General features: G+C 35.0%; 57 protein-coding genes, 1 long non-coding RNA gene and 1 pseudogene across 81 annotated transcripts in view; 29 read left to right on the top strand and 30 right to left on the bottom strand.

The window, feature by feature from the left end:
• Positions 1–1371, top strand: part of LOC9300874 (F-box protein At5g62510) — a 1389-nt gene extending 18 nt beyond the window's left edge. Inside the window, exon 1 of the mRNA XM_021016175.1 lies at positions 1–1371. This exon is cut by the window's left edge and continues 18 nt beyond it. Coding sequence (XP_020871834.1) covers positions 139–789 — 651 coding nt within the window. The 5' untranslated portion in view covers positions 1–138 and the 3' untranslated portion in view covers positions 790–1371.
• A 602-nt stretch (positions 1372–1973) lies between these two features.
• On the bottom strand, positions 1974–4514 carry LOC9300873 (microtubule-associated protein RP/EB family member 1B). The gene is made up of 8 exons (XM_021016174.1): positions 4084–4514; positions 3443–3511; positions 3277–3363; positions 3058–3164; positions 2831–2964; positions 2665–2741; positions 2451–2564; positions 1974–2347 (listed from the first exon to the last, which is right to left on the bottom strand). The coding sequence occupies exons 1-8, from the start codon at positions 4189–4191 to the stop codon at positions 2177–2179; spliced, it is 867 nt and encodes a 288-aa protein (XP_020871833.1). The 5' UTR covers positions 4192–4514; the 3' UTR covers positions 1974–2176.
• A 1394-nt stretch (positions 4515–5908) lies between these two features.
• LOC9302568 (HVA22-like protein b) lies at positions 5909–7483 on the bottom strand. The gene is made up of 5 exons (XM_002864751.2): positions 7135–7483; positions 7021–7047; positions 6821–6943; positions 6236–6467; positions 5909–6142 (listed from the first exon to the last, which is right to left on the bottom strand). The coding sequence occupies exons 1-5, from the start codon at positions 7194–7196 to the stop codon at positions 6083–6085; spliced, it is 504 nt and encodes a 167-aa protein (XP_002864797.1). The 5' UTR covers positions 7197–7483; the 3' UTR covers positions 5909–6082.
• Positions 7484–7862: 379 nt separating this feature from the next.
• Positions 7863–9103, top strand: LOC9302567 (glutathione S-transferase U9). Its single transcript, XM_021013857.1, has 2 exons — positions 7863–8474; positions 8559–9103. The coding sequence occupies exons 1-2, from the start codon at positions 8109–8111 to the stop codon at positions 8934–8936; spliced, it is 744 nt and encodes a 247-aa protein (XP_020869516.1). The 5' UTR covers positions 7863–8108; the 3' UTR covers positions 8937–9103.
• An 8518-nt stretch (positions 9104–17621) lies between these two features.
• On the top strand, positions 17622–19574 carry LOC9300872 (myb-related protein 306). Its single transcript, XM_021015523.1, has 3 exons — positions 17622–17990; positions 18233–18362; positions 18465–19574. The coding sequence occupies exons 1-3, from the start codon at positions 17858–17860 to the stop codon at positions 19252–19254; spliced, it is 1053 nt and encodes a 350-aa protein (XP_020871182.1). The 5' UTR covers positions 17622–17857; the 3' UTR covers positions 19255–19574.
• Positions 19575–21406: 1832 nt separating this feature from the next.
• On the bottom strand, positions 21407–23827 carry LOC9302566. The gene is made up of 8 exons (XM_021015449.1): positions 23674–23827; positions 22907–23231; positions 22735–22806; positions 22581–22645; positions 22254–22407; positions 22086–22175; positions 21893–21982; positions 21407–21801 (listed from the first exon to the last, which is right to left on the bottom strand). Exons 2-8 carry the CDS (start codon positions 23192–23194, stop codon positions 21655–21657), a joined length of 906 nt encoding a protein of 301 aa, XP_020871108.1. The 5' UTR covers positions 23195–23231; positions 23674–23827; the 3' UTR covers positions 21407–21654.
• A 2523-nt stretch (positions 23828–26350) lies between these two features.
• On the top strand, positions 26351–28023 carry LOC9302563. The gene is made up of 2 exons (XM_021016221.1): positions 26351–26801; positions 27552–28023. Exons 1-2 carry the CDS (start codon positions 26505–26507, stop codon positions 27864–27866), a joined length of 612 nt encoding a protein of 203 aa, XP_020871880.1. The 5' UTR covers positions 26351–26504; the 3' UTR covers positions 27867–28023.
• Positions 28024–30734: 2711 nt separating this feature from the next.
• On the top strand, positions 30735–32562 carry LOC9300871 (cyclic dof factor 1). The gene is made up of 2 exons (XM_002866444.2): positions 30735–30943; positions 31555–32562. Exons 1-2 carry the CDS (start codon positions 30884–30886, stop codon positions 32353–32355), a joined length of 861 nt encoding a protein of 286 aa, XP_002866490.1. The 5' UTR covers positions 30735–30883; the 3' UTR covers positions 32356–32562.
• Positions 32563–37142: 4580 nt separating this feature from the next.
• LOC9300870 (NADPH-dependent aldo-keto reductase, chloroplastic) lies at positions 37143–38866 on the bottom strand. The gene is made up of 5 exons (XM_002864749.2): positions 38552–38866; positions 38266–38441; positions 37937–38183; positions 37680–37859; positions 37143–37597 (listed from the first exon to the last, which is right to left on the bottom strand). The coding sequence occupies exons 1-5, from the start codon at positions 38669–38671 to the stop codon at positions 37370–37372; spliced, it is 951 nt and encodes a 316-aa protein (XP_002864795.1). The 5' UTR covers positions 38672–38866; the 3' UTR covers positions 37143–37369.
• A 17677-nt stretch (positions 38867–56543) lies between these two features.
• On the top strand, positions 56544–59155 carry LOC9300866. Of its 4 annotated transcripts, none has more exons than XR_002329862.1 (9): positions 56544–56736; positions 57097–57156; positions 57332–57415; positions 57906–58015; positions 58137–58230; positions 58322–58411; positions 58530–58602; positions 58725–58820; positions 58906–59155. It is a non-coding gene; the product is annotated as an uncharacterized LOC9300866 (long non-coding RNA). The 4 variants fall into 4 exon arrangements; XR_002329863.1 differs by having other exon boundaries at positions 57097–57187; positions 58730–58820; XR_002329860.1 differs by having other exon boundaries at positions 57097–57187.
• A 423-nt stretch (positions 59156–59578) lies between these two features.
• Positions 59579–66185, bottom strand: LOC9302560 (structural maintenance of chromosomes protein 2-1). The gene is made up of 20 exons (XM_021015415.1): positions 65636–66185; positions 64847–65527; positions 64613–64756; positions 64234–64524; positions 63973–64158; positions 63728–63892; positions 63584–63643; positions 63356–63418; positions 62986–63077; positions 62781–62877; positions 62455–62571; positions 62118–62336; positions 61825–61965; positions 61577–61744; positions 61001–61185; positions 60786–60879; positions 60600–60688; positions 60255–60480; positions 60024–60098; positions 59579–59931 (listed from the first exon to the last, which is right to left on the bottom strand). The coding sequence occupies exons 1-20, from the start codon at positions 65951–65953 to the stop codon at positions 59815–59817; spliced, it is 3528 nt and encodes a 1175-aa protein (XP_020871074.1). The 5' UTR covers positions 65954–66185; the 3' UTR covers positions 59579–59814.
• A 758-nt stretch (positions 66186–66943) lies between these two features.
• LOC9302559 lies at positions 66944–67796 on the top strand. The gene has a single exon (XM_021033862.1). The coding sequence runs from the start codon at positions 67100–67102 to the stop codon at positions 67673–67675; it is 576 nt and encodes a 191-aa protein (XP_020889521.1). The 5' UTR covers positions 66944–67099; the 3' UTR covers positions 67676–67796.
• Positions 67797–68724: 928 nt separating this feature from the next.
• LOC9300865 (BAG family molecular chaperone regulator 7) lies at positions 68725–71159 on the top strand. The gene is made up of 3 exons (XM_002866440.2): positions 68725–69858; positions 70152–70442; positions 70663–71159. Exons 1-3 carry the CDS (start codon positions 69010–69012, stop codon positions 70864–70866), a joined length of 1344 nt encoding a protein of 447 aa, XP_002866486.1. The 5' UTR covers positions 68725–69009; the 3' UTR covers positions 70867–71159.
• A 30-nt stretch (positions 71160–71189) lies between these two features.
• On the bottom strand, positions 71190–73389 carry LOC9302558 (NAC domain-containing protein 101). Its single transcript, XM_002864743.2, has 3 exons — positions 72913–73389; positions 72377–72559; positions 71190–72244 (listed from the first exon to the last, which is right to left on the bottom strand). The coding sequence occupies exons 2-3, from the start codon at positions 72534–72536 to the stop codon at positions 71355–71357; spliced, it is 1050 nt and encodes a 349-aa protein (XP_002864789.1). The 5' UTR covers positions 72537–72559; positions 72913–73389; the 3' UTR covers positions 71190–71354.
• Positions 73390–77903: 4514 nt separating this feature from the next.
• LOC9300864 (pentatricopeptide repeat-containing protein At5g62370) lies at positions 77904–81164 on the top strand. Its single transcript, XM_002866439.2, has one exon. The coding sequence runs from the start codon at positions 78203–78205 to the stop codon at positions 81152–81154; it is 2952 nt and encodes a 983-aa protein (XP_002866485.1). The 5' UTR covers positions 77904–78202; the 3' UTR covers positions 81155–81164.
• Positions 81165–81553: 389 nt separating this feature from the next.
• LOC9300863 (21 kDa protein) lies at positions 81554–82441 on the bottom strand. The gene has a single exon (XM_002864742.2). The coding sequence runs from the start codon at positions 82275–82277 to the stop codon at positions 81687–81689; it is 591 nt and encodes a 196-aa protein (XP_002864788.1). The 5' UTR covers positions 82278–82441; the 3' UTR covers positions 81554–81686.
• Positions 82442–84577: 2136 nt separating this feature from the next.
• LOC9300861 (pectinesterase inhibitor 11) lies at positions 84578–85440 on the bottom strand. Its single transcript, XM_002864740.2, has one exon. The coding sequence runs from the start codon at positions 85363–85365 to the stop codon at positions 84757–84759; it is 609 nt and encodes a 202-aa protein (XP_002864786.1). The 5' UTR covers positions 85366–85440; the 3' UTR covers positions 84578–84756.
• A 5627-nt stretch (positions 85441–91067) lies between these two features.
• On the bottom strand, positions 91068–92056 carry LOC9300860 (pectinesterase inhibitor 11). Its single transcript, XM_002864739.2, has one exon. The coding sequence runs from the start codon at positions 91773–91775 to the stop codon at positions 91152–91154; it is 624 nt and encodes a 207-aa protein (XP_002864785.1). The 5' UTR covers positions 91776–92056; the 3' UTR covers positions 91068–91151.
• Positions 92057–92709: 653 nt separating this feature from the next.
• Positions 92710–93416, bottom strand: LOC9302557 (pectinesterase inhibitor 11). The gene has a single exon (XM_002864738.2). The coding sequence runs from the start codon at positions 93354–93356 to the stop codon at positions 92739–92741; it is 618 nt and encodes a 205-aa protein (XP_002864784.1). The 5' UTR covers positions 93357–93416; the 3' UTR covers positions 92710–92738.
• A 505-nt stretch (positions 93417–93921) lies between these two features.
• On the top strand, positions 93922–96555 carry LOC110225807. The gene is given in 4 exon segments (XM_021015819.1): positions 93922–93956; positions 94013–94804; positions 94806–95383; positions 96108–96555. Coding segments are annotated over 4 exon segments (1719 nt in total). The 3' UTR covers positions 96422–96555.
• Positions 96556–97216: 661 nt separating this feature from the next.
• Positions 97217–98466, top strand: LOC9300859 (protein ODORANT1). Its single transcript, XM_002866438.2, has 2 exons — positions 97217–97682; positions 97855–98466. The coding sequence occupies exons 1-2, from the start codon at positions 97396–97398 to the stop codon at positions 98303–98305; spliced, it is 738 nt and encodes a 245-aa protein (XP_002866484.1). The 5' UTR covers positions 97217–97395; the 3' UTR covers positions 98306–98466.
• Positions 98467–98563: 97 nt separating this feature from the next.
• On the bottom strand, positions 98564–103984 carry LOC9302556 (probable serine/threonine protein kinase IRE). Its single transcript, XM_002864737.2, has 17 exons — positions 103340–103984; positions 103153–103220; positions 102892–103068; positions 101554–102810; positions 101269–101441; positions 100929–101178; positions 100749–100841; positions 100519–100659; positions 100326–100418; positions 100046–100250; positions 99880–99965; positions 99711–99799; positions 99505–99556; positions 99373–99429; positions 99136–99291; positions 98939–99022; positions 98564–98846 (listed from the first exon to the last, which is right to left on the bottom strand). Exons 1-17 carry the CDS (start codon positions 103755–103757, stop codon positions 98745–98747), a joined length of 3501 nt encoding a protein of 1166 aa, XP_002864783.1. The 5' UTR covers positions 103758–103984; the 3' UTR covers positions 98564–98744.
• A 923-nt stretch (positions 103985–104907) lies between these two features.
• Positions 104908–106122, top strand: LOC9302555 (40S ribosomal protein S20-1). The gene is made up of 4 exons (XM_002866437.2): positions 104908–104926; positions 105024–105158; positions 105409–105522; positions 105779–106122. The coding sequence occupies exons 2-4, from the start codon at positions 105041–105043 to the stop codon at positions 105919–105921; spliced, it is 375 nt and encodes a 124-aa protein (XP_002866483.1). The 5' UTR covers positions 104908–104926; positions 105024–105040; the 3' UTR covers positions 105922–106122.
• LOC9300858 (40S ribosomal protein S20-1) lies at positions 104908–108182 on the top strand. 2 transcript variants are annotated; one of them, XM_021030592.1, is made up of 4 exons: positions 104908–104926; positions 107278–107407; positions 107665–107778; positions 107872–108182. In XM_021030592.1, the coding sequence occupies exons 2-4, from the start codon at positions 107293–107295 to the stop codon at positions 108012–108014; spliced, it is 372 nt and encodes a 123-aa protein (XP_020886251.1). In that variant the 5' UTR covers positions 104908–104926; positions 107278–107292; the 3' UTR covers positions 108015–108182. The 2 variants fall into 2 exon arrangements, with proteins under 2 accessions (XP_020886251.1, XP_020886247.1); XM_021030588.1 differs by lacking the exon at positions 104908–104926 and adding an exon at positions 107065–107172.
• Positions 108183–108332: 150 nt separating this feature from the next.
• Positions 108333–110047, bottom strand: LOC9300857 (chloride conductance regulatory protein ICln). Of its 2 annotated transcripts, none has more exons than XM_021030573.1 (7): positions 109611–110047; positions 109411–109534; positions 109101–109212; positions 108953–109012; positions 108796–108861; positions 108599–108693; positions 108333–108518 (listed from the first exon to the last, which is right to left on the bottom strand). In XM_021030573.1, exons 1-7 carry the CDS (start codon positions 109775–109777, stop codon positions 108447–108449), a joined length of 696 nt encoding a protein of 231 aa, XP_020886232.1. In that variant the 5' UTR covers positions 109778–110047; the 3' UTR covers positions 108333–108446. The 2 variants fall into 2 exon arrangements, with proteins under 2 accessions (XP_020886232.1, XP_020886237.1); XM_021030578.1 differs by having other exon boundaries at positions 108599–108690; positions 109611–110045.
• A 1120-nt stretch (positions 110048–111167) lies between these two features.
• On the bottom strand, positions 111168–112562 carry LOC9300856. Its single transcript, XM_002864735.2, has 2 exons — positions 112206–112562; positions 111168–112060 (listed from the first exon to the last, which is right to left on the bottom strand). Exons 1-2 carry the CDS (start codon positions 112260–112262, stop codon positions 111410–111412), a joined length of 708 nt encoding a protein of 235 aa, XP_002864781.1. The 5' UTR covers positions 112263–112562; the 3' UTR covers positions 111168–111409.
• Positions 112563–114766: 2204 nt separating this feature from the next.
• On the bottom strand, positions 114767–117598 carry LOC110230989. 2 transcript variants are annotated; one of them, XM_021035495.1, is made up of 5 exons: positions 117399–117598; positions 116556–117315; positions 116071–116260; positions 115441–115642; positions 114767–115087 (listed from the first exon to the last, which is right to left on the bottom strand). In XM_021035495.1, the coding sequence occupies exons 2-5, from the start codon at positions 117308–117310 to the stop codon at positions 114966–114968; spliced, it is 1269 nt and encodes a 422-aa protein (XP_020891154.1). In that variant the 5' UTR covers positions 117311–117315; positions 117399–117598; the 3' UTR covers positions 114767–114965. The 2 variants fall into 2 exon arrangements, with proteins under 2 accessions (XP_020891154.1, XP_020891149.1); XM_021035490.1 differs by having other exon boundaries at positions 116556–117321; positions 117399–117595.
• Positions 117599–117885: 287 nt separating this feature from the next.
• Positions 117886–120698, bottom strand: LOC9300855 (AT-hook motif nuclear-localized protein 6). 2 transcript variants are annotated; one of them, XM_021035514.1, is made up of 6 exons: positions 120445–120698; positions 119771–120265; positions 119147–119229; positions 118893–119024; positions 118645–118806; positions 117886–118543 (listed from the first exon to the last, which is right to left on the bottom strand). In XM_021035514.1, exons 2-6 carry the CDS (start codon positions 120198–120200, stop codon positions 118151–118153), a joined length of 1200 nt encoding a protein of 399 aa, XP_020891173.1. In that variant the 5' UTR covers positions 120201–120265; positions 120445–120698; the 3' UTR covers positions 117886–118150. The 2 variants fall into 2 exon arrangements, with proteins under 2 accessions (XP_020891173.1, XP_020891165.1); XM_021035506.1 differs by having other exon boundaries at positions 119771–120248; positions 120445–120633.
• Positions 120699–121075: 377 nt separating this feature from the next.
• Positions 121076–124366, bottom strand: LOC9302554 (65-kDa microtubule-associated protein 9). Of its 2 annotated transcripts, XR_002331782.1 has the most exons (10): positions 123749–124366; positions 123185–123658; positions 122880–123089; positions 122651–122806; positions 122249–122566; positions 122091–122178; positions 121940–122013; positions 121766–121840; positions 121425–121669; positions 121076–121347 (listed from the first exon to the last, which is right to left on the bottom strand). XR_002331782.1 is itself a non-coding variant. In XM_002864732.2 (9 exons), exons 1-9 carry the CDS (start codon positions 123800–123802, stop codon positions 121475–121477), a joined length of 1644 nt encoding a protein of 547 aa, XP_002864778.1. In that variant the 5' UTR covers positions 123803–124366; the 3' UTR covers positions 121076–121474. The 2 variants fall into 2 exon arrangements, 1 of the variants encoding a protein (XP_002864778.1); XM_002864732.2 differs by having other exon boundaries at positions 121076–121669.
• A 91-nt stretch (positions 124367–124457) lies between these two features.
• On the top strand, positions 124458–126997 carry LOC9300854. Of its 2 annotated transcripts, none has more exons than XM_021015882.1 (12): positions 124458–124960; positions 125050–125187; positions 125302–125458; positions 125547–125646; positions 125732–125814; positions 125888–125957; positions 126037–126102; positions 126181–126228; positions 126313–126359; positions 126435–126540; positions 126608–126687; positions 126766–126838. In XM_021015882.1, exons 1-12 carry the CDS (start codon positions 124789–124791, stop codon positions 126773–126775), a joined length of 1077 nt encoding a protein of 358 aa, XP_020871541.1. In that variant the 5' UTR covers positions 124458–124788; the 3' UTR covers positions 126776–126838. The 2 variants fall into 2 exon arrangements, with proteins under 2 accessions (XP_020871541.1, XP_020871540.1); XM_021015881.1 differs by having other exon boundaries at positions 124461–124960; positions 126793–126997.
• An 11-nt stretch (positions 126998–127008) lies between these two features.
• On the bottom strand, positions 127009–133352 carry LOC9302553 (LRR receptor-like serine/threonine-protein kinase ERL1). The gene is made up of 27 exons (XM_021015880.1): positions 132822–133352; positions 132138–132276; positions 131982–132053; positions 131824–131895; positions 131664–131735; positions 131479–131550; positions 131314–131385; positions 131158–131229; positions 130990–131061; positions 130846–130914; positions 130690–130761; positions 130534–130605; positions 130378–130449; positions 130219–130290; positions 130048–130119; positions 129891–129962; positions 129735–129806; positions 129577–129648; positions 129418–129489; positions 129273–129344; positions 129127–129198; positions 128954–129025; positions 128794–128864; positions 128569–128697; positions 128151–128489; positions 127687–128057; positions 127009–127603 (listed from the first exon to the last, which is right to left on the bottom strand). The coding sequence occupies exons 1-27, from the start codon at positions 132907–132909 to the stop codon at positions 127277–127279; spliced, it is 2901 nt and encodes a 966-aa protein (XP_020871539.1). The 5' UTR covers positions 132910–133352; the 3' UTR covers positions 127009–127276.
• A 5313-nt stretch (positions 133353–138665) lies between these two features.
• Positions 138666–140739, top strand: LOC9302552 (xyloglucan galactosyltransferase XLT2). Its single transcript, XM_002866434.2, has one exon. The coding sequence runs from the start codon at positions 138971–138973 to the stop codon at positions 140510–140512; it is 1542 nt and encodes a 513-aa protein (XP_002866480.1). The 5' UTR covers positions 138666–138970; the 3' UTR covers positions 140513–140739.
• Positions 140740–141507: 768 nt separating this feature from the next.
• LOC9302551 (embryo-specific protein ATS3) lies at positions 141508–142785 on the top strand. The gene is made up of 2 exons (XM_002866433.2): positions 141508–141767; positions 142193–142785. Exons 1-2 carry the CDS (start codon positions 141549–141551, stop codon positions 142649–142651), a joined length of 678 nt encoding a protein of 225 aa, XP_002866479.1. The 5' UTR covers positions 141508–141548; the 3' UTR covers positions 142652–142785.
• A 625-nt stretch (positions 142786–143410) lies between these two features.
• Positions 143411–144823, top strand: LOC9302550 (embryo-specific protein ATS3B). The gene is made up of 3 exons (XM_021024899.1): positions 143411–143586; positions 143698–143808; positions 144351–144823. Exons 1-3 carry the CDS (start codon positions 143467–143469, stop codon positions 144684–144686), a joined length of 567 nt encoding a protein of 188 aa, XP_020880558.1. The 5' UTR covers positions 143411–143466; the 3' UTR covers positions 144687–144823.
• A 340-nt stretch (positions 144824–145163) lies between these two features.
• LOC9302549 (DEAD-box ATP-dependent RNA helicase 7) lies at positions 145164–148906 on the top strand. The gene is made up of 13 exons (XM_002866431.2): positions 145164–145766; positions 146008–146142; positions 146233–146373; positions 146483–146594; positions 146677–146747; positions 146859–147013; positions 147119–147230; positions 147367–147468; positions 147555–147615; positions 147712–147880; positions 147972–148068; positions 148159–148253; positions 148338–148906. The coding sequence occupies exons 1-13, from the start codon at positions 145335–145337 to the stop codon at positions 148663–148665; spliced, it is 2010 nt and encodes a 669-aa protein (XP_002866477.1). The 5' UTR covers positions 145164–145334; the 3' UTR covers positions 148666–148906.
• Positions 148907–149062: 156 nt separating this feature from the next.
• On the top strand, positions 149063–150658 carry LOC9300853 (probable carboxylesterase 120). The gene is made up of 2 exons (XM_002866430.2): positions 149063–149238; positions 149500–150658. Exon 2 carries the CDS (start codon positions 149552–149554, stop codon positions 150533–150535), a length of 984 nt encoding a protein of 327 aa, XP_002866476.1. The 5' UTR covers positions 149063–149238; positions 149500–149551; the 3' UTR covers positions 150536–150658.
• Positions 150659–152689: 2031 nt separating this feature from the next.
• On the bottom strand, positions 152690–153349 carry LOC9302548 (annotated as a pseudogene).
• Positions 153350–158207: 4858 nt separating this feature from the next.
• On the top strand, positions 158208–161054 carry LOC9300852. Its single transcript, XM_002866429.2, has 4 exons — positions 158208–158715; positions 158789–158886; positions 158984–160054; positions 160133–161054. The coding sequence occupies exons 1-4, from the start codon at positions 158499–158501 to the stop codon at positions 160871–160873; spliced, it is 2127 nt and encodes a 708-aa protein (XP_002866475.1). The 5' UTR covers positions 158208–158498; the 3' UTR covers positions 160874–161054.
• A 4716-nt stretch (positions 161055–165770) lies between these two features.
• Positions 165771–170201, bottom strand: LOC110227551 (MADS-box protein AGL42). 4 transcript variants are annotated; one of them, XM_021022086.1, is made up of 8 exons: positions 169699–170193; positions 169414–169624; positions 168013–168094; positions 167687–167748; positions 166908–167007; positions 166605–166646; positions 166469–166510; positions 165771–165972 (listed from the first exon to the last, which is right to left on the bottom strand). In XM_021022086.1, the coding sequence occupies exons 2-8, from the start codon at positions 169593–169595 to the stop codon at positions 165853–165855; spliced, it is 630 nt and encodes a 209-aa protein (XP_020877745.1). In that variant the 5' UTR covers positions 169596–169624; positions 169699–170193; the 3' UTR covers positions 165771–165852. The 4 variants fall into 4 exon arrangements, 3 of the variants coding, with proteins under 3 accessions (XP_020877745.1, XP_020877748.1, XP_020877752.1); XM_021022089.1 differs by having other exon boundaries at positions 169414–169612; XR_002331264.1 differs by lacking the exons at positions 165771–165972; positions 167687–167748 and having other exon boundaries at positions 169699–170201.
• A 6787-nt stretch (positions 170202–176988) lies between these two features.
• Positions 176989–179571, bottom strand: LOC9300850 (probable zinc transporter 12). The gene is made up of 3 exons (XM_002864728.2): positions 177745–179571; positions 177443–177592; positions 176989–177364 (listed from the first exon to the last, which is right to left on the bottom strand). The coding sequence occupies exons 1-3, from the start codon at positions 178357–178359 to the stop codon at positions 177059–177061; spliced, it is 1071 nt and encodes a 356-aa protein (XP_002864774.1). The 5' UTR covers positions 178360–179571; the 3' UTR covers positions 176989–177058.
• A 546-nt stretch (positions 179572–180117) lies between these two features.
• LOC9302547 lies at positions 180118–180646 on the bottom strand. Its single transcript, XM_002864727.2, has one exon. It carries the CDS (start codon positions 180643–180645, stop codon positions 180262–180264), a length of 384 nt encoding a protein of 127 aa, XP_002864773.2. The 5' UTR covers position 180646; the 3' UTR covers positions 180118–180261.
• Positions 180647–184993: 4347 nt separating this feature from the next.
• Positions 184994–186172, top strand: LOC9302546. The gene is made up of 2 exons (XM_002866428.2): positions 184994–185552; positions 185668–186172. The coding sequence occupies exons 1-2, from the start codon at positions 185118–185120 to the stop codon at positions 185947–185949; spliced, it is 717 nt and encodes a 238-aa protein (XP_002866474.1). The 5' UTR covers positions 184994–185117; the 3' UTR covers positions 185950–186172.
• Positions 186173–187860: 1688 nt separating this feature from the next.
• LOC9302545 (post-GPI attachment to proteins factor 3) lies at positions 187861–190957 on the top strand. 2 transcript variants are annotated; one of them, XM_021015644.1, is made up of 5 exons: positions 187861–188368; positions 189356–189617; positions 189721–189917; positions 190096–190193; positions 190294–190957. In XM_021015644.1, the coding sequence occupies exons 1-5, from the start codon at positions 188271–188273 to the stop codon at positions 190578–190580; spliced, it is 942 nt and encodes a 313-aa protein (XP_020871303.1). In that variant the 5' UTR covers positions 187861–188270; the 3' UTR covers positions 190581–190957. The 2 variants fall into 2 exon arrangements, with proteins under 2 accessions (XP_020871303.1, XP_002866473.1); XM_002866427.2 differs by having other exon boundaries at positions 187865–188368; positions 190006–190193.
• A 1102-nt stretch (positions 190958–192059) lies between these two features.
• On the top strand, positions 192060–200415 carry LOC9300849. Of its 4 annotated transcripts, XM_021025767.1 has the most exons (20): positions 192060–193079; positions 193194–193358; positions 194456–194532; positions 194652–195785; positions 195889–196005; positions 196116–196208; positions 196307–196426; positions 196518–196607; positions 196688–196738; positions 196947–196997; positions 197196–197246; positions 197596–197685; positions 197766–197816; positions 198026–198076; positions 198274–198324; positions 198664–198753; positions 198834–198884; positions 199092–199142; positions 199336–199386; positions 199901–200414. In XM_021025767.1, exons 1-20 carry the CDS (start codon positions 192917–192919, stop codon positions 199955–199957), a joined length of 2655 nt encoding a protein of 884 aa, XP_020881426.1. In that variant the 5' UTR covers positions 192060–192916; the 3' UTR covers positions 199958–200414. The 4 variants fall into 4 exon arrangements, with proteins under 4 accessions (XP_020881426.1, XP_020881436.1, XP_020881442.1 ...); XM_021025777.1 differs by lacking the exons at positions 196688–196738; positions 196947–196997; positions 197196–197246; positions 197596–197685 and adding an exon at positions 199595–199636 and having other exon boundaries at positions 199901–200415; XM_021025783.1 differs by lacking the exons at positions 197196–197246; positions 197596–197685; positions 197766–197816; positions 198026–198076; positions 198274–198324 and adding an exon at positions 199595–199636 and having other exon boundaries at positions 199901–200415.
• A 221-nt stretch (positions 200416–200636) lies between these two features.
• LOC9302543 (BAG family molecular chaperone regulator 2) lies at positions 200637–202252 on the bottom strand. Of its 2 annotated transcripts, none has more exons than XM_021016235.1 (4): positions 201879–202241; positions 201526–201782; positions 201286–201432; positions 200637–201189 (listed from the first exon to the last, which is right to left on the bottom strand). In XM_021016235.1, the coding sequence occupies exons 1-4, from the start codon at positions 202063–202065 to the stop codon at positions 200923–200925; spliced, it is 858 nt and encodes a 285-aa protein (XP_020871894.1). In that variant the 5' UTR covers positions 202066–202241; the 3' UTR covers positions 200637–200922. The 2 variants fall into 2 exon arrangements, with proteins under 2 accessions (XP_020871894.1, XP_020871895.1); XM_021016236.1 differs by having other exon boundaries at positions 201025–201181; positions 201879–202252.
• A 2290-nt stretch (positions 202253–204542) lies between these two features.
• On the top strand, positions 204543–208856 carry LOC9302542 (probable transcriptional regulator SLK2). Its single transcript, XM_002866424.2, has 10 exons — positions 204543–204847; positions 205162–206152; positions 206241–206372; positions 206511–206559; positions 206668–206882; positions 206963–207031; positions 207128–207228; positions 207417–207510; positions 207618–207687; positions 207797–208856. The coding sequence occupies exons 2-10, from the start codon at positions 205232–205234 to the stop codon at positions 208591–208593; spliced, it is 2448 nt and encodes an 815-aa protein (XP_002866470.1). The 5' UTR covers positions 204543–204847; positions 205162–205231; the 3' UTR covers positions 208594–208856.
• Positions 208857–209255: 399 nt separating this feature from the next.
• Positions 209256–210324, top strand: LOC9302541 (tapetum-specific protein A9). Its single transcript, XM_021026097.1, has 2 exons — positions 209256–209603; positions 210096–210324. Exons 1-2 carry the CDS (start codon positions 209339–209341, stop codon positions 210107–210109), a joined length of 279 nt encoding a protein of 92 aa, XP_020881756.1. The 5' UTR covers positions 209256–209338; the 3' UTR covers positions 210110–210324.
• Positions 210325–211235: 911 nt separating this feature from the next.
• Positions 211236–214005, top strand: LOC9300848 (protein IQ-DOMAIN 14). The gene is made up of 2 exons (XM_021027758.1): positions 211236–211843; positions 213064–214005. Exons 1-2 carry the CDS (start codon positions 211466–211468, stop codon positions 213874–213876), a joined length of 1191 nt encoding a protein of 396 aa, XP_020883417.1. The 5' UTR covers positions 211236–211465; the 3' UTR covers positions 213877–214005.
• A 107-nt stretch (positions 214006–214112) lies between these two features.
• On the bottom strand, positions 214113–214858 carry LOC9300847 (putative non-specific lipid-transfer protein 14). Its single transcript, XM_002864725.2, has 2 exons — positions 214388–214858; positions 214113–214304 (listed from the first exon to the last, which is right to left on the bottom strand). The coding sequence occupies exons 1-2, from the start codon at positions 214738–214740 to the stop codon at positions 214295–214297; spliced, it is 363 nt and encodes a 120-aa protein (XP_002864771.1). The 5' UTR covers positions 214741–214858; the 3' UTR covers positions 214113–214294.
• A 251-nt stretch (positions 214859–215109) lies between these two features.
• Positions 215110–216215, bottom strand: LOC9302540 (putative F-box protein At5g62060). Its single transcript, XM_021015818.1, is given in 6 exon segments — positions 215110–215275; positions 215277–215344; positions 215347–215447; positions 215535–215693; positions 215696–215797; positions 215888–216215. Coding segments are annotated over 6 exon segments (723 nt in total). The 5' UTR covers positions 216015–216215.
• Positions 216216–216295: 80 nt separating this feature from the next.
• Positions 216296–219876, top strand: LOC9300846 (mitochondrial inner membrane protein OXA1). Of its 4 annotated transcripts, none has more exons than XM_021027752.1 (11): positions 216331–216399; positions 216430–216448; positions 216838–217312; positions 217461–217551; positions 218015–218062; positions 218234–218292; positions 218595–218670; positions 218759–218890; positions 218983–219090; positions 219165–219219; positions 219312–219765. In XM_021027752.1, exons 3-11 carry the CDS (start codon positions 216858–216860, stop codon positions 219575–219577), a joined length of 1290 nt encoding a protein of 429 aa, XP_020883411.1. In that variant the 5' UTR covers positions 216331–216399; positions 216430–216448; positions 216838–216857; the 3' UTR covers positions 219578–219765. The 4 variants fall into 4 exon arrangements, with proteins under 4 accessions (XP_020883401.1, XP_020883397.1, XP_020883411.1 ...); XM_021027748.1 differs by having other exon boundaries at positions 216833–217312; XM_021027742.1 differs by lacking the exon at positions 216430–216448 and having other exon boundaries at positions 216296–216412; positions 219312–219876.
• Positions 219842–220884, bottom strand: LOC9300845 (protein BROTHER of FT and TFL 1). The gene is made up of 4 exons (XM_002864723.2): positions 220618–220884; positions 220452–220513; positions 220323–220363; positions 219842–220170 (listed from the first exon to the last, which is right to left on the bottom strand). Exons 1-4 carry the CDS (start codon positions 220816–220818, stop codon positions 219941–219943), a joined length of 534 nt encoding a protein of 177 aa, XP_002864769.1. The 5' UTR covers positions 220819–220884; the 3' UTR covers positions 219842–219940.
• Positions 220885–224390: 3506 nt separating this feature from the next.
• Positions 224391–226600, bottom strand: LOC9300842 (2-(3-amino-3-carboxypropyl)histidine synthase subunit 1). Its single transcript, XM_021010203.1, has 2 exons — positions 226430–226600; positions 224391–226251 (listed from the first exon to the last, which is right to left on the bottom strand). Exon 2 carries the CDS (start codon positions 226241–226243, stop codon positions 224882–224884), a length of 1362 nt encoding a protein of 453 aa, XP_020865862.1. The 5' UTR covers positions 226244–226251; positions 226430–226600; the 3' UTR covers positions 224391–224881.
• Positions 226601–228367: 1767 nt separating this feature from the next.
• LOC9300841 (heat stress transcription factor B-2a) lies at positions 228368–229683 on the bottom strand. The gene is made up of 2 exons (XM_002864719.2): positions 229275–229683; positions 228368–229200 (listed from the first exon to the last, which is right to left on the bottom strand). The coding sequence occupies exons 1-2, from the start codon at positions 229518–229520 to the stop codon at positions 228547–228549; spliced, it is 900 nt and encodes a 299-aa protein (XP_002864765.1). The 5' UTR covers positions 229521–229683; the 3' UTR covers positions 228368–228546.
• An 862-nt stretch (positions 229684–230545) lies between these two features.
• On the bottom strand, positions 230546–235421 carry LOC9302539 (auxin response factor 2). Its single transcript, XM_002864718.2, is given in 17 exon segments — positions 230546–230943; positions 231019–231068; positions 231071–231230; positions 231326–231516; positions 231609–232543; positions 232641–232812; positions 232886–232961; positions 233057–233176; positions 233315–233479; positions 233561–233651; positions 233763–233847; positions 233950–234105; positions 234200–234256; positions 234349–234444; positions 234562–234677; positions 234768–235055; positions 235159–235421. Coding segments are annotated over 16 exon segments (2658 nt in total). The 5' UTR covers positions 234910–235055; positions 235159–235421; the 3' UTR covers positions 230546–230897.
• A 2006-nt stretch (positions 235422–237427) lies between these two features.
• LOC9302538 lies at positions 237428–238050 on the top strand. The gene has a single exon (XM_021025181.1). The coding sequence runs from the start codon at positions 237715–237717 to the stop codon at positions 237880–237882; it is 168 nt and encodes a 55-aa protein (XP_020880840.1). The 5' UTR covers positions 237428–237714; the 3' UTR covers positions 237883–238050.
• Positions 238051–250063: 12013 nt separating this feature from the next.
• On the top strand, positions 250064–254405 carry LOC9300840 (pentatricopeptide repeat-containing protein At5g61990, mitochondrial). The gene is made up of 2 exons (XM_021016178.1): positions 250064–253948; positions 254057–254405. The coding sequence occupies exon 1, from the start codon at positions 250832–250834 to the stop codon at positions 253805–253807; it is 2976 nt and encodes a 991-aa protein (XP_020871837.1). The 5' UTR covers positions 250064–250831; the 3' UTR covers positions 253808–253948; positions 254057–254405.
• A 179-nt stretch (positions 254406–254584) lies between these two features.
• On the bottom strand, positions 254585–260150 carry LOC9300839 (ADP-ribosylation factor GTPase-activating protein AGD1). Of its 4 annotated transcripts, none has more exons than XM_021016179.1 (20): positions 260069–260150; positions 259727–259946; positions 259304–259380; positions 259125–259225; positions 258938–259008; positions 258611–258673; positions 258446–258490; positions 258278–258343; positions 258139–258186; positions 257953–258048; positions 257741–257782; positions 257423–257626; positions 257188–257319; positions 256847–257074; positions 256609–256704; positions 256186–256518; positions 255919–256064; positions 255738–255831; positions 255162–255655; positions 254585–255067 (listed from the first exon to the last, which is right to left on the bottom strand). In XM_021016179.1, the coding sequence occupies exons 2-20, from the start codon at positions 259769–259771 to the stop codon at positions 254953–254955; spliced, it is 2496 nt and encodes an 831-aa protein (XP_020871838.1). In that variant the 5' UTR covers positions 259772–259946; positions 260069–260150; the 3' UTR covers positions 254585–254952. The 4 variants fall into 4 exon arrangements, with proteins under 4 accessions (XP_020871838.1, XP_020871841.1, XP_020871840.1 ...); XM_021016182.1 differs by having other exon boundaries at positions 259727–259878; positions 260069–260141; XM_021016181.1 differs by having other exon boundaries at positions 259727–259901; positions 260069–260139.
• Positions 260151–260906: 756 nt separating this feature from the next.
• LOC9302537 (signal recognition particle subunit SRP68) lies at positions 260907–265557 on the bottom strand. The gene is made up of 14 exons (XM_021016183.1): positions 265382–265557; positions 265134–265256; positions 264810–264876; positions 264608–264718; positions 264218–264413; positions 263953–264038; positions 263684–263879; positions 263261–263372; positions 262974–263101; positions 262588–262794; positions 262390–262499; positions 261969–262098; positions 261663–261812; positions 260907–261327 (listed from the first exon to the last, which is right to left on the bottom strand). Exons 2-14 carry the CDS (start codon positions 265225–265227, stop codon positions 261088–261090), a joined length of 1827 nt encoding a protein of 608 aa, XP_020871842.1. The 5' UTR covers positions 265228–265256; positions 265382–265557; the 3' UTR covers positions 260907–261087.
• Positions 265558–265922: the final 365 nt, after the last annotated feature.

The following is a 265922-nucleotide window of genomic DNA, read 5'->3' as shown; positions in this document are numbered from 1 at the left end:
ATTAAGGAGTAGGAAATAATTTTGATATATTAAAGATTGTGGAGGTTCGTGAATTAGACGTAGTAGGCTAGTAGCTATGCGTATGTCTCTAGCTTTGATTTCATCTCTTTTCAATGGAAGAAGAGGTCTTCAAAGGCGATGATGAGAAGAGGAAGAAAAAGAAGAAGACAAAGAGGAGGCGATTTGGTAGCGCCGGAGATTACTTTGGATCTCCAGATCGAGATTCTGACTAGATTGCCTGCTAAATCGCTGATGAGGTTCAAGTGCGTCTCAAAGCTATGTTCTTCTCTTATCCTTTCCCGATATTTTAGCAACTGTTATCTTACGGTCGCATCTCCACTGCGACCACCACCTCGCCTATACATGAGTTTGGTGGACCACGAGTGTAGTTCAACGAAGGTCTGCCACAACCCCCGCGAGTCTGTACTGCTATCATTATCATCATCTTCTAGTTTCGACCAAGATTTGACGACCATGCAAGGGATGGGAGGACGCAACATGGTGATTCTTCGTGGCTTGATTTTATACATTGTTTGCGGAAAAGCGTGTATCTATAATCCCACCACCAGACAGAGCGTAACCTTACCCGCCATCAAATTCAACATCTTTATTCAAGGAAATGACCATTGTGTACTCTACTTCTTGGGACACGATCCTGTTCTTGATCAATACAAAGTAGTTTGTAATTTTGTGTCATCATCTTCACAAGATTTGGACATGATAAACTTGGAGCATTGGGTCTTTGTACTAGAAGTTGGAGATTCTTGGAAAAGAATAGAGTTTGATTAACCTCATATATCTACAAGACCTGGACTGTGCATCGGTGGAGTTATATATTATCTTGCTTTCACTAGTATGTTTGAGGATATCGTTGTCAGCTTTGACGTTAGATCTGAAGAATTTAACATAATCCAAGCGCCTCTTGTGGTGTCTGCATATGTTGGCTCTCTGGGTTTTATAGAGTATGGTGGGAAACCAGCTATTTTTTATCATACTAGTCTTAAAGAAAACGGTTTGGTGGACTTATGGGTCTTGGAAAATGCTGGAAACTGGTCGATGAGATCTTTGAGTTTGCAGCCTTCTCAGTTGCATTTAGTCGATAACGACATTGATTTGACGGTGGAAGGTACATCTCGAAACGGCGAGGTTATCTTGGTACCAAGTGAGTTGTGTTCCCCTTTTTACATTCTCTATTATGATATACAGAAGAATGATTTGAGGAAGTACCAGAAGACAACGGGTTTAATAGCTAGCACCACTTTTCTTTCAAGCTTATGGATAAGAATGAAAGTATCATCCACTTGGAAACTTGAATGCCATTACTTGTTTTTTTTCTCCCCCAATCTAAGATTAACAACAATTCACTGTTTTTTCCTTTAAATAACAATGAATCTATTTATTTTATAATTTAGTTTTTACTTATGTTAAGCCGTTTACTTAAGGTTCTTTGCACCCAAATATATGTTTTCGATTCAGAAGCCCATAACTCAACCAATGGTAATATGTTGTCATTGGGACACACATAACAGCAGCCATTACTACAGTATGACTTAATGTTAATTTTTTTGTAGAAAACATTTTCATTGCATATTGTGGTGTCACTATCGTACATGAAAACTCTTACATCTATACATAGGAGTCGACAGCAACTGGGAAACGTGAATCTCCTGTTTTGCTTGTTGGAGAAACAATCTCTTCAAAATAGATGTAAGAGTTTTCATGTACATTCTCTATTAGGACCTGCAAAAGAATGATTTGAGGAAGGTTGAAATCAGAGGAACATCGGACCACGAGTTTAGTAACTGGTACATGTATCTCAGGTTGATGGATAAGAGTGAAAGCATTATGCACTTGGAAACTTAAATGCCATTACTTGTCTTTTTTTCTCCTTCCAAGCTAAGATTATCATTATACTTTCATAATACAATGGAACTATTTATTTTGTAATTTTAAATTTTACTTTTTGGGGCACATTTAATAGAATCGTTGTGATACAGTGAAAACCCATCATATAATCTTTCAAATTTAGGAAGGAGCAAATTCGGTTCAGTTTACTTTAAAACCAAAAAACCGGTTAGGGTAAATTGAATATTGTGCAAACACCCTCTCCAAGTGATCTATCTTCTAATACAAGGCAATGAACCATCGTTGTCCTCTACTTTTATTTGTCACAACTTTAAGTTTGGGTCTCTGCTGCTGCTTCTTCTTCTTCTTCTTCTTCCTCTTCTTTTCCTTCTTCTTCATCAACCTCAAGCCCTAGAGACTGGTTTAGGCACTCTTGAGCTTCTTCTAGCACAGATTCATCTGCATCGGTTGCGTATAATACCTTCTTAACCGCTACCACTATCTGCACATATTGTGGTTTCAACAAAACATATATGATTTGAGTTCAAACTAAGAAAAAAACAAAGACAACAACAAAAAAAAAGAAGCATTGCTATGACATTTACCGGAAGATCATCAAGTTCAGGAGTCTGACATAGTATCTCTATATCCCGGAGCTTAGAGAAGTAAAAATCTCTTTCTTTTTCCAAGAGATCAACCGAGACCTTGAGATCTGCTACCTGGTATTGTGAAAGAAAGTTACATTACAAGTCTATCTTCATTATCAAGAAGAAAAGAATGAAACCGAATGGTTAAGAGTGATGATTAGATGTTGATTACCTCTTTTGACAGAGCTTGCACTTCGGCTGATGTATTGCTCCCACCTCCAATTGCATGTGATTTTGCTTGCTTGGGACCTAGGAGTTATAATTTTCAATGACGTTGAGAAACTTCTAAATTGGATAGGCAAGCAATAGGATAAGAGAAGCTAATTCAAATGGCAAACCAGCTGGTTTGTTGGAAGTAGTGACTGGAGGATGATGCATATTGTTTGTTTGCAATGACTTTGAGATCTTACTAGATCCCTTTACGCTTTTCTCTCTGCCACCTCTTGATCTTCGTTCTACTGGATTATAATTCCTACAATGATGCAACCATTGGGTTGATGGTAAGAAGACTTTTAGTTATTAATCAAGAAAAAAATGTAGACAAGGAAGGTAGAAACGTCCATACTCGTTCATAATGCCACCATTTATGGAATCACAAAATCGTTTCAGCCATTGTAGAAACTCCAAATTGTCTAGTGGTCGGCCTTTGACAAGCCTGTTGACTTCCAATGGCTAAGACAATAGCATTGTGAGTAATATATATAATTGAAGGCATTAGCACACAGTACATCTTTATCCCAAGCAAATGTAGCAAAAAAAAATAATATACACGAAAAAGAATTACCTTTGTAATTTTCAATTTGGTGAAGACTTCTTGCATAACCTTGTAGTTTTGTATCATTTCATACTCGTTCTTTGCTTCAAAGTTAACCTAAAAAGTGGGAGATTTATAAACTGCTCTGTGAAAGAAGCAAACAAGATATGTTGATAAAATGTGAATATAAAATCACCTTGTGCATTGGCACAACTCCTGGAAAGGTCATGTCCAACATTTGACATTGCACAGCACCAGATGCAGCCTAGCAAAACCCAACCACAAGCCACTTAGTTAAACAATATCACAAGCAAGACGAACTACAACAGCATGACCATTTCAATATCAAAGCTGAAAAATGTAGCTAAGCATTGAATCATCAATTACACACAGAGCAAGAACCATAAGAGAATCAATGTAATTGCATCTCAACACACCCAAAAATACTTTCAACTATCAGACAGAACCAAAGGTAAACCATTTTTCCCCAATACACTTGTAAAGATCAGCAAATCTCATTTCAAGAAATCGAGTGAGAGCAACAACAACAACAACAACAACACCGACAAATCTGTTAAATCATGACAACAAATCAAATTCCAAAAACCCTATTCCCCCAAATCACCCAACAAAATTGCACCAGATCAACACTACATTTCTCAAAATCAATCCTCTTAAGCCACCGACATTACCAAAAACAAAACCCTTTAAACCAAAAGGCACGTCCTTTATTAATCAATTCATTAACAATGCTACACAATGAAGAAATCTATCATTGGAAACACACATGCAGAGATTACAAAATCCAACAAAAAATTGATAAAAAAAAAAAAAAACCTCTTCGATACGAGAGAGATTGAGATGAAGGCGGTCATTGATCCAACTGAGAATCTCGTTCCTTCCAACAAAGTAAGCACTATCCATCATCCCAATGTTCGTCGCCATTTTTTTGAATCCGTCTCCAAAACAAAAAGAAGAGTCTTTTTTTTGTTTGTTGTTGTTTCTATTGAAAACCCAGATGCAGCAATGTGATAAAAGGTAAGAGAATCAATTTGGTTAGGTGAAAGAAACCCAAATTAAAAAAAAAAAAAAAAAAAGGAATTTTCTTTTTAAGTTTCTTTAAGGAAAAAAATGGATTCGATCTGTTTTGGGGGTTTTGCTTGTTAGGAAGAGAAAACTGAAGAGCAGAGAAAAGGACGGAGAATCGAAGGTTAGAGAGTGATTGAGAGATTTATTTAATTTAAAACTTATTTTAGTCGTTACGACGTCTCTCGCGTGGACCCTGCATTTTTTTTTTTTAAAGAACGAAAATTTGAAGATTTATACCTCAAGAAAACTGTATGTGTACTATAAATTATTAGACACGGATGCAAAATAATACATACGGCCACTACAGAGAACAAATGACACAAATATTCTTATTAGATTGAGCATTGGTTTAGCTAATCTTTGCAACATTTTATTTCTTTTTAAATCAAAGAAAGAAAGAAACAGTTTTCTTTATTTTAACTTCTTCATGGTTCGTTTCGGTAACAGCTAATGTGTGATGAGAATAAATAACGATGCTGATTTGGACTGTGTAATATGTAACGCCTTCCCACGTGTTTTTAGCAAACATATCATTTTCAGTTTTATTTTTTTCCCAGTTGAAAACCATTTTTGTTGCAATTCTCTTTTTCTTTTCTTTTTTTTGTTACACAATACATATTGAATTGCTTTTTTCTTTTTTTTGCTAAAGATGTAAACTTTACAAAAGTAATACTACACAAGAGTACTCATATCAAAATAAAAATAAAACAAGACTACAATAGAGTTAAAAGAATATATAGTAAACTACAGGATCCAAAGGAACATCAGCTTGTGCCACTGTTTTGTGTGACGACGCAAAATGATGATGTTGTGAATCTCGCGGTCGACGATCTTGAAAACAATTTGCGGTTTTACTTTTCAATTGTTCTGCATTCTGTAACGTTTTTTCAGGTTTCTCATTTTAGACATTTTTTTTTAGCAAATTTTAGATCAAGACATTAAAATTAGTTGTCTATTTTACGAACAAAATATGTAAGGTAGAAAATCAATTTCTATTGTTAACAATAAAGTAGAAAATCATTTAAGAATGACAACATCAAATTAAACATATTTTCGATGAAAAGAAACATATTTATTTCCGTGACAGACTTCACATGATCTATGTAAATGCTATATGTGTATATAAAATTAATTAGCTATGGTTCTTTTGTTTTTTTTTTTGGGCGAAAAAATTAGATATGGTTCAAACACACAAATGTTTGGTAACGTGGTAAGAAAACGAATATATTGGCCAGTACACCTACTCATTCTTCTTCTCTTTACAGCTAGAAGCTTTTGGCTTTTACCATTTCTTTAGGATCGATCGATTGTTTTTTGATACTGCTTGTTTAAAGTCGACAAATATTGGAAGGAAATATATCTAATCCGAGCCCGTGAGCTGCGCTATCAAAACCTCGTTGACTGAACTCTCTGATCATTGGTCGAGAATGAAAGCAATCAACATACGATACTAAATTGGTCATCAAATTAATAACTAACTCGTGAAGCTTGTACTAGCTACTCTAGACTCTTACCATTTTAGTTCACTATTATATTTGTGCTCTGATCTTATTACATAACAAAAAATCACTTATTACATAACAATAAATCACTCACTCATTAACTTTTATTTTGATATTGAAATTTCTTAGCAGTGACAACAAACTTCATAAAACCCGAAAACAAAAAAAGAAAAAGAAAAAAACAAGTATACGATACACTAAGATCGGTAAACGATATTCAGCTACAACCAGCATGTAGTAGTTTACTAGTAGCTATAGGTGTCATCGAAAGCAGAGTGACCAACATATTTGGCTGATGTATCCACCTGAAAATAGAAACGTTCAAGAAACTGATGAGTCTCATAGTTCAAACATTTAGGTCACAAATAGGGGTTTTAGAGAGAGTTAAGAGGTCATACCGAGCTCACAATCTTTTCCTGAGGCGCACCGGAATCATTTACCGGAGTAAATTTGCCAGCGGCTGCTCCTAAATCGTCATCCTTCTTGGCTGGCACGTACCATACGTTAACAGTATGTGGGCTTAAAAGGAATGAACGCACATAGTGCTCGTAGAGATAAGCAGCGCCGCTCATGCCCGGTAAGACCAACCAACTAGTTAGGGCTAGCTTGGCGTATGGATATAATGGGATCCTGACCATACCATAGCATAAAACTCGAAACTTTAGTCTATAGAATTGAATCTACGAACCACTGTTACATACAGCACAGTTTCTCTCACGACTCCTCAAAAACCTAAAGCACCTTACTTGGACTTCAAGAAAGTTAAAGATAGGTAATTAGGGATCGGACTCATCTCCAAAACAACTTCTAAGCATTTTTCACATAACAAAATTTGTCGGTGAAATCCAAGACACTGATCTATCATAATTTCTAAGATCCAATGCTATACAGTGATTAGAAACAAACGTATATACAACCTTACTCTGTTTGCACAAGTAGAAGCTTGCGTATCAAGAAAGCTTTAGATTGTGTGTGAAATTTACCATTCAATGAGTCCGTAGAAAGTGAGCTCAAAGAGTTTGATAAGTGAGTAGAGAGCCCAATACGTCAACCATTGTTTGTCGTCCCCATGACTCCTCGACTCTATTGCCCTCACTGATGCATATCTGTATAAACCAAAATCTTAATTAAAAAAAAAGGCTCAGGCGAACAAATTTGACAGAGAAAGTTATACAGAACTTACAGAGGATAAACCAAGCTAATCACAGGTCTGCACATTAAAAACGATCTAATTAATGGAAAAAGTTAAAAAGGAGAAAAAAATTATAATTAGGTTACATAGTACGTCTTAAATTACCCAGCGATGACATCGAAGTTCTTAAAGATGACTTTCGCTAAACTTCCGATACCGGAACTCATTTTTGCAGTTGAATTGTTTTTTTAATCACACTCTCACCACCGCCTTTTGAGTTTTTCTTAGCTTTCTCTGTTTGTGTTTTGGACAAGACTAGTATATGAATTAAGTAGAGGTTGGGAACACGTGTCCGTGAATATGAGAGGAGTCAAGATGTAATTTAGCCACGTGGCTTGATCTGGAAGCTGAATAAGTAAAGCTGGCAGTAGTTTTCTGACCGTTCGATTTCATCAATCTCACATTTCTCTATTTCTCAGTCATGTGTTCTACAATAAAAGTGAATCGATTTAAACTGTTGAAAATTCAATTTGGAAACGGGAAACAAAGAAGCCAGTGCCGGCTCAGAATATGGGGCGGGCCGTGCGACGGCTAGGGATCCAATCTCGTGTTCTAATAATTAATGGGCCCATTTTTTAAAATATTTTTACAAAAGTATTAAAAAAAATAGATTACAACATAAAAATAAAATTATAAAGGCCCAAAAAAATTTTATTTACTGTTTTTAAGTTTTAATAATTAAATTTTTATTAAAAATATTATAAAAAAAAATTATAACACAAAAACACTAAAAGAAAAAAAATTTTAAAGGCCCAAAATTTTTTTTGCCCTAGAGCCCATCAAAATATTGAGCCGGCACTGAAAGAAGCCTTTAATTTAGATCAAAATTATTTTTTGGTCGTAATCCAATGCATTACGTGCCACTAAGCTCGGTGGATAATGACACGGCAGCAATATATTGGGGTTTTGTGACGATTGTCGAGTTTGAATAACAAAATCCAAATGATTACACACGTCATAAAGACTCTTCTCCAAGCAACTATGAGATTGATGAACAAGGTTATTTGACCAAACTATATAACAAATTTTCATTTTATCTCCACTTGTGGTCTGTATGCATATAATAAATAATTAAGTCCATGTTTCAAGCAATACTCAATTCCAAAGAAGAAGAAAAAATGGATGAAGAAATTGAGAACAAAGTGATTCTCCATGGATCATACGCGAGTCCTTACAGCAAAAGGATTGAGTTAGCACTCAAGCTTAAATCCATACCTTACCAATTCGTGCAAGAAGATCTCCAGAGCAAGAGCCAAACCCTTCTCCGGTACAATCCGGTTCACAAGAAGATCCCGGTTCTCGTCCACAACGGTAAACCCATATCTGAATCCTTATTTATCATTGAGTACATCGACGAAACGTGGAGAAACGGACCACATCTTTTGCCAGAAGACCCTTATAGAAGATCTAAAGTCCGGTTTTGGGCTAACTACATCCAATTACACGTAAGTAAATCTGGTAAACCCTAACTTTTAATTCAAGTTTTGAACTTAATTTACTGAATTTTTATAGAATAAACTTTTCTGCAGCTTTACGATGTGGTGATAAAAGTGGTGAAAAGCGAAGGAGAAGAGCAAGAGAGAGCTCTCACAGAGGTGAAGGAGAAGCTGAGAGTTATAGAGAAAGAAGGGCTTAAGGAGATTTTCTCTGACACTGATGGTGAACCGACCGTGACAAACGAGACCATGAGCCTCGTAGACATTGTGATGTGCACTTTGCTTAGCCCTTACAAGGCACACGAAGAAGTTTTGGGTCTGAAGATTATAGACCCAGAGATAGTTCCTGGTGTCTACGGTTGGATCAATGCTATTAACGAAACCAGAGTGGTCAAAGATCTAAGTCTTCCTTATGAACAAGTCCTAGAGATTCTTAGGGTTTTCAGACAGATGTCTCTCTCCCGTTCCTGAAACTTATCAGTCTTAAGTTTTGGATTGCTTGATGCAAAGTTTTAAAATTATGTCTCTGTTTTTATATGTTACTAATACTCTCTGTTTTTGAGACCTTTCCAGTGGTCTTGCCTCTACAGACAACATTCAGATTAAATTTTCTTCTAATAGGAAGACTTTGTTTAATCTTTTAGAGATGATGATTTATAATACTTTTGTTGCACAAACAGCTTCTATTGGGATACTTAAAAGAAGGATTGTTATCATTACTATCAACCCTTGTTTTAAAAATCGCTAGGCGCTAGTCGGGCGCTCGGCATGGGCCTAGCGATTAATCGGAAAATCGGATTAAAATCGGGGATTAATCGGGGATTAGTTTTAGGGTTATTTTAATATTTTTAAAATATATTAATCCAATATTGTAAAAATTTATGATTTTTATTACAAATTTATGATTTTTATTAAAATTTGAACACAAGTTATTGTAAAACATCACAAACTCTCCATTCAAATGATTGAATAACAAAAATAAAAAGTTTTTTTATACTTGCAATCTAAAAAATAATAGGGATATATAAGATTAGGCGGAAAGTAATCGGATTAGGCGGAGAATAATCGGGTTACTGATTTTTTAGGAGATTAGTCATTAATCGAGGCGGATAGGATGGGCCTAGCGATTAAGCGGGAAGTAATCGGGGCTAGGCGGGGATTTTTAGAACAGGGCTATCAACGGATTCAACCGAGTGAGACCCAATACCTACAAGTTTAATAGAGGCCTAAATTTTAGAAACTATTTCTGCCATCAGGCCCAAGCCCATTGTTGAAATTGTCGCTGGTGATAAACAACAACTTGGTTTCTTCAACACTTTCACAAGATAAACATAAAATACTTTGTGAGTTAAAAAAAAAAAAAAACATAAAATACTGTCGCTTAAAATAAATAAACGCGACTAAGGAAGTCTCAAAAAACCTAAATTCAATGATAGACACGAAAGAAAGAAAAAACAGAGACGAAACATTAATATAATAAGTTAATAACACAACACATTAGTTTTTGATTAATATACTCCACATACAAAGATAATATATCTCTAAATTCGAAGTTGAGCAAACATTCTAATTAGATAATTTACCACAACCTTCCGAATATTTCAAATGATTACTTACACGCTCTCTAATTTTAATGAATGGTAAGTGTCGAATATATTCAACTTCTAAAAATTATTTTATAGTTGAATCTTTAACTTATAAGGTATGTTGTTAGGGGGTTTTATGAAGCCAAAAACTAATTTATCCTAACTATTAAGACAAACTTTTAGTTTGTTTGTTTTTATTGCTATAGGTGTACAAAACAATAATTTCCATATTTCAAAGAAAAAAAAAGTAGGTAATTAATTTATATATTATTTTCCAGTATTAAATTTAGCTTAACAAGTTCAGTTGTTTGAAGATCAACATAAAGTAAATTAATTACTCGAAATCAACAAATCACTATTGCGCCACACTGATAAAAACCATCTCCCTACTTTACATCGACGAAATATAAAACATATTCAAGCTATAAAAATCGTAGGTGTATGTATGTCAATGGAATTGAAATAAACCATAAATGCAATCAAATTAATAAAATTTCGTTTTCGGAACTTGGAAATCCAGGCTCTATTTTCTCAATAATGTGAACAAATTCAAATGAGAATTGACTTATACTCATCGAGCTCATAACTGCAAAAATAGTCAACTATGAAACCCCTCTAAGATCATGCCACGTTCAAAATTCTATCACGTATGACATACGTCGATACTCTATACGGTCCCATACGAAATGCCTCCCCATAATGATTATAATATGATTCAACCGCCAATAATTTGTATATTTTCAGAAAAATGCATATACTATATGAAACTAAATCTGAAACTACAATTAAATAATACACCGCCCATTATGTATCGAGTAAATTTGAATTGAAAGATTTCGTACCTTAGAGATTATTGTTGTGATCTTCAATAGCTGGTCAACACGTGTTAACATTCACGAACTTTGTACAAGGAGTGGAGAAGCGTAAGTGTTCGCAAATCAAATCGTTTGAGCACCAAGATGACGACGTGTGGCAAATGTCTAATTATAAGAGGAGACCACAAGTTCTAATACGATAAAATATTGCTTTTGAGGTGGGACCTACGACATACCTAATTCCTTTTGAGTATTTTCTTCTGTCGTCTTGTGTGCTTTGACATGCCTTGTCCTAGATCCTCGCTTTCTATATCCGGAGAAAGATAGGTGGTTTGATCTCTACCGTACACGTGTTCATTCTTCCATTGCCAGTAAATTGCGTGGCAATTGAAGTGTTGCATCGCTGTATAAATCTGGTGGGAATGATTTCGAAGTTTTAAGAAAATGATTGAAGAATGTATTCTTTATTTGTATTCGTTATCGTTTTTTTTTGTATGATTGTATCATATCATGTGTTCGAATACTAGCAGCTTTGATGATGGATATTGTGCTAAAAAGAATTCATCACAATTTAATTTGAAGACAATTTAAAAAGAATCCTTTAAACCAAACAGTTGACAGACACAAGAAATCGTTGTTTCAAAAAAAAAAAAAAAAAGACATAAGAAATCGAATTTTAGAGAGTTACTATAAATCTTTTACAGTGGATCAATCAATTCAATATTTGTTAATGTACTGTTTTGTTCAAGGGGAGAAAGTGTCAAAATCAATTCATGAAAGTAATATGGAAGGATTAGTGTAGCACTAAGCAATGATAGACACGAATGTAATATTCTAGGATTAGTCCGATGTTTTCCCCAACCAAACATCTAATGCTAACAACAAAATATCAATATATATGAGTTTAATTAAGGTAAATAGATTGATTTAACCAATATTACTATAAATGTCCCACGAATGTAAGTGTTGGTAGTTTTTCATCATACAAAAATTGTTTTATAAACAGTTCCTTTTTCATAATTAGTATCTGCACCATTTTTATTGTATTTTTGAAAAAGGGTTGATAACATTTGTTGGAATAGAAAGACTAATCTAACATTTGTTGGAATAGAAAGACTAATCTATTTGATATGGACCACTAGGAAATAAGTGTTAATAGTAGTATGTCATTTTCGAACCGCTAAACTTTAATATGAGAGGTGACTTGATTTATTTGTCTTGCTGAATTCGAAGTACTGTCAAATTGCTTGATTTTATTGATAAGAAATGGTAATTCAAACGAATATATACCAGGAAGATGTCGTTTTTCCAATAATAACCTAGATAATTGTATGGTTATAAATATTTTACCCTATTCATATTCATATAGTTTGAAACCTTATTTATAATCTAACCAACCAATCTGCATCGTTGCATAGATTCTTCCTTAAAATGCGTACGCACCAATAATTTTCTTATCATTTTTTTGAGGTTATTTAAATCAACATCTTACTATTGACGTGGTCAATCTTCATGAACCGACATTAAAACTTGAAAGTGATGGTTCTAAAATACCCTACGGAAAAGGACAACATATGCCATAAAGAGATAGTTTAGACACGCTAAGTCAAAATGTTTAGGTTGATTAAGATTTAGAAGATCAGACTACGATTCGTTGAGTTATTTTAAATGAATAAGTTTTTGTTGGCATAGGCTTAGTGGCTTAGCTATACCCAATAGTTAGAAACCCATGTGTATAGATTCATATTCTTACATACTCACAATCAAATATCTTACTAAAAATTATAGTGGGATACCATATATGTATAAGGTATGAAATTTGAGATCTAAAACCAAAATTAGGATATGTATATTATGATTAACATACATTTTTATTAAAACATATATAAGTTTTCGTTGCTTTGTAATTTTTTTTTTAAATAGAGAAACCAAGTAAAATCCAAAATAATATGCAATGGCCGGCCAAAACCACTATATTAAGATTTGGGTCCAGTAAAATCAAACACTATGCATATTATATATGCAATTGACCGCAAACATCAGATATCCCGGAAGAAATTAGTTGGACGTCTCCAATCACAATGTACTAACCTCTTGTCGGAGTTAATATATTTACCTAACTTTAACCTGGAATTTGAAAGTCTTTATAATAGAAATACGTATAACTTAAAATATCGAACCTAGCTATATGTATATTAGTTTCAGCAGATTTAGTCCAAATTGCCAAAATTATCAAGCTTTAAATGTTTGACTTATGCAATCTTAAAACAGGAGATCCGTGACTTTTAAAAATCAGAGGATGCAGCAAGTTGGTTCGGAAAGTTTCATACTTTCATAGGATAGTAATTGTCTTACACTTTGAATCGGTCAAATATTTATCGTTATGTACTAATGACGATTAGTTAGAGCAAATTTTCTAGCTCACATGCGATTAATGGGCGGTAGAAAAATGATTTTTCAAGAAAATGTTCATGGGTCAGTCTGATATCTTAATTTTACCGTCAATACAAAATAATATATAACATCAATGTTTCTCATCGTTTGATTGAGCATCTTATATAATACTGTAAATAATTGAAGACAAATTTCATTATATATCCAAAATTAATATTGAATATATAATCTATATATCGCATGGGCAACTTTCTAATTATTTATACAATAAAGATATAGTGGTTGTTTTCGATATTTGGATAGTTTCAAACCAAAATTCATACATCTTTTCGAATGGGAGATCAAAACATGATAAATGTAGTCCCTACTCCCTTCCCCGCATACGGTATTCGAACCCAACACTTGGACCAACTTTTCCTAAATGTGTCTCTGGGTTCAACCGTTTAAGGTACGGATCTTCTGGATTAAACATAAAATTAAATTATTGTAGTCACTCTCACTCATTGAAAATGGGTAGTACACTGTTACTATGCTGCCATTCTTAATTGCTTATGCTTATGTAAGAGTTGTTGATCTCTTATTGGCCAGTAAATTGGTGGTTGCTTTGGTAAATTTATTTTCGTTTTATGTGAAATGTTAATGTTAAATAATTTTATAACGTTTTAATGTTGGACAGTCTAACATTTAATGTGACAAAAAAATTGCAACCTTACATCAGCAATATCACAGTAAAAGCAGTTTTAAGGGGAGCTCTCTTGCGAACTTCTCTTGTAAAAAATGATTAAAATAAAATAAAAAAATTGAATTATGGGAAGAGCTGGTTCTTTAAAGAAAGATTTGAAAATCTAAAGAGAGTTGGTTCTCTCAAAATTTATATTAAATAATTAGAGAAAACCTATGACGAGCTCTCACCATTGAAGATGCTCTTAAGTTCCCTATTAAATTAAACCAAAAAAAAAAACTCCTCTAATTATACGTCAATCATCGCATGCATCATTAGACGATGGGTACAATAATCTATGCTATTGTTTCTTTTTTTTTAGAAGCTTTCTCAGTTTTCCATTTTGGATGCTGGCACGTGTCGCTACAGTCACTTTAAACCGTTAATTTTTGGGGATTAAAATACTAAACCCTAAGTTTTGTTATTGATATTATAATTAAACCCTAGGTTAGCCTACCAATTATTTAATCAGATAGCGTATACAATAAGATATGACCCAAGTTCGTCTACATCCAAAAGACGACCATAGTCGTTGACTTGTTTCATCCCATATTAATCTTCTGGAAACTATAGGAAGCATCGTAGGAACTTTCAAATTGATTGTAGAAAAAAACAAAGAACTTTAGAGCTCGAAGATGCAGTTAGTAATATATTACTATTAGACCGATTAAGCATAAACTAAAGTTGGGTCGATATAAAATAATGTCACCATAAATAATTATAACTTTATCATTTTGGTCTCCCGGTACTGTTTTTACGTTATATTGATAGTTTCAAAATATTTCAATGCTTTCTAAAGCATTTTCCTCGAAAAGCAACTAGTATATGTTTTGAGTTTTGAGTTAAATTTTAATTGATACTCCTAAATAAATAAAACAGTGAAAAAGTAGGTTTAGTTTCCTCAATCTCGCGTGTAAATTAGGATATTGTGGCAGTAAATTAAACCCTTGTTTTAACTTCGGAAAATAATATGTTCCATTAGTTGAGCTTAATAAAAGAAAACATGAAAACATGTGCATTTATAAATTAGTACAGTTCTATCAAATACTTAATATATATTTTAAATAAAGTACTATAAGTAGGTATCTATGGCCAAAGTAAAGTTAATATGTGACCCGGTTGATGAGTAAATAGAAGTATGGGCGATGTATACCAAAGGACGTGGTATACAGTTTCAACCGATTTTTTTTTTCATGAAATTTTAACTAGTCGTGGAAGATCGTAATTTATATCCATTATGATATAGTATTAGTGTACATATACAACATATACATGTTATTTTAAATTCATTTTAGAAGCTCAATGCACGTCGGAAGAATAATAATTTTAGAAGCTCAATGCACACAGCCAAAAACCCACGACGTGCTTCGCAACATTCCTCTTGTTTCTTGTACAAGTTTAGATTTTTCAAAATATTTAGAAAATACAATTTTCAAACAATTGGTAAATATGATACATCTATAAATTTAGTTTTTAGCTTATTATGTAGCAAAAAAAAGTATTCCATAATAGTCGTTTTCTCGACAAAGTTAGAAAACACGTTACTCTTTTTTGCCGTGAATTTTCCAATTGGTAATAGTGAAAAAAAGTTGTAAAGTTTGGAGAAAACTTTTTCATCTAAAAGAATAGTTTGGTAAAAAAAATTAAATATTGTTCTCGGGAAAAAAAATTCGCAACGAAAAATACAAAAGTAATAGTCGTTTTTCTATTTGTGATGATGCTTCAATAAATAATAAGACCTTACTATTTAAAATCCCAATAATCCGCATGTTAGTGTAAAATAAACGAATAAAAAGATACTACTACTGATGCAATTGAAAGGTTCATTGCGTAATGTGTCCGTGAAAGATTTACCGTAATACTGTAGACTAGAGTATAAGCCGAAAATGTGCTAGTAATTAATTATTTCTGCGAATCATATTCATTCCTCAAGTTGGTTTAAATTTAGAGAGGAAGTGCACTAATTACGTAAAACTCTACTGTGAGAGTTAATACGAGCCTAGCTATGACCATAAAAAGTCAAATAAGGAAGAGTAAATCTTATTGGTCGGTAAATTGAGAGTCTTAAGGATTCAGTTACAGTAGTTTATAAATAATTTCTATAAAATAATTTGATTTTGAGGTATGCTCCAGTAATTTAGATTTGCTAGTGGGCATTCAATAAAGGGACATAATTATAAAACTAAGTAATAAATAATCATGCTCCATATTAACCCCATAAGTTATGGAATTTTGAGGGGTCGACAATTCAATGGATGTATTCACGAAAATGGAGGTGACATTAAATTAGGCCTGCGTGGTGTAAGTTGCTAAAATTTGGAAATCCATGAATTTATTATATAGTATTTTGTTCTATCAGAATAATTATTTATATATGTATACATCAGTTCGGTATATGGACTCTCTTATGCTGGTTACAAAGATCTTGTCGATGCAGTTCATATAGTTAAAGATAAAACTCTTTGGGCAGTATTTATTTTCTTAGTCAATGCAGTAGTCAAGTGCAAAGTAAAATTCGAAAGTAATAACTGTGTCAGGCATCCAAAAAACAAATATATATTTATTTAAGTGATAAATGATATGTCATCAAAGTTTTCTTTAGTAATTTACTTGTAGTATCGAAAGAATACTTATTTAATTTAGATGGAATACTTCACTTATGTAAATCAAATACTTATCTATATTGATAAATCGGAAGAGAATATTTTGGGCAGACGCAGCATAAATGGGTTCAGCATTACTCAGAACATATTTTCTCTTAGATAAAAGAGCTTCTAAAAAAGCACATTTTCTATTATAAGGTATTTATCTGATAAAGTAATAAATACAAGAAAAATCGAAATAATAGCCCTTCTTTTCTCTCCTTTTAATTTTGTCTTCTTTCGGTGCCACCTCCTTAATTTCTGTCACACATTTTGCATTAATCAGCACCACACGGTTTTGAATGTCCAAACTGAGATTTATTCATATACATGCATATCTAATACATGTATATTCTGTCAAAACTCCGCATATTCGCTGTAAAATATGGGTACTTAATTCTGTAAATGATTTTAAACTCGATGGGTTTACCAAAATAATCAAACATATTTATATATACTTTTTTAATAAAATATGAATATATTCATAAGAAATTTTTTTACACAATCTTGAGATTGATGATAGAGGTGTCAACAAGTATATGAGTTGAAGCCTGTTATAAGTTATTATGAATCCGATTATTATTATTGTTTCTGTGTGTTTAATGTTTGCCTTTCACATGTGTAAAAAGACTAATACTTACTAGTATAACTACAATCTAATAATGTGTACTAATAATATCCATTGATGTGTGTGAATTGATAGTAAAATAGAGACAAAAACGCAAAGTACATAACAGGAAGGACCGAAGGAGGTTTACTATTTGCTTGTATGTTTGTTACTTATAAATAAAAACACCAAAAATATCAATTTGATATTTTTTTTATTACTAAACGCAAACGTCCAAAAAAATATTTGTGTTTGAAACCGTGTAGTAATCCAAAGAAGGAGAGAGATAGAAGAAGAAGGCTGAGTGGCTGACTTTGGATAGTAAATGCATTTTGCTGTCCATGTTGACTCTTTGAAAGCTAGCCTCTTCATTATTGTTGCTTCTCATTCCATTATTTTATTAATGACTTACTAATTAACTCTTCTTTTCCTCTCTCACATTATCAATCGTACTCACTTTTTTCTATAAATATAACCAACATCTCTCATCCACTTCTTCAGACAAAACCAAACCCATTTGGACTTTCTTTGTCTTAACCCTAAGATTTCCAAAGGTTTTTCAACAAACCCGCAACGATTAGCTTTTGTTCTAATATCTCATCAAAACCCTTTCAATAGGTGAAAAAAATGGGAAGACCACCTTGCTGTGAAAAGATTGGAGTGAAGAAAGGACCATGGACACCAGAGGAAGACATCATCTTGGTTTCTTACATCCAAGAACATGGTCCTGGAAACTGGAGATCTGTCCCAACTAACACAGGTTTGTCTTTGTTTCTTGATCAAATTAACTAGTTAATTAGACCCTTTTATGTATTTATCTTGAAATTGTACTAGGGGTTGTGATTTATTCTCCTTTTTTTGTTCTCTGGCTTGGTTGGTTTGATCATTTAATATAAGTGTAATAAATAGCTAATAAGTTATGTCACCGACTCTTTCGTCCACACATCTCTAATTACCATTTAGTCTCTTGAGTTAATTTTTTGTGTCAATATGGTGGTTTAGGTCTGAGGAGATGTAGCAAGAGCTGCAGATTGAGATGGACTAATTATCTTCGACCCGGTATTAAGCGCGGAAATTTTACTGAGCATGAAGAGAAGACTATTGTTCATCTTCAAGCCCTTTTAGGCAACAGGTATATTTTAATGCACATGATCCATAGTTGTCCAAAAAGTTACCTTTCTTGGGTTTATATATGTATATAATAAGATCTATATATGTTTTTATTTGTGTATAGATGGGCAGCCATAGCATCATACCTTCCAGAAAGGACAGACAATGATATAAAGAACTATTGGAACACTCACTTGAAGAAGAAGCTCAAGAAGATTAATGAATCTGGTGAAGAAGATAATGATGGTGTCTCCTCATCAAACACTAGTTCACAAAAGAACCATCAAAGCACTAACAAAGGTCAATGGGAAAGAAGACTTCAGACAGATATTAACATGGCAAAACAAGCTCTTTGTGAGGCCTTGTCTTTAGACAAACCATCATCATCATCATCGTTGCCGACACCAGTAATCGCGCAACAAAACATCCATAGCTTCTCATCAGCTTTGCTAGACCGTTGTTATGATCCATCCTCTTCTTCTTCCTCTACAACCACAACTACGACTACAAGCAACACTACCAATCCACACCCATCAGGTGTATATGCGTCAAGTGCTGAGAACATCGCTCGGTTGCTTCAAAATTTCATGAAAGACACACCAAAGGCTTTAACTTTATCATCTTCATCTCCGGTTTCAGAGACCGGACCACTCGCTGCTGCAGTCTCGGAAGAAGGTGGAGAAGGGTTTGAACAATCTTTCTTCAGCTTCAATTCAATGGAAGAAACTCAAAACTTGACTCAGGCGACAAGCTTCTTCCATGATCAAGAGATCAAACCGGAAATAATAATGGACCAAGATCATGGTTTAATATCACAAGGGTCTCTGTCTTTGTTGGAGAAATGGTTATTTGATGAGCAAAGCCACGAGATGGTTGGTATGGTGGCACTAGAAGGACAAGAAGGGATGTTCTAGTTCTAGAAGACTAGAACTAAACAAAATGGGATCTTTTTAAATTGAGGGCTTCATTAGTTATGAGTTATAACAAATAATATAGAGTTATAACCTATATGCTTATTATTGCATTAGGGTTTTAGAGTCTTTAGTAGCTAGCTTTTAGCTCTACAACACTCTTTTTCCCTTTTGGTGATATAAATATCTCTCTTTTTTTCTATATTTTTAAAAAATGTATGTAGCAGAACGTAACGCAAAGGGTTCATTATCTTCATAAATGTAATGTGTTGCACTTGGCTGATATGGTTATGCAAATTAATGTCTTTTGATGTTTTTGATTATTTAAATCTTATATATCCTTAACACACAAATTCGTCCTTGTATAGTTAGTTTGATTTTCCAAGTTCTACCTTTAAGTAACTACTTAAAGATGATTAACAGCATTCTCTTACACTTGCGGTTTTAATTATAACTTATTTATATGACATTGTTCTCCCGAATTTTTTGTTTAGCTTGGGTTCATTTTTCTGATATAAAAGTTAATCTTAGTTCAGAACAAGGTTTGTTTGGTTTAGATCCAATATTGGTTTCTCAATATTGAAAACGGGACAGTTAAACATTTTCACTAATGATATAGTATGTATCTTTTGTCCTATCAAATCAATCATACTCCCGGAAGAAAAAATGCCATTAAAGAGTCCACCTACTGAGTTAATTCCAACATTAATACATTTAATTATTTTATTTATTTATTATTAATTATGATGAGGCCGTACGTAATAATGTGGATTTGCAATTGACATAAATATTAGTATTATTATATTTTGTGAGTTGTCAAAATCCTATATCTTATCTTTTTTTTTCTAAACAAATTCAGACTTTCATTTTTTTCCAAAGGTATTTTTGAATTGTCTGAATGGTTATGAATATGTCTAAAAACCAAACATAAAAATAGACATTTTAACATCTTTTTACCAACTAGATATATTATATTTATACGGGTTTAAATGCAAATGATAGAATTAGTAGACACTATCTTTATACATGTCATGACATTATGTTGTTGGCGTATCTCTAAACAAAAGATAAGCCATATAATCCATAATCCAACAAACAATATCAAAATAAATGTGTGAATAGGATAAGTAATGAAGAGGAACAATGCAGGCGCAGACATATCTATACGTATACGATACACACATAGGCGTACAATAAATCAAGGAGGCAAAATCTAGTGGTGGAAACGAATTTGAAAAATATACAAAATAAAGAATAATATTTAAGCAAAAATAAAAAAAGTATTAAATGCTAACATGTGAAGGGCTTGACTTGTTCCTGTGAAACACAGTGAGCTATGTTATGCCACCGAAAACTCCTTTTCGATTCTTATTAATTTCACACTCTCAAGACTTTATAGTTATATATATCTCAATCGTTGACTTGTTTGTTTTATTATTTCGGCTGTTGACTTCGTTGGATCAAAACTGGACTCATTCTTCAGGATATGTCAGTTATTTTTCGGTGCAATTTCTCTGTGTAAGACTGAGGAACATCGAATCTTCAAAGTGTTCAAAGTCATGGCTTATTTCATCATTTTTTAAGAGTTTCCCACTGAATCTCTCTAGATTGATTTTCTTTCCCTCCTATGCTAAGTAATATGTCTGAGAAAATCTCATATAAATTTATGAATTGAACAAATGGTTCTCAAACAATACAATACGTATGAATCTACATAATTTGGTCAAATAGATATGTTACCTTATCGACATTAAACCAAAAGAAAATCTCGTAGTTATTATGATAATTTCCAACTCATACAAAGAGAATTGCGTGTTGGATTATGGAAGAAGACGACTTTTTTTTGGTCTGATCTCAAAATCCTCTCTGCTGGCATAAAGGAGTTCGACGACTCTTCTCTGCTTGCTTGGTGGGATGAAATAGAGTAAGAAGACTATGTCAAAAGAAAAATAAAAAAAAAAAAGAGAAGAATTAAGACTTTTAAAACCGGCTTCATCACATTTGGGCCTCCACAAGGGTCCACTTGGTCGATACCAAAGCAAAATGGGGCATAGCCCATCGTATAAGAGACTATTTTTGTCTAATTGAGCCACAATTTGATTTCTACCTTATTTACCATTTTGCCATTTTCTTATGTAAAACAGTACAAGTAATATTAGCGAGAAATACAAGTAATATAAAAGCATAAACATAAATTCAATAGGTGAACAATCTTTCTTTTCTCGTCTGTAAGAAGATAGACAAAGAAACTTGCCGTGTTTTATAATCTCAGTTTTGTGTGTTTGATGGAAGCAACACGGTAACACAAACACACAAGCTACTTCACAGAGAAAGAGAGAGAGAGAAACAAACGTTTCGGATGATGATTGATTTCTCTTTACTGGTGATCTCGGAATATTATCATTACGGTGAAGCTTCAGGTTGGTGGTGTGGATTAGATATAAGCTCGGGTGGTACAGTAAAGTGCAAACCTCCTCTGCGTTGTCCTCCCCCGCCCCCGCCGCTATGTAACATAAACGCTACTTCTGCAGCTGCCAGAGCAGCAGCTTCCTGATTTTCACAAAAACACAAGAATATCAGTCTACCTACACATGAGTTTAAATTTTATGTGGTTTTTGTTTCTCCAAAGATTATTATATACCTGTCTTTGTCTGCGACGTTGTAATATACTAATAGCCCATGCCATGATGTAACACGGGAGTAGAAAACCCGCGGCACGAAGCATGAAAAGCTGGCGAAAACCGAAGGAAGACAAAAGAAAACGAAAAAAGTTATAACAAGAAAGTAAGAGGAAGAGTTCTGAAACGAACTGTGATTAATAGAGATGTACGTACAAAGAAGAAAGCTGATGGATCGTCTTCTTCGTCATCTGAGTTGTTGTTTGTAAGGTTCAGAGCGTGCCGTAACAGTAAAAGCGCCATTAACTGCCATTTTCATTGTCAATAAGTTTCTATTTCAAAGTAAGAAGTTAGTAATAAAAAAACAAACAAACGTGGACTTACTATAAGAGCAGCGGAGCGACAGAATGCAGCTCCGCTCGAGTTAGAATCCGCATATTCATCATAGTCAGCATCAAAGAAATGGCGTTCTGCAGCCGCCATTGCCAAAATGCGTGGATCATTCAAATCTAAGGGAACACCATTGGCCCAATCTTCACTGCATATAACACACCCAACAACAACAAAACAGTAGCATGAGTAATGTGCTCGATTACATATAATGAAATTTAGCTATGTTGTTTCCCACAATAGATAATCAATATGAAAAGGAAGAATTTTCAATTTTTTTAGTGCAGCTACATAAAAACATAGGATTAAGAAAAACTTTACCCGATATCAATTATGGTATCATCAGCAGGAGGAGGAGGAGGAGCGGTGTATCCAGGTTGATAAGACTGTTTCCATAAGGAAGAAAAAACAGTTATAAACTTGCATTCGGTGTAACCAAAAGATTATACAAAATGCTGTTAGTGATTTGATTTACCTTGTGGCATATTTCACAGGTTGTGTCGCCTTTCTCATTACACCAACGTTGAACACACTTCCGATGTGCATACTAGACACAAATACCAAATTGATGAGAACTTCTTCGAACGAAAGATACACAGAAAAACAAATAAAACAATGAGATATGAGATTCATTAATGAAATATCACCTTCAAACTGCCACTACAAGAACAAGGGGACTCGAGGTTCTTAACGGAATCCTCCTCTTGGCATATCCGACATTCAACCGATTGGATAAGCGGTTCCTCTTCCTCAGCAACATCGCGTTGTTCTGTTGCCTCATCTTCCTCAGTTTTACCATCCATAGACAGGCTTGTGGAACCTTGAGCTTTAGAACTCTGTCCAGAAGATTCAATCGATTGATTGGATCCTCTCTCTGAATTTAAACTTTCAGGTGTTACGAGACGGTCAGTACTTGAACTCAGATCATCAGCCATCTCTTTTTTAGCCTCAATGCGTAAAAAAAACGTTGACCTGTTAAAAACCAAGAAAAGCTCCAAAGATTCAAAAGAAAAAATCTCATAATCAACGAAGCAAAATGACACAAATGTTCCATCATCAACACAAAAATCTCCATTTCTTTGAAACGAAACATCATAATTGAGCTCAGAAAATCAATTTCATTTCATTAAAACGGAACAATTCTGGGAAAATGTCTTAATGGAAAAGATTAGGATCTGAGTTAAAAATAAGTCTCTGTCTCAAAATTCCCCCAAATTTTCAACACAAAAACCTAATCAGAAAATCCCCAAATTTCAGAATCCCATCTCAACCATGAAAACAAGAGGAAGATACCATTCGATTCGATCACAATTCAGGAATGAAACCTTAAATTCCCAAATCGCAGAATCAAACAACCGTAACCCTAAAAGAAAAATGAAAAGATTAAAAGACAAGAAGATCAAATTGTGATTACCTATAGAAGAATTATTCTGAATCGCAGAAAATGGGAAAAGAAGCTCTCTTTCAATTTCTTGAAGGGGACACACAGCTTTCAGATGAAATTCGGACAAATGTGTTTTCTTGTTTGATGTTCGGTCAGAAAAAAACTCAGATAAGTAAATCAAAATTTCGAAGCGCGTGTAAACAGATAAATAGATATATAATTAAATACACAAACCGGAGCTATATGGAGGTTGACGGTTTGACACGGTAACGTGATAATCCGATTTTCACAAAAAATTTATTTTTACTTTGTTGTACCTATCTATCTTGGTTCTTGTTAGATTTTAGATAATACTAGTACAACAATAGCTCTTACCAAAATACGATAAAATAATTCATTATTTTTAAAATTTCAAGATTGAGGTGTTTGACTGTTGATAATATGGTAAGAATGACTAGATGCACCATTATGATCTCTTTTTTACTTTCGAGAAGCAATCCAATTATGTCAAATTACGGAATATTAAGAAGTTCCATTAATTTCAAGAGATGTAAATAATTTCAAAAGATGATAGTTTGACTTTGACATTTTCCTGAATGGCAAATATTGCGCTTGAACAACAAGTTAGGACGTCCAAGTCTCCAAAGTACCCCGACAGCTTTAAACACCTCAAAACGTTCTCTTTAAAATATAGGGTAAACGATCTGTGTCCCCTTCGCAAGTTTCATATAACACCAGAACTACACAGAATTCGAACCTCGATTTCGGTCCACACAAATAGGAAGTTCCAGTCCACTTTCCCCATAATTTGAAAGTTCCAATTTAGTTTCTCCCTAATTTCAAATTTCAAAACCCACAAACACATAATCATGGTTTACAATTGGATTACTGTTGCACATATAACCGTTAACCATATAACAATAAAACTAAACCGGATTAAACCAAAAATCACAATCAAACCGAGAGAAATTCATCACTGTAGGGTTCATCGCTCCGTCTCCGATCAGAATTTCAGGTTTGTCGTCGACCTCCAATTTTGTTTTTCGTTCGTAGTTTCGACTCTCTTAGTTCAGTCCCAAGTTGGAAGTTTACTTTGACTGTTGATCTGTTCTATAAGCTTAGAATCTCTGATTTAGATCGATTGTACTTGTGTTTCCATTCTTGAAGCTAATCTCGTCAAGGATACTAGAAGAAGTATACAACCTTTGAACGACTTTAGGAAGGTGACACACACAAACAAACACATAAAAATTGTAACTTTTCAATTTCAAAATCTGATCTTTTTTTTCGAAATTGATTCTTTGGTGAAGATGGGTTCAAAGATGAAACCAACATTGTTCAACGAGAGAGTAGCAACAACATTAAAGAGTTGGCATCACACATCAATGAAACAGATCAATTATGAAACATGGAAGAACTTCAGAATCAAACCTTTCTCTAGCCGACCAACAACACCAACACATGGTTCTTCTCCGATTCATCTCCTTCACAATGTCCCTCACAAACGAAGCAGAAGCATCGATGATAGCTTCGTGATTCGATGTCTCCGAGAAGAAACTCTGATTTCGATTCATGGGATCATGAATCTCAACACGAAACTGCTGAGACTTCGAATTCAAATCATCGTTAACGATGGAGGAGGAGCAAACTCTGATTACGATTGATTCTGACCCGATTTTTGAAACTGAACCGGGTTCAAGCTCTGGATTGAGGTCGGAACAATATTAATGGTGATTATCATTCTCCAGATGCCGAAAACTTGTATTTCACCAAAAGCTCCATCGAAACCTCATACGCACTTCCCTAGATCCAACTACGATTCATCGCCTCGCCAGCATCTTCCTCTCCCCAAGAAGAACGCTCGAAGCTGGTCCTCTAAAGCTTGGAAATGGTGTCTCTCCTCCTTCTCCGATTACTTCCTCCGATTTTCCGATCTCGAATTCATCCAAAATCACAACAAAGCTCTATGTCTCTCCGCCGGCGCAGGTTACCCTCCGATGGTCCTTTTTCAGATCGGATTAGCTTACGTCACCGCCGTTTAAATTGGTTGATTCGCTTCCTCTTGTTAAAAGAGCAGGTCCTCATAACCTTCCGTTTTTTGACCGGTTTTACTTCGGTTTGGTATGATTTAGTGGTTTGGTATCAGGTTTAGGTCATAAACCGATAAAACCAACAACCGTGTGGAACCACGTTTCGATCTTTCAAATTAGGGGGAAAGTGGACTGGAACTTCCTATTTATGTAGACCGAAATCGAGGTTCGAATTCTGTGTAGTTCTGGTGCTATATGAAACTTCCGAGGGGGACACAGATCGTTTACCCTAAAATATACGAAGTATGTCTTTTGCGATTCCAAAATTATTCTTGTCGCTTTTTTAAATCTGTATATAAATTAGAGTATTTTTTAATAACATTGAATATATATTTAATTAAACTATGGTGGTCTAATGGTTAATATATATTTATTTTGTAAATCAAAAAAATTATAATATCATTTATTTTGTAAATTATAATAATAACAAAATTTGAGTTTTTCTTCTATGATTTTAATAATCCAAATTTTATAAAACAGTGAAAGTAATTTGTAGACATTAAAATGAAAGTATTAAGATTCGTAAAAAAAAAAAAGTGGACATGTCAATGACAAACATGTTACTACAGTGAAAATTCCGGTTTTTATGTATGCCGTCGAGCCAAAAAACTCAATGGACCGAACCGGTTCGGTTCAATCGGAAAACCGAGACCATATATAAAAATACCGCTTAGCCGATTTCAGTAAGAGTCACTCGCCCTAAAGCTTAAACCCTAGAAATCGTGCAAGGAGAAAGAGGAGGAACAAGGCGAAAGCTTGACTAGTTTATCAATGGCGGAGCAACAAGAGATCCTCGATTCCGTGTCAGCTCAAGTGAACCCAGACCAGAAAGTTGACATGGAGGTCGAAGGCGTGGCCCCCAAAGCCGAGACCGGCGATGAGAAACGTGAGAGAGAGGAGACAGAGGAAGAAGAGAACGGAGGTGAATCGAAGAAGCAGAAGGTGGCAGAGGAAGAGAAGTCAGGTCCGGTTAAACTTGGTCCGAAGGAGTTTGTTACCTCTGTGGCGATGTTCGATTACTTTGTCAAGTTTTTGCACTTTTGGCCAACTGATCTCGATGTTAATAAGGTAAGACATATTTGGGTTACTCTTCTTATTTTTCTTTTGGCTTTTTTTAATTGTAAAGTTTGAATCTTTAAAAGTATATTCCTTTGCTCGAGATTTATATGGGTTGATCTGAGAGCTCTGATTGTGGTTATTAAGTTCTGTGATGTGTTTAGGAAGAGGTTTTATCAATGAATCTGATGATGATCGTGCTTTGTAGTAAAACTGAGACAAATTGAGAATTTGGTTCGCCTTTGCATCTGTTAATTTGACTACTGCTCTAAATTCTTTGCCAAGGTCTTATTTGTTATATAATTTGATTTTGGGTTTAGTGTTTGGAGTTAAGAACTTTTTTTGTGTCTCAAATTATTGATTGTCTACAATGATTGTAGATATTTGATTATGCAATGTGTTTAGGGAGAGGATTAATCGAGGAATATGTACGAAATTATCTTTCATTGTTAAGTCGGAACAGATTGTGAATTGGGTTCCCTATTACTAGTTTACTACTCAAAAGTTCTTGGCAAATGTATCGTGTTCTTATTGATTATATGATTGTGGATTGTGTTTGAATTAGAAACTTTTCTCAGGTCTTGATGTCATTTAGTGGTTGGAAGAATGAAACTATATCAAATTTTGAGGGCACAAGCATAAAAGATAAAACATTGCATAGTCATCATAATAGTCATCATAATATATGACAGTTGTTGCAGTTTCTTTCGAGCTTCCAACTAACTCGTTGCACTGAACTTGGTTCTCGATTGTACATTTCAGTATGAGCACATGGTGTTGCTAGATCTGATCAAGAAGGGCCACTCTGAGCCTGAAAAGAAGATTGGAGGAGGAATCAAAACCTTCCAAGTCAGAACCCACCCAATGTGGAAAAGCCGATGCTTCTTTCTGGTTAGGGAAGACGACACTGCAGACGATTTCAGCTTCAGGAAGTGTGTTGATCACATCCTTCCATTGCCTGAAAACATGAAGAGTCCTGGAGCTAATGGCAATGGACATGGCGGTGGTGGTCGTGGTGGCGGTGGTGGAAGAAGAGGTGGCCGTGGTGGTGGTAGAGGCGGGAGATTCAGAAGATGAATTTGCTGACACTTGATACCTTATTTCAAAAGAAAATTTTGAAAACTTCAGATTTTAGTTTTTGTTGTTGAAAACTTAAAAGTTGTGATCTTCTCGAATGCTACTGTATTTTGTCAGTTTATATGACCTATTATTGCTGAAAAGGAAGAATGATCTCGTCTCTATCTTCAAAACTTCAGAGGTTACACAAGACAGCTTCAATAGATTTAAAATCTGACATATTTCAATAGATTTACTCAGAACTGATCAAATTCTGAAAGCATATCAAACCAATCTAATGCTAGATTAAAGTTTGATTTTGTTTATCTGTTTTAAACCAATAATCTAGAGTAAGAGAAAGACAAGGCTCAAACTAAAGAAACAGCTTGTAAAATATGATCATCCTAAAATATCACATACACACAGACGCACACAAACTGTCTTTGAAAGAAACGAAAATTCTTTTTTTGGTAAGCCTTCTTAGATTTAGGACGCTTCTAACTTAATATAGTGCATGCAATTACTGTAGTTTGTAAAATCTATGATCTGACGAAAGTGTGCAGGTGAATAAGGGACCCGTAGAAGCTGACGTGGGAAAAGGCAGAGTTTGATTTAGACCCTCAAATCTCTCTCTCTGGTAAAGAGTTCCGTAATCATAAAAATGTGGCAGAGACTTCAAAAGAACTTTTTAATAACAGCCAACGAGAGAGTGACACTTCATATCTTTTACCGTTCACACTTCACTAATGAAAATTCTACATGTTAGAATATGGTTGTGAATTGACTTTTTATTTGACTTTTTTTTTTAATGATAATTGATTTGGCTATGCTAGAGCCAATATATATATATATATATATATATATATATATATAGTTTTGCAAAAGAATATTATTGACAATTTTTTTGGATGATATTACATAAAGACGTACATGTCTATATATATATATTGTTCAGTAAGTGTAGAAATTTGGATTGAATAACCAAATGATTCGAAAATGTTTAAATCCTCGTTGCATTTGTATTCCTACTTAAAAAACAAAGGTTCGTGGCTTCAAATTATCTGTGATCAAATCTACCAACTAACAAAAGAAGGGTATATTTTTCTCCATGCCAAAAATTGTGGATCGTTTTCAAATGAAGGATTTTATCCTTGCACCAACCAATTAAGAAATTGCACGTAACAAGACAGCTCTCGTGTGAGCTGCAACAAAGCCATCCCCGCGATGCTGACATTTACCTACCCAAAAGTTTGTAAACAGTTTACATGATTGTTTTTTTTTTTTTTTCCAATTCAAACCAATAGGTACATAATTGTTTAAGATATGTTATAAATCTTATATCAGTATAGAATAAAGCGTTTTTATTAATCACTATTTCTAAAAACTTGATTGCATCCTCGTAGCGCGCACTTCGTTTGTTTGTTCAAACTTAATATGCATTTGTTCCAAGTATATAAGAACACGATTATTGGTAGTATCTTAGAAATACTTCTTAGCAATATTTAAGTAATGAGTATATTTGTAAAAGTGATAGTTAAGAGATAGTTTTTTTTGTGTTAAGATTTTTGTATGATTAATGGTAGACTCTTAACATGTGGTTCTTAGAAAAAAAAATATTAATATAAAAATAAAATTTATAATTATAGAAAACTTAATAATTGTTGCAAATTAAAAAAATTAAAACATACATGAGATACAATTTATAACATAAATAACATAAAACACAAATATTTTAAACTTAATTTATGGAATATTTTGTTCATATATGCTCGACCAAATCGGCGTCTAAGACCATCTCCAACCATGGGGTATTAATTTAGGGCTCTTATGAATTATTTAATATTGATTTTGAAAAATGACAGGACACCAGCTCTTATGGGGCTCTTTAGCTTCTTAATACAGACTCTGGTTCTTCAATAAATAGCTCATTTTGATTTATTTTTGATCCATAAAGTTTGTAGAGCCCCACGTAAGAAGCCCCATTGTGGATGCTCTAAATAGATTAGAAGGAAAAGTTGGATTTTCTGCGAAATAGTCGTTTCATAATTGGATGTGTCATTCTTTTGTTTTTTTTTTTTAACCAATCAAAATGTGACACCTTGCAATATCTTAAATTAAGAAAAACATCTTAACTTAGATACAAATCTTAGCTTTAAGATGTTAGTTTGATTATTTTTAATCAACTTTAATCCTAAAATTTGTCTAAGATACTCAACATTTCTAAGTGCCTAAGAGCATGATTAACAATGGTATCTTAAAAATGGTTCTTAGAAGTATTAAAGTTAAGAACTCTTAGTTTTGGATCTTAGCTAAGCCACTTTTCTTAGTTTTGGGTCTTAGCTAAGCCACATTTCTTATTTAAGAACACTTTAAGATACCCTTGTTAATGGTGGTCTAAGAGCACCATTATTGGTGGTTTCTTATATGGTTCTTAACTTTTTTATCTTAGAATTAAACATTGAAAAATAAATCAAAACAAATTAAAATGCTAAGATTTGACTCTTAGCTAAGAGCTTTTGGGAGTGTTAAGAGCTAAGATTTGACTCTTAACTTACAAAAACCAAAATTTTAATATTAAACAATGTTAAGAGATAAAGTTAAGAACCTCTTGTTAATGATGGTCTAAGAGCTTTTTGATCTGTTTGTTTAACAGAAAGTTTAGTGAAAATCTTAAACAAAAAAAAAATTATATTCTTCGAATAGTTTTGATAAAGGTTTTTTAAAAAATAACAAAAGATTATATGCTATGGTTTTAATGGGGTTTGGGAGAAAAATAAAATATCGGAGGCCACATAAACTTGTGGTCGAGAATCAAACCAAAATGCTGACCTGGCATCCACTTCACTTTTTAAAACGTATCAAAATCCCAAATCTCAAAATTTCCAAACCAAAAAAATTCTTCCAATATACCCAAACCCCAAAAAAACATCTTCGAAGAGAAACAAACAAAAAAAGCTGAAGAGAAAGAAAGAAAGACAGAGAGAGTTAGAAACTTACGAGAAAAAAGAGCACATCTGAGGAAAATTAAGCTCTTTGGTATGAAAATTCCTTTCCCGACTGTTTTAGAGGTTACTACTGATGAAGAAGAAGAAGAAAAGGTACTGATTCTGTTTGTGTTAGAGACAAGTATCGAGAAAATTAGTTTTGGTGTTTTGAAAAGTGGTTTTTTTTTTTTAATTTAATCTTTTACCCCAAAGAAAAAAAAAAGTGGTTTTTTGAGTTTTTGTTCATTTGTCCATTAAAGGCAAAAGCTCAACTGTTTTTGTTGGTATCCTTTTCTAATCATAGTTTGATGAATTGGTAAACTTTTTTGAGATGTCTTAAGCATATACAATAAAACCGACCTCTGTTTAAAACTCTACACTGTTATCTGTTCTGAGTTTTGGTGAACCAGAGGTTGCAATTTGGTCTGTTGACTTTTCATGAAACGAAAAAGCAAATTCGTTTCTCCATAAAATAATCATATTTTAGTAAAAAAAAAAAGATTGCTTTTTAGTGCACTCAAAATTCAATAAAGGTGAGAGAGAATTTAGACTTCTACTAAAGCAAAAGACTTTTTCCTCCACCAATATTTTATCTAGAACCTTCTTGAGAATCATAAACATGATAATATAAAATTTAAATTCATTTCTTTTTAACATGGTTCAAAAATATTATTCTTTCTTTATTCATCCGTCCCTAATAATCCGATTTCATTGTCTTGCATCAGAACCAAAACGAGACGTTAACTGATCAATCGGACAAAGACAAAACCCTAAAGAAACCAACCAAGATTCTTCCATGTCCAAGATGCAACAGCATGGAGACAAAATTCTGTTACTACAACAACTACAACGTAAACCAACCTCGCCATTTTTGTAAAGCCTGTCAGAGATATTGGACCTCTGGTGGGACCATGAGAAGTGTTCCCATCGGAGCAGGACGACGCAAGAACAAGAACAACTCATCGTCATCAACTTCACATTACCGCCACGTGACTATCTCCGAAACAAAAGGTCCGGTCCTTAGTTTCAGCCTCGGAGATGATCAAAAGGTCTCGAGTAATAGGTTCGGTAATCCAAAGCTAATGGCTAGGATAGAGAACAATGACGAGCGCTCAAATAACAACACGTCGAACTGCTTTCCAGGGGTTTCGTGGCCGTACACGTGGAATCCTGCGTTTTACCCGGTTTACCCTTACTGGAACATTCCAATGTTGTCTTCTCCGGTTAATTCAAGTCCTACTTCTACTCTTGGTAAGCATTCGAGGGACGAAGACGAAACGGTGAAGCAAAAACAGAGGAACGTATCTGTATTGGTTCCTAAGACTTTAAGAATTGATGATCCTAATGAAGCTGCAAAGAGTTCTATATGGACAACACTTGGTATCAAGAACGAAGTTATGTTCAATGGGTTTGCTTCGAAGAAAGAGGTTAAGATTAATAACAAAGAAGAAACAGAGACTTCTCTTGTTCTTTGTGCAAACCCTGCTGCGTTATCAAGATCAATCAATTTTCATGAGCAGATGTGATTGTATACATATGATATATACGTGTATGTATGTATAGATGTGGTGGAAGATTGAGTTAGATAAATCAAGATCTGTCTTTTTCTTCTTTCGTCGTGGCTTACATAAAGCTTAATTATAGCTTTTGTACCATACACTTTTTAGTCTTTCATGTTTGATTTTTGATGTAAGATTAAATAACGATGAAAGAAAAGTTCGTTTTAACCGTTACTTTAGGGTATTTAGAGTAAAAAGAACTGTTGTGAGTATTTGAGATAGACATCTTATTTACTTTAAACACGAGTGGATAAGTAAAGTAAGATAAGATAATGTAAAAGTTTCTTGAATTTGACCTCTTTTATGCGATAACTAACAGTTGTATTCTGGTGCGGGTGGGCACGATAAAACAGCACAAAACATGATAATGTTGAATATGGAAAACAAAGCAAACAGTAACCAAAAAAAAAAACTTTAATGAATATTAGGGTTATCAAATTTTGCCAGAATTTTTCAAATTATCGTTAATTAACCTCTTTACTTTATTTTCTGCGACTTTCTCTGCAACTAAAGTCCCTTTTAGTGGAGTGTTGTAATTTAAATCATTTTCGTATTATGTTTTTTTTTGGTAAAGTACATAAGCATCTTTGGATAATTTGTTGACCAACCATATCAAACTAATGTACTTTATCGAATATTTCTCAACCTGGTTTAAGATTTTTTAAGATTAAAACGAATAACAATATTGAAAAAGTAGACCGCCCCTTCACTCGTCGAGACAGTCTAAATCTGAATATAATCAATTGTTTACTTATTTTTATTTTTCTTGTTTTTTTTTGAATTTAATGTTAAATTATATTCAAAAGAAAATAAACGTTTTTACATATGAAATGCTAACTTTTCTGAAACATTTATAAATAGAGCTACTATCTGTTTTCTATTGCCTTGATTCAAACCATGTTTGGATTCCACCTCTATTGCCTTGATTCAAACCATGCTTAGATTCCACCTGCAGATTTCAAACAGCCACCTTTGAGTGTGCTCAAGCGATTTCGCATATTCTTATCTATCATTTTCACGAGTAGTTCCGACGGTAAGGGTTGTTCCTCGTGCCTCCTTCTGTTCCGTTCACTCCAAATCGAGTGGATGGAGTTCTGGAATACGTAACAACGTGATGCTGAAAAAGATGGATCACGTTGTGTTCCGAAATTCATTTATTTTTATCATTTTATGAACTTTGGTCTGTGTGTCTGATAGCTTAACTTAGATATTTTGGACAGCTTAACTTAGATAGTAGCCACAAATGTAATTATCCTGAACCATTTTTTATTCCATCCTTTTAAATTCTTAATAATGTGGGACAGAGTATTTTTCATTGCTGAAAGTGAAGAGCAGGGACACGTAGCTTTTTTCCTTTATACAGTATAGTATTATCTTTGCGACCCAAAAATATTAAGTATCATAAATTTGGAACTTCTTAGTAGATGACCATGAATTCTCTAATTGTTAATTCAATATTGTTCTTTTCTGTCCTCTACATATGGTATGGAATAGAATAAGAATGCATATATGAGCATTTCTAACCCCACTCTATTTTTTTCCTCTAAATTTTAATATAGAGTAAAATTCTCTCCAACTCTACTCTATATTCTACTCTAAAATAGAGTAAAAGTGAAGATTGCTCTATATATAGAGCAACTCTATAATTTTCCTCTATTTTTTACACGACTTCTATTTTAGAGCAAAGAATAGAGTAACACATTGGAGAGAATTCTATTCCATTATAGAGTTACTCTATTTTAGAGCAAAAATATAAAACTTTACATTGGAGATGGTCTATGAACAGTATTTACCGTCGATCACTTTTAACTCGTAGTTAACCCTCCACTATAATTCAAAATATTCTTTACCATTTATTTCACTATTTTGCATTTAATAAGAAGAAGAGTACTTTTAACCCAATAGTTTTAATGTAGCCTTCTAGAGCCGATTTGAATCAGACAGCTTTTTAACCACGTTAGACCATTTTTCTTGGTAATACAGATATCTCAGTGTCACTGAATTTGTGTCTTTAAACAATTCCTGCAAAACAACAAAAACTCGAGTGTGTTTGACACAAAACACATCATAAATAGAGAAATAGGTATTGATTTATTATTAAAAAAAAAAAAGTGACATGAAATTGGAAGAAAAGTAGACAAAGTTGAAAAAGGCAAAGTACACTTAGGGCATCCTCAATGGGGAATCACATTTGGGTGTTTTTAGAGTAAAAATATTGTTAAAATAATGTAAGATCAGTAATTTAGATCTTTTGTTAAAAAGTTGGTTATTGGGAGAACATGTTTAAGATCATAAGATTTAATAATATAATAATCAAAAACTTTTTAAACATATTACATTTATAAAAACTTATAAAAATTACATTTAAGTTGCAAACTTAAAAAACTTATACTAAAATTCAAAATATAATACCAAATATTTAAGAAAAAAAAATGAACCAAAAAAAATTAAATCGAATCTGTTGTTTCCTTTCCCAATTTTTTTTATACTAAAATTCAAAATACAATACCAAAGAACCGGACTTAAACCGAAAAAAGTAAACTTGTGAATAATGATAAAAAAAATTAGTCATTTTATGAACAAATAAAAAAAAAGGAAGTTTCCTAGAATGTAAAGATAAGCGGTGAAACAAATACTATATTTCTCTTTTTGAAATAAAGTTACTATAATAGAAAGAAAAATACAAAGTCATTTATTAATCTTTAACGAACAACACTCTTTTTATTAACTGACAAAAGGACAAAAAAAAATCTCAAAATATGAATCTGTTGTTTCCTTTCCTAATTTTTCCAACCAATCCCGAAATGACACGTCACCCCGCAACACCCACAAGAACAGATCCAGGACTAGAGTCCAGTTCCTGATCTTAAGTCCATTAGCCCATTTTTTTGGATTAAAAAACTGCTAAGAACATGGGAGTGGTCCGGCGTTGCAGATGACCTTAGAAAGTGAATGAAAATGAAACTTTGGGTGAGTAAACTCTACGATATGACACGTGTAAGTAATCCATCTTCGCCTTTAAAGATGACCGGACGACTCCGTGTAAAAACCGAAAAAGAGACAACTATTTTGTGTGTTTTAACTTTTGGCCATAAATTAAGTAATTCGTTCTTAAAATTGTTTTTAACAGCAAAATAGAGCCACTATTTTCATCTTTTATGCCAGAGGAAGAATCATCAAAGTGCAAAGAAATAACAGCCACTTTCATATTACCATTGAGCTGTGGATATCAACATACAAATCTCAAAAGAGTCGAAAGAATCAAGTCGTAACGCTCCAGTTACACATGCTTAAAGGCAACATCAGACTTTTCTTTCAATGGCATATTTCTATAATACGAATGCCTCTAAGTGTGCTTGAAGAAGTTGAATAAAATTATTGAAAAGAAAGAGACGACTGCAACAGAGGAGAAGAAAACATTGACGAGTTAATTTTTTCTGGACTGCTATTTCTACGAAAATGTTCTGTCTGAGTCAGGGAATGTTTCATCCTATTAGAATATGGGCTTCCAACTTAAAACCAATTGGCAAGGAATATTTCATCCTATTAGAATATGGGCTTCCAACTTAAAACCAATTGGCAATGAGTGGAGTGGCCCATATATCTTATATACTAGTCAAGATCCCTTGTCCTTTCCAATGTGGGATAATATTATCCTTAATACGCCCCCTCGAGATGATGGCTCTAGCCATTGATCTCGGTATGCTCGGGCATGGATCGGCGGACCAACTATTGGGCCGGGCCGATGGTGGATTGGATTTGGACATGTACGGATCGGGCTCTGATACCATATTAGAATATGGGCTTCCAACTCAAAACCAATTGGCAATGAGTGGAGTGGCCCATATATCTTATATACTAGTCAAGATCCCTTATCCTTTCCAATGTGGGATAATATTATCCATAATACATCCTACATTCATCAACATTTAGTTCACCTAATTAGTAACTCGCAGAGGTATATGAATCTTCATATCCATATTAAAGTTGATTGTGATTCAAATATTCTGCTTCTTTTAAAACAATAATTTTTTTTTTTTTTTGGTTTAATTCTTTCAAAACATATGTTAAAAGCATTCAACTCAAACTCACTACTCATATTTATTTACACAAATTCATGATCAGTTTCATGAAGGCATCTCAAGTTCAAAGGAAGCAGACTTTGCTGAGGCCCATAGCCTAAGGCCCATTTTTAATTGAATTCTCTCGAAACCATGTGCAACGAGTATGAGATTTCCTACAGGTTTATCAGTTAAACCGATCGGTTCATCCACCCGATTTCATTATTTGGGCCCAAAGCAGATTTAAATAGTAATAATTCTAACTGTTATTGGCGGGATGAGCCAGGCCCATGCAGTAGTGCAACGCATAGGCGACTCGCGAAAGCCCAGATAGCAAGCTATCTTAATGGGCACTCTCCCTTAAAAAATAGAGTTAATATCGTGTGGACCGATGGCCCACATATCAGATATTAAACTGATAAGAACAGATACTACACTTGATCTTAGCCAAAAGGCCGAGAAAGGTATGAATTGCTCGATTCAGTGGCATCATTATTTATACTACTTCGCTTGTCTTGAACTCTTATGTTGTTAGCGATGTGGGACTTTGGAATGAGTTAAAAGTTATAACAAAACAATCCGTCTCTCTCTTTTAGTGGGCTTTGCACACGTAGCCCAGATAATTTTTATCCACACGTAGCCCAGATAATCTCAGATTTTGGTTTAGCGTAACCGGACCAACTATACATAACTAAGTATAGCTAAGTTAATTTGACCAAGTTGAGCCGGTACCGATTTATCTAATTAAAAATTGTTTTTGTTACGTTGGATAACAGTCTTGCCGGCGACAATGGTTTTGATCCTGTGATTCATACATGTTGTAATGACTTTATATACCCAAATTTGCAAAGATCATATAAGCAAAGAGAATGTGAAGATGAAATTACATTTTGAAGTAAATGATGTGAAACCCTAATCAACTAAATTTCATTATCCCAAAGTTGTTGGATGGATTTGTAAGGACTTGTGGTTTGATTAACAAGGAACTCTCCTCTCATGATCTTCCATTCCTCCAAATGGTCAATGAGTGATAAGTCTTGATCATCCAATTTAATCTCTAAGGCTCTCTTGTTTTCTCTCATTCTTGCTCCATTAAAACTCTTCACTATCACACTTGCTCCTTTTGACATTCCCCATCTTAGTGCCACCTAGATATAAATAAGTTATTGGTTATAAGTCAATTAAGTCTCTTCATGAACAAAAGAGGAAGGAACTCAGTCCTGGAGTTACCTGAGCAGGAGTTGCATTATGCTTGAGAGCAATGGATTTGATAACAGGATGTTCAATCACAGCCGTTGATCCCCAACAATTCCCTGGCCCACCAAGTGGGGAATATCCACTTATATGGATATTGTTCTCTTCACACACTTTCCTTAACTTTCTTTGTCTCCACAATGGATGCATCTCCACCTATACGTAAATATGCAAATATTTAGTTTCTTGAATTTCCTCAACAAGAAATCTTGGTGGTAATGTTGAATGCAAACCTGGTTAACCGACGGCGAGACGGAAGCGAAATCGAGGAGATCAAAGATCTTCTTAGAAGAGAAGTTGCTAACACCAATAGATTTACACAAACCCATCTCCAAGCATCTCTCCATTCCTTGCCAAGTTTCTTCAATCCCCAAATCTTTCTCAAACTCATCTTCCTTTGGTATAGGCTCATTCACTCCTGGCTTTAGCTTTATTGGCCAATGCACCAAGTAGTTGTCTAGATACTCTAGGCCCATTGTCCTATAAGCCATAAACAATGTGATCATGAGATCAATCCCTCGATTTTCATATCGTAAGTGAATGTTTGTGGAGAGAAGCTTACTTGAGAGTTTGTATGAGGGCAGAGATAGGGTCATGGTGATCACTAGACCATAACTTGGAAGTGACAAAGAGATCATCTCTTTGGACAGTCCCATAGGAGATAGCTTGTCCCAATGCAGTTCCAAGAGCTTCTTCTGATCCATATATCTTTGCTGTGTCAAAATGTCTATACCCTATCTGCTTCCATTCCAATGAAAAACTTATAAGATTATTATGGGAATGGTATAGAAGTGATAAATATATTATATCATAAGATCATTTGATTAAGTAAATTCATGAAAATGAACCTTGATAGCTTGATGGACGGCTGAGATGGTGGTCTCTCGATCTTTTTGAGGACAATAAGTTCCCATTCCAAGCAATGGAATCGTCTTCCCACACCTGAGACGTGCCACGTCACTCCTCATCTCTCTATATCTCTTTCTTTTCTCTTGATGAGTTTTTTTTTTCTTTCCACGCACTCTCTGTTGCGTCTATGATATGTTTATATAGGCTACCAAAAGGTCAACGAGCTTGACTTTTTTTCGTTGTGACATCAATTATTATATGTAGAAATATATGACCTATTTATGGAATATTATGATAGTTAATGTTTTTAGAAGTTTTTTGAAATATAATAAGGTTAGGACTGATGAAGTATCGAAGCACGAGAGTTTTCCATGTCTTCTGGGATTTTCTTAGCCTACCCAAATCTTAATCTCTCAAACCTCAAGATGATATCCTCTCTCAATAAATTTCCTCATTTAGTGTTTCCAAAATATAGTTGCTCTTACATTTTTATTTTGCAACTTGATCATATTCCACTGGAATTGTACACGCTACTTACTTGTTTGTCAACTGTTTAATCTTTTTTCATTTAACTTTTCATTGAAGTAATGGTCTAGCATTACTTTCCGTAATAAATGACAACTAATAGCTCAAGCTTTTAAACTTGACCTTTATAGTGTCACAAGATTCACCCAAAAAAATCATACTCCAATTCATGAATGTTTTCTTCTACTTTTTTAACCGGAATATATCCGATCGTACAGGATCTAGTCTCCAACATGTGCAAAATCAAACATTTTTTACAGTTTAAAGCGGTAAAATAATAGGAGTATAGTTTAATAATAATTGAATTGGTGGTAAACATACTCGACACTAACATATCTATCTGCGTAATGACCAAAAAGAAAATCATCTTGACGAGAAAATATTTTATTACTATTAATGATAAGTTAACAATCAAAGATATACATGATATACTACAAATATTAAGAATCAGCAGGAATAGATTAATTATTGATTTTGTAGTATGAATAATATATTATTAGAATAACATCCACACTCGAAGAGGCGTTTCTTGGGATTAAAGTATAGCTTCAATAAATTAATAAGATGTTAGAAAGGGCGGTTTGACATAAGATTACTTGTCAATGATTTGATTTGAATAAAAATTTCAATTAGAGTGGAAGTCAAATCGAATGCGATTGCATGGAATCGACCGTTGGCTTACTAACCAAATTACAAATGAATTAAGCGTTGACAATTAAATTAATTGTCTAATCTCTTGAATGGATAAAACTTAAATAAAATTAAATGTAATGGTGGTTCACGTAGTATTTTACACCAGAAGACAGTCATGTTCCTGCTTTTCTAGTGCACCGCCAAAAGATTTCACAAATCTTTTTCCATGTGATTTTTTGTTTTCTTAGTTATTTTTGGGAATTTGCAGTCCTATTAGTTATAAATCTTTGCTTTGTAAACTAGAATTAAATGTCAACTACCGCTTACTCCTACTTTAATTTAATAATATTTTCATCTATATTTTGACCTCTCACATTTTATAAATTCGATAACCAAAATGATTCTCTGTTTTCTAAGTTCTTTATAAAACATTTCTTCTCCAACCAATGTAATAAAATATCGTCTATCAACCTTTTCGTGATTCATGCTAGAAGTTGAACAATTTTCTTTAAAAATAAACTGAAACAAATTAGATCAAATGTATCTTTCTGTTGGTCGTTATTAAAATTGTGGCAGTTGAAACATAAATATCACATGACAAAATGCATTGTGATCATTTGAATTCCGAATCTTTTTACATACTATTAAACTAATGTATGTTACTAAGAACGACTAATTAATTGTACATTCTACGCAAGTTATTGTTGCATCTCAACAGAAAATTAATTATGCTTGGTATCACTGCATTTTGTTGACTTCTTTAGCCTAATTTTGTATTAGTAGCGCATGCAAGCACTCTATTGGTAGATCATTGACGAAACCGTAAACAAACTTTTACAATATAAGTTTTTTTTTGAATAATATCGATACGAAATCCGTAAACAAAACCTTTAAGAAATGATCGAAGCTTTTTAATTTGAGTCTTGGTTTCAGCGTTTGGAATCCACAAAATAATCTGTATGAACTAGTAGTTTATTATTCACCATTTGAAACAATTTTATGATTTCTTGGTATTTCATCATTTTGAACGTTATGATGTGGTTTTGGTAGATCATCTATAAAAAAAACATTTCTAGCAACACGGAATATATTGATATATACAAATCATACAAACAAAAAGAACCGAACCACACGAAACCGGCTTTATTGCCCATAGACATTAGGCCATCACTATCTCTGGAGAAGTGATCTGCACTAACATCAACCTTAAACTGAATCTCTTCACGAAAACCCAAAGCTAAAGGCTTAAAATGTTAGGTTTCGACCTAAATATAAACAATGCATACACAAAAACAAATCTGAATGGGATATGCAGCATAGTGATAAATAGGTTTTGGAATAAATTGATCATGAGTATTTCTCTTTTCACTCACTGATTGTTACTGAAAATCAGTGTTCCACATCAGAAACCTAAACAAACCTTTAGATCTTCTAATCTTCTACGGTAATTTGAAACATCAAGTGGGAACTGAGAAATATGAAATTGAAAAGCAGAGATGTACCTCATCTAATATATAAAGAGAAGCCGGTTTGTAGAGAAGCAATGCCAATATTAGTGATAGCGCAAGAAGAGAAGAAGCAATACATAAATGGTTCTAAGTAGATGAATGGTTGGAAAAATTTGAGTTGAAAACTTCTTGTTAAGATTTGGAGCAAAGATTTCCAAAATATTGATTATTATGAAAAAATCAGTGTTCCACATCAGAAACATAAACAAACCCTTTCGACCTTCTGAGATACTCTATGGTAATTTGAAATATCAATTGGAACTGAGAAATATGAAATTGAAAAGCAGAGATGTACCTCATCTAATATATAAGCAATACATAAATGGTTGTATTTACATGAATGATTGGAAAAAAATTGGGTTATAATATTTTTCTTAACAAGACGATTTGTTAACGGAATTCTTGTTAAGATTTGGAGCAAATATTTCAAAAATATTGATTCTTTTGTTTTTTTTTTTTTTTTTTTTTGTGATGGTAAACATTGATTATTTTGTAGTCAAGATTTAGTAGCTTTACATTTACTTACATTAAATCGTATCTCTTATGGTATATGGGATGCAAAATTATTGGATCTGCATATATAATCAAATATTTATCTGGGTAAAAATATCTTGTTAAGATTATGTTCGATTATGCTTTGTGAAAGCATTAAAATCGGTAGAATTCTCAAATATATTTTTGACATAAATGACCTTCTGCAAATCGAACATTATATATATATTAAAAATTTTATAATGGCAAATGCTGTAGATAAGTACTAACAAAAAGTTGTTTTTCGCAAAATTTCCATATGAAAAATATTATTAACCTGTAAATTAAAATACACATAAAATGAAGAAAACTGAAGACTAAAAACCAAAAAAACTAAACAAAATATAGAAAACATTAATGAAAGTTTGCAGATGTTAAAAAAAAAAAAAATTAACAGGTAACACCAATCAATCAACGAAATCATGAGACATAGAGAAAAAAACTATGGGTCATCCTTAAAACTGGTAAAGATGGTTGTAATATGGTTACACTTTGACCTATCAAGTGCTTTTTTTAGTGCTTTGAGATCTTCATGATAATCCCGACAGGGGTTGCCGCCGTACATGCAGTCCGATGATTTCTTGAGATCACGACGTTCCTTTACAAAAGTCGATAGCGCGCAAAGGAGAATGAGCAATAGACAGACGATCACAATTAGGGCACGCCTAAACTCCAGAGGCGGAAACTCCATAACCTCCCTGATTCTTAGAAAAAGATAGGAAATTATTTGATGGAAAAAAAGGGAACCTAAGATATTTCAATAAGCAACAAGTTATAAGTGCATCTAATACATATAGTCAACGATGGAGTCGTTCATATATCATCATCGATCATAAATTAATTAGGATTTCTCGATATGCCTTTGAGTTTCTTCCGATAGAATATATATTTACAAACTTATCCCCACTCTAGTTAAACAGATCAACACCAATCAAATAAGACAAGAATTTTTGTAAGAAAAAAAAAACAGCAATGAAGTAATAATACAAACAAGAGATACAAAACCTAATTCAACCAACGAATACAAGAATAATCAAAGTTACCAAAGTTGAAATTAGGAACAAAACTTACCAAAGTTATGCGAGAGTAGGAAGAATGGGAGCAAAGTGAATTTAAGGTGGAAAAATACGCGTCTCGCAAAGGTTTAAAGATTAGGAGAAGCAATATATGGCAGGAGATGAACCCTCTAATTTATCTATTATATAATATTCAGATATTAATCCCCTACCGCCTCTTTGGCCCACTTATTATGAAGCCCATTCAATAAATTTTGGTTTTGACCCTTGTGGTGTCCTTTGCAATTGCAACCTCGAGATGAGACTAGAAGCCACCTCTTCAAAGCAACAAAATAGAGCAATGTGTCTCTCGCCTAGACTAGTTTGATTTTTAAGTCGGGTGTCCCAAGGATACAAAGTAAGCTCCTCTTGGCACCTCTTCAAAGCAACTCTTGAGTCTTGAGAGATATAGATCTCATCATAAGGAAAAAAATCTTCAAACTTGGAAGCAAGTCAACTCCATACACTCGCCTCCAGGATGAAAAATCGAGTCACCTGTATTTGTAGAGCGCTCTTTAGGGCCGGTTTATTAGATATGATTAAATGTGGTTTAGCCATTAGAAACTGGGTTTAGTGCAAATCAGAATGTACCTATTTTATATACGTATACAATATTTACACACTTGTAATTAATGTTCATCAGTTGTGAACAACATATGTTCATCCTTGTCTTGATCTCTATTCTTCTATTACGATTCTATTTGGTTCTAGCTTGAGTATTTTTTTTTTTAAATTGGCAAGGCTTTTATAGGTACCCTAAATTATACCCAAAAAAAGGTTCATCAAGACATATCATAAAATTAGGTACTTGTTATTAAATCGAGAAGGGTGTGATGTGTGCATGCACATGCAAGTAAAATAGATTCCCCAGAATTAAGTTACTCGTACGTTGAGAGAAAGAAATTACATGAAAAATATTAAAAAAAAAAAAAAACCAAAAAAAGAAAAGAAGAAGCTATATTTCTTAAAATTATTTGGTAAATCTATTGATTTGGGAGAATCTGGATCGAATACGGTGGCACTTTGATAGACGAAGAATATCTGAAAAATCTCTGATATCTTCATGACAGATGCGGCAACAATGGTAATTATGGTGATCATCTCCAAGTTCGATGTCATCTTCGTCTTCGTTTTCTTTGTCTTTGAAATATTTCCGTGACAAGATATAGATGAATGTATAGAACCACATGAGAGCTCCAAGGAAAATCACGTAAGAGAACGCGATGGCTTCCAAATTCACCATCTCCAGCTGCAATTTATATTAAAACAATATACAGTATATACTTAATTGGATGCTAATGATCGACACAAGAAACCAACTCCACTGAATTTTAAAGCCAAACGAAATCAGAGCCAACAAAAAGTTCTAGGGTTTATGGAGAATATATAGGCATAAAAGTTATATGTGTAGTGTATATATATAATCAGCGCGATGAATTAGAATTCGTTACGTCGTCAGAGAATATTTAGGATTATATTCCCAAGGGGTTTTGGATTTTCATTAATCTACTGATTTATTATATATAAAATTCGTCCATATCTTTTTCACAGCCTCTTTTGTATATTTTTAGATTTTGATCTAATCATTCCCTTATTTTATATTATAATTTTTTTCACTCCCTTTTTTTGCTAAAGAAAAAAAAGTAAAAAAAGTGAAAAATACAGTGGTCTACATCCATGCGTCATATATGTGTAGTATATACAGTATATGCGGTTAATATTTGATTTTGAGCCTGACAAGGAAGACCATAATTAGTTATTTGTTCCATATGGGGAAATAGTTAGCTTAGCTATCCGATAGATATATGTCTAATAAGCGAAAATAATTAATTTTCTTGTTATAAACTAAATGATGTTTTTATATGGATGCGACATAATAGACATCTATGCTACATTAGAGCATCTCCAAAGGGAGGTTCTCTCCAATTTTTTGATGAGTTCTCATCTTTAATTTGATCAAAAATAATTCAAAATTGATTAAACAAGAGAGAAACGATTCTCTTAAGAGAGTTTTGAGATTTTGTGAGAGGCGGACACGTGTCTCAAGTTTGATCTTCCACAAGTATGATTCATGTTTTAATACCATAGACAATGGATTTTATCAATAGAAGATGGTTAAATAATATGGAATTTGTTATGAACAGATAAGGAAGAAGTTAATGTGTAATGTAGTAGATATGATCTCGTGATTTTCAACGTCCTTTATTTAGTGCCATTCATTGGATTTGGTTCTTTTATTATCTCTGCATATTGTGATATCTTTACTTAATGTTGAGGGATTAAAAAGTAGATTAGTATAGAATGTACATGTTGAATAAAAAATGAGGTGTAAAATGTAAACATGTTATCTTCAAGCTGTTGGATCTTTCTGTGTTGGTTTAGTGATATTTTGGTGGTTCTTTATTAGAGAAGGTAGTAGGAAAAAGAAAGGTTATGGTGATGGAGATTGGATTTGTACCAACGTACGAGGATAAAGATGGAGATTGGATGTTGGTTGGTGATGTTCAATGGACATGTTCTCTTCTTCGTGTAAAAGACTCGGAATCATGAAAGGATGCTCCTGCTCTAGACTCTTCCTTATGATCTACAGAAGATGAGAAGCTTTTGTTTAAAGGAGATGATGACTATGATCGATGATCTCCTTTTTTGTATAATACGGACATATACAATTTATAAATGTTCTTTTTATAAATCGTCTCTAGTGATGTTCTTTTTGTTTTTGTATTTAGATTTGAAGCAGTTTGATGTAAAGATACATGAGGTTTTTGGTATAATACGGACATATACAATCAGTGGCGGACTAAGGAATAAATTTTACCTGGGTCAAATTTTTTTAAAACAATATTTTACAACTAATTTTATTAGAATATTATACAAACCCACAAAAAGAAAATCATTTTCATAAGCAATTAAAAAATGGTACATTAATTGATGTGATTTTTTAAGAGAGAAAAAAAATAAATGTAAGACAAAAAAACATGTATTTGAGGCTAAATGGAAAAAAAAAAGAAGTAAAAGTGTCATGTTGGAGATTTGAACTCAGAAATGGGGGTGTCAACTCCTTGGAAACTACCATTTGTGCTGTTGGTATTTACTGAAATTTAATGCAAACAATGGTATTTGATTATTTAACGTGGGTCAAGTGACCCACCTTCCTCCTTGGTGGGTCCGCCCCTGTATACAATCTGTAAATGTACGTATTAAGTAGCAATGTTCTATAAGATCAGTTTCTGTTCTTGATCATGAACATTGTATTTTAAATTTCTGAAACTTATACACATTTGTTTAACCAAAGATATTAAACTTATCGAAGTATGCCTACAAATCTTGGGAATATAATGGCATTCGAAATTGAGTTCGTCATCGAGATATGCATCAACAATTGAAAGCTGATTTGGTTGAACATATATGGCAAAACTTTCGCAACAACCAACAGTACAACTAATCGTTATTCCGGTTTTTTTTTTGCACATTTTTTTTAATGTTTTAAAATAATGAATATTTAATATTTTTATGACTTGCAATAATTATTAAGTTTTATAAAATAAAATATTTAATAATTTTATTTTTTTAGGAGAACCCCACTTGAGAACCTACCATTGGACTATGAAAAACTTAAAAAAAAAAAAAAAAAAGTTCTCATCTCATATTTTCACAAAATTTATATTAAAAAATTAGAGAGAGTCTCATGATGAGAGCTCCCCATTGGAGATGCTCTTAGAAAAACCTCTCACTATTTGTATACATGTTTGACTGTTATATGCACTAAAGAAGACACGGTAGTGAGGATAAGGAGGATGTACATCGTTGTATATAACAGTAGCTAGCCTTTGGTTGGCATATTTGCACGTACCTTCTCAGTCTTAAATTGTTGGCTCTGATTTATTCAAGTTGAAAACTCTTAGAAATGAACAGATAAATGGTGTGCTAAATTTTAAAATAGTCATAGTGGAAGATATATATGAACATATAGACACATAGAGAACAAAAAAAAGTCACGGACGTAGACTCTCTCTCTCTCTCAGAACTGGTTCGCCCTAGCCGCCGTCAACCGTAGTCTCTTGTTTTGACCTCTCCGGCTTCCGGCGCTCCTCGCCGGAGTCGTGAGAGGGTCCGTCCGTTTCTGTCCAGCCGTTTCTCTTTGGTTTCGGGTCACTCTCAACTGCTTCCCTGAGAGATCTAGATTCGTTTGTTTCCGAGCGACGTTTGGTGATGGTCTCTTCCGATTCCGGCAAGATTTCCTCTCTGCGTCGTTGTCTCTTGATTCGTAGAGGAGATCTGCGATTTCCTTTGTGTTCGTCGCTGGTTTCGTTCTTCTCAGCCTCAGAATTGGACCTTGTCTAGGTTTCGGTCGTTGGTGATAGGAGGATCCGTTGCTTCCTTTACGACTGAGACGGGTTTGTTTTCTCTCCGGTCTCTTCCGACATCCGTGTCTTTCGTCTTTGAGTTAGTTGAGTTTAGACCCTTGTTTTTCAGTTGGAATAAGTGTTATTAGGATGGTTTCAATCGTTAGCTTGGTCTTCATCTGAGAATTAGCTGGTTGTTTGGCCCTTTCTCGACGGGCTGTGTGTATGGCTTAGCCGTATGGTCCGGTTTTTGTGGCTCTCAATCTCTGGTTCTATGCTTATGGTGATAGCTCTGATTGATGGCTTTGTCTCGCTTGTTCTCTACTTCTCTATGGACTTGTTGATTCTTGCTCTCCCTCTCTTTGGTTGGTCTTTATTGTGAGCTCCCTGATTCGGTCTGTTGCCGTTCTTGTGTGGGTATGGCATCATCAGTTTGGAGTTTTGTCTCGCTCCTTGTCTCTACTTTCAGGACCTGATCGAGGTCTAGTCAGATCAATGATTTCTATCGAGGCGTCAAATTGTCGTGGTTCTCGACAACGCCGTTTCCAGAAGATTTGTGAATGGTATTGTCTGTGATTTGCTTCTTTCTTGCTGGATATGAAGTCTAGGATCAAGTTATTTGTGAGGTAATTTGGATTCGTTATAGGAGGTTTCGTTAGCTGCTAACTGACTCGTTTTGTCCGCTGTGGTTGGCTTTGCTCATCTGGGAGATAATGGGAGGTCTTTTGATAAGTCTATTTTGTTAGAGAATTTGTTTAAAGACATGCTTGTCACTTCGCTTTTTGTTGATTGTTATTTCATCGTCGTTTTCATTAGTTTCTCTGTAACTTGGGGCTTCTGCTTCCCTCTTTTGGGCTTCTGTCTCTGGGGATATCTCGTTTTTCCGCCGGCATATGTATTTCATCATGTATCATTCTATGGTTTTTTAATAAAATTCAGATGACAAAAAAAAAAAACATATGCGGTTATATAATGGGAATTTTTTTTGTTAATATAATTATTAATGGAAAAGGTGCATATACCTTCTATCGACATCATATCACTCTCACTCATGAGGGATATAAGAAAATTAGTCGTACCGAATATTTAACTATTTCGAGCTGTAGCCCCGAATAATTTTTTAAAAAAGAAGATGAAATCAGCCACAGGTCTAGGATTTTGAAATTGCATAAATTAGTATTCTATCATACTTCTCTAAATAGTTATGCAGTTTTTTCAATCCCATTTGGATTTGTATTTGTGTATTTGAAAATGAAAGACATTTCTTTGGAATAGTTAACTATTTTGTAAAGTTACACAAAATTGTAATAGTCAACTATTTCTTATAGTTAGAATACATTTTCAAATAAAAAGTAACTATACGAAAAGTTAACTATCCATGATATGCATTTGACATTTATTGAACTTTTGGGTCTAATGACGTTATCACTTGGTCTGCTTTGTTACCATGTCCTTTGGACTGTTGAAACTCCATCAACGAACTTAGTCTGGAAAAGAAGTATTTCATAGTTCACATATATAACTATAGTTTTTTTTTTTTTTTTTTTTTTTTTTGCTAAGAATGTATATATTCATTAAAAATAAAATGTTTAGGTTTACAATCATAGATTTTAAACTTAAAATATAACTATAGTTTAATATCTTTAATCATACATAAGCCGTTTATTCGAGTTCAAATGATAAGTATTCCATAATTTTTATTTATAAGCATGGCTCATGTAACAAACAAGACTGACAAATTACCCAGAAAGCATTACAACATCAATAGTAAATATGTATTTAAAATATTAAGTGTCCGAAAATATAGCTAATACAAAGTTAGTAGCATGTGAGTTGCAAAATTAAATTTTATATAAAGTAATATTATATCATTATGAATATATTTAGTTGATTAGTGATGATGCACACTTGTGAATATACATCGTCCATCTCTCTGTTTGCTAATTGCTAGAAGAGTTTTTTTTTTTTTTTTTTAAAAACAACATTGCTATAATACTTCATTATCACTATCTTTTTTTTTTTTGTCATTATCACTATCTTTTTTTTTCTCTCGTCTTTAATATTGAAACCAAATAGAGTTTAACAGAAACAGAGTAAAACATAATAAAAACATGGGAAATGAAATAACAGAAAACAGGTTATGTAACCATGCCAGACTGCCTCGTGCTAAATAAAATGCGAACCGTCATTTTCGAGTAACACTACAAACAATATCCTTAGCCAAAGAGGTGGCTTTCGGTGAAGAGAGGTGGAAACTAACCTCTCGCATCACCCGTATTACTTGTTGAATCTTAATGATCTGAAAACGATATTTAGGGTACTTCTCCGGTGTAGCTAAAGCATCAATAGCCGCTCGACAATCTGACCACAGTTCACAGGAATCTATACGAAACTCGTTTAAACTGCGGAGACACCAAATGCTACCATGAAGTTCCGCAGCTAAACAGTTTACCAATGGGAGAAAAGCATCCCGAGAGTGAAAGACTGCATCTCCCAAGTGATTCCGTAGGATCCAAGCTCCTCCAACATGGAACGAGTGCTTGATCCAAGAGGAATGAATGTTGCATTTAAGCTTACCTACCGCAGGTTTGGTCCATAGTCTCTCACCCATTGCTTGTCTCTGGTTCCTTTGAGAATGTCCCTGTTGAGATAAAGCATTTTGCTGCAGCCATTCCTTTGCTTCCTCCAAAACCGTAGCAACAACAAAATGTGGAGAGTTGGTTTTTGCCGCATACATGGAAGAGTTTCTCGCCTTCCAAATCTCCCATAGCATCCAGGGAATAGCTTCACGTAGTTCTCTGTCCAAATCTTGCTTCTCCATTAGATTCAAAAAATGATCAATCCGTTCGGTAATGGAAATCACCGATCCATAAGACCACAAAGGCAAAGCCGTGATGAGCCAGACATTTTGAGCCAAGGTGCAGTCAAACAACACATGAGAAATTGTTTCATTCGCACCACCACAGAGTTGGCAAGACGGATTAATATTAAAACCACGACTTCTCAAACAATCTGCAATCGCTAGAGCATCTGATAAAGCTTGCCACAAAAACAGTCTAATCTTTGGAGCAGTCTAATATTCAAAAACAGTCTGAGCTTCCATAGTCTTTCTTTGGTCTTATTAGCTGCTTGAATGTCTGCGGGGACAATCTCCATTAAATCTGCTTCCCTCGTTAGTACCCAGTTACCACTCTTAACAGAGTCCTTTCCATCTTTTGTATAAGCCCAAACACTTCTATTTGGTACACTAACCTTTGGAGAAAAATGATCTAATGTGGGTAACATCACATGGAGGAAAGAGTTCAGCGAGCCGTAGAACATTCCATTCACCTTGTGATGTTATTAAGGATGACACCTTGAGGTTTAGGTCCATCATTAGATCTTTTCTTATCGATCTCATGGGGTAAGTGTCTAAGATCCATTTATCTGCCCAAACGCTTGTGTGTTATCCATCTCCTATTGTCTTCATGAGACCTCTTTCTAGGAGCTCTTTTCCAAATAAAATGCTCTGCCACGCATAAGAGGGTCTATACCCAATCTTAGCCTCCAAGAAGCACTTATTCGCAAAATACTTAACCTTATACACTCTAGAGATCAAGGACTGCGGGTCATCAAGAAGACGCCAAGCTTGTTTTGCTAGGAGGGCTTGGTTAAAATGGCCTATATCTCTGAATCCTAGGCCACCGTTTGCCTTAGACTTGCAAATTTTTCCGAAGAAACCCAATGCATCTTATGTTTTTCTTCACTTGCATTCCACCAAAAGCTAGACAAGGCACTTGTGATTTGTTGACATTGATACTTAGTCAAGCAGAAGTAGGACATAGCATATACTGGTAGTGCCAAAGCCACAGATTTGATGAGAACTTCCTTTCCTCCCAAGGAGAGAGTTTTCTCATACCATCCACTTAAGCTTGATTTCAAACGATCAAAAAGTGCTCCCTTTGATCCACTAAAGCATTTCTGGAGACCTAAATATTTTCCGGTGCCACCCTCCTGATCAATTCCCGTAAATTCTTTTATCAGCTGCTTTATGTGTGGATCTAATTTTCTCCCAAACGTTATAGCAGACTTCTTGAAATTAATCATTTGGCCTGACGCTTTTTCGTAGAGGAGGAGGCAACGTTTAAATTCAGAGCATTCTTTGAAAGTAGCTTGACAAAGGAACAAACAGTCGTTCGTAAAAAGTAGGTGTTGTATCGACGGACAAGTCGGTGTTAGTCTCAATCCTGTTAGTCGGCCCTAAAGTTCAGACTTATTCATTATATGTACTAGAGCTTCAGCACATAAAATGAAGAGAAATGGTGAAAGCGGATCACCTTGTCAGATGCCTCTCTCCGGTTTAATGAAAAGCCGTAAGAGGAGCCATAGAGGAGGACTGAATAGGAAACCGATCTAACACAACTCATTATCCATGGGACCCAACGGATACTGAAACCAAGCCGGAAGAGCAACTCTTCTAAAAACTTCCATTCCACTCTATCATAATTTGACATATCATTTTTGATGGCTATGAAGTCCTCATCACAATGTGGACTTATTTTTAAAGCATGGACCATTTCATGGGCAAGAAAGATATTATCTGAGATGAGTCTTCCAGATACAAAGGCTCTTTGAGTTGCTGAGATTAAACTAGGCAGGAAAATCTTAAGCCGTGCACATAAAATCTTTGAGACTATCTTGTAAATCATCGAGCATAAGCTTATAGGCCGTAAATCAGTCATTCTTGAAGGATTCACCTTTCTTGGGATCAAACAAATCTGCGTAAAGTTCCATTCAGATGGAAGAATACCAGATTGAAAAAATTGCTGCACCTCAACAATGACTTTCAGTCCAACAATGTCCCAATAGGTTTGATAAAAGTGAGCAGACATGCCATCGGCCCCAGGGGTGTTGTCTCGAATACTGAAAACTGCTTTCTTGATTTTGTCACTTGTCACCAGCTGGTAAGGTCCGTGTTCATACTCTCTATAACTCGTGGTGTCATGCCGTCCAAAGCTTCTGAGATAAGAGACGGATTATAACTAGAGAACATCTTTCGAAAATACTATACCGCTATCTCTCCTTTCGATCCTTCCGCAAACTGTTCCGTATCATTATCATAAAAAAAAGAACTCGATTCTGTACTCTTCTTCTTTGGACACTACCATGAAAAAATTTTGTGTTCCGGTCACTGTCACTCAACCATTTTTCCTTACTGCGAAATTTCCAATACAATTCTTCTTCTCTGTAAGCTTCCGCTATATCCCATTTAAGTGATCTCGTCAAACCATGATGTGGCTGCAACTTCATACGCATGTGTTTAATTCGTTCCTTAGAATTTTGAGAAGAGTTGCGCTTCCATTGAGAGACGAGCTTCCTACATTCAGAGATGCGATGTAGTATGTCCGTCTGACCTTCATTGCCTTTCTTATTCCAACTATCTCGTATGATATTTAAGAGTTTCGATTTAGACGTCCACCTTTTATCAAACATAAACCGGCCCGATCTAGAGATATTTTCACTCACAAATCGGAGAAATAAGGACGATGATCTGAGCCTATACGCTCTAAGAATTCTGCTTGAACCCGTGGGAATAGGTGAAACCAAGCTTCATTCCCAAGCGCTCGATCTAAGCAACATTGTATCCGTTGATTGTTACTTTCCCCAGCCCAATAGAACCTGTTTCCAATACTTGGGACCTCCCATAGACGACAATCATTTATCATATTCCTAAAAAGAAAGAAAGATGATTCCGCCCGTGCTGGTCCACCAAGCTTTTCCGTGTTATTAAGAATTTCATTCAAATTTCCCAAAACCAACCAGGGATCATCTCTAGAAACTCCAATATCAATTAATCTATTCCAAATACCTTAATGAATTGCAGGATCGCCGTAAACACAAGAAATAAAGAATTGTTGTGATCCAAGCTTAACTTTTACATCAATGATCCAATGATCCGAGCTAATAACTTCAACTTCATATGCCGTCTTCCAGAAAAGTGCTAGCCCACCACTTAAGCCGATAGGATCGACAATATGAGAGTGATCATAGCCCATCCATTGTTGAATTTTCTTCACGTGATTGCTGGAGTTTTTAGTCTCCAGGAAGAATAAGAAATCCGGAAAATGCTCACGCCGCATTTCCTTCAAAGTATGAATTGTCAAGGTGCCCCCCAAGCCTTGAAAATTCTAGCTCATAAAGCGCATGCTTGCTGCGGCGGAACCACCTTATCTTCATTGCACTTGGCGAGTTTTGATGAGTTTGCGAGTTCATCAGTAGCGTTTCGCTTATACACCATGGCTGCTTCATTCTTTTTAACATCTTGAGATACTATTGGGCCTGAGGCTTTTTCACGTGCTTGAGCTTTCCTCTTCCATTGATTGGGACGCCTCCTAGTCTTAGTAGGTTTAGTTTTGTTTCCGGATGGGCTAGCTGCAGAGCCACCCTGAAACACCGTAGAACCACAAGATTGTTCGGAGGCCATAGCATAGAGATTAGAAGAGGAAGGTCTTGCCAGTTGAACAATTTCGTGCTTGCCTTTAGTGATATCTAAGCGTGATGAGTTCGCAGTACCTGCTGTGGAGTTATTTGAATCTTCAAAATCAAACACCAGCCCTTTCCCTTTATTGATGTCAGTTGTGATTCTTGTAGAAGCATCCAAGCGCAAGAGAGTTTTTTGACCTTGAAGGTCGTTCTCGAGGTCCCAAACTGATTTACGGACCCTCTCAATTCGAATCTTTCTCCTGTTGATCAACAACCGATAAATACTGCCTCATCTCATCTATTACTTCCTTTGCGATTTTTGGTTTCCCCGAAACCAGATCAATACCCACATCGTCATCCGTTAGCACTCCAAACAGAGGATCGTCTCTGCTTATTTTAGGGATTAAGTGACTCAGAATAATGGTCGCAGCTTTAGCCTCTCCCGTAGCAATTGCTTGCCGGTTTGAAGGGTTAAAAGGACAACGTTCCTTGTCATGAGTAAGGCGCAAGCATTGGTAACACCTCTTCCTCATTCGTTCATACTCAATTCCAATGCTAAGTATCTCTCCCGTCGGGAGCTAGAGATCCCTGCTGTTCTTCAATGGTTTATTAATGTCAAACAGAACACGCACCCGGACATAGCCTCTGCTTCTCGGTTTCAAAGGATTGAAAGCCACATATGTTACTTGTCCAATGTGTTCTGCAAAATCTTGGATTGTTTCTTCAGTATTATAGTTAACCGGAATGTTCCTTAATCTGATCCAAATTGGAATGATCTTTAGATAGTCTTCCGACGGGTTTTCTATCCATCTCTCCAAAGTCATACTTCAGTCATTGAAAGTCCAAGCTCTGGCTTCGAGAATCGTCAATAGATCTGATTCTGAATCAAAGATAAACTGAAATTTATCGTTTGGTAGGGCAATTCCTCTTGCTCTGCTATTAACTCGCCACAGTCGTGGCATCTCATGTATCATACTTGACATTTTCTAATTTTCTGGACAAAGAAGCTTTCCGATGATATTGGAGCCATTCCGCACAATGAAACTGTACTTGGGGTGGTTTTTTAGAACGATTGGTTTGTCATCTTCCAGTGACATCTCTTGTAGAGCTTTGTCCAAAGCAAACTCCATACGTGAGCTACACGCAAACCAGAATTCTCCTTTATAGTTGCTTCAAAGTGTCGAAGGTTTGGACGATAGAAGCAAGCTGCAGCGGAGGTTGTCAAATGAAGTTAAACTTCGCAAAAGATATAAAATATTACCTAAGATTACGACGATAACAAGAAAATCTTCCCCAAATCCGGCGAAAAATGGAAATATTCCCCTTGATTAAAGCCTTATTTTACTAAGGTGGAAACCCTCTAGCTCATCTAGAGGTGCCTAAGCAAAAAGCCTTTCCTCTCTCTGCCAAATTTTTTCTAGCGTATCATTATAACTATCAGTAGGCCTGGGCTTTCGGTTATCCGTTTGGTTATCCGTTGGGTCTATTCGGTTTTGGTTCTTTCGGTTTTAAAATTTAGTATCCATTCGGATATTTTGAAATTTCGGTTCGGTTTCGGTTCGGTTCCGGTTCTTTCGGTTTTAAAATTTAGTATCCATTAGGTTATTTTGCTTATGATATTTTTGGATATTTCGGTTATTTTTGGGTATTTTCATATATTTTTGGATATATTTCGGTTATTTTCGACTATTTTTACTATTTTTATATATTTTTCAAGTATTTTTGATTATTTGGTCTATAAATAACTAATTATTTTGATTGTATTTCGATCCGGTACCGATTTAGTTACGGTTATTTCGGTTATAAAATTTAGTATCTATTCGGTTATTTTCAAATTTTCGGTTCGATTCCGTTTAATTTTTTTTGCTTCGGTTTCGGTTCGGTACATTCGGATCGGTTTATTTGCCAAGGCCTAACTATTAGCATTATAAAAATTTGACGTACATAAGAAAAAAAAACTTACTCCGAAAAAGAAAAAAGCCCGATATTAAAAGCCCAATAGCCCAGCCCAATAGTCAAGTAGATATATTTAAAGCCGAACTAAAGCCTCGAAAATTAGTAAACCCATTTAATCCCAAATCATAACCGCTTTTAATAGTCTTCTCTTTCTCTGACTCTCGAGCTCCGAGCTTTTTCTCCGATCAACAATGGCGGAAGCAGCGTTAGCGTTCCAAGCTCAGAGAGAGGAAGATGTCATAAATTTCGTGAAATACATCGTTGGAGGGGTTATGGCGGTTCCGGTTTCAGTTGCTCTTCAAGGAACGATTCAATCCTTTTGGATTACCATCCTCATCTTTGTAGGTGTAGGGTTTGGAGTGTTCATCCAAACGTTCTTGGACTATGCTTTGAAGTGTAAGGACTTTTGGACTTGTATGTCAGAAGCTACGTACGCCGTTGTTATTTTCGTGTACGGAGGATTCTTTCCTCTCATTGCCGGTGTTCTTGTACCGGAGCGTATCGGAAGGATCATTACAGAGGTTGTTGTGACTGGTGTGGTTACATGGGCTGCTATGAAGTATCTGGCCGAGGAATTACCAAAAAGAAGTTTAAAGATCCAACCTGCTTTTCTTTGGCTCATCATAATGGTGTCTATTGCCATCATAGTTGGTTTAGGGGATCTTTGTCAGTAAACAATTGGGTTTCGAAATCTTTGTACATAGGCATTGAATTTGGGGTTAAGATTTCGAGATCTCTGTACATAAGTTTCTTTAGATTTCGAGATCTCTGTACATAAAGTCTCTGTACATACATAGTCATTGGATTGGCTTTTTTTTTCCTTTCAATATCAATGGTGGAATCGACATTTTGTCAAGAAAAGTTGTAAAGAAAGCATTTAATGGAAAATATACCTCTCTTTTCTCGTTCCTTTTTTAATCCCATTCTTTTTCTTTATTTGTTTATTGAGATACATATACGATAATCGATAAAAGGAGAAGCTTTAAGAGAGTAAAGTGAAATGTCCAAGACGTAAAAAAAAAGTTCCGTTCGAGATTCACGGTGGGAAACAAAGCATAGCACATGTAATTTTGTTTTAGAATTGTCGTCTGGGATTGAAAGACCAGGAAAAATGTCTGCAGAAGCTTAGTAACATGAAGCTTGAGAGCAAAAAAGCTGGAAAAATGAGGTATTCAATCTAATCTATCTCGTCTACTTCTCCTCTGCAATAGCTCTCAAGCAGACACTTTTAATTACCAACTGATGCTAATACATATCCACTCTTGATAGAGATTCATGGGTTTCTCGAAATTTGAGACCTTTACTTGGATTTGTCGAAATTTGAGAGCTTTACTTGGATTTTGTGAATCTTACAGTGGGTTTGTGATGCATAACATTAAAAGCCAAGGCTTTTGAGTTGAACTTCTTCAATAATGCTGTAATGCTATGGTGAAATGGTTCCTTTTGTTTGCTCATGGGTTTATCAAAATTTGAGACCTTTACTCGGAATTATGAATCTCTTAGCCTAAAGCTGTCTATTTTGTGTTAGGATTGCATTTGGGCATCAGACAGTTAGCAAATATTTGTCACAGATTATAAGAAGGCGCTTGTGAGTTTTACTTCTTAAATAATGCTATAAGGTTATGGTGAAATGATTCCTTTCTTTGCTCACTGTGATCTTTTCCTTTGTATCCGTTTGGTTTCAAAAAATATTTCACAACTAGATCGTCTAAGGAGATTCTGTATTGTAACTCTTCTCCTAATAAGATATGATTCCCCTGCAGGTTTGTCCCTTACAGAAGATTCATGATGAATCTCTTGCCGAGCTCAAGTTGATACATGCAAGGATGAGGGAATGCGATACACATGTAAGTGGTTTTGTCACTGAGCAGGAAAAATGTCTGCAGAAGCTTAGTTACATGAAGCTTGAAAGAAAGAAATTGGAAAATGAGCTACTTTCTGTCTCAGTCATTTTGTCGTGTCTAGGTTTTGAAAAAGCTACAAGCCATGCTTGTTTCTTTGTTACTACGAGTCTGCTTTGTGTTTCTCTTGCACTTTTATACAAAAATGCTATTAGTCGTATCCACTAGTGTTGCCATTAAGCCTTGGGTTTCCTTCCTTAGAATTTTGAAAGTTCAGTAATTGTGTCAAACGTCTCAGTGATATGAAACATCTGTTGGATATGGTGAGTGAAGCGGAAATTTGATAGAAAAAAATAAGACTTTTCTTCTAAATGTGATTGCGATTGGAAAATTTGGCTTCTTTTTATTTGTGGATAAGAAGTTCTACATGAACAAGTTTTCTGCATGTCAAAGAATATACTTATCATGAGAACTTTCTCTTCCACTAAATTTATAGGTTATATAGTGAGGATGGAGACGGATCACAAGGAGGGACAGATTATGATTTTGAATCTTGTGATCCGTAGCCAGAGAAAAACTTGAAAAGCTCCAGTAAGATCAATCAGGGTATGTGTATGAGAATCAACATTTTATCTTTATGCAACCTAGATTGTCTTCACATTCTTGAAGTGCATCAATATAACATGCATTCTTCTTGTTTTCCTGGTTATTTATTTCCCTCATGAAGCTTGGAAAAAAGAGTGAACAAGAAGGTTATGGCTATGTTTGAGAAAGCAGAAGATGAATACAATGCTCTGATATCGAAGAAAAATACTACCGAGGTCAGTTACAGAGGGCAGAGGGCCTTTGCAATGTATTTCAATAGCTTTGTGTGCCATCACTAACACAATTTTTTCGGTTTTTTTTTCCTAGAATGACAAATAAAAAAATCACAAAAGTGATTGAGGAGCTTGATCAGAAGAAAAAAGAAACCCTGAAAGTTACGTGGGTTAAAGTAAACCAGTGAGTATCTTTCTTTTCTCCAACAATGAGTTTGTCTTTTCTCTTAGGCTATGATCTCATTCCTCCATGTCTGAAATGAAAATATGATAGTAACCTTTGGTAAATCCTTCTTTTTTAGGGATTTCGGATCAATCTTGTGATCCATATGTAGCCAGAGAAAAACATGAAAACCTCCACTCAGATCAATCAAGGTATGTGTAAGAGGATTGACATTTTAACTTTATGCAACCTATATTATCTTTACATTCATGGTTTGCTAATATAACTTGCATTCTTCTTCTGCTTTTCCTGGTTATTCATTTCCCTCGTGAAGCTTAGAAAGAAAAGTTAACAAGAAAGGTTATTGCTATGTTTGAGAAAGCAGAAGATGAATACAATGCTCTGGTATCAAAGAAAAATTACCTACGAGGTTAGTTACCAATAGCAGAGTGCCCAATAATGTATTTCAATAGCTCTGTGTGCAATTACTAACAGAAATTTTTCGCTTTTCCTAGGACGACAAATCCAAAATCAAGAAGTGATTGAGGAGCTCGATGAGAAGAGAAAAGGGATGATCTATTTCTCCAACACTGAGTCTGTGATGTTCCTCTCTATTTTCTCTATTCAGTTTTCCTCCATTTCTTTCCATAAAGTTACTTTGGAAAGCATTAGTGAATGATAAAAGAACCTTTGGTGAATTACGTCTGAGAATATCTTTAAAACTGTATACATGAAAAGAAAAACTAGATTGTGCAGAAACGTCAATTTGTCTAAGTCTCAGGTTGGTTCAGCTAATCAAGCTCTCTTTGGGGGTGCACTCTTTCCAGAACATGATCTTACTTTCCGTTGTCAGGTTGTTGATTGCATCGAGCCTCCAAAGCTAACCGTTAACGAATCTGTACACACAAATATCGTACCACTCCAAAAAAAAAAAATCACAATGTTTTCCAATTCTCTGAAAGCTCTCCTCACAACCCCCAACTCCCATTCCTCTTTTCACAAGCTCTCTCATTGAATCTATCATCTTATTAGCAATCAATCTTCTTAACATATCTTATATGTTCTGAGGCGGTCCTTTTCTTAAGGCAACTGATGGCGATGGCTGGAGATCTCTGATATCTGAAACGTCTGTTTCCATCTGGCTTGAAGTGGGATCGCAAAGTCGTCTGATTGCTGTCTCTAGACCTATAATCAGGACCATAGATTGCAAAAAAATTCAAGATATTCCAGTGCAGTACATTGCCTAAAGTGGTCATATTCTACACAAAGATCTTGATTTTCAATACAAAGAGAATGCTAGAAGGAAACGGCCAAATGCTTCATGTATATAATAGACATACAAAATAAAACATTAAGCTATAAAATTCTAAATGGGATTGCAAAATCTGCATAGTGATGGATAGCGTTTGGAATACATTGACGTATCACTTGGTCTGCTTTGTTACTGTCCTTTGGACTGTTGAAACTCCATCAACGAACTTTGTCCGGAAAAGAACATTGGCGTTGTTGAACATTCCTTCTTTCAGCGAAACCACGATAAACTGTTAAGAATCGAGTTTTAAAAGCAGAAAATGTTTTGAGATCAAAATTGGATTAAGTTAACACACGTAAGGCTTTAAATTGAGATTTAGACCTGCGAGTGAGGGAAATGAGCTTTTATCATTCTTCCTATGTTCTGTGTGTGACTGAGATCAAGAGCTGCATCAACCTGAATAAATCAAAATCATGAGTATTTTCTCTCTTCACTCGCTGATTGTTATTGAAAATCCACATCAAAAACATAAACAAACCCTTGAGATCTTCTATGGTAATTTGAAATATCAGTTGGGAACTGAGAATCAAAAATCGAAAAGCAGAGACGTACCTCGTCTAATATATAAAGAGGAGCCGGTTTGAAGAGAAGCAATGCCAATATTAGTGATAGCGCAAGAAGTGATCTTTGCCCTCCACTGAGTTCTGATAAAGACTGCTTCCAGACTTTTCCAAAGGCAACACGCACCTCAAGACCATCAAGGAAGCTACCGCCTTCAGGAGGTTCTAGTTTTGCCATGGTGCCAGGTAGTAGAGTTGAAAAGATTGATCCAAAATCCCTAAAAAGGAAGTATTTAACAAAGGTTAATATCATATTTTCATTTCGGACATGGAGGTATGAGATCATGAGCCTAAGAGCAAAGACAAACTCATTGTTGGAGAAAAGAAAGATACTCACTGGTTAACTTTAACCCACGTAACTTTCAGGGTTTCTTTTTTCTTCTCATCAAGCTCCTCAATCACTTTTGTGATTTTTGATTTGTCATTCTAGGAATAAAAACCGAAAAAATTGCATTAGTGATGGCACACGAAGCTATTGAAATACATTGCAAAGGCCCTCTGCCCTCCGCCCTCTGTAACTGACCTCGATAGTATTTTTCTTTGATATCAGAGCATTGTATTCATCTTCTGCTTTCTCAAACATAGCCATAACCTTCTTGTTCACTCTTTTTTCCAAGCTTCATGAGGGATATAAATAACCAGGAAAAGAAGAAGAATGCATGTTATATTGATGCACTTCAAGAATGTGAAGACGATCTAGGTTGCATAATGATAAAACGTTAATTCTCATACACATACCCTGATTGATCTGACTGGAGCTTTTCAAGTTTTTCTCTGGCTATATACGGATCACAAAATTCAAAATCATAATCTGTCCCTCCTTTTCCAAAAAGTTGCTTTTCAGATGCTATCCATGTATGCTTTTCAACAAGTTTGTCTACCTTCACGGAACAATCCTTGTGATCCGTCTCCATCCTTACGACCTATAAATAAATTAGAAGAGACAGTTTTCACAGAAAGTATATTCCTGGACATGCAGAGAAAGTTCAGAAACTACTCAACTTTTCCAATTTTATATCACAATCACGTTACAAGCAAGTCTTAATTTTTTTTATCCAATTACAATTCACTCACCATCCCCAACAGCTGTATGTTACCCATTGAGACGTTTGAACTTTGACGCAATTACTGAACTTTCAAAATTTTATAGAAACCCGAGGCAGAAACTCTTAATAGGCAAGACTAGTGAATACGATAGATTTTTTATACGAAGTGCAAAAGCAACATAAATCAGACTGGTAGTTAGGAAGAAACAAGCATGGTTTGTAGCTTTGCAAAACCTAGAAACAGCAAAAAGACAGAAACAGAAAGTACCTCATTTTCCAATTTCTTTCTCTCAAGTTTCATGTCACTAAGCTTCTGCAGACACTTTTCCTGGGCAGTGACAAAACCACTTATCTGTGTATCACATTCCTTCATCTTTGCATGTATCAACTTGAGCTCGGCAAGAGACTCATCATGAATCTTCTGTAAGGCATCAACCTGCAAGGGAATCATATATTAACATGATATATTTCTTTATTTTCAACAAATTTCACCAAGAGTAGCAAAACTACAGTCACCTTGGCTCGCTGCTCGTCTACTTCCGAAGTCAGAGTGCTAATTTGGGTTTCCAATGAAGCTAAGTGGCTCTCCAAGGACGATTGTTCTTTCCCCATTGCGTCTTTCTCCATCACAAGCTTCTCTTTTTCATTTTCATGACTCTATAAGCATGACGAACCAGAGACAATGTTACAGCAAATTCAAAAGAAGGTAATGTTTCCATGATAAAACTGGATAACCCAGAAAAGGAAAAGAAAAATGGATTCAAGAAATTCAATGGCATGTAAGTAACTGAACAAAAAAGCTAGAATACCTTTAAATCTTTGGAAGCTGCCTGCATTTGAGCTTTGATGGTCTTAATATTTTTTTCCAAGTCCTTGAGTCTTCCTTCTCTGTTTTTGTCATGGTCTTTGATGGAATTCTCTAGTTTGGAAACAGCATCAACACAATTTTTATAAGCAAGTTCCTTCTCTTTGATTTGGAATTTCGCTGCTTCAAGCTCTTCTTCAAGTTTTTTTACTGCTTCGCCAAGCTGTGTATACAACAGGTGATGGAAAGTATAAATATATGTGCTTCAAGTACCACGAAAAAACCAACGAAGCATAGACAATTTAGCTTGAAAGATATATATAAAAGATGGAAATATAAACCTTGTGATGCTCATTCTGTTCAGCCCTCTTCAAAAATAAGGACAAGTCGTACGTTTTTAGCTCCAACTGTGCATTAACATCTGTGAATTTCTTTTGAAGAGGCTGAAGCTCTTTGATCTGTCATGTCAAGATAAACCAGCAGTTTAAGTTTAAAATACTGAAAGCACTTTATAACTGTGTGACATGAGGAGTTTAAATAGAGCAATCAGAGAGCATTACTAAGCTACTGCCTTATCATTTTCGTAGTGATTTCAAAAAATGGTTAGCACCTGTTAAGTTCCAACTTGTATTTAGACTTAAGCGGAAGAATATCTTAAGGGGTTTACCTGCGCTTCAATGTCATCCAACCTTTTTTGGTGTCCTTGTAATTTTGATTCAGCTTCTGCCAGGTCATGAAGTTGCCTAAGGAGATCACCTCCACCTCTAAGGCAAAGGAAAACATATGACCAAAATACTTTTATTTTTGAGTCCTAAGAAATCAAGGAGATGAATCTCACTAGAGATCTAAGCATCCAAGAAAGAAAGACATACTTGCGACTCCCACCAGTAAGAAGACCACTTGGCTGGAAAATATCACCTTCAAGTGTGACACTTGGAGTCCGAATATCCCGATTAAAAGCAACCTGCAGAAGAAGCAATGAGGGGCACATCAAAGACTGAACTCTAGAGGCAAAAGCAATAAATCAAAACTATCAAATAGCAACAAAAGTGATAAAACTTTGGAATAGATTATCAGATGTGATCCGTCAAGAGTTACTATAAAACAAGCTTAGACAATCAAAAAAATTTACACACCACATATTCCTCGTATAGAGTCATATATAAGCTGACATCATCTCACAAGAAAGAAAAGCTGAAGGCGCTACCCACATATAATACAAAATGCTTGGGAAATACTTACTTCCTTTGCTGCATCAGTAGTTTTGCAAACAAAAGTGGAGCCAAAAACATACTCAATGGCATTCTGCAAAATACCATGATTCACACAAATATGAACTTGAACTTGAAATTTAACACTTGCAGCTCATGCATGACATGAAAATTATCAGCGACGCGGATTATGTATTCTTGAAAACTTGAAAATAGAGGATTATATTAGAGATTCTTGTTACTATATGCAGGTGTGTACCTTTAATTCATCACTATAACCGACTAAGGAAAGTGCCAGTTCTGCATTCTCCTTTCCAACCTGAAAATATATATTAGAAAATTAGCAAAGAAAATGAAAACAAAGAGATTAAATCTGAATGGACCAAACAAAAGATCCACATACTAATCTAGCAGTCACTTGCTGCACTCTAGGCTGAACAACGTAAGATTGGATTTTGTTCAGAGGTATGATTGTAACTCTTCTCCTAAGAGCACCGTTTTGAAGGAGCTGTTTTCCAGTATCTTCTGAGTCTACAACAACATTATACAACTTCCCACCAGCAGTAACCTGAGAATAAGAAGCAAAGTGACTTCAGGTAATTGAAATCCAACAATGTGTATCGTGAAATGTTAAGTTATCCAGTCTACCTCCAACGCTGTCATTGAGGACCTATCTTTTACTTTTATCAGTTTTGCGACCACACCTTTCACCTTAGATCGGTCAAAGTTCCTCACAGGATCGCGGTATGTAAACTGAACATTTGCTAATTGAGCTGATAAACCACGCACTTTATCTTCCAGCCTTTGCACAACTTCAAGTTCAGCTCCGCGGTCCTAAACAAATATTTCAGTCAGAGATGTAAACTTTATGTAGAAGTAGACAAAATCAACTAAAGTGACCATGCTAACCTTCTCCAAAGCTTCCATTTGACCCTCATTATAAGGAATAGATTCAAGTGCCTTTTTTACACGTTCCACATCATTTTTCCTAGCTCTAAGTTCATTCTCCACTTCAATGGCTTCTTCACGTTTTGACATTAACTGAGACTTTCTATCATTTAGCTCCTTTTCACAGTGTTCTATTTTGGTTTTCAGCTGTTTCAACTCTGTTCCAGCTGTTCCAACAGCAATCTTTGCATCCCGTAGTTGATCTTCTAAGCATTTCTCTTCATCTCCACTACTTTTACCAGCTAGTACGCCCTAAGAATCAAGGGACATAAACCCAATTAACATAAAACAAACGTATATGATTTGGCACGGAATAGAGATATTTTTTTAGTGGTACTACCTGGTGTTCCTTTTCACACACTTCCAATGTGGTGGAGAGTTCCTGGAATCTTTGTTTTAGGTCTGCCGCTCCTTCCTCAGACTTCTTCACAGCAGCGGCCCTCTCTTTTACGGATTTCTTTAAATCTTCTATACTGTGAACAATCTGTCAACACCAAGTAGGAAGTTATATACTCCAGAAATAGCTGTGAATCTATAACATTTCTGGCAACAACAATTTTGTCTTGTCTCTAACCTTTTCAGCATTCTCTTTTTCTCCCAGAAGGGTGTCCTCCTTGTTATTAAGTTTAGATGACTCACGTGTCATTTCTTGAGCTAGTGAATCCACCTTTTCTGACAGAGTTTTTACTTCTCCCCCCATACTGGCTTCCTTTGCCCGAGTCAGAGCTTTTATCTGTTTCTCAATTTCCTGTATTTCTTCCTGTGTCTTTTCTGTTTCCTCGTCAATCTTAGTGAGCTTCGCCTTCATTTCTCCAACTCCAAGAACAGCACTGTCTCTAATCTTCTCTGCTTGAACATATTCAAAGGCAATACAGAATCTCCTTAGTCGATCGAGTTCTGCGTTACCATTAGCCCACTGCATGTATTGTGATTTTTCTTTCCTCAACTTCTCGAGAGCCGGCAATATTTCATGATCAAGGAGCTTATTAATCTCATCAACCTTGGTCTGCTTTTTTTCAAGCGTTTTCAGTGCAGCTTCCTTTTTGTTTTCATACATTCTTGTTCCAGCAGCTTCTTCAAGCATGGACAATATCTCAGGAGGTTTCATATTTAAGACTTTGGTGATACGCCCTTGCATGATGAGAAAGTGTGGATTGTTGACATTAAGCTGCACCGAGTGGAAAAGATTCTGAACTTGACTTGGTTGTGCTAGCTTCCCATTTATCAAATACTTGTTCCGACCACCAACTACAATCTTTAACACCAAAAGATACAAGTCACTGTAAGCAAATATTTCATCAAAGCTATCTACTTTCAGAGCTATTGGAAGATGGGTAACACGAAAGAGAAACAAAGAACCTACTTGTCTAGTCACAGTTATCTCCGGATGTTCTTCGTAGCCGAGAGGGCTCCTGTGTCTCTCGGAATTGTCAAAGGTAACCGACACAGTCGCTTTGGTAATCCCAGCTTGGCCTTGCTTGTAGACGAGCTCCTGAAGATTCGCAGCTCGAACCTGCTGAAGATTAGTGATACCCAGAACGAAACAGATGGAATCGAGGATGTTGGATTTGCCCGAACCATTCAGACCCGTTATTGCGTTGAAATGTGGATCGAAACCAGAAACCACTGTCCTCGTTGCGTACGATTTGAAACCCTCCAAGCATATCTCTTTTATATGCATCTTCCTTCTTCTTCCCCTAAATTTCCCCTAAACCCTAGAAAAGGCGAGAAGAGAAGCTTTAAGCGAAACCCCAGAAATTCGATTTTAAAATTGGAATTTAAGATCGAAGGTACATGAAATTGAAACGTTGCAAGAGAAGCAGAAGACGAATCTGAAGTCAATTTGGGTCTTTTAGTTGAAGATAGATAATTAGGATTCGATTTGGGATTTTGAAAACCAGGGCATTTGGATTTGGGAACACAGAGAGCGGGAAAGTGAAATTTCGAAACAGTTCCGAAACCTTCCAGACCATTCAGAAGGTTGTTATGGGCCTTTTTGGGCTGGACTCTGTTCCTTTAACCCAATTTGTTATGAATAAAATACTAAAAAACGATTATTTTTTTCTCTTGGAAGTCTTTTGATCTATTGGTTCACTAAGGGTTAATTAATACTTTTACACTAAGAGGTCTGGGGTCGAGTCCCAGATATTACGATTTATTAATAAATTTTCAGATTAATGGAAGCAAGTGTGTAGGAGATCTCCAACGATGTACAGTTATAGCCGTTCGCCAAGATTCTACGCAGAGAGAAGTATCGTCAGATCGTGGATCATTTAAAGTGTCCATCAAGAGCATGAAGAAGGAAGTGTCGTCTATCATGGATCTAATAAGGAATTGTCCGTTGTATAATCGTCTATGTAATAGTTCTCATAATTTGCAATAAATAATAAATCTAGAATAAAAAATAATAATAATTTATGGAAGCAAAAGAAACAGATAATATTGATTAAATCTAATTAAAAAAAAATTAGCTAATAAATGATGTGAATATAACAGTACTTTCACTTATAACATAGTAGCATGAAAGTTTGATGGTATCAAATACATTCTACAATTTCATACATTTCTAATTCATAGTTTTTTATGTAATGGTATTGCAATTCATCAGTGGTTCATTCCTTGTTTGAATATGATTTAATGGTTTTATGTTTGTTAATGCAGAAATATCATGTTGGATCCAAACAACGGATTTATTATATAGGATTTTCATAGGCCATGTACGTAACCTTGGCCTTGGACAGTTATATAATAATACGTGTAGTTTTCACATTAACCGTCGCCATCCACTACGAGAAGTTATTTTTAAGGGTTTAAAACCTTTCCAAAAATGGGAGAAAAAAATTGTTTTAAGAAAAGGATGAAGACGACGAAGGCGAAAGCAAACACAATCTTGGAGAAGAAACTCGAAGAACTTGAGTGTTTGCTACAAGAATTTGGTTCTGGCAATGTTGATCTTAATGCATACCGGGAATTCGAACTCCGGTTTCTCTTCACGCATACCCTTTTATGTGCGGAGATATCGTCGGTTAAGGACGATGAAGACGAAGAGATGCTCAAACTTCGTTGCATGGCTAAGAGGTTAACCGAACTTGAAGAGGCTTTCAAGGAATTGACCAGTTCAATCAACCAACCGGACATGCAGAGTTTGGAAAGTGGTGGTGGTGTTGTCAATGTTGATGAGACCGGTTTGGTTCGCTCATTGGTTGAATCGTTACACGAAGAATATCAAGATGCGTCGTTAGAGGAGAAGTGGGCGAGGAGAAAAACCGAGAAGATGAAGAAGAAGCGGTTTAGGGGTTTGGTTAGTTTTGGTATAGTTGGTTTTGTTGCTGGTATGGTAAGTTTCTATGGTTATCTTTATGATCAAATGAATGAGAAAACAATTTTTCTCACTCCTACTTAATTTTAGTAACATATTTTTTGTTGTTGTTATTGAACTACTTGTTATGATTATGATGGGAACAGTTGAATTACAATGATTATTATGTAATTTTCAATAGATTTTGGCTTTCTATTAATGTTTTTTTGTTTGTTTCGAGTTTCTTGGCATTTGTTTGTCTTAGTGAGAAACTCATTTCAAAATAACGTAAGATTTGTTTGGTGTAACTCACGTGGGAGTAGGCCTGGGGGTTCAGATATTTGGGTCGGGTTCGGATCGGGTTTAGAAAACTAAGATCCGTTCGGAAATTTTAAAAATTCGGGTTCGGATCGGATATTTCGGGTTCGGATTTGGATTTACTCGAAGTATCCAAATATTAAAAAATTTGTATCCTATTCTATGCAAAGTATTGAAAATACTCAAAAAATCTATAAATTTTAAGTATTTTATACCTGAATCTAACCAAAAGTAGCTAAAACAATCAAAAATATCTTAACATCCGAAAAATTTAGACACTTAAGTTATTACAAGTATAAATAGTACAAATATATTATATCTATATATTTATATTTCAGATATGTTCGGATACTTGTTCGAGTTCGGGTTCGAGTTTTTGGATTGTGAAGTTTAGAATTCGTTCGGGTATTTTAAAACTTTGGATTTGGGTTTGGATCAGATTTTTCAGGTCGGATTCGGTTCGGTTTTTCGGGTTCAGATATTTTGTCCAAGCCTACGTGGAGGAACCAGGCCCCACGTGCCATCTTTTACCAGGTTGTAATCCCACCGAAAGATTCTCTTGTCAACGTAATATTTTACACGCTTCAAGGTTAATTTCGTCCTTTTCCTACTAAATACGCGGTTATCTGCTTCTTTTAATCGAACCAGACCGGTTAGCCATAGCAAAAAAAAACACAATACGACGAATGTAGAATTTTTCAAACCAGATTATCACGCAATTAATGAAAAAACATTATGATCTACTAATATGTAATTGCTAATATAATAAGCTTTCGTAACTTTATATTTGAAATGGCATGGAAACGGCCCAAAGCGGATAATTCCATTCGCAAATGTCAAATTTACCCTCAAGGCCCACCGTTTCTGACCATTCTCGCTCGTTATTCAATCTCAACATCGTTAAACTCAAGAATTTGTCGTCTTCTTCATCTTCTGTCTTAAAAATTTTGATGTCAAATTTTTGGATCGAATTCTAAATAAAGCTCATTTATTCGTAAGCCATCATCACTACCAATCCAAAAGAGCTTTTATTATTACACTGTCAAAGCTTTGTTATAGCCCGTGACCTGATTCGCTGAGTTCACGAGCTTCCGAGTCAAAAAACACTTAAAAACAAAACCATGAGTTGGTTCCATAGACTCGATCTCATCGATCCGTACACGTGTTCACCTCTCATCGTCCGTGAAACCTCCATTGTTGAACCTTCATCATTGTTCTTAGGGTTTCCTTCCTTCGTCGACGAAGATGTTGAAGATCTCTTCGATTTTTCATCACCTAGTCCTCTCGATCTATTTGAAACCGTGACGGATCTGGTTCAGATTGAGAAATCTCCGTCGTCTTGCAAGTACAAGGTGATTCGTCGGAGATTGGACCCGGAGTATCCATTGAAGTATCTTTGTGACCGAGTTTCTGATTTGGAATCTAAGTTTGATAGATTGGTTAGTCCTAAGAGTGATAGGAAGTATACATTGACGAAGGAGATTAAGGGAAGTGGTGAGAGGAAGTATAGATGGGAAGCGGAGATTCAAGGACCGCCGGAGAGGAAGTTTAAGTTGGAAGCTGAGATTGAAGGTTCGGGAGAGAGGAAGTATAAATGGACGACGGAGATTAAAGGAGGGAAGAAGGATGAGGAAGGGTTAAAGTTAGCTGCTTTGAAGAAGGAGAAGGCGAAAGCTATTGCTGCTGCTGAAGCGGAGAAGAAGAATAAAAATAAGAAGAAGAAGAGTTATAATTGGACGACGGAGGTGAAGAGTGAGAGAGAGAATGGAGAGATTTCGCATACTTATATCATCAAGGCTTCTACTGGAGGGGAGAAAAAGAAGAAACATGAGGAGAAGGAGAAGAAGGAGAAGAAAGAGAAGGTAGAGACTAAGAGCAAGAAGAAGGAGAAAACTCGTGTTGTGGTGATCGAGGAGGAGGAAGAAGAAGATGATGAGTCGGCAGAACATGGAGCTATCGTTCTCAGGAAGGTATCATTCATCATTTGAATTGACTGTTGTTTTGTTTACTCTGCTTTAGTCACTGTCATGTAGTTGTTTGAGAACAGTTAGTTTGATTTTGATAGCGATAGGCATGGTCTTGAAATAAGGTTGAATTTTGTGTCTTCAAAAGTTGAAACCTTTATGTGTTTGAGTGGTGGTAGTAAGGTTAGCAAAACAGACTGAATATAAAGTTTTAGACATAGACTTAGTGAGATATTTATTTGAATGTCATCTTTAACCAAAGATTGTTGTACTTACTATATGGTTGTGTGGTTATATAGGCATTTTCCAGAAGAACTGGAGCAGTTAGGACCAAGAAGGGTAAGAACAAGGAAATGCCACCTGAATATGCGGCTGTGATGATCCAGAGGGCCTTCAAAGCTTATTTGATTCGTCGTTCAAAATCATTGCGTGCTCTTCGTGATCTAGCTATTGCGAAGACTAAACTGAAGGAGCTAAGAGCTTCATTCCACAACTTCAGCTACCGCCGCCTGATTGCTCGTGATGCAGAGGAGCGCCAGAAATTCTCAGAGAAGATCATTGTACTCCTCCTCACTGTTGATGCCATAGAGGTATTTCTTGCTTTTTAAAATTCCTATAGTCTCAATCTGGTTAGTTTCACTCTTCAAAACTTTAGTTCTGCTTTTCAATGGGATCAGTTTAAGCCCTTATCCTAAAGGGAATACCTTTGCGTTTGCAAAATTATCATAACACATTTAGAATAAGATTAAGCTAAAGGTTTTAAGGTATTGAGTAATAAGAACCATGGAACTTGTGTTTGTTTGGTATCAGGGAGTTGATGTAATGGTTCGAGGAGCGAAAAGATCAATGGTGGATGAGCTGGAAGCAATGTTGGATGTGGTAGACCCGCAACCACAGGGGAAATCATTGTCGATGAGAAGAAGAACATTCGATATGCCAGACAGTTTGATCCGCAAAGAAATCGCAGACGGAGTGACTCAGATCGTGCAGATGCTTGAAACAGAAGAAGAATAATGGAATGGAGCACTGTGTGTTTGTGACTCAGGGGCTGTTTTTGTTGTGTTTGTGTCTGGGAAGAATTAATCAGCCTCTTTAGCTTGTTCTGAATGTTTAAATTAATAATGAGAGTGGCTTGAAGAAGAGGTTGGTGTGTCTTATCAATCTCATCTCTCAAATCTTGTCTCTTGTGTCTTAGTGTGTTTGTGCTTTTATCAGGTTATGTAATCCCTTTATGTTCCCAAACTTGTAGACTCTGCTTTGTCAAATTGCTTATGTTTTGGTTATACTTATGCCTACTGTTTTTACCAGCTACTCCATCATGCATTAGAAATAATTATAAAGTTTATATTATATATCTCATAAAACTATAAAGTTACATCATAATAAATAAACAATTTTCGTGTAAAATTATAATCAGTAATCGTTAAGACATATATGTATGATTTGTAATCAATAAGCATGGCCTCATGAATTAACTATAACACACGTTTTGAGGATTGATCTTACGTGTGTGTATTTTGAGCCCAAGAGTAGAAGGAACATGGAGAAGAAGAGGAAGAGGCATTCATCGAAACCATTGTTGCAGCTTGCTCTTCAGAGAGTTGATGAAATGTTTCATTCGAAGAATTATCTGATGGATCTTTGTTAACTTCTTCCTCTTCTTGGCTCATGATTAGCTGCGAAGCAACAAACTTATCAAGCGTTTGCCAATCCATTACTTGATCATTATGATCATCATTGACTAGTAATCCTGATTGATGATGATCACCAGTACTTGTGTTCATCATGATCATGTGATCATCATCATTGGTAATCACATGACCATCATCTCGTTGCATTATTGTGGTTGCAGAATTTGCGTTAATAGTGCTTAGTACGACACCATAAGGGTCTTGATCATTCTGGTGTAATGATGATATTGATGATGATGATGAGCCTTGAAACATTCTTGGACTCTCTAGATCAGGAAGATGATAGTAATTACCATTAGACACATCCATTTGCTGCGCGAACCAATTAGATTCTTGGCCAGATGATGATCCAATCATTGTTCTTGGATTGTTGTAATTCATTGTGGTTAGTTTCTTCTTGAAAGCGCGGCAAACCACCCATCCTTCCTCATGAGGTGGTCCATTTTCATCGGTCTCGAGACGGTATTCGTGCATTATCCAATCGGATTTCTGACCATTCGGGGCCCTACCTTTGTAAAACACAAGAGTCTTCCTCATACCAACAAGCTCTTGCTTCGAGTATATGGCCTTGTCTCGACCCGTTGCTTTCCAAAATCCGGAGCCAGTTGCTCTATTGGTTCGTGTCCCAGTTGGGTATTTCTTGTCCTTGTGGCTAAAGAAATACCATTCCCTCTCTTCTCCTGTCCCTCTTCCACATAACTCTACATATTCCAAAAAATAACATTATCAGCACTTGATTTTAAATTAGAAGAATCTGAATCTTTATAACCAGTAGTAGTATATATATGATTTAATTGATGAAATCGAAATCGAATGTTGGAATGCGTACATACCTTGAATGTCCCATGGCTCAATTTTGTAGAGATCAACATCTTTGATAACGTCAACTTGCATTCCCGGGAATGCAACTTTGTTCTTGAGATAATAGTCAACGAGTTCTTCATCGGTCGGATGGAATCGATAACCGGGAGGAATATGTACGAGACTCTCCATTTGATCTTTTTATTTGTTTATTTCTGCAATGTTGGCAAAGTGTAACACATATACTTTATCATACATAGAAAAGATATGCATGGAAGTAATGTGATATCAAGTATTCAAGTAATTAAGCATATGTAGGAAAAAGATTAGAGTAATTATGATTAAAGTATATTTGATCTATTTCATTATGAAAAAAGTTACGTTTGGTTACTCATAATATCTTTGAACCAAACTACATACACATAAAATGATAATAAAAAACAAAAAAATACTTATATGCTTGGGTTCAATATTTACTTATATGAAATATTTGTGATTATATATACGATTTTGTAACATCTTGAAAATCATATAGACATGGGTTCTCTATGTACTGAAAGAAACTTACTTGAATCTTCTTCTGATTTATGAAAGATTTATAAGAATATTCGATACTTTTGTCTTCTCTTCGTTCCTCTCGTAGATTTAGACAAAGAGACAAAAGCGTTTTGTCTTGTTTATGTTGAGATCATGAAAGACAACGAGTATTCCGATAACGGTGGATTCTCTAGGCTTATATAGGCACATAAATGTAAACAGAGACAAAAGCTCTCGTGATGCAAGCAAAAGGAAATATGCTTTTTTATTTTTTGTGAATATTTTTTTCAATAGCTTATTAAGAGAAGATTCTATTTGGATTTTGGGGGTCTTTAATTATAACTAAGCTATCACTGTCCTTCTCTCTCTACCTGAAGTGTTGCATAAGTTTTCACTTTTCTACACTGTGTGATAGAGAAGTAATGTGATCTTTTAAAACTATCTCTACCAACTATTGAATGAGACGTTTTTCTAATAAACTATACTTGCCTTTAGTTGTGAAGATTATTATAGAATCGAAATTGTTTTAATCTCTATGTTACATATATTATACAAAGTAGTCAGTGAATTAGCGATCGACCCTAAACCTAGAAAGAAAAAGAAATGGAATAAGGTAATGTACTAATAATCTCAATAATAGATAAGTAACTCAAGAATTCTGTAGTTTAAACGTCTTAGCAATTAACAAAAATTGTTAAAAATTTAACCATTTTACACCTTTCATCCCCATGCGTTTCTTCTCCCGCCTTGATGTAACTCGAAGTCTCAAATATCACGTACAACAATAAGATAATCCTTACTTTCTAAAATTGACCGTACGTTGATCGTCAAATAGCAATATAATATACGATGGTCGTGTTATTTATTAGATTTGTTTGGTGAAATTGATACGCATGTTCTTTTTGAAACCTTTAAGAAAACAATATGTTTTGTTTTAGCATGTCTTAGTTGGTCATGATGGATTACGTTTATATGAACATACATGATACTACATCGGTAAGCTTGTAAGACATTTGTTGATTTATTAGTTACGGAAAAGGTTCAGAAACACTTGTACATATTCAGCTATAAAACTTAACAGAGCAAGTTGAACAAGATTTTATCAAACAAAAAAAAAAAACTGTAGTTGAACAAAATATTGCTTGAACAACTTTTACAAGTTGATAGGATATCTTCGAGTATCTATGTATAGTTTTTGAGGATTAAAAGGTTTGAACCCATTGGATTTTAATTTATCGTAAAGTTTGAATCTGTTTTGTTTTTAAAAAACAGAGTTAGAATAAATCCATCTAAAAAAGTTGTAAATTGGGAATTAGATCGTACGTTTTCACATAAAATTTACAGATGATTTTTTAGATATGAACAAAAGATAAGACATTTTTCTTATTAAGTATTTTTTTGATGGTTACTTAAAAATAAATTATCAGAAGTTCAGAACTACGAAACAGTTTTTTTTTTTTTTTTTTTTAAACTACGTACTAGTTGTTTATACACACATCTATATAAATAAATACATTTGAATTCACATGTTATTATTACAACTTTACTTTTTATAATTCAAAAACTATAAAATAGTTTATTTCTAGTGATTAACTATAGAGAAACAAATTACCAGTAGACAATAGTTAATCTATAGAATGCATCATCATAACATATTTTTTGGCGAGTTTGAAGTTAATACTTTGTTAAATTTGTACAATTGATATGAAGTGTTTTATTTTATTTTCCTTGAATTATAAATTTTTTTTTCTTTTAATAGATGATAATATTGTTATAAAAAAGAATAAGTGAACTATACACAGAAGTAAAAGTAAAAAATAATTTTGGAAAAAACAGTAATAAAATAACGTGGCGTGAGATGAGTGGTTACGTAATAACACAGGGAACATCATCGCGGCAAAAAAGCTCCTTATCGCCTTCGGTGCTGGGCCCATTTCACTTCCTGTTGCCCCCACCAAACTTACAGACAAAATCTCCATTTGGTTCGATTCTTTAATTTGTTCATTTTTTTCTAATATAGAATTTGAGAGATAGTAGAATAAACAAACTCTCGAATATATTTTCTGCGTATATAAGAACAAATGTTTTCAAGAATAAAATTAAATACAGCTACTTTGGAAGTTAGATTTTCATAAGTGAAGGTGATACCAAGTTAAGAACTTAGACAAACATAATTAATATTAACTTCTTTAGATAATCGAATCTTTTAGGTTAAGTTCTTAGCAAATCCCGTATAGGTGTATTTATGCCTGATTTACATTTCTAGATATTATATACTACTCATACCATATGGTCCACATTGGCATTTTATTCAACAAAAACTTGATCCGTAAGTTCAATCAATTTTTTTTTTTTTTTTTTTGTTGATAATTTCGTTTTTTCTTCACTCGATTAATTGTTGTGGTCATGCATCAAATTCACATGAATCTATATATACCACATTAGTTATATTTTTATTCGATGAAAATCGATCGATATGTGGTTTCGCCTAACTATAGTTTTAAGCTATTGTTTTCATGTTGACTTTAATTTTTAGATTATATGTTTAAATTTCTTCAAAAATAAAGCAAATATCAGAGAAATTAGAGATCATATGGATCATTAGATTCTATAGTAAAATATTATGACCTAATGCTAGACCTTATTTTATACTTTTGACGGCAGAGTCTCTTTCTCTTTTCCGTGAGTTCAGTGTCTCTATATATGATATTACTATTAATATGAAAACAAAATAAAAGGATGGTTCTTAAGCAGTACGCTTCTATCTCCAATTCTCCACTTGCAAACACTATGATTATACCTGCAATTTCTATATCATTTTTGTGTAGTCCGTAAAGATATATATTGCACGCATCTATTTTCGAGAGTAATATGTACGTACTAGAAATAGCTGCAGGATGTCTCATTTTATATATGTTGGTATTTAATTATTTATATATATCATCTACGTGTGTATATATAGTTATATACTATATAGAGTTTTGAGAATGCCACTTTAAATTTTCAAAGCCAAAATTTTATCTATTTTCGCTGATGGGATCCACAAACCGACTGTTTGAGTACACTGATAGGTTTAAAGAAATTGAGAGAGTGACAGTTATCCAAACCATCATATCACACGTTTTCTTTGCCCAAACCGGACTTGAAGAACAACCGGTTAAGCTGGTTCGATCCTAACACAAATTCATCTTGTGGCTGAAGCCGTTAAGGTTGGTCCCACTAGAAGTTATATGATTGGACTCGTGAGCCCGGCGTGGTCCTCCTAGCCACTGTCAAGTCAGCCAGTGCCAACGAACCACCGATCTTTCCGGTCTAATGAGTGGGCCTTAGTGGGGCCGGTTATCATTCTGTGGGGGCCAAAGTTATGGGCTACACGTGAAGCTCGTGCGTGAGTGTGTGTATTAATTTACCTATCTCTATATTACACCAATCCATATTTCATTGGACACATGTATGTATGTATGTTGATGAGTATTTGTCTTTGTTACAATATATTAGATTGAAATAATTGGTCATGATTTTGCTGGGAGTGGGATTGAAATTTAGTTTCATTTGTTTTGGAGTAATTTTTTTTTCTCTTAATCATCGGGAGATCTTGAACCGTATTTTTAAAATGTTTTAAAATTTTAGATTTTTGGTTATTCATAGCGTCCATTCATTATTGAAATTTAAGTTTAAGTCTATTTTGTTTGATAAATTCGTTTACAAGAAGACTTTTCTGTTGATTTGGAGTAAACTGATAGAAATGAAAAACGTAGTAAATTTCTTGGAAGTTTAGTTAGTGGCATATGGGAAACAATTAAAATTATATCTCGGAAAGAAAATCATAAGAAGAAGATGAAAAAGACGAGGAGGGGGTTGTAAATTTGATTAATTTCGTGAAAAATGATTGGTTGATTGTGGAGTTGCGGGGATCATTTCTCCACCAAGATGTATTCATGGTTATATGAGCCTATAAGGGTATGACGACCAAAAAAAATACAAATCATAGGGAACATTATAATCATTTATATGGAAAACGTACGATTTCTATATAACAAGACTTTTTTGTAGTTTAGTTTTGTGATTTTGTCTTATAAAAGCAATTGATAATATATAAAAAATTAGATCTTCAAGTATGTTAGATTAGGAATGATTGACCTTTTATTCTAGTGTATTGATTATCCTTTTTTTGTAATGCAATGTTGGCATGATATTACTTACTGATTTTTCTTCAATAATCATATTATTGACATGCATAAAATAGCATAATTATAAAGGAAACAATTGCAGCATTTTTGTAACGGTGATATGTTCTTCTTTTATTTGTAAGCTTCAAACCAATCACAGTTTCTGTCTTTAAGTACAAGAGACTAGAGAGTAGAAACAAAAACTAAAGAAATCAAAATCACCCGTGCACAAGAGTCGTTACTCGTAACTAATATAATTATTAAAAATAAGTTCAAGTGTAAATAATTACAAAAAATTAATCATGCCTTTTTAGTGCTAAATATATTTGCACTTTGTGAATACGTTTCCTCCACAAATTGTCAACGTTCCCACCTAATGCTAAATTATTAGAGATAAATCCTTCATTCTCTTATATTTCTTTTATTTAAAACTGTTTTAGAGCCACCTCATATAGTTAATAATAATGAGAATTATAGCTATTAATCATATGACTACGAAATTAGAACAAATAAAGGACAATAATGATTATATTTCATTTTATATGCGATTGATTATATTAGGTATCTTTTAAAAAAGTCATACAATTTGTTTATATACAATATTTACTATTCACAAATATTTATCAGAATTAAGTAGTCTACTAGTTAATATTTTATTGGTGTTGCAGTGTTATAACTTGAGTACATATTTGGTAAAATATATAGAAAAGTGTGAATTATTAATAAAAATATTTGTAACATATATTGTAGTTGGGCGGGCCTATTGAAATGTCTTCGCCTGGGCTCATTTTAAAAACTCTTTAACAGTTCGGTTCGATTTACGTCAGCAAATTCCGGTTTAGATTCATAAATCTGATTCGACCGGTTCACAATCTTAAACCGAACACGAATTGACAGAGACGACGACGACGACGAGGGTTTTAGGCATTTGTGGAGGATTTTGTTTCAAAAACCGCGCTTTGATACTCGTCGTCGTTCTACTTCAGTCAACACTTTCATTCGTCGGCGTTAAATTCTCTTCAAACTCTCTACTTTCCTTTAGTATCCGTCGTAAAGTACGATGCTTTGTCTCGATTCTGCAACTGGGTTCGTGAAATCGAAAAACCTGGAGAGGCTTTTAATTGAGAAGCCTTGAGAGATTTGGGGTTTTAGATGATGTTCAAGGCGAAAGCTTTATGTTATCGCTTCTTGAAATCCAGAAAAGCTTCAACTTGTGCTCTTTCATCGGAACTATCTCCCTCCACTTCCGCCGCCGTCGTCTCCGCCGCTTCTGGTGACCACCGGTCTCGATGTTTGTCGTTGATAGTCAAACTTGGTCGAAGAGGTCTCGTAAACTCTGCTCGGGAAGTGATTCGCCGTGTTATTGATGGTTGTTCTTCTATTTCAGAGGCAGCTTCAGTTGCTGATTTTGCAGTCAATAATGGAATAGAACTTGATTCGTGTTGCTGTGGGGCGTTGATAAGGAAGCTTACGGAGATGGGTCAGCCTGGATTGGCTGAAACTTTCTACAATCAACGTGTAATCGGAAATGGTATTGTTCCTGATTCGTCGGTTTTAGATTCAATGGTTTTTTGTTTGGTTAAGTTAAGGAGATTTGATGAAGCTAGAGCACATTTAGATAGAATTATAGCTTCTGGTTATGCTCCTAGTAGAGACTCCTCTAGCTTAGTAGTTGATGAGCTTTGTAATCAAGACCGGTTTCTCGAGGCGTTTCATTGCTTTGAACAAGTCAAAGAGAGAGGCAGTGGTTTATGGCTTTGGTGTTGTAAGAGATTGTTTAAGGGATTGTGCGGTCACGGTCACTTGGATGAAGCAATTGGGATGTTAGATACTCTGTGTGAGATGACAAGAATGCCTCTGCCAGTTAATCTGTATAAGTCTCTCTTTTACTGTTTTTGTAGAAGAGGATGTGCTGCTGAAGCAGAGGCTCTGTTTGATCATATGGAAGTTGACGGTTACTTTGTGGATAAGGTTATGTACACTTGTTTGATGAGAGAATATTGCAAGGACAATAATATGACAATGGCAATGCGGCTTTACTTGCGGATGGTCGAGAGAAGTTGTGAGCTTGATCCTTGTATTTTCAACACTTTGATTCATGGGTTCATGAAGTTGGGTATGCTTGATAAAGGAAGGGTAATGTTTAGTCAAATGATAAAAAGGGGTGTACAGTCGAATGTTTTCACATACCATGTAATGATCGGAAGCTACTGCAAGGAAGGGAATGTAGATTATGCTTTGAGGCTTTTTGAGAACAACACAGGGGTCGAAGATATATCCCGCAACGTGCATTGTTATACAACTCTTATATCTGGGTTTTACAAGAAGGGCGGAATGGATAAAGCTGTTGACTTGTTGATGAGGATGTTAGACAATGGAATTGTCCCAGACCATATTACTTACTTTGTTCTCTTGAAGATGCTCCCAAAATGCCACGAGCTTAAGTATGCTATGGTGATCTTACAATCAATTTTAGATAACGGATGTGGGATTGATCCACCAGTTATTGATGATCTTGGAAATATTGAGGTAAAGGTTGAGTCTTTACTTGAGGAGATTGCTAGAAAAGATGCGAACCTAGCTGCTGTGGGACTTGCTGTTGTCACAACTGCTTTGTGTTCGCAAAGAAATTATATCGCAGCTTTATCTCGTATCGAAAAAATGGTTAATCTGGGATGCACACCCTTACCCTTTTCATACAATTCAGTGATCAAATGTCTATTTCAGGAAAATATCATCGAAGATTTGGGGTCTTTAGTCAATCTTATCCAAGAATTGGACTTTGTCCCGGATGTTGATACGTATTTGATAGTGGTGAATGAGTTATGCAAGAATAATGACAGAGACGCTGCATTTTCTGTTATAGATGTAATGGAAGAGCTTGGATTGAGACCTACTGTCGCTATTTACAGTTCAATTATTGGTTCTCTTGGCAAACAGGGAAGGGTTGTTGAAGCAGAAGAGACGTTTGCCAAGATGCTTGAGTCTGGGATTCAACCTGATGAGATTGCTTACATGATTATGATCAATGCTTATGCGAGAAACGGAAGAATTGACGAAGCAAATGAGTTAGTTGAAGAAGTCGTCAAACATTTCGTTCGGCCTAGCTCTTTTACTTACACGGTATTGATTAGCGGGTTTGTGAAGATGGGTATGATGGAGAAAGGATGTCAGTATCTCGATAAGATGCTTGAAGACGGATTATCTCCAAACGCGGTGCTGTATACTTCGCTCATCGGTCATTTCCTTAAGAAGGGAGATTTTAAGTTTTCTTTTACATTGTTTGGTTTAATGGGCGAAAATGGGATTAAACACGATCACATAGCTTACATCACACTACTTAGCGGTTTATGGAGAGCTATGGCACGAAAGAAGAAGAGGCAGGTTATTGTTGAGCCAGGAAAAGAAAAGCTTCTTCAACGTCTCCTTCAAACAAAGCCTATAGTATCAATCTCCTCTTCTTTATGCAACTACGGATCAAAAAGCTTCGCAATGGAAGTAATTGGGAAAGTGAAAAAGTCTATAATCCCCAATTTATACCTCCACAACACGATTGTAACCGGATATTGCGCTGCAGGAAGACTTGACGAAGCATATAATCATCTGGAATCAATGCAAAAGGAAGGCATTGTTCCAAATCAGGTAACTTACACTATTCTGATGAAGTCTCATATCGAAGCAGGTGATATCGAGTCTGCTATAGATTTGTTTGAGGAAACAAAATGCGAGCCGGATCAAGTTATGTGCAGTACTCTGCTTAAGGGCCTATGTGAATCTGAAAGACCTCTTGATGCTTTGGCTCTGATGTTAGAAATGCAGAAGAAAGGGATATATCCGAATAAAGACTCTTATGAAAAGCTGCTTCAATGTCTCTGTTACTCTAGATTGACCATGGAAGCGTTTAAGGTGGTTAAAGACATGGCTGCTCTTGATATCTGGCCTCGTTCGATAAACCATACTTGGTTGATTTATATTTTGTGTGAAGAGAAGAAGTTGAGAGAGGCTCGTGCTTTGTTTGCTATTATGGTTCAATCTGGAAGATCTTTATTGAATTGTACTAAACCCGGTTTGTTGAAAATGCTTAACCAGAATCAACAACTTTAGTTTTTTTTTCTTTTTACAATATATAGTGTAAATTTCTTGTAAATGTTATGTAGTAAAATGAATTTTTTTGATGAAAAGTATAATGAATTTACATTTACATAGTTCTTATATCAATGTAAACCTTAAAAAAAGAAACAGTTTTGAATGTGAAGTGTGTATGATAGATTCCATGTGTAAACTCTAACAATCTAAGGTGTTTGGTCTGCCATTACCAACAAAAGTGGGAGAAAAAGACAAGCTTTTCTTCACGTAAGTTTTTTTTTTTTTTAAATTCTCACATCAAGCATAAATAAAAGTGTTTTTTTTTAATAACAATTATTGGAAGGTTTTAAAGTTAGAAAATGATAGATGAATGCATAATTATTGGGTAGGGAAAATAAAATAAATGTTTTGTTGGAAAATCTTAAAAAATCAATTTTCATGAAGAACTCTATATGTTACATATTGATTCTGGAATCATAAAGACACATACATTACATTATCATTAGAAAAATCAATGAAAACAAACTAACAATAATAATCTCAACTCTCTTTAGCCATGAATAGAAGCAAAGTGATTAATTAAAGCCAAAGCATTACTCGTTAAATGAGCAATAACCAAAATCCTCCCTCTAACCAAAACCTTAACCTTCCCGTTCATATCGTCTCCTTCAAATCCCTCCGTACATGTGTTCACATCTGTCAAAGCCGCACTGACCCAAGTCTGTATATCGCTCATGTAGACCTCATAGTTCGAGCCACTTAGCCGACACATCTCACCAATCGATTTTCTAAGCTCCTCCAACGTGTCACCTAATTCCTCGACGCAGTCTCTCATGGCCGAGATTTCTCTTGGCTTGAGCCGACTATTCGAAAGACGCACCATCATTGCTGAAGTTGCTTTAGCCGAGGCCAATGTTATGTTGAGAGCCGCGTGAGCCATGATCTTGGGGCTTGTTTGGATGAGACTGGCATGAGTTGAGAGTGAAGAGAAACAGAGTCTTGGGTACGTTGTGAAAGTGCATGATGATTTTACGAACTCGGTGTTTGTCGTTGTAGTTGTATGAACCGATTTGAGCATGGCTATGATAACAAGAAGAGACGTGAGGAAGTGATGATGATTGAATTTAAAAGATTCACCCATTCTTTATGTATATTATGAGCTTTATGAAAACGTGGAAATGGTATGTTTTGTAGTATTGATTGTTATGTAATTGGGGTTTATATAGAGAGAGAGAAATGAGATGATTTTTTAAACAATATAAAAATCAGATTTAATAGGCAAGTGGCAATGGGATTTGCATAATGAAGATATTTGACAAAACAAGATTGGGGAAAAAAACGAAAAAATATCTAACATGTGAAAGCAACACGGAGAAGACACTGGGTTAAGGAATTTGTAGTTTTAAGACAAAACATAATCATTTGTTTAATTAAGCATTAACTACATTTAGAATGATCTATTTGATTGGTTAATAGATCATTCTAGTGGCCGATTTTTTGGTCTCGTTCATATCCGGATGGAGTCGGCTAGTTGGGTCATATTCATTTAACAGTTGGTTAATTGTGATAGCAATCAACAACAACGATTACGATAAACGACAATTACATTTATTAATTACACATGATTGTTTTTTTAGTTGAATGTTTGTCTCATGTATATACATATGGAATTTTGTGATATTTATATATTATTTCTGAACCATATGTTTGTAACAATGACAAATATGAAACCCAATATATATTCAGTGCTAAGATTGGTATTGTATATTGTTAGAAAATGTTGTACTTTTGTTAGTTTGTAAAGGTAAATACAAAATAATTGAATTTGTGATCACTTAAAAATAATTAAACTTAAGATTAACTTATGATTAAAAGTCGATGTCGACCGTGGAAACCGAATGGTGGACGTGAGCCAAAAAACATTTAAGGTTCTTATCGTCCTTGTAATCAATTCAGCTGCATGTGACTACGGTCATTTTCAACACCCATTTGGCACAAATCATTGCGTCTGCTATCAAATATCCATATTTATATATCCGAATCTTGATATAAAATACACACGTATATTGTAACTTGTAAGCAGTAGGTCGATGTAAAGTGTCAAGTGGTATTGTGAAGGGAAACTTATCTTGTTACTTTGTTCACTTTAGTTGATAATGTAAAGAGGTTGACTCTTATGCTTCCAATATATATTGTTGGGATAATTTGTTTTAGTTTATATATAAATGAATTTGTCTATTTTTATCATCTAGAATTCACATACGCACACTTCTGAGTTTGATCAGGTGTTAAGACACCCCAACAACATTAGTTTAAACCTCTAGATACAAGACTCGGTATGATTTCGTCCTTTTAAAAAATATAAAATTACATTTTGGGAAACTCTAAAACTTCATCCAAACATAACAGTACAACATTTCTAAAACACACAAAAAAAAAAGGTTGTTAAGGTGCCTTTTTTTTATTGATACTCCATACTCCATAGTCAATACATCTTTATATGGTTTTAAAGTTAAAGACTGAGATTTGTAAATTTTGTGGTTTTCACTAATACTGATATTCTGTCAGATTGTCTATACTTACTTTATAGTATTTATTTCATGTACTATACCATATGTGATATGTTAATGGCTCTAAATCCATTGCTGAAAAAAAAAAGTTTAACAGAATAATGCTGAAAACAGATATTAAGATGGGCTTAAAGGCCCACGAAGAGTGGTATCCAAATTATGATATGACAGGCACCGTGTGTGTAACGTGTTTATACACGTATGTATGAGATCGTATATACGATTGGTAGAGAAATTCAAAGCCATAACGAAAATCATGGAAGCAGCCGTCATCAATGGACAAAAAAAGCCAAGCAATTGCGAGATTTGTGAAGCACGCTGCTTTTGAAAAAGTTGTACCACCAGACATCTCACGTGGTTGAAACGAAGAAAAAATAAATTTATGTCAAAACTGCAGTATGTCTTTTTCTATAATTTAATACAGGATATCTAGATTTCGCCTAATTATCTGATCATTCTTGGGAAGTTAGCACATTTTTTGGCAAAATATTTCCTGCAAACTCATCAAATGAACCTGAACCGAAAACCAAACAACCTACCAAATGGTCCACGCACAATAAATTTAAAATTGAACCCAACAATATATTGAATATATATCTTGGTTCTAAATTCAAACAACATTTTTTTTGTTGTTACCGTTTTCAAATAGTTATGTAGAAATTCGTTACTGATATCTTCACTGTCCTTCTGCCGGAAAAAAAGAAAAAATCTTCACTTTCCTTTTTTTTTTATAAATAAAGTTTGATCTAAAACATCACAATGCGTACCCAACTTGCCACAAGGAAACTAATGGGTGAGAATTGTCAAACATATCTGCCAACTGGTCCAAAGTGTATCATCAGTTTAACTAGCTACAATTTGTTTGGGGAAATTTATCCAAATCTGTTTTCTTAAAAACAACTTGATAGCTCAAAATACACATAATACTATTTATAAACCACATACAAAACAAAAAGAAACTAACAAAATCGAATATTATATCACATCAAACTCTTAGCAATACATTACATTTATCTAGATCTATTTTACATGACAAAATATAGTTTAAAATTAGTAAGTTTTGGCAAAGGCATTAATCAAGGACAAAGCGTTGCTGGTTTCATGGCCCACGTTCATGATTCTAGCCCGAACCGAGTTCTTGATCCTTCCATCCATAACCCGACCCGAGAATCCATCGGAGCAAGTGTTCTCGTCGGTCAAAGCCGCACTAGTCCAAGTCTGAGCATTACTCATGTGGTACGCAAACTGGTCTTGATCTCTGGCACTACCACATAACTTCAGTTCTTGAACAGATTTGGTCAAACGGTCAACGGTATCGTTAATCTCCTCGACGCAATCTTTGACGGCTTCGACCTCACGCTTCTTAAGGCCCTTCATACGTGTTAGACGCGAGACAAAGAGCTTCGTGGATTGGGCTCGGTTTAGTGTCACGGCTAGAGCGGTCTCGGCTAAACGTTTAGGGCTTGTTTGGATGTCATTTGCGTAGACGGAGAGTGAGTGGACGCATAAGGCTGGGTATGTGGTGGTTTTGCAAGAAGATTGTATGAAGTTTATGGCTTTTTTGGAAGCTCCGGTCTGTGAGGCTGCGGTGGCCGCCGTGAGCTCCGGTGAGAAGAGGTAGGAGAGTGAGAGGAGTAGAAAGAGATATTGTTTTGCCATTGGTGATTTTTTTTGTTAGAGAGAGAGGGAGTGGGTATAAATTTTTTAGTGTTGGATAGATATTTGAGTGTGTGAAGAGATAAGAGTTGGAGTTGAATATTTATAGTCGATACAATTTTTTTATAAGGTTTATGCTACTATTGGTAACATGCGGTGGGAAATGATAATTTTCACTTTATATATGTTACTATTGGTAACACGCGGTAGAATTTTGAAAAAAGTGGATTAGAGGTCGGCGAAAAAGTGGATTAGACTTACAATCCAGAGGTACATTTTCATTTTGTTTAAATTAATTAAATCTAATTTGAACCAAACTAAGCTTAATATAGTCTCTAAATGGGTTCACACTATAAACAGAAACCCAACTGATGAAACCGTACATATAAATCTATATATGACAGATTATGTTTTACTTTACTATATCATAGTTTTTGCTTGGATTACTTGTTGCTTATAAGTTTTATATGGTCGCTAAATGTGTGAAATTGCACAATGACAAAACTTGAATAGCATATACTACTTGATTGATAAATTACGTATGTAACCCGATAAGAGCTGTATATAAAGTTATATGGTAAGTATTTACGCATGGCTCGATTTATTAGTTGGAAATTACCCGTATAACTTTGATATGTGCGGTTTGTTTATTTTGGTCTTCTCATATATAAAACTCATGACAGGGTCCACACTCAACGTCGGTCCAGGTCATAACGTGAAATATCAATGCATATTATATATTAAACATAATCGGATACGAGTAGAGATAAACATTTGTCGTTTTATTCGAATCAAGAAGGAAACAGAAAGAGCGAGAAAGATATTGCACCAATCAAGCCGTTATATAATATAAGGAAATAATGTTTTTTTTTAGATTTGGACATCAGATACGGTCATTAATGACATTAATGTTTATAATGATCAAATAAATATTAGCTAACAGAATTAGGTTGCTATGACTTATGTTGCATGAAAACTCTTTTCGAAGTTCGTTTCCCGTTTCCAAAACGTTTCGAAAACAGAAACTCTTCAGAAACACGAAAAACGTCACGGAAACGCGTTTTTTAAAAATTTATATTTGGAAACACGATGGAAACTCACGTTTCTAAAATAGAAACGCGACAAATCCTTTTTATTGACTTTGGAAACTTAATAAATAAAAGTTGAAAAGATTAAGATTTATAATACATATAACTAATTTTGGAAGACTCTGAGTTTTAAGATCTTTTTATCGACAAACTAGATTTGGAGGCATCTTTATATGATCTACGATGAAACTAATGAAAATGAAAATGAAAATGTTGGTCTAAATTAAATATTTGAATTTGAACCTTTTAATCTTTTTTCTTTTACAATTTTAGTTAATCTATTTAATATTTGATGTTTTGGACTTGTATTGTTTAATTAAACTATTTTTTATAGTTTTATGTTAATGTTATATATATACATATATTATATATGTGTATACGTTTTCAAAACGTTTCCAATCCTTACTTTTAGAAAAAAATCGTTTCCCGTTTCCGAAACGTTTCGCTTCCACGTTTCCGTTTCCGTTTCCATGCAACATAGGCTATGACGGTAATAAACAACGTCATTCCAGCAAAGCATCCCACCAAAGTAATATTTTCCTTTTGCCAGTATCACCAAATAATGTAATCTCTGATAATGATACTTAATTTGAAATTTACTTATTTCTCTAGTGTTGATGAATATTTCTTTAAAATTATTATATATATATATATATTGTAATTTTAAATAAAATTTTAAAATATTTTTGTTATTATTTATGTACACATAAAAGAAAAATGTATAAAATTTTGTTTGTGTGTGTTGAGTTTGAGTAGCTGTGAGATTTGAAATATGAGCATGATTCATAAATATTAATTAGTTGAGTACATTAATTATTACTTATTACAGAATACAGATACTATATGGTAAAAGATTAAAGTGATGATAATGTATAGATACGAACTAGGAAGTACAACAACAAAGTTTAGAAATTGAAATGGAAAGTTGTGGCTTATATAGCCTACTGACATAACCGGACTGTTGTTTCCAATTCCACTGCGGTACGGATCTTTCAGAGTTGTTGCCTTGTTGGCCTCTGTGGATTTTATATTATACTAAAATATCTTTTCAGTTTTTTGTTTTGTTTCTTTTTAGCGCCACTAAACTATAGTATACTTAAAGAATGAAAACTAATCATTGTTTGGGTGGGTCCTTTACTCTCGTGTTTGGTTCAATACAAATTGAGAAAAATAATTGAGGGAAGAGAGAACGAAAAAACGAGAATGAAAAAAATAAAAAATATACCACAAATAAACTCAACAATAATTTTCGGCATGTCACATGTGAACGTGATCCCATAAATCACTGGTTCAAAAGCACCGTCGTGTACCACCTTCTCCGCCCAAGGCCCATGTTACACTTTTAGGGGTGTATTGAAGAAAGAATTTGGAGTGATTTGAGTTTTAATGAGTTTTGAGATGATTTTGGTGAATTTTGGTGAATTAGGGAATTTGATATCAAAACTCTCCCAAATTCCACCTAAAACCATGGGATTTGGATATTTGAATTTTTAACTAAGATGTTCTCTGAAATCCCACCAAAAATCATTCAAGTCATTTCAAATCCACAACTTAAAATGTTTTCAATAACAGTGGATTTGATTGTAGATTTTAAAATCACTAATCCAATAACACTTGATTTTAAAAAGATTTTTAAAATTCATGTTTGAATAACATAGGATTTATTTTTTTAATACAAATCATTTCAAATCCTTTATTGAATACACTCTCCTTAATGTTTTTAGGTGGTGTTATTCAATGATGGATTTTAATAGAATTGAAATCCATCACTAATTCAATGTTATTAACCTAATGATTCTAAATCTAACTCTAATAGATTTTAAAGTTTGGTGTTATTCAACTAAGATTTAAAATGCTTCATTAAAATTCAGTGTTATTCAAAACTAAAAGACTTGTAAAATCTTTGTATATCAAATCATTTGAAATGAAACATCTTTGGATTTCATGAGTAAATAATTAGAATCATAATCCTAGATATACTGCAGAGATTTTGAACTCCACACAAACAGATGGTTAAAAACAATATCAGAAATCAAATCTAAACTTTTAAGAATTGACTTTAACTCCATGAATGAATAACACCCCCTTAGTTTTTAATAATCTAATGTTTATGTCTTTAATTGTGGAACTAAAGAACCACCTCTTTCTTTATCTGTGTTTATATATTTTGATGTATTGTCAAAAATATAGTGCAGATAAATTGGAGAGTGTGGATGAACCTCTCTAAGAAAATATCTCTCTGCGTTCCTCTCGACATACAGCCGCCGCCGAGAAAAAAAAAATTTTAGATCCGAGGCTAGATCGCGTTGGCTTCCATAGCAACGGATCTGGCCTCCCTCTGCTCTGTTTTAGTTTCATTTTTGCTTTCTTTTTCGTTTCTTTGGGTTTGTATTTAGAGGTTCATAAAGGCAAGTTGAGTTCTTGGTTGCTGTGGTTCGATTTCGGCGGAGCTTTTAGCCGGTGGAAGGGGTGAGTGGTGTTTTGGATTGGTGGTTTCCACACCTTGTTGTGGAATGGCCTTCAATTTTGGTCTCTTCTCAAATCATGATTTTTCGAGAACGAAATCGGTTCTTGTGGAGGAGATAGCGTCGGGTTTCGAGGTGATGTTTAAGGAGAGGCATGGTTCTCGGATCTGTTAGTGGTGGCGGAGGTTTTGTGTCTCGGTAGTGGAGGTCTCTTCGTTGTGGGGTTTCTCTCCGGTGGTTTTTGGGTGGTGGCTAAGCTTCTCCGGTTTTTGGCTGGTGGTGGTCAGATTTCTCTTTGTCTTTGTTTATTTTGGTTTGTTTGCATTGATTTCGTCCTGCGTTTGGTGATTTTTCTAGTTTGTTGCGAGTGTATTCTGGGGTCTTGCGGTTACGGTTGTAGCGGCGTTGTTTGGGTATATGTTTTAGCGAATCGTTTGGTTTCGGATCTGTAGGATCTACGGTGCTGCTCTGTGAATTATGCCATTGTTTTTCTGGATCTGTTCCTTATTCATTGTCGTTTTTGTGCTTACTGTCTCCAAGCCGTTTATGTTGAGTGGTGTCTAGGTTTAGTCAGGTTCAGTCCAGCCTTTGCTCTTCTTTCCGTTTCCGGTCTCCTCGTCTCAACCTATGAATCACTTTGGGTTTGTTTCCTTGCTAAGAAGAAGTTCAGTTTTGTTTGGTTGGATCAATAGACCTCTAAGTTTTCAGTTCATTCTTCTCCCTGATGTTGTTCGTTGCGGTTGTTAGCTGGCTCGGTTTTCGAGTGGTTGGGCCTTTCTCCTTGTCTTTGCTTTCCTGATCTGATGTGATAGGATCACCTTTTGAAGGTTTCTAGTTAGACGCTAGTGGACGCATCAGTCGTCAGCAGTCGTATTCGGAAGTGTGCTCGAGGTTCCCTTAACTCTTTTGTCTCGCTTGCCGGGTTATGAAGTCTTGGTTCTTGGTTTCGAGAGATCAGCTCTCATCGTGATAGGAGGAGGTAGATGTTATTTTCGGGTTGGCCGTGGGCATCCTTGGTAAGTCTCAATCGCGGGTGCTTCAGAAGTTTTGGGTTACTTGTTTTCTTGGGTCTAATGTTTCTTTTAAGGTTTATGCCTTCGGCTTTTTTCTTAGTTTTTGGTTTCGACCTCTTGCGTTTGTGGTTTGAAATCTTTTGCTTTTCTATGTTTAGTTTCCCTTCGTTAGGGCCTAGCTTCCGGGGAAATCTCGTCTTCCGCCGGCTTTGTCTCCGGGGACTTTCATGTTGTCCGCCGGCTTTAGTTTCCCTCTTTTGGGCTTTGTATTTCACTTTGGTTCCATTACAAGATCAATAATAAAATTTTAGATGACAAAAAAAAAAAAATTGGAGAGTGTGGACTGGATCGGTTTGTTGGAAAAAGGAGTGGGAAAACATTTCAATAGAAATCCATACAAATAGAGTTTTCATTGACTAAAAGTCTTATTTATTAACAAAAGATTCAAAAAGGTTGGTTTGATAAATAACGACAGAAAAGATACAGTATTGAGAAAACGCTAAACAAAATTACAAAGTAATATATGTCAAAGAACTTGTACAATCTTCATGAACAGAACTGGTGTATTAAAACATAAGCAAGAGTGCAAGAATTTTGATGATACTGCATAAATTTTTGGATGTAACAATTTAGGCAATAATCCAAAACCCAAAAAATTTAAACAAACCCCAAAAATTACACAGTAATTATTGTGAACTGGTTCTCTTCTTTTGATCAGCAACATACACTATAACAGTTTAAACTCGAATTGTGACCCATCAACAACAATACTAACAGATCTAACTATAGTGTCTCCTAGTTATAAGAATCGTTTATTCAAGAAGTTGAAATCGAAACTGTTGGGCTATGTTTCGTGGCTTAATATGTGTATTGGGTAATATGGCCCAAATTGTTGTTACAGCCCAATATAAGTCGGCAAAGCCAGGGGAAAAAAAAATTATTGTTTTCTCGTCTCTTGTCTTCTAGTGCATGTGCAATTCTTGTCTGTGTTCCGGTTATTGAGCAAATATATGGCAAGGTCGTCGTACAATAATGAGTCGAAGGAGGAATCTTTTGGTAATTTATCTCTAACAATCTCGGGGATTACATAAGTGTAAGGCCAGTTTGGTATTCGAGATAAGTGAAAAAGGACTAATAAATATGTTTAAAATCGAAAGTGGTTTATTCATTGTTCTTCTGATGGACTGATACTAAATGGATAGCATACAACAAAAGAAGTCTTATTACTTATGATTATTCGGAAAGGCTTTGAACAACAGCTTGGCATTGTTTATTTCTTGGTGCAACTTAGCGAATCGGGTCTGGAGTGACTTTCTTACCGCATCCGAGATCCGACCCTGAACTGACATCTTTACCGGACCCGCGAACGGGCTGGAGCAAGTGTTCTCAACGCTATGACTCTCACCCGCAATGGCACACACTTCAGCATTGTTTATTTTAGACAAGCATTCGGTCCAACCGTTACAATTCTCCACCTCTTGGAGCTCTTCGATAGAACACTGGCAATCTGTATTGAACGTATCGGTCGATGGTGCACAGTCCTGAAGGGTTTGGAACGGACTCTTCCTCAGGTGTGAGATGAAGAGCTTCGTGGACAGCGCTTGGTTCAGACTCACGGCAATAGCTGCATCCAAGAGGCGTCGAGGGCTTGTTTTGATCGTATTGGCGTAGACCGAGAGAGTTTCAACGCATAGGGATTGGTACGTTGTGGATTTGCATGAGGATTGAATGAAGTTTAGTGCTTTTGTGGAAGTTCCAGTCGGGCTGATTGTGGCGGTCGTGAGCTCTGAGGAGAAGAGGTAGGAGACGGAGAGGAGTAGAAAGAGAGCTTGGTATTGTTTTGCCATTGCTTTACGTTCTTTTGAGGTTGAGAGAATTAAGTGTGAATAGGAAAGAGTTGGGGTTCAAATATTTATAGTACAGGCTACCTTTTTGGAGTGCACTATTACTTGATACCAGTCACCAAGATTAGTTTGATATTTTGGTTATTTGTTCCATATTAAAATCATGTATCTTCCACTCACTTTCGCACCAAATCCTAAGTTTATTATATCCATGATATTTGTAAATTACAATCACGTAACCAGATCCGATCGGATCGTTACACACGCATAAACTATATATTTTGTTTACAGCCAATTGCAGAAAAATGTATCCTACCAAAAATAATATATAAAATGACTCGAAATTATATATAAATATAAAGTTGACTGAGTTAGAAAAAAAAAAAATATAGTTTCGCTTTGGGAGATGCGAAAAATGAAAAGTAATCAGATCTCAATTAATTCATCCAAAAAAAAAAAAACGAATTTATCATATAAATATCCTAATTGCGTTCTATATATATATGCAGAAGAAAGAGGCAACCAAGTTTTAGTCTTCATCGAAAAGGGGCATTCAATACCGTTGGTATACGACCAGTCTGATAAATTCCTTCATCTAGTTTTCAAATAGTCAATCTCAAATGTGTGTATTGGGCTACTTAGCGGGTCTTAGAGACGTTTGTGTATTATTTGTTTGCATGCTATTGAGAAGGATATATAGACTATTGTGCAATTAGTATATTTTCTAAGTATAAGGGATAAGGCTTTGCCAAAACGACATATAATGGAATAAAAAGCCGTTATACCAAACTAGATTTCATGACATAGTATCAGAAGCAAGTGATTTTGACACATAAATAAGAGTTTGATTTCTAAGTATAAGAGTTTTGGCCCAAAACCTCCTGGTATTAAAAAAAAAAGAGTTTTTGATGGACTGATATACTACCTGAATACAGAATACCATACAACAAAAGAAGTCAATTATTTCTAATTCTTAGGAAAGGCTTTGAACAACATTTTGACATTGTTTATTTCATGGTGCAACTTAGTAAACTGGGTATGGAGTGACTTTCTTATCGCATCCGAGATTCGGCCCCGGACTGACATCTTTACCGGACCCGTGAATGGGTTGGAGCAAGAATTCTCGACGCTATACTCCTCAGCCGAAATGGCACAGACTTCAGCATTGTTAACGTGAAACAAGCATTCGGTCCAACTTTTACAAATCACCACCTCTTGGAGTTGTTGGACAGAACACTCGCAATCTGTAGTGTACGATTCGGTTGTTGGTTGGCAGTCCGCAAGGGTTCGGAACTGGTTCTTCGTCAGGTGTGAGAGGAAGAGCTTCGTAGACAGCGCTTGGTTCAGACTAACGGCAATAGCTGCATCCACGAGACGTCGAGGGCTTGTTTGGATCGTACTGGCGTAGACCGAGAGAGTCTCAACGCACAGGGATTGGTACGTTGTGAATTTGCAAGAGGATTGAATGAAGTTTAGTGCTTTCGTAGAAGTTCCGGTCGGGCTGACTGAAGCGGTCGTGAGCTCCGAAAAGAGGAGGTAAGAGACGGAGAGGAGTAGAAAGAGAGCTTGGTATTGTTTTGCCATTGCTGTTTTTCTTGAGGTTGAGAGAATTAAGTGTGGATAGGAAAGAGTTGGGATTCAAATATTTATAGATTTGATATTTTGGTTATTTGTTTCATATAAAAAACAAGCATCTTCCACTCACTTTCGTTCCAAGTCTTAAGTTTAAATATCCATGATATTTGTAAATTACAATCACGTAACCAGATCCGATCGGATCGTTACACACACACATAGATATATATATATTTTCTTGACAGCCAAATTCAAATGATATTAAAAATGACTCAAATTTTATATGATTATGTAGTTGACTGAGAGAATAAAGTATCGTGATTTTTATTAACTAAAATTGGCAACTAATTTATCAAAAGTGATTGGATCTCAATGGATTAGTCTTTAAAGCTTATCTAATATATATATATATATATATATATAATACTCTCATTTTTATAAACATAAAGTGTCATCCCCTATATTAATCGATTAATCATTTTTAATGAAAATAAATTAACCTTCAGTTAGTTTGATAAAATAAACCACACTAGAAAATCTTTGCAAATAATATTGTTTGCCCAAAACATATAGAATGGTTAAGGCTAATGATTTCCAAAATTTTGTGAAGTCCTACTACGTGTAGAAGATAATTTCTCATCAATTCGAAAACAACATTACTACAGTTGTTTGGCGGCTACGATAATTTCTCATACTTTGCAGACCTTGAAACCTTCATCCCCGACGGATTTGGCGGCTACTGTCAAGCTCGTGCCTCCAATAGATCCGGTCGTGCCTCCAATTACTCCGGTGGTTGTAGGTACCACACTGTCGAACTCCTCAGCCATTGAATCAAAAAATCGTCCTGCTACTTCCCTGCCTCCGGTTGATGATGCTGGTATCGTCAAGCCTAGAGTCTCGGATAGTTTGGTATCTCCTCCTCTACGAGGAGCTTGGGAAAAGCAGCTTAAATTCACCACGGTATCGGCAACCCAACAAGCTGAGAGTGGAGTTCCAATTTCTAGACCTACACAGTCTCAATATGATTCCTCTAAGGAAGATGATATGAGGTTTCCATGGGCTGCAAAAATGGATCCCGCTGCTAGAAATCTGTACAGAGCAACATCACCGGAGTACATGGAAGACGGTACTCCGAAGGTAACGATTCCAAGTCATGTTTTGTTACAAGGTCTTGAGAATCAGAAGGAATATGTTTTAGGCCAGTTCTATAGGTGTAACCCCCCTGCTGGTGGCTTGATTCATGCTGTTATCAATAGAATTTGGGGTAGGAAGTGTAGAATTTTTATGCGCAAGCTTGATGATTCTAAATTTCTCTTCCATATTCCGGATGCCTCAACTAGAGCATGGGTTCTTCAAAGGGGCTTATGGCATGTTGATGATTGTCTTATGTTTGTAGCTCCTTGGTCTACTGCAGATACTTTTGATCTCCCTGAGATATCGACTATTCCAGTCTGGGTTTAAAAATATTCCAAACCGGCTGTACTCGATTCCAGGAATTAGCCATATTGCATCAGGGTTAGGTGCTCCTATGGCTACTTACAAACCTAGACTTGATCCTTCACTAATGGGTGAGGCGAAGGTTTTGGTGGAAGTGAAGTTGAGTAAAGCTTTCCCTCCTCGGATTGCAGCAGCTGATAAAAAAGGAAACATATCTATGGTCAATGTTGAATACGCTTGGGTGCCAGCTACTTGTGGTGAGTGTGGACAGTTAGGCCATAAGGCTTCTCGCTGTATGAAACCTCATTTGCCACATGAAAGAGTAACCAAAAAAGTCTCAGAAGAAGTCCTCAATCCAGCAACTGAAAGTTTATCCAGCGCCACATATTTGGTCTCGCCAATCTCTCTACAAACCGAGCCCCCAATTGGTGTCCCTACCGCAGATTCAGAACTCCAAATCGATACAGCCCTAGAAATTGAGGCTGGCCCAATCCAAGACAAAGATAATTGCAATAGAGTGGCAGCTTGCCAAACAAATGCTGAAGCTGAAGCTGTAACTGAAGCGATGTGCACTGTTGAATCAGTTACTGATATTGCAGGTTATTAGAATAAGTTTATTTTCCTTAAGTTGATAATTCCAAAATTGCTATATTTCCTCATTAGATAAGCTCAAACTCATGTATAAATACTTTGGCCTTAGAGCCTAATAACCATCAAGAATTCTCTTCCATTCAATTTGACATGGTAGCAGAGCTAAAACAATAAACCCTAATTTTTTTTTTACCTCTCTTTTACTCTCGCCGTCTCTCACCCTCGTGAGATTTGGTTTTCTTCTTCATCAAGCAATCATCATTGAAGCTTGCCCTCGCAAGCATACTCACGCATCATGGTTTCCCCTCCTCAAACTCCATCATCAAAACCTTCCACCAAAAGAATCTCTGCTTACGATCTCTCTTCTAGTGACAATCCTGGAGCTGTGATCTCCCATCCTCTTCTCAACGGCACCAATTATGATGATTGGGCCATCAATCTCCGTATGGCGTTAAGCTCTCGCAAAAAATTCGGCTTCATCGATGGGACTATTCCCAAACCAGCCAACAACTCCACAACTCTTGAAGATTGGGTGGCTAATAACCATCTCCTTGTTGGTTGGATCAAAGCAACGATCGAACCACGTCTCCGTTCATCAATCTCCAACCGTGAAGTGGCCAAGGATCTTTGGGACATCATTAAGAAGCGTTTCTCACTAAAGAGTGGTGCTCGCCGTCAACAGCTTCGGAACGCCCTTGCGTCATGTAAGCAAAACGGATCAATTTGACACAGGTACTAAGGATAATGCTATTCTTAGTGACCGTGAGATACGACACGTCCTTGCTGAAAACAAGTTTAGCTGTTTGGGCTCTTCTTTTTCTGATGGGGATTCTCTTAGCTCAGATGGAGACTCAATGGTTTCGGTTGATTCAGAAAGTGGTTCTGGATTGATGGAACTAATGACTCCTTCTGGCCAACGACTTTTGCGCGAAAGACCGGTTAAGCCGTCCATCAAAGCTAAGGAGGTTCAAGCATCCTCTAATACTCGGGGAAGAGGTAACCGTGGACGCGGGAATCGTGGGCGCGGGAACCGTGGACGTGGCTAGTTCTTCCAAAAGTCAACTGAAGCGGAAGATTCGGTTATCATATTTATGTAATATTGGCCTTAGGCTTCGTATCTTGCATAAAAATACTGTGTGACTTTTTGTCATGACTTATGTAAGGCTTAATAATAAAGTTTTTTTTTTAGGAAAAAAAAAAAAAAAAAAAAAACATTACTACAGTTTGTTAAACTTCAAAGGGAAGTCTCATGTTCTTTTTCTCTATTTCAAGATTTTAATTATATGAAGTCTCATTTTCTTGTCATGATCAAAACGCAAGCAGCGTGATCTTTTTTCCTTAAAACATGTGGACGTACATAAAGAATTTTAAAGAGCCAAGTTAATACAGGATTTGAAATTAGAGAAACAAGAAGATAAATACATTCTTTTTTTGTTTTAGCCGTTGCTAAGAGTACAGAACAACTTTATACATATAAAATGTAAACGACATATCATCAAATCACGAATAAATCCAACATGAATTGTAAAGCTAGCCGTAATATGAAGGTAAATACATAATTATATGAAATTTCTACGCTATACAGTACGTCAAAAGTATTTAATAACTTCGCAATAAAGTGTTTGAAATGAAAAAAGGAAAAAGGTTTATATATCCAACTATAATATACACACAACAGCTAATTAACACTGTATTCAATAGTTTTAGGACAATTCACAAAAACATCACAAAGGTTTCAAGAAAATTTCGGATCGAGTTTTCTACCTCGACAGTGAATACATTAATTGAATGGAAATAATAAATTATTAATCTAAAGCATCCCAAAAAAGGGCCAAGAAACTCCATACGTGTGTATATATAGTTAGTTAGTTGAGATAAACTTGGTTACCACTTTTGTGTTGTTTTTTTTCTTTCTTTTTTCCATTTTCCATTTCTCGACCCCTTGAGTCTAGCTAATTACTTTCACGATTTTCAAATAAAGTTTAATTTGATGGAACTTTTTTAAAACCATATATAAATTATGGGTGGTCGTAAACCATGTTGTGATGAGGTTGGATTAAGAAAGGGACCGTGGACAGTGGAAGAAGATGGGAAACTAGTTGATTTCTTAAGGACACGTGGCAACTGCGGTGGCGGCGGAGGAGGATGGTGCTGGAGAGACGTGCCAAAACTGGCGGGGCTAAGGCGGTGTGGCAAAAGTTGCCGTCTCCGGTGGACTAATTATCTCCGGCCAGATCTCAAGAGAGGTCTTTTTAGTGAAGAGGAAATTCAACTAGTCATTGATCTTCATGCTCGCCTTGGCAATAGGTTTTTATATTTTCAATTTCATTATAGATGATTGAGTATAAAAACTAGCTATAACACTACTTTAACAAATAACAATCATGAACGTCCTACTTAAAACCAAAGTTATGTTACTTGTTAGATTTGATGATTTGTAGTTCTAATGCATTATAATTTATATATAATTTGGTTATAGATGGTCGAAGATTGCAGTGGAGTTACCAGGAAGAACAGACAACGATATCAAAAATTATTGGAACACTCATATAAAGAGGAAGCTTATAAGAATGGGTATTGATCCAAACACACATCGTCGGTTTGACCAACTAAAAGTCAACGAAGATAAAAAGGTATTGGTCAACGATCTAAAGCCTCTGCCTGAGCCAGAGGTACCGGTAGTCTTGAAGAATGACACGTCGGCGGTGTTATCAGGAAATCTAAACCAGTTAGCTGACGTAGACGGTGATGATCAGCCGTGGAGCTTTTTAATGGAAAATGACGGAGAGGGAGGTGGTGGCGCCGCCGGAGAGCTTATGATGCTATTGTCCGGCGACATTACGTCATCATGTTCTTCTTCGTCATCTTTGTGGTTGAAGTATGGAGATTTGGGATACGAAGATTTAGAACTTGGATGTTTCGATGATTAGAGATTCAAGTATGCTTAGTTAGTCCGTAGATAATCATACGGTTCATTGACTTCATTCTATAACCATAGATTCATGTAGTTGGACCAATATAACGAATAAAACATAGTAATTTCCAAGTTTCTCTAATCAATAATAAAACGTGCTTTGCACTTTTAGTGTCCTTGATAGTTCATAGTTGATAGTAACAGTTATATTATAAAGCTTAAGTTTGGAAATATAATAAAACAGAGTACATGATACACAATTACACATAATGTATATTAAAATCTTGTAATTCAATATGTGTATCATGTAATTACATAAAATATAATAGTCAAATCTCTGTAGCTCTATTGCTTCCTAGCTATGCTATGTTTCCAAGTTATTATTACTTTCTTTTATGGCTGAACAGAACCAATCAGCTCTTGAAGTTAGATAAATGATCCATACATCTTAGTCATCATGTTTCGGGTCGAGGGGCTGATTGGTTCGAAGCTTCTACTGATTCCTTCGCGTTCTTTAGGACAAGATCGTAGTTGATCGAAGCCAGTTGTGAGAGGTTCTGATAACATAAAACCATTGTCAAAGGATTAAGCATTTCTAAGGAATACATATTTCACTACAAACAAATGTTGGGGATTAACTATGACTGACCTTGAACGAAAAATTGCTGAAGGAATACTTCACAGCAAGATTTGGTCCATTTCCAAATTCTGCTAAGCTACTACACTCATCACCCTGTTTTACAGCATACAGACTTGTTAATTATGTGAGTTTTCAGATGATAACACTAAATTTGTGCAAGAGAAATGGAAGTAAAGAAAAAGAGTATAAAATAATAAAAGTCATACATCTTCGTCCTGTGTATTGAAGGAGCTGCTGCTGCATGTGTCTGTAAGGTCATCAAAATCGCTGCCTCCATGAACATTTTCGTCTTCCGGGTTCCATATATATCGGCTCATGAAGTAACTAGTGTCTTGTGGTTCAGCTGATGGTACAAACATAGCCTGTAACAACAGATAAAGTTGAAGTTAGTAAGAGATTAGTTTTCTAATGGAACTTAATTTGTGTTCAGAGTATGGAAGAACCTTTTGCCGTGCAAGCGTGTCCCAGTTAATATCTTTGAAAAAATGATGTTGTTTCACCTGTAAGGAAGGAATTTTTCAGAGACCGAGGATTTTATAAAGTTAACTAGTAGGATTAAATTAATAAAGCTTTACCTCTCCAGCACCTGTTGCCCCTAGTCTCTGGACAGGATTTTCAGTCAAAAGCCTGAAACAAGGACATAAATAGATAATGTTACCACAATCAACAGGTTCTTGTTTCATTTTGATCGATTAAAAGCATGTAATATGGGGAAAGTACAGAAAACGTGGGAAAGAGATGAAGTTTCTGAGATTCATTTGCAGAAAGTGTGTGGTCTTACTTGTTGATCAGATCATGTGCTTCATAAGATATCTCCTCTGGCACATTAGGCCATGGTATATCTCTGTTGATTATATTTTCAAAAATTTGCTGCAAACCCATGAATGAAAGAAAATGTTATGGCATTAAAATGATGTCTACTTTTGATATATTTCAGCTTGAAAATATACCTGTGGGGTTTCTGCATTGAAAGGAGGTATACCCACGAGAAGCTCAAAGAGAATAACACCGACTGACCACCAATCAGCGGTTTTACCTGTAATGAGTAGTGTGTTAATTAGTCCATTTACAGATACATAAATGGCACGGAAAAAAGGCACCTTGTGAAATACTAACCATGACCCATTCCAAGAAGTATTTCAGGTGCAAGATAATCAGGAGTTCCAACAACTGCATGTTTTTTACGACTATCTCTGCCTTGTGAATGTTGAGCGTTTGTTCCATCTTCTGCGAAAAATCCACTATTTCCCAATGATGATTCACCTGATAAGTCATCTGTGCTGTTGATAAGACCAACCTTGGAAAGCCCGAAATCTGTCAACTGTAATTACAAGGGTTAGATTTTGTGAGAAGAGCGGTCTCGCTATCAATAAATGATGCATCACGGAATATTTACCTTGATGTGACCATCCTGATTGATCAACAAATTGTCTGGCTTTAAGTCTCTGTGAATGATATTTACAGAATGCAGATACTCCAGAGCAAGCACCTGAAAAAACATTTGATTAAATTCAAATTTTATCATGTGGACAGTTAAGTTTAAATCCGGACAAAGAAAGCTGAGCAAATCTTGAGGTGAACGGCCTTACAACTTCAGCAATATAAATACGGGCCATGTCTTCGTCCAAGCAACCAAGGTTTCTCAACAAGGAGAAGAGATCTCCACCATTCAAGTACTCCATGACCAAATAAAGATTTTCCCGACATGTGAAAGAATAGAAAAACCGAACCTGAACAGCTAAAGGAAGCGTTAGAGAAGCACCACAGCTTTTCACAAATGTATTCATAAAGGATCTTATGAATTGCCGGCATTACATACCACGAATGGGTTACGAACTGATATAAGGATGTTACGCTCAGCTAAAATACTTTCAACAGCATTCTTACGGATCATATCAGCCTTCTTTAAAACCTGTACAATGGTTTAGACAACATTGAGTTATGCTAAGAATAAGTTCCTAGAGCCAAACTGAAATAATATTATGTTAGTAATACCAACCTTTATGGCGAACAAATCACCGGTAGCTCTCTTTTTTGCAAGAAATACTCTTCCAAATGCACCACGGCTAATTGGTTTTATAATTTCAAAATCTTCTATTGATGTTCGATCTTTAGCGCGTGGATTAAGTGGGCTTGCCCGTAAGCTTCGCACTGTATCATCATCTGCTGAGCTTTCTTCATCCACCATGGCGTTGGATGAGTCTACTTTTTCATCATCTATCTGTCCACAAAGTTCAATGTACTTCTCCCTGGATTTGAGAAACACTAAATCAGCTTGAATGGATTTTGCAATTAAACAGTAGTGACTAGCAAAACGCAGGATAAGTAAAAATGATTACTGCAGTAGCTTCTCTATACGTCTTCCAAACGTTTCTACCACAAGGGCATCAGCTTTCCTATCCTGAATGACGTATTTGAGCTCATCCAACTGCTCAATCATGAAGTCCAACGAACTGTATCCACATACATTCACATTTGCCACAGAACGAGCAATCTCAAGCAACTTGTTTATCTGTCAACTCAAAGCACAAGATGAAAGTAAAGGAGGAGTTGAATACTCAGCTGAAATAAAGAAAGAAGTAATTGAGAGTTTCAGCATGAATTAATAGAATTTAAACATTTACCTGCTGATAATTCTCAAGCTCTGATATTGTTTTTCGACCACTTAGAAGTAAATCTACTTGGCTATTCCTTGGAGTTGCTGGTGATGGTGGTGTCAAGCTTCCGGCTGACGAGTCCTTTGTTCCATTGGCCATAGACATTTCATTCAAGATATTCAGTTCATCCAAAGAAAATGTTTTCTCTGAACGAGGAACGCAATCAAGCATGTCATCTGAACATCTCTGAGAGATTTCATCCAGATCTTCTTGTCTACTGGAATTTGATAATCTTGCACTATCAGCAACTGCTCTTGGAGTTACGCTGCTCTTTGGCGTCCATGACTCCAGAATTTTCTCAAGACTTTCAGCTACTCTTTCAAGTCTTAAGTTTACATTAATTCCCTTCAAATCACATCTATCAGCGATTGTGCATATTCGGGAGTGCTCTTCTACATGTACAACTGGTATTTCAACTTCACAGATACGGCAAATCATGGAGTTATCGTATGTCACACATTGATGGTCCGCCCAGAAACCCCACAAAGCACTTTTGTCGGCAGATGCAGGTTGGCCTGACGGGCTATGCAAGTTTTCAGTGTATTCATCACCATAAACTTTTGGTTGGAGTTTGCTCTCCCCCTTAGCCTTGGGAGTGTTATTAACACTACGGTTTTTCTCGGCAGCAGATGGAAGCTTCTTCCAAGATGACATCCGAAAATTGCTCGAAGCTGAATCAGTACTTCTAGCAGTATTTACTTCCGCTCCATCAGCTCCGCTGTTCGAGTTCTGATCATCTTGTTTACCAGCTAGATTTTGCTTTTCATTTATCTTTTGGATTTCCTTCTCTCGAAGAAGGTCCTGTTGTCGCGAGATTTCCACCATCTGTTCTGGATAAACACCGAGATCACTTAGCTGGTGCATTCCCAGAATGTGTTCTTCAACATAACCACTCTCTTTACGAAACTGCACAAGCCTATTGCAACGAGTAAGGATGAAAAGAAGACGATTATGAGCCTGTTTCAGCCCTCCCATCGGTAGCTCCTGTCGTCTATCATCAAGCTTCTGAACAATACCTTCACATTTTAACCAGAACTCGCTAGCTGGCATGGTTGCACATTGTCGAGCCTCAACTAACAGATCCTCTAGACCCATTCTTAATTCTTTGTTAGATTCTGGTGTGCTCTCTAGAGTTGTCACTAAATAGCCAGCAAAAACGCCTAAATCAGCATCAACATCTTCCTTTTGTTTATCAAACTTCGTTCTGATCGCCGCCATTATCTCCTAAACAAACCATTTCACAACGAAATGAAAAGAAAGAACCCTCAAACTCATGAGAACTGAAAAAGAATCATCAACACTAACCTCCATGTGACCAACTGCGCGAGATCTCCACACGGGAAAAGGCCGCACACCTTTAGAATTAAGTTCATGAGAAAAGCTCTTGATGTCATGAGCTTTCTTCTTCCTTCCACTTGTGACACGCAATATCGCCTGAAAACGTGGAGATTGTGTTTCCTTAGCAAGACCTACATGAGTACTCTGCATTCATAAGAAGAAAAACGAATCAGCAATATGAATTTTCCAGGAAATTGAAAACCATACATAGAAGAAGACATTATTCACCTCTAACCCTGGATTGGAATTTGCAGGCACTCGTTGAGATTTTGATTGGCTCCACTGAACTTTTTTCCCTAAGAGACAAAACAACAAAAAAAAAACTCATGATCATTAATTAGGATCCTCTGAATCATCAGCTAAGTTGAATTTCGAATTTCATAAATCCTAAATCGAATCAACGAGAAAGATATACCTTGATCGGGTTGATGTGGAGGAATGGGCCATCTGGCGCGAGCATCAGCACGAGCATCAACAACCCCAAGCCTAGGTTTCTCCTTGGCGACGTCTTTGTCATCTTGACCCGGAGAAATCAACGGTGTAGCCGATGAAAATCTCAAAGGAGACGGCGCAGGAGACGATTTCGTTCTGATATGATTCAAACCTAAGGAAGAAGGAGCAAGAATTTCCGGCGAATCGTGACTCGTCGAACCTTCCGCAGCTAATTCCGGCGTAACCTCGTCCAACGTCTTCGCTTGTTCATCTTTCTCCGAATGGCGGAAAGGAATCGCAGGGATCTTCTTCAGGAGTTTCGCGTTGGTGGAAGTCGGCGTAGAGGCGGTGGTCTTTTGCGGATCCCGATCATTCTCAGGCGACGGTTCCGACGTAGACATTTGTTATTAATAGAAGAATTTGTAGAGAATTAATTGAATTTTCATATTTACACTCTTTTTTTTATTTGTTTTGTTTGTTTGTTTTCTGATTTTATCAAAACATAACGATACAGAGAAGCGGTTGCGAGAGAGAGACTGAGGTTTTCGCGGGAAGTGGGGGACTTAGTTTTTACTACTTGATGCAAATATTCGCTCATCCGCCATTTTTTTTTTCTTGCAGATCAAAAAATATTTGCTGAAAATAATTAATTAATTATCATTGTTAGTTTATTTAGTAAAATGACAAGTCAGACAGAGATTTTACCTTGTGAGATTTTTTTTTTTCTTTTCAATATATGAGAGAGTTGTATTTGTATTCTTATTTCCATAGTGGTCAAGTTACATAATTTGTGACTTATTTTGTTGTTTAGTTAATTTTTCTTACAAGAGATATATAATTAACGAATAATGATATTTTTTTTTATTTTTTTTTTTTGACATCTTTGGATCGACAAAGCCCGATCCATAGCCAATCCCTACTACGCGGGGTAACGCGATTTAGTGGAGTCGAACTCCGGTGGGAAAGGCGGAGTCAAATGGACTTAACCACTTGACTAAAGGTGATATTTTATGAATTGATTTGTATAGTTCTTAAAGAATATTCATGTGGAGAGTGTCCATATAGAACTACGTGCTTCCAACAAATGCATGTCTTCCCCATTTTCTAGAAACAACAAAGAAAGAACCCAATCTTTTTTGTTTGATTTAAAATTAGCCGTTCATGATGTTTTCTATGGGTTGACTAAATAACACGGTACCAAGATATTTTTTTATGAAAATCCTACAAAAATAAAATTTGTTTTTAATAATAACACGTTTATTGTTTATAGATTTTCAAAGAATTAAATAAAAAACATTCATGCTTTATAAAAAAATAACTTTTTTTTTTTTTTATGAAGGATGGATACTTGTCCAATTAATTGGGCCAAAAAAATACAGAAGCTCATGTCATATTGGGCAATTATTGAGGATTCTCTTTATTCCCTTAAGTTATTGGGCTAAAAAAGCCCATAGTATTTTAGGTTTTTTTTCTTCGACGTCTCTCTTTTATATTTTAGGTCAAAACGAAAACTCTGATCCATTAAAGCCATCCGCCGCCGTCGAAGAGGAGCTTCGTTCGTCTCTCTCAGGTTCTCTTCACTTACCCAAATTATTCATTTTTCATGTTTACGTGAAGTTTTGGTAATCTTATGTTTATGTAATCGGTTGGCGTGTTTGTGAATTTTCAGAAGAAGCTGAAAAATATGACGACGTATCAACAACCAATGAAACCAGGAAAGGCTGGTTTGGAAGAGCCACTCGAGCAGATTCATAAGATCAGGATTACTCTATCCTCCAAGAATGTCAAGAACCTCGAGAAAGGTTTTACTTCTTTTCCTAATCTTTTTGAACAACTCTCTAAGTCTTAGAGAATTTCGTGTTTCACTAGTTTTAGGTTACCACTAGAGAATTTTGAGGCTTTCGTGTTTCACAATCTTCCAAATTATTGTTTCTGAACCATTTGCATTTAGGTTGTTACTTAGTGGATTCAAAGGGTAGATTTTGATTTGATGATTTGATTCAAATGATGCTGAATCATTGTTTTTGTTCATTTGCTGCAAATGATATGTAGTGTGCACTGACTTGGTTCGTGGAGCCAAGGACAAGAGACTTAGAGTCAAGGGTCCAGTGAGAATGCCCACCAAGGTTCTTAAGATCACCACCCGAAAAGCTCCTTGTGGTGAAGGTATAATTTTGGTTATCTCATCTTTTATTTTGCCTTGAGAATCACTATAGCTTAGGTTTTGGATTTATGGTTTTGGAACCATTCCTTTAATTACTTCAACTTCTGGAACAAAAGACTCTTTTTATCAACTTTCATTAGTGTGACTCTACTGGAGACAAGAGTTAAACGACTACTGATTTTGGTCTTATTCCCTGCGTGTGATTGCTCTGATGTTTGGATTCTTCACATTGCCTGAGACTCTATTGTTTTGTAACAGGAACTAATACATGGGACAGATTCGAGCTTAGGGTACACAAGCGAGTGATTGATCTCTTCAGCTCTCCTGATGTGGTCAAGCAAATCACATCCATCACCATTGAACCTGGTGTCGAGGTCGAGGTCACCATCGCCGATTCTTAGATCTCAACTTTTTGTTTCCTTCCTTGGAATTCTCTGCAAGAACCAACCAATTTTCTTTCCTTTGTTTGACAAACCAATGTTTTCTTGTAGCACAACCATAGTTCTTGTGTTTTCTTAGTTGATGAGATTTTATTTACATCTATCTATCAAGATGAGACCATAATTACGTTCTCTACTCTCAATTTAAGATCCTCTTTGATACCTAAAGACTTGATAGAAAAAGATTTTCACATGTGAATGCCATTTTAAAGAAATTGATGCCAAAATATCAGGTTTTATTTGTATGTCACATAAAATTGAATAATTCAACAGTGAATACATTTGAGTTTTAAATTGAGTTTTCGCATAATTATTGTAAACTTATAAAAAAAGCTAGACTTTTGTACACCTAAAGTATATGACACTACTTATAAAGAAAATGTGTATGCAGTTCATCACCATTGTCTCTTTATTCATTCCTCGGATGAGAATAAAAAGGGTTTAGGTTTTTATGTCAGTTTGATCATACAACCATGATCTTGTTGCTAACTTGTTTCGGTGTATAAAAATTTGTCTTTCCTGTTTTTGCCTACAAAATTCGATTTTCCCAAAACATTAATAATCGTTCGAACTTATGGTACAACAAGAAGATGATCCTCGTTAGGATAATAGGATGAAAGGCTGATCGCTAACAAGAAAATGATCCTCGTTAGGATGAAAGGCTTAACTTTCTCACACCAGATAGAATCTTCCACTAATTCACAAGATAAGCAAGCAACGACAACCTCAGACTCTGTCGGGATTGCGATAGCTGATAATTCGAATTTGAAAGATGCCTTGTGGATAAGGAAAAGGAATTACAATTTGCTTATGGAAAGAGTGAAGGTTAACGAAGTTGATAGCCTGAGTTTAAGTATTTGATCATCTTAATCTCTGCAGTGAATGTTTTTGTCTTGCTTAAATTAAAATTAGCATTCTGCATCGACAGGACAACATTTTATTTTTTGTCTATCAAAACATCTGATATCACCACCATAATCTCCTAAAAAATCCACAAATAGCAACTAAATGAACAGAAAGAATCCAAAATCAGAAGTCAAAAACAGAGCAAATATCGCTGTAGTTATTGGGCTATATATTGGGCCCAACAAGTCCATATAAATTAGGGTTTTCATATTACATAAAACGTCGTCTCTTAGGTTAAAACATTCGATTCCTTCCTTCCTTGCAGCAAAAAGCAATCCGCCGTCAAGCTTCGTTCGTCTCTCTCAGGTTCTCTTCACTTACCCAAGTTGTTCATTTTTCATGTTCATCTGAAATTTTGGTAATTTTTTAAGTTTATGTGATGGATTGGTTGATGCGTTTGTGATTTTACAGAAGAAGCTGAAAAATATGACGTCGTATCAACCAATGAAACCAGGAAAGGCGGGTTTGGAAGAGCCACTCGAGCAGATTCACAAGATCAGGATTACTCTCTCTTCCAAGAATGTCAAGAACCTCGAGAAAGGTTTGTTCTTTTCCTAATCTTTTTGAACAGCTCTCTCAGTCCTAGAGAATTTAGTGTTTCACTAGTTTTAGGTTACACTTAGAGAAATTTGAGAGTTTAGTGTATTTCACTATCTGAGAGATGTTCCAATGTATTGTTTCTGAACCATTTTCATTTTAGGTTGTTACTTAATGGATTCAAAGTAGAGATTTTGATTTGATGATTTGGGTCAAATGCTGAATCATTGTTTTTGTTCTGTTCCTGAAAATGATATGTAGTGTGCACTGATTTGGTCCGTGGAGCCAAGGACAAGAGACTCAGAGTCAAGGGACCAGTGAGAATGCCCACCAAGGTTCTTAAGATCACTACCCGAAAAGCCCCTTGTGGTGAAGGTATGATTATGATTATCTCATCTGTTTTATACTCTGTCTATGCATGTGTCTTCACATTGGCTGAGACTCTTTCAACTGTTGGTGTTGTAACAGGAACCAACACATGGGACAGATTTGAACTTCGGGTACACAAGCGAGTGATTGATCTCTTCAGTTCTCCTGATGTGGTCAAGCAGATCACTTCCATCACCATTGAACCTGGTGTTGAAGTTGAGGTTACCATTGCCGACTCGTAGATCAACCCCTACTTGTGTGGCTTTTCAAAGTCTCTTTAAGAAACAATCTTCTTTTCCTCCGTTCGTAACTACACTCCTTTTGAGTTGGATAAACAAATGTTTTGTTGTAGTGAAATTCAAGTTCTTGTGTTTTCTTAATTTAATAGATTTTGAAGATTTATATTATAATGGCGGTCTCTATTCTCAATTAAGACCCTTCGACCTACTTGATGATATAACTTCATGAAGTAGCCAACTTGCAATCGGTATTACTTCTCCTGACTTCAATTTGAGAGATGTATTACGTTAAAGATTAAAACTAAAACTATAGAATAGACATAATTTGAAAAGCAAAGTATTAATAACATAATAATTTTATAGTTTAGCATAATACAACTCTTTGATCGTTAAAATAAGACACAACAAGGTTTTCTGAGTACAATTGTGAACAGTCTAGTGATCTTTGGTCTCACTTTCATGAACCATCTCTTCAGCATCCTCAAACCTCTGATCATTGATTTGGAGCTGCAGAGGAGGATACAAAAGTCGATGAAACCAGCGTTTTTAGACCAAAAAAAATTATCGAAAGCAGATGTTAATATTACCTCAAGCATAGGCTGAGCAAGAGCTTCACCTCCATTGGAATGACCAATTACACTTGTCGGACTCTGAGATATTTGCCATTCTGCATCTTCATCTGCTGGTCAACAAAACACAGAAAACCATCACATTTCTTTCACAACATTCAAAATGAATACATTAACCCACTCTTGAATTCGGTCTCGTCGTATGAAAACACTACCTCCTCCACGAACATCCATCTGATCAGCACTAAACACCCAATTATGCCCACGGTCTTCTTCTTCTTCTGAAATATGCAATGACACCAAAAATGTAAATGGCTAGGGAACCAAAAATTGCAATTAGTAATTGTAGTAAACTTGTGATAATATGTTTACCTTCAACTGGTTCAGGATTCAGCTCAGCACACTCGCAGAATACATCAAATAGCGTCTCCACTTTTTCATAAGACAAGACAAAAGGATATCTGAGACTCTTATACAGTGAAACAAAAGATTCAAATAAGATTGCTAAATAAAAACTCACACTGGGAAGGGTCAGAAGGAACAAGCCTCATCTCTCTGATCTTTGATAAGTCCAAAACTTCAGTAGATGATTCAGTATCAGACTCATCATCCTCATCTTCTTCAATCTCAATCTTCAAAATAGAAACCACAAACTTAGCAAAATGAGAACAGAGAAGACTTAATCACACCTCTCACAAGCAATTGAAAAAATCATCAAACACATAAGTTCGTGTGTGTCTAAGAACTAATCAAAATCAACAAGACCAACATAATTCCCATTTTTAGATAGTAAGTCTAACAAAACCTAGAAAATTTCAAGAGTTCAATACCTGAGTATAGATACAAGGAGATGAATAAGCCTCAGGATCTCTAGAAACAGCGTGAAGTGATATCGATAAGAAATCAACTGCATAACCTTTAGCCATGTCTACATCGCTCAGCCAAATTAATTTCCTGAAATCAAACACCAAATTAAGCTATGACATTTATCCCAATCGAGAAGGAGTAGCTTTTGAGTGAATTTTGGTACCTGGAAGTGATGTAGAGAGTTCCGGGAGACTCAACGGGAAGGTTTCCGAGAGCGACGGCGACGGAAGTCTGAACGTGCATAAGTTCCTCGCCGTTAGCTTCGTCTAGTACCGGTTTTCCGGAGCCATCTCCGGTTCTGAGTGTGAAATCTCTTAGACCAACCACCATGTTTTCCGATCACAAAGAAACAATTGTTCGTTCAAAACTGAGATTTTCTCTGGCAGGGTTTTTCTTAGGGTTTTCTCAGAGAATCGTTTGTTCTGTTTACTGATGAAGAACATTACAAGGCTTTGGATATAATGGGCTTCGGTAAATAAGCCCATATAAACCATAAGCCCATTATGCTATTGAGATAAATCTCTCTGATGGTCCATTTCCCTTGATTTTTTTTTGGTTATAAAGGTTTATTTTGCATATTTGTTTTTTGACTGCATGTTTTTTTTTTCATTGAAGTTATGTTTGGTTGTTGATTAATGTTGTTTCGAATAAATTTTGTTATGTATATATATGAGTGAAAAATGTCGTGGTCTTTGAGAGTGATGAGGTGTGGGAGATGATGGATAAGGAAGAGATGGGGTGGTCATGGGGATAGGGGAAGGTTATGGGACATATGAAAATTGTGACAATGCATGTATTAATGAACGGATCATTGTCAACAACGACTCTTCTATTCAAATTGTTATCTATTTTTATTGTATAACATAATTCTTAACGTACATGTATGTCGGTTGATATAAATAAAATACATTCATTACGATTTGTCTACTTCGAAGAAGTAGTTAGTTTGGTGCCTCCCAGCTATGTGTACAAGCCTAGTTGAATTCATGACTTATAAGTTTAGGTCGATGAGAATTTGGATCCTATATCTATATATAAGTACTGTAGAAGATTATATATATATAGTACTGTGGAAGATTTTGTTTTACCTTTGAGCATATAGATTTGATTCAATGTTTTGAGTGTCGACTTTTGGTCGTTCCATTTTTCATTGAATCAAATCTATATGCTCAAAGGTAAAACAAAATCAGACACTCAAACCAATGATTAAGCGAAAAAACAAAATCACATACGAATTATATATAGGTCATCTTCATTAATAAGAATTACCTTTATATATATTTCGTCTTTACAGATTTCACTATATTCTTTTTGGTTTTATATTAAACGTAACGGTGATAACAAATAAAAAGATTTTTTTAAGGCAAACGAATACATGTCTTGAAGTAAATAATAATATATCTGTGTGACGTGCTTGTCGGTTTTTAATTAATTTTTTTTTCCCTTAGTCGGTTTTTAATTAATAGGGTCAACAAAAAATTAGCTCAACAACTCAATATTATACGTCTACATCTATTTTGAGAATCTGTATAAGACAGCTAAATACATACGATTACTTTAATGTTTCATTATATATTAGTTTCAGATGCCATCTTCTCATGCATGTGCATTTTTATATATTTTATTTGCTAAACATCCAAAATCTGAAGAACAACAATGCGTGCACATATGCTCAAGAAAAGACACACAAAAAAAAAAAATATCCAAAATCAGAACGAAATTTAAAACAAAACACATCTTTTCATATTTACACTTACAAAAAAAAAAGTCATTTACTTGGAAAAACATATAGACTTTCTTCACTCTTCTCTCACCACACAAAACACTCCAATACCAATCAAAACTCTTATAATTACTAATACAAATAACTAATTAATCTTAATTCTTACTACTTTCACTCGTCTGAACCATCACAGAGGTGATCTTTGCTCTAAAGTACCCGATAATATAAGAGATTTAAACTTAAGCCTCAATAATGGCTTCTCCTCTTGGAACCCTAACCCTAAACACATGTTCCTCTCCAGTGCACTTATCAACCTTCACCACCCAACGACTCTTCCTCACTTGCTCACGATGGTGATTTTTCAACGTCATCTTCTGATTGTCGTTGACCCTCGTCACAAGCAACCCTTCTCCTATAGGCAAAAACTGCGTTTTCCTACCATCGCTAAACCTCCACGACCCTCTCGAAAACGCGTTATAACCCACCACAACCGCCATACCGCTTCCACCACCGGTTCTAGCGTTTTCTGCGTGATGATTAAGGATCTTTCTAACGATCTCTTGGTGGTTCTCGAGGTTACAATCCACGAGAACGAAATCTGCTTCTCCGAAATGATCATTGATTAGAATGTCGTCGTTAGATTCTCCGACAACGAATTGTATCTGATGAATCTCTGATGGTTCCAACATTTTCTTGGATATGATTAGTTCTTCAATGCCGCGTAAAACGCATACAACTTGACCGCGAGTTTGGTTGGCTGCTGAGATTAGGGCAACGAGTATGTCCGCGTTTGCTGCTCCGGCGCAAGCCACAGCAATTTTTCTGGCGCTATTGCCGGCCGCTAGGGCTGATATGAATTCGGCCACGTTTGGTTCTTTTGTCCTTTGATCCTGAAAATGCATACAGAGAGATATGTTAAAATGTGACATTAATTCAAGAAATAAACTAGGCAAACAATATTAACTAATCTTTTATAGTAGTTTGAAACAAAACCGGTAAATTTTTTGGTTTTAATTAAGAATAAAAAACTCTTACCGTTTTCAATGTACTAAGATAGGCTTTTGTAGCATTCTCAGCAGACCAAAAAGCCATTTTTCTTTTTAGATAATTTGAGAGTCTTAGAAAGAAAATCGATTTTCTCTCAATCTCTTGCTTAGGAAGTTATGAAGTTGTTAATGTTGATTTTGGTTTTAGGGGTGAAGGTTCTTTATTTATATAATGGGAGATTTGTGGATGGGACAAGATTCACACAGGCTGGTCCAGTATCATGAATAGTTTCTTATTGATATAAAGAGGAGGAGAAATTGAATAAATTTGGTCAAGTTGTAATAGTATCCTACATATGTATACATTACGGTATATATCTTGTATTTAAAAAGTGGATTGTCTCATTGTCGAGAGACCTTAGCTATTGTCACTGTTAATGTTCCTTATGATCTTAAAATTGAATTAGACTATGTTCAAGGGTTCTTCATAGTGGCATTTAATAATTAATTTTGAAATGTGCATCACAATTCTTAATCAGAAATGCTATAAAATATTTATATTGGCAAAATATACGAGTAGGAAAGGGCAATAACATGTAAATATGTAATGGTTCTAATGATTCATTTTTTTTTTTTTTTTTTGCATTTAGTGTATGGCAATGAAAGTTAAAGGTAATTTTTAACCACATGTTTACATGCTAAACAATGGTAAATATATATTGTGTAATACAATCATAGATACAAAATGAAAACTCTTTAAGAAAATCAATGCTTAAAAGTTAGTCATTAATATAGATGTCGGAACATGCATACATGCATACACACAAAAACTATTTACATGTTGATATGATAGATAGTTTCAACGCTAATTAGCCAAATATGATTAGTTTAAACTAATTAGTAGAAAAGGAGAGATTAATTGAATTAGAAGGAAAAAATGAGCTGTAATGTCTAGTGCAGCAGGGGCAATGGAGATCTCAATGAGATTAAAAATATAAAATAAAAGTTTTTTTGAATAGTGCAACAAAAGAAGTGAATTGAGATTGGTACACATCTTAGGGACATAGAGAACATGGGTCCATGTTTGTTCTGACAACAAGCCTACAGTTTTTCTTACAAGATTAGATTCTCGATTTCATAAAACTAATCAGCCATAGAACGTATACGGTTTAGATTAATGGATAAATAAATATATTACGTTCTTGATTGTACAATCTAGTGACCGTCCTCTCTCGTACGGGTTTCCATGAAGCTTCATATACACTTAATCTAATTATGCATTAATCATTGTGGAAACCAAGACTAGAAAATTAATGTTAAGCTTATGGTGAAACATATCCACTCTCTTTGGATTTAGTAACGGATATATAATATGGGTTTTGGCAAGCGTCCGACTATATATAAATATAACCCGTTAATCTTATTGTAGAGAACATTAATCGATTTATACTAAATACTTTTAAATCGACATCTTATACATAAATATATATCGATATTATTTCGAATAGGTGGTGATTGCTACTAATGAGATGCAGTTACAAAAAGATCAAGAAGGATGCGTTGAATCCAAAGGCACAAAGAGCCACAGTGTCCCATGCTGATAGATATGATTCAGAAAAAAATGTTTGAATGGTTTTGGGTTTATTGAGACATGTTCTTGCAATTGATGAAGATATATCAGTGCACGATGCTTTTTCCACTTGAACTAGTTTCATGCATCTGTCATTATTATTGCTTTATAGTACCCTATCAAGATAAGGGTAATGAAAGGTTAAATTGGGCAGACGGAACTGGTCCAAAGCTCCGAAAAGATTTTGATGTGGTTCAAGTTTTCATTTAGTGTGAGATATTGTGGTCCAAGTGCAACTCGAAACTGTTCCTATTGGTTGATTTGAGATTGTAGATTACGAACAAATAGATAAGAAAGAAAATTATAAATAGTTTGCCATAAAAAACATAAGAAAATAGCATAATAAATATTTAGAGAACTTCTAATTAAGACATCCGATTTCATATATATTTCTGGTCCGACGTTCAAAATACCTTAGGGCTTAGAAATGTTAAGATCGTATAATAATACCTAACCTAGGTATACAAATTTAAATAGCACAAAACTTTTAAATACGTACGTGTAGGTATAATTGGAATTCGATGCATGCACTACTACACATACATTATAAGACATTTTGAAACCGTAGACGTCGACATGAATCCTCAATAGTCTTTATCGTCGCGACATACTTCAGAAAAGTCTTAAAAGATTGTTTTTTTCGACCAAGATCAAATCACCGGATCGTATACATGTATTAAAACTAAATCTTGAATATTGTAAATGGGATGTAATCATGTAAATAATTCAAAGATTGGGATAAAAGAATGGATCTATTCAATGATTTCATGGTTGATGAAAAATAAAATCCATACTAAAAAATAAAGAGAACGTGGGATTGGGATAATGTTGAGGTCTTGAGGAGGAGACAGCGATAAAGAACAGTGAGTGGCTACAGATTCTGCTTCGACCATTCCAGGAGACATCATCTTTTATTAGTGTGTTTTTTTTTTTTTTTAAATGTCATGGGTGCTGATTTATCTTTTTATTTTATATGTTTCTTTGAATATATTAATAAATATGAAATTACCTAAAATACCAAACATTAAATGCTAATGGTGCAAAGGTAAGTTGGGTCACAAAACAAGTTATCAACCCAAATTATAAAATTGTAAGCCCGTTAATGTGATATAGCCACCGTCGACGCTTCCGATCCACACCACCAACGTTTCCAAGCTTCCAAACACCTCATTTTGGTAATCACGTTTGCTTGCCAGCTTTCAGACATTCAACGCGCCTCTCCTTCCGCTTCTGTTTCCGCTTCGACCTCCGCTTCTGGTTCCCGGGCGAGTAACGCATCATCTCCGTCGATACCATGCTTCCTAGACAAAGACAACCATAATTTTATTTTAGCTTTGCTAAACGTACCACAACAAATATATAAAGCTTCTCTAAATCATGTTTGACTTCTTCTCAAATGATTAAGGAACCTTAAACATAATAGAGAATTCTTATAATACAAGACCATGATTCTATTCAAACAATAATGGGTCTTAAGATTATTTGAACCTCACTGATAAAGTTAGAGAGAGCTAAACGAAAAACAAACGCTACCCATCTTATACTATTCAACTTAACATCAAACAAAAGCAAAATAGAATCAAACAAGAACACTCCCATCCTGATATAACCATTGATGGAGTCTGGTTCTTATGAAATCAGGGAAGGATCTTACGGCGACGAAGCGGGGTTTCACGCTTAACATAGATCTTCTCCACATCGTTGAGTGGTCGGCTTGATCCATCTGGAAGACTCATAAACTTCCAGCCACCTCCGGCTCCACGTTTGCCCTTAGCACCCAATTTCTCAACCGTGATTTTCCATCCATCTGATGAACGCCTCCTACTGTACTTGTGGCACTTCACTTCTCCCCTCCACTGGTTTAGAGAGCAAAAGGTAAAGAAACGTTTGTTATCACCGAGGAGAAATGACCAAAGAACGTCTAACAACTCAGCAAGAACTCAAGCAGGAAAGCTGATGTTATATATCAATCAAATGGCGTGGATCTATCAAACAAATAACCTTGTAAACAAACCCAGGCAAGTAGCAATACCATTATTACTTTCAATCTTTCTAAGGCAGTTCCCCGAGAAATTTTAGCTATGCCTTCCAAGGTTGATCTTACAAACTACCAAATTTAGAGTAGAGGGTGCCAAACTTGCATCTAGTCTCAAGTTTTCATTCTAAAGTTGCAAGCAGGTCACTTGATAATTAACATATGGATGTGAAAATGTCACAATAGACAAAATGTAGTATTGGTTTACTAAGTCAATGCATACCCAAGTGGGCAAAAGAAGGGCCTTACTTTCATTTTGTTGAACTCAAACTTTCGGACAAATTCTTCATAAAGCATGTCATCCTCTTTCTTTGAGATCTCATAATGGACTTCATCCATATCTTTGATTGTACCATCCCATCCTTCTGGCATGACCTTGAAGTCGGGTTTGTAATTAAGTGAGGCCACATGAAATTCCCGGTCATGCGAAATGAAGAACCTGCATGATATATTAATACTAGATAAGGGTTTAAGGAAGACGAAGCCACATATTCCGCAACCTATCCAAGTTTGTATCATGATCGCTCACTAACAATGCTACTGGCAACACTAACTACCTTAATAATCTTAAGATATGGAAAAAATGGCAAAACTTAAAAAAACTATTTTGGCCATAGAGAAGACTAAATAAAAGTGAGCACACACAGTTACTCCATCTCAATTCATGTAAAACTGAAGTAGCATTATACCAAGGTATGAACAGAAATAATAGTTTCCAATGTAAAGTAACTTACTCAGGGTACTCATCAAGCAAACGCTCAACAGAATCATCCAAGGGACGACCAAGCTTCCTCTCCTCTTCTTCTTCATCTTCTTTAAGAAAAAGAATGGCGTGAACACGCTGCCTCATAATCCTATAATCCTTAGCAAGCCTCTCAACCGTATACACCTCAGGGTTCTCTTTGTGCAATCTATACATCTCAGTCTTCTCAGAGTCCTTAAGATAAGACCCTCTAGCTCCAGGCTCTTTCACTTGCTTCAACAACACACTGATCTCCATCATTCTCTGTTTAATGCCATCAACAAAAGCCCTGCCTTGCCTATTATCTTGCTCAATCTCTTTAAGCATATCATCATACTCGTTCATTTCATTAACCAAAGCAACTTCCTTTGGACCCAACTTGCTCATCACATCACCCGAATCAGAAGCGGTGTTATCAGAAGAAGGATTCGCCGCGTTCTTCTGACGACCGACGGAGACACCATCAAAATGCTCCTTAGTTAAACCAGTCGACCACATAGATTTATTATCCCAATCAAGATCATCAGATCCTGTACCACCAAATGATCCTCCTGTTGCAATATCCCAACCATTATCATCGCCTCCAACTCCATCAGATCCTGATTTTGCAGAAAATGCTCGATTCGTAGCAGATAGTAAGAATTTCGATGAAGCGGAAGCGTTCTCAGTCAGAAACCCAGACGCTCTCGTGCTAGGGTTAAGCGAAACCGAGGAGAGACGAGAAATGATCCTACTAAGGTTATACATTGCTACTGATTCTGTAAATAAAGAGAAGATCTAGTAACTACCCAATAAGCAACTAAAAACGCAGACAAAAAGTTCGAATTTTTATCACCTGATGGATACGATAGAGCGATTGTTAGTATCCTACGAAGATGAGAAGTCGAAAGTCTCCGATTAATCGGAATAAATGGCGTGAAGAGAGTCACGATGAAGACCAACGGAGGCCAGTAGCGACTGCGATAAAGGAAAGGGAAGGGTTTTGAGAATTAGCCAAGAGTTTTTATTTATTATTTAGCCCCCTTTATTTCCTTATTTGTTATAAATGTCACCTAATAGTAGTTTTCGTTATGTTTATGCTCCACTTCCTTTGTTTATTGACTTTTTATTTGTTACAATTTAAACCCTGAATCCACTGAAACTTGGTGTTTTGCTGAAGCAAATGTTAAACTTATGAATGATTTAATAACGTAGAGAATTATAGCAATTCGAAAGAAATGGACTTTTGTAACAAATAAAGAATCAGGTAAGATTTTGTATCAAAAAATTCATAAACTTTTGTTTGTAACGAATCTTATGAATGGGGTAACTTTGCACGAATGTGAAGCATATAACAATAGTCTTACTAAATTTTAATCCCAATGACCTCAACAATAAGAACATCGTTTAGTCTATGAATTCGACATAATTAAATCTAAACCGATCACAGAGAAAGAAAAAAACTGCTAGAAATTAGAAAAAACACTCAAAAGAAGAAAACCCTCACACAACTAAGACAAACCTCTAAAAAACCAAAGAAAAGCTGAATCCTTTAAGCTCCCTTCCTTTCTACACAAGAAAACTTTCTGACTTTAATCCGAGAATTGCTCAACCACTAAGAGATTGGCTCCTAGTATCGCCCGAATCATCATCTTCACCACCATCGTCGTCTTCATGTTCGTCTTTGTTAGTGCCCGTGTTCATATTCCCGTATCCGTGATAGGGCGGTGTGAAATTGTTCATAGTTGAATTCTCGTTTTGGAAAGAAGAAGACATTTGAGCCATCGGTCTCACTATACCACCACCGTAGGGTTGTTGTTTCGGCTCCTCTACGGTCGCTGGAGAAGTTGAATTCACAGTGGTTATGGTGAAAGTAGGAGGTTGTTGTTGTTGCAGTTGTGGTGGTTGTTGCGGTGGTGGAGCAAAAGCTTCCATAACTCGCGGTTTCTTCTTCTGATTTTGTTCTGCTTGATGCATCACAATGAAACTTCCCATTACCACCTGTCACAAATTATAAGACTTAAGGAAATTTCTGCGAAAATCCGAGTTTTCTATACTCTGAATCTGTAAATATGTTTCATTATGAAATCAAATTGTGTCACCTGAACAGGACCGGCTGCTATAAGCATACCGGCAAGGCCACCACCGAAGATTTTGCCATTTGGTCCAGCTAAAGAAATGCTCATCCCACCAGTCCGACCTTTTGTTCCTCCATTCTCAGTAGGCATAAAGGAACCAGATAGCGATAGTATCTCAAATCGACCCTTAGAAAACAAAAAGACAAAACAGTTTTACTCGCGAAATATTTCGAAGCGAGGTATTAACTAAATTTGATTCAATGTTTTGTTACCTCATATGTAAGAGTGCCACCTGCATTGGTAGGCTGACCAAGAGTGACATTAGAGATCGAACCAGTTGCAGAAAGAATGCAGATAGCTCGAGATCCTTGTTGCGAATACGGCATAACCTTCATTGTTACATCCTGATCCAAAAATAAAAAGCAATTCTCAATCAAAGACAAACAAAATCCAATATCAAAGCTTCAGTTACGGCGTTGAAGAAAGAAAACAAAAGAATCCTCTGTCTCTGTGGGCAATTTATTACCTCACCGGCATTGACAGTAAATTGATGGGTTGTAAAATTTGCACCCACGTAACATGAGAGCCCAGGAGGAGGAGGAGTAGGAGCTGCAAGAGATAGTAAAACAGAATTTGCATTAGACTAATCAGCTAATTAATTAATCCTAATCCTCAAGCAACTTACTCAATGATTCAAAACAAAGACCAACTAACTTGCAAGAACATCTGAATCTCTTTTTATTTACACAGTAATTATAACAGATTTAACCAGATAATGAGAAATCGTAAGATCTGCTAACCAACTTTTAGCACAACTAAACACACTTATCTTCTAAGATAAAAAGGAAGAGACAAAGATTATCCTGTCTTTGTTTTTTTTTTAAAAGAAAAAATCTTCTTTTTATTTCTGTTTTTGTTTGGTCAGCATCATCAGATTCCCTTTCTCTGTCTCTAACTGGTCTGATTGTAATAGCTTCTTCAGACAAAAGTGTACCCAGCAAAATCCAGTTATGTTGGTCCCACTTCCCAACATCTCAAAATCCACACAACATAAAATCACTCAACAAGAAAACCCAAAACCCAGATCAGATCTTGTCTCACTGAAACCAATGCAAACAGTTCAAACACAAAGATTTCAACTTTTAATTACCTGGACTTCCATACTCAAATTTGTGAGATTTCTTGACGAATTCAAGAGGCTGATGCTGCTGCTGAGCTTTGCCTCGTTTCCATTGATAATCTCCAGACAATGGAATCGAAGATGAGATTGGAGTTGGAGACAGAGTTGGTCTCGAAAACCTAGGGTTCAGGCTTCCATCTGGTGCGTACTTCCTCGGTCTTCCTCTCTTCTTCTTCGTCGGATCTGATCCGGTCGATGCTGCGGCTGAGTCAGGAGTCACGGTGGCTGGTACCGGAGCCGGAGACGGAGCTGGTGGAAGAGGCAGAGGAGACACTACCGTCGTGGGACTCACGAATTGGAGAAAGCTAGGGTTTTGTTGAAACTCTGTTCTTGGAACCAAAGCTTCATCTTCCTTAACTGTGACGACCCCACTTGGACTTATTCCACCCTTCTCCTCCATTTTCTTATTACCCACAAATTTCCCAAAATTGCAAAAAAAACTCTGCTCCTGAAATTCACCAAACTCTGATTACCACACACACAAAAAAAAAAACAAAAAAAAAAAAAATTGAGCTTTTTCAGATGAATAAGAAGCAAAGGTTTCTTATTTTTCTTCTTGTACTAAGTAAGAACAATAAAAAGACAAAGAGATATGAAATAGCTCAAAAGGATCAAGGACAGAGAGATTTGAGTTTTAGATTTACTTTTTCTTCAACAATTCTGCAGCTGAAACCCAACACTGTAGCAGAGAAATGCCAGAGCTTTTTCAATGGAGATTAAACCTTAAAAATCCCAAAAATTACATGCAATATCCCTAAAAATTTCACAAGAAAAAGAAGATAAATTTTCTCTCTTAGACGAATGAATTTTAGGGTTTTTGCAAAGAAAAAAGGAACCTCTAAATAAATAAAATGGAAAATTTCAGGAAAAGAAATGATAATATATAATAAAAATATCATGTAGACAGTTGTATTATTTAATACGAATATTAAGGATTTAATTAGTTGAAAATCGATATAATAATTACAAAAATCAAAGTATTGATTTCGGTTTAGGGAAAGATCCACGTCCGTCTTGGAAATTTAATATTTCTAATTAAATAAAACGGAAATACGAAGAAAAATAAAGTGAAATTTCAAAAAGAAAAGGAAAATAAATAAAGAATACCAAACTTCTGACAATCTCCTTTGTCTTTTTCCAGTTAATCACTTTTGAAGTAAGGTTGACCAAAGATAATTGCTTTGAATACCAATACTAAGACCAATTAAATTTCTAAATAAGCTTAAGATTTAGATTTATATCTCATGTAATAATAATAATTGTAATAAGATTAACTATGCGTCAAAGTTTCTAGATGATGTTAATTACAAAATCAACTAAAAGTATTTACAGATCATGAAGAGAACAAACTTTAAAAAGATGTTAGGAAAAAATTGTCATTGGTTTTTTTCAGCAAGTACATTGGTCGGTCAAAGTCAAACTAATCTTTCCTCAACACAAATCAGTGTATAATACACACTTGGATCCAATCATCAGTTTTGAGACCTTCTCTTTGAATAGCAGGTTCTATGAGAATGTTGTTTCTCTCTGATCTCTTGTCTCTATGGCTGCATACTCACATAAACGCCATTGTATAAGAACTATACTTGTACAGAATCTGTGTGTGTAAGATAGAAACTATTACCAGTTTGATCTATTTAAAAGACTGTTTTTGAAATCGTTGCTCAATCTTTTTCAGCTATGGCGTGATAGAGGAGTAAAATATTGATTCGATTTTGCTGACTGAGGCGAATCAGCTCGAGGAGTATGAGGTGATGAGACAAATCTCTTGTTAGTTGACACTTTAAGACCCTTTTTCGCGCTTTGAGGCTTCGTAACATTTCCTTTGTCTTGCTCTGATATCACTTGACCCTGAAGTTTCTTCAGATCCTGTAAACACCAACATCCAACAAGCCTTGTTCTTGGTGATTCTTGGAATAATATAACATTTGATTTATTAAAAGATCATTTTCAGGTTAAAAATACCCTCTTTCTGCGGCGTTCTTGTTCTTTCTCTTCTCTGAGTTCAGAATACTCCTCGAGCATTGAAAGTAAACGATTCTGAATGAAGAAAATCAGATTAAAAGATCAAATGAAGTATATAAAAGAGAAAAGAGAAGAAGAGGGGGTTTTGTTTGAGAGAAGAAGACAAGATCATACACCATCAAAGAGAAACTCAGATTCTTTCTCTGATTCCCATATTGTAATCTTGGAAGCTAATGCTTCAACCATAGCTAAAAAGAGTGAAAAAGTTTTTTAGTAAGATAAGCATTCACCAAAATAACAATGTGTTGGGTCATTTATAAGAAACCTGGAAGTTTATTAACAAGTGCACGAGCTTTCTCTGCGCGTTTGAGGATTAAATGAGATCCTTTTCCAGCGTTGTATCGGTTTTCATCCTATACAAAAATCATAAGTCATCACAAAATGTAAGAACTGAATATTTAATGAACAAGAAAAAAGACAAACCTGATTATACTCTTCAAGCCAGTTCTCTTCCTCACAAGCATTCAACCATTTCTCAGCTTTTTCAAGAATCTCTTTTCTGCTTAGAGCTTCCTCTTTCACTTTCCCAGCTCGATATTCGATCTGTTCTAGTATATTTTCAGGGTTCACATCTCCCGATTCAATGGCTTTGATTACATTCTCAACCGCAATATCTTCTTCTTCTTCAAGCACTATGTGTGTTCTTCTGCATATCTCTTCAAGCTCTGACCTTTTCTTTAGAACAAGTTCTTTCATTTTGCTCCACTTCAACTCCTCCAACCGACACAGCTCAGCTTTAACCTTTTAAACATTAAAGCAATCTATCAGCAAAAAAAGTCTCAGAAAGCTTACATAAGATTTGATGTTAAGTTGTTGTGAAGGTACCTCTTCTAGCAAATCTATAGAAAGACTATTTGGTTTGGTTATTTCAGAAACAGTAGCCGCTATATTACATGAAACATCCATGAACTTTTGTTGTTCTTCTGCTGGTGTATCCATTAAATTCCAAAACTCAAGCATCGTTGTCACGAGATCTTGGAGCTGTAATCCATAAAAGAGCTTAGATATAAGAAACAAATAGCAGAGCTTTAAAGATAGTAAAAATTTAACTCACTTCTTGCATTCTCTGTATCTTTATCTCATGCCAGTTCTTTATTGATAAAGCTAACTTGTCAAGTGTTTCATTACTTATACTTCTTGACCCTTCAGATTCTACTAAACTTGGGTGAATCGTGGTGACAGTTTCTCGAAAATTCAAACCGAGAACCGAACAAAGCGATTCGAGAGTTTTTAGATGATCTTGAATCTGTTTCACCCGGTTTCTCTGAGCCAAAATAAACAATAGAGTACATTAGTTAACCTTTTGATCAAGAAATGAAATCATATTTTATAAGATAATTGGTAAAGTTTGGAAAAAACCTTCTGTTCTTGAAGTGTGTAAAGCTCTCTATGTAACTCTTCAAGCTTTCTAAGAGATAAATCGGATTCATCAACCGAAAAATCAGATGAACAAGTACTCTGATAAGATTCTCCATTAATCTCATCTCTTACACATCTTATATCTTCAATTACTTGAATAAACTGTTTCTTCCTCTCTGATTTTCTTTTTTCCATTTCCTCAAGTTTCTGAAGAATCTTTACTAACTCATCTTTCAAGCTTCTCCCATTTTGTTGATCAGATTGATGTTGTCTTCCAAGAATTGGTGGCTCGTCCATTACAGAACATATATCAATAACTCTTGCTTCTGAATCAGCAATCTCTTGTTTTATCCGAATCCTCTCTTCTTTAAACTTTTCGATTTTTCGATTGTAGACTTCTCTGCATTCTTCTTCGATTTCAATCAAAACCTTCTCCCTTTCTGTTTCAGTTTCTCCAACCTCGTTCCATATAATCTGCATCAGAAACAGAATCCACATCAAAACAAAAATAGTTTTGTATGAAACAAAGAGCATTTTCTTGGAGTTGAAGCAATCATCACAAACCTCAAGTTGTTGTAGAAGAGATGCACAAGTTGATTCGATTTGAGAGTTGGACATTATTTATCTCCAAACTCTGCAAATACATTCAAAATTCCTCCACATTCGTTATCTTATTCAAGCCTATAAAAATGGTCTTTTTCTTCTCCTCAATAGGTTATTTCTTTTCATTTTCTCAAACGACAGCAAATTCTGAAAGTTTCAATTTTTAGAAAACACATGAACTCTGTTTTTTTTTTTTAAATGATAATCATTTTAATTGCTGAAACTTTAATTTCTTCTGAATTTTCCTGGAAAAAGGACGAGACTCTTTACCTGGATTGAAGGACACAGCCGTTGGTTTTTCCTTGAAAAAAAATTCGGATAGAATTTAGGAAACAAAAAAAAATTATCTAGTCAAGAAAGAAATTACAGGTAAGTCGTTAAAGTAAAAAAAAAAAAAAAAAAATTACAGGCAGAGAAAGAAGTCAAGAACGCTTCTTTCCTATATTTGTTTTCTTCCCCCTAATCTTTTGTAATCTCTCTTTTCTCCCCTAAAAATAACTTTTTAGATTTTAGCTTTTTTTTGCTTCATGATACATAGATTTTCGTTGTCCTTTTTACGTTTAACAATAGGAAGATATACAGGCCAAATTTATCGTAAACAAATAAACAAACACAAATGGATGAAGAAATTTGGTGTTGTGGTCTGAAAATAAAACGGAGGTTTATTTTGTGATTTTCGAAAAGTAAAGAAGCAAATTGAGAATACTAAACAATATGAGCTGTTATTGTTGTTATACATCCCGCGCCAACTGAATTTTAGGGCCGTTACCTTCTCTCTCTCTCTCTTCTCTTCTTCTCCACAGGAAAAATTAGAGCTCTCTTCTCATCGCCATTTTTCTCTCTCTCTCTCCTTCGCTCTAATTTTCTGGAGAAAGTTTCCAGAGATTCTCCCATTCGAGGAGGAGGAGGGAGAGAAGGAGAGGGGACATTCACGATTCGATTGATGCGAAACGCTCCTACTCGATTCCGTCGTCTAAGATCGGAATTATCGAGGATCGATTATGGTTCCGGAATCATCATCATCAATAAGTTTTTCTGGAGATGATTTCGAATTCGATATTGATTTCGAATTCGATGCACCGAGGTTTTATGATTTCTCTAGACCAGAGCTTGATTCCGAGACTGAAGAAATCGAAACCTGGTTTCAATCCTCTGGAAACTATCCTCCTTCACGTAAGATAAGAACACACTCAATTTCAACGATTCTGTTTACTATAGATTTTCTGTTGAATATTTATATGGCTTTGTGCTAATTATCTCAGCTTTTAGCCCAAAATTCAATTGGAAATTTGAGCCGTTTAAGCAAATTACAAATACCATATCAGACTCTAAGCCTGTGGAGATCATCGAATCCTCCTTGGATACCGATACCGGTCTGAATGGCAAAGATAAATTCAACGGTAATGATTCTGAAATCTTGGTTTCTGCATATCATTTTTTACTGGTTAGGCAAAGATAATGATGCTTCAATGCAGTTTTGAGAGCTTAGTTTTATTTGTTGTTGTTGTTGTCAGGGTTCATATATTACAACCAAACCGTTAAAGATGTGTCCAATACAAAATCGAAATCTAAAACCAAACCAAGTAACTCTACTTTGACAAGACCTACGGCTTCTTTGCTTGCAAGGCAGAACAAACCGTTAGACATTTACTCTGTTCAACTTCTGACAAGGTAAACTGATGCACAAACCATTTACTATGTGAATTTGCTTTTTCGTTTTCATTCTCGCTGGCTTCAATAAGTGGTTTTCATGTTTCAGATGTCAGAGGTCTTTAGCCAAGTTTGGTGAAAACGTATCACCGATCTTAGTCTCTAAATTACAAAACCAAGACACCAATAGGCAAAAAATGGAAGCTAAGGTGTGTTCTCTTATGGATTTTTTATTTGCTAATTCTAGATATCTTTTACTGCTAGGTTCACTGAGCCTTTGTATTTTTCTTTAAGGTGGCTCCTGTTAGCAGAAGAACCAAACTCACTGTTCCAAAGGAACCGAATCTTAGAACTGCAGAAAGATCTGAAAGGCACAGGTAAATGACTCTCTGTGTTAAAAATGTTTGTTTGATGGCTTTCTTATAACATGTTTTCTCTTGAGAGTTTCAGGTCTAAGGTTAACTCAGAGACCGAGCAGATTGCGACATCAAGTTCTAAAAGACACATTAGGAACAAAAATGTACTTATTATCTTTTTTGTTTTCACTCTAAGTTTCTTCATTACCACATTCTGAAGCTTATGTTTTGGACTCCCTGCAGATTGCTCTGGAACCTTCTTCAACATCTTTGCCCAAAAGTAATACACCACGGTCCAAAGATCTTCAGGTATAATGTATCTTCCAACAGCTACTACTCAAAAGTGTTAATATCGTTCCTCATCCGTTAACAGAATTTCTGCATCAGGCATTTCGTCTAAGAACATCACTGAGAGCAAAGGAACGCTCTTCAAATGCAAGTCTCAAATCTCATTGTTCTCTTTTTCGATTCTTCGCCTCCATGATTACATTTAGTTAAATGATATGTCTCACATTGCAGGCTAAAACCGATGTCATACAAGAAAATGATGCTACTAACTCCAGAACGTTAGTGCAATTGCTTTGAAACTTCATTTGAATCATATTTTCCTAAAACGTTCTCACACACCACATTTTTTGCAGACTAATGCCCATTGATTCCTCAAAAACTAGGATAGTCAAAGAAAATCACAGCAGAAAGATAAATTGCCAAGTGTATGAATCTAAAACTTCCCCTCTAGACCCAAAGGTAATACAGTTTTTTGTACTAAAAATCCATGGAAATGTCCTTTTTTACATCTTCCTTTTCTTGACAGAGATCAAGCAAAGGAAAACTCGGTGAAGCAATCCGCATCGAATATGGAAATCAGAGCTCTTGCAGGACAGATATTAACAGGTAACTAAAAAGCAATCCTTACTACAATCTATTCAAAGCTCCCATAGTTCAAAAAGAACAGGCCATAATAGATATCAGACACCATTGATTATATAATTTGAACAGGAGCCTGGATTTATGCCGGAAGTTCGACTCACAGGAAGTTGCAAGGAACCTAATCACTGCTTAATCTTCACCCTGAAGATGTTCTTTCATGTTTTATACATGTAACACACGCATTCCTATGTCTATATATAAGTAAACATGTATACTTGTTTAGATATATGGATAGAGAATGAGATTTTTTAATAAATTTTTCGTTGTTGGACAATGACATGAGCCTTTAAAACATAAGACCAAAGACTTTACAAACTCGTGAACATGTTCTTGGGAGAAAACAAACATTAACTTCATATATCCTTTTCTTTCATATAACCTTTGTTCTTGTCTTAAATGCTTCCCATACCTTCTTTTTCCTTACCCAAAATACCCCTTCTACTATAATTTCACTATTAAAAAAAACATCCTTCCCTTCCAATCAGCAACACTATTTTCCTTGGGAAACAAGAAACTAAACAAAAAGCCCGGGAATCTTCTTAAAGCTGAAATCTTATATGCTACTTTTCGAGATGACTTCACGAAACTGAACAAACCATTGCGATGCTTCTGCATCATGATTCCTAACTTCATTCTCTTGCTGCGGCTTTTTGGTTGATTGATCATGAGAAGGCAGCTTCTTTGCTACTTGTAGAGATGGAAGAAGGGAGAGCAGAACCCTAGAGACTTCAAGCATTGTGGGTCTCTCTAAAGGGTTTCGCTTTGTGCATAAGAGAGCCAGCTGAAATGTCTTTCTGATATGTCCCAAGTCCATACATGTCACCGTAACCTCTGGATCAACTGCTTCCATCACAGTATTATCATCAGCCTTTGACAATATCTGCAACAAAAGAAAAACAAAGTTAACTCTTTAAAGGTTCAAACATCATTATCTATCTTCTAGGTGATTTTTGATTCATATACCAGTTGATGCAAGTTAGCTTCGTTATCTACTGCTTTCTTTCCAGTAAGAAGCTCAAGAAGAACAATCCCGAAGCTGTAGATATCAGATTTCTCATTGAGACGCGAAGTACGAGCATACTCTGGGTCTATATAACCAATTGTTCCCAAAACATAAGTCGAAGCATGAGTTTTGCTCGCTGGTATGCTCTTAGCAATCCCAAAATCCGATAAATGTGCTTCGAAATTCTCATCAAGAAGTATGTTCGATGACTTGATGTCTCGGTGAATAATCCGAGGAGTACAATCGTGGTGAAGATAGGCGAGTCCTTGCGCAGCTCCAACCGCTATCTTCAACCTCGTCTCCCAATCAAGCTTCACTTTCTTCAGTGAACCTAAAAGTAACCAAAACAATCAAAACATTTTATTACTTTATCTGCAAATCATTCTTTCACAAATTGAACCAAAAAAAGTTTTAAAAACTTTACCATGAAGAAGGTCCCAAAGTGATCCATTTTCCATGTAGTCATAGAAAAGAAGGTTGCCAACAGGAGACAAGGCATATGCATGCAAGCTGACTATGTTCCTGTGCCTGATGCTCCCTATGGTCTCGAGTTCTGTCTCAAATTCCCGCAAGTTATGCGGATACTGATTGTAGAGTCGCTTAATGGCAATAGGTCGGGAACTTTTCAATGCACATTTGTATACCGTGCTAGAAGCACCGTATCCAATTATAAACTTTTCACTAAGATTCTCGGTTACTCTCATTATATCATCAAATGTATGAATTGCCATGTCCATGTGGAGAATCACTAGCTTGGTTGAGCCTGAGAATGGGAACAGAATGATATTAGCATCTACGAACAGAAGATGGGTTAAGAAGAACTATGAAGCCATCATCATTACCATCGGCTTGTTTTGAGGGGCCTTCTAGAATCTTCTTCTGCTGCTTCGATTTGTAAACTGCGAGGAAAATCATACATAGGAGAGTGATGACACCAAGAACAATGCAGATCACAGCACCTTTGGAGAATACTGAATAGAGCAAGAAAAGAAAGATGAGTAAGCCCAAATAAACAACAAAAGCATCTATTGAAGAAAAAATGATTAAAAGATAAATCTAGTAGATACCCCGGGATTTCGGCAAAGGACCGCAAATAGATCCAACCCAGTTTCCACAAAGGTATGGATTTCCAACAAAGCTATACAATGGTAATGATCTCAGTTTTACATCGAAAGAATATGCGTATTGATCATAATGACAGACTACTGTCTGCGAGTAGCTTCATACCTGGCTGGAGCAAAACGTGAGAAGTTTTTCATTGGTGGGATTATCCCTGAGAGATTGTTGAAGGAGACATTCCTAAAACGTTTAATGGAAAGAAGAAGAAAATGTTGGATTCACAAATCTTCCAAAGGGCTAATATTTGATCATAAGTAAATGTCTCTTGCAAAAGAACGTACAGATTGACAAGAGCGAAACAATTCGTAAGCTGATCTGGAATTTTCCCATGAAGCTTGTTGTAGTTCAATATTCTGCACATGAACATAAAGATCCATACTTCTATTTTGTATATAATGCAAATGATAAGATCATATAATTAACTTACAAAGAGTTCAAATTCTGCAATTGGCCAAGTTCAGTGGGAATAACTCCGGAGATAAGATTGAATGATACATCACTGCAAGTAAAACAGATAAGTCGGTAAAAAAGATGGTTTTGATATAACCAAAAGAACCAAATTTGAGCCTTACATCATCTGAATGCTTCGAAGGTTTCCAAACTCTGCAGGCAATTGTCCACTAAGATGGTTTCTGCTAAGATTTCTATTGAATAATGCAAATGATCAAAAAGTTAACAAACACAAGAATTTAGCACGTGAAACATTACAACTTTAAGGGTAAAAGACTTACAGTATGAGAAGGTGTTCAAGATCACCAAGGGTTAATGGTACAGACCCTGAGAAGTTATTGCCAGACAGATCTCTGGAAACAAAAACAGATGATGAGTTTTGTGCAAATTCAAACAAAAACATAAAACCAAACGAAGTAAAAAAGTTGAGAAGACGTACAGTTTGTCAAGATTGATTATATGTCCAAGCTCAACTGGTATTTTCCCCTTGAAATTGTTCGACGAAAGATTTCTGCATTGAAAGAATTTAACAGTCACTTGAGTGTTTAGAGGGATGCAATGTTACACTTACATCATTGTATTGAATGAAACTCACAGATAAGTCAAACTCCCGAGATTGCGAAACGCCAGTGGTATAGATCCACTTAAGAGGTTCCCATGAACATTGCTGAAAACAAGTAGAGCAGCAGAACTTAGGTTTGTGAATAAGAAGAGGAAAGCATAAATTCAGAAAGATTCATCTCATAGCTTACAATTGATTCAAGGCTGCACATGAACTAATGTTGGATGGTATGGGCCCTACCAAACGGTTGTTGGCAAGATTCCTTTAATGTCGAAAAATGGATCAGTATAAAAACAAAGGATCAAATGTAATGCTTCAACAGCTAAAGTGAAAAACTTTAGAGCAAGGAAAAGACACTCACAATTCAAACAATTGCTCCAGCTTACCAAGCTCAGGTGGAATAGTTCCGACTAGTTTATTGTCATTTAGCTGCCTGCAATATCGGTAATATAAAACAAAAAGATAAGTAAATGGAATGCAAAAGATATGTAAACAGATTTGAAGTTTGAAACAAGCTTACAAATAGCTGAGACGTGACATATTCCCAAGCTCAGATGGGATTGGACCAGTGAGCTTATTGCCATGGAGATACCTATTTCAACACACAAAAAATGTATTAATGCACATGCCAAGAGCTGTACATATGAGATATTAGAGTTATACAAAGGAGACTCACAACTTTCCGGTAAACGAGAGATTGCCAAGTATCGGTGGTATAGGACCAACAAGCTCATTATCACTCAAATCCCTGTGAATTGAATAGGATTTACAAAGTCAGACAAGCCGAATTCGAGATGTAATATGCTGACTTTTCCATATGAACTGAACTTACAAAACAGCAAGAGCCTGCATTAGACCTATAACTTCTGGAATTCTACCAGTCAATCTGTTTCCTTGAAGTGACCTTCATAAAGAAATAATTCACAATTCAATAACCGCATGTTTACATTCGTCGATCAAACTAAGGTAAAAGAGTCTCAATTCTCACAGAGTAGCAACTTGGAGAAAGCCGATGTTGTAAGGAATCTCTCCAGTTATCTGATTATAAGATATGTCCCTGTAATATCAAAAGGCATGAGTCCACAATACACACATATGTTGGAAGTCTAATGTTTGTTAAGAAGGGACATACAGGATTTGAAAGCTTGTGCAATTTCCAATGCTCTCAGGGATTGTTCCAGTTAGATTATTTCCTCTCACATCACTTCAAACAACAAAACACAAGTTAAAAATACTCAAGACTTGAATGAATCAAAAAATGACCAGTAGCTATACAAAAGTCAAGAGATGGCACACTTACAAGTACCACAAACCGGTTAGCTGACACATATCAGAAGATAACGTTCCAGTCAACATATTCCCACGTAAACCGCTGCAGAGAGAAAGCATTAGAAGGAGAAAAAAAGCTTCTCTTTTGGTGTAAAGAGATTGGAGAAAATAACTCTGATGAACTCACAGATACTGCAAAACTTCATTCCAGTAAAGCAATCTCGATATCTCACCCGTTAGATGATTGCCAGCAAGATCACTGCAGCACCATGATTATAAATTGAAAATGATAAGCTTAACATCAATATCTAAATATTGACTCATGAGTAAATAATATAACTACAGAACTCACAGTCTCTTAAGGTTTGGAATCTGGGTTAAGGTCGCTGGTACTGGGCCTGTGAGCTGATTGTTCTTCAGATTCCTGATACATCCACAAGTTCAAAGGTTCACAACAATCCACTAGAAAACAATATGAACAAGAAGCCAAAAATGGAACTTATAATTGGAAAAAAAACGTTAAAGCAAAACACATACAGAGTTTCAAGCTGCTTGAGTTTAGAGATTGAGAAAGGTATGTCACCATATAACAGATTATCAGACAAATCCCTGTACGAAAGAGAATATGGACGTCAAATCTAAAGACTCGAAAATTGATTACTGTAAAATTACAATATGTTTTATTAGAAAGACTTACAGATAAACAAGAGAAGCACAGTTTCCAATCTCATCTGGAATTTGACCAGCCAATTTATTTCCTTGCAAGTCTCTGCAATTGGATAAAGCCTTAATAAACAAAATCTACAACATTTAAACATGCAAATCCACAGCGAGAAACAAAAAAAAATACATTACATTGATTCCAAATTCCTTAGATCTCCCATAGCTGGAGATATCTCCCCTCCAAGATTCAGACTTGACAGATTCCTTCACAAAGTACAAAACAAAAAATTACAACGAGAGAAATTTTTCAACCACACAATAATAATTGAACTCAAACAAAGTTCTTACAGCGAGACAACGGAGAAGGTAACGATGTCGCAGTAGACACCTCTCCAAGAACAGAAGTCACTGTTGTGAACATCGTCCCAATCCAAAAGCATATTCACTAAGTTGCTGAAAGAGCCTTTTATCGCCATCAAAGCTTTCCCTGTGGATTTTCAAAATTGATAAATATATTCAATTAGGATTATTAAAATCGTTTGAAACGCCAAACTAAGGAATTTCTTGAAATTTCATATCTTTTTCTCTCCAGGACACAAACTAAGGATTAAGTTTCGTTTTTTTTCTCGGGAAACAGAGAAAGCTTGAAAAAAATACAAACTTTCCATGGTCTAGGAACAGGCATTCTTCTTCTTTATACTAATCATGATCAAAATTTCTTGGAAAATGGAGAAAAGATTGCATCTTTATATGCATTTGATGAAGAACAAGCCAGAGCTAAGTATTGGGTATGAAATAGCTTTCAACTTTAACTCTCTTTCTTGGGGAAACCAAATGTTTGATAGAAACCAAACATTTTAAGTCTTGATAACTTCTAACACAGACGATTTTAGATTCAAAATTTCAGAAAAATCAGACAAGGGGTTTCAGGAGAAAACCACCTAAACCCTAATTTTTGGAACACAAAATCAATTTTTTTTAAAAGACCACGGGTAAAAAAAAGACAAAACAAAAGAGCTAGAAGAAACAAACCTTCGTTGTTTATAGAAGAAGCAACACCAAGAAGCAGAAAAACCACCATTGCTAAACATAAAACCATTCGCTGCATCTTCTCCTTCATTTTTTTCTTCTACTTTCCTTTTGAGGTAATAAGCCAATAAGCTCGTTGAAGTTTGATTCAAAAACAACAAAGCAGAGGAAACCAAAACACAAAAGAACGAAAGTTCAGGCTTGTTCTGCCATTGTAGCAAGAGAGAGAAAGGGAACCAAACACAGGTGATTAGCGTGAACTGCAAGAAATGCAGAGCCAGAGATGTTAAAGAAGAGAGAGAGAAATGGAGAGTGAGATAATGTACTAGAGTCCTATATAACTAGCCATGAAAGAGAATACTAAGACCACGACAAATCTGTCAGAGTGAGAGTATATATGTATACAATTATATACACACACTTATATCATTTACTTAAAACTCTGATCAAACATTAACTATGATAATAATGTCACGTTGAAAACATTAGCCACTTCAAATTAGTACATTGATCTTCAATCTCACGCATTAACGTTTGTAGTAAACGGAGAAAAGTAACGGCGTTAAGAATATAGAAAGGTTGATTTTGACGGTGACATGACCCGCCGTTTGTGGTAGACGCCGCTTTCCAATGCATGGTAACATTCCACTGTGTAAAAACCTAGTTCACGCGCTAGATGTGTAGCGTGTGTTAGATCGAACGGTGGATAATTCGAATACACGGTTAATAGGATGTGACGCGATGTAGAGAAACTGAACTATGCTTTTCCTTGTGAAAGTTAGTTAATGCTTCGATAGTGATTGGGGAAACCGGTTGGACCGGTTTGGTTTGTGGTTATAATATTTCGACCGTTCGTTTTTTTTTAGCGAATTAGGATTAAATTTTGTTGTATGTTGAGACCATGTCACATGTTGGTTTTTTATGGATTGATTTAACAATTAAAGTTGTACGATTGGGACGAAAAAAATTGGTGGAATTGTACCTTGCGATTAATACAAATGAGGGTCATGTTGATATATTTATACTATATACCAAGATGAAAAAACATAGAGTATATTGTATATTACATGTGACAAAAGCTTCGAGGCTCAATAGATAAGTAACTAAAATCGTTCGATGAAGCAAATATTCTATCATGTTGTATCTAACTTCCCTGGAGATGTCTTTATAGGGAATTCAAAAGTAAAATAATTCTATGATTAATATTGTGTTATATGGAAATGTATTGGTAAATAGTTTAGCATAAGGATTGGTCCGACCGTAACTTTTTATGCATAGTTTTTGGATCTTTAGGTCTCAGAGTCCTTTTGTTGTACAGTTGTACTATACGGTCTAACCGCCCTATCGGTCAAACTTTTGTTTTCTTCTATATTTTTTTTTTAAAAAAATATACAAAAATTAAGTTGTTACAATGAAGATGGTTTGATGTTGATTAATGTAATCTCGCTTGACTATCCTGTGTTTTTCGTTTTAGCTGCAGATTATTTGTTGTTTATTATTTTCTAACTTACTACTATTCTAGAAATTGAAAGTACTTCAAAACGAATTATGAATACTTAGAAACCCAAGGGGGAAAAAAATGCAAGTCTTAATTAGTACATCATATTTCAAATTTTCAATCTATTTTGAAGTTTACACAATGTTAATATGTTTACCATCACGAAGTAAATAACTAATCATCATCATACTAGTTTTATTCGTTCGAATAAATGTTGGAGGAATTTTGTATCCACGAGAACCAAAAAATTAATAAATGAATTTAGTATAGGTTCAGCTATATGCGTCTCTAGTTCTTTCTATAGACTGTAAAGATGCATGGGTTCAGCTATACGACCTATGTGAGAATTATGACCACACTTTTTACTGAACATTTAAATCTTTGTTATAAATTTTCATATTTTAAAATTTTTTCGGCTGTGCAATATTCACATACTAACCTTTTTATTCAATTATATTACGGTTTTTCTGTCATTTGATTATTTGACTTAAGTAATTTATTGACCTAATTTTACGATTCATATTTTTATCTTTTCCGTGAGTTTTAAAACAAAAACGAGTTTATACTTTGATAAAGCTCGTAGGTTTCCACTATGTATATAAATGCGACATACCTCTATATCGTGGGCATACCTTGTTGATGTTATAAACATTTTAGGCATTTGTTTTCTACTTTTACAAAATAGGTAAATTGGTTCACGTACCACTTATTAAAAACTTAAAACTAGGGTTTTCCTCCTATTTTTTTTCAATTTGAAACGAAATAATATTACCATAACGAAATATATAGAAAGAAAAGACTGTTAGAGTTATAGAGAGATCTATTAACAGAAGCCTACGAATGACAGAGCCAATAAGAGAAGAGAATAGTGGACACGTGGCAAGATGTGACAGGCTAAGACATTGTATGCTTCATTAGTAAAAAGCTGAGACAAAAGGCTGAGACGATTTGTTGTGGCAGTAAGTAGTAACTGATTTGGGCCTTTGGCTTGCATCCCTAGTGTAACTTACTGTGGGTATTGTACCATCCGATCCCAGCCGTTCAAACTCGTTTTTGAAAAAAGCTCTGTTCGCTTCTGGTTTCCCAATCTAGTCTTCTGTTGACATTACTATTTTTATATAAAAAAATAATTGAACTCGTTTTTTATTTTTGTTTTGAATTTTTGTAATCATTTTGAATATACTGACCATTGTTTCCTTAATGACAGGAAGTTGGTTTTTGACATATTGTTTTGTCTGATTTCAAATTGATTTTTTTTTTTTTCTTTTTGTTGCCTATTTCAGTATTTCTTACCAACTAGTACGTGTTAAAAGTTTCCAAACCTTGCAAATTGTGATTTGTTCCTTCATACCATTAACCAGATAAGTCAGGCCCAATAGTTTTTTTTTTTTTTGACAGCAGTCAGGCCCAATAGTTATAAATAACAAACCCCTTAAATTGTGAACATTGTATCTGATGGGCCATTGGACTCTTTATATCGTCTCCATAAAAGTCTTTTCGGAATATAATATGTTTAGAGCAATTTGGGCTCCATGACTATTAACACTGGACTGAGTCACTGAGGTATGAAATTATCTAACAAATCCACATCTTCGGAGACATGCAAATGCATACATTCATTCTTTTGATATACATATTCCGTGTTTAAGATGTTACCAATAATCATACTATCGTCTCTGCTCTTAGTGCTTCGCCAGTGTCCTTGGTACAAGAGTAATCATTAAAGGTTTTGTAACTTTTCCCACCAAGTTAATTAATCCACTTTTTGGTTGGTAAGCACTCCTTTTGCGACTTAATAATCATATGATTACATTATTAGTCCAAAAATATTAAAGAATTAACTATACTAATACTAGCGAATTAGAGATTGCGTATGTCTTAGGTTTAATTTAACAAGCCATGGTCCCATGGACATTGAATTAGATTCGTCCCGGTAAGACCGCCGCGTTTTGCACCCACGCTCTAATTATCACATTAATCACCGCATTTAATTTACATACGCCGACACTTTCATGGTTTATTATCTCAATCTGTTGTTTTTTGTCAACTTATCATAAATTGTGTTTCCATGCGACTTCACTACAATGTGCATATTATTTTGTTCGGTCTGTATTATCAATTTTTTTTTTTTTTTTTTTGTATTATCAATTTATCATAAGCACTTAAGCAAACTATACATGTCACACTGTTAAAAAAAATTTACGCACTATTTTTTACATGATACTACTTGATAATATACTCTAAATACTGCGTTTTGTAATACATATATTTATATATACGTAGCAATTTTTATTGCTGTGTATTTTTTTGATTGGTGTACAAAATACTGCTGTCCATTGAAGTAAATATCTCCGTACAATTAACTATTCTGACTTATTAATATTGCACTACATAATTAGTTTTCCGTACACTAGATGTTTCACTAACACGTGGATATAATTAAACGGCTAAATTCATGAATCATGACGTTCCGATTTAACGAAAACTGCACAATGCTCAAAGTCAAATGCGTCGAATCGAACCCGAATCATGCGAAACATGTATTATGTGTAAACGAATAACCACTATATTTTCATTTTTTAAAACGCTGACTCAAAGGTCGTCTGGTTTGGGGTAATTGTAACTTTGCTTTTGAGTTGGAACAATACTACTTTGAAATTTGTTTAGGGATTAATTTCGTTTTTTTTTACAAGACAAAAGAACGTTATTGATTTATTATCATATCTTAGTGTACGTTATATAAAAGAGGTATCGACAAACAAGTTCCTTCAAAAGAAATATATATCCATTTGCTCAATTATCAAATTACTGTTTTAGATTTGCGATCCAAACTCATTTTGGAACTAAATGTCAAACTGTACGGTATGTGTCATTTGCAATTGAATTAATTAATCAGTAACCAAAAAAGTTTAGGCGATATGCTCTTTCCTATGTAAGTATAAAGTATAAACAAAGGATAGTGTTTAACCATTAACAAAAAAAAACAAAGGATAGTGAATGACCTAGTGTACATTGTATAACGCTACATTATTATTTTAGTTCTCTATTTATGTTAATTTATCACATACCAGTGGTATAACATATCCAATATCTATTCTTCTAAGCTCTATTATTAACTTTAATAGTCTTCGCTTTCGTGAAACCTTGACCGACAAATCTATAATAATAAACTACTCCTAGACTTTGACCCATAAAATTAACGCTTGTTGTAAGTTATTACTACTAAATTACTCCAACGAATTCTTCGAATAAATTCAATGTCATAAACAACAGTTAATATGCTTGCCAATAGAGATGGTCCAGACTCCAGTACCGAACCGAATCAAGTCAGAGTTCACTCTGTGCTCGGGTAGTTGGGTTTATTGTCAAAATCAGATTGAACACAAACCGATCGAACCAAAATTAGTCTCCATATATCCGGTTTCTCCGGTTTAGACATAGGTCACCAAATAAAACAAATTTTGTCGGCAAAACCTTGGAGCATGTGACACGTCATGCGGCATGACTCGTGGATTAAAGACGCATGGCCACAAAGCTCACATGGCGCTAACTTAAGTTCTTTCAACATCGAACACAGTTCACTCTAATCTGTCAACTACACGTAAACGTCACCGTTTCGGTGCAATTCCCCGCTTTTCTAGTCCGTTATAAATTCCTGACCCTTGATTTTGCCACTTGTCCCATATGCACGATCTTATTCTTTCCATTTCCTTGGTTGGTTTTGTTGACTAAATTATTTCGTAAGTTTGTAACGCTTATATTTTTTGTAAAACTTTCCTAATTTCTACGATCAGTTACCATACTTTAATCCGGTGATTGTTTCTAATTTTTTTCAATTAAAGATTCTAATGTGATATTTCTTTTTTCCCAGATATTGGATGGAAATCTTGGTTGAGAGGCAAATAATAGTTAGTTTCTGACACAAACTCTGGTAGAAAAAAAAAAAATCTAGAATAATAGTTTCTGCTTTTATAAAGACACGTTGTCAATTACACTAAGTTCCAAGTGTTCACTCTTCACCGGCTGCTATGGTCTTTCCTTGTCGGTTGCCGGCACAGACGGTCAATGCCGTAGGCACGTGTCAGTTTCTTTCCACTCCGTAATGTCTCCAACGCCTTGAGAACAATATGAAAACCAGGACCCCTATCTTATTAAACTTTATGTAACGTTCCCAAAGTTTTACAAGGATCTATTTGACACCCAATATATTAATGAAATTTAGTCCACAAAATTTGTCGTTGAATATTTTTCTGTGTTTTGTCAATAATTTTGATTTTATACAGTACATCACTCATATTTGATAAACTATAATTAAAAATTATAGGTTGTTGCTTGTAGCTCTCTGAAATCTGAAATAGTTAAGGGGACAAAACCGTGAACTTTTATATAGTTTGGTGGGAAAGAAAGCAATTAAATATAGTTTCCATTTATATTGCAAAAAAAAAAGTAAAAGAAACAGAATCTCCCCGTTTCTCGAGCACTCTAAAAGTTCTCTCACACAGAGTTAGCTTTACGCCTTCAACGAGAACCACACAAGAACACAACTACCCAAACGCTCATTTTCTTTTTCCCCGGAGATTTTAGCTCCGTCGTCGTAACGGACCCACAATTCCCGGCGACGGATTCTAAAATCATCTTCAGCTAATTATAAACTATGCTTCCTGTCTCAAATCCTTCTAGTCCTGAACATCTCCTCAAAAAATCCAGAACCCCTGACACCTCCACCGCCATTGATCGGAAAAGCTCCTTCAACTCGCTAAACTCGGCCGTTAACCGCTCGTCCTACATCACCGCCTCTCGTAGCCACTGCACATGGCTGATCATTTCTCTCCTCTCTCTCCAACTCATCCTCTTCCTCACTCTCCGATCCATCCCTTTCCCTCACCGTCACATCCCTGAAAACTTCCCTTCTCCCGTCGCCGTCGCCACCACCGTCACCGTCATCTCCGCCGCCTCCTCCAATCCCCCTCTCTCCTCCTCCTCTGACGAACGATGCGATTCGGGTCGAGTCTTCGTGTACGACATGCCAAAGATCTTCAACGAAGTGATTCTACAACAGTGTGATAATCTCAATCCATGGAGCTCTCGCTGCGACGCCCTTTCGAACGACGGATTTGGTAAAGAAGCGACGTCGTTGAGCAACGTGATCCCTAAAGATTTGGTTCAATCATGGTTTTGGACTGATCAATTCGTAACCGAAATCATTTTCCATAACCGGATATTAAACCACCGGTGTCGGACTTTGGATCCGCAATCAGCTACGGCTTTTTATATCCCGTTCTACGCTGGACTCGCGGTTGGTCAATATTTATGGTCCAATTACGCAGCGGCTGATCGTGACCGTCATTGTAAAATGATGACACAGTGGGTCAAAGATCAACCTTATTGGAATAGATCCAACGGTTGGGATCATTTCATTACCATGGGACGCATCACATGGGATTTTCGCAGGTCTAAAGACGAAGATTGGGGATCTAACTGTATTTATATCCCCGGGATGCGTAACATCACGCGCCTCCTTATTGAGCGTAACTCTTGGGACCATTTTGACGTCGGTGTACCGTACCCTACCGGATTCCACCCTAGAACGGACTCCGACGTCGTGAATTGGCAAGATTTCGTACGGAATCGCCGTCGTGAGACTTTGTTCTGTTTCGCCGGAGCTCCACGCGCTGGAATTGTGAATGATTTTAGAGGATTGCTTCTCCGTCATTGTGAGGAGTCACGTGGGAAGTGTCGGACGGTGGATTGTACCGTCGGGAAATGCTCGAATGGTTCGTCGGCGATTTTAGAGACGTTTCTCGGGTCTGATTTTTGTCTCCAGCCTCGAGGAGATAGCTTCACTCGCCGGTCGATTTTTGATTGTATGTTGGCCGGTTCGATTCCGGTTTTCTTTTGGAGACGAAGCGCTTACATGCAGTATCAGTGGTTTTTACCGGATAAACCAGATAGTTACTCGGTTTTTATAGACCGGAATGGGATTAAAAACGGCACGACGTCTATAAAGGAAGTGTTGGGACGGTATAGCAAAGAAGATGTAAGGAAGATGAGAGAAAGAGTGATTGATTTGATACCGAATTTTGTTTACGCAAAGTCTCCGAATGGGTTAGAGACTTTCAAAGACGCCTTTGATGTGGCGATAGATGGAGTTTTTAGGAGATTCAAGGAGCAAGAGAATTGGTACAAATGGAGATGAGGAAAAGGAAGATGATGGATTCGATAAACTATTTATTTATTAATAAGGATTTTGAAAGTTTTTAGCTCCAGTAACGTTATAATTACACTGTAAATTTCAGATTTTTGTTTGAAAGATGAATAAGTTTTGTTAGTTGAATTTTTGTTAGTAGCCAAGGAAGTTGTTCTATGTGTTCTCATTTATATATTCTCTTTTGGAGACAATGTATAGTTTTCTTTTTGATCTTATTTAATTTACAGGCTCGATGTTGATAGTTTAAAACTTTAAATAGTTTTGAGTATTTTATATATAATGTAATCTTGGAGCTACTTAATTAGGTGGGAAGTTAAAAAATGAACCAGAGGCACGTAGAAGGGTTATTTTATTTAATAAGTTGTACGATGATATATAAAAAGGTGGTAGGTAGGAGAAGTAGAATTCGATTTCGGGGTTAGGTTTGATCATCGTGTAATACTCGTGACACGTTGATGACTCTAGATAAATTAAATTGATAAATATGGTTTTGTTTTCTTTGAGAAAGTAGAAATATGTTAATTACCAAGAAATCCAATATCTGTAACGAGAAAAGAAGCTGGATCAGTTATTTTATGGTTTTGTTGATTGTGTCTGTTATATGTCTTTTTGCCAATGTAACATCATTATAACAAAAAAAAAAAGGAAGATATTGGATACCAAAAGTAAAGAACAAGTCTACAACAAAATTGGTTACATATAGATAAGTTCACCCAAATAACTTGGCCTTAAGCAATTGGAGAGTTGGTGTAAAATCTTCGAAACTAATACTAATATTCAAAGTACTGTAATAGTACTGAAAAAAAAGTACACCAACTCAACAGTCACTTTTCTTCAGGAAAGATATTTTTCGTAGTGATGAAAAAAAAAAAGAAGATATTTTTCGTAGTCTGCTTTGTTTGTGGATTGTGTTGTGCCAAGTGTAACTGAGTAAGTAAGGAGGCAACACAAGTGACTTTATATAACAACTTCTCAAGTTCTCTATTTAACTCTCATATCCTATATCTCTTCCAAGAAGACAACAATGGAGTCCTTCTCTCTCTCATCTATCATCCTCATCCTCCTTGTTCTATCCTTAACTGATCCCATTCTTTCTCTAACCTCTGAGCCACTAATCTCTTCTCTTGATCTTCATGAAGAAGAAAGCTGCCCTTACACTTTAATTGTTACCACAAGCTGTTTCTCTCCTGATTGGTCTAGAGACCAGATCACTATTGCTTTGGGTGACGCCAACGGTAACAAGGTTTAATTACGACAACGTACTCTTAGTTTTTTTGGTTCTCTTTGTGGGTTCAGATAGTTGTTGTGTTTGTGTTAGTGTTAGTTTCACCCTTGTAAGTTATGTATATTTCATCTTTTTCATGGATGCACGTAAGAAGTTTGTAAAATCCGGACAAACCAAAGCCAGTAGAACCTAAATGAAACTTAAATCTGATTAAAATAGTTTTAGTTTTAATTTGATTAAATAGCGAAATAACCAAATAGCACATTTCTTGTAGCTGCATGTTTGGATTTTAGTAACAATTAATGCTCTTACACATGTGTATCTTATTAATAACTTACAATAAAAGGATTTTAAATCCATTAGTCCAAAAATAAAATAAAAAATCCATTAGACTGTTGTAACTTCGGAGTATATATCATTGAGTTTTGGTTTTATTTGATTAGGTGGTCGCACCGAGACTAGACGAACCGCTAAGTGGAGGAGGAGGTTTTGAGAAATGTTCATCTGACACATTCCAAGTCAAAGGTAAATGTCTTAACATTATCTGCTCCGTCTACATCTACCGTTCCGGTACCGACGGCTGGATCCCGGAGAACGTCGAGATCTACAAGGAAGGTTCTAAATCCGTAAAATTTGATTTCAACAAAAACGTCCCTGAGAACATTTGGTACGGCAACAACAGTTGCAACAACACCGGTTTGCCACCGCCTTCCCCGGATTTCCCTCCGTTTTCTCCATCTGTCCCACCGCCTTCACCGCCTTATTTTCCTCCTGAACCACCTTCAATCCCGCCGCCACCACCATCACCGCCGTCTGCTGCCTCTGGACGTGGAAGTGGTCAGAGTTTGGTTGTTGCATTTGCTGCTGCGGTTGTGTTTGCGTTTGCGGCTATGTTTGTTTGAGTTATTTTAGTTAAGATTTTGCTTAATAACTAATGGCTAAAGTAATGAGTATGGTCATGGTGTAATCCTTTGTTTGTCTTTGTAGTTGGATATTGTGGAAACTAATTAATGTATGAGTTCGAGTTTTTAACGTACTAGTATTCCTTATGAAATCTGTTTGGTGACATACTACACACCATGAAAATACTAGTATTTCTAAAAAATCCGTAAATCCATATCAGAATTCATAATACCAAAATTTGTAAATTCTTGATTTGAGTTTATAGAAATTCCAGTATATCAACTATTATCAAAGCTTAAGCTGGTTACTTGATTAAGAATCATCTAGAGAAGCACATATATAAAGTAATAAAACCTACACATATATGTCTAATTTCTCAAATTAATTTCTATACTGTCCGTCTCTACTTCATGGCAACAATTTGTCATAGGTCAAATGCCATTTTAAAAAATTTGAGTGAAGAAAAATGGCCTATTTTTAAAAAAATTTCTTTTCATTAAGAGAGTTAGTTTTTTTTTTTAGTTTTACGAAAGACCCTACTCTCTATACAAAACATTTAATTACATTTTTCTACAAAAAAAAGAAAAGAGAAAACATTAATTATATTTTGCCCTCTACCTAATGACACTGACATGAGATGTATGGCCTGTAATTTGGAAGCGTTGCCATTTAATTCGGTTTTAATACCAACATTGAATTTGACCCGGTCCAATCCGGTTTAGCTCGAACTGGTTCGCTACTTTATCTTCTCAATTACTGTTTCGATTTCTCTTCGTTTTTGTAATCTCTGCCTGCGATTTCTCGAAGCACGAAAATGGTGTCCGTACGACTCTTCACTCTCATCTCCTTCGCCTTCTTTATATTCATCTCTGTCTCCGAATCAAAAGTCTTGGAGCCTCACGTCGCTGAATCATTCAACGTCAGCCTCATCCAGGTTCGCTCGCTTTCTCCGTGTGAACTTTCCTTCATCGTCTTCTTGTGTAGGATTTTCCCGAGAAACTTATGAGTTTCCTTGTATGCGTGTGAAATTTCATCTATGATGCAGAGATTGGGGAATACTTGTTCTTACACAGTGATCATCTCGACGAGCTGTTCGTCGACTAGGTACACACGCGATCAGATCAGCGTCGCTTTCGGCGATGGCTATGGAAACCAGGTCAGATTTTTACGCTGAGTGAGATTTTGATTTCTTCAGAACATTTGATTTTGATTTGGTAAGACTTTGGTTTATCAATTAGGCTTAGGGTTCCAATTGAATGTTTCATTCCAAAAAACAAAGTTGGTTGATGCTTATATCTGATTCTGCGTAATTGAGCTTAGTTACAGTGTATTTTCTCATATTTTGAGCTCATCTTTGGTTTCATTAGATTTCTAGTCTGTTCTTGATGGCTATTTAGCTACTGAATATGCATAACATTGTCACTCTTATGGAAGAAATTAGCTACCAAAATCTGAAGTACATCTTCATGTTTTACACACCCGATTACTAAAATATCGACGCCAAATCAACCTTAGAGTTGGAGTATCAAGTTCTACTATTGGAACATTTGGAATAGATGAAAGTTTCCGTGGATTGGTTTTGATTGTAACTAGTGTCTAATTTGTTCATGTATCTGTCACTAATAAACCGCAAGGATGTTCAGTTTTTAGCTTTGGCGCGACAAAAGTCACGGCTCAAGATTTGTTTTTTTGAATCAGATATACGCACCAAGGCTTGACGATCCATCTACAAAAACGTTTGAGCAATGTTCATCAGATACATTTCAGATAAACGGACCATGCACATACCAGATATGCTATGTGTATCTCTACAGGTCTGGTCCAGATGGTTGGATCCCAGACAGTGTAAAGATATTTAGCCATGGCTCTAAAGCGGTCACCTTCTCATATAACACACACGTCCCTGAGAGTGTATGGTATGGTTTCAATTACTGCAACAGAGCCTCAGATTCTAATGTCCTAGCCATTGGTCTCAGAAGGATCGTGATCATACTCCTAGGGTTTGTTGTAGCCGGTACAACATTGCTCTTGTAAGCTGTTATGGTTCCAGGTTTTTACTGTCGGGTTTTGTATGACCATATTAGGACTTGTAAAGAATAAATGTGTACCGGAAATGGGTCTCATATCTGTATTAACCATAAATCTATAATGAAGTTGCTTACTCCTAATTACATAGTGTGTAAATCTTTTGAGCAGTGTGTATTTGTGACAGTTCATCAACTATATATGTGTGTTAGAAATGAGTAAGAAATCGAAATTACATAATTTTTATATTCATTTGTTAAATTACCATAACTGTCGAACAATGTTAAAAACTAGATATTTTGAAGTCCTTTGATTAAAAAAAAAGAAAGCAAGATATTTTTTGCCCACAAAAAAAATAAAATAAAAAGAAAGATATTTTTGAGTCTTTGACCTATTCACATGACAAAAACGACACGCATTCTTCTATCAATATATAAAAACGGCAAGCAACACAAACTAATTAACGGACTAGATTGCACAGTTAGAGTAAATTAGGGTTTTGATAAAAGGAACCTCTAAAATCTCAAAACTATATAAAGAGTGGTAAACCCTAGCAATTGTCGTCCTCTTTGTCGTCTCTCCCTGCTTTCGCACTTTCAATAGCCTCAATCTCTCAAAAAGCAGAAGAGATTCGATTCTCCATTATCTTCCTTCTAAATGCCTTCACTAATGTTATCTGATAAGAAAGAGGAGAAGAAGATGAAGAAGAAGATAGCTTTGGATACCCCAGAGCTTGATTCTAAGAAGGGGAAGAAGGAGCCGAAGCTGAAACTATCTGATTCTGATGAAGAAGAGTCGGAGAAGAAGAAGAGTAAGAAGAAGGATAAGAAGCGTAAGGCTTCCGAGGAGGAGGATGAAGTGAAGAGCGATTCGAGCTCGGAGAAGAAGAAGAGCAGCAAGAAGGTTAAGTTGGGTGTTGAAGATGTTGAAGTTGATAACCCTAATGCTGTTTCCAACTTTCGGATTTCTGCTCCGTTGAGGGAGAAGCTTAAGGCGAAGGGTATTGAAGCTCTTTTCCCGATTCAAGCTACAACTTTTGATATGGTTCTCGATGGTGCTGATTTAGTTGGACGTGCTCGTACTGGTCAGGTATTGGTTTTTTGTTTGATTTTGAAATTTGGGTTTTGCATATGATGTGTTAATCTCTGTATTGAATTGGTCAAGTTCGAGGCTTTTGGATATTTATGTGGAAGGCTTGTTATTAGGGGTGCCTAATTTGCTACTTAGTTAATAATTTGTGAGACTTAGAGACTCGGTATTGTGAATATCTTGCTTGTTTGGACTTTGGAGAGTTAGGGGACTTTGCTGATCATAATGTGGTGTGGTGCAGGGTAAAACATTGGCTTTTGTGTTGCCTATATTGGAATCGCTGGTTAATGGACCTGCCAAAAACAAAAGGAAGATGGGATATGCCAGGGCACCAAGTGTTTTGGTCCTTTTACCGACCAGAGAATTGGCCAAGCAGGTAATGATTTTGAGCATGTTGTTAAGAGATTTGGTGCACATTCGTTTTTGGTTCTCTAGGTTTTACTTATGGTATGGTTTTCTTTGATAGGTGGCTGCTGACTTTGATGCATATGGAGGATCACTTGGGTTAAGTTCATGTTGTATCTATGGAGGTGATAGCTATACAGCTCAGGAGAATAAATTAAGGAGAGGTGTTGACATTGTAGTTGGAACCCCTGGTCGTATTAAGGTATATCTCTCTCCCTCTCTCTTCTAAACAGAAATTTTAAAAATTGGTTGCCCATGGATTCAGATCATCATTTTTGTTTGTTTGACTTTGTAATTGACTTTCATTGTAGGATCATATTGAGAGACAAAACATTGATCTCAGCCATCTACAATTCCGTGTTCTTGATGAAGCTGATGAAATGTTGAGGATGGGATTTGTTGAGGATGTTGAACTTATATTAGGTATGTTAAGTGGCTTTCATTTTTTCCTTCTAATATGAAACAGCTTACTCCTGTATCTTATATCTTCTTTCTATAACTTCAGGGAAAGTGGAGGATCCTACTAAAGTCCAGACTCTTCTCTTCAGTGCTACTTTGCCATCATGGGTGAAAAATGTGCGTCCCTTTCAAATATTTGTGGCTATTTTTAATGAGTTAAGCTTTATAATTTGCTGCTATGTTCCTTTTCTCTTTATTTGTGGCTAAGACTTTTCTTGCCCCTACTAGATTTCTAACAGGTTTCTTAAAAGAGACCAGAAGACTATTGATCTTGTTGGTAATGATAAAATGAAGGCCAGTAATAGTGTTCGACACATCGCTATTCCCTGTAATAAGGCGGCCATGGCTCGGTTGATTCCTGATATTATCAGTTGCTATAGCAGGTATCCTTTAGTACTTCAATTACGTTGCTACATTTTCTAACCAATATTTATGTCTGGAGTGTAATTGCTTAAGTCTCTTATCCAATTTTTGTTTTCACAATCTAGTGGAGGCCAAACCATTATTTTCGCTGAGAAGAAAAATGAAGTTTCCGAGCTTTCTGGTTTGTTGGCTGGGTCAAGAGCCTTGCATGGTGAAATACCTCAAGCACAACGTGAGGTATGTATTAAGTTTTATTTCAAGCTTTCTTGCATAGGCAAAGTTAAGTAGGGAGGATATTATCTTTCTTCTTATCTTGTTGAATTTCTCAAACAGAGCAGTATCGGCTTGCTAACTATGAGTCCTTTTATTATAGGTTACTCTTGCTGGATTTAGGAATGGCAAGTTTTCGACATTGGTGGCTACAAATGTTGCTGCTCGTGGTCTAGATATCAATGATGTGCAGTTAATTATCCAGGTTAGTCGACACCCATGAGCTTTAATCATTCTGGTTTAATGCCTCGTTGGTGTTCTAACATCACATCTTGTTTAAATGTGTTACAGTGTGAGCCTCCACGCGAAGTTGAAGCATATATTCATCGTTCAGGCCGAACAGGAAGAGCTGGTAAAGCCGACATTACGGCTCTTTGATAAATTTCCGCAGTTGCATAATGATAGCATAACGTTTGCTTGCTGAATCTCTATATTATTTTTGTTGCAGGCAACACTGGAGTTGCGGTTACGCTGTACGAGTCGAGAAAGTCGAGTGTATCAAGGATCGAAAAGGAAGCTGGTATAAAATTTGAGTACATTTCTGCACCTCAGCCTGATGATATTGCCAGAGCTGTTGGTATGGAAGCTGCTGAGAATATTAAAAAAGTCTGTGACAGGTATGCTTACACTTGCGATTTCAATCTTTCTTTTAAGTTTAATAAATAACTTGGAATGTCATATATTTATCTAAGAATATGTTAAATGCAGTGTGGTTCCTGCATTCCTGGGAGCTGCCAAGGAATTATTAGAATCTTCTGGTTTATCAGCTGAAGTACTCCTCGCAAAAGCTCTTGCAAAAACTGCGGTTAGTCTCATGAAAATTTTCCCTTGAAACATTATTTGTTTTTTTTGTTCCTATCAAAACAAGTACTTACGAGTTTTGATAACTATACAGGGCTTCACTGAGATAAAGAAAAGGTCACTTCTTACATCAATGGAGAACCATGTGACACTACAACTTGAAGCAGGGAAACCAATGTACTCGCCATCGTAAGTTCCTCTCTCTCCTTATACTCTGCTTTTGTAGTCTTTGTTAACATCTAAAGCAAGTGCTAAAATGATTTGCTGCAACAGATATGTTTATGGATTGCTAAGGAGAGTTTTACCAGATGACAAGGTGGAACAGATAGAAGGGTTATCTCTAACAGCAGATAAAAGCGGAGCAGTGTTCGATGTTAAGCAATCGGATCTAGCCTTGTTCCTTGCAGCTGGACAAAAGAGTGCTGGAAGTATGAGCTTGGAAGTGGTTAAGGAGATGCCTAAACTTCAGGAGAGAGAACCATTGCCACAAAAAAGATACGGTCGCAATGCTGGTGGAAACCGGTTTGGAGGTGGTGGTGGTGGAAATCGGTTTGGTGGTGGTGGCAGAGGAAGAGGTGGTGGTAGAGGCCAGAGATATTGAAAACTCGAACCCAGCTTCTCTCTCCTTTTGATAAAAAAAGAAACTAAACTCCCTCTTATAATTTCATTACTATCTTCTTGCGCTGATGATTTCTACACTATAATAGGTGTTTTCTGTGTGTTTTCCGTTTTTTTTTTCTTTCTTTGAACAAACTTAAGGAGGCTCTCTTGTATCCTCTTATCAATTTTGTGTAATTTGGATGATGATGATGATTAAATTATTACTTCGTCACTAATGGTAATTGTTTTGTAGGTTTCAAATCCACCGTCAGGTTTCTGTCGTCTACAAGTCTATAACGATGGAAAACAACACTAAAATTGATTAGCTATAGTTGGTCGACTGTTTAATACAATGTGTAGTCGTTTATCATTCTGTGTCTTTCCTGGTAAATAATTTGTCAAACTTCAAATTAGTTTTGGCTTTTGCCAACAGCAACTTCTAGATTATCATTTATGACAGAGACGTGTTAGCGGCCTATGAACCAAGAAGAGCATTACGTTTTCTCTACTTGTACTTGTAGCGTCATTGTGCGGTTTATCTTTTCTCTCACTCCACTTACGTTGCGTTAATCACATATTATCATTCATACCAGTTGCGTCAAAAGTCTAATTCATAGTTATCAAATTAGTATGCACATTAGTTAAAAATACATTTGCCTTAGTTTTGACTACCTTTGTAGACTAGTAGTAGATTCCAGATTTCTCGTTTTTGGTGATAATTTAATGCAAAGTTTTTGACTAAACTGATGCGTGAATCTGCCAAATCTTACTTTAAAAATAACTATCTTCACTGGTTTTTTGGATTATATAAAGAGTAGCATATTCGAATGAGTCAATAATACATACACATTACAGATTCTACCCCAAAAAGATCAATAACAGAAAAAATGGCCGAAGCAACAACGCCAATTTCTGATCCTTACGCTTTTCTTAACATCGTAAAGAATCCAGATGGTTCAATCACTCGCGACCTCACCAACTTCCCATGCGCCGCAGCTACACCTGATCCTACCCCAGAAAACCCCGCCGTTTCAAAAGATCTTCCCGTGAACCAGTCAAAGTCAACGTGGCTCCGTCTCTATCTTCCCTCTTCCGCCGTAAACGACGGCGTTTCGTCTCAGAAACTCCCTCTCGTTGTGTATTATCACGGCGGAGGATTCATCCTCTGCAGCGTCGATATGCAACCCTTTCACGATTTCTGCTCCGAGATGGCTCGTGATCTCAACGCGATCGTCGTATCTCCCTCGTACCGGTTAGCTCCGGAGCACCGATTACCGGCGGCGTACGACGACGGTATGGAAGCTCTGGAGTGGATTAAAACCTCCGACGATGAGTGGATCAAATCTCACGCCGATTTCTCAAAGGTGTTCCTTATGGGAACTAGCGCCGGAGGGAACTTGGCTTACAACGTCGGACTAAGATCGGCAGATTCCGTCTCCGATCTGAACCCGTTACAGATCCGTGGATTGATTCTACACCATCCGTTCTTCGGCGGAGAAGAACGATGTGGATCAGAGATTAGACTTGTGAACGATCAGGTTTGTCCTCCCATAGTCACCGACGTAATGTGGGATCTGTCTCTTCCCGTGGGTGTTGACCGGGATCATGAGTATTCGAATCCGACGGTGGGAGATGGATCGGAGGATTTGGAGAAATTTGGACGGTTGAGATGGAAAGTGATGATGATTGGAGGAGAGGATGATCCGATGATAGATCGGCAAAGAGATGTGGCTAAGCTGATGAAGAAGAGAGGAGTAGAATTGGTGGAGCATTATACCGTCGGCCATGTTCACGGTGCTGAGATCGGAGAACCTTCTAAGCGTAAAACTCTCTTTCTTTCCATCAAAAACTTCATTTCCTCTCTTCTGTAACTTTTTTTTTTTTTTTTTTTTGTGTGCCAATTCTGTTATGAATTTGCATAAAATAAAATTGTAATCTTAAAGGCCCAAGAGCTGATGTAGTATTTAGAAAGCTTAAAATCTTTAGGCCCATGATTATATCTTTTTATTTGAAGCCCAAGTATTTGAGATGGGCAAATCGATTCGAGCATCACGAAGGCTCCATATGTTTTTTTTGGTTTGTCGGCCAATCTGATAGTAGCAAACAGGTCACTATCAGCCAAAAATGTATCACGTGGGGGTGAATTGAATCCCGCCACAAGCCAAGGCCCAATGATGGCCCAAATACTAAAGAGTGACCCGCGTCTCTTTTGTCTTCTATTTCTTTCATTTATATAGATAGATATTGAAGACGATCGAAGACACCATTTTGTATACTCTCTGTATTTTCTCTCTCACTATCGCAAATCGCAATGCTGGACTCTCCCATCTCATTGGCTGATAAAATATCACCCTTTGTTAAAGTTAACATTGGATCATCATTTATCATTTATGGAGTTTGTTTTGAATTGCAAAGGAAAATTTCCACACAAATTCTATATACCCTTGATCAGAGAATTTGTAATCTAATCTTTTTTTATTAGTGCACGTGTATAATAACGATTGTGTTAGCATTTATACTTATGATCTGTGAACTGTGGAAAGTAAACATTTATAAATTATAATCATATACTCCTTAAACTAATCTTTTTTATTATCGCACGTATAACAGTTAATATGCATATAATTCTTTCACCTAAATACTCTCTTCATGAAACTGTTCATTGATAACACTAGCATGATGGAAACCCAGTATAATTAAGAAGAAAACAAAAACATAAGATATCTACTATATATGTGTAATATAAATTAACCAAGATATTACAGTATGAAAAATATCTTTTAAATTTTTGGTTTGTTACAAAATTTGTATCTTTCTTTCCCTATGTAACAAAAAAAAGAAGAAGTTAATCTTACCATGAAGGTGTCGCCGATGTTAACGACGAATGATCGAGGAGGCTTTGGAGCGATGGATCTCCATTGATTCTCCACAAAAACCTGAAGACCACCGACTTGGTCCTGATCAAGTATGCTTAGAGAGGTCGGATCGTTGTGAGGCCCTGTCCCTAATGTTAGATTTGGCTGCTTGCACGGCGGATAGTAATTAATTCAGCCTAAGTATTGAATCGTTGTCTTCGTAAAACTCTCTAAAATAGCGTCTATCGATCCCAGTGGCGGAGCTAGTGCAATGGGAGGGGGGTCAGTTGACCCCCATAAAAAATTTAAATTTTCAATTGTTAGCTAAATTTTGTAATGCTTATTAGATGATTTTGTCTAATATCTCTATAATGACCCCATAGATATTTATCCAACCATGCTTTTGACCCATGCATGTTCATTTCTCATTGAACTTTAATTCTGTTTTTCATCTTTATTTCTTTTTTTTGTTCAAAATAACTAGAACTTTCTAATCTCTTCTTACATCTTTATTGTTTTCTTCTCTTTTAGACATGTCCTATTTTAATTTTTTTTGCTACATTTTTTAATAAAAAATTTCTGTAACATATATTTTTGAAAAAGTCTAGAGAAACACAATATGCTATACATTTTGATTAAAAAAAAATTGAGAACAAAAAGTACTTAATACGACTAAAAATATCTTTTATTTGGAAAGTGAAGCATTTTAAAAATAGATGATTTTTTTTTTTGTTTTAGATAACAAATTTCAAATATTTTTGATAATTCATACATTAAATATATTATTTAATATTATAAATAATTAAAATAATTAAATATATATGACCCCTGTAAATAAAAATCCTGGCTCCCCCACTGATCGATCCCAAGACTTATTCCAAGTAACTCCATGATCTTTAACGAGAGAGTGTTCATCGCCTCTGCATATTCTTGAAATACCGTTCTGCTGCATGTGACAATCACCAAATTTTTTGGCCTCTTATTATTTGGATCAATCATATATAATATATATATATATACTCGTGGAATCTCAATGTAATAATTATTATACACTGAAACAAAAATCATTGTCACTTACTTTGATTTATGCCTTGCTACATAATCTTTTTTTTTGTTTTGTCATTTTTAAACAATTACTTTGAAATTAATATAACTTAATATACACTCCATCTGGCTCATCATAAATATCAGTTTTATAAATATGTCTCTATAAAATTTAGTTTTAAAATGATAATCATTACTATATTATTGTTATAAAAAAAAAGATTACTACCCAAACTCTTCGTTTATGTCTCCCATTGTCCTAGAGATGTAATCTTTTACAGTTTCGGTGCCATTCTTGAGCTTCTCCTCGGCGGAGAACCTAAACGAGAGCGTTTCCTTCCAAGGAAACTCCGTGTAGAATCTCCCGACAAAGCTATCTGAATAACCGGAGATCTCACCCCACTCCCTCTTCACCTTCTGTTTGTCGGAAGCCGGCAAGTTAAAAAAACGTGTCCATACACTTGTAGGCACGTGACAAGATCCCCTCTTGGACTCCATGGTTTGTGATGATGAAGAAGCCGTGAATCTTTGCAGCTTCGGTCACGAGCCTAGAAGCTTGCGACGCCGAGACATGGTGGTCTTGGCCGGAGAGTAAACGGGAGATGTCCATAATAGGGACTTGGAGCTCTTTAACATCGTTGGAAGGTTTCTCTTTATCGGGCCATATGAATTCTATTGGTATGCTATTTGGTTGCTGATTTATGACTTTTGCAACGAAGCCTATGTGAGGAAGATTTGTGATGGACTCCATGTTGCTGTTTGTTTATATGATCTATGGTGGAAATTGGAAATCTACTATACATTTTTGCAGCAGTTTTTGGGGTACCCAAATCGGGTCAAATTTGTTTAATTTTGACCCGGAAATCTTCAATCGGATCTTTCCTTAAATTTTGGCAAAATTAAAAAACGAAAATAATTAATAAAATCTAAAATATATATACTTTCTCAACTAATTACTATATTTAAACGCTTTATTTATGGTATATTCTCCACGATTTTTATAGATAAAGAAATCAAATATGATGATTTAATGCTAATATAACAAATTTGCACTAATTTCCTAAAACCTCTCTACCTAATTTAAACATAAATATATGATTCTTATTTCACTTTTATTTGATCTTATATTTATATTATTTTAAATTATTATAAAATATATAAATAGTTAGTAAATTTTAGTTTTTTTTTTTCTGCATATGTTACAATTCAAATTTTTTAAAACGGACATATATTACTCAATCGATGAATAAAAATATGTGTGTAATCTATATTAACATTTTTAAGAACAAATTGAGCATTTAATCATGTCGTTATTTTATTCAGACCCGAAATTGAGTCATTCGGATCTTTCTTTAATTTTTACAATTATCTAAAATGGGACAGTATATCACGGGTGAAATCCTAATTAGTATTTTAAGATACAATTATAAATTGTTTTTACGGGTTGGTCCAAAAACACACACTAATTTAAAAATATACATGGAAACTATTTGAAAGCAAATTTCAAATTAACTCGAATTATATGACATTTAAATAAAAGTGTTATTAAAAAAATAACAAAATGATGTTTAATTTCATTTTAGATTATATGGTTGGACGGGTTTGGGTCAATATTAATACGAGACAATATACCACATGTGAAATCCTATAAATAACAAATCAAAATACAATTATACAATCTTAAACACTAAACAAAACAAATACAACTTAAAATTTTTTATTTTAGATACAACGCATGTGACCCGCGGTATATAACAAAAAATATTATACACAATAAATTCATCAATTTATAAAAATAAAAAATCAAATAATTAACCCGCGGTGTACCGCGGGTCATATCCTAGTGTTTAGTAATAGCAATTGCACTTTGAAGGCTTTCTCTTGACTATTGAGTCGTCTTATTAAGTTTAGGAGACATTTAAAGGAGTGGGGGATGGAGAGTGAAGTTAAGACGGAATGTGAACTTTTGTTTTATTATATAAAATGTGACCTTGTATATTAATTTTTACAATAGATATAAAACAACTCATCAAATCAAATAAATAATATTTAGCGATCAAGATATGTAATGTAGTGATTTATGTTTGTATAGTCACTGTCTTTCTATGCGGATTCAAACCAAGATAATCCATATTGTTTGACAAAAGCAAAAAGTAAATGAGTATTGAGCTTCCTCAAAAGTCAAAACACACACATATATAGAATGAGAAGAGAAATATTTGGGCTCTAACAATACACATGGATTGGGCCTACGTAATATTTAGGTCCAATATAACCGAAGTTGTAATTGAATTTCTGGAGCAACCATTTGTTCTCTCAGAAAAGACAATTTCGTTCTGGGGGAAAAAATCATTACAGCCATTTATGTTTCAAGAACGTAAGTAAATTATGTATCTTTCAAGGACCTATAATATTAACTCAATCTATTGGTACGTTTATTTGAATTGTACCAATGTCGATCTAATCAAGTTATTTATATTTTTTTGCCGCCAAAAAATGATCTAACCAAGTTTTTAAAACAATGTGGGAACTGATTCAGTAATTTGGAAGAAACTTGGATCTTTTTTTCTTTCTTTCTTAAAAACCTACAAGTCTCTAACGATGCAACCTATAGCAAGCAATTTCATTATTAAAAAAAAAAAAACATTTGTGTTTGCAACATATGTTAGTTATGTTATGACAATAAACGACGATGTCTTGTTTGAGCATTGTAGCTTCACAAACGTTTCATGGATGCCTATGCATCTCAATATCAAAAACACGATCTTTAAAATAAAGTTTGAACTAAAACAATGCCAAATGCTCTCTAATATTTTCATGAATTACAAAGCTTTTTTAGTTGTACCTATGTCGTTCTAACCAAGTCTTGGAAATTAAATTTCGTTACTGATATGGAAGAAACAGCTTGTGGGCACAATAGTTTAGTCATAGACTCACAGGGGACATTTACATGAAATTTATTTAATTTGTAAGAGTTATATTTCATTATTAGAATGTGGACCTACCAGAGCCGGACTAAAGAATTCGAGGGCCCCATACGAATTAAATAAAAAAATAATATCAATTTTTTTATAAAATAAAAAAGCAGAGTAAAAAAGAATTAGTTTAAGCAAAACTCTTAATTGTTTTAGAATTTCTTAAAATAAAAAAGCTTTCTCTTATTCGATGAAAGAAATCTAATGGTTTGTAAAGAAAAAATAACTTACTATTTCTTTTATTATTCAATTAACTTATAAATTTTTTAGACACACATAACATTTTAGGATCTATAAACAATAATTAATATACATATATACAAGAAAACAAATTATGTGGGGCCCTTCTAAAATGAGGGCCCATTGCAATGCATCATAATAATGCTCTTAAGTCCGGCTCTGGGATCTACTCCTTATAGAAGCTACTGGTTGATTTAGCACATTAATGTTGCCACTCTGCTCTACGGAAAAAAACTGATACAACAACATTATGTTTGTTACGAAAGTTTCGATTCACTCACTCGGCATTTAATTATAAATACGTTTCACAAACAATCATTGCATGTTTTCAGAACCAAAATTTTCTGAATCAAAATCCAATCTAATTTACAAATATACGTAATAACCATTTACATTTTCAGTGGAAAAAAAAAACAAAAAATCGATTAATGATTTCGACTAATAAAGCTAAGTGATGACCTATAAAGTCTAAACTACTGATTACCGATAATCTTACCATGTTCATGATTATTTACTGACTAATAGACCAAAACTGAGAGTAGTATAGTTTTAAGTAAATATAATCGTCTATACATGTTAACTTATTTAACTCCAGGATTAAGATTGAGAATACCGAAAAGATTAAATAAATATACTAATCCATTCATGTTGGACTTAGAAGATAATTAAATAACCAATAAATGATGTAGTTTGAAATGTGATTACCACTTGGAATCTTGACATAAACATATCTAAAATGGTCCATAGTTAGAAGTTGTGGTCCCTATATAGGTGAAAGCAAAATTGCAGGATGTTGCATTGATGTTTATAGAAGAAAACTCCAGAAATGTAAACTGAGATCTTTCTTAATTAGTATGAGACTGGAGAGACAATATACCTCATTGGCTCTTTCGTCTCCTCTTCGTTTTGTTTGTTTTAAGCACAATCGTTTAAAAAATCAGTCCTTTTCTCTGTTCTTTGTTTTTAGTTTTGTTTTAATTATAAGGACAACTTTAATTTGGCTCGTACTATGACCATACCTAAAAAAATTCATGTGATTTGTATATTGGCTACATTCACTTAAATAATACCATGTTATGGTCCAGTCTTCTCCTCATTTATGAATTTCTTACATTGTACAAAATTTATCATTCTTTCTTACATGCGCAACTATATATCTGGGCTAATTTTGTTTTACTTTCATTGCTAGCTGAAATTCTTTTACTGTATATACATAGAATCTAAGGAATAATAAATACATGCATCCGTATGAATATTGAGTGGAACCAATATGATATAGCCAATACTTAATTAAATACGTGAAACTAATTAGTCATACGAGTGATGACCAAACAACGGTCATTTGGATTAATCATGTGATCCCATCTACAGATTATTCTACTCATCATTAGTCATTACTATGTAAAGATATAATATACGTACTAACTAAGGGGGGATTTTCACATCACATTTATTGATAGATAAGATCATATTGTACTTGTTTAATGGTTATTGGATAGTATTAAATTGTGAGAAAGCAAGTCAAAATCCATCTTAAGGATAAAATTTGAAAGGAGGAAGACGTCATGGTTTAAAACATAAGGGTCACGATTGAAGATCCCCTCGTTGTTTGGTAACACCGCCATGGAGTTTAGTGTACGAATCTTATTGTAGTTTGAGCTTTGAATAATAATTAGTGTTGTGGATTGTTGTAGTTGCGAGTCTGACATGGTTTGTAAGTAAGCATAGGCTTATTATTATCTTAAGAAATTAGTATGAATATTTTTTATTATTCTAATATTCTCCCTGAAGTATCGTTATATCATATCGTGAGTCTTAATCTCCTGACTATATTACGAAAGCAGAGTTGATCACATAGTTGTAAAAGATGTTACATTAGAGAATATGGATTTTTAACAGTATTATTAGAAAATGTGGATTTTTTAAACTCTGCATTCTGCAATATGCAAGTTATTGTAGATTATTAGTCCTTTTCGTTTTATTAATAGACTAACATGTGCTAGTATTAAACTAATATCGGTAAATTCTTTTTTTTTTTTTTTGTCATCTAATATCGGTAAATTCTATTATTCGTTTTCTTTTTATTATCAACAACGATGGGAAACTTTATTTTTATTTTTTATTTGTTGACTATAATTAAGTTGAACAGTTTTAACGATTAATGATCATAAATGTAAAACGTTACAAAACTATTTTTATAAAGTTGTGTTAACTAATTATCAATATGGTGATACCAATCGACAGAATCTCCTTATGAACCAATGTCGATAATACAAACAAATTATTGTCAATGTCGTTGTCAAAAGCAAAACGAAGAGACCTTTTAAAAAAAATGCTAGTGATGTATTTTTTTTTTATTCTTTCAGGTTTCAACAAAATTCATCATGTGATACCGACGGGATTACAGAAAACATTACGTATTTCAAAGAAGCCAAAAATGTAATTCTTATTTTAATTACAAATAGCCATTTCTACATTCTTCTTTTTTCAAATATTTATTGATTTTACATTTGACAAACTTCTCCTAATTAAAACCCTACGAAAAAATAGTTGACGAAAAAACTATACGTATTTATTTATACAGGTTCATGGATCCACTTTCTCTCAGCTATATTTTTTAATCTTTTCAAAAACCATATTTCTCCTCCTTCCCCCTCAAGTCACAAAAACCAAATTCAACATCTCAGAGCTCTCATCCTTAAAACTTGACTAAACAAAAAATGGGAAGAGACTGGTCCTGGCTCGGCGGAGGCGGCGGAGGGAAGAAGAAATCCTCAAGCAAGTCAAAGAAAGAAGACGTTAAACCACCGCCGTCGCCGCCATCTCTCGCCGGAAATACTGCAACGGCGGCGGGATGCATGAGTGCTGTGTTCAACATTTTTGATTTTCAACACTTACAGTTTCCTATTAACCACCACCATCTTCATCTTCCCAAAGGTACCATCTTTTTCCCCACTTCTTCAATCTTTTACATTACAATATTTGATCCTCTGTTATAAATCAAATTCAGGAGTAGATGCACCGAGAAACAGCTTGGAATCAACGGAGGAGACAGAGGAGGAAACTCCATTTTCACCAACCAGAAAAGATGGAAATTTAAATATCTCTGTAAGTGACTAAAAACTTCATTATCCACTCTGTTTTTTATCTTCTTGGGTTCCTCAAAAGTTTCTTCCTTTTGACCCTAATCATGATTTTTTTACAGATGGGTATTAAAATCAAGACCAAACAACAAGCAAGATCATCATCAGCATCTCTTACACCCACTGAAACTTATTCTCCGAGCATAAAGACACCAACTTTGGTTGCTAGACTCATGGGTCTTGATCCTGTTCCTGATAATTACAGATCATCTCCTACTCCATCTTCTTCATCTTCTTCTACCTTAATTGATCTCAAGACGCCAACAAGATCTTCTCACACCAAGAAACACAGACATTACTCTCTCCAAAGAAACTCTGTCGACGGAGGTACACGTTCTCTTCCCGAAACACCGAGGATTTCACTCGGAAGAAGATCCGTTGACGTCAACTGTTACGAACACCAACGTTCTTCACTTCATCTCAGAGACAACAACAACAACAGCAACGTGTTTCCCGAAAGAGAGGCTGGTATTAACAATGTCAGGCTCACAAGGGTTAAGGAGATGAAGATACATGAAGATAAAGAGAATCGCAGTCCACGAGAGTACGCTAGACAGATAGTAATGCAGTTGAAGGAGAACGTTAGCCGAAGAAGAAGAATGGGAACTGATATAACCAACAAAGAACAACAATCAAGAGAGATTCATGAGTCCAAGAAAGCTTCTTCTAAGATTACAACAATCATCACTCATGATTCATCATCATCCCCGAGATTAGGATTAACAGAAATTCCCAAAACCAAACCAACCTCACCTCAGACAAATAATGTTGCTACCAAGATTCTGGAGAAAACAACAGTGAAGGTTCAAGACAAGACCAGATTATCAACAGCGCAAGAAGAGCCACAGGGAGAGCAAGGACAACAAGTGAAAGAAAAACAGAGGGAGTCTACAAAGAAATGCAAGAAACCAGAGAATTTCAAGTCGAGATTAGTGAAACCGCCACAGACAATGCAGGAAGAGCCGTTTGTTCGATCACCATTAACAAGTAACAACAAGAACAACAATGGTCTTCTTCTTATTCAAGGAGACAAATCTTCATGCAAGAAAACTCCTTTATCCATTAATCATCTCATCAACTTCACTAGTGTTCCCACCACCAAGAAGAAAGATTCATCACTTCATCACAAATCGGTACACGACACTTAACTCTCTCTTTGAAATCAATGCTTCCCTTATCCAAAGTTTAAATATTTATTAATGTTTTTGCAGTCAAACTTAAAGCTCAGAGAAACACAAACACCAAGAAACAGAGCATCATCAGAGATTCCTAGTTTTCCGAGCCCACCAATCGCCGGCGGCGAGTTAGAGTACATAACAAGAACCCTAAGACGAACAGGAATCGACAGAGACACACCAATCTCATACGCTAAATGGTTCTCTCCTTCACACCCACTCGATCCATCAATCTTCTACTTCCTCGAACATTTCGCTGTTACATCAACCAGACCTAGAAACTCACCGGAAAATCTAGCTCTTCGATGCAATAGAAAGCTACTCTTCCACTTAGTAGACGAAATCCTCGCCGATATCTTAAAGCCACACATCAATTTGAAACCTTGGGTTTGCCATTACCCGATTCAATCTCAGAGGAATCTAAAGGGATCGGAGCTAATCGACGAGTTATCTCGGAGAATCGAGCGGTTTCCGTTAGCAGAATGTTTGGTTCTCGAAGACATTGATGCTCTCGTCGCCGGAGATTTCCCGGAGATTGAATCGGCGTTTGAAGAAGACGGCGAAGGAATCGTCACGGAGATCGAGAGAGGAATCTTGGAAACACTCGTGACTGAAACGACGACGGATTACTTTGCCACGTGGATGGTCAAAACGGCGCCGCTTAAGCGTAACGATGATGTCAGTGGCACGTGGGGTGTTCACGTGACGAGATACTCTTCAAATGTGGGGTCCCACCACGACTCGTCCTCTTTGAGATTAAGGCTTCCACGTGGATAAAAGAATTCCACATGGCAGACATTTACTGGTTCTTCTTTGTATAGAGATATCTTTTTTTTTTTTTTAGATTATATTAATTTTCAAATACTTTGTAGCCGTTATAAATAAATAAAATAAAATTTTTGAAATTGTAGAGTGTGGACCGAAGTGGAGCTTTATGTTAGAAAGATAGATCTGTCAATTTCAGATGTTTTTGTCCCCCGTGTATTCCAACATCCCATGGGTTTTGCATATGCTATGTAGACTAAAGAATAGTATTCATGAGTTTTTGAGTATTTTGATTTTATATTGTTGGCTATGTTTTGTTTCTTTGTTACGAAAACTTGAAGATAAAAGATGTGTCAATAAGAGTTTAAAAGAAAAGAAAAAAATATAGATGTGTCAATAGAAGTTTCTTTCACGCATTTGATGACATTTGAATCATAGTCAATATCAATTATGGGGAATGGGGTCTATCAGAAATATTTGAAATATTTGATTTCGTAGCTAGATTCGGATATGGTCGTATAGGTTTGAATACTATACACGGAATGACGGAAATTAGAGAAGCATATACTATTTTAGGGATCGTAGGAGAAGAAAATAATTTTGGGCCCAAAACATTTTGTTTGTTTGAATTTTGTTTTGTTTACTTTTGCCACATATATTAGCCATGTCTTTGTGAACATTTGAACTCGTATTTTTTTTTTTTACATGAGTTTGAATTATATCTTCTAAATATTGAGTGTTTATGAATTACGTCAATGTACTTTATACATAAAGGGGTTTATGAAGAATGTGCTGAGGCCTGAGTGTTATACATATATGGTCTTATGTGCTTTGGGTATTGCATATAATTAGGTTCATTATGTGTAATATGTCATACGACCAACTTACAAACAAAGAAAGGAAACTATTTTGGACAATAGCATCCAAGCTTTATAAAAAACCATCCAATAAAACCACTCACTTTAATTTCGCAAAATATATAAATGAAACAGTCAAGCATAACATAAAAAAAAAAAAAAAAAAAATTATTCAGAGAGCTATAATTACCGGTTTGGAAATTGCCAATCTACCCTATTAGTCCCACAACATTTGTCACAAACAGCAGTTAAAGGTTTCAAGCTCTCTGACGATGTGACACACATCACACTTTTGCAGACAGAATTATTCACTCTAAAACAAATGTACGTGACATTATAGTTACGGTGATGTGACAAAATTATCTCAATTTTTATAGTAAAAGAAAAAACAAAACACTAGTTATTGAAACCTCTTGGTCAATTGATTGATAACATTTTTAGTGTAACGAATAATGGCCTATTAACTGCTTTCCTATTATATATAGACAATTCATTTATGTTTTGATTAAGTTTGTTTATCTATGGACTACTATGTGAACTTTTACCGACCTCTTAGTTTTTCAAACATATTGAAAAGATTAAGAAATAAAAAAAAATATAGAATTATAAATTTAACATAAATCCATGAAGCAACAAGTTTTCAAAAACCTTTGACGACGATTATGACGTAAATCCATGAAGCAACAAGTTTTCAAAAACCTTTGACGACGATTATGACGTTGACGATGGGTACAAAAAACGTACGTAAATTTCGAGAGGAATCTTATGTATCTTTGTTCTTATTATCATGTCATGAGACTATTATGAGAGTTTGTGCATCTCAGAGAGCTTAAATAATTCTGACGATTGTCCAAATAATTACAGCAAAGGAGTGTAAGAGAAGAATATTTCTTACAGATATAAATATCTGTTTTTAAGAAAGATAAAAAAAGATAAATGTGAAAAGGTGAAGAGAACCTTGTAAAGTAGTAAAAAGACAATACGAAAGATAGATTTTGCATGGACCCGAGACATTTACGTGAAGATTAAAGCCACATCTGTCGTAATGAAGACACCATTCATGCAATTAGAATTCATATATTAGAGCATGTGCAATGGGATCTTTCACAAAAGTCTTTCAAACAAAATAAAAATAATAAAATAATAAAAAGTATTATATAATTATGAAAGTTTTTCAAAAAAGTGGTGAAAATCTCTCAAGTGAGAGATTTTGAGAGACTTTCTCTACATTTTTGAGAGACTTTCATAATAAAATAATAATTATTATTATTTTATTGTTTTTTTTTTCATGAGAAATTTGGGTGAGAGACTCCCACTACACATGCTCTTATAGAGTATTAGTATGTTAAAATTTATTGCATGGCAAAGAAATTGTTTTCTTTTGTGTTTGGTTACGGACTTAAGGTGGCCGAGATTGTAAATCTACTTTCACCGGATGTACAAACTTAATCATTATAGCTAGGATTCCTAAGACACTTAATTTTAGCTATCACAAAAAAAAAAAAAAAAATTACACTATCAAACAAACATTTCAGCATTGAAATCTCATTATACCTAACTAAAAATAATTAGAAAAGATAGATAAAACCATACAATTCAAACATTTTGATCGTTTATTACTTTAATGAAGTTCTGAAATATACATTTAAGAAATAAATTCTAATTCACTATGTTAGATAAAAGATAGATATTTTTGTACAGCAAACATGATCAATATGGATGACTCTTAACTTATAACATGCTAGCTGGAATATCTAAAAATTTACATGCACTGGAGTATCATCAGATTTCCACATTTAAATGTCTTTATATATATATATATATATATATATATATATATATATGTGTGTGTTTTGTTGTATGCGAGTGTATAGATGTTATCTTATGATCATATTATATTTGTCGTAGCCTAGGTGTCCAACTAATCTGTCGACCGTTGAGCGGGAAATTCAAAATAAGCAGCAAAAAAATAAAGATCAGAGCGCAGTCACATGGGCTTAGGTTTTTTAATAATTTCATCTTAATTTTTTTACTAATCGATCGTTACTATATGATATCACGATGTTGGTAAAGGTTGACCAAAATCTATTAAATGATGTTTCATAGTATAAACTAGTTAATCTCTTTGCATCTTTTTCTAGCAAATATTAATTGACTACCCAGTTTGTTGGAATTAAATGTTTTGTTGGTAAATCTATGAACATAGTCGAGTTATATTAAATAATTAACCGAAAATATGTACAGTCCACTTTTGGGAGTATGCATATTATTTTCTAAAATGTATAGTGTAAATTTGTCCGAGAGTACTCTTTGAGCGTACGGTATCCTTGGACAAAGTTAAATGAAAAAAAAAAGTGAAGAAATGTTTTCCTAAGGAGTATATATTATACACAATATATGAAATTGATGATTTAGACATTGAGATTTTTAAAGCTAATTAGTTTCGATACTACACATATTTCAACATGATAATGTTTAAGTATAATGTGCGTATAACTAGAAGAGAAAGACATTCTTCCTTTATTCGAAAGAATGCTCAACCATAAATTGGCTAAAACTGAAATCATGGCCCGTAACAAACTAGCAATTCTAATTCTATTAGTAAAACTACAATGAATTTATGGAAAAAAGATTAAGATGAATTTACAATAAGTTAAAATGTAAGGGAAAAAAAAAATGTAAGGGAAACACAGTTGGGCGACCCTTTTAAGAAAAGAGAATAATTTACCTTTGGTTCCAATTTACTCTTCTTCTTTTATTTTTATATTTGTTTTTAAAAATTGCAAGTGCCTATTACATGTTGGGTTACAATAGTCCAACAGAAAACCGAAAAGGATTTACAGAAAATCAGGAAAAAGTGTAAAGTTAGAAAGCATACTATGTAAAGTCTTAGAAAGACTATAAAACGAATCAGCCATATGCATGGCTCCTCTAACCTATGTACGTGTACGATAATGTAATTATTAAATATTTCGATAGTATAATATAGAAGTAAATTTTGACCCAAAAAAAATACACAAGTAATTTTATCAACCTCGAACTAGAAGTATAACATGAGTAGATTATATAATTTTATAATCGATAGATTTTTTGTCTTGAAGGTAGTACTGAAAAAGAAAAAAAGGAATTACATAGAGGATAGCTGTAAAATACGAGATTCGAAAGATTCTCAGAGGATTATTTTCCCTGAAACTCATGGTTACAATAGGTGATATATGTTCTCCATACTTAATTATAATTGTATTTAATGAATAAAATTAACTTACAAAAGCAACGGTCGAAGTTAGTGAATTTCAAAATTCAAATACGGCAGAATTAAGCAGCTAACCGTGAGCTGATGCATTTAACTCCTATACATTAGAGTATTGATATAATCATATCAAGTAATTAGTAATATAACCTCTATATATGTGTATCTGATTAAAATATACACATGCAAAGGAGTAGCTGCAACAAAGAGTCAAAGACGGTGGGTGGTTGGGCTCTATATTAATGTAGTCCATTGGATCCTTATTGGGCCGCTTGGAGCCCATAACTTGGTAGGTTTAGTTTATGCTGCAAATAGATCCTTGACTGGACATTCTTTTGTCTTAAAAAAAAAAAATGTCCAGTCATCATTTTACATATCATATAATTCTACTTGGAATGCAGTCACTTAAAAAAAATAAAATAAATACAGTGTGAATAGTGTAAGACATTATATGATATGTAAAAAAATTGAATAGTGTAAAAAAATTGGGCTATACGCTGTGTATGTAGCCGCGTATGCGCTCATCGGTGGGGACTGCGGCGATTTTGTCTAAATCGGTAAAAAAAAAAATAGGTGATCCGATTTTTGTCCGCCTAGACGGCGTCTAGCCCAATTTTTTTTTTTTATCTAAAATTCAAAACGTCCTACTTATATTCATAATTTATATAAAAATCATAACTTTGACCTTAAATTCTTGTTTTCATGTGTTTAATGCAATTTTAAAAATAATATTATATATATTTCTTATTACTCTCTTTAATCGTATAAATAAGGACTAGAATTATAACAACTCAAAAAATACTATCCCAAATCATTACCTCACACTTTATTGAATGATTTTGAATAATATTTCATGATAAGTAAATAAACATAATATAATGTTACTAACAGTTTCTATTTGGCAAACCGATGAATAAATCCGTTTCAACTTCCAAATTCAGATCTATAACTTTGTATTTCTCTTGCTGCCGATCACTCGATCCTCTCCATGGTTCTATAACATTCTGTTCATAGATTGCAATTTCATCAACCACAAAACATATCATAAATAATTTTCTCTCTAGAAAAACGATAAAATGATATCCAAATTGTACTGTTTTCAGTGTTTACATTCCAAAAGTTATAAACAAAAGCAAGTGAAAAGGTCAAAACTTAAACCTAACTTGTCTTTGAAATCCTTAAAAGTTAAAACTAATCTTATACTTTATCACAAAATTACAACTTGAACTAGAACTAAATTTTACCGAGCAGCACCGTATGGTTTCTAACAATGTAAAAAATCTTGAATTTAAACTATCAACAGAAGGCGAAAAAAGAAAAAACCTATCAACCCGAAGAAAACAGTTAGAGGTCTTTTTGGTAATATTTTCCGCATATTAAAGCATTAGCAATTCATAACACACATATGTAAATTTCAGTTGAACTAGTATCAATATATAATTCTAAATATGTGAATAGGTATATATCAAAATATGTGAAATGTTAAGAGAGATGAATCACCTTTCGATGTAACTTGACGTTCTCTTCTAACAATTGTTTCTCCTGAAACAAAACCAACACTCTCTCACCAATTTCATATACAAAAGCTAGTTAAAAAATTGCATGTAAATATATATTATAACATAATGTATCAAACCTTTGCTCTTAGTTTCTCCACCTGCTCCTTGAACAACTGAGCCTATAAAACATTTTGTCCAACTTTTTAAACTTTGTATGATAACAACACTAATATATAAAGTGCACATGTGTCTTGATCAATGTTAGTATATTGATTGAGATATGCCGCTAAATCATTGCAAAGATTCGGGTTTAAGTTCATATCTAAATGAGGACTATACCTAGATGATTAGATGGAGATTATTCAAGTCAACATGTATTGTATATATACATTATAGATGTTATCATTATATACCAAGATAGTGATGAAGAATAAATATACCTTTCTTTCTCGGACCTTGCCCAGACTTTTTTGGAGTTGACTATCAATTTCTTGAAGCTCTTTTAGAGAACAAAAAGCAATTTCTTGTCCCAGTAGCTTCCTATACACACGAAAAAAAAATTCATGACTAATTTTGTAAATCTCCAAGATAGTTCTCCTATTTGAGATGAAAGATAGATTTTTAATTAGAGTCATCATCCATCACTGCGGAGTTTATCATGCACAGAGTAAATATTAAGTATTATATAGATATGTAATTAGATTTCTTGAGTAAATATAGACTAATTGTAAAACATGCTACCAGAAATAGAAAATCCTATATTAATACAAGCTAGTACAATACTCAAATATATTGAGTTCTTAATAAAATAAAATCGAATAATTCAAGAAGAAATAACTAACAAATACATAAATGATGTTACTATAGTTTGGTCTTTGATTGTGTTATATATATACCTTTACACATGGCAAAAATCAAAGGAATTTTAAATCTAAAAATTTGTTTTCATGAAAAAATAGTTTCTTAAAATGTAACAAAGACGTCAAAAAGTCTATTTATATATTAAAAAAATGGTTTATTATTAATGAAGTCTAAGGTTATGGGTCTACTATATAACTAATAAAGAAAGTTTGGTTAAAAAGTCTAGCTAAGCTTACATGGGTTTATGTAAAACGAAAACAAATAACGTAAAATGCAAAGAAATAATAACCATACATTGTGATCTAGGAGAAATAGCAACGAAAAGAAAAGAAAAACAAAAAGTCTTAAGACATTATACCGCTTTTGAAACTCAAGGTGGTCAATCTTTGCTATCATGTGGCTTGCTTCTTGTTTTAATTCCTACATTACTCCGCCACAAAATAAAATCATAGGACGCAAAAGAAGTAAAATAAAATCAGTATGTAATCTTTGTATATATTGGCCAATATAAACTGATGAGCAATCTTTGTGACCATCGATCCATCAATTGTTTTGTAATGTAGTAATTGATTCTCATAAGATTTGGTTTTATTGGCCATGAAAAGTCAAAGAATCAATAGCACAGAAATCACGTAAAAGTCATCAAGATTTTTTTTTTTTTTTTTTTTGAGTTTGATAACAAACCTGTAAGTAAATTTGTGAGTCGTGATTGCTGGTTTCATGTCCTTTTGTGTACTTGCGGTAGCGTTCGATCATCTTCTGCATACTGATGATCAAACATAGACATATCTTTTCAGAAATATGAACTAATGTACTTACTTCTTCGTAATTTCTATGTTTTATCTCGAATTAGCTCTATTATATTCGAAATAAAACGTACATCTCTTATAGCAACGAGATATGAAAATTTATTTGACCGTATTAGTATGTCTCTTAGATTGTACTACAATATCTTTTTGCTGTTGGTTAATATATCTATAGCTAGGTGACTATTTAAACCCATGCCCTATTTGTCTGTTTATTGTATTCCATTTTTTTTTTTGCAATTTTATTTAATTTGCTCAACATCAAATAATTGAATCTAGAACCATTAACCCATTTGAAAAACTCTAATCAACAATACATATATATATATATATATATATATATATTAGTATATATATTAGTATAGAGAAAAAACAAATCACAACTTTAGCTACTTGGATCTAACACTGATTATAGCAGAAACTTAAAGATGTAAATTTAAATGGGATGCGTTTTATTAAATTCCGAGATTAGCTAGCTGTTTCTTGAATATATAATTAAGTAGTACTCACAAGTCACAAGTCTATATACAGGCATATAACATATATAGACAGGAAACTATGTATATATAACATATATAGACAGGAAACTATGTATGCACTGCACACCTAAATCAAACGAGGAAGTCAGGAAGAGCAAGGATTATTACTATGGCCACAAAAGTAGAGCCCAAATAAAGACATTACGAAAACCAAAAACGATAGTACACAACCTAATTAACTAGGGGCAAGAAAAAGTAGGACATTTTTTTTTATATTATCACCAAATAAATGGGTAAAGATATGCGCGACTTGATACGGATCACAAATAAATAATCATCAAATTATATAAGAAATCCCATTTAGAGCTGGTTCCGATGTTGTTTTCTGTTCATGCTTTCAAGAATTTGGAAACCCTAGACACACACACACACACACATAAATATATAGATATATACACACATCATTTATTTTGGATGAAAAGTTCATCAGGTAGATCAGAAAATGAAAAGAAAGTTTGTCTAGATTTCTAACCAAATGAATATTATAAACATATAAAAATGAAATTATATATATAATAGGGGAAGAGAAGAAAGAAATCTTTCGGACCCAGACACGGATCGAATCGCTCAATAAGTACCAAAATCTAAGAAGGTTGCTTTAGTCAATTACGATTCCGAAAATAAATCAGACGACCAGACACAAACACATTACCTAAAAGCCTAATTAACCCAAGAAAAGTACAGAAAAGTAAAAGGAAAAATGAAATAAAAGAATCAAGGAGAAATCGAAGAAGACATACTCAGAGCTAGAGAATTCGTAAAGCCTTCCTCTTTGTGAGAAGATGATAAGGGAGATTTGAGCATCACAGAGTACTGAGAGCTCATAAGCTTTCTTCAACAAACCATTTCTTCTTTTTGAGAAAGTCACTTGTCTACTCGTTGCGTTTTCTATTTTCTTCATCTCTATCTTTCCTCTCACCATTTTTCTTGTTTTTTTTTCTGCCACAAGATCTGTAAAGATTGAAACCCTAAACCAGCCAGTGACCGGTCAACATAACCAGAGTCATAAAAGAGAGAGAACTCACCGGAAAGGGAGAGTAATTGAATGTCGGCAGAGAAAATTGAATAATTGATCTAAGCTAGTAGTGAAGAATGGGTGACTTTCAAATCAAGAACTTATCAGGAAAATATCATAATGAAAAGATTGAGGAGAAGAAAGAGTTGAAATTCTACAAAAATTCTTTAACAAACAAAAAAAAATCTACAAAAATGGAAAGAGAAAAAGGTATTTGTTTTTTTTTGTCAGGAACCCTAGAATAATGATCTGTGAGAGAAGGAAGGGGCAAGTTTCTTTAATGTTTTATTACTTTTCTTTTTGTTATGGGTCACAATAAAATGATGCCATTCTTATTTTTATCTTTGTTCTTGATAACAAAAATATGAATAGAATATTTATAATTTGTGTCCATATCTTCTCTTCACCACATACAAAAGGATAATTAGATGCCAAAACAAGAAACATGATAATTCTTGTTTTTATTTTATTTTGTGGAAAACAACCAAACCTGGTTGTAATAATTGATATCTTTGTCAGCCAAAAATGAACAATATAATTCTCCGGTGGTAGTGGTACATAGTATACTACATATAACCTTTTACTATTACTGTATATTTTTAAAAATCAATATTAACATTGTTTTAACTTCTACTCTTCATTTATGAACTTCCCATGTTTACAAAACGAATTTATATATTTGAAGAAACAAAGTTACACGATATGTTGGTACGATCTGTAAATACTAAATATATAATAAAATATATATATATATATATATTTTTTATAATCATTTTTAAACTACAACCAATAAATTTAAATATGGTTCACCATTTTTGTTTTCTTTTATATATTGCAAGGTATGTTTGCCAAGCTTTCTCCATTTGGAACAAGAACCTGATCTTTAATATGTTCTTTCAAAATTCTTCTTACAAGTTACAAAAGAACACCAAAATCTCGATTGAACTGAGATTGACATCCAGAGATTATGAATCCTAATCTCATCTATCGGTAAGACCAAATTATGTTTGTTCTTAAGAATGTATTACAAAAGACCATCAGTACCCATCTCAACAAAAATGTATTTAATCAACAAACTATTCATAAATCACATTTTCAGATTATTGAATTTGAAACCATGTGAAGTAATAGTCTCTTGATATTATCAAATGCATTATATTTCTTGCTATCTATATGTGTGTATACCAATATATATTACTGTAAAAAAGTCCAGTGTTCTAAAAAGCGGTATAGGCGGTCGCCTAGATCCCGACTAGGCGTTATGCTCTCATGCGACACCTAGATGATCCTCTTGACCGCCTAAAATTTCTTGTTTAATGTATTTTCAATTTCAATTAAGTTTTATTTCTATATATTTAGTTATAAATATTCATATATTGTTTAATATAAATATAAACAAATGTTTTATCTAGTTTTTGTTTATGATTTCATATTTTTCTACTTTTATATAGATATTTTCTATAACTTTTATATATAATATCATATTTATAATATTTTATGTTATAAACGTCTAAACCCCCTAGGCTCCGATTAGGCGTTATAAGCACTAGACACTGAGTCACCGCCCGCTTAACGCATAGCGCTTTCTTGAACATTGTGTAAAACTAATATCATCTAGTATTTTCATCTCAGTTTAAGTAAGTTAGTACAGAGTTTAAAAAAAAGGTAAGTTAGTAAAGAGTTTTAAAAAAAGTAACTTATTAGATATTTCTCCTTCACGCTACGGGAGTAAAGATCATAATTATTGTAGTTGTGAACCGATTATAGATAGTAGGTCCGGGCGTTCGGTTATCGGTTAAATTCATTCGGTTTCGGTTATTTCGATTCTAAAATTTAGTATCCATTCGGGTATTTAAAAATTTCGGTTCAGTTTCGGTTCTTTCGGTTTAAAATTTAGTATCCATTCGGTCATTTTTCTTAGGATATTTTCGGATATTTCAGTTATTTTTGAATATTTTCTGATATTTTTGGATACTTTCGGTTATTTTTGCTTCGTTTCTGTTCGATACATTCGGTTCGACTTATTTGCCCAGATCTAATAGATAGTATTTCAACCTTTTACTATATAATTGAGAAAAGACAATCGTGGCAGGTTCAAATGTTGCCTTAAAATAATAGCCGTACGAAATATAACAAAAAAAAGCTACTTATTAAGCATATAGGAGGATCCATTTGGCTTGTGCCGTATGGTCTACGAAATAAAACATATTCTGTAGTCTTTACCCTGTTTTGGCAAAATTAACAAATGAAAAAAAAAGAAATATGAATTTCGGAAAGTCTCCGCTAAAATAGGAAATTTCGGAAAGTCATCGATGGACTGTACAGTGAGCAATAGTAATAAAACAATTCTTTGGGTTTGAACTTACAACAATGTCGTCATGATTAGTTGATTAACATAATACATGTAGGATTAGTGGGAGTTAATTTATAGAGTTATATTATTTTCAAGGTTTTGTGATTTAATAAAAAAATAATTAGAGAATTTGGTTTATTCAAAAAGTTAGTGAAAATTTTGTTTTAGTAATCTATATATATAATTAAAGAGTTCTCAACATTCATGTCTTCACATTTTACTATTTTTGTAGGCTCTACATATCTTATTTATTAAAATAAAAAACATTAAAATAAATTAATTCACACACTTTAAATTATGAAATCAATAATTTACGAAAAAACCTTGAACATGAAAAAACAAAAAAAAAATTATACAACACAAAATATAAAACTTTTCAATTAAGATTTGAAAAATATAAAATTAGATAATTATCAGTTAGGAACAGTAATGAACGAAAGTGCAAGACACGTGACAAAGCACTGACATACATTGTACGATGATGTCGATGCCAACTTTTTTACACTGTTTATGGCGTGGCCCTTTCGATACTGTTAAAGCAACATTATTGGTTGGTTCTTAACTTTGGGTCTTAGCATTATTTAAAATTAAAATGTTACTTTTTGAAAGCTAAGAAAAGTTACAAAGTACCTTAACAAAAATGTCCTCCAATGGTTAAGAACTAGGAAGCACGGAAGCTTCGTCGAAGGTCCGCTTCCCGCTTCGGAATCTTAGTCGGAATCGGAAGCTTTTGGAAGCTTTTAGAATCTCGTTTCCATAGCGTTTCCAAAAAATTTACTTTAGAAGCTCGTTGGAAGCTTACGATTCCATTTTAGAAGCTTACGTTTCCATTTAAAAAATTTGATAATCAAATATTAATAAGAAACATGAAATTATTTTTTTATAGTATTTTTTACAATTAAAAGAAACCAAAACTAATTTAAAATTTAAATTTTTGCATACTAAGTTTTTTATTTTATTTTTAAAAGATCATGCTTAACAAAATAACCACGACATAAATTATTTATTTGGAAAATGTTGGAATGAATAATTGACTTAAATAAACTTTGAGAAACTTGAATTTGATGATGTGTTATCGATAAAATAGAATTTGAAACTATTTTATTGGATGGAATTAAGAAAATGAGAGTGAAGATAGTGATCTAAAATTTTGACTTTGAACTATTTTATTTTTATGAATTGTAAAAATAAACTATTTGGTTTTTATTTGTAGTTGAAGTATTTAAAATTTATATATTAGATTTACGTGGTTAATTATATGTTTTAATATTATATAATGCTTAATGTTTTATTATATATGTATATATATATATATATATTAATTTTTATATACGCTTCCAACACATACCCACTTCTTAAAATTTCTAAAAAAAATCGCTTCCACGTTTCCAAACGCTTCGCTTCCGCGTACCCGCTTCTGATTCCATGCAACCTAGGTTAAGAACCAATGGGTTCTTAAGAAAAAAAATTCAAATTTTGGCAAAACAATATCTTCCATTACAAGCATTTATACAACCAAACACATACAAGCATTAATACAATGACCTATTGCTAAGCATCCATACACACATTCAATATCATGGGTTTGGAAATTAAGTGTTAAAAGTTACCAAAGTAAGTGAGAAATTCATACATTGTAGTCTATGATAGTGAGTTTGTTTAACCGATAATCCTCACCGCGGCTGCACTCAATCTCACAAGCCAGTTCCTTGGACAGAGAAAGACAACATCAATAATAAAACAAGAATGCAGAAAAATCAAGCAGTGCCATGTCAAAAATGCAGAGAAATCAAGCAGTGCCATTAACATCTTGTCCATTGTATGCTTTCGCCATTTTCCGTGTCCTAGATGTTAAACGTATTGATAGTCTGGGCCGAGAGTGCGATGACCGTGTAGATGGTGCTACTAGATACATGATCCTGGATAAGATAACTGAAAAGCAAAATATTTCATTTAAAACTTCACCAAACAAAACAGCAAAAAAAAACAACCCTTCATCCAAAAAGCAGTGTGCACATAATACACGGTTCATAGTCCATCACCAAGCAAATCAGTCTAAACCACAAGAATTTACCAACAAAAGATCAAGATGCTTTCCCATTATATTGGACTTTCGAGTTTTCCAACATTTAGATTCATAAGACATGAGAAAGTCCTATTCAGTCAACTAGTCGAGATAATTTCCCATAACATCAAAGTTTATATAGTTCCCAGCTCGGCACGTCTAACAATTCATCAAATAACCATTATACTAAAGTTTATCAGCATTACTTTGTAACCATGACATTGCACAATTTGAAGGCATGGTTACAAAATTCTAACTGCAATCTACAAACTAGATTCCAAAATGCATGATCATGGCTTATTCTGAATCACGATTTCAAGTCTGATTTACAAAATTCTTTTTATACAAAGAAAACGAATTACCCTTTTTCCCCAATTCGACGAACCCTAATTTCTCAAATTCGAGGAACCCTAATTTTAAAAACAGAAAATCACATCAATTCACACAATCAGAGAGACATTCCTACCTTTACAAACCGATTGTCACCGATTTCGAATCGAAACTCGAAGATCTGTTGAATTTATCCCCGATTTCGTAAGCCACGATTCGCCAATTTGGTAAGCTATTGACGCCCTCGACGACCAGCGTCGGTGGGGATGATAATCTGTAGCAGGAACGATCGCCGGAGGTAAATAACGTCGGCTGTTCCTCCGATTTGCTTGAAATCGACTTCAGTTTCCATTCATCTTTGAAATCGCGAAAGAAAGAGAGAGAAGAAAGAGAGAAGGGAGAAAATAAATTAAATTTGCTCTGAAACACAGACACGCGATGGTTCTTAACTATTTTTTTGTGTCTTACCTAAGAAACGATATTAGCATTAAAGCTTGTTTGAGATTTAATTATAATCATTTAATAGCTAAGATTTACTTAAGAAAACATTAAGCAACTGCCGTTAATCATGGTCTTAGGAGATTTCGTTCATTAATACTGATATTATGCATTTTGTTATTTTCCTTACAAATATTTTGGATATATTCGTTGTTCTGTTTTTAATTCTGAAATGGTTAAGTTTGCATAATCTTTTTATGTAAGAGAGACGTCCATACAGTTGGATAGAATATTTTCTAAATAATTTAAGCCTAAAGGCCCAGTAAGATACAAGATTATAAATAAGGCCGAAGCCTTTTAAAAGAGATTCCAACTTAAAGAGAAGGTTACGTTTAGCGGCGTTTTCCTTCAGCTTCTGCTTTCCTTAACGGAGAAGTTCACCGGTTAACATTTTCTGCAATTGTTCAGACGTTTTAACTATCTTCGCGATGATTATGTTATGGTGCGTCTTTATTGTCTCATAACTCGTAACCTTTCTTGAGGAAAGTATATTGATGTGTCTTTTTATAGCGCAGCGCAGAATTCGTCTTGGTATATAAACAATCTACTACGATAATTCAAGAGAATGATTCTAGTTCATGGAAAATTTACTTGGAAAACAATTTCTGCATTGGAGGAACAAAATAGATCCATTAAAACTGATTTTTGGTTTTCTTTTCTTTAAGAAGATCAATGGTTTTTAGACTTTAGACATTTTGGACTTTAGATTGTTGCTTATATAAAAAGAAGTTTAGATGGTTGATGAAATGGAAATTTGAAGTGAAAGATGCAATGTACAAAGTGAATGCTATTAAAATTAAAATTACAAGAACCCTACTAGTTTTGTAGCTAGAGAGACTACAAAACTATATGCTCTGGAAATTTCTGTAGTTATGATAATTTACCTGAAGAACAAGAAATGCAACTGTGTTTCTTTCTTTTTAGTTAAAAGTATTTTTACTCTTAAGTTTTGCTTTTTTTAAAAAAAATGTAAAGCATAAATCAAAAGGAAAATGTGCAAAATGAAAACTTACTGATATATATCTATCAATCTCGGCTTTGGACATGTCGAAAAGTAGGAGTGAAATTAGCGGAATTGGTTTCATATTGTGTTTAAGCGGAAGTAGTGACAGGGCAACTCTCCTTTGGCAAGTGACATAGCCAATAGCCAAGAACACAAAAGATACAAATAGCCGAGTCTCCTGCCAATAGAAAGATGCCCTATTACTGCTCCGCTTATAGTAACTTCCTCCTTCATTGTTGGATTTTTGGTTTGCTTATAGAGAAGGTTGGTTGGTTATTTATGGACTCATGGCTTAGTGTATATATATAATTTCTAATAAAAATGGTGACCTTTTTGACATTTGAGTGATTGAAGAAAAAGGGGAAGATGCTTTGATGGGTTATTCCCATGGATATCCATATCCATTTTTTCTTTTTGAAGTATTGCCTTTTGATGATGATGCTTCTCATGTTCTCTCATTATTTTGCTTCATTATGAAGCCACATTCAAGGATGTTTTATTTTTTCCCACCAAGGTTCGAACGCATGTCTCTACTAATGAAGCATTTTACTTTTCATATGTATTATACATCCCAAATTCATGGTTTCATATGCGGCTGAGTACTAAAATGATTTTTCAATTGAAAAACGAAAATAATCTAGACTTTTTCTGGTCTCAAGATAATAAAAATGTAGACTAATGATTATGGAAGTGGAAGAATTGGAATAAAAACTGATAAAATGACATATCCTATTTGAAGGGGTTATTCCATGAATATCCATAATTTGAAAACGGATCGTTTTGACAAGAATGTGATCTCTTGATTTATGCTTTTGTGAAGAGCCAAAGTTGAAAGTCATTTGACTCATTACAAAATCATCAAAGTTTCAACTGCTGCCAAATCTCATATCTTACTCTGTTTTCAGGTTGTGGAGGGGTTTACTTGTCATGAGGCATCCTAGCTTGTTTTTTTTTTTTTTTTTTTTACATTCTCTTTCTCATATAATTTCTTTAAAAGATTGTCATCAAGAACTGATAGCATTCTTGTATGGAATTGACTGGTTTGGCATAGTATCAAAATCCAAATCGAAAAGTTATTTCACTGTTCTAAAAAAAATTCAAAAAAAAAAAAACTAAAACGTTCAAGCCCAAATAGCTAAAAGAGACATCAAACCAGCACCAAGAACAAGAGATACGCTACAAGCTACTTGTATCTTCATACTACTCTGAGCTTTGGGGTTCATAAAAAGTGGAGCTACCAAATCAACAAGCGCCATGTAAATCAAGATTCCAGAAGCTGCAGCGTTAAGAAAACCCGACACTTTTAGGGCCATTGGGCTATTCTCGTTGTAAATCTCCGCCACTCCAATACCAATTCCGATACCTAGTGGTGCTGTGAGTGCAAAGAACATCAGCATAACCCAAATTTTCTTTACTTTAAACTTTGCCTGCACAAAAGTAGAATTTATTTCTCAGTCGACAGCAATCATATGAAAGAAAGAAAAGAAGATTTTAATTAAGATTACCTCAGAGATGCAACCACCAAGGCCAAAACCTTCAAACAATTGATGGAAGGTAATTGCAGCTATGAGAGGCTTTATTGTGCTTACACTTGGAGAAACTCCTAGAGATATTCCTATTATCACTGAGTGAACCACAATCCCCAATTCCAATATCTAAACACCATAAGAAAAATACAGAACATGTGATTAGCAACTAGGTTTGTCTACAATTAGAGCTTTTCGAAAAAGTACTTATAACAAAAAAAAAAAAAAAAAAAAAAAAAAAAAGAGGTTTGGATTTTGGCAACTAGGTTTTTGTGACGTACCTGAGTTACAATCTTCTTCCTCATATCAATGTGATCATCTTGGGGAATAAGAAGAGAGCCATGAGAATGTCCTTGTGAGGCATGAGTATGAGCAGAGCCAGTATGAGCATGTTCCTCCTTATCTCCGCCTGTACTCACCGGCAAAGTCTTACCCTCCTTCTCCAACCGAGATCTATTCAAATACCCTGAAGCAAAGGACTCAATCAACATTGTCAAGATCGATGCAGCCATAGCAATGAGTCCCGTCATCGGAAAATCCCCCCACGGTGGCTCTTCTCCAAGGCACGGACTCGTGAGACTCTCGGTAGCATCGGGAAGAATGTGGACAAAACCGGTGGCTAGGATTACGCCGGCAGCGAATGCCTTCACGAACATGAAGAAGTTGCTCTCCGACTTGAGGCCAAAAATAGGTAAACAAACGCCAAATATTCCGGCGAATAAGATGGAAAAGAAAGCTATGATCTTGTATTTAAGAGCCGATGCTTTCTCCGCAGCAGAGCCACCCTTGGATCCGCCGCATTCGTTTTCTTCCTCTGCCGCTGAGACTAGAAGAGGTAGAATAACCAAGTAGAGAACGAAAGCCGAAACTAGGGTTTTTCGGAATCTACTCATCATCGTTTGCTTTTGACAAAAGTTAGGGTTGTTTTTTTTTCTTCTTCCTTTGTGGCTTTGATTGTGAGTTTGTAACAGTGAACAACTCACGTTTCTTATATATAAGAGATTCTTGTTTCCAGAGGTTTTGGAGATATTGAATTTTGTTTGATAGGTTGTACTTAAGTGTTCATATCCTAAATATATGGAATTGTGTAAATATTTGGGAGTAATGTCGACATGCTTTTATTTAACCAGAAAAAATAATGACGACATGCACGGTAATAATGTTAGTTTTACTTTAATTTTGGAAATTTTGATTTTGAACTTAGAACTGTGGTTTTCGGAGATGACGACATAATTAGTCTAAGTGTGTAGTTTATTAGTTTTTGGAAATTGATCTTATTGCAAAACGGGAAAAAGGGAAAGCAAAAACGAGAGTCTATAATTAGGGGGATGTATTGGATTAGGGATTTTAGAAGACTTAGTTTTTTTGTTTTAAATCACTTATTATTCCATTAGTGATTTTAAAATACTTTCTCACACACCGTGCATTTCCTCATCTATGGTTCTTTGGATATATACAGTAAATAGTTTGTTAAGGAACTACAAACTGTATACACTTTAATTTCTATCTCTCTAACGAGGAAACGAACAAAAGACAATTTTGCAGGAGCAAGCTCGTAAAGCATTGGAGAACGTTATTGGTGGGAAGAAAAATGAGTTCGAGAAGTGGGACAAAAGATCAAGGAAAGAGAAGAATCTGGTGGCGGAAATGGTGCCAATGAAGGAAGAGACTGGTTTGGACGTGGCGGTTGGTTCAACAGTTGCAGTAAATGATGGTTGTGAAAGGTGCAATGATTGGCTTCATTTGTGTTTTGCTTCATTTTTGTAAAACCTGTTGTTGTATGCATTGCGAGGAAAAGAAGAAGGTTTGACTTTTATAAGCTCCAATCATGGGAAGAAAAGCTTGTGATAACTTAGGAGATGTGGAAGAATGAAGGTTTCATTGCTAAAGAGAGCGTTGTGAGGATATAGGTAAGTGACTGAAACACAATTCTTAAAGCTGACTCAAGAAGAAAGACTTGAGTCTTTTGTAACATCAAGTTGAGATTTTGTAATTGAGAATATATATTTATGTGAACAAGAAAGAGTGACTTTGTTTTTAAATTCATCAGTTTTATCAACAATCAAGATGAGATCAAATATGTCTTCCACTTCTTGTTTCTAATGTTGTAAGGTTTGAAAGTAGTCAAACTGATATGGATTGGGAATGGGCAATTTGAGCATGAATTAAGAAAACGTTGCTTCAGGTTTTTGCTTAAACCCTTATTTGGATTATAGCAAAGAGAAACAAACCATGCGGCACTTTTGTTCTTGGCCAATTAGAGTATATTGTCAGTCGTAAGAAATTCGTATATCAATTAAATTCATATTTTCCATCCACGAATTTCAAAGCTTGAATTCACGTGTCATTGAATGTAGCACAACAATTCATCAAATAACTATTAAACGACGAAAGCTTTATTTGTAAAATAACATGACTCCTTTAATATTATTTTGTCACTGGTGTTGTGAAATTTGCGGTAATACAAAAATCGTTGACCTTTTTCTAACTTGGCGTTTCGTTATTGCATTAATCAGCTACAAATTTTGTTTTATCAAATTTTCCAACCCAAAGGCCGAAACTTACAGATAATTACCATATATACCTAAAACGTTTCTAAATAAACATGTAAGTCCTCAAACACATGAATAAGCAACTCACGGTATACAACTCTGTTTTTGCTCTGTTTCTTTAAAATCTCTGTATTTATTTTGGAATCCTTTAGTATAACTATATATATATATACATACATACTTAGATAAAGTATGCTTCAAACAAAATTAAAAAAGAAAAAAAAAAAAACGTTTTTGTTATATGTCTTACAATTTTCTGGAGAAGTAAAAAGGTGCGATCTTGAGAACAAGACCTGGAAAGACATCATCCGGATCATGGATATGCGGGTTTCGCTCCACGATAAACGGGTCGCCGCACTTATCGCCGATGGTGTGGAGTGTCTCTCCTTCTCCGACGACGTAAATCTCCTCACAAGGTTTCGTTGAGAATTGAGACCCTCTAATCGAATTAGAAGCGTTGTTCTCACGAACAGATAACAAAAGTATTAAAGATAATAACACAACAGCAGAACACCAAGCACTCATGTCTGAAGAACCTGCTCTTGAACCTCTCATGCCTTTTAATTTATAAAAACTCTTCGAATTTCTCTCTCTTTCTGAGGATGAATATAAATTAGGTTTATTTGACATGCGTCGCACGAGAGGGTTTTATATGGCAAGAGAGCTGAGGGTGTTTTGGTCTTTTGTGTTGTGTTGGTTGGGTTATTAGAGACTTGGTCTCTTGTGCCTTGTGGTGCAGGTCAACGGTTATGACTCACTAAAGGGAAGATTTTGGCACTTTCTCCAAGTCATATACGTATATCATCCTTATCACTGACTATTTTAAATTTTATTTTTCTCTTTCATGAATTTATTTTTATTTTGTGTGGAATATCTCTATATCAATCTTTTGCTAAAAAATAACTAGATAAAAATGTATGCCATCATCTAAAATTACAAAAAAATATTGGTGTATTTTTTTTTTTACGAAACAGCTTATGACCTGTAGCGTAATTAAATAGTAGTAGCAATTTTCTAAAATAATAAGAAAATACAATAATAGTTAAATTTGGAAAAGTAAAAATAGAGATATGGAAACGTCGATAGGAAATAATTTCATATAAAATTGGCAATAGAAAATAAATAATTTTAATATTAATTTGTGATTATTTTTCTGCCAATTCTTTTTACCAAAAAAGGAAAAAGATATATTAAATATTAAAAACTATAAATATAATAACAAGTGAAAATAATGAATGGTAGAGTCGTACTCGTAGATATGACATGTACTGTTTTTATTATATCAATAAAGTTTTTCTGAGAAAATCTATGAACTTCTCTTTTAGTACTGGTTAAGATATTAAAATATATATATATATATATATATATATATATATATTAATTTTAGATATTTTTTTGAAAGCACTATTAAGTTTTTCAAAATTCACCGAGTTATAATATTTTATATTCCAATATCTTACTTTTTTTTTCACTAAAGATTTTGTTTATTTTAATCCACATCACAAAAGTTACAACCCATTAAAGGCCCAAATGATTACATACATCATTTAAAAGAAAGATAAAATCTTGCTCAATACACGTGTCAAACACACAGATACGTAGATGAAACGTGTTGCAAGAAAATCGTGGAAACTTTCCATCATCCTTTGCCGTCAATTACTCCGATTCCGGTGAACTCAATCGACGCCGGAAAATGGTAAAACATCGATTTTTTGTTGTTTCTCACCGGAAACTGCATAAACAGAGAGAAGGGATACAATAACAGAGATTTCAACCTCATCAACTTATCAAATCACCAAACACTGAAATCCGGCGAAAGCAAGAAAGGAGAAATTAGATTGATCCACAGAAATTCGCTTGATCGAAGCTTCAATTACATGTAGAAACGGCTACAGGCAATCTTCATATGCTGGAAACAAGTCTTCTTTTCATGACTTTGAACGTAATCACCGATGAAGATTTGTTGTAAACCACAGATCTGAAAACCGGTTTGAGAACATCCGAGAGAGAAAGCAGCAAATCCACCCGATCTGGCCGGATCAGATATGGCATAATCCCACTGGAAACAACCGGAGACATAAAACAAAGCAAAACTCAAGGAGCTAGTCGGAGAAGACCACCGTTGATCGAGAAATCGCCGGATTGGCACCACCAAACATAGATCCAGAGAGATTATTAAAAGATAAACTAAACAGACTAAAGAAATCGGCATGAAACCGATTCACGGCGGAAGAAAATAAAAAACCAGCCAAAACCACTTATGGAAGCCGGATTTGCTGGACAAAAGCCGACCATCTCCGCATAAGAAGCCGATGGATGTCGGGCTGAAGCCAGTTGAACTAACTGGACGGCCTTGCCGGAGAATTCCAGACGGCGGGTAAGGAACGGCAGCCAACTCTCTCTCTCTAGAAAATATGGAAGAGAGAAGAGAGAGAGGGCTCAACCCACTTTTTTTTTTTTTTTTTTTTCCAATATCTTACTTAACCAGTAGAAGTATTATAAACTATTTTATAGTTTGGAATTTTAATTTAAATTGTAGTTTTGGTGTATAAGTATTATAACCTATTGGGATATAAAATTGTATAATTCTGAGTGTAGTTTTGAATTGTTTTTCAAAAATCGCCGGAAGCTAATTGGGCAGGGTGGTCTTACTCTTACCTTAGCCGGGGTTCTTTCCTCCGAAGTGAGGTTTCAACATAAGGCAACTAATGGAAAAAAAAATAAAATTAATTATGCTAAATATGTATGCGTGGTTAATCGGATCATTTTTATTTTTTTAAAAAGATATCGTATTATCAAAGGAAAATGGAGAATGAGGTTAAAAGAAACGTAGCCTTCCAAAGTAGCCGCCATTTAAAGACACGTAAGTTATTAGTTCCACAAAAGCCTACGTTCCAACTACCGTTTTTCTAATTACTTAATTAACCTCTGACTTTTAAATTTCTCAAATTACAAAATTCTCAATTCATTCTAAAAACTTAAAAAGTGGTCCAATAGTGTTATCATTTTTGTTTTTTGTCAACGTGTTATCGATTGATTCTATTATTCATATATTTAGGATAAAAAAAATCGAAGAAATTGTCATCGTATCGGTTGTCCTGTCGTGTATATACCAAACCAGTCATAACATTTGATGCAAGTCGATGAGTTTAGAATTTATATAATTGATTGAAATTGTTCAACTAGCTATTTTTGTTTTGTATATTACATTTAAAATTATATTATGAATCATTGAAGATGGGTGAGCAAACCAAGCAGGCTAAACGTTTTGATAAGTTTGAAGAAAGATGTATTTCTCCTATAAGCATCTAATTAAATTTCCACATAGTGATAAATGCGTAGCAAAGTCTTTCATTCCTAATCTCGATTCTATTTCAGCAATAACGTAAGAAGTACGTTACAAAAACCTTACAAAATAAAAAGTGAAAAAGAAACATCTAGCCAAATATATAGGTAGCAGATGGTGTATCTGGTTCATCTAACCGACGAAATGTACTTTAATTATTATTAAAAAAAATATTACGTCTTCTCTTTTTATGATTTTCCTTTTAGTTAGATACTAGATTAGTACATCGTGCTGATGTTATTAAAGGTATATGGCTGAGATTGGACAAATCTGACGACGAAAAAGTAATGGGAATCTTTATCGTTAATGGCGTGCGGAAAATGAGTAAGCGAAAGGAGGACCAACGGTTAAAATGAAATTTGACAAAGTCAGATCGGTCCACATTCTAAAAAAGCAGTCCCAATTATATAGGTTTATATGTTCCATAACGGCCTAAAGTCTTGCTTCTTATTATACGCATCCATTAAGTGTTTCCTATGCACATATTTGAGCACGAAACGTTACAGAAGTAGCAATAATTGTCAACAATATTTTTTTAGATGGTTGTGGTTCCTTTTTTTTTAGAGATTTAGAGAAGTTTATATAGTTTCCAACCATCCTTTATTTTGGATTTCATTACTATACATTTTGGTGTTTCTGAGAGTTGCAAATTTGAATGACACAATCATACAAGTTAGTTTGGATAAATAACAGGAACAATCATACAAGTCAATAATTTTGTTTTTGTTATCACCAAGTTCGGACCAAAGCCTGTATGTCTCGTGGGCCAAATTATTTTGTTGCCAGGACATATTCAACTCTCATGTAATATTGGCTATCCAAGTTTCTTTTTCCCGTTGAACCAATTTCCGCCCTTGGCCCATAATCTTCCTCGATATCCAGAACCAGTCCATTTCTATGCAAGTTCTCGGTAATTGGCTATGCAAGTTCCAAATATAAATTTCGAATATTCAGGAGAAGATTTTAGATATTATAGGATGGTTAATTTGATTAATATAGTTTTACACATGTATTGTCTGTTCTTATGCGTCATTATGAACAATATCTTAGTGTGTTATCTCATGAAGCATGACTGGGTGTTTAAGTTTAAGTGGATACTTGGATAGTGGAGAGAGACTCACTTGAAAACATGTTTTGCATGACCTAAACAAATGGGGGCTTTTGGCCATGTCTTCCGTTTGGTGTTGTCAAGGTGTTTGTGGCACAAACGCAACGTTATAACAATATTTTAGGAAATTAACTATTCAAACTTTTAATATCACAAATTCACACAGCTACTTGATTTTCTATCTTTGTTTGTTACATTTTTCTATCTTTGATATCTCACATATCCAAATTCATTTTTCTAAATTATCCACACGACTAATTTCCAGCAAATAGTAGTTTATTTAGAAGAAAAAACTTCTTTCTTTGACATCAACCAAAACTTTTAGACTTTTAGTTACCAACTTACAAAGTTACATTTCAACCATATGTCCATTTGTAACAAGTTTTATTTTATGATTTTTGTCTAGCCGACCCACGAGTCCACGACCCACCAACATGAGAGATATCTAGCCCAAAAATGAGTGAAATGTAATTGACCCAGAATCTCTATATTTGAGCCCATATTCGAATGTAGAATCGGAAGGTGAAGGATAAACACTAGAAACTAGCCACACAAAAAATGCGATAAGATTTATGCTTTCTCAATCAAATATGATTCAAAGTTTCAAACAACCAAAAAACATCAAAAAAATTGTTAATAGTGAGAAACATGGTTTCAACAAAAATAAACCCATTAACAACAATTTACAAATCCCCAACAAGATACATTAACCACAAATCCCAAAACCAAATCAAACTAATTTCAAATTCCCTAAACCCAAAACCCACCACAACACAGCTTCCCAATAATCTCTACAGTGTCAGCTTCAAGACTATTGGATTAGGTAAGCTTGGCATCTCCAGATATCCCGATTTCGAATACTCTCCTCAAGGTGGCTCCGGTGCCGGAACCGCCAAGAAAATCGACGACAAAAACAGAGCATCGAACTCTGAATTATCTGTTTGTTTCAATGTGGCCACTCTGTATATTCCTTCTCTGACTAGCCAGACCACGAAGTTTCTCGGCTTTCCATTGCCACCGTTTCTAAGAATCGATATCTCACCGGAGATTTTCCAAGGAACTATCGACCAAGAATCCGGGAAGGTAAAAAGTTCATAAATCCTCTGTTTTTTTTTCTAATTCTTGTAATCTTTTTTTTCCGTAAATCCTCTGTTTTTAGTTCGATTTCTTTGACATGGGGTTTGATTGAATTTGTTAGGTGGAATTAGAGTTCATGGCTAAGTTCTTTTTCACGGCGGGAGGAGGGATATACAGAGCTCCGGCGTTGGTGGTGAAAACTGTGTTGACGACGGAGGAATCGATAGGAGTGACAAAGAGAGGGAAAGGAGAGAGAATGGACGGAGAAGGAAAGTGTAGACTCGTCGGCGTCGCGAAAGTTGAGACCGTCGACGATTTGTTTATGAACACGTTCCTCTCTCTTCCGGCGGAGTGTCTCGCCGATCTACAAGCTATTATTTCAGTCTCTGATAATCAATCTTGAATCTTAATGATAAAGCATAAATATTTGAGTTTATAAGTATAAAAGTGATTAATTACTATTTGTTATTTTAAAAAAAGTCTTTAGATGACTGTGGAATATTTGAATTGAATATAAAGAAAATGTAATGGGTGGCCTTAAACAAAAGATGAGATAATGGGTGGTGAGCATGGCGGCATGGCCAAACAAATTACAGCTTGAAGAAGTAAATGCGAATTGACACATATCTTAAAACTTGTTTGTTTCTGCAATGTGATTACGAAATTTATATAGTTTAATGATTTATTTGACCGACGTTGTAACTTTATGATTTTTTTGTTGGAGAATTGATTGAATACTGTTGATGACTTGCGAAGAAAGAGACTTTTTTTATATGCTCCAATAAGATATATACTATAGGTTTTTTTTTTTTTTGGGTGTAGTATTTTGAAGAAAAATAAAACTTTAAACTCTAAATATTACATATCTCTAAATGTCAGCTTATCTTGTCACGTTTTCTTATCATAGAAAAGCATCATCACAGATAATGTAAGCTAAGGTTCCAATCAATGTGTTTGCCGTGTTTTATTTATGCACACAAAGGGGATTACGTTACATACACTTGTTCAAATAGTTTTATATAAATTGGTTGGAAAATAGGAAAAAGAAATTATGTAAATTTCGTTAAGAGAAGAAGATACGAGTTTCGGAAAATGGAATAAAATCTTCCTCGTACCTCACAAGTCTACAAAACTCTGGCAAACACTAATTACCACGTGCAACATAATATCATGTTTGATCTTCTTTTTCACTAACGTTTCAAAAAAGATTTCGTCTCTTCTAGTTCTAGGATTGTTATTAATAACAATGATAATAATGATTTTGTGTGTGTGTCGTATCGTATCACTCGATGATGCTTAAAGATAATTGATTGATCGCAACTTCATATCTAAATTTGTTTTGACTTTTTTTTTATTCATTGTTTAGTTTGGCGGGGAATGGTGTAGTTTTAGGACCGATAACTATAACATTAATAATTACGAAATGAAAACAGTTAAATCAAAAGGAATTTTCCTCCAAAAATTTCGGGGACAAGTTCGCTTTCTTTTTCACACGCGCAGGAGTTGAACGTGAGGCTGTGGAATCATCGTGTTGTCATGTATTCGTCCAAAGCACGTATTTATTTGTTTTCACGTAAACTAAAATTATCTAAACCCAAAGCCAGACTATTTCCTAAGATTTTTGGAAGATAAACTACTTTTCTCATTTAGAGTATGTCTAAAGTGACCAAATAACTAGGGGTTTCTGTTGTTTTGTGAGCAAAAAGAGAAATGGTGAAAAGTTATTCGTTCGGAAAAAAGTTGAAATGTTTATAAAAATTGATAAATGATATTGGTTAGATGATCAAAGGATTGAACAAATATTCGAAGATTATAAATAAATACTATGACTGAGTTAGATAAAAAAAAATAAAAAATTAGATTCAAAATATCCATTCCTATCTTCATGTGAAATAAAATGGTTTTTATAGACTTTCATTGGCTAAGGAGCATTAGATAGTTGACTACAAATGATTTAGGTTGATATGACATAATGTTAAGAAATATGACTTGGTCGACTAGTTTCCTTCCATGTGTCGTATACAAGAGAGGCATACAAGCTCAGTGTAACTCATGCCTCATGGTGCCTAGAAAACTAACACGATTGAACGACTAGTCAAACTTTTGGGGATTCAAAAGTTTGGGTCATGAAACTATGTATTAGAAATATTACTTAAAAGTATAAAAATGGTAAGATAAAACTAGTTATTTAAACTATCAACAACCTAAAAAGATGTTTTAACGGTAGTAATGCTAAAAGTTTTGGTGTGAGACGAACCATTTGATAAAAAAAAATTCCTCTAGCTGACCATATGATTAAAATATGTGAAAAAATAATGAAAAAAAGGGAAAAAGTCTAGTTGATGAAAATAATAAAACAAAAAGTGACGGAAGAAGAAGAAGAAGAAGTCGAGGTTAATCGACGTCTGTGACCACTACTAACTCCTCCACGCGCTTCTCCTCTTCTTCCTTCTCTCACCCTCACGGGATTTCTCTCTCTCTCTCTCTTTTCCCGCAGCGAGATCTCTCTCTTCTCTTTTCTCTTTTCTCTCTCTCTCTCTCTCTGGCTCTATGCATCCACCTGTCTCTGCGATTTGATGGACAAGAAGAAACTGCCAAACCCATTCAATTTCTCCGATCACCCACCGACTTACTCTGCCCTCTACTAGAATAAAGCTTCTTCCTTTCCTCTCTTATACTTGTCTACTCTCTCTCTTTCTTCTTTCTCCCGTTTTTGGTAATCGGATGGCGCGAAATCTGCCATGGGTTCTGCTTATTGTTGTGGTCTCGTGTCTTGTTTCAACACTTGAAGCTAGTGATGGAGATTCTGATCCTCTTTACAAGTAAAAGTCTTCTCCTTTCTCCTTTTCTTAGATCGATTTTTTCCAATTCAGGACTCTTCTCTGGTCTATTCATATCTGAGATAACGTTGGAGAAGTAAAAATACAAACTTTTCTATCTTAATTAGCTTTCTAGACATTATAAATGCGTGGCTAGCTTTTGATTTACTGTGAGAGTCGACCGTTAGATTCATTGATTGCACAACTTGGCAGTTATTTCAATTGTTAAATTCTGTGTTTAGCTTTAATCATCTTTCTGTTTTAGGATACAAGTTCAGATTTTTCTTGTAAGGTATGGATTGAGTTTCACAGTTTTGGTGGAAATTTAGAGCCACAAACTATGGAGTGATTAGGAGGTGGTGGGGAAGACTCAAGTGTGAGCTTAGAACTTTCCAAATAAATTTCTTTAGAGTTTGTGTGGTGAGAGTTGAGACACGTTAGAGATGAGATCTTTGTGTGTGTTTCCACAAGCCCTTCATTATCAGTGTAGTAGGGTCATTGCTTTTGTTGGAAAGATTATAAAGGCGAAAAACTAGATAGGGACTTGTGCTGCAAGTGGTTTTGAGGAGTTTGGTGTTCCTTTTTTTGTTGGGTGGAAGCATGTCTTTCTCTCTGTTGTTTGCTTTGTAGTAGGCCATCTACACAGCTTAATCTGTCTTAAGCCTAATTAGAACATGGTAAGAAAAGAAAAAGATCAGAAATTGGTTTCAAGGCACTCTTACTACAATACAATTGAGCTAGACCGGTTGATGTTGCCTAAAAGACGGGGTTTGTTGTAATAAGGTCTTTTGGTTGTTGTAGGTTAATGCTAAATATATTGGCAATGGTTTAGTTGGATGGTAGTGACTAAGATCACTCTGTCTGCTGATAACCTTTGTTAAAGTTTTGTTGTTAGTGTATTCTCGGTTGCGATCAATAGGCTGTTCTATCCCTTCTGGCTTTTTCTCAGTTTAAGAACAGACTAGTGTTAATATGCTAATTGGTTTCCAGGTCATGTGTTGATCAATGTCAGAAAACTGGATGCGTGGGGGATACTTGCTTCCAACACTGTAAATTTTCAGCTGATGGAAAAGCCATTGACGGTCCGTGGTACATGCAAGAGCCACTTTACCTGAGATGGAAACAATGGGATTGCCAAAGTGACTGTGAGTACGAATGCATGATGACAAGAGAAGAAGAAAGAAAAAGAAACGGAGAAAGACCTACCAAGTATTTTGGTAAATGGCCACTCAAACATGTCTACGGAATTCAGGTAATCTACTCTTTGCAATGCTGTATATCTCTGCGAGTCTCAGCTTTAAGAAACACTGGTGTTCTTCTCAAGGATTGTTCCTCATATGTATGTATATTTTCAGGAACCTGTCTCTGTTGCTTTCTCTGCTCTCGACCTTGCGATGCAATTCCAAGGATGGGTCTCATATTTCATCCTCGTTTACTATAAACTGCCTCTCCAGCCAAATCGGAAAACGTACTACGAGTACAACGGATTAGTGCATATCTATGCCATCATCGTATTGAATTCACTCTTCTGGAGTAGTATTTGTCATAGCAGGTAACATTCCAATTTCTATACCACGATTGTCATTATTCGTCAAAAAATTCTCACTTATATCTCTTTTGCTTTGAACTATGTTATTTAGAGATGTTGAATTGACGGTGAGGCTAGATTACTCTTCAGCTACTGTATTAGCCGGATTTTCGCTTATTCTAGCAATACTTCGGTCTTTCAGTATTCAAGATCAATCTGTCAAAATCATGGTTACTGCACCTATTCTTGCGGTTGTTGCAACTCATATTCTCTACCTAAATTTCTATAACCTCGATGAAGGTATGATTCTTTAGGGATAATACTCTACATTATGAAACGAAACTGGATAATTTCTTTAGGGTTTCTTCAAATTCATCTCTCTTACTTAATAATTTTACAGGGCTTCACTGGAAAGTTATGTTCGGGATTGGAGGAATAGAGCTAGTAGTGTGGGGATTATGGGCGGCTTTAACGTCTCATCCATCGAAGTGGAAGCTAAGAGCTTTCTTCATCTTGAGCGTACTCACATTGTGTCTTAGAATGCTCGATTTCCCTTCGTACAAAGGCTACATCGATGCTCATGCTCTTTGGCGCGGCGCAGGGATTCCTCTTTCTTACCTTTGGTGGAGTTTTGTCTGCGATGACGCAGTTTTCAGAACCACCGTTAATCTCAAGAAATCCAAGTGATGGAAAATGATACAAAAGTCTCTTTATCTATATTTTTCCGGCGAGTTTCTCCGGTGTTCAGAAGTTGTTTTAGGCGTGTTTTCGCAGAAGAAGCAATGTTTTTGGTTCTTCTGTGGTGAATCTGCTTCGCTTTTTGGGGTCTTCCTCTCTCTGTTTCATGTTTTTTTTTTTGTTGTTGGTTTTTTTTTTTGCTCTCAAGCTTGTTGGCCGGAGAGTTTTACCGTCGAGAGGAACGACCTTTTAGGATCACCAGTTTCATTTTCCCGCCCTTTTGACTCAAAAATCGGTTTCAGTTTTCATTTTTCTCAATGTAAAAAATGTTCTATTTATCTGTTTTTTCCTTCCCTTACTTCGTTTTGATGAATATATTTAAAGATAATCATAGTAAATAACTTTTACTATACCCAATTTTTTTTTTTTTTTTTTTACTATACCCAATATTTGCATACCAACTACATCAACTCTTACTATTACTTTGGTTTTGTTGGTTTTACACTTTTACTTACATACATATATATATTTTATTTTTTTGGCTTTTTATGCATGTTTTACGAACGCCTGCTTTCTTGTAAAATCTATTTGATATTTTCATAATTTCCTGACACACAATCAACGTTTCAATAACAAGCACATATCTAATTTTTCATTTAATATCTCAAATATGTGTAATGATTTCACATGATATTCTTATATGTTTGCAGGGATAAAGCTAGGTTAGGTTATCGAGTTATTTGTTTAATTTTGTTTTTGGATGTAGGAGTTCATTAGTTTATGGTCCTTATACAAATACCTAATTACACTATAACAATAATAACATAAACATAAATTGATAATATCAAGCAAACAATATTATTATTGACTGATATATATATATATATATATATATATATATATATATATATATATATAACCATCATAAACTTTGCTCTAATTAATGTCTTTTTAAAAAATTGTGTTCGGATCTACCGACTAGCTACCTCTTGGAATCAGAAGCAAAACTTCATTGTTGTCTTATGAAAATAGCTTTGATAAAAAAAAAAAAGAAAAAAATCTTACAATCCTTGACTATTTCAAATGTTTATATATATATATATATGTATATACATCCAAAGTCGAATATGACATTTTAGAGGTTCCAAATAGCTTTGAAAAAGTAAATCTTGTTTTTTTTCTAATTATTTCTAACAAATACTATATTCAGAAGAATTAATATTGGTCTTTTGTGTAGAAAAAAGGTTTTTAAAAGAAAATAAAATGTTTTTTTCAAGAAAATATAATGGTTTTTTTCAAGAAAAAATATTGATTTTCTTTTTAAGAAAATCAATGACTTTTTCAAGAATATTCAGAGTACAAATTGACATTTCTTATTATGAGCCATAAGCCGGGTCTGCCTAAACCACAAATTTCTATATTATATAGTACTATGGTTTATTTTGTTGACCAATATATATATATATATATATATTGTTTTAATTTATAGATAAATCATTTGGGGAAGTCAAAGACTCAAAGCAATGACAGCAAAAGATTCGTCAGCAGCAGTAACTGCACTTAGAGGTCAATTCAACAAAATAGATGTTGTAATCACCGATTACCATATGCCTGGTTTGAAATTGAATGGTGTTCAGCTAAAACAGAGAATTGCTGAAGAATTTGGGAATTTACCAGTTATTGGTATGTTCGTTTTTTTCCACTTATTTGCTAAATTACTTATTCTTCTTTACCTTTTAAAAAATTAATTCAAAACATCATACTAGGTAAAAGAAAATTTTCTATATAACAGGATAAGTGATGGGTGGTGACAGTTAAACAGGATAACTATTGGTCATCGTTATTTTTTTAATTAATATTATAAAAAAGGAGAGTAATGAGTGTTGACACAGAAATCGAGTAAATTTTTCTTGTAATTAATTTTAAATATTTATTATTAAAGCGTATTAGTTAAAAATGACCTGTCTTTTTAAAATATTAGCAAATATTTGCCTAGCACAAAAAATGAGAATTCGTTTTTTTCCTATACAAAGTTGTTCTGCTATAATAAAACGGGTAATACCTTAAAAGGAATAAAAATTTCTCATTTTATTTTCTGTTTTTAGATGATAATTAAAAAGTACAGCTAAGCAGTTGTTACTCTAGAGTATAATTGTCACTCACATAGATAAAATGAGATAAGAAAAGATTAGCGGAGAAAACTTGAGTACTCAAGCAAGAAGAATCTGAGGTCAGTGTCGTAGAAGAAAAAAACACTAGAAACATAAAAACGAAAGATTTCTTAATGCAATGTTATTCTAAGATTCTTAGATGATGCTAACGATGGTTTCATTTCGATTTGTTTTATGTTTGTTTTGAATGATTGTAACAGTGATATCAGCAGATTTGGACAGGAACATAGAGCACGCGAGGCGTTGTCCTGCGGAGCTCTTTGTTTCATGCGTCAACCAATCTCACATCGTGACCTCAACGTTGTATGTGAACAAGCTCTCCGCCATAAAATGAACGGTAATAATATCCATTGATACATACGATGATTATGTGACCAATAAAGATTTCTCCTTAATTATTCTTGCACTAATGTAAAACTATGTTGTCTCTATACAATCCGACTCTATATAGGAGAAACCGATCCAAATGGTTCGAAACAAAATGGGAAGAGACCATCAACCAACGATTCAGATGATGGAAAACATTGGCTACGGCTTCGAGAGAAGCCTAAGCTCAAATGGACAAAACCTCTTCAGTCTAGATTCATGAGAGCCCTTAAAAACCTTGGTGTTGCTAGTAAGTATTAAAAGTTATCTTCTCTTACCACTACAAGTACAATCAAAGGAACATGCTATCAGTTTTTTAGTGTCTATACAAACGTACTGATGCTAGTTAAAATTATCTAATAATTAAGATACAGTAATCATATGATTAAACATCAATTACGATAAATGATATATCGTTATTGCATTGTTTAACACCAGAATGTAGAATTAAAGTCTATAGTGTAGATCGATTTTGATCCTTTGGTTGGTATTACTCGATCAATATATCTTTGGCTGATTCTTTTAATTGTTCGTGTTCATTTCAAATAAGTCTTACTTGCAAAAGATATTAGTCTCTAAATATTCTTTTTAATTAGGCTCTATGTTTATTAAGTATTGAGTGACCATAAAAATTTTAATTTTGTATCACTTTTGCAAATCTATGATACGTTGATATAGTATCATAGTTTCATAAGTTGATATACGTTGATGCGGTCAGTAAAATTTTAGTTGATTCTCTTATTTATTTTATTTATTAACTGGCCGAGTAATATGCCAATTGTGACAATAAAATTGTCAACCAAAGTATCAAAACTAATTTTTACTATGAAATACAATTTTACTTTACCGATATTAAACAATACAATACATCGTAAGTTAGGGCTGACGTATTACGCAATACGTCAGCCCTAATTTATTAAAAGCTATAAAAATATTAATAATTTTTAAAAGTAAGCAAGTTAACCAAGATTTTGAAGAGAAAAATAATGATATGCGTTAGTTAAAAATATTTAAACCAAAAGATTACTAATAAATGTCGATATTATGTGAGTTAGGGCTGACGTACTATGCGTCAATAAATTTACGATTAGATTTTGTAGATTACATGTTTGAAAAACAATAGATGGCAAATCTTCTAATAAACTGTTTTATTCATCATTTACTGTTTTTTGATTCTTACCTTTGAATTCATTTGCAAAGTAGATAAAATACAATAGAATATCTCCCCTAAGAAATTTAGGATCATTCGGTCGAAATCTCTTTACAATCTTTTTACTTGCATTTATCAAAGCATTACACACACACTAATGCTTTATCTTTTTATTTATTTTTTATATCATTTTGAAGAAGCTGTGCCCAAAACTATTCTACAATACATGAATGTGGATGGCATATCAAGATCACAAATAGCCAGCCATTTACAGGTTTGATCTTATATAAATATATCGTATTTCAAAGCACATAAACAATGCTATTGTTGGATTAAATATCTTACATCAAGATAATATATATGATTAATGTTGGAATTGTTGACGTTACACAGAAGTATAGGAAACACATGAGAAAGGTTAAGGAAAGAGCCAAAGAAGTCAACATGGCAAAAAAAGCTATGAAATCCAACGTTGCATCATCTAGCAACATCAACCCACAACTTTCGTATAAGTACGTCAGAGGTCTAAGCAAGGAAAATTTGTTTAAGGCCCAACTTGGTGATGGTCCTGGTCAACCTAGCATCCTTTTGAACAACAATGACTCTATCTACTCCATGCACGATGGACCCACCTATGATTTGAGCCAAAACGGATCTAACTTGTTGCCTATGGGAGAAAGCCTCGGATTTTCGAGGGGCGTGTTGCCTTTAAATGAGGAAAGCAGAAGCGTGTTGCCTTTAAATGAGGAATGGAGAAGCGTTTTTGGAACATCTCAAATGTCTCAAGTTCCTTCATTTGGACAATATGGTACACCAAGCGATATTTCGGGTATGAACTCTAATCTTGATACTGGTTATACGCGTAATAGTTACGCTGGGATAAGTATAGATAAATATGGTCATCTGTCTGGACTTGGTGGAGAAAGAGTTAGTGGTAATGACAATGGATATCTTGGTGAAAGTCTGGACGCCATGAACTGGAATCTCTATAACAACAATGTGAGGAACCATGGGAGTTCAACTTCGAGGTTCTTACACAACAAGGTTCAACCACATCACAATTTCACTGCACAAACGGATGATCTGCTACCTAGAAGCATCTTTGATACATCTCAAGCGCCTCAAGTTCCTTCATTTGGACAGTATGGTATAACAAATGATGTTATCGGTATGAACCCTGGTTTTGGTACTGGTTATATGCATAATAACTACACTGGTATCAATACTGATCAAATTGGAAATCTGGGTGGACTTGGTGGAGCAAGAGTTTATGGTGATGGTAATGTCTCTCTTGGTCAAAATTCGGGTACCATAAACTGGAATTTCGATGAAAACAACATGAGTAATTATGGAAGTTCAAATTCGAGGTTTTCTTCTCCATTATCATTGTTCAATGAAGAGCAGTCACTGAGTCATTTAAATGCGCAAACGGATGAGTTGGTTCCTGTACTAGAGAATCTAAGCTTGTACAATGATCATCAGAGCATCAACCCATTTTCTGGCAATTCCAATTTTCTTCAATATCAGGTAAATTAACTTATAACCGATATTAATTAATTATATTCATCCTTTTATATTATTTTTTCATATTGAAGCTAATGTTGTGATTTATATGTGATAATTTGAGTAGCATCAAGGTCAAGTGAGTGATACAAATTTTCAATTTGCCAACCATGATCAACTGGAAAAAAATGCAATGCTTGCTGCTTGTTCTACTGAGGACATTAATAATTTGAGCATTAATAACGTAAGTCATTTTTATTTTACGTTCTTTTAATAGCATAAATAATTTTTTGCACATATATATCTATCTATATGAATAGTTTCTTCATCATATATACATAATCTATGATTTAGGTGAAGGAAAGCTCTAATGAGGAAACATTGAATTCTATTGCTGCTAATTTGGAAATGCTTTTTCCTACTCATGACATGAACATTATAAATCAGGTAACATAAATATCTATTTATTTTTACATTAAATAGTTTTTATTATCTTTTACATATATGAATCTAGTGTTGTGATGTATATGTGATAATTTGAGCAGCATCAAGGTCAAGTGTTGAGTGGTGAAAATCGTGAATTTGCCAATGATAATCAACTTAATAGGAATTCAATTCTTGCTACTCATTCTCTTGAGGATATTAATTATTTGTGCATTAATAACGTAAGTCAGATTTATATTACATGTATATTCATGTGTAATGTATATATATATGGATAGAAAATTTATTAATCATATGTACTATATGATTTAGGTGAACAACTATTCGGAAAAAACATTAAACTCTTTTGCTGCTAATTCAGAAATGAATTTTCCTGCTCTCGACGTGAACACTATGAATCAGGTAACTATAAATATCTATATATTTTTACACTAAATTACTTGATATAACAAATAATTAATATTTGAACATTTATTGCATAGGAAGAACAATGTGATGCAAATTTGACGGATGTTTTACTTACATTTGATGAGGTAAATGTTCTTAAACTTTTACAATCCTATTTTAGTAAAATTTATTTTGGTTATAGCTTTGTTTTGAATTTGATTGAATTTTAGATAATTTTCGAAAGAAAAGAAGAATATAATTATCCAAATAACTGATATATATATTTTTTTTATCAAACCACTTTCGTGTACAATAATATGACAAATAATTGATATTTGAACATTGGTTACATAGGAGGAACAAGGTCTTGCGGCTTTGACTGATGTTCCATTGCCATTTGATCAGGTAAAAAGCTTTTAACCTTAGCAATCATATTTTAATAATAATTTTGGTTATATAGTTCTATCTGAATTTTAATGAAGTCTAAATTATTTTCAATTTGAAAGGAAAAGTTTATAGTTATATATTATTTTTGTTTTTACATCAAACCACTTTCGTGTACAATAATATGACATAATTGATATTTGAACGTTGATCGGATAGAAGGAACAAGGAGTTGCGGATTTGACGGATGTTCCATTGGCATTTAATCAGGTAAAATCCTTTTAAACTTGAGCAATCCTATATTGATAATAATTTTGGTTATAGTTTTATTCGAATTTTATTGAAATCAACATAATTTTCACTTTGAAAGGAAAAATATATAATTATACAAATAATTGATTTTTTATTTTTAAATCAAACCACTTTCGTGCACAATGATATGACATAATTGATATTTGAACATTCAATTCTTGCTACTCATTCTCTTGAGGATATTAATTATTTGAGCATTAATAACGTAAGTCAGATTTATATTACATGTATATTCATGTGTAATATATATATATATATATATATATATGGATAGAAATTTATTAATCATATGTACTATATGATTTAGGTGAACAACTTTTCGGAAAAAATATTAAACTCTTTTGCTGCTAATTCAGAATTGAATTTTCCTGCTTCCGACGTGAACACTATGAATCAGGTAACTATAAATATCTATATATTTTTACAATAAATTACTTGATATTACAAATAATTAATATTTGAACATTTATTGCATAGGAGGAACAAGGTGATGCAAATTTGACGGATGTTTTACTTACATTTGATGAGGTAAATGTTCTTAAACCTTTACAATCCTATTTTAGTAAAATTTATTTTGGTTATAGCTTTGTTTTGAATTTGATTGAATTTTAGATAATTTTCGAAAGAAAGGAAGAATATAATTATCCAAATAATTGATATATATATATTTTTTTAACAAACCACTATCGTGTACAATAATATGACAAATAATTGATATTTGAACATTGGTTACATAGGAGGAACAAGGTCTTGCGGCTTTGACTGATGTTCCATTGCCATTTGATCAGGTAAAATGCTTTTAACCTTAGCAATCCTATTTTAATAATAATTTTGGTTATATAGTCTATCTGAATTTTAATGAAGTCTAAATTATTTTCAATTTGAAAGGAAAATTTTATAGTTATATATTATTTTTGTTTTTACATCAAACCACTTTCATGTACAATAATATGATATAATTGATATTTGAACATTGATCGGATAGAAGGAACAAGGAGTTGCGGATTTGACGGATGTTCCATTGGCATTTAATCAGGTAAAATGCTTTTAAACTTGAGCAATCCTATTTTGATAATAATTTTGGTTATAGTTTTATTCGAATTTTATTGAAATCTACATAATTTTCACTTTGAAAGGAAAAATATATAATTATACAAATAATTGATTTTTTATTTTAAAATCAAACCACTTTCGTGCACAATGATATGACATAATTGATATTTGAACATTCAATTCTTGCTACTCATTCTCTTGAGGATATTAATTATTTGAGCATTAATAACGTAAGTCAGATTTATATTACATGTATATTCATGTGTAATATATATATATATATGGATAGAAATTTATTAATCATATGTACTATATGATTTAGGTGAACAACTCTTCGGAAAAAACATTGAACTCTTTTGCTGCTAATTCAGAAATGAATTTTCCTGCTTCCGACGTGAACACTATGAATCAGGTAACTATAAATATCTATATATTTTTACACTAAATTACTTGATATAACAAATAATTAATATTTGAACATTTATTGCATAGGAGGAACAAGGTGATGCAAATTTGACGGATGTTTTACTTACATTTGATGAGGTAAATGTTCTTAAACCTTTACAATCCTATTTTAGTAAAATTTATTTTGGTTATAGCTTTGTTTTGAATTTGTTTGAATTTTAGATGATTTTCGAAAGAAAGGAAGAATATAATTATCCAAATAATTGATATATATGTTTTTTTATCAAACCACTTTCGTGCACAATAATATGACAAATAATTGATATTTGAACATTGGTTACATAGGAGGAACAAGGTCTTGCGGCTTTGACTGATGTTCCATTGCCATTTGATCAGGTAAAATGCTTTTAACCTTAGCAATCCTATTTTAATAATAATTTTGGTTATAGTTCTATCGAATTTTAATGAAGTCAAAATTATTTTCAATTTGAGGAAAAATTTATAATTATATATTATTTTTGATTTTACATCAAACCACTTTCGTGTACAATGATATGACATAATTGATATTTGAACATTGATCGGATAGAAGGAACAAGGTGTTGCGGATTTGACGGATGTTCCATTGGCATTTGATCAGGTAAAATGCTTTTAAACCTGAGCAATCCTATTTTGATAATAATTTTGGTTATAGTTTTATTCGAATTTTATTGAAGTCTACATAATTTTCACTTTGAAAAGAAAAATATATAATTATACAAATAATTTTTTTTTTTTTTTTTTACATCAAACCACTTTCGTGTACAATGGTATGACACATAATTGATATTTGAACATTAATTGCATAGGAGAAACAAGGTAATGTGGATGTTCCATTACCATTTGATCAGGTATTTAAACATTACAGTCCTATTTTAGTTAGTTAATTTTGGTTACAATTCTATTCAAATTTTATTGAATTCTACATAACTTTTTCTTTGAATGGAAAAAATCTAGTTATACTCCGATGCCATATTTTCATTTAAAAAAAAAATCAATTATAGGCATATAATTAAGGTATACTATTTGTAGTTTAGGAAATGTTACGTGTGAACTACATCTAACTTCTTATATCAAATATATTTACTAGTTTTTGTTTGTGTTTTCTGATTCAGGAGTGGAAGGATGATGACCTCATGAACTTTATGCTCGATCTTGATGACATGTTCTGAAAAATTCTCCCAATTTCGCTTTTAAAAGTATTTGATTAATATTTGATAACTTTGGTATGTTGTTGTTTAAGATTTTATTTAAAATTGGATATTGTTTTGGTTTAAGATTATGTTTAAATTTTGGATGTTGTTTTAGTCGTCATGACTCATATTTAATTTGGATGATATTTTATGAATTTTGTAGATTTTATATATCATTGATGAGTGATTGTAGTTGGAGATATATGTTTGGAACCGTATAACGGAATTTTAGTTTTATATTTGATATAAATGCTATTTTTTGGACAAAAAATGATATAAAATGCTATGATGTATCTTCGAAGCATTTGTTAATGTTAAATCTTTGGTCTACGAATCAAAGCATTCATAAATATGAGCACTTTTCATTTTCCTATATTCAAGGAGGTTTACAACGACTGCTTAGAAGTTTATGGTTTGTTTTTGTTTTGTCATGGATCGTTTTGCATTTGAACAGTCGCTGATATACAACACCAGTACAATTACTTACTTACTACACTCTTGTAGCATATCATTAACATATTTGTTCAACACTTGTTTTAATGATGTGATTCTTTATATATATATCAGTAAAATCATGAGTTTTAACGAAATCATGAATATACATAAAATTTGCAGATGAAGAAAAATAAGGGTTAATTATAAGAAGACCAACAAAACATTCTCACACGCGTAGTTTGGATTCCATTTCAAGTGAACTCTTTTTCAAACAGAAATGAAGAAACAAAAAATAAGGTATACAATGATTACGATTCTATAAATATATGATGATGACAATCATCACCACTCGTTTGAAGCATAAGAGACCAATCACAGATCATATGCTAGACCAAAAAAAAATCACATATGTTACAACTTACAGGAAATAACTAATTATAGTGTAATATATTATCGTGTAATGTGTATATATATCTTAATTGAATAATTGGGTGCACAAAAAAAAAATCTTAATTGAATAATTCCCATTTAAATTTTGGGTGAACCGGTTTAACGGTTTGTACAGTGTCCGTGGTCGTGGAGGCGGAATTAGAATCAAACGTTTCCCATCTCGTTGTTATGATCACCGGAGGACTTGATGAGGATATCGTCGGTTTCCTTGACGCTTCCTCATCAAATGTGAGCAAATCTCGTTCCTTGTATTTAGGTTGCGGTTGCGTTGAGTTCTTGATATTCAACAAATCGAGAGCCACAATACACTTCTGTAATCTTTCCTCCTTCCAACATTTTTAAATAATCATTAGAAAACACATTTAAATTCTAGTAAGATTGAGTTATAGAGTCATTAACTAGAAAAACTTAATTTTAAGTACCTGCATCTTCTTCTTCAATTTAACGTCTCCATCACCAGAGATGGCATCGAGCTTGGCCAATTGATTCATCAACATCTCCATCAAATTCTCAAGATTCTTCTCTTCAACTTTCCCTCCTTTACCAATCACTGAATCAAACGCCGACAGCTAAAATCCAAAACAAAAACCAAAAATTATGATTTCAAGTTACGAGACAAGAGTGTTGTCCGGAAAATTTAAATTTTATGTTTATTAAGTTACTTGTCCGGCGAGTCTTTCGACTTGGAAGCTAATATCAGAGATTGCTTTAGTGGATTTCTCTTTGGCGGCGATTTTCCTCAACTCAAGGAGACGTTTCTCCTGAGAAATTGGATCTTCTTTAAGAATAAGTTTCGAACGATCTTTGACACCAGAAAGATCAAGAAACATCTTTGAATCTCTTTCTTTGTCTTTGTATATAATCTTCATGTCTTGATGATGAACTCCTGTCGCACCAGACAATATCTTCTTTAATTCCCCTGTTGTTAAATTCAACAACAACAATCAAATTCAGAAAAAAAACAGAGCATAAGAAACATAAAATGTATATATTCGGACTGTTTTGGGTCGTTTACCGAAAGTAGATTGAGAGTTGATACTGATCTCGTGATGGACCGACCCGTATTTGACCCGAACCCGAATGACACGTGGCACGCCAGAGCTATGTTCCGTTCGTTTTTGTACAACCATTCCTCCAGGTCGGAGCTCCAACTCACCGTCGCCGGAAGCTGTCGCAGTTGTCCCACTTCTCATTTTCATCATCTTTGATTAAGAGAGAGAGAGGAGGAAACAGATAAATGATGAGATGAAGTTGATTACTGAACAAGATCAAGAAGAAGAATAATGAAGAAACGTCTGACCAAAGGGAAATAAATATACTTTTGTTTGTAATAAATTAATTTTTCTGTTTCTGGACAAAACTCGTGGAAGAAGAAGAAAGATAAGAATCATAAAAAGCAGATTATTGTTTTATAAAATTTTATACAATAGAAAAGTTAAAGAAAAGAGTGACAGCTAATGTGATTGTTGTTATGTCTCATTATCATCAGTCATCACATATATTTAAAATATGTTGTATTGTATCCCCCACACATTTATTTCTGTTTCTGATAAATAATGACGATATATTAATGTCCTTAGTCTTTACATCCCCTGCTCTAAAAATCGGCCGCCTAAGCGCTGATCGGAGAAGCACCGCGACGATTTTGTCCAAATCGGTGAGAAAAATCGGAGATCTGATTTTTTGCTCGCCTGGACCGCCTAGCCCGCCTAAACGGCGCCTAGCCCAATTTTTTGCTTTTTTTTTTTTGTTTTTTTTTTTTGTTTACTTTTTTTTTCATCTAAAATTCAAAACGTCCTACTTATGTTCGTAATTTGTATAAAAATCATAAATTTGAAATTAAAATCTTGTTTTCATGTGTTTAATATAATTTTAAAAACAATATTATATAAATTACTTAATTATAATGGATTAATATGTTTTTAAAATATTAAATAGCCCTAAAACTAATCCCCGATTAATCCCCGTGTAATCCCCGATTTTCTTGCTAGGCGCTAGGCACACCCTCACCGCCCGACTAGCGCCTAGCGATTTTTTGAACACGGCTTACATCTATATTTATTTGTCGTCTTTGTTCTGTACTATTATATAAGGAGTGGCGGAGGCAAGGCTTTGATAGGGGGTCAGTTGGCCCCCATAAATTTTCAAAAATCTATTATATATTATTAGCAATAATTTTAATGACCCCAACATATAATAAATTTTGACCCCAATACAAAATTAATGCTACAACATGAAAAGAAAAATAGTCCAAATACTTGGAAGTTAGATTCTCACTAAAACTTTAGACCCATTATTTATCTTAAATAAAAAAAAATATTCACCTAATGTTATTTCAGTTTTTACAAAACACCAAATAAAAATTATCAAATTTTTTAGTGTACTATTTTATATTTTAAAAAAAAATTTGACCCCTATAACAGAAATTTCTAGCTCCGCTAATATAAGTCGTGTTCTACATTTCTAAGTCCAGGTAAGCTAGTGAAACAACTTGATCTCTGAAATACCCTAATGCCCAATGTCTTTAATTCATAAGTTTAATCGTTTAAATTACTTGTATTTTTATTTATAATTCTGAAAACCCAAACAAAACAACTCTTCGCTTTAGCTAAGAACGAGTCTCGGAAGTCTTTAGTGTACCATTGGTTCTTGTGGATCAACCCCGTATATACTACCTTGCGGTTAAGTGTATCGGGTAATTACTCGAGCAATCAAAACAGAAACTTGTGTTACACGTCATGGCTTTAACTCCGACAAAACTCTGAAACTTAAATTCTCTCTCTCTCTCTCTTGCAGTTGCACATCTACATTGTCTACAATTATCGTCGGTGTGGTGTGTCCTCTTGCCAAGTTTTGACTGATCCATGGACCAAACGGACCACATGCGAGCTTTCTTTAATCTTCTGCTGAACAAGCTAGTGCTTCGAACAGAGACATGGCTCAAGAGTCAAGACTGTTCACGAACAGAGCTTTGAACTGTTGGAGAACAGAGTTTGTAATTATTTCTTCCTTATGGGCTAATAATGGGCCTAAACTAATGAAATGGGCTTATTGGCTTAAAGCCTTAAACTCATAATATGATAAACTCTAAAGTTGTGTGTTTCTTTCTTCGATTCGCGGATAACATCGCTCTGTATCTCATTTGGGTAAGGTTTGTTCAGTTAGGGACATGTGCTAGAGCCTAAAAGCCTAATTTAGATTTTTTTGATTATCCTTGAGCTTTATTTTTGTGTTATTATGGTTGATGTATCATGTATGGTTGATGAAACCACTGAACAATACTTTGATATTTTGGGGGTTGAATTGTGAAAGTGAGTAATATTGGGGTCAATAAGTAATCATGCAAAAAAAGGGGATATTTGTCGTAAGCCCACTCATTTACAGCTGCAATCATTGGTACAGTTATTACAAAAAAAAAAAAAAAAAAAAAACATAATTTGGTCAATCAACTTTAAACTACACGCGTCGCACACGATCGCTACTCAATCGGACGATCCAAAATAGAACTAACTTTATCCATCGTGCGGTAAAGCATCTGCCACGCAATGAGAACATCTAAAGGTTACCAATCGATCAAACGATACTTGTTACGATAAACAAGACACGTGTCAGTATTGACTAACGGGTAATAAAAAGGTACTACTAGCAAAGGTCACCGGCTAGTCCGGTCAGATTTGGGTTCTTACGATTTCCACTAGGTATATTAACAAAGGCGCGTCAAGTTCATATTGTTCCAGCTCTGATTTTTCCTTTTTTATGCAAAAACAAAAAACATAAAATAAATATAAGAAAGATTGTTTATTTTAGCTTTATTATATTACAGCTTGAAATTTCCAGGCTAATGTTTTCCTTCTTCTTCTTCTTCTTCTCTTTACTAATTTCTCTTCCTCTTCTTTCTGTTCCGATTTGAGCTGGGTTTAATTCCTAGTTGTGATCTCTCAGCTTTTGTTCTATGTTGATCGAAGCTTTACTTCACAGTTCTTGGTACGTTCTTTCTATGTTCTTCCCAATATATATATATTTGTGTTAATTCAATTTCTGTTGCTTTTTAAATATCTGATTCCGAGATTTTTAAGGGATTGTATCTATTTCTTTTGTTTGGGGTTTAGTTAGTTTATCGGTTAGTTTATGTAAAGTAACGAACTTTATTTAAAATTAGGGTTTTGATTTGGGGTTTTATTTCAGAGGTCAAGTTCAATGTCTGTTTATCATCATTGGAGCATCAGATTCAAGTGTATGTTTCGATAGAAGAGAATGTTATTGATCTGATTTTAATTGGTAAATGTATTATGTTGTAGGCATCAGTAGTAAAGGTGGGACATTTGTGTCGCATTGAGGAAGAAACTTGGATTTGGGACCTACCCTTAAATGGCTTCTTCAACTTCTGGGATTTTCTTTCAAGGAGATGATGAATCTCAAAGTTTCATTAACTCTCACTTGACTTCCTCTTATGGGAATTCATCTAACTCTGTCCCTGGATGTGGACCTACTGGTGGTTATCATAATCTCAGTATGGTTTCTGGTGATATGCATAATCCTGTTATGATGACTGTTTCGACCCCGGGTCCAAGCGCTGGAGCTAGTTCGCTTGTCACAGATGCTAATTCTGGGCTCTCTGGAGGTGGTCCTCATTTGCAGCGTAGTGCTAGTATCAATAATGAGTCCTATATGCGTTTACCGGCGTCTCCAATGTCGTTTTCCTCTAACAATATCAGTATTTCTGGGTCATCAGCTGTAGACGGGTCAACTGTGGTACAACGGCATGATCCAAGTGTTCAGCTAGGAGGTTCCAGTGCTACATCACTGCCTACATCACAAACTAATCAAATCCCGCTTTCCATGGCTCGTCGTGCTTCTGAATCGTTCTTTCAGGACCCAAATAACTTAAACCAAGCACGGAAAAAACCTAGAATAGATTCAAAGCAGGATGATGCTTTGCAGCAGCAGATTTTACGTCAGTGGCTTCAGAGACAGGATATATTGCAGCAGCAGCAACATCAACAACAACAAGGCCAGAATCCACAATTCCAACTTTTGCTTCAACAACAAAAGCTGAGGCAACAGCAACAATATCTTCAGTCCCTCCCACCATTGCAACGGATTCAGCTGCAGCAGCAGCAACAAGTGCAGCAACAGCAACAGTTGCAGCAGCAGCACCAACAGCAAAAGCAACAGTTGCAACAACAAGGAATGCAACTGCAACTAACCGGTGGGCCAAGACCTTACGAAAATAGCGTTGGCGCTCGAAGATTGATGCAGTACCTATATCATCAGCGACAGAGGCCTTCTGTAAGTATCCAGTCAGAATTTTTGTTTTATGTGTATTCTAGAAAAAAACTCTTGACAGATACCAGTCGTGTCATTACTGATTTTGTAGGAGAACAGTATTGTTTATTGGAGGAAATTTGTAACGGAGTATTTTTCTCCCCGTGCAAAGAAAAGATGGTGTCTTTCTCATTATGATAATGTGGGGCATAGCGCACTTGGTGTTTCTCCTCAGGCAGCCACGGTTTGTGTCCCTGACTATTTCGTTTTTTCTTTTCTTTTTTTACTCGTTCTCTTGATAGTCTTAGCTTTTATATGCTGGGCTTACAGTGTAGTTACACAAGTTACTTATTCTTGTTGTTTGTATTTTTGCTATTTGCAGGATGAATGGCAGTGTGATCTTTGCGGTTCTAAATCGGGAAGAGGATTTGGTAAGTTCCAGTTTACCTATCCCCCCTAATGAAGAAGTGGGAAATATCAGAAATGTTTATGGTAGCAAAACATCTTCTCTTACTAAGTTTTTCTTATGAATTCTGCAGAAGCAACTTTTGATGTCTTACCAAGGCTTAACGAAATCAAATTCGCAAGTGGTGTCCTTGACGAGCTTCTTTATCTGGGCGTACCGTCTGAACGCAGATATGGTTCTGGAATTATGGTGTTAGAGTACGGAAAAGCAGTTCAGGAGAGTGTGTATGAACACATCCGTGTTGTTCGTGAAGGCCATCTTCGGATTATATTCTCCCAAGAGCTGAAGGTTTAAAAAGCTTTTGATTCCATACACTTTTAATCATTTATGTTTTAGAGTTATTTAGCTTATCCTTTTGCTTTTGCCAGATTATCTCATGGGAGTTCTGTACTCGCCGACATGAAGAGCTACTTCCTCGCCGCCTAGTAGCTCCACAGGTAACATTAAAGGTTCTTAGTTCTTACAATCTTGTAACTCTATTTGAAATACCTGGTCCTGAGATTTTGGAATGTCTGTTTCTTTGGGTCGTGCAGGTGAACCAACTGCTTCAGGTTGCAGAGAAATGTCAGAGCACAATTGATCAAAGTGGATCAGATGGGATTCATCAGCAGGATTTGCAAGCTAATAGCAACATGTGAGTCGATAAGTCTAGACAACTTTTACCTTTCTTTCTTCTTTATTTCTTTCATTCAATTTATTTTCATTATTTCTTGTTTCCTCTACGGTAATTAGGTAAGGTTTTTCATTGATGCAAAGAAGATCAAAGCGTTTTAGCTTAATATATACAAATATGATGTGCTAATGCCAAGTTTTTTGCTCCAGGGTCATGGCTGCTGGACGTCAACTAGCAAAAAGCTTGGAGTCACATTCACTCAATGACTTAGGCTTCTCCAAACGATATGTTCGGTGTTTGCAGGTATCTCTCTGCCTACTTTCTTGAGTCAGTAATATCCTAATATCTCTAAATCTTCCTGGTGGCTTGTCTCCTTTTTATGTTTAACTCTTGTCTTCTATTTTTCACAGATTTCTGAGGTTGTCAGCAGCATGAAAGATATGATTGACTTTTGCCGTGACCAAAAAGTGGGTCCAATCGGTAAGTTAATACATAAATCCCAGAGAGCCCCTGAGATTCATCAAAACGCATTTTATTTCACTTCGTTGTGCTTATAAAAAGCGTTCTTGCTGCCTTTTTACATTTGCAGAGGCTTTGAAGAGCTATCCATATCGAATGAAGGCTGCTAAACCGCAGATGCAGGAGATGGAGCAACTAGCAAATGCTGCTCGAGGACTTCCACCTGATAGGAACAGTCTCAACAAGCTAATGGCCTTACGCAATTCCGGGATAAACATACCGATGAACAATATGAGCGGTCAAGGTACTCTACCCGGCTCTGCACAAGCCGCTGCCTTTGCGCTTACCAATTACCAGACCATGCTCATGAAACAAAACCATCTGAATTCAGACCCGAACAACACCACAATCCAACAAGAACCATCAAGAAACCGAAGTGCATCCCCTAACTATCAAGGAACTAGTCCTTTGTTACCTGGTTTTGTGCATAGCCCATCAATAAGTGGTGTTTCTTCCCATTTATCTCCTCAGCGGCAAATGCCAAGCTCCAGTTATAATAGCTCAGCCCAGCAATACCACCAACAATCACCGTCATGTAGTAGCGGTAATCAAACATTGGAACAACAAATGATTCACCAAATATGGCAACAGATGGCAAACAGCAATGGAGGCACGGGTCAACAACAACAGTCACTTTCTGGTCAGAACATGATGAATTGCAATGCCAACATGGGAAGAAACAGAACTGATTATGTTCCCGCAGCAGCTGAAACACCAAGCACCTCCAACAGATTCAGAGGCATCAAGGGGTTAGACCAGAGCCAAAATCTGGAAGGTATTATCTCGAATACATCGCTCAACTTTGGGACTAACGGGTTTTTTAGCAATGAGGTTGATGAAAACATGGGATATTCTTGGAAGTCATGAGAGATCTTTTGATAGTTAATTCCAATGTTGTCTTTGTAAAGAATGAGTTACTAAAGACTAACTTTCTTAGGTATATGAATCTCATGAGGGGGATTTAATGTTAACGTGTCTACTACCATGTTGTTGTTCTTTCTTCTTCTTAGATTAAAGCTTCTCTTTTTATGAAGAGGTTTTTCTGGAAAGTGTTACTAATTCTGGAAAAGAAGACTGTTCTTCAGCAACTCATCGCTTATCAGTCAATATTATGCTTTTTTTTTTCTTTTCTTTTGCCTCCTTTATTTAAAGTTGATAGGTACAATTATACTCTTCAGGAACTCAGCAACAAAACAAGCCAAAACTTGGAAAATTTATACTTTTCATCTTCCATATACCAACCATCCTACTAGACCCATGCACCCCACAGTCTACAAGAGATTCAAGCAAACTTATCAACTCCTTTTACTATAGTTAATTGCATATATAACATAATTGTGTATATGACAAAAAGCGTGGACTTAATAATATGAAAAAGAAGAAGAAAAAAAACTAAAAAAATAGTTATGCTTTTTCATGTCTATAGCTTTTCGCATGTAAATATTATGAACTAACTAGACCATGTGGCCATGCCAAACGTCTCCTCATCTCATTCCAATTTATCTCTCAAAATATACACATTCGAACAATTTATATATATATATAGCTGTGAGATCTTAAATCATATAGATAGAACTACATCAAAATATATATAAAGAAAACAAGCTTATCCATGGCATCGTTCAAGTCTTTGGCAGCCGTTCTCAGTGTTCTTTTTCTAGCCATGACTGCTATAGAACCGGTGGTTCAAGCCCAAGAGTGTGGCAACGATCTAGCAAATGTGCAGGTGTGTGCCGCCATGGTGCTGCCCGGTTCAGGCAGACCGAATTCAGAGTGTTGCGCCGCACTTCAATCTACTAATAGAGATTGTCTATGCAACGCTCTCCGTGCAGCCACCTCTCTTCCTTCGCTTTGTAACCTTCCTCCTGTGGATTGCGGTACGGATTTACTTTACTTCTAACCAACAGGCAACAAGTATGAATATTTGATAAGGATGAACAAAACAAATCTCATACATAATTTGAGTATGGATACGATAGTTTTGTATCTACATCTAATTTAATCAACCACTAGATTACCAGCAATTTTTAGATTACTTCGTAGTATATATTAAGAAATCGACCATTTATACGTTTTGTGAACAAAACTATATATGCCAAACCAAAAAAGACTTGGCTTAAGATTCGATGAGCCGAGCAAAAAAATTGATAAGCCCCGACCTTATTTCTTAATAGTCCAAAAATAGTTGGGCTAAAAATGATTAGCTATTTTTCTAAAGTAGATTAAGTAGGAATGTAGGATCGAACCTCATAATATAGCGGCTCTAGCTATAACTCGGCTAATGTGTTTCTTTAATGATATATAGACCTCTATATTTCATATCTGTTTCTGAGGTTTTTGTTTGTTTGTTTTGTTTTTGTGTTGTGCAGGTATAAATGCTTAGTTAAGCACTTGAGCTAAGTCAAGTCCGAGATGATCAAGGAAAACGGGAAAAATAAAGAATAATGGGAACTATTCTAGTTTTATGTTTTTTTTTCTCACTTCTGCCTCTTTTATTATAATAAAGTTCTGGTAGCTTTGCTTAGAAATTTAGATACTACTAGTGTAATAAAAAGCTTTGCTAATTATGAGAATAAAACCTTCCCTGTCTGATAATCATTCTTAATCATCTACCTAAGTCTGGATATCGGAAATAATTAGATTGGAGGCTTGTTTAATATATGCATGGAAAATTATGTAAGTTTTATTTGTGCCCAAGCTAACAGTGTCTGTTCAAAAGCTAGAAAGTCTAAAAATTGCACCTGACCCCCCTAGTTGATTCCTGAATACGACTTGAGGATACTAGTTGGTTCTAGTCGATCGTTATCACAGCTAGTTTTTATTTTCGAATATTCCCTATCTGTTTTCCTTTTTCTATAGACTTATTTCTAAACTGCATCCTAGTCTGGATAGTAATATATATATAGATTACTAAACAAATAAATAGATGAATTAAGAAAGAAAAAAAACTTTCAAAATTGAGGGTTGATCTAGCTAGTGATTAACAACATCTCTTATAATTAAAAAGATGAGACTGAGCATTTGGATATATAATTGAAGTACAAGAATTTGAATTGTGCCACCACAATAACAAACCTATGTAACGTAACATTATGTGGCCTGGGTCAGTGGATGAAAGATAAACACCTATGACCTATGTATATCATCCACACACAAAAATTCTGATTTTTAAAAATATATTTTCCTACACAATTGTAAAGTTTGCAGTCATTGGATTGAAGCAAAGAAAAAAGCTGCAAAATGCAGAAGTCACAGACACTAGACTGCAGTGAAAATTATGGGCTTCAGAGAATGACACGTCCTCCCAATTATTCTCTTTTTTATTTTTCATATGTTCAAATTATCTAATTTCACTTCACATTACAAAATTAAGTAAAATTTTTAAAAATGACGTAATTGATGGTTTTGAACCAAACCGCAAAGCACAGATCTGGTACGGTTGGTAGGATTAGTCAGGCCCATTGACTTTAACCGACGCTCTTTTACTTAAAGTCAAGCAAAAAAAAAAAAAAAAAGCCCTTTTAAAATACGCGTGTAACTAACGCGATACTAGGCGCGTGGATGCGTTCTCTGCAATCTATATATAAGTCGTTACCAGTCGTAGCTTCTCCATAACCAAATGTTTATGTTTTTTTTTTTTGTAATTAAAAAAAATTATATTCTCAGCAATTAAATGAAGTGTAAATCCACCGGAGAAATCTCTGATAACACTTCTCCGACGATTTTCCGACGATGAACGATGGGCTTTTTTGGGAGACTGTTCGGGAGTAAAAAGTCTGATAAATCAGCTCCGTCGAGAGATAAACGGAGGTGGAGCTTCACTACTAGATCTTCAAATTCCAGCAAGAGAGCTCCGGCGGCGAAGACGTTTGTGGAGGAGCAAAACGGTTTGGATGCCGACAAACATGCGATAGCCGTGGCTGCTGCGACCGCCGCGGTGGCTGAAGCAGCTCTTACTGCTGCTCATGCGGCAGCTGAAGTCGTGAGACTCACAAGCGGGAGAAATGGCGGTGGCGGTGGAAACTCGTCGGTGTTTCAAATCGGAAGAAGTAACCGTCGGTGGGCTCAGGAGAATCTAGCGGCGAGGAAGATTCAATCCGCTTTTCGTGGTTATCTGGTTAGTTTACTAATTTCTTGATTTCTCTAAAGTTTTAAAGAATCATTCAAAAATTTGAATTTAAATCAATTATTCTAATCTATAAAGAAAATTTCTTAAAATTCTGTACATAATGTGAAATAGCTGTCTGAAATTCGGGGATTTTTTTTTTCCTCATTCCAAAATTCAAATTTTAAAAACGGAAACAAAACAATGGGTAAAATTTGTATTTTTTGGTGTGGGGTTTGGTCCCAAAGAAACTGACTATAGAAGAAGAAGAAGACAAACAAATGTGAAACAAAGAAGTTTCTTCGAAACTTGTTACACTGCCGACACTATTTTTAGTGTTTATCAATAGTTCGATTGTTTTTTAAAATCACATTCTTCTTCTGCTTCATATCACTAAATTTTTTTATGAAAGATCTGATCAGAATTTCGAAATGAACTTACGTTAGTGTTTGTTTGAATCATTTGATTTTAGTTGTAAGATGGGCCAAGTTATTTTTCTTTTTCTTCCCACGTTATTTTGTGCTTTTTAATTCTGAGCTTTATGGAAATAAACAAGACTAATTAGTATTTTACAGATGTGTTCTTTTTTTTTGCTTTAGGACAGCAACTTTAAAGTGGAAATCTTTAGCCAAAAACTTTTACAAGTTGCTTATTTTATTTTCCCTTTACTTACAAAGTTTCATTTTTTAACCATGTTTTTTTTTTTTAACCCTTTTTCAAGTTTCCTATCGGTGAATTGTTCATAAATAAAAGGTTCAAAACACGGAATTTGGAGATTTTCTAATTCGAGTTAAATTATGCAACTTCCAAGATCTTATGTGTTCTCGAATGTGAAAACAAGAACTCGTGTGTGTGTGTGTGTGTGTGTACATCTTGACCTTTGAGACATATACTTTTGAGAATGGTGGGATCTGTTGTAATTACTAAATCTAGTTTTTGGTACAAGTGGAAGTCGTTGGGAAACTAAAAGCAAAATAGAATAATTTCACAAACCACTAGTACTCTTTTTTCTTTGGGTTTAATATTAGTTGTCAAAACTATGATTATGTCTTCAACAAATGATTAAACTCGCCTTGTCTTTGTTATTCACTTTCAAGCAAACTCAAATTTTGATTATTTGTGGTGGAGCCAGTTTTTACTTCAAGTTGTTTCTATATTCCATTTTGACATAAATTAAAGACTTTAAGAAGTTTATTGGTTTGCTTTTTTGGCTACTATGGAAAATTTTTCAGGCAAGGAGAGCATTAAGAGCACTAAAGGCATTAGTGAAGCTTCAAGCATTAGTTAGAGGACACATAGTGAGAAAACAAACTGCAGATATGCTTAGAAGGATGCAGACTCTGGTTCGTCTACAATCTCAAGCTCGTGCTCGAGCCTCTCGTTCTTCTCACTCCTCTGCTTCTTTCCACTCCTCAACCGCTCTATTGTTCCCATCTTCCTCATCTTCTCCACGTTCTCTCCACACGCGCTGCGTTTCAAGCGCTGAAGTCATCTCTATGGACCACCGTGGAGGCTCTAAACGGTTAGATTGGCAAGCTGAGGAAGGCGAAGATGGAGACAAGATCCTAGAAGTGGATACTTGGAAGCCTCATTATCATCCGAAACCGCTACGTTCAGAGAGAAACAATGAGTCTCCAAGGAAAAGACAACAATCTCTTTTGGGTCCGAGAAGTACAGAGAACAGTCCTCAAGTTGGGTCTAGTGGGTCGAGAAGAAGAACTCCTTTTACGCCAACGTCAAGAAGTGAGTATTCTTGGGGATGTAATAACTATTACTACTCGGGTTACCACCCGAATTACATGGCTAACACTGAGTCTTATAAAGCTAAAGTCCGGTCACAGAGCGCGCCGAAACAGAGAGTTGAGGTCTCTAATGAGACCAGTGGCTACAAGAGATCTGTTCAGGGACAGTATTACTACTACACGGCGGTAGCAGAAGAGAGTTTGGATGTTGGAAGCGCCGGTTACTATGGAGGAGGAGTTTCTGATCGATTGAATCGGAACCAAAGTGCTAAATCGAGGATGCATTCTTCGTTTCTTGTTTAGATTATGATTCTCTTTTCTTTTTGTTTGAGTTTGGTAATTTTCCAGGAGAGACAAGTTGTAACTGGATGTGTAAATTGTTGTTAACAAGTTTCGATTGCTTGCAAAAGAAGGAACATAACTATGTTCTAACATAACTATGTTCTAATAAGTGTTCAATTAAAATAAATTAAACTGAGTCAAAAACCGAAATGAATTTTGATATGGTTAAAATGATTTGATTATTGAGATATTAGAAAAAATGAAACCAAACTAACATTCCTTACTGTTTTCTCAAGACAATTCTACTAAATGAGTTTAATACATCTTGTTTAAGATAAGAGGAGCTAACCGAACTTCAGATTAAAAGTTCAAAAACTTGACACATTTGATCCATAGGGTGTGATACGATGTCGTTTGGAATCCACTGAGCTTTGAATTTTCATTGAATGCTAAAAAAGGAAAACAAAATAATCAAATTTGATAAATAAATTATAAAGGAATACATAGAGAAAAGGGTTTAATAGTAAGTTACAAGTTGCAATCGGTGTTAGGATCGATGGTGAAGCCCAAAACGACGCCGCAGAAGCCAGACAAAGTAGAAATGGCGGTGGCGTTAGGGTTATAGACATTGATGAGATCCATGAAGCAGTTACAGAGCCACTTTCTCTTCTCCAACGAATCAGAGTACGTTCCGATTACGGTCATCGCGTCGCAGCAACGTGACCCGGGTATCGGATCCGGGTACCCGTAATTCACAAACTCCGTGCACGAGGATATCAGCGTTCCTACTGCCGCACAGTCGGCCGCGTTTTCTACGGTGGCTGAACATATCGCCGGCAGTAGTAGTAAGAAGAAAAACACCACCGGAGAGAATGGTCTCGTCATATCGATTGATTATTCTGCCAAACTAGCTAGGACGTTTTCGCTTGTTGTACAAGATAGGGTTTATAGACAAAGCGAAAAAAAGAGCGTTTCTGTGTGTGTTTGGAGTTGGTTTGCAACCGAGGTTGTGTGAAGGCCATGAGGTTTATATGAATAATGAGCCGACTTGGATATTTTGAGATAATATGTCCACCTCTTAAAACAAGCCATATCATGCGAAAAGTGATTAAGGGTGAATTGACGTGCACGTTAGCACATATAAAAGCAATGTTGTTTGTGAATTGCAAAGGAAAAGATGGAGTTCATAGAGATAAGTGAATCACTCAATGGTTAAGTACAGTATTGGGTAACATCAAAGACCCTCCTTATCTATTAGCAGGCTTTTATACTGTATATAACAACTGGTTCGAAACCAATATATAGAACAAAATAAAAATTGTTTGAAAACTTCTTACGCTTTCTTTCCAACATCACATGATTAAATTTCTCGGACCTAACATCAAAACTCACCAAGAAAAATGTAGAGCCATGATCTTTAGTGATGTTGGATGCCGCATTTGATATTCCTCCATTGCTTCTTGGGATCTCTCAATTTGAAAACAAAAAAAAAGTGTTCTCCAACTCTTCCGATTTGGTAATCAGGCACACTACTTTGTATCTATTCTTGACAGGGTCGTACCCAAAGACGAAAACGTGATTGAATAAATCATCTATGAGAATAAATCATCTAGACTGCCTCGTAGTAGGGTTGTATATAGCTACCGAAATAGAACTGTCTGAACAACATAAAATAAAACCGCGAACGTAGCCATAACTATCGACCGTTAATCCAGGGATTGATACAAATTCTTGGTCAGTGTTTTGAGGATGTGCGAAGATGAAAAAAGAAGATTTGTCTGATTGGTAGTGGAAGATGATTTGGACATCACACCGCTGCTGCGGATGAGTCATCGAACAGCCACGATCGAATCAATGAAGTCTCTACGGGATCCGATAATGGTTGAGCATTGCTTCGAGACGCATTGGAACCTCACGAGAGACTTCGCCGGGAGTTTCTTTATTAGGAGATAGGATATTCTCAAAACATTAGTGTGAGATACTGTGGATATTCTCCATGTATAGGAAAATCTCTATCTCCTAATATTCTTAAGTATCTCCACCGTTATATCGAGAGGGATATTGATATAACGCGACTTTTCCCTAGTGGAGATTTCACGGTAGCGACGACGTTGTGATGAGATATTGTAGTTGTTCTCTCTGCTTCTTCTCTTCATCATCACGTTAAACGGACCCTAGAGATCATACAACGAGAGCTTTATCAATATAATTGTGAGTATTAAATCTAAACGGATTATCGGATTATATACTAATGAAACAAATTAAATTTGTATTACAAAATACATAGAAATCTTCTCACATGGTACGATAAATTTTACCTGAATGGTCAAAAGTCAAACCGATCGGATTGGTTCCGGATTAGAAACCAAACCGAAAAAATAAACCAGAACGGTTTAGCTAAAATCCCTAATTTTTCCGAACACGATCTGACCTTCCTATAGTGATCTCATAATTCATAAACTTGGCCGTTCTAAAACCCATTCACCGTCTCTGTTTAGTTCGCCGTGATTCATAGTCTTCTCATCTCACCGTCACTGTCGCCTTCTTCCATTGCCAGGTTTCATTATTTCTGCAGATTCTCTGTTCAATTAGGGTTTAAAGTTTTCCTCTTTATTACTCTGTTTGGGTTTTTGTTTGTTTGTTTGTTTTTTTTGTTCGCGCGATTTATCATTTTCAAGATTAGATTTTTGGATATGTATCAGAGTGTCTGAAGCTGATTGATAACTCTTATGAAATCTCTCTGCTTTCCCATCAGATTCTGTTTCCTTCAAATATTCACACTTCAATCTTTCAATTACCTCTTCTATGATTTGTTTTGTATTCATATTTCCAAAAATCAAAACTTGATTATGTTTTAAGTAAGATCGATGAACAAAAAGTTTGCTCTTTTATCTTAAAATCCATAGGTCTGTGACCAAAATTACATATTTTCACCAATCAGCAATCTATTGGATATTGACTTTTTTTTGCTTACTAGTGTAGGATCTTGTTTAGATTCTGCAATGGCTTTCAGGCGAACCTTAGCTATAAGGTCCACACTCTTCGCTCGTCGGAGCCAACCATCTTATCATATTATCCCTCTTGCGAATGATCATGAAAGGGACTCATTCTCTCAAGAAACATCTCAAAGAAGTTACCATAGCTTCCTTCACCAAAGATCCGTTAACAACTCAGATTTCTCCAAAGTTTCTGGAGGAGGCTTATATTTACCTATGGCTCCTATGTCTGCTTTCGCTTTCTATCGTTATATGTCAACTGCACCTGGTGTCGGTTCAGAGAAAATTGGTGTGATGTCTGACATTGCAGAAGTCATAACCGATTCAACATTGCAAGATGTGCCAGCTCAGGCTGCTGCTGCAGTCAGTGAAGTTACACTTGCAGCTGCTGACTCTTTCTTCCCTATCGCGGCCCTTCAGCATTGCATTGATATGGTGCATTCATTCACAGGCTTTGGGTGGTAAGAAACTTGATTTATGTTCGTTGTGTCATGTCACATGTAAGCTGGAATACCCTGTCTAGTATAACAATATGCCAATGCTCAGAATCTTGTTATTTGGATTAAGATATTACTACTGTTTCCTCATATCCTTTCTGGCTATTTACAGGTGGGCATCCATTGTTGTAGCAACCATTTTGATCCGATCATCAACAGTTCCTCTCTTGATCAAACAAATGAAAGACACCACAAAGTTAGCGGTATGTGGCTTCCTTTTGCCCCTTTGCTTAAACCTTGCCGACCATTTAAGATAGTGCATGTATGAAGTGATTTCAAATACAGAGAGTGACTGTATTTAGAGAATTAGACATGATTCTTTCGGTTATAAAAATATTAAAACATTTCATGAGGAATATGAAAGTCTCTGTAGAATAGGAAGTTGAGATCCACATCACTGTAGTCAATAGCACAAGTCTGCATAAATCATAAACTTCCTATAAAGGAGGTACTTGTGAACTTCTTGAAAAACTTCCTACTTTCCAACCATTATAGTATCTTCTTGCTTTTTGTGTATTTACATACTCAGGTTCTGAAACAAATTTGACATACAAAGGAACGCATATGTCTATGCACATTAACTTATATTTTCTGTCATTTATACTTGGTTATTTTCTTTTCTGCCGTATGCCACATCCATCAGTAGTCTATTCTGTGATCATGCAGCTGATGAGGCCACGGTTGGAGTCCATCCGGGAGGAAATGCAAAACAAGGTATGTTAAGTTTGTTGTTACAGCCATACATCATGGAAGTCCTCCTCACTTTTGCTACTCTGCTAATAGCTTTTGCACTGACGATATGTCCACTCAGCTTTAGCTCAGAATTTCCTTATCTTCATGTTTCTTTTGATTTTCTCCATATTTGTTCTGCCTAATTTTGTTCAGGGAATGGACTCGGTTACGATGGCAGAAGGTCAAAAAAAGATGAAGAATTTGTTTAAAGAGTAAGCTGCTTTGAAATTTAAACATTTTCTGACCAGAAAAATCAAACTTAAAGACCTCTTTGGAGTGATAAACTGTCTTTTGGTCTCAAAAAAAAAAAAAAACTTCTTTTGGTCAGAAAATCTAAAATTCTTGACTAATTTTCAGTTATCCCTCGTAGATCATAGTTGGGTAGGGAGTGCGCTATATGTCATATTATAGCTTCTCTCTTTCTACTGGCTATTACTGGTGCAGTCTCTTGACATTTTGAGTATTTTGGTAGATATGTCCAAATAACCATATGCGGTTTGTTTATCATTTACAGATATGGTGTCACTCCATTCACCCCAATGAAAGGAATGTTTATTCAGGGACCTCTGTTCATCTGCTTTTTCCTTGCTGTAAGACCTTTGAATCTTTAAGATGTTTGTTTGGCTATGTTGTTTGTTATTAGGCTTTTTGTCTCAAATGAGTTAATTTTTTTCCCAGATTCGAAATATGGCAGAGAAGGTACCTTCATTCCAAACAGGAGGTGCATTATGGTTTACCGATCTAACAACTCCCGACAGCTTATACATCTTGCCAGTTATAACAGGATTGACATTCTTAATAACCGTTGAGGTACAGTTTCTGCTAATTTATAAAAAATTTAACATCTTCAGCATTTATTTGCCAGACTTACTAACTTAAACATAAACGCGTCCCCTTCCCAGTGTAATGCACAAGAAGGCATGGAAGGGAATCCGATGGCTGGCACAGTAAAAAACGTTTGTCGGGGTTTTGCCCTCCTCACGGTCCCAATGACAATGAGTTTTCCACAGGTTATTATTATTTATTGAAAAAACCCAATGGCTTTCTGCAATGGATATTCTAACGTATTTGCGAAAATTTGCAGGCCATATTTTGTTACTGGATTACATCCAACCTGTTCTCTCTCATGTATGGACTTGGTGAGTGAGTGTGTAATCAAGATTTCTAACTGTGGCATGTTCTTGGTTTGAAACAATAACAAGGAGTTTATGTGGTGATTAATGAATGACAGTGATTAAGCGTCCTCAAGTGAAGAAGATGTTACGCATTCCTGATCTGCCTCCACCTCCTCCAGGTCAACAACCTTCATTTGACCTGTTTTCAGCTCTCAAGAAAATGAAAGCCATGACACAGGACCATACACAGAACCAGACACTACCACCTTCGCCAGTAAACCCGAGGATCTCTTCACAATCGCTGAGTCCTGTTAGTAAGAGGCTCAAGGCTTTGGAGAGCCAAGTTAAGGGAAGGAAGAAGAATAGCAGCAAGAAGAAGTGATTCAAAATGGTGCATACTATTTTTGTTAGAGGGCCAAACGAAAAAAATAATAAAGCTTTTGAGTCAAAAGTGAACCAGTTACTACACAGATTTTTCTCACTGATGAAACTACTCTGTGAGCTAAAAAGCTGGGGGCAGCTATTGTAAGTTTGTTTTGACAAATTAGAGAATAGAATATTGTTTTTATAGAAACATTTTGGATAACATATACTCTTTTATCTTGTTAAGTAACAGAACTTGAACAAAATAGGATCTTTTTGAACATGTTGGTAATGGTTTGGATTTATTCGGCTCAAGCATCCATAATCTTTGTAGGTTGAACTTTATTGTTTATAGAGTAGAGTTATGTTATAATAGATAGAGTTAATAAGAAGGACGTCGTCGAGGAGCAGTTTCACGTTGGGCGTTGAAGTATACAGCAGCAACAGGTAGAGAAAGACCAAAGTAAGAAGAGAATGCTTTTGTGTTGAAACACTCTCTGGTTTCTGGCCCTGCCTTCACAGTTTGCCTTCCTCTCTGTTTGAATAGCGCAAAGACGTATCTGTGTATTCCCGCCACTGGTTTAGGCGTTTCGTATCTCACTATCTCTCTCCCTGCATGAAACAATCAAACACCATTCATGATCTCATCTTCATTAACATACATACATCACTATTTCTCTTCCTCTTCCAAAAATGTGTTTAAAACCAAAGATGTGGTGGGTGAAAAGTCTATGTAAATGTGTAATGATGTGATGTATTCTTACCAAAAGAAGCATCGGTTGTCCCGGGAATATCTGTCACCATCCTGAATTTGATGAACATAAAGAAAACATATTATACATTGTTGTTGTTATTATATACAGAAAGAAATGTGCTATATTCAGTCGACATACCAATGCAGATATTCACGCATATAAGGATTACTAGGACTCGGGGCATCGGGGTCCATCATGATCTTTCGAGTTAAAAAGAAAACCAAAAGATTAATGTTAGAAGAGAGAACTAATTAAGTACTTAACATATATAATTTAAGTTTAGAAGAAAGCTAAGTATACGTACTAAGGTGAAGAAGGAACGAAGATCTTGGCCACCGATCTCAACTCGAGGCTTAGAGAGGAGAAGAGAAGGCGCGAGCTCGTGACCATTAGAGACGATTGTGTTGGAATTGAAAGTGACTCTCATTGTCACGCTTGGATTGAACATTTCTAGTACATCTCCTACCACTCTTCCTACTATTAGTGGTTCTATTTCTCTTGACATTTTTCTTTGCTCCAATGTGTTTGTGTTTATGATAGATGTTTTAGTTTGTTTAGAATGAAATCATGTGATAGCTTTTTATAGGCCAAATAAAGAATCTCTTGGCACAAATTGAGAGATCAAATGGATACTGGTTGTATATCTTTTTTTTTTTGTGCAAAGAATACTGGCTGTATATCTTCTTCTACACTAAATTAGATAGTTTTCCATAAATGCTCTATTATTTTACTATTTGACATTTGTCATCTTTAGGTATTGTATGTATATATATCTGACATGTAATTTCTAACCATATTACTTAAATTACTATAATTGGTTACCTATTAACTTCTTCTTAATTACACAATTTTTTTCACTTTGTTATTTTAAAAAAGTATTTACCTTTATGCACATAACAGATTACTTATCTATTGTATATAAGAAACAAGGAGAGCAATTTCAACAAAAGGAACAAAAAAGAAAAAAAATGGTTTGTAAAAATGCATTTGGCTGGCAAACACAAAATTTATGTTTAGAACAACTATCAACATTATCCGTTGATGTGTCTATATATTTTTTAAAGAAAACCTTAAACTTAGAACGTTTATTTTTATTTTTTATGTTCACGTATCAAATTATTGTATCTTAGTAGTTTATCCAATTACTTTTTCAGAAATTGTAAATGAAAACATCAAAAATAGATGTGCAAAATTATCTTCACGTTTTGTATATTTTTTTTTTATAAAAAAAAAAAAACTCAACAACTATCGTCCCCATTACATTCGAATATTCGATCGACCAAATGGAGAAAAGAATAAGCCCGCGTGTCGATAAAAAAATAAAAACCAGATACTGTGATGATTGGCTTAGGAATTGATTTGTAGATATTCCAAATATGAAGAAGAGATAAAACAATAAAAAGAAGAGAATCTGCTTTATAAAGACAAAGAATCTAATTAGAACACTTTCTAGTTTCTAGTCTCAGAATCCACATGAGTTTCTCATCATGCTCAATCCAATACGTGTCCCAAATACAATGCACCTAATTAATTTTAAATGCTTATTTCTGTAGCCATTTTGTTGATCGATCTTATAACACTATATTATCGTTGAATAGAGACATATTTAGTGTGTTTGTTCTTACATCAACACCTTCATTTTCTTATATTATCGGAAAGACACTTTACTCAACGCAGAACTAATCAAAAACCAACGAATTTACATAACAAAAGTAGAAAAACTATGCGCTCTTATTTTCTTAGCTAAACAGTCAACGCAAACATTATTACAAAAAGGATAAATCTAACTATAAAATATATGAAAATTATTGAGTCAGTTTTCGTATGTTGGTTTGTCTGAGTGTTTGAAATAAAAATTGAAGAAATTTACAAAAATAATGATAACGTAATAATCAACCACATATATAGATTCCAGTTGACGTACGACACAAAAACAACTAAAATTTTGTCTGCATAGAATCAAACACGTCGATGGTTTAATTGGTGATAGACATAGTAACATATTAGCTTTTAGCCAAACTCAGACAGTAATAAAAAGTTTCTTCGTGTCGTTAGAACATTTATTAAGTAAATGCAACTTTATAATAGACATTTGGAGTCCAAACTATGAGTTCTTTTTTTTTTTTTTTTTGCCAAAAAGGTCAAAACTATGAGTTTCTTACTAACATGTAATTTCGACTTACACACGTACGGATTTCGTAAATTCAAGACAACATCGGATCATAAATTAGTAACATGTCACATGTTCGAATCTGACCAAACAATGCAACAAAAAAAAAAAATCTAGGGACACATTGATTTTTGCATGCGAGATTCCCTAGAGAATCAATAGTTGCTACTTGATGGTTTGCCAAATGCCCAATGTTGTTTCTTCGTAGTAATTAATATTTAAAGAAAGGTGGCATTGTGAACAATCTTTTCTTTCTTTTATGTATATCTCTAATTCTCTATGGTCCAAGAAAAATTAAGGTGTCTTTTTTCAATTCGCATTTTCTTATATTGCCGAGAGAGGGGACAGAGAGTGGTGGAAATGGAGTGATATTTTGTTGAGGAGATCCGATAAAATTAGAACATAATTTTTTCAACGAAACAAATAAAGAAATGATGTCCAAGTGTGCGAACCTAATATCTTATCCCTTATTGACTGACGTATGTATGATCCGAAACTATTAGTGTCCGACCATATCTTTTTTTTTTCTTTTTGTCACTGTGTACGACCATCTATCTGTTTTTCCATTTTGATATTCAGTGTAAATCGATTAACTCATTAATCTTCCTTCCTCTCTTTCAAAATATAAGATGTGTTAGGGATTTTTGTTGTTTCAAAATATATGATGTTTTACAAATTTTTATGCAACTTTAAATACATTTGATATTTATGACTTTTATATATTATGCAATCTTTTATATCATTGGGCATTTATTTATAAAATTGAATAGGACTATCCAGAATCTCGAAAGCTCAACTCATAAACATCAAACCAATAATAAAGCAACCCAAAACCAAAAACCGACTCGGGTTCACAAACCGAACTAAACCGGGTACGGGTTGAAACTCTAATCTACGATCAAAGAACTTGATCGCAGCCGCCATCCAAATCTGCAGATTCTCGTCAGAACGGGACCTCCGGTGAGCCTGGACGACGCTAGACGAATGAGATGGTGATCCAGGATTCGTTGCCATCTCGCCACCGTATAGCCGTATTGAGAAGGAGGAAGAGATCCGATCATGTCTTTGTCGAGAAGATCTTTGCTCGGTCGTGAGAGAGAGTAACAGTAGGGAGTAGAAAAGGAGACCATCAACGTTGGCTTAGCTTCGCCGGATCGGAGTCTACCTCCCCCATCGACAAAGATTCCGTGAAACCTCCAGAATCTCCGGTCCCCAGTTCTAACTGCAAGCCTCTCTCGAACCTCACGGTAGATCTCCGTCTTCCACTCCACAACGCTACACCTCCGGTAGAGCTCTTACCATTGGTGTCGGGCAGAAGCTTCTCCCCTCCACTGCTCCCTTGATTCTGGTCAGATTGCTTCGCCATAGAGATGCAGCAGGTTACGGATGAAGAACCATGAGCCTTTGGGTCCTCATCGTCGTCGGAATCGACGGAGAACCCGAGCACCGGTGCAAGGAGTTGTGATAAGAAGAAAACAAAAAATTGAGAGAAAAAATGTCCCGAGTGAGATACAAACATAATTAGGTGTGTATCAGTTAAATAATCTATAGGTTTGTGGATATTATGAAGTTTCAAATTATTGATGGTTAATTATTTTTTGTAGTTATACTATGCTAATATAAGTAGATTGGCATTTTCTTGCGAGTCATATATATAGGCTGACTATTTTCTCTCATATGGCGTCTCTTTCGATGGATTGATCCGGACTTCCCCACTTCAACACTCGCAGCCCGCAGGAAAGAAAGAAAATTTCTAGATTTTATGATTTATTATGAAGATTCCAGTACGATGAACGCCTGAAAGAGTTGACTATAATAATGTATAACTAGCTTTTTATAAATCGGCTTTTTGATACTATATTATATTATTATATACACTTGCTTTTGTGACTTTTTCCATTGGTAAAAAACAGTTCACTTTTGCTTTGTACTACTATGATTGAATTAATGAGTTTAAAATGTTTAATCGATTTGTACTATGATAATGAGACCCGATCCAACAAAACTTCAAAACCGGGTCCAATATGCAGCAAACATCATCACATAAACAGGGCTCTGTTTTTCACTTCACTCACCATTCCGTTGTAACCTCCCATAAATAGAGAAGACAAAAGTAAACAAGTGTTGTAGCTTCTCTGCAAACAGCCGTTTTAATCCTCCCCGCTTGTATCAAAACTGAGCATGAGTCTTCACTCTTCAAGCCTTCATGTTCTGTCCAATTCTCATGAACAGTCCACGGTTTCACTTCAAGACCTCCCCAAGTAACTAACATTCTTCAGCATCAAGATTACGATACAAGCAAATCAACACATATCCGAAAATACCAGGAACATCATCAAAACCCATTTGCCTTTTTGACTTGGTAATATATATGCTGTGGATTTCCTCTGTCAGCATTCTAAACTACAGAAGAAGGTAAAGAGTTTCTTCGAATGGGACGAGATGACTTCTTGAGATATGAAGAGTTCCATTCTCCGCCTTCTTGTGCATAATAATCCATTGGATAGTCTCCATCGAGTGCCCCATCATTGTCTTTCTTATCATCTTCCACCTTTTCATTTTTACACGCACAGCTTCTTTCTTTGTCCTCTTTGCAACAGCCAGACGAAGATTCTACTCTACTCGAAGAACCATTCTCCCACCAACCCCGGATGAATCCTAGAGCAATCTCAGCCTCAAAAGTTGTCAGAAGCGGCTTAAGAAACGCTTCACCCCAATCAATAGAAAGTCTTGGGCATGCTATTTGGACCCAAGCATCCACCGAGTCTTCAAACAATGCCACTCTAGTGGGGCTAAGTTCCGACATTAAAACAACCGTGCTATCTATCCCTTTCTCCACCATTTTCTTCTCTAATCTCTCGAGAATCATAGGATTTCCTTGCCTTCCCAATGTCCCCAACACGATCCCCCAAGTTTTAGCATCCCTGGCCCTTGCAATCGCTCTCCTTCTCGTCTCCCTCATTCCCTTGTGATCATACTCCTCTAAAAACAGCTTGCCAAGATATGGATCATACCTAAACGCCTTGATTTTCGGATTGGCAATCATGAATGCTTCTAGATGAAATCTCCCGTCAGCTACAAACACCAGTACTTGGTCTTTACCATCCTCAACCGTCTTAATCTTGGGAGCTGTACAGCCAAGGACTTCACCAGCCGAAAGAGGCTTTGACTGAGGGATCATAACATTAAACCCTTGCTTCTCTAACTCTGGTTTCACAGCTCTAATCGCCGAAGTAAACTGAATCGTACCTGCGAGAATGATGTTCTTGGCATCACTCGCGAGATTCATGTGGATAGTGTTCAACAGACATTTGACATCAATCTGGATCTCAACAAAGACATAAAGGCAAGGGATTTTTGTAGAGTCAATAGGGACAAGACAACTATGTCCATAGTGAATAAGCAAGTCAGCACCAAGAGCACAGGCAGAGAAATCATCAACACAACAAGCTCCATAAGTAACATCACCGAGGACAAAACAATGAGAAGCTCCAGCAAAAGATGTGAAGATGTCAGAGAGTGTGAGAGCATACATAAGAAGACCCTCTGGAAGCTGCAGAGCTATGCGTTTAGCGTTTGATGATTTGATACGCCAAACACATTTATGGACCTCAAACTGGTAAATTGAAGGAAGGATTGAGATAGCAGCGTTGAGGGATGCATCACCAAGGATTGATTCAGGGATTTGGTTCTTGATGAAACGTTTTGGAGGTTGCTTTGGTTTGTTGGTCTTCCCATTGTTTAGATCAGAAAGTTCCATACTTTGGCCTGAAACATAAGAGAAAGATGCAAAAAAAAAATCCCCAAAATTAGGTTTTCTTTTAAGGTTTCACAGATTAGGTAAACAGAAGAAAGTCGATTCCTTTATTAATCTATGTGAAGTTTCTACAATCGAAGAAGGACAAAAATTAGGTCTTTTGAATATACTCTTAGATCGAACACAAACCTTGGAAGAAAGACGAAAGTACGATATTATTGCTCAGAGATGAAAATAAAAATCGAAGAGGGTCGATTTTGCTTAATCGATAGAGAAGAGAACGCGGCGCAGAGAGAGAGAGACGACGATAATAAAGTCACGAAAGGGTTTAGGGTCTAACCGGTGTTACAAACCCCAATCCATTTTATTTTATAATCTAACCGGATGACCGGTTAACTACAATGTAAAAGAACAATTGATACCGAGAGTTCTTAATTGTCTCCTTGTTTAGTGTGGTTAAGGTTGCAAATCAGAGACAACATATTATTTTGGGAAAGAAGACAACTCACAAACAGTGGCGGACCCAGAAAGTTTTTTTACCGGGGTCAAAATGTATGACAATAATTAATAAAATTTTTTTTTAAGAAAAACTAAAAACAAACAACATTTTTTTAAAAAAATAAATCACAAATAGGTTCAATATTTATGGGTGAAGCAAACAAAAAAACTAAAAAATATGTGAGAAATAGTGCCAAACACAAAGTAGTAGAAAAATATTAGAAAACTTAAAAGATTTAAACACAAATTTGTAATTTTAAGGGGGTCAAAACAGAAAACATATAAATAATATCATAAATATGAAAGGACTATAATGTAAATTTAGAATTTTAGGTGGGTCAACTGACCCCCTTCAAGCCTCTTTGGGTCCGCCATTGCTCACAAATGTAAATGTTTGTATGTATGTAATGCATAGACATATACATCACACATGTCATCGTCAAATAACTCAACAATGAAGAATTAGGATCAAGAGTCAAGATGGACAAACTTTAAGATATTTTATATAGAAAACAGTTTAGATTATATTGTAAACAATGTAAGGACTTCCACCTTATAGATGGACAAACTCAAGTGTTTAGTTTGATATTTTAGATATTTCATATAGAAATCAAACTAAACAATTACAGTTTTTTGGTAGTGCCAAGTCCTTACTCTGAAGGTGGAAGTCCTTGCATTGTTTAGTTTGTATCCAGAGGAAGGTGGAAGTCCTTACTTTGAAGTTTGAGCTTTGTTGGGAGGGATGATTACTACACCTACATATGTCTCATCAGAAGTTGGCTTAGACTAAAAGAGATTTGATAGAGAAAGTCATAAAATCCAGAACTTTCTTATAACCAAAAGAAAAAGGAAACTGAAACATCAAAACAATGGATGTGAGACGTATGAGTTGTTAAACGCGATGAATTTTTCGGAAAAACAGTCTTGCTTTGAGAGTTTTCTTAGGACCCTTCAAGAAGAACTCACAATCGGTTAGTGTTCTTAACTTTTCAAGATAATCTTTTTGAGAAGATTAGTTTTTGGTAAATAAAGTGTCATCTAAATGACGAAAATCCAATTAGATGTTGATGTCTCATTTTTCTTGCAAGTTATGCGTTTGATTTTTGGTTTCCCATCGCGAGTGATTGCGAAACCTCAACGAATGATATGAGTGAGCAAATTTTCACGTAACCTTCTCTATCTAAATCCCAACACACTCAAATCAGACAATACATTTGATACATTTAGCTAATGTTTATATTATACCACCACCAATTGAAATATAAGTAATCAAAACCAATCTTTCTACATATGTGATATGTCGTAGAAAATCTAAAGATGTAGAAAATCTAAAGATGTAGAAAATCTGGTTGTGATAATCGACGAAACCGGGTCCACAACACGAACCCTGAATCGCGCCCACCAAACTGGAGATTCCAGAGGCTTCATTTCATTACAATTTCAATTTCTATATATATTTTTTCTATCATTATAATAAATTAATCTCTACGTCTTTTCTCGTTTTTTTTTTTTAACACATCTTTTCTCGTTTATTATATTTGCAAAACACATAAAAAGATGAGAAGAATAAATAAAAAAGGTCAAAAAAGGAAAGTCTAGAAACAACCTAACTATTTTTGAAGAAGACAAAACTGAAAAAAGAGCTTTATTAGAGTATTATTAATTAAATAAAAACACAAAGTGTTAAAAGAAGAAGTCAAGATTGAAGAAACTTCTTGAAACAGATGGGACACGTGCTCTGCTTGTCTAAAAAAGCTGTAATCCTCTACTTCGCGCACATATCTACACACCGAATCTAAGCCGTTCGTTTAATTACAAACTCTCTGATTGGTTCGATTACAATGTCTCGTCAACCACTCATCGGAATTTTCTCCCACCACCGCCGCCGTAGAAACCCTCTTCACCTGAACTCCTTCACTTCTTGTCCGTTTTAGACCTATCGGAACACCAAACAGCCTTGGACTCGCTTCTTCCTCAACCTCCGTCTCCGAAAATCGCTTCGCCGGTAAAAACTCCACCGGTTGACTGCTACTGCCTCCCGGAGAATAACTCCGATCAGTGGTCTGAGATCCGACGTAATTCGACATGAGACTAAAGATATTATCGCAGATAGATTTCATCTGAGTAAGCTCACGATTAAGCTGAATGTTTTGACTCCGAAGCTTCTCGTTCTCTTCCAATAACTCAACTGATAAACCACCATTCCCCGACGTTTGACAATACCACGACGACGGAGAAGACATCACCTGATTATTCATATTATTATTGTTATTAGTATCCTCCCCTGAATTTGACGGTGATACAACCATCGTCTGGGCTCTCTGTTCTGACGACGGAGCAACAACTGTTTGATGCGTCGTTGTTATTTTCCGACGTTGGATCTCACGGAGAAGACGTTTCTCTCCTCTCTTAAAGAAATCATTCGAAAACTCCCATCGATCCGGTACAACCTTTTTGAATCCCTGTGCATAAAAAGACGATTAAATCAAGAACAATGAAATTGAAGGAATCGAACAAGCAATGATTATATACGTACGTAAGTGTTGAGCTGACGAACGAAGCTAGAGAAATTGTTGTGTTTGAAGTGTTTAGGAAGCAAATCTTTAGCGAAATCTGTTGGATTCCATACGATGAAAGAAGAACCATCTTCGTTCCATGAGATAACATCGTCGATGGAACTATCTTCAACCAGGTTATACGTTTTTGTGAGAAACGGCGTTGGGATAGATCTCTGAGATGATGATTCTCCGGTAATCATTGCGTCCACCGGCGGCGAAGTCATAGAATTTTAATCGTAAGGAAAAAACAAAGTGCCCCCTGAAAGTCACGAAAGAAGAAGAATAATGGAGTAATATGTAATAATGGGGGTTAAAAGATCGAGAAGCAGCGTAATGTTTTAGGCTTCAAGAAACTTCCTATGTGAGTTGCGTGTTTATTCCCTCATATAGTGTGCCCCAAGTGGTCAGGTCCCACATTTGTTACTTTATCCTATTGTTTATTTGGAATTTTGGAAAATTAATAATTTTGTAAGATTTGATCAAAAAAATAAAAAAATTTGTAAGATTGTCTGCTTCGATGTGTCATCCGTATCAGACTCATCACTATATGTGTCGATGGTATAGAATTATTACATACAGCAAGAGAACACTTATTGGCAACTCTGCAGTTTTGTATCATTGTAAAATAATGGCAAAGGTTATACAATTGAAAGTTTTTTTTTTTTTAACTCAAGTTTGATATAATGTTTGCGGTGTTTATGTGAAGATTGAGATTGTCGAGTGTGCCCGAGTTGCCAATATTGCGTGTTTTATATTGTTTTATGTCTAGATTTAGATAGAGTTTTAACTAAATACAAGTTTGGTTTGAGGAGTCCATGTGATGTCATGTGATAGAAAGAAATGATAGAACGTGTGGATTCGTTTACATAGACATCTGCAAATATGAGTTCGTTTACATAAACTTGGAACCCAAACCTTGTTTACGAACTCACTCGGATATTTGTATTTCTCTTTATTATAACAACCAAGTTAGCTTCCATTCTGTTTTTTTTTCAGATTATTATTAAAAGAGGTCTCATTGTTTTGCTCATTGAATAGTTGATTTCCAGATTGTAACAAGAAACATCCAAACTTTTAAAATGGAAGTATTTGACGAAATGGTATCAGATTGTTAAGAGATCTCACAGCTTCGTGCATATTCTATATGAATACGAAAAGCTACAAAGTGCTAACAAGAAGACATTCAAGTATAAAAACGTTAAAACCAAACCAAAAGTCAGAAAGAGAAAATAAGTTGAGAAAATGTAAATCGAAAACACAATGAAACGGGCAGAAGCTTAAAAATTTATGTACATTGGGATTAATATATAAACAATAAAAAGACTTCAAGAGAGATCTTTGAAAGAAAGGAAAAAAAAAAAATACATATAACAAGAACCGATACCAGCCTCCATCTACAACTCCACACCATCATATTCTACTTATAAAAGAGCCTTTCATATTCTACTATTTAATACCTGTAACCTTTTTATGTTTACTTTATAATATATATATAATAATTATTATTAGATAATAAGGGATGGTGGAAGATGCTAATAATCTAAGTGGCCAACAAAATACTTCAAAAATTGCATTTTTTAATAGCATATCTTATAAAACCATCATCCCATTTTGCTCTCCAGTCTCCTCCACCAATCGACCCTCCTCCTGCTGTCACAAAAAGACCAAACATCAGGTGAATGTAATGATATAAACTTGGTATTCGTCTTCAATTTGACATACCTCGGCTTGTAGCAAAAGGGTTGCTGGTTTTGTTTGTTTAAGAGTTCCCGGCACTGGACAATGAAGGATTTGATGCAGACTTGGCGTCCTTTGCATCTGATCCTTCCCCAACAACTCCTTCCTCACTCCTACAGCTTAGAGTCCCCGGGTTCATCTTCCTCACTTCCTCTTTCGTGTATATGAAGATTTTGCGAACCATGCAACAAAACTCCCTGTGAAAACATCATTGTGTCCGTGTTAATAAAAAAAAAACACTAACATGGATATAAATTGAGGAAGTGAAGGTGGAAAAACTGCAAAATCTTACTGCCAAGGATCGTCTCCAACAAGCATCATATCATTCTCATCATCTGTGTAAACTATCAACCAATCTTTCTTAGGAGCCATCAACTCTCCGTTAAACTCAAACAGCCTGTCCAGCTCCGCGATTAACTCCTCATAGTTTTGGAACTTTGAAAGATCCACTGAACGGCCAAGTGCAATTCCCTGCTTGTGAACCTTTAAACCAATGTATCGTGTGTTAGTCGAAAAGTGATTCAAGGGTTCTCACAACCTAATACTCTGTGTACTAAATAATAGCAAACACTTACTTTTGTGCAACTCCTACTTGAGTTGCTTTTCGTATGAGCATCCTTCGGATGAGGATTATTAGTCTGGAACGGTCTTCCCTGTTCACGATGATCGTTTGTCGATTTTGACCCTTTTGACTGATCGGGAAGGTCTTGAACCTTTGGTGATGCTAACTGTGTAAGCCCCGCAGCATCATTCAAGTTGCTTCTCTGAGACATGGCTGAGTCTGTCCCATTCATGTTGTTGGAAAGAGGAATGCCAAAAAGTCTACAGTTCCCTTCTCTTGACTTTGCTGTCTCCTCTTGTATTGTGACGGGTTGTTTTGTTGCTTGCTCCCTAGCCTGAGCTTGCGCCTGAGCTTGTGCTTGAGCATGAACCACTTCCTCATAATAATTCAAAGCACGTGGACGTATTGGCCAGTTACCGCCAGCATTTTCAGTCGATAGACCATTAAGCACTGGATATTCACTGTATTTAACATTGCCTCGCCCTTGGAAAGAGGCATCAGTTGCTGCAGGTACCTTAGGAGATTCATGTAACTTCAGGGAGAGACCAGATTGCATCATCTGCCACTGGTTAGCAAGAAAATCGAACTTGCCCTCCGGATCACTCAATATATTCTTTGCAGGCATAGAAGGTGATGATGAATGGTCATAAAAAGGTATCCGCTGACCATGGGATGGTTCTATGTTTGCCCCAAAGCCGGATAGCAAATCCGTGTAAGTAGGTTCATGCCTGGCTGAGGGCATCCAGTTCTCAGATCCATATCTTCTAGAACACGAAACCACGTCAACCTTATCATCATCCGCTGAGGATTGCCAAACAACAGAATTCTCAGGAGCATCACACTCTACACTCTCAGTATGTTTCGTCCTCAAGGTCGAGTATTCTTGACCTTGCAAGACCCTTGAAAGTCCGCTTGCTGGTAAAGGGTCCATGTTTGCTTTAGTTGTGCCTGTTTCATGTACAAAGAATTAGTCTCCCACTGACAAGTGCAATTTAATTTTCAGACGCACTACTATATGTACTGCAGTTGAAGGGGGATACATTACCTTCTCTAGTAAGCATTGAAGAGTCAGGAGATGAAGGTGCTATATTAGATCTGGGCCTCTTAGGCCTAGGCATTGGAACAGGACTCAACGCAGGAGGAGCAAGAGCTGGCTCTATTTTCCACGGAGATACTCTATCAGGTCGAGGAATACTAGAAGTCTCATCCCATCTCACCTGAAATACAAATGAATAATCAGGCATTCATTCAGTCTAATAATCTTGATCCTCTCTAGGAACTAGGTTATACCTTGAGGGATCTCCACTTTGATTTTGGCCACCTAGTGATGTCAGAGTCTTCAATCCCAACAATTGTGCCAGTAAACCTAATATATATCAATACAACTTGTTAGATTCACCATTACGCAAAAAAAAAGGCAAGAGGACTAAAATGTTTAAAAAAGCAAGAGACAGTTTTCACCTCTGCTCAGGAGCCTCTTCGCCTTCAAATCTCATTTTAAATCTCATGCCAATGGAGTAGTTATTCTTCACAGACTCCATATACTGATCAAACGGAACAATAAACTCAGATGGGCTGGTCCTGTATCAAACAAAACAACAGCGAGCATCAGAGACCATTTAGTAGAGTAATTCACTGCCAAGCATCAGAGAAATAGAGATATAAACAGCAAAGAGCTCAAAACTGAATGCTGTTTTGTGAGCTAATACCAATACAAACCTTGGTTTGTAGTATACTGTAAACATAGTCCCCGTTGAAATGGCATGCCATGCGGTAGCCAGTACTCCAAGATGCATGCTATGGCTAGATATAACAGAAGACGGCACATTTCCTTGTTGTCGCATCGCTCGCCTTACACCCACTCTTAATTCTCCATTCTCGCCCCTGTAGAAGAATTAGATATTTCACATTATAGAATCTAGCAGATACAGCTCAACAGAACAATGAACTAAGAAATCCACGAACCTTAGAAATATAAACGCATCGCCTGCAACTAGCCTTTTGGAGCTAACAAACACACTCCACCCACTCTGAAGCAAATGCCTCCGTGGTTGACCTGGTCATTAACACAGACATCAACAACCACATAAGTTTGATGACGCAAAGACTAAAGAAAAAGAAAATACAAAATAGGTGTCAACAATACGACTCATACAGATTCCTATACCTCGGAAAATATGTCTGAATCGCCACTCATTTGCATGCAAATCCTTTGCAACTAACTCTTGTGTGGGAGGTTGTCGAGACATATCCTGAGGGAAGAACCAAAAAATGAATTGAAGGCAATCTTAGAACAAACATTAAGGAATAATAGGGCAATGAATAGAGATAATAGAAGCAAATGAAACACCAACCAGAGGTGGAAGGCATTCATCAGCATGTCGCCTAAGAACAGAAAATCCACCATGTGTACTTGTGTCGGATGCAGTCAAGGTTTTGCAGAACGAATGCACCTGGAACCTCGGAGGTGGAGGAGGAGGCGCTTCTTTCTCAATTGCATTCTCGTCTTGCTGTATTGAACCAAAAAAGACAGAGAATTCAGCGTCTGGATTAATAAGATCATCCTACAGCACCCAAACCAATAAATCAGAAAACACAACTTACGTTAGCCTCGGGAAGAAGTGTAATCTGAGCATAAACTTCATCTGTATCTGCCTCTGCCTGTAAAAACAATCGACAAATCTCTTGTTAGCAGAGAGACAATTCAAGAGTCATAAACCAAACTTGTCCAAAAAAAAAAGAGAGAAACCTACCTTTAAATCTACATTAATAACTCGACAAAGAAGCTTTGATGGAAGATCATAGAGAGGCATCTGTTGTTCTGCCGCCTGGTTCGTCGACGCCTCCACCTAATCATCAACAATGGAAACCGACAAATTTCATCAGAAAATATCTCAGGAGACAGGAATCAAAGAGGAGTATAAAGACAAAGATTTAGCCAATAATATTAAGATGGAAAATCTCACCTGCTCGATGTGTCCTTGAGGAAAATAGAAGACACGGTCATCTTGTCTAGGAACCGTCACAAGCGGACCGGCACAAGCGTGCCATAGCTCTCTGTAAAGAGCAGCCTCAGGGTCGACTATGAAGAAGAAGAAGAAGAAGAAGAATTAGATCAACTCAGTCTGTACGCATAACCAAGCTTAAGAAAACCTAAGAAACGGAGACTTACCAGCACGCTCAGCCGCAGCGGGTCGGCTAGAATTACTTTTTTGCCCCTCGCCGTTTCTAGTCTCTTTAGGGTCACTAAAAGCGGAGGAGGAGAAGTTATCTCCTCCACGATTACCTTTCATTGAAACCTCCGAACTCGCCATACCTTCTCAGGCTCAGATCTGTTTCATCTGGTACCAAATAAGCCTCTAAGCAGACGATATCAACAAGAAATCTCCAAATCCGCCTCTGAAAAAGCTCAAAGCTCGCTTCGGTACTCCACTTGATTCCTTTCTTTGTCTCTATCTCACTGAAAAACACAATCACCACTGGTTTAGCTCCTTTACATTACTCGAGACAACTATCAGAGAAAGATAAACCCTAGAATCAAAACGATAAACCACCAATTTCACCTCAAATTGCCTTCGATTTAGAGATACAACAACTCCAAGCTCTCTCTCTCTCTCCTTCGCCGTCCTCGGAGTCACAGACGCTTGAACATCCAATTTTCTTCTTCTGTCTTTTGTCTCTCTGAGTTTCTCTCTCTAACTTTCTCTCTCTTTTTATTTCTTCGTCTTTCCTATCTTTGTGTTTCTGGGTCTGAGGCGACCAAAGGCTTAACCAGAGTAGTCAAATTTCAGCCTCAATCATTTCAACCGCGGTGAACTTCTAACCCTTATGGATAACCGGCATTCACCGGTTACCATTCCCTATTTCATACCGGCTATTCCCGGTTGTAACCATTTCCGGGGGACCAGGGTCTGCGACCTCACAAAGCGAAAGACAAGTGACGATTTTATTTTCTTTCCTCAACTCTTATTATTTTTTAATAATGCCTTTTCCTATTACAAAAAAAATATTGTCATATCCTTTTCTAAAATTTCATTTCTTAAAAAATTGAAAAGATACATTGACCCAAATTGCAGACATTTCCAAGTCGTATTTCCCCAGAAATATAGCAATTTAACTCATCCTAAAATTGTTGACCAATACAAAAAGTAATCTTGAAACAAAAAAAACTATGGTCTAGTATTATTTACTAACTCTGACTGTGAGTTGAATATTTAATTAAATAACTTAAATTTAGTTGCCAAAATAATTCCATTAGGGGAGAAAATAAATAAATTAAATGTGTAGAGGAGTATAGATTAGCAAGTAATAAAGGCTGCTTTACTCCTACCAAAAAAAATAAAATAAAGGCTGCTTTACTTTTTTAGATGGGACTAACGGCGTGAACACGTCGTGAACAAGCGTCGACTTTTGATTGGGTAATGACGATAACGGTGTTTGGGAAAGAGAGCGTCAATGGGAAAGGTGTTGTGTTTTTATTGGGAAGTGGCTTTGTCGTGCTGTGAACAGGCAGGTCTTGGTGGGACGTAGAGAGAACGAGAGAAAGCAAAAAAAAGCTACGTGGCACCAAGAAAATAAGCGTATTTTAGCATTTTAAAGATATTTCGGATGTCATTTTTCCACGGTCTTTTGGCTATCGTGCGCTTTTGGATTTTCGTCTCGTGAATCTCTCGTACTTTTAATTTACCCTGTTTTTCTTTTTATGGAAATACAAAGACGTTTCATTATTGTTTTTTTATTTTCTCTTAATTAAATTACACCTCAGATAATAGAATAATACCATGTATAAAAGATTGTCGAATATTATACGTACCTCAACCATATTAAAATCCTAAAAATACGAAACCCTAATACTTCATATGATCTTAATGTTTTAAGTTTTACAAACTAATTAAGAACAATTTATTATTATATTATTAATATTATTACAAAATATCAATCTTTATAAAACACGAAAAAAAACTCAAAACATCAAATTTTTAGGAATAGGAAAAATAATAAAGTATTCCATAATTATTTTAAGTACAATATTAAATAAATCTTGGATTACCACTTAATACAGCTGGCAAATGGGATTAATATGTTCAAAGGTAAAATTTGTGTATGGTCCATCATAAATACATATGTTTTTTTTAACTAAATATATACTCTTTTCATTCCTAGAAGTTTGATGTTTTAGTGGTTTGGGTTTGTTCCACTAAAATTGATTTTCAACATTTTTTCTTTATTTTTAATAAATTGATATTAATTAATCGTAGATTTCAAAACGTAATGGTTATCAGTTGCAGATTACTATTAGTTCAAAATTTATTAAAAAGTGTTTAATAAATATAAATAATTAAACAATGATTGTTTTTTAAAATATGTGAAATCTTTAGAAAATCAATCTTTTAGGAACAGAAGACATGTAAGTTGATTTTACATGAACCCTAAGATCTTTAAACATCTAGGTTAATCACATAATAGAATCATTAGGAGGTTTATCGGATTACCTCCCTTTATTATTCTGGAGATTTCTTCGTGAACGGTTTCCTGAATTTTAGGTTAGGATTAGGTTTCTCTCACCTTGCCTAGAGGGGTTAAAAGGAAAAAAAATCTGATGTATTGTAGCCCACTCATACGGCTGGCAAACAAGAATAATTAGTGTTTCTAAAAAAATTTAGTCCAAATTACGAATGAACTAAAACGTTGGTGTTTATTCTGTAGATCCAATGTGTCTAATTGGAGTTGTGAATTTAATTAAAAACAAAACAACATGCTAACGATACTTATGTTGTAGACTTTTAGTACATATAATTAGCTACAATAAATTCAAATGCGGTAAGAAAATACCAAATCGTTTTGACTTGTTGAATTCTTAAATCGCGAGGAAACTTTTTATTTTCTTTTAATTAGCATTAGCCATTATGTCGTCTTATATTTAAAAATCACACTATTTTTCTGCATAAATTACTTTTAACAACACGTAAACTATCTTCTGTGAAACACAAAATCTGTTGCAAAATTACAAATCCATGAATAATCATAAGTCATAACGTTGTAACAAATATCTAAAATAATTCAGGATAAAGATGGGAAATAATAAGAAGACTGTTCGACAATAACACGTCACACGCGATATGGACGAGGAAGCGAGACGATACAGAAAGAGGAAAAAAGACGAGAAAATGGGGAGAGAAAATTCACGTGTTGGTAACGCACTTGCTAAGAGGTGTGGGACCCAAGAGTACTGTGTAGCATTTGTGTGTGGTCTAAAAGCAACCATTGTAGGAATCTTTGTCCGTTAAAAAGAAAAACCCTTTTTTTTTTTAATAATCTACCATAAACTAGCCCTAATATATAATAATATATGGTCTTCGTATATCACCAATTGATATATAAAAAGAAAAGTACGAAATTTAATATGTACTCTTTAATTTGGTGTCTTGAAAGCCTACGAAATTTTTATACTACTACCTTGCAATTTAATATTCAAACACATGAAGTATGGTTTTCAAAGTTAATAACTCACGAGATCATGATACGTGTCAAATATTTCGATCTCAGATTTCGCCATGTGTCAAATAAATTTTCCTTTTTAATAAAAAAAGTAAAAAGATAATTATAAGAAAATTATAAATGTAAATTATAAATTATAAAGTAACTAACACTTGACTCAAAATAATTAAGGAAATAGTTATGAGTTAAAAAAGTATGGTTTTCAAAGTTAGTAACTCACGAGATCGTGACACGTGTCAAATATTTCGATCTCAGATTTTGCCATGTGTCAAATAAATTTTCCTTTTTAATAAAAAAGTAAAAAGATAATTATAAGAAAATTATAATAAATTATAAAGTAACTAACATTTGACTCAAAAATAATTAAGAAAATAGCCATGAGTTAAAAAAGTATGGTTTTCAAACTTAGTAACTCACGAGATCGTGACACGTGTCAAATATTTCGATCTCAGATTTTGCCATGTGTCAAATAAATTTTTCTTTTTAATAAAAAAGTAAAAAGATAATTATAAGAAAATTATAAATGTAAATTATAAATTATAAAGTAAAAAACATTTGACTCAAAAATAATTAAGAAAATAGCCATGAATTAAAAAAAGTATGGTTTTCAAAGTTAGTAACTCACGAAATCGTGACATGTTTCAAATATTTCGATCACAGATTTTACCATGTGTCAAATAAATTTTCCTTTTTAATAAAAAAATAAAAATATAATTGTAAGAAAATTATAAATGTAAATTATAAATTATAAAGTAACTAACATTTGACTCAAAAATAATTAAGAAAATAGCCATGAGTTAAAAAAGTTCCGGAAACTAACGTTTTCAGATGGTGGTGGTTGATGGTTCCGGAGGTGGTGATTGGGTGATTTAAAAAAAAAATATGATCATGTTAAAATTACATGCATTTATCATTTGTTGTAAATATATTATGTCAATTATAAAAACAAACATTGTGAATAGCAATGATTTTCTAAAAATTGTATGTGATATTCAGACCCAAAGAATATATGACAATGGAGGCAAATAAGAATTATGAACGGCGATGAGCATAAACTAGAGTTGTTGTCAGAAAGGCTTGCCCTGATGTTGGATAAGATAATGAAAGTGGAGTAATAAGAGAATTTGGAGAAAGAGGAGAAGAAGCGATAACAGTGGTGTTGGTGTTGATGACGGTGGTTCAAGTTTGGTGGTGGTGGTGGCGATAAATGTTAATAAAGGTGGAGGTTAAAGTTAAAAAACTGGTACACCAAAACAAAAGACTGTTGAGTCAAAACAAAAATTCAGGTTAATCGAATCATTTATTTTATCGAAATTAGCGAGATTCAGTATTGATGGTTGTGGTGATTGTGATAGTAGTGAGATTCATTTGTGGTGGTGAGTCAGAGTAATGAGCCTTGGTGGTGATGTCTGAAGAAGGAAAGAAATAGAGATAGGGGAAAAGGATGGCGAGAAAGAGGAAGAAAGAGGAGTTCAAGCAAAAATAAAGAAAATCTAATGAGAAAAATAGAGAGATTTGAGAATTTCTCGCCGGCGAACGGAAGGAATAAAAAAGAAAACGAAGAAATGGGTAATATGAGCCAAAAATTGACTATGCCACGTAAGTACGTAACTATATAAATTCAACTTTTTTTATTATTACCGTTTTTTTCAATCTTGCCCATATTGAAATTATAAAGTGTAATACACTTTTCCGATAGATGTAAATAAATTATTAAAATTTAGTAATATAACGTATAAATATTTATGACTTTATAACTTATAATAAGCAAAAAATTATATAATTTTATAAATAGGCTAATATTTATATTAGATGATTTAATAATTAGTATAACATAACTACAAATAGTGTTTTATATTGTGCAATATGCATTATAAATCTATATTGAAAATATAATTAAAATGGTGCATTATTTAAAATATATATGTTTATATAATTTTAGCTATCCTTATAAAAATAAAATTAAAAGTTAAGAATGATAATTTCGACCGGCAACCCGTGCAACGCACAGGTCCTTATCTAGTAAAGTAGACACAGGCTTTTGTAAAGCATGTTTTCGAGGCTTGTTGATAATTTTAATATACTCTCACCCTATTCGAATACTTGTCGCTCTACACTTTTTTTTTGTTAATTAGTTGTCGTTTTGACATTTTAATATAATTTTTGTATAAGACTTCCTAAATTAACCTCAATTAATTGATAACTAAATTGTGAATTATTTGTTAGGATGAGGTTAAAATAGTCATTGTCAACTTTTTTTTAATACAACTATTCGAATACAGAGGGAGTATGTGTTTAAGAATTACCACAATTATTGAATTATCCATACGACGTCATACATATCAATCGTCATAAAAAATTTGTAAGATCAGACTATATTTAACTCAATTCATACACCGGATATTCCATATTTAATAATTTATATATTTATAAGATTTTATTAAGATTTAGAATTATGATTCTCATATCATCTTTGTTTTATTTGTTTTTAACTGTTTTGAATCATTTGATAATACATAATAATATAATCTGCCGCTTCAATATAGATTGAATCCATAATTTTTTTTTTAGTACCACTTATATTAGACATATCAAATCAGTCTCCCTCATAAAAGATTGTATAAAACCAAAAATTATTCCGTGGTATAATGTTACTTAATAACAATTGTAAAATATAGAATATGAATATTTTAGAGAATGATACAATTTGCAAACTTTTATATATAATAAATAATTGTGAAATTTTTAAAATTACTACTCTTATAAAACAAATCACGGGACGGATTAAGAAATTATAGGATGAGTTATATTTCTTAACGGGGTTATAAGGTGGGCGAGTTTGAATCAATATTTATAAAATTTTAAAATATCATTAACATGATGTTTAATACAGATTAAATCCATAATTTATTAAAATATAAATGTCTTAGAAAATGATATAATTTGTTAAATTTTATATATAATAAATAATTATTAAATTTTAAAATCACTATTTTCATAAAACAAATCACAAAACGGGTTAAAAATTACGAAACGAGTTATATTTCATAACGGTGTATATGGCGGACGGGTTTAAATTAATATTTATAAAATTTTAAAATATCATTAACATGCCGCTTGAATACGTGTTAAATTCTGAATTTATTAATAATTATTCCGTAGACTCGTGGTATACCGATACTTAATAACAATTGTAAACTATAAAATATTATAAAGAGATATAATTTGCAAAAAAAATAAATTATCCCGCAGTACACCGCAGATTAAAATCTAGTGAGCTATTAATCTTGTATAGATTTCAAGTTTTCAACTATCGTTTTCCAAAAATAAAATCTGTATTTTATATAACATATAAAATTTTAAACCACTATTTAGAAATTTACATCGTGATAGACCTATAATTGAAACTAATAGTACAATATTTAATACAAAGGTTGGCCAAAGAAAATAGACTAAATAGTACAATAGCAAATATGGTTAAATAGATAAGTATATATAATTTCGTATTTTTATCATTGATATTATCAACGTATATAATAACTGTCGACATGTGTGTAGAGTAGTACATGCTCACACACGTGAATGTCCCATTTATTGTCAATTTCTAATACTAGTAGCTAAATAGGGTTGATCTATATAGCCATTTATATTTATTTTTATTTGTTTCGGTATTCTTGATGATCCGTCCATGATGTGAACAAATTGGATAAATAGGGTTGATGGAAAACGAGCAAAATGTGCTCTATTTTTTTGGTTTGTCTTTCTAGTTAAGAAATCTTGTTGGGAATCCATAAATATTTCAAACTATATTCGTCCATTATCTAAATTACAAGACATAATTTGAGTATTTGTCTATGTTGTACAATAAGATCACCAAACATTTTACTGTAGAAAAACTAAAGGAATCATTCTGTAACACTGTTAATGTGTCATTAGTCATTACCAACCAATGATAGATTGATTGTTTTCGGGTAAAGCTTTGCACACATATTTAAAAAGTATATAGTAAAAGGCATAGAGCTTCTTATACTACTACTATTTTTTTTTTTTGGTAGGATCTTATACTACTACTATTTAATGATGGACAAAGTTTTGTTTTTACTTAATTGATTTTTTTTATAAAAAAAATGTGAAGTGATTACACGTGGGACCTACACGTGTCACCAGATTAAGGAGCACTAATTGAAGAAATGGGTCATGCCTTCATGCTTCCTTTCTCCTAATCTCTTCCCTCTTTGAACCCTAACCTACAGACCAAACCCTACTTTCCCTACCTTAATTAACTATTTTCTTTATATATTATTATTATTTCTTCGTTAAACAATAATTTAAAAACAGGAACGTAGTTTTTAGTTTAAAATTATAAGCTAATACAAATTTCAGCTTCTACTAGTTATAAAATATGAAATAAATTTACTTAAATCTTAATCAGGACACAAATTTACTTAAAGTACAGTAAAAATTAAATTTTATTATTTGGTTTTTAAATGAGTGAAAAAAGCTGGTCTTTGGTCTTTATCCTAACATGCCACGTCATTAACGCACTTCTTCATCTTAAGAGAGTGAGACACACGCGTTTGAGAACACCAAGTGACGGACTCCAAGCGAATTTATTCAATCGGATTAATAAAAGAGGTCAGATTACAGATTTAGTCACTGGTCAGTTACAAAATGGCTCGTGAGATCTGATTGGTGGACTCGAGCCATTCTATTCAAACGAGTTGATTTTCTGTCGTTTTTACAAATTGCGGGATAACGCTGGAGTGACTTGCCGGTTATCCAGAAAACGAATGGACACACGCCACGTGGTGAGCAGTCTACTTTCCAACGCACGTGGGTCTCGCAGGTAAAAGCCAGAATGAATTACTCGTTATTTTTTTGTTCTTTTTAAAAATGAAATTAATTTTATTTATAAAAAAGTTTGTTCCTATCGGAGTTCGGTTACGTCTAGTCACGCACGTTGCGTGACAGTCGTTTAGGTGAAGAAACGGGCTAGGCTAGACTACAGATGATGACGTCATATTTATGTGTATTTTTATATATAGAAATGAAATTACTTTTTTTGTAACTAATTAAGGAGTATAATTTGTTGTTAATGACTCTTTTTTTTTATATCTTTCTCGCAGAAAAAAAGTGAGAATCATATCTTAAAGCTGGAAATAAAAACACAACACCAACTTTAAAACGGTCCAGCCATATAAAGCACCCTACCTACCTGCTTCAATAATCACATGTATTATCGTTTGCCACAAATTCCAATTAGTTTACTTGATTAATATAAAAATTGTTACAAATTATGTAATGATGATAAACTCATAATGATTTACAGATTTTGTGACATTTTAAGATCACTATATTTAAAAAAAAATAAAGAAACAGAGAATTCTGCCATTTTTAAATTTTTAACTTTAACCGTAATTTGATTTTAGCACACCATGTAAGTACTTGAATATTTTGAATAGGTTACAAAATATGAGCATATTCAATTATTCATTTTTAGATAAAATATACTCTATCACCAATTGATTCTTGATATCTGAAAAGCCGTGTTTTCTAAGATCCATAGTTCAAATTTAAACAAAACTTAGATTTTGATGAAAAAATAAATGACGCTTCGATAATTAACCTTTAAAAGAAGGAAAACATAATTCAGATCAAACTATGTAGTTCTAAATTGAGAGGAGAAGTCTCCCTACAAACTTCTTGTAACTCAAGGAGATTTGTTTCCCATTATATAGTTGCATCATTCATAGCACAATGTTGGTAAAATAGTTAACTTTTTCAAAACTCCTCAATCTATACTAGTATAATCGCAGCACTTTTTGTGACAGATGGGTAAAAAAGCTTTCAGGTATATCGGATATCCGACCCATTTTAAAAATTTCTTCACAAAAAATTTGTTGGGTCGGGTTATATTTAACCCAACTCATACACCGGATATTCCATATTTAATAATTTAGATTTTTAGAAGATTTGATTAAGATTTATAATTATGATTCTCCTATCATCTTTGTTTGATTTGTTTTTAACTGTTTTGAATCATCATATAATACATAAAGTAAAAAAAAAAAATCAATTTTTTTTTCTGCATATACTGTGATTCGAAATTTTAAAAACGGACATATATTATCCAATTGACGAAAATGTGTGTTCAACGTTCTACATCGATTAAAATATTTAGACAATGATTCAGAATCATATCATAAATAAGAACATTAATAAAATAAATGAGTTTTTTGGCGGGATGGGCTTGGCGGGACGGGTTTTTGAATCAACAATAATAAAAAGATTAAAATATCATTAATCCGCCGCTTCAATACGGATTTAATCCTTATTTTTTTAATACAAATCACAGGACGGGTTAAGAAATTACGGAACGGGTTATATTTCGGAAATGATTTATATGGCGGACGAATTTGAATCAATATTTATATACCGCTTTAATACGGGTTAAATCCTCAGTTTTATAATAATTATCACGTGGATTCGTGGTATACCGTTACTTAATAACAATTGTAAACTATAATATAAATAAATATGTTATAAGGAGATACAATTTACAAAATATTTTTATACTAACTTTAAAATTAAATCATCCCGCGGTGTACCGCGGATTAAAATCTAGTATAACAATAAAACATTAGACAATTATAACATACCAATGTGACTAGGTCTAGAACGGTCGTCGGTAGAGCTTAAGACTAATGGTTGAAATCCAAGCCTCACGATCAAGATTAGTGATTATCCAATATCGCTTATTCTTATATTTCATTTATACCATTGAATTTATATATATTCTTTTTCTAATTATATCACATTTATGATATTCGTTAATCGTAATAATAGATAATCTATAATTTTCATTTTCAATGGATTATTTGAGAGGTTAAATATCTCAAATAGAATGGATATATATAAAAAAGCTCTACATTAAAATGTTAGTAGACATACAAAGAGTGAATGACTTCTGTAAGTGATGAGGACATGAGTTCAAACCATACCAAAGTTGTCCGGGTTCCGACTATGTACCAACCACCTAGAACAAGGTCCGGTACAAAGACAATGCGGGAAGAATTCAACAAAGTTGTGGAGAGTTTGATAAGCTATAAAGAAATGGAGAACACCATCACACAATTCGATAATCTCACCCTTTGTAGCAATAAGCTTAAACAAGAAGAAAGAGAGGCCAAGGAGGAGCAACAAACAAAGGTTAAGAGTCTAGACTTAAGTGTTGGCCCAAGCTTTTATGAACCAACAAGTGAAAGGCCTCTTCTCAAGATAAGTCAAGCCCAAGTTCTCTTTGTCATCACACCAAACGACGCCACTTAAGGAAACGTACGAGGAAAACGTCCCAAGGCCGAGAGCTTCCTCCCCAAGCTAAGGTATGCGTTTAAATCTTTTCAATTAAATGTCAAATTTCCTTTTCTTTTGCAGGTTGGTTGAAATTAGTCTAGATTTATTTTTGTCATTTATTTCTCAATTATTTGTTGCCTTTTATTCTCTTTTTCAAGACCCTAGAAGGTCGAGGCTGTCGACATATTAATAAGGTCCATTGCAGCCATTGTAGCTCACGTTTTTGCATATTATCAATAAAGAGAGAATTTTCTTTAAGTGTTTACGAGTTCACCGATCTTGTGCGGGTTCCCCTGGATTAGTGAGTTCTTCGACTTATCACAATCTCACTCATCGATTGTGTGGCGTCCCTCGATCCATTCCATCCCTTAGCCGAAGCAGAGAAAACCGTGTGGTCCTTTGTACCGGCTCCATCAACTCTGATTACGACATCTACGTAGATAGAACCGTGTGGTCATCTACTTGGATCCTATCAACTCCTTGATCTTATATCATTTTGGTATCAGAGCTGATTGTCTACGGATTCAAGCCCACAACACCACTAGATCTTTCACCAATACCGCCTACGGAACAAACAAGCCAAGATGGTGTGGCTAAAGCCGAGGCCATCAAGAAACCACATGAAACAGTGAAAGAAAATCTCGAGAAAAAGTCTGCAAAGATAAAACAACAAGTTGACAAAGGAAGGAAGGAAATGATTTTTGAGCCTGGTGATTGGGTTTGGTTACACATGAGACCCGAAAGATTTCCAAACCAAAGAAAGTCCAAACTATCGCCGCGTGGAGATGGTCCATTCAAGATATTGGAACGAATCAACAACAATGCCTATCAACTCGAGCTTCCAGGTGAGTTAAAATTTTTAACAAGTTTCAATGTCGCTGATTTGGCGCCTTTTCTTGAAGGTGAACCGCATATGGGGACAGAACCCTCTCAAGAGCGAGAGAATGATGAGGACATGAGTTCAAACCATACCGAAGTTATCCGGGTTCCGACTATGTACCAACCACCTAGAACAAGGTCCGGTACAAAGACAATGCGGAAAGAATTCAACAAAGTTGTGGAGAGTTTGATAAGCTATAAAGAAATGGAGAACACCATCACACAATTCGATAATCTCACCCTTTGTAGCAATAAGCTTAAAAAAGAAGAAAGAGAGGCCAAAGAGGAGCAACAAACAAAGGTTAAGAGTCTAGACTTAAGTGTTGGCCCAAGCTTTTATGAACCAACAAGTGAAAGGCCTCTTCTCAAGACAAGTCAAGCCCAAGTTCTCTTTGTCATCACACCAAACGACGCCACTTAAGGAAACGTACGAGGAAGACGTCCCAAGGCCGAGAGCTTCCTCCCCAAGCTAAGGTATGCGTTTAACTCTTTTCAATTAAATGTCAAATTTCCTTTTCTTTTGCAGGTTGGTTGAAATTAGTCTAGATTTATTTTTGTCATTTATTTCTCAATTATTTGTTGCCTTTTATTCTCTTTTTCAAGACCCTAGAAGGTCGAGGCTGTCGATATATTAATAAGGTCCATTGCAGCCATTGTAGCTCACGTTTTTGCCTATTATCAATAAAGAGAGAATTTTCTTTAAGTGTTTACGAGTTCACCGATCTTGTGCGGGTTCCCCTGGATTAGTGAGTTCTTCGACTTATCACAATCTCACTCATCGATTGTGTGGCGTCCCTCGATCCATTCCATCCCTTAGCCGAAGCAGAGAAAACCGTGTGGTCCTTTGTACCGGCTCCATCAACTCTGGTTACGACATCTACGTAGATATAACCGTGTGGTCATCTACTTGGATCCTATCAACTCCTTGATCTTATATTAGTAAGAAATATTTCACAATATAAGAAATGTTTCATTTCTTTATTATGTGGTCGTATAGTCATCGTCTGTTTTCTATCAGAGTTGTTATTCCGTAATGTATAATTGGTAACCTAAACGAGTTTTCCGCTCATGGAAAAGTGGCGAATATGCAAGAGCATATGCATTAAAGGCGAACGATAAATATCACGGAATGGCGACATGCATCGCATAACGGCGACGAGTGTCGCAGAATGGTGACAAGTGTCGCATAAAGGCGACAAATGTCAAGGAGTCGCGACAAGTGTCACATACTGACGACAAGTGTCACGGAAAGTGACAAGTATCGTCGAATGGCGACAAGTGTCGCATTACGATGTGCATGCGTAACAAGTGTCGCAATTACGACATGTGTCGAACTCCTACGCTTCCACTTGTCACACATGCCTCCGGCTTTACTTTGATGGACGGTCGAAATCAATCCGGAGAAAACCCTAAAAACGGAGCTTGGTCCTCTCTCCACCTATATATATAAACCTTCAGTCCATCAGAAAAGGAGTTCCAAAAAGCTGCAACACTTAAAGAGAAAACGTTTGTAGGCCAGGGGAGAGAAACCGAGACTCCGATCTTAAGTTTAAGCTTCAGTCTTCCATTCAGGAAGACTTTTCCACTGCAATGAAAGGAGGTATTTCGCTAACCCTCTTTATGTTTCTATTAAGTGATTAATTCAGATATTAAAAGATTTTAGGGTTTATGTAAGTTTTCACTTACAACTTCATGAATCTATAATATGTGTTGAAATCGATTCTAAACATATATCAAAATTTGAGTCTTTGATCCTTATGGTTGTGAATATTCCAGGAGTTCCATGTATTTTTTTCTAGCTACCATTAGAAAATATACCCATAGCCTCCTCCTCTTTTGATGATTTATGGTTCCTCCAAGTAACCACCTATTTTTGAAAACAAATGGTTTCCTTACAGCAATTCCAATATAAACAAAAACTCAGAACATAAAAATCCAAATTAAAACAAACAAAACCCATTAATACACGTACACACAACTGTAGCCGCCCATGTACGTCAATTTATTCAAAATCATAGGATAGATTAAATAAATATTTATTTAATGCTTAATTAATCGAGTGGCTCCACCATAGACGAAGATAACCTATCATTCAAGTCAATTAGAGATAACATACTTGATTAAAAGCATAATCAATTACTAACATTTTGATTAAATAATCAAGCTTGTGGCTAGTTGTCAAGACTGCATGGAATACGTTTGTGCTGTACATTTTGGACCGTCTTTACCCCCCAATATGTATACAATTTTAGAAATCTTATGATTTATTTTAGTCATTAATCAACGTTGGAATCTAATTTTTAAAATTAGCAAATTGATATTTATTAATTGGTCTTTGTTTATGGTTTCAATTAGTCGGACTTTATCAATTTGCCCACGTGTGACGTGTCGAGCTTCCTGTCCTCGTGATTTGGTTCGTCTAATTAAGAATAGTTTGATACTACTAACAATTTGTATTTGATCGGGTCAAATTATGAAGAAAATACGACAAAAATAAAATTTCATAATTATCTGTAACAATCTTGAATACGGACTCTCCCCCACCGACAGTGCTTCAATGTTGTCGGCTTCTGCCATTTATTAAAATCTTCGCTAGGAACTTGAACTTGAGTTGGAAATTAAAATAAATATACAGTTCCTATTTAAAAATTGTTAATTAAATTAATAAAAATTCATAGTAATTCTTTTGGTTAGACAAGGTAAAAAATCTTTTTGCAAAATATAACTGTTTGCTAATAGAATTTGGAAAACTTCTCAGTGAAAGTATACTATTTCTGTCTAAACATCGCTTTAAGAAAATAAATACTTTTAATCGTTTTCTTTGACCATAGAAACACAAATTATTATTTTATATTATCGCTAAACATAATGGTTATTAAAATGGAGTGCACTAGTTTTTGAAGCCAACTTGTGTCGATGGGTCATAAACAATAATTTATTAATTGTATCTAATGACGATGAAAGCGTCTTAAGATGATTTCAATTAGTCGTGCATGGTTAAGTTGTTTTCTTTAGACTTTAGTCACTGCTTCCTCGCTTCCAACACAATTCTTTTCTTTATTTATTTTTGTGCAAAAGATTAATCAACTTGGAGCAGTGTAACAACAATTCTAAAAAGCAACATCTAATAATAATAAATAATCTTTACCTCTACTATTTTCTTCTTACGTTAGCACTTAGTTATTATGTTTATTCAAAGTTGATTTTGGGTGACTGAAATTTGAACTTGGATTTGGATCCAAATTTGATCTTACAAATGATTACTTACCGATGTTATCATAATTGTTGTTCAAAAAAAAAAAAAAACGATGTTATCATAATTAAGATTTAGTTCGGAAGTTTCATCGATAGTATATCGCTTTATCTAACATCCAATCGTAGTAACTCTAGTTATAATGGTTAAAGAGACTCTTTTAGGAATGCTTATTGAATCATGGTTATTTTATTTTACTATTGTAGACATTTTTTTTCCCGAGGTCTTTGGGTTACTTTATAGTAAATAACTAAATTTTATGATTTTAAGTGACATTGCTAAAGAATTTTAACAAAAAATAATAAGAATTTTTAAATTAATACAAATAATTAAAATTATCAAAATACTTATTAAAACTCAAACCATTTGATTGTTTTATTTATATTTTTAATCTAAATATTAGCGACATAATGTAATATATTGCAAAAAAACTTCCACTCATTCATCAAAATTAGATCAATTTTTCATATTTACATAAAATGCTTGTATTGGAATGTTTCTATATTTTGTAAATATTTTTAATATTAATATATTTGATTTGGTGAAAAAAAAGTAAAATTACTGCAAAGACTTCACACGGTTTTTTACCCCTCACGTTTATATTTTATACAAAGAAATCGTCAAGCCTACGTGTAAATATACGCCCCCCACATATTGTGGAATTAACAAAACACGTTTTATAAATTTTGAAACAAGCGATTTAGTATTAGTTAATGGTTTACCCATACCCGTCGACTTTTCTAAAAACATTTCTCATGTCAAAACAAAATAAGAAAGAAAGTTGGTCAAACCATGCATTTCACACACTATGTATTTGTGTAAACATTCATGCACCATTTGAATTTCAACTTTAGTGGGGATCTTCATCATATCTCCCTCCATATGAATTCTCGAGACCTAGCTATCAAATATTATTTAATTCAGTGTCTATGAATAAATAATAACATATATCAATATGTGATTTTTTCCAGTTTTCTCTAGTATAAAACTCTTAAATCACTTGTAATCAATTTCCTGGAAATGCAAAACAAACCTAACAATTCTCTATAAACACACACCATTGGCCGACAAAAAGAAAAAAAAAACAAATTCTCTATAAACCATCGGATATGCAAGGAGCCCGTACGTGGTTGGGCCCAAAAGCCCAAATATTTGTGGGCCTAATGGAATCTTTTTTTAAGAAAAAAAAAAACAATCGTAGTTCGATTTAATAACTCTTCTCCGGCGAGGTAGCTGAATCCCCGGTATCGGAGATGATGGGATCGACGTTGTTCAGGAAGAGATGTTTGGTCAAGAGAGCGAATTGTTTACTTTTCCGGTCGTTTTCCGTTAACAATGAGAAACTTCCCGACGCATCAGCTGAAATAGCGGGAATTCTCAACCAAGGGAACTGGCGTGAGACTCTGGTATCTTCGAATCTTTCGATCGAGATAAACCCAGAAGTAGTTCTCTCCGTTTTACGATCCAAACGCGTCGATGATCCTTCTAAGCTTTTGAGTTTCTTCAATTTGGTTGATTCTCAAAAAGTCACGGAGCAGAAATTGGATTCGTTTTCGTTTCTCGCTTTGGATTTGTGTAATTTCGGTAGTATTGAGAAAGCTCATAGTGTTGTAATCCGGATGATTGAGAGGAAGTGGCCTGTAGCTGAGGTTTGGAGTTCGATTGTGAGATGTTTACGAGAGTTTGTGGGAAAGAGTGATGATAGAGTTCTTCTATTTGGGATCTTGATTGATGGATACATTGAAAAAGGTTTTTTAGATGAAGCTGTATTTGTGTTTTCTAGCACTAAGGATTTGGATTTGGATTTGGTTCCTAGTTTGGCACGATGTAATCATTTGTTGGATGCGTTGTTGAAGAGGAACCGTCTGGATTTGTTTTGGGATGTGTATAAGGGGATGGTTGAGAGAAATGTAGTATTTGATGTTCAGAGTTATGAGATGTTGATTGGTGCACATTGTAGGGATGGGAATGTTCAGTTGGCAAAAGATGTTCTTCTCAAAACCGAGGAAGAATTGGGGACGGCAACGTTGAATGTGTATAGTTTGGTAGTTGAAGCTTTGTGTAAGAAGGGAGATCTGGATGAAGCACTTGAGCTGAAGAAGTCGATGAGTTGCAAAGGATTGGTGCCATCGAGGCAATCATACAATTTACTTATAGATGGGTTGTGTAAGCAAAAGAGACTAGAAGATGCTAAATCGTTGCTGGTAGAGATGAATAGTGTTGGTTTGTTTGCTGATAATGTTGCTTATAGTATACTGATTGATGGTTTACTGAAGGGTAGAAATGCAGATGCTGCGAACGGACTAGTCCATGAGATGGTTTCACATGGATTTAGCATCGATCCTATGATGTATGATTATTTTATTTGTGTGATGTCAAAGGAAGGGGCGATGGAGAAGGCAAAGGCTCTCTTTGATGGAATGATCACATTCGGAGTGACACCAGGTGCTCGGGCTTATGCTAGTTTGATCGAAGGATTCTTTCGAGAAAAGAATGTACGTAAAGGTTATGAGTTACTTGTTGAAATAAAAAAGAGGAACATTGTCATATCTCCGTATACTTATGGTACAGCGGTGAAAGGCATGTGTTCTTCTGGGGATCTCGATGGAGCTTATAACATTGTGAAGGAAATGGGTGCAAGTGGTTGCAGACCCAATGTGGTTATATATACCACATTGATCAAAACCTTTCTCCAGAAAAGTAGGTTTGGAGATGCAGTGAGGGTGTTAAAAGAAATGAGAGAACAAGGAATCGCACCTGACACCTTTTGCTACAATTCCCTTATAATTGGTCTTTCAAAGGCTAAAAAAATGGATGAAGCAAGGTCGTTTCTGCTTGAAATGGTCGAGAACGGATTTAAGCCTGATGCTTTCACCTATGGGGCTTTTATCAGTGGATATATAGAGGCAGGGGAATTTGCATCTGCAGATAAGTATGTGAAAGAGATGCTGGAATGTGGTGTAATTCCAAATAAGGTTCTTTGCACGGGTTTGATCAATGAGTATTGCAAAAAGGGGAAAGTAATAGAGGCATGTTCAGCATTCAGATCCATGGTTGAACAAGGGATCCTGGGGGATGCTAAAACATACACTGTTCTTATGAATGGTCTTGTTAAAAATGGTAAAGTAAATGATGCCGAAGAGATTTTCCACGAAATGCGTGGAAAGGGTATTGCACCTGATGTATTCTCTTATGGTACTCTCATTGATGGATTTTCTAAGTTGGGAAATATGCAGAAGGCTTCTAGTATTTTTGATGAGATGGTTCAAGCAGGTTTGACTTCTAATGTTATCATATACAACATGTTACTTGGTGGCTTCTGCAGATCTGGTGAAATCGAAAAAGCTAAGGAACTGCTTGACGAAATGTCAGGTAAAGGTTTTCCCCCGAATGCAGTGACCTACTGTACAATTATAGATGGATATTGCAAATCTGGTGATCTGGCTGAGGCTTTTCAGTTATTTGATGAGATGAAACTAAAGGGATTAGTTCCTGATAGTTTTGTGTACACAACACTCGTGGATGGGTGTTGCAGATTGAACGATGTCGAAAGAGCTATAACCATCTTTGAGACAAACGAGAAGGGTTGTGCTTCTAGTTCCGCCCCTTTCAATGCTTTGATCAATTGGGTTTTTAAGTTTGGAAAAACAGAATTAACAACAGACATGATAAATCGGCTAATGGATGGGTCGTTTGATAAGTTTGGCAAGCCCAATGATGTAACATACAACATTATGATTGATTATCTATGTAAGGAAGGAAACTTGGAAGCTGCAAAGGAGCTCTTTCACCACATGCAGAAAGCTAATCTGATGCCTACTGTTATAACTTACACATCTCTTCTAAACGGGTATGATAAAATGGGTAGAAGATCTGAAATGTTTTCTGTATTTGATGAGGTGATTGCTGCAGGAATTGAACCAGACAACATAATGTATAGTGTTATCATCAATGCTTTCCTGAAAGAAGGGATGACGACAAAAGCACTTGTGCTTTTGGATCAAATGTTTGCTAAGAACGCTGTTGATGATGGGTGTAAGCTAAGTATTTCAACATGCCGGGCTCTACTCTCTGGTTTTGCCAAAGTGGGAGAAATGGAGGTAGCTGAGAAGGTTGTGGAGAACATGGTTCGACTCAAGTATATTCCTGATTCTTCGACTGTTATTGAGTTAATCAATGAAAGTTGCATTTCCTCAAACCAGAGAATGGCAGCTGATGCAGCTCCTTAGATTTTTAGACGGAAAGCCAAAAGCAAATAAACTTCTTCTTTTTCGTTGTGGCTAAAAAGGAGTCTGTTGGCTCTGGTTTGGTTTACTGCCAATTTCTTGGCCAACATGAAAATTGCTGAAGGTTTGCAATTGTGTCAAAAGGTAACATTGATCCTAACCTGATTTATCTCTTTACAAGCTTTATCCTCTCACGTTTGATGATCTCTACGCAGTCGCAATCTTCTGATATGTCATTGTATATTTTTTCAGTTACCATTAAGAATTTGGAGTTGCTGTTCCTGAAACAACTTGTGTCTGCTCATAAACTCTTCTGGACCAATTCATTTGCTCCAGAACGGATTTGCCTTCAGCTAGACATGTTGGATCTCATTGATTTTACATGGCAGTAGTTTCCATTATGATGACGACAATCAGAAGTTGACGATGAAAGGGAGACGCATCTGAACTGTTTATCCTGTAAATTCCTCAATGTTTAGGCTCGGAAAACTCCTGTTCAAGAACAGAAATGACAATTCTATACTGAATGTTCATGTATAAAAGATTTGATGTACTGAATGTTACTATGATGATCAAATTATATAAAGTTCTTTATTCATCAGTCAGTATCAAAAGATGATAATGCAGAATTGCAGATGACTCGAAAAAAACAAATGAATGAAAGGATTGATTTGATATATTGATGAATAAAAAGCTGGCTGGTGATTTAAAGCAAGTTCTTCAATGGGCAAAACCAAAAATTCTGCCTGAAAACATAAATCTCTAAACAGAAGAACACAATTGGTGTCTTTGTCTCTTTCATTACACAAAACAAACAAAAAACGGATCTCATAGTGAAACCAAACAAAGGTTTTCATTTTACAGAACATACAACCCATAAAAAGACCATATGTACACCAGAGAGTATAAACAAGTATATCAACCTAACAAGCAAAAAAAAAAATAAAAAAAATCTACATGTCTTCTCTACGCTCTTCATGAACAAGTCGCTGATTATATGGGAAAAAAGAAAGAAAGAATATGAAACGAACTAAAAGGCGGAAAATGGCGAAAAGAGTTCAGTCGAGCAACACTCTTCTAGTGCTATACCATTCTGCTTTCATTGTGATAAGCTAATGAAATGGTCAAATTCGATTTCATCAGTGTTATCATCTTTTGGAGTCTGTTAATAAAGCAATCAGTTCGCTATCATTGAGGTCTGTCTGTGAAGCATATTTGACTGGTATGTTATTGTCTTTATCAACAGCATTTGGATCTCCTCCCCTGTTATTGAATTATTGTATCAGACTTATAATTCAAATCCTTATAAGATAAGACCAGTACAAAGAAACCTCAAGAGGAAGTATATTGAGTTTACCTCATAAGTAGCAACCTTGCAATTGCATATCTCCTGCTGATGATACAATGATGAAGTGGAGTCCGACCTTTTGAATCTGTTGCATTTATTTTTGCCCCATATTGAAGCAATAGTTCCACCATACCGATATCCGCAGAAAGACAAGCAAGGTGAAGCAAAGAACAGTCGTTTGAAGTTTCCTCTCTGACCATACTTTCCCCCTCACCTCTTGAGTTAGAATATCCCTCTGGATTCTCTTGAAACTCCTCTTCAATGCTCTTGAATTTCGCTTGAAGGGTTTCCTCCTTCGCTTCCATTTGCATCATCTTTGCTAAGGGCAAAGACACAGTGTATGATGCTTGTCCACGTAGAGCATTCACATCTGCTTCAGAGCAGACAATGTGCCTGTAAACTGATTTCTTGTCGTTGGCACGTACATTCTCCCATATCTCTTGGAAAACTGCCTGAAAATGCTGACTGTCTATTGCTTTGCGGACAAAAATCCTCTCTGAGTACTGCAGTTAGCCATTATATTAGCAATGGGTACACATGAGATCTTAAAAAGCTTTGCTTAGTAACTCATAGAGCGACATATACCTTTGCGTGGATAAACAACTCTTTCACAGAAATGGGATCATTGAAACCAGGCTTCCTTACAAGCAATTTTCTTGGTCGATCTGACTTGGGAGTGCTGATAAATAGAAATATTTTAAGACTGTAAATACATGTAAGAAGTAGTTTCGTTCTTCTCTCAATTACAAGTACTCAAGTCACTTACCCCGAAGATCTACTAGCACTGGAAGATCTACTCTCCGAGTTCAACAACTCCTCCCACACTGAGTTTACATATACATTACCTAACGATTGGAATAATGTCAACACCGATGGTTCCCATACTTTAACATCAAGAGTGAGTGATCTGACCTGCACGACAGGGTTGGATAATTTATACCAAAATTTATAGAGCTAATTTATGGGAAAATGATAGTTCATGCTTTCCCCTTTGTGGAAATTTTGCTGGATGTGTATAGTTTTAATGGCAAACCTTTGAAATATGAACACCAAGGTTACGATGGATACCAGAACACTCAATACAAATAAGGACACCGAGGTTCAAAGAGGCCCAATCAGGTTCAGGAGCACCACAGTCTGCACATCTCTCATTACCCAACACTCTTGTCAAGACATCAATTGGCTTTTCAGTCTTTACCATATCATGTTGCTGCAAGCACCCTGAAAACCTCGAACGGTTTCCTCCTGTCATGGGATGTTCCACTGTGGATTCTCCACTTTCTGCCTGTTCGATATCATAAGGATCTGCTAAAGAACCAGAATCACTTGCAGAGAAAGTATCACCTCCGTCCACAGTAGACAGTCGCTGGTCGAGTTGAAGGTAAAGGATATATTAGTCAACGCGAAGATGGGTCAGACAAGAAATAATCAGCAGTAATACCGTATAAAATCTAACCATGATTGCTCTTTCAGGTGTTTGGAAACTCAACAAAGAAGCAATTACTCCAGTTATTTTTTCGATCCAGTCCATCTGATCCTGTGCGTTCTCTGCCTACATCAATAACGATTTAAATAGTTCTGGTCACTCGGGGATGATGAAAGAGAACACCAAATTTAAAAAGGATCCTGAATCCTAATAGAAGTTTCTGTAAGTTTCATAGAAGAAAATGAAGATCTTTCGCTTGGAAACATACCTGCAATGTATAAACTTTCGTTGGTGAAATTATTCGAAAGCAGAATCTTAGATCGGTCTGATCTGCATCTACTTTGATCGTTGAGGTCAGCAGATTGACGGTGTGACGTGCAACTGGTTTTTCATCGTGCACACCAGCATGATAATGAGAAGACAACCACCGACTTAGCAGCCCAGGACTGTTTTCTGAAGTCATATTCCTATGAACAACAGAGCGACTTCCATTTCCCTGATACATAGAGCTTCAAAGATTCAGTAAAGATAAAGTACATCACCAATCTGATCTATATGTTTTCTCAAGAAAGGATCAAAAACACAATTATTTTTGGTTTTGCAACTTACTGAAGACCAATTCCATGGCTTGCGGTAATAGTATAGCATCCCACGGCTATCAAGGATAAAGAATCTTCTTTTCCAGTCACCTCTCAAGTTTGAGGAACGTTTAGACAGATACCCTTGTCTGATAGTCTGAACCTGAAGGACAATTATATCAACAGATAATTATAAAACAAAAGAGTATAAAGATGTGAGAGCAGTTTGACGAGTAAGCCTCAATACAAAAGATATTTTTCCTTACCTTTCCTTTTGCAGCAGATTGCATGACGGCCTCGATGACTTTCTGTGAGTTTCTTGAGTTATGTCTCATGCCATCCCCTGTTGGAGAACCACTGGAGTTTCTAGTTTCACGATCAACTTGCCTTTGGTATTCCTGCATCCTTTCATTAAGTGATGCCATCTCATAGTTTGCACATTCTCTAGACTGATGTGCATAAGCTAACACCTGCCATAAAATTTCAATTAAACACAGATATACCTTGTACTATACTTGGATAAGAAAGGATCTGGTACAGAGAAATATCTGTAAATGCAAAAAGTGCTGCTAAGAGTATCAGACCTGATTAATAAAAGGCTCCATTTGATGTAGTAGTTCATATCCCTGAAAGAAGGAATCACTCGTGAGAAAGCGAATCAAGTGGTTCTTATCAGAAAACAGGAATAGAACCCATTATGTGATATGTTTCCTTGTAAAACCCAAGCTGATTGGATCCAAGGACAGTTATTTATTTGTGGTCTTGCTCGGAAATTAGTTTTCAAGACAAAGCTTGCCTGTTTGAAGAAACGGAGATGAGCATCCATAGTCCCGCTGACTGCTTCCAAAAACTCAAATCTCTTTTTAGCCTCCGCATTAGAGAGTGCACTAACCTGGCCAGGAAGAAGTAAGCATCATTATGTACGGTTATATGAATGAATACCCTGTAAAATATTTGTAGCATCTGAATACAAAGCAGTTACCAGATGGAACCGTGCTTGCTCGAATGTCGTTCTTGCGCTATGTAGGTCCTGCAATGTCTCTCTACCAAGTTAGTTTTTGCAGAAAACTGTGACTAGTTGTAACCGAAGACTTCACAAAAGTAATAAGATTTTTACATACCTCCTCAATTGTGGCAGCCACATCCAGTCGTGTGCTCTTCCTTAATGAAAGATATTTCTCTCGTGCCTGTTCCATTTAGGTGCACAAATAATTATGTAGTTTTTCAAAGAAACTGGGAAACCATAATTTTACCCATCAGTTGACATATTATGAAGTCAATCAACGCACCTGATCATATGTAATGGTAGCTTTGTCAAACCGTTTACGAGCTTCCTGTGAGAGAAATTAAAGGTGGATATAAGTCGAAGCAAATCAGAGAAAATGCTGAACATAACATGCAAGAATTTGAAAGGATTATCAGAGTGATTTTGCTATAATATTTCGTGAATATACCTTAACTTCATGGACATCACCATTCACAAATTGAAGCAACCGGTCATTCAACGTGTGTTCTACCTGAAAAGTGTTGACAAGACATCATAGTTTAGCTATGCATCACTTCATTTTTTATGATATCAACATACAGCGATAACATTGAAGGACATGGAGCTAAAAATTTCTCAAATAAATAATAAAAACAAGCCCAGAAAAGAAGGCGTAGTAATTTAGAACAAAAAGAAGCAGGCAACCGATACTAAAGCCCGACTGAGCGCAAGATAAGTGAGATAAATTTAAGGAAATTAGTTATACCAATAGATAGGCAATGGTTTTCAGTAATACCTGGGAACGAAGAACTTCCTTGTATGTCCCGATTTCTCGTAGAGCGATAGTGAATTTTGTCATTACAGGACCTGAGCAAATAACTTATTTCCTTGAGAAATGACTCCAAGAAAGATAAAAATGACTCGGAGAATTCAGATTAGTAAAATTTTGAAGGAAGAGTAAAGACGATGGGATATATAAAGACCTCCAAAAGCAACACAAATAGGATCATTATGGCCGCCTCCGAAAGATTCAAGTGCATTTACAAAGCCAATATCTGCATCATAGCCTTCTCCAAGGCCCTCCCTAATAACGCAAAGAAACAATCAAAATATAGAATTTGGTGAATGAGACGTGATGTTACCAATGAAGGGAGGGGCTTACGTGTATTTTCTGCATCCTTTATAGAACCTTAAGCAACGCAATCGCAGCAACTCCGCACTCTCTTCCATAGATTGCATCTGTTGCACAAACAAAAATGTTTTCAATCACTGATACTTTGGTGCAGATACAAGAGACAAAATATATCAAACAAGTTACAGTTACAGGTCAAAGATAGATGTTATTACTGTTGATCCAAGTCAACTCCTAGATTTTGACACAAAGCACATTGCAAATTTCATACCAAGAAAAAAAAAAAGATTAACGTTTCCTCCACAATGTATCTGAATTTAGACAGGGCCATTGTTTTAACAGAACCAATTCGAAAATGTCTTTGATGATCATCATAGAATAGATTATAACGAGCATTGGAAACGATGAAGAAGCTAGAGAAACAGAGACGATCGAAACAAATTAAAAAAAAACCTGTTGGCGAAACATGGGAGAATCATCGAGCTTAGCGAAATGCATATCTTCTGCGGGAAAAGCAAGAGACCCAGAACAATGCTCTTCCTCTTCCTCCACCGTTTTCTTCTTCGTCGTCTTCCACTTGGAATAATGCCGATTACCGGACAGAGCTAATTACGGTGTTTCTTTTCTTCTTCCAACGTATAGTTTTGTTGTCTTTTTCTGGAAAATCAAAAAGCTTAATTTGGGGATTAGGGTTGGTTGAGGAGTGGGGAAAATGGGCGGAAATTCAGGAAAAGATCGTGGAGTGGGGAAAATGGGCGGAAATTCAGGAAAAGATCGTGCGATGGAGACAATTACCCAATTATACTTTCTTCTCTACTCTCTTTCCCATTCTCGTTGTGGTGGTCATCGTGTGCAAAAACCTTGAAACCTTCCATGCCTGTCATGTCATTTTTAATATATAATTAAAACAATCCAAAGTTCCAAACAAAAACAAAATTAAAGGAAAGCTTATAAATTTTAAATTAAGCTAACCCCACCACTTTCTGCTTCTTGTAATGGAGGGAATAATCGTCCTTTTTATTCAACAGTTTAGAAAAATATCTATAAAATGTCTACTACTTAATTATGATAAACAAACACAACCTTAAAAAGATCACGAAACTTCAAATTACGGGAGTATTATTTTTTTTACTACAAACAATTTAGAAAATTGCCAGTCAGATTTGATAGATTGATTGGGTATGGGAGGGATGAAATCATTATTAAAGTTATTAAAGGCATGACTCCAAATAATACTTATAAGAGAGAGTATTTATCATTTACTAATTAGGAAGCTGAAATCTAAAGTAGTTGACTTTTAATAAATTGATAATTCCGAGACTAGGACAAGTAGACCAACATCCTAAACGTGTGAGAAACTAAAAACTATTTCTTGCATTAAGAAACTATACATCCTTATCGATATAGAAAATGTTTACGAAAAGAGGTTAAAAAAAAAAAAAATGTTTACGAATGTTACATTCTTTTCTGATTCGATAACATGGACCGGTTTTCTAGACCGTGCTTCCAATCTTTTCTACAATCCTCAAGTATGTGACCTTGTAAATTATATATTAGAAAAATATAGAACCCATATTTAGTATACGACCATTAAAATTGGTCTATATTTCCAAAATTTCAAGTGTCACTAAAATGGAAGAACAAAATGTCTAAATTGTGATTCTGTAAAAAATCGACAAAATAAATTAACAGAAATCTTATGCATTTCGTTTTAGAAGCTAAAAAAGAGCAACAAGTTTCAGAGTCTGGTAAAAAAGGGGAGATTGAATCCGAGATTCTTTTTTAACCTTAGAGAGAAAGCCGGTTTAAAGTTTTTAGGACTTTGTCCCCCAGAGACTAATACGGCTCATGAAGCCTCCTCCTTTTTTCTTCATCCTGTTTTCAATATCTGGGAAGTCGATGCAATGGTAGGCAAGGTCTAGAACAATCGGATTACGCGGTATTGATTGGAATGCCGGTGGGAACCGTTCAATCTTTGGTGCTGTTTTCGTGTTTGAATCCCCAACCGCAGATTCATACACATCCAGTTTGTCTAACAGGTACTTCTCCTCCACCTGGTTTAACATACAATGTAAGAGGAACAAAAAAAAAAAAACATTAGAGTGCAATTTGGTTATGAGACACTGGAAAACTACACAAAAACTCAAAATCCGGATCGCACAATGGAAAACTTCTGATGCTTGTTGAAATTTAATCTCTCTGATGTGCAGAATAAAGCATATGATCAGAAATTACATGGCTACTCATATCGGGCATTTTAATCAACAAGTTTCAGACACCAAGAGTATTTAGATGGCCGAAGAAATAAAATAGGCATAAGAAATAAGGTGAGAATTAAATGTTTATACCATCAGCCACTATTAAACAAGGCAAGATAGTGAGATTGTACCTGCGCAGCTGTATCGTTTATTGATATAGTTGAAATTCTATTCGACAGATTCTCTGGAACCCTCTCTTCCTCCATAATCCCGGTCGCATGCTCTATGCAGCTATTAGCTCTGCATTCTTTAATCAGTGTCTTCAGTTCCTGGATTGTTCCCTGAGAATTATTAGAATAATTTAGTCAAAATTCATATATGTTCAGTGAAAAGAATATTCACGATATTCAGTCAACATGAGGTAACATAGTACACTTCTGTTCACAATGACTATGGAAGCCATGCATGAAGTGACCAATAAATGATGAGCTCGATACCTCATCTTTCTTTGCTATGCTTTGAAACTTGTTCAGGGCATCTTCAGCAAGAGATCGAGCACGAGAATACAGGGCGAATGCTTCAGCCCTCTTTCCAGCTAGACTATATGACTTTGCCAAGTAGAAGCACCTGAAAGAGATTAGGGAATATATCATTAGCTAACTCAGTCAAGGGCAATGAAAACATTGAATGTATCAGTACATATATGGAAAGAACCACGTGAGTATATGGAACAAATTGTAATAATATAGACCAAAATGTAGGCGAAGAGGATGACTGACCAGGAAACAGATGCCTAATTTAATGAATAAATTGTACTAATGTTACATATAGCTAAGTATAACTCTAACCACAGACGAAAAATCATGTGAATTGTAAAGGAAGTCCACAACTCAATACAATAATGTGAGAGCATTAAACCTTTCAGCACGGAAGGCCAAGCTTTTGCGCTGACACTCTTCTTCAAAGGCAATCTCTTCAGGTTTTCTGTCTCTTCCAGAGCTAATGAGATCAGAAAGATCAGCGACATTCTGAGAAAAAGAAACACAGGTGATGTCTCCCACTGGTTTAACAAAAAAAATCTGCTTCTGAAGAAAAAAAGAGGTAAACATTGGTTACCTGTAATAGAAGGTCATACAATCGAACAAGCTCTTCAGGCCTAGTAACCTTTTCACTTTTATCATCACGTTTCCTGTTCAGTTTACTCTTTGCTATTTTAACCAACAACTGGTTCCGCTCAATGGTTCTTTGTCCTAGCACAGCTCCAACAGCTTTGTCCAAACCATTTAGGTCATCTTTAACAGATTCAGCATTTCCTGCACTTACCTAAAAATAGTATGCTCCTCAGTAAAATCAATCAAAGAAACAGTAACGCAACAAAAAAACTAACGCTCTTACTCTTTGGGATGAAAAAACTTGTCTACACTTTCAAAAATCTTTTAAAAGGTCAACCTTTTCGGTGAACCCAATCAATAAATTAGAAGATGGCTTGTAAATTCACTCACCAAGTCATTGCGTATTGTGTTCCTGGCATCATGATATGCAGTGAATAATTTATCAAAGATGGTTAGCTTTTTCTCTACAGGGAGAGATTCTGCTGTCGGACCCTGTAGCTCCTTCTCAAGTTCCTGGGCTGAATAAGGGACAAAGAATAAGAGCCTCAGAGAGGTGCTCGACACTCTATAAATTATCTTAATAAGGTAACGTATAACTGTAACCCCATTGTAAAGGTAAACCAAACTTTTCAGCATAATAAAGGAATTAAAAAGAGTAAGGAAAAAGTTAGTCAAACCTTTTAAAATAGAAACCCGAGATTTTGGGTTCGAAACCGGAAATCTGTAGCCAAGCCAATTAAACTCTGTAAGAGATGCAGCTTGTTGAGATCTAGCCTCTTCCATAGCAGCCTACGTGACAGTGAGTGTATAAATCATATTTATAGACCAAAATGTGTGAGGAAGCTGAGAAATAGTTCACCACTAAACCATTGCAAGACATTCAAGAGTAGCCAAGATCTTATACATGTAATAAGTTTTCATGTGTGTTGGTCTCAGGTCAAAAGCGAGACTCTAAGTTCCTAACAACAGATGGAAAAACTAACAGACCAAAATTTTCAGCAGAATGTGGATTATTGAAACATAGATCTACAGTTATTCACTTGTTTTGGAGGGGACGCTGACAGAAAAATGATATTTTGATCGTGAATATTTATACATACCTCTATTTTTGCTTTGAAAAGATCCAATGCAGGGCCTTCCATCTCACCAATCTGAAGAAGTTCAGATGTCTGCAAGTTTGACTTGCCAATTTTGTGTAGGCAGTATCGAATACTAGGCTCAAGCTCCTCAACCCGTTCCCGGCAAAGAACTTGGTTTTCTAGATCTCCATATTTCCCAAGTTCCTCATAAACAGCTCTGCAACAGGGGGTAATTTTCAGAAACGAAACCCTACTAAATTGCAAAATGAAGATATTGAACAAAGACGAACCTGGCGTTTTTGAAACATGCCAACCCAGTTTCCCAATTTTGATCTTGCTCAAACAACAGAGTTCCTTTCATATAGGATGCATATGCCTATAAAACAGTAAGATAAAATATGACGACTCAAGTCAAGCGTTTATAGAGTAAACACACGTACATGAAACAACTAAGCTAAAAGCCTAAAACTGAGGTATTCTCTTCTTTCTTTCAAAGTAGTGAATATGTTGTATGTAAATTTATGAATACTGCAACACCTGAGGTCACAGAAATACCTCAGCTTCCAGTGATGTCCTGGAATCTGTCTTAATAGAGCACAAACTTGAGAAAAGGGAAGCCCATTTAACTGCCTTCCTTAGCCTACCAACCAAATATATCCGCTGCCGTGCATTAGGCCCATCTGGTAACTGTCTTTTTTCCATTGCATGGCTCCATGCTCTTTCCGCCATATAGAAAACCACATGAAGGAACCTATTTCAAATAAAGACATAAAATTAACTCAATTATGAGCAGGTGACAAAAAAAAATAACTTACTAATTTCTAGTGGAAGTAACAACTGAGCCTTCAAATTCTTCCTATAATGCTCAGCAAAACGCAAAATCACACTAAGCTAACAAAATCTTTGGCTTGGAAGGAATAAGGATGGGAGCAAGAAGATAAATACCTAACATCAGTGACGGTTGATTCAAGAATGGCTCGTCGAGTGTATTTACCACGGCCATGAGTGAATTTCAAGGACTTGTATAACCTCCTCAAACGTGCTGAGCAATACCTCCTACACAACAAAATAACACAAATTACAGAAAATGACCTTAATTTAATAAAATGGCAAGTAAGCCAAAGAGCTTAGGGTTTGCTATTAATACCGATAGCGAGCATAGTCACCATGACGCAGACCATGTTGCGCCTGAGAAGATTTCATCAGCTGCAGAACTGAAACACAAAATGCAATTTTGCATTGATTAAAAACTTTTAGAAAACATATATTATTAATACAAAATCACAGAAATCCCCTCATAAAAACTACGATTGAAGGAATCAAACAATGGCCAAATTCGAGATTCCCCTAAGCAAAATTCCCAAACATGCAGATACTTAATCATGTCTATAATTTTAACCACCGATTAGTCTCAAAAACACCAAAACAAGCAATTATGTATATTTGCATTCCCTGAGAAATAAAAACTAACCATTGATCGAGAACCTCGGAAGGATCTGATCAGAGCTTTCAGACTTCGGATCGTCGATCTCCATTGCAGACACCTCGCTCTCCTTCTTCCCCATTAATCCACACAATCCTAGTTAAAACCCCGCTGGAGAAACAGACCAAAAGAAATAAAAAACAAAAAAATACCACGCGATATATATAAATTGAGGGCTTCATAACAAAACAAATCGTAAGAAAAAACAAGAGAAATTCAGCTCAACTATTTCATACTTTTGATCTGATGAGATGATTTCACGGTTGTGCCAATGGAATATTCCGATGTGGGCGACGGCGAGCAGCGGAGGCGTGCGAATTTCAGTTTTCGATTGAATCTCAAGCAAGCATTGGTTAAAATAAAAGAGAGGACGAGACTAGTAACGAAACGGGTCGGTGTAGAAATCTGAGGTTTTGGGGTTTTGGTAAACAAGTCCAGATTTAATCCGGGTATACATGGGCCTGAAGGCCCAGTCCATGTAATATCGACCTCTCGGCCAATTAATCCCTCAAATATTATCTCCAAAGCAACGAATTGAATTTGGGATACTTATTTTTTGGAAAGATGTTTTAGAACTATAGTAAAAGTTTACCACATCTTAAATTTATCATACCATCTTTAAACTATATGAACTTTATTTAAACATCTTAAAACTACACATACCCATTAGACTTTAGATTAGTTATTTCATACCAAAAAAAAAAAAGAAATCCGTAGATTTATTAGTTGTATTATTTTCAACAAATATAGATAAAGTGGTTGGTAAACCTTATAGAT

The sequence above is a fragment of the Arabidopsis lyrata genome (genome assembly GCF_000004255.2).
Source record: "Arabidopsis lyrata subsp. lyrata unplaced genomic scaffold ARALYscaffold_8, whole genome shotgun sequence".
NCBI classification, from domain to species: domain Eukaryota; kingdom Viridiplantae; phylum Streptophyta; class Magnoliopsida; order Brassicales; family Brassicaceae; genus Arabidopsis; species Arabidopsis lyrata.
Note: the sequence above shows the minus strand (reverse complement) of the source record. Positions and strands in the feature narration are given on the sequence as shown.

Excerpts from the sequence above, each read along its gene's own strand:
- LOC9300847 (XM_002864725.2), bottom strand. The coding sequence starts at position 214,740 with ATGACGAGACCATTCTCTCCGGTGGTGTTTTTCTTCTTACTACTACTG.
- LOC9300863 (XM_002864742.2), bottom strand. The coding sequence starts at position 82,277 with ATGGGTGAATCTTTTAAATTCAATCATCATCACTTCCTCACGTCTCTT.
- LOC9302560 (XM_021015415.1), bottom strand. The coding sequence starts at position 65,953 with ATGCATATAAAAGAGATATGCTTGGAGGGTTTCAAATCGTACGCAACG. Across the intron at positions 60,481-60,599 it reads ACGTGGGTTAAAGTTAACCA|GGATTTTGGATCAATCTTTT; the intron begins GTGAGTATCTTT and ends CTTCCTTTTTAG. Across the intron at positions 59,932-60,023 it reads CTCATTTCCCTCACTCGCAG|TTTATCGTGGTTTCGCTGAA; the intron begins GTCTAAATCTCA and ends GATTCTTAACAG.
- LOC9302547 (XM_002864727.2), bottom strand. The coding sequence starts at position 180,645 with ATGTCAAATAAACCTAATTTATATTCATCCTCAGAAAGAGAGAGAAAT.
- LOC9300850 (XM_002864728.2), bottom strand. The coding sequence starts at position 178,359 with ATGATGAGTAGATTCCGAAAAACCCTAGTTTCGGCTTTCGTTCTCTAC. Across the intron at positions 177,593-177,744 it reads GGAAGAAGATTGTAACTCAG|ATATTGGAATTGGGGATTGT; the intron begins GTACGTCACAAA and ends TATGGTGTTTAG. Across the intron at positions 177,365-177,442 it reads TTGGTGGTTGCATCTCTGAG|GCAAAGTTTAAAGTAAAGAA; the intron begins GTAATCTTAATT and ends ACTTTTGTGCAG.
- LOC9300872 (XM_021015523.1), top strand. The coding sequence starts at position 17,858 with ATGGGAAGACCACCTTGCTGTGAAAAGATTGGAGTGAAGAAAGGACCA. Across the intron at positions 17,991-18,232 it reads ATCTGTCCCAACTAACACAG|GTCTGAGGAGATGTAGCAAG; the intron begins GTTTGTCTTTGT and ends ATGGTGGTTTAG. Across the intron at positions 18,363-18,464 it reads CAAGCCCTTTTAGGCAACAG|ATGGGCAGCCATAGCATCAT; the intron begins GTATATTTTAAT and ends ATTTGTGTATAG.
- LOC9302549 (XM_002866431.2), top strand. The coding sequence starts at position 145,335 with ATGCCTTCACTAATGTTATCTGATAAGAAAGAGGAGAAGAAGATGAAG. Across the intron at positions 146,143-146,232 it reads CCAGAGAATTGGCCAAGCAG|GTGGCTGCTGACTTTGATGC; the intron begins GTAATGATTTTG and ends TTTCTTTGATAG. Across the intron at positions 147,014-147,118 it reads ATTATCAGTTGCTATAGCAG|TGGAGGCCAAACCATTATTT; the intron begins GTATCCTTTAGT and ends TTCACAATCTAG.
- LOC9302568 (XM_002864751.2), bottom strand. The coding sequence starts at position 7,196 with ATGAGTTCCGGTATCGGAAGTTTAGCGAAAGTCATCTTTAAGAACTTC. Across the intron at positions 6,468-6,820 it reads TTCTACGGACTCATTGAATG|GATCCCATTATATCCATACG; the intron begins GTAAATTTCACA and ends TGGTATGGTCAG. Across the intron at positions 6,143-6,235 it reads AGGAAAAGATTGTGAGCTCG|GTGGATACATCAGCCAAATA; the intron begins GTATGACCTCTT and ends TTCTATTTTCAG.
- LOC9302552 (XM_002866434.2), top strand. The coding sequence starts at position 138,971 with ATGCTTCCTGTCTCAAATCCTTCTAGTCCTGAACATCTCCTCAAAAAA.
- LOC9300840 (XM_021016178.1), top strand. The coding sequence starts at position 250,832 with ATGATGGGATCGACGTTGTTCAGGAAGAGATGTTTGGTCAAGAGAGCG.
- LOC9302567 (XM_021013857.1), top strand. The coding sequence starts at position 8,109 with ATGTTTCAAGCAATACTCAATTCCAAAGAAGAAGAAAAAATGGATGAA. Across the intron at positions 8,475-8,558 it reads CTAACTACATCCAATTACAC|CTTTACGATGTGGTGATAAA; the intron begins GTAAGTAAATCT and ends ACTTTTCTGCAG.
- LOC9300841 (XM_002864719.2), bottom strand. The coding sequence starts at position 229,520 with ATGACTTCGCCGCCGGTGGACGCAATGATTACCGGAGAATCATCATCT. Across the intron at positions 229,201-229,274 it reads TTCGTCAGCTCAACACTTAC|GGATTCAAAAAGGTTGTACC; the intron begins GTACGTATATAA and ends TTTTATGCACAG.
- LOC9302554 (XM_002864732.2), bottom strand. The coding sequence starts at position 123,802 with ATGTCCAACTCTCAAATCGAATCAACTTGTGCATCTCTTCTACAACAA. Across the intron at positions 122,179-122,248 it reads GGCTTGAAGAGTATAATCAG|GATGAAAACCGATACAACGC; the intron begins GTTTGTCTTTTT and ends ATTTTTGTATAG. Across the intron at positions 122,014-122,090 it reads ACTTGTTAATAAACTTCCAG|CTATGGTTGAAGCATTAGCT; the intron begins GTTTCTTATAAA and ends CACTCTTTTTAG.
- LOC9300861 (XM_002864740.2), bottom strand. The coding sequence starts at position 85,365 with ATGGCAAAACAATATCTCTTTCTACTCCTCTCACTCTCCTACCTCTTC.
- LOC9302542 (XM_002866424.2), top strand. The coding sequence starts at position 205,232 with ATGGCTTCTTCAACTTCTGGGATTTTCTTTCAAGGAGATGATGAATCT. Across the intron at positions 206,560-206,667 it reads TAAATCGGGAAGAGGATTTG|AAGCAACTTTTGATGTCTTA; the intron begins GTAAGTTCCAGT and ends TGAATTCTGCAG. Across the intron at positions 207,032-207,127 it reads GCCGCCTAGTAGCTCCACAG|GTGAACCAACTGCTTCAGGT; the intron begins GTAACATTAAAG and ends TGGGTCGTGCAG.
- LOC9300849 (XM_021025767.1), top strand. The coding sequence starts at position 192,917 with ATGTTTGTTTTGAATGATTGTAACAGTGATATCAGCAGATTTGGACAG. Across the intron at positions 193,359-194,455 it reads TAAAAACCTTGGTGTTGCTA|AAGCTGTGCCCAAAACTATT; the intron begins GTAAGTATTAAA and ends ATCATTTTGAAG. Across the intron at positions 197,686-197,765 it reads ACGTGAACACTATGAATCAG|GAGGAACAAGGTGATGCAAA; the intron begins GTAACTATAAAT and ends TTTATTGCATAG.
- LOC9300854 (XM_021015881.1), top strand. The coding sequence starts at position 124,789 with ATGGTTCCGGAATCATCATCATCAATAAGTTTTTCTGGAGATGATTTC. Across the intron at positions 125,958-126,036 it reads GACACATTAGGAACAAAAAT|ATTGCTCTGGAACCTTCTTC; the intron begins GTACTTATTATC and ends GACTCCCTGCAG. Across the intron at positions 126,688-126,792 it reads TGCAGGACAGATATTAACAG|GAGCCTGGATTTATGCCGGA; the intron begins GTAACTAAAAAG and ends TAATTTGAACAG.
- LOC9302538 (XM_021025181.1), top strand. The coding sequence starts at position 237,715 with ATGGACGAGGAAGCGAGACGATACAGAAAGAGGAAAAAAGACGAGAAA.
- LOC9302550 (XM_021024899.1), top strand. The coding sequence starts at position 143,467 with ATGGTGTCCGTACGACTCTTCACTCTCATCTCCTTCGCCTTCTTTATA. Across the intron at positions 143,587-143,697 it reads TCAACGTCAGCCTCATCCAG|AGATTGGGGAATACTTGTTC; the intron begins GTTCGCTCGCTT and ends TCTATGATGCAG. Across the intron at positions 143,809-144,350 it reads GCGATGGCTATGGAAACCAG|ATATACGCACCAAGGCTTGA; the intron begins GTCAGATTTTTA and ends TTTTTGAATCAG.
- LOC9302556 (XM_002864737.2), bottom strand. The coding sequence starts at position 103,757 with ATGTCTACGTCGGAACCGTCGCCTGAGAATGATCGGGATCCGCAAAAG. Across the intron at positions 103,221-103,339 it reads TCCACATCAACCCGATCAAG|GGAAAAAAGTTCAGTGGAGC; the intron begins GTATATCTTTCT and ends TTTGTCTCTTAG. Across the intron at positions 99,292-99,372 it reads ACACGCTTGCACGGCAAAAG|GCTATGTTTGTACCATCAGC; the intron begins GTTCTTCCATAC and ends CTGTTGTTACAG.
- LOC9300848 (XM_021027758.1), top strand. The coding sequence starts at position 211,466 with ATGGGCTTTTTTGGGAGACTGTTCGGGAGTAAAAAGTCTGATAAATCA. Across the intron at positions 211,844-213,063 it reads CCGCTTTTCGTGGTTATCTG|GCAAGGAGAGCATTAAGAGC; the intron begins GTTAGTTTACTA and ends AAAATTTTTCAG.
- LOC9300865 (XM_002866440.2), top strand. The coding sequence starts at position 69,010 with ATGAGTTGGTTCCATAGACTCGATCTCATCGATCCGTACACGTGTTCA. Across the intron at positions 69,859-70,151 it reads GAGCTATCGTTCTCAGGAAG|GCATTTTCCAGAAGAACTGG; the intron begins GTATCATTCATC and ends GTGGTTATATAG. Across the intron at positions 70,443-70,662 it reads TCACTGTTGATGCCATAGAG|GGAGTTGATGTAATGGTTCG; the intron begins GTATTTCTTGCT and ends GTTTGGTATCAG.
- LOC9302566 (XM_021015449.1), bottom strand. The coding sequence starts at position 23,194 with ATGGCTGATGATCTGAGTTCAAGTACTGACCGTCTCGTAACACCTGAA. Across the intron at positions 22,807-22,906 it reads CTTGTAGTGGCAGTTTGAAG|TATGCACATCGGAAGTGTGT; the intron begins GTGATATTTCAT and ends ATTTGTGTCTAG. Across the intron at positions 22,646-22,734 it reads CCTGTGAAATATGCCACAAG|TCTTATCAACCTGGATACAC; the intron begins GTAAATCAAATC and ends TTATGGAAACAG.
- LOC110227551 (XM_021022086.1), bottom strand. The coding sequence starts at position 169,595 with ATGGTGAGAGGAAAGATAGAGATGAAGAAAATAGAAAACGCAACGAGT. Across the intron at positions 168,095-169,413 it reads TACGAATTCTCTAGCTCTGA|TATGCAGAAGATGATCGAAC; the intron begins GTATGTCTTCTT and ends TTTGATCATCAG. Across the intron at positions 167,008-167,686 it reads CACCTTGAGTTTCAAAAGCG|GAAGCTACTGGGACAAGAAA; the intron begins GTATAATGTCTT and ends TCGTGTGTATAG.
- LOC9302543 (XM_021016235.1), bottom strand. The coding sequence starts at position 202,065 with ATGATGAAAATGAGAAGTGGGACAACTGCGACAGCTTCCGGCGACGGT. Across the intron at positions 201,783-201,878 it reads CAACTCTCAATCTACTTTCG|GGGAATTAAAGAAGATATTG; the intron begins GTAAACGACCCA and ends ATTTAACAACAG. Across the intron at positions 201,190-201,285 it reads AATTGAAGAAGAAGATGCAG|GAGGAAAGATTACAGAAGTG; the intron begins GTACTTAAAATT and ends AAATGTTGGAAG.
- LOC9302558 (XM_002864743.2), bottom strand. The coding sequence starts at position 72,536 with ATGGAGAGTCTCGTACATATTCCTCCCGGTTATCGATTCCATCCGACC. Across the intron at positions 72,245-72,376 it reads TGAGCCATGGGACATTCAAG|AGTTATGTGGAAGAGGGACA; the intron begins GTATGTACGCAT and ends TGGAATATGTAG.
- LOC9300853 (XM_002866430.2), top strand. The coding sequence starts at position 149,552 with ATGGCCGAAGCAACAACGCCAATTTCTGATCCTTACGCTTTTCTTAAC.
- LOC9302551 (XM_002866433.2), top strand. The coding sequence starts at position 141,549 with ATGGAGTCCTTCTCTCTCTCATCTATCATCCTCATCCTCCTTGTTCTA. Across the intron at positions 141,768-142,192 it reads GTGACGCCAACGGTAACAAG|GTGGTCGCACCGAGACTAGA; the intron begins GTTTAATTACGA and ends TTATTTGATTAG.
- LOC9300857 (XM_021030573.1), bottom strand. The coding sequence starts at position 109,777 with ATGGTGGTTGGTCTAAGAGATTTCACACTCAGAACCGGAGATGGCTCC. Across the intron at positions 109,213-109,410 it reads CTCCTTGTATCTATACTCAG|ATTGAGATTGAAGAAGATGA; the intron begins GTATTGAACTCT and ends TCTATTTTGAAG. Across the intron at positions 108,694-108,795 it reads GATGGATGTTCGTGGAGGAG|CAGATGAAGATGCAGAATGG; the intron begins GTAGTGTTTTCA and ends TTTGTTGACCAG.
- LOC9302537 (XM_021016183.1), bottom strand. The coding sequence starts at position 265,227 with ATGGGGAAGAAGGAGAGCGAGGTGTCTGCAATGGAGATCGACGATCCG. Across the intron at positions 264,039-264,217 it reads GGACATCACTGGAAGCTGAG|GCATATGCATCCTATATGAA; the intron begins GTATTTCTGTGA and ends ACTGTTTTATAG. Across the intron at positions 261,328-261,662 it reads TAAACGATACAGCTGCGCAG|GTGGAGGAGAAGTACCTGTT; the intron begins GTACAATCTCAC and ends ATGTTAAACCAG.
- LOC9300858 (XM_021030592.1), top strand. The coding sequence starts at position 107,293 with ATGACGTCGTATCAACCAATGAAACCAGGAAAGGCGGGTTTGGAAGAG. Across the intron at positions 107,408-107,664 it reads TGTCAAGAACCTCGAGAAAG|TGTGCACTGATTTGGTCCGT; the intron begins GTTTGTTCTTTT and ends AATGATATGTAG. Across the intron at positions 107,779-107,871 it reads AAAAGCCCCTTGTGGTGAAG|GAACCAACACATGGGACAGA; the intron begins GTATGATTATGA and ends GTGTTGTAACAG.
- LOC9300852 (XM_002866429.2), top strand. The coding sequence starts at position 158,499 with ATGGGAAGAGACTGGTCCTGGCTCGGCGGAGGCGGCGGAGGGAAGAAG. Across the intron at positions 158,887-158,983 it reads ATGGAAATTTAAATATCTCT|ATGGGTATTAAAATCAAGAC; the intron begins GTAAGTGACTAA and ends ATTTTTTTACAG. Across the intron at positions 160,055-160,132 it reads CATCACTTCATCACAAATCG|TCAAACTTAAAGCTCAGAGA; the intron begins GTACACGACACT and ends ATGTTTTTGCAG.
- LOC9302545 (XM_002866427.2), top strand. The coding sequence starts at position 188,271 with ATGGCGCGAAATCTGCCATGGGTTCTGCTTATTGTTGTGGTCTCGTGT. Across the intron at positions 188,369-189,355 it reads GATTCTGATCCTCTTTACAA|GTCATGTGTTGATCAATGTC; the intron begins GTAAAAGTCTTC and ends ATTGGTTTCCAG. Across the intron at positions 189,618-189,720 it reads AACATGTCTACGGAATTCAG|GAACCTGTCTCTGTTGCTTT; the intron begins GTAATCTACTCT and ends GTATATTTTCAG.
- LOC9302555 (XM_002866437.2), top strand. The coding sequence starts at position 105,041 with ATGACGACGTATCAACAACCAATGAAACCAGGAAAGGCTGGTTTGGAA. Across the intron at positions 105,159-105,408 it reads TGTCAAGAACCTCGAGAAAG|TGTGCACTGACTTGGTTCGT; the intron begins GTTTTACTTCTT and ends AATGATATGTAG. Across the intron at positions 105,523-105,778 it reads AAAAGCTCCTTGTGGTGAAG|GAACTAATACATGGGACAGA; the intron begins GTATAATTTTGG and ends GTTTTGTAACAG.
- LOC9300871 (XM_002866444.2), top strand. The coding sequence starts at position 30,884 with ATGAAAATTCCTTTCCCGACTGTTTTAGAGGTTACTACTGATGAAGAA. Across the intron at positions 30,944-31,554 it reads ATGAAGAAGAAGAAGAAAAG|AACCAAAACGAGACGTTAAC; the intron begins GTACTGATTCTG and ends GTCTTGCATCAG.
- LOC9300859 (XM_002866438.2), top strand. The coding sequence starts at position 97,396 with ATGGGTGGTCGTAAACCATGTTGTGATGAGGTTGGATTAAGAAAGGGA. Across the intron at positions 97,683-97,854 it reads CATGCTCGCCTTGGCAATAG|ATGGTCGAAGATTGCAGTGG; the intron begins GTTTTTATATTT and ends ATTTGGTTATAG.
- LOC9302557 (XM_002864738.2), bottom strand. The coding sequence starts at position 93,356 with ATGGCAAAACAATACCAAGCTCTCTTTCTACTCCTCTCCGTCTCTTAC.
- LOC9300873 (XM_021016174.1), bottom strand. The coding sequence starts at position 4,191 with ATGGCGACGAACATTGGGATGATGGATAGTGCTTACTTTGTTGGAAGG. Across the intron at positions 3,364-3,442 it reads GAGTTGTGCCAATGCACAAG|GTTAACTTTGAAGCAAAGAA; the intron begins GTGATTTTATAT and ends CCCACTTTTTAG. Across the intron at positions 2,742-2,830 it reads TACTTCCAACAAACCAGCTG|GTCCCAAGCAAGCAAAATCA; the intron begins GTTTGCCATTTG and ends TATAACTCCTAG.
- LOC9300842 (XM_021010203.1), bottom strand. The coding sequence starts at position 226,243 with ATGGAACTTTCTGATCTAAACAATGGGAAGACCAACAAACCAAAGCAA.
- LOC9300845 (XM_002864723.2), bottom strand. The coding sequence starts at position 220,818 with ATGTCAAGAGAAATAGAACCACTAATAGTAGGAAGAGTGGTAGGAGAT. Across the intron at positions 220,514-220,617 it reads TTCGTTCCTTCTTCACCTTA|ATCATGATGGACCCCGATGC; the intron begins GTACGTATACTT and ends TTAACTCGAAAG. Across the intron at positions 220,171-220,322 it reads GACAACCGATGCTTCTTTTG|GGAGAGAGATAGTGAGATAC; the intron begins GTAAGAATACAT and ends TGTTTCATGCAG.
- LOC110230989 (XM_021035495.1), bottom strand. The coding sequence starts at position 117,310 with ATGTATAACCTTAGTAGGATCATTTCTCGTCTCTCCTCGGTTTCGCTT. Across the intron at positions 116,261-116,555 it reads TTGCTTGATGAGTACCCTGA|GTTCTTCATTTCGCATGACC; the intron begins GTAAGTTACTTT and ends TATATCATGCAG. Across the intron at positions 115,088-115,440 it reads TGAAACCCCGCTTCGTCGCC|GAAGCATGGTATCGACGGAG; the intron begins GTAAGATCCTTC and ends GTCTTTGTCTAG.
- LOC9302546 (XM_002866428.2), top strand. The coding sequence starts at position 185,118 with ATGGTTTCAACAAAAATAAACCCATTAACAACAATTTACAAATCCCCA. Across the intron at positions 185,553-185,667 it reads TCGACCAAGAATCCGGGAAG|GTGGAATTAGAGTTCATGGC; the intron begins GTAAAAAGTTCA and ends TGAATTTGTTAG.
- LOC9302553 (XM_021015880.1), bottom strand. The coding sequence starts at position 132,909 with ATGAAGGAGAAGATGCAGCGAATGGTTTTATGTTTAGCAATGGTGGTT. Across the intron at positions 131,736-131,823 it reads TGTGCTTCTCTTGTTTATCT|GGATTTGTCTGATAATCTGT; the intron begins GTAAGTCTTTCT and ends TCTTTCGTACAG. Across the intron at positions 128,698-128,793 it reads TCCTTTGCCGAAATCCCGGG|TATTCTCCAAAGGTGCTGTG; the intron begins GTATCTACTAGA and ends TGCTCTATTCAG.
- LOC9300855 (XM_021035514.1), bottom strand. The coding sequence starts at position 120,200 with ATGGAGGAGAAGGGTGGAATAAGTCCAAGTGGGGTCGTCACAGTTAAG. Across the intron at positions 119,230-119,770 it reads ATTTGAGTATGGAAGTCCAG|CTCCTACTCCTCCTCCTCCT; the intron begins GTAATTAAAAGT and ends TATCTCTTGCAG. Across the intron at positions 119,025-119,146 it reads TTACTGTCAATGCCGGTGAG|GATGTAACAATGAAGGTTAT; the intron begins GTAATAAATTGC and ends TTTTTGGATCAG.
- LOC9300870 (XM_002864749.2), bottom strand. The coding sequence starts at position 38,671 with ATGAGGAGTGACGTGGCACGTCTCAGGTGTGGGAAGACGATTCCATTG. Across the intron at positions 38,442-38,551 it reads CCGTCCATCAAGCTATCAAG|ATAGGGTATAGACATTTTGA; the intron begins GTTCATTTTCAT and ends GAATGGAAGCAG. Across the intron at positions 37,598-37,679 it reads ATAATGCAACTCCTGCTCAG|GTGGCACTAAGATGGGGAAT; the intron begins GTAACTCCAGGA and ends ATTTATATCTAG.
- LOC9300856 (XM_002864735.2), bottom strand. The coding sequence starts at position 112,262 with ATGGCTTTTTGGTCTGCTGAGAATGCTACAAAAGCCTATCTTAGTACA. Across the intron at positions 112,061-112,205 it reads ATCTTAGTACATTGAAAACG|GATCAAAGGACAAAAGAACC; the intron begins GTAAGAGTTTTT and ends ATGCATTTTCAG.
- LOC9300860 (XM_002864739.2), bottom strand. The coding sequence starts at position 91,775 with ATGGCAAAACAATACCAAGCTCTCTTTCTACTCCTCTCCGTCTCCTAC.
- LOC9300839 (XM_021016179.1), bottom strand. The coding sequence starts at position 259,771 with ATGCATTTCGCTAAGCTCGATGATTCTCCCATGTTTCGCCAACAG. Across the intron at positions 258,344-258,445 it reads CTACCATTACATATGATCAG|GCACGAGAGAAATATCTTTC; the intron begins GTGCGTTGATTG and ends TAAATGGAACAG. Across the intron at positions 255,832-255,918 it reads AGTGCTAGTAGATCTTCGGG|CACTCCCAAGTCAGATCGAC; the intron begins GTAAGTGACTTG and ends TCTATTTATCAG.
- LOC9302541 (XM_021026097.1), top strand. The coding sequence starts at position 209,339 with ATGGCATCGTTCAAGTCTTTGGCAGCCGTTCTCAGTGTTCTTTTTCTA.
- LOC9300864 (XM_002866439.2), top strand. The coding sequence starts at position 78,203 with ATGATGTTCAAGGCGAAAGCTTTATGTTATCGCTTCTTGAAATCCAGA.
- LOC9300846 (XM_021027742.1), top strand. The coding sequence starts at position 216,858 with ATGGCTTTCAGGCGAACCTTAGCTATAAGGTCCACACTCTTCGCTCGT. Across the intron at positions 217,552-218,014 it reads AAGACACCACAAAGTTAGCG|CTGATGAGGCCACGGTTGGA; the intron begins GTATGTGGCTTC and ends GTGATCATGCAG. Across the intron at positions 219,091-219,164 it reads TGACAATGAGTTTTCCACAG|GCCATATTTTGTTACTGGAT; the intron begins GTTATTATTATT and ends GAAAATTTGCAG.
- LOC9302563 (XM_021016221.1), top strand. The coding sequence starts at position 26,505 with ATGGCGGAGCAACAAGAGATCCTCGATTCCGTGTCAGCTCAAGTGAAC. Across the intron at positions 26,802-27,551 it reads CTGATCTCGATGTTAATAAG|TATGAGCACATGGTGTTGCT; the intron begins GTAAGACATATT and ends TGTACATTTCAG.
- LOC9302559 (XM_021033862.1), top strand. The coding sequence starts at position 67,100 with ATGGGAGAAAAAAATTGTTTTAAGAAAAGGATGAAGACGACGAAGGCG.